Source organism: Mya arenaria, chromosome 7 (assembly GCF_026914265.1).
Source record: "Mya arenaria isolate MELC-2E11 chromosome 7, ASM2691426v1".
Classification (NCBI taxonomy): domain Eukaryota; kingdom Metazoa; phylum Mollusca; class Bivalvia; order Myida; family Myidae; genus Mya; species Mya arenaria.
In genome coordinates this window covers 25,566,419-25,854,776 of record NC_069128.1, presented here as the reverse complement: position 1 = coordinate 25,854,776, position 288,358 = coordinate 25,566,419, and the positions used below count along the sequence as shown (strand labels likewise).

General features: G+C 35.8%; 5 protein-coding genes and 1 long non-coding RNA gene across 12 annotated transcripts; 2 read left to right on the top strand and 4 right to left on the bottom strand.

Moving 5' to 3' along the window:
* Window positions 1–2,262: 2,262 nt before the first annotated feature.
* LOC128239827 (uncharacterized) lies at window positions 2,263–4,529 on the bottom strand. The gene is made up of 3 exons (XR_008261938.1): window positions 4,466–4,529; window positions 3,440–3,578; window positions 2,263–3,120 (listed from the first exon to the last, which is right to left on the bottom strand). It is a non-coding gene; the product is annotated as an uncharacterized LOC128239827 (long non-coding RNA).
* Window positions 4,530–21,035: 16,506 nt separating this feature from the next.
* Window positions 21,036–88,272, top strand: LOC128239965 (uncharacterized). 3 transcript variants are annotated; one of them, XM_052956433.1, is made up of 14 exons: window positions 21,036–21,801; window positions 22,839–22,890; window positions 24,629–24,724; window positions 60,171–60,310; window positions 65,221–65,335; window positions 67,292–67,458; window positions 68,191–68,250; window positions 68,742–68,838; window positions 72,531–72,617; window positions 74,717–74,764; window positions 81,812–81,871; window positions 84,483–84,639; window positions 86,021–86,319; window positions 86,565–88,272. In XM_052956433.1, the coding sequence occupies exons 1-14, from the start codon at window positions 21,703–21,705 to the stop codon at window positions 86,585–86,587; spliced, it is 1,500 nt and encodes a 499-aa protein (XP_052812393.1). In that variant the 5' UTR covers window positions 21,036–21,702; the 3' UTR covers window positions 86,588–88,272. The 3 variants fall into 3 exon arrangements, with proteins under 3 accessions (XP_052812393.1, XP_052812392.1, XP_052812391.1); XM_052956432.1 differs by having other exon boundaries at window positions 21,040–21,801; window positions 84,483–84,630; window positions 86,021–88,272; XM_052956431.1 differs by having other exon boundaries at window positions 21,040–21,801; window positions 86,021–88,272.
* Window positions 88,273–99,782: 11,510 nt separating this feature from the next.
* Window positions 99,783–200,457, bottom strand: LOC128240342 (microtubule-actin cross-linking factor 1, isoforms 1/2/3/4/5-like). 5 transcript variants are annotated; one of them, XM_052956952.1, is made up of 51 exons: window positions 200,149–200,457; window positions 187,822–187,891; window positions 184,277–184,405; window positions 183,635–183,685; window positions 179,589–179,660; window positions 177,353–177,463; window positions 176,859–176,954; window positions 176,290–176,412; window positions 175,776–175,922; window positions 174,941–175,095; window positions 173,809–173,914; window positions 173,302–173,532; window positions 170,470–170,588; window positions 169,740–169,954; window positions 167,220–169,408; window positions 166,706–166,870; window positions 160,486–160,659; window positions 155,389–155,472; window positions 154,165–155,077; window positions 153,450–153,664; window positions 152,154–152,273; window positions 150,937–151,071; window positions 150,519–150,710; window positions 149,648–149,857; window positions 149,023–149,242; window positions 148,316–148,548; window positions 147,463–147,687; window positions 146,387–146,488; window positions 145,103–145,270; window positions 142,941–142,961; window positions 140,905–141,060; window positions 139,162–139,356; window positions 138,844–138,972; window positions 138,292–138,462; window positions 137,772–137,927; window positions 136,792–136,998; window positions 135,990–136,100; window positions 135,125–135,148; window positions 125,587–125,759; window positions 117,118–117,277; window positions 116,349–116,510; window positions 115,870–115,995; window positions 114,525–114,779; window positions 113,938–114,119; window positions 113,265–113,560; window positions 110,057–110,169; window positions 108,658–108,795; window positions 108,103–108,220; window positions 107,603–107,677; window positions 104,745–104,864; window positions 99,783–103,144 (listed from the first exon to the last, which is right to left on the bottom strand). In XM_052956952.1, exons 2-51 carry the CDS (start codon window positions 187,882–187,884, stop codon window positions 102,780–102,782), a joined length of 10,416 nt encoding a protein of 3,471 aa, XP_052812912.1. In that variant the 5' UTR covers window positions 187,885–187,891; window positions 200,149–200,457; the 3' UTR covers window positions 99,783–102,779. The 5 variants fall into 5 exon arrangements, with proteins under 5 accessions (XP_052812912.1, XP_052812908.1, XP_052812913.1 ...); XM_052956948.1 differs by lacking the exon at window positions 107,603–107,677 and adding an exon at window positions 106,905–107,066; XM_052956953.1 differs by lacking the exons at window positions 104,745–104,864; window positions 107,603–107,677 and adding an exon at window positions 106,905–107,066.
* Window positions 200,458–201,124: 667 nt separating this feature from the next.
* LOC128240574 (E3 ubiquitin-protein ligase NRDP1-like) lies at window positions 201,125–227,180 on the bottom strand. Its single transcript, XM_052957266.1, has 9 exons — window positions 227,083–227,180; window positions 223,502–223,614; window positions 217,097–217,266; window positions 216,290–216,419; window positions 213,105–213,236; window positions 212,264–212,343; window positions 210,812–211,053; window positions 207,585–207,707; window positions 201,125–206,602 (listed from the first exon to the last, which is right to left on the bottom strand). Exons 2-8 carry the CDS (start codon window positions 223,589–223,591, stop codon window positions 207,604–207,606), a joined length of 948 nt encoding a protein of 315 aa, XP_052813226.1. The 5' UTR covers window positions 223,592–223,614; window positions 227,083–227,180; the 3' UTR covers window positions 201,125–206,602; window positions 207,585–207,603.
* A 10,413-nt stretch (window positions 227,181–237,593) lies between these two features.
* On the bottom strand, window positions 237,594–269,174 carry LOC128240210 (uncharacterized). Its single transcript, XM_052956728.1, has 10 exons — window positions 269,065–269,174; window positions 264,738–264,791; window positions 262,304–262,349; window positions 260,109–260,550; window positions 259,884–259,956; window positions 259,400–259,465; window positions 256,939–258,611; window positions 243,335–255,197; window positions 242,780–242,905; window positions 237,594–241,989 (listed from the first exon to the last, which is right to left on the bottom strand). Exons 3-9 carry the CDS (start codon window positions 262,332–262,334, stop codon window positions 242,783–242,785), a joined length of 14,271 nt encoding a protein of 4,756 aa, XP_052812688.1. The 5' UTR covers window positions 262,335–262,349; window positions 264,738–264,791; window positions 269,065–269,174; the 3' UTR covers window positions 237,594–241,989; window positions 242,780–242,782.
* A 3,346-nt stretch (window positions 269,175–272,520) lies between these two features.
* On the top strand, window positions 272,521–275,257 carry LOC128241446 (uncharacterized). Its single transcript, XM_052958374.1, has 3 exons — window positions 272,521–272,916; window positions 273,769–274,107; window positions 274,423–275,257. The coding sequence occupies exons 1-3, from the start codon at window positions 272,818–272,820 to the stop codon at window positions 275,032–275,034; spliced, it is 1,050 nt and encodes a 349-aa protein (XP_052814334.1). The 5' UTR covers window positions 272,521–272,817; the 3' UTR covers window positions 275,035–275,257.
* The last annotated feature ends 13,101 nt before the right edge of the window (window positions 275,258–288,358 follow it).

Genomic DNA, 288,358 nt, shown 5'->3' with positions numbered 1-288,358 from the left:
TCTATATCTTTATTGCGTCTTGTGTCATTTTGTTTTGTAAATGTCACTTCAATCGTCGTAATCCCCCATTCCCATGTATTTAGTGTTACAATGCATGCCCCATTTCAATCGTTTCTAAAGGTTTTTCGTTGCTTTGATTAGCATTTGTATGGTTTCGACGTCATTCTGTTAAACATAGATCGCATTTAAACAAATAAATGGGTTAAAACGACATGAATAGAAGTAGTTCTTTGGAGTTTGTGGTCTTAAGACTACCTGCGCGCATGCCCATTAAAATCAAGCCATATCTTATCTTAAATGTTACTGGTACGAAAAGGTGTGTTAGCCTTTTCTGAACTGTATGCCACAAATTTGGACATATCGTCCAATCTTCGACTACATCACATTCAGCCTTCTTGCTTCTGATAATGCATTTTTTCTAGCCGATATTAGAGCAATTAAAGTAGACTCACATGCTGTATTCTGCAAAATGAACGTTATGTTAATTAGGATAATAGTTGCATGTTACATCTAACGAAGCATCGGACAAGAATGAAACCATAATTCAATATCACAGACTGTCAATATCAAGATATCCAAATAAATAAAAACCTCGTGAAGACGCATTATATTAAACCATTGCAAAAAGCAAAATAAAATATTCGAGGAACGGTTTAGCCCTGCCGCAGTCCTTAATTACAAACATCAGTTTAATGAATTCATGGTCAAAGTCATTATCTAATATCCTTATTTATAGAACAGTATAGACTGTGCTGTCATATGCAATTATATAATGTATAGAGGAACAATAAAGATAAACTCTGCTATCAATCAAGAGAGCAAATATGTGACCAACTTTGTCCAGAATCTTGATGATTCCTCTATTAATAAAGTCACCTCCTATTAAAGATGTCTCTAAACAATATAAAATTAATGCCACTATATATTAAATTGTATGGAAAAATATTCCTGGCAATGGGCAATTTGAATAAAAAACTGCACATACATTTTCATCGATAATTTCATAGTTATACCTGTAAGCATCCTCCACCAAATTTGATGTCACCCTTGCTGGAGTAGAGAAAATGCTCAGGAAGCCCTAACATTTTAGCCAACCAATCCATAACGATGACCTCCAACTCCACACCAGCAGGACTCATGCTCTGGGGTGGTATTCATTTACTATTTAAAGCTGCACTCTCACAGATTGAAGGTTTAGACACGATGAATTTTGAAGATTTAGAGGTGTTGGGGAACGCTAACCCTCTCACATTTTAAAGAAATGTTAGTTTGGTGACTTGTGAAGAGGAGAGTCTAACTACATGAATTGTGTAAACCTTTTCTCTTTAAAGCTCACTTGAACTGCAGGCGTATTCACGGTGGCGAACCCACGTGACTTATCTGGTAAAGTGCACGGCAACAAATGTCAACAAGTCTCGATTCAGGTAAGGTTTTTAAAGATAACTTTCTTAATATTTGGAGAACTTTTGTGAAATAAAGACCATAAACCCCGCATTTAAGAGCTCTATCGACGGTAATAAAGAACTTTCTCTAATATCCTAAAGTTTTCCTGAAAATCTTGACCAACTGATTTCTCAGAGTTGAAATCTAACACGGCTTTTGACAAATCTATCGGTTCACCTCATGTAAGCCGTAAATAATTCATACAAAAATCTTATTTTAAGAAAGTTTTATGTATTTTATAGTTTTCAGCGTGTATTGTTTAACTTCTAGTTATTTCAAAGGCGAAAATGAACTAAAACCAAATTGATAAAGTACACGGACATTTGAGGATGATAAAGTACACGGCCATTTTAGTTTGTGTTTGAAAGTAGAGTGCGGTTTACAAACTAATCGTTATATAAGCATTTTCTATTCGTGAAGTCAGAATGTATAGTGTTTAGTTTTTATTTAAGTTGTATCAATAAATTTTGCATTATAACGCACACCTAAATAACTAAATATTTAGCAATCATATTTAATGAGGAGTTGAAAGATAGTCTATAGAATAATTTTAGAGAAAGTCTGCCATTATAAGTTTGATTTCTTTTAAATATGCAGATCAATACAGGATCATACATACATTTCTTCAAAAATCAGATAGTTTTACTTATAAATTATAATCTGGACTGAGGGCGAATAAAACATCTCTGTAGTTAGCGGCCCGTTTGTGGTTCTATAAATTTCATGAATGTTCCTATTTTGATCTGATATAAAACAATAAAATAGGCACATCACAATTAGTTTATATATATATTTCCACATTTAAAGCATATTGTTTATACCTTTCAGGTAACGCTGAATCTTTTATTTGGTTCAGTCTGAACAAAACTTATCTGATCTACATCAGTAAAACTGCGGTCGTTCGAACAATACAGACAGGAATTCATTGTAAAGATGGAGGCTCGGAGTTAGATGGGAAACAGCAAGGAGGAATGAGAGCACACTATATTACCAACTTACAGGCTAGGACTAAGACTTGAACATTTAGATTAGAGCTGAGCATGGAACATTAGAATGTTCTAGACTAAAGGCTTAAATGTGATTACAAAATAATTGTGTTTCAAAGCTTGCTGAATTATATAAGATACATGCAGTTAAGAGTTTATAGGACATCAATGGGAAAATGACAACAATGCATCTCTAAACATTGTGAAAATGTTTTATGCCCAATCCGTTTTTATACTAATTTTACACTGCAATTTTTTCAGTACTGTAAGACAAACGAACATTTTGAAAGAGCACCATTTGGTAACAGTACGTTTTGCTATTTATCTTAATAAAATGTTAAACTCATCAAAACGTTTTTTAACTCGGCAACATACTGGAATGCACTTCTAACTAGACCATTGTGATCTTTCAATGTGTCCTGATTAGGTGTGTTTCGCCTTAACGTGCCTGCTGAGTCCAGATTTGAACTTGCTGAGCGACACTGTAGACATTTGTGAAGTGTCATACCCCTGTGTCTAGTAGATATCTGGTCACTGAGATTGGTCGTGTCACCCAATTTGAACCCACACACACCACAGGTTAGATTCAATTGGTTGCTTTCGCGTCTTTCGTGTATCTTCAAGTCTTGCAAGGGCAGTTTTGCCACACTATTTGCAAACGTGCAACTTTCTCTCGCCGTGATTGCTGCACCTATAAAAAAGACATGTACTGTCCCAAGTTAGCGAGAAATGCTGGCAATGTCAGTACTTGAATATAATTTATAAAAAAAAACACTATATTACTGCCACGCAATGAGTGTTTGATCGTGAAATCGGCACCATAAAACTGAACGACCATGTCCACTGAAACATGGATCACATTATTATGTGAAAAACGCAACCCCTAAAAAACGTTGAAAACACAGTCAGACGACGGCAAATCTTAACCCCTACACGAGGGGAGTCATAATAAAAGTATAACTGTTAGTATATTCTTATTTCTCGGCGAAAAAATAAAGCCAAAAACTAACCTGTGTCTGTGTAAACACTTTCCCGCAAAAACGATGGCAATCGACCAGAATGCCTTCTATCGTGGTCTACTAGATGTTGTTTTTTTTTATTTTGAAATGCCGTTCCGCATTCTTTGCATAAAGTCGGAGTCTTCATATTCTGAAATGAAACAAATATCACAAAATTATAAGTCTTTCAAATCAGCTAGCAATCGAAGACATTAAAAGTACAAGAACACTTTTCTTTCTCAAAATTGACAAAATGAAGAGTTATTAAGCAGTTATGTGTTACTGTTTACCATGTATAATGGATACAAACACGTTTTACATATACGATACGAAAATGAAGTGGAACACCCTTTACAAAAACTTCAAGCCCTTTATATGTCAATTTCGAATAAATTGTTAAAATACGGGACTGAATTTTAGTGTGATAACACATGTTTCCATGATTCATGAAAATGAGCCCATCATTTAGGCGACTCCGTCGGTCTAACTGTTAAAACGCGTTCATCCTTCCATTGCCACTCCATTACAATGCGTCTTTTCAAACATGGAGAAATGTTCAATAATGAATTTGAAGAATAGAAATAATAAATATATTTATAATAACTCGTTTTAGCACCAGTCAGTGAAATAATGAGTATATACACTGAAGGTTGTTAACGACCGTGTACTTTATCAAACCTAAAATGTCCGTTTACTTTATCAATTTGGTTTTAGTTCATTTTCGCCTTTGAAATAACTGTAAGAAGTTCAACAATACACGCTGAAAACTTTAAAATACATAAAATTTGCTTAAAATATTTTTTTTTGTATGAATTATTTACGGCTAACATGAAGTAAAGCGATAGATTTGTCAAAAGCCGTGTACTTTGCCTTAGATTTCAACTCTGAGAAATCAGTTGGTCAAGATTTTCAGGAAAACTTTAGGATATTAGAGAAAGTTCTTTATTACCGTGGATAGAGCTATTAAATGCGGGGTTTATGGTCTTTATTTCACAAATATTCGCCAAATATTAAGAAATTTATCTTTAAAAACCTTACCTGAATCGAGACTTGTTGACATTTGTTGCCGTGCACTTTACCAAATAAGTCACGTGGGTTCTCCACCGTGGTATTGCTTGTGACAGTGTAATAAACCGAGAATTAAATAAACCGCTACTTCCGCTATGTACATATTACGGTCCAAGAAAATATTGCATTCCAGTGATTTTAATCTTAAATTTGACTACGGTGCTCATTTATATATTTTTGACCCGTTATATGAAAGTGTATGCGCCTTCCGGTGCAATGTATTATGTATATAACGATTGTTTGTATTTCACTTACCAAAACGAGCATAATGATAGTTTAATGAGTACTCAAAATTATTACTTTATACACTATAATAATAATAATAATAATAATAATAATAATAATAATAATAATAATAATAAAAGCTTTCTTTACCGAAGGTTACACATTTAGACGTATGAGAACATATATTCTAATTTTCAATATGGCCTTCGAAGTAAAGAAACAAAAGAAAAAGCATTATCCTTGAAAATGAGTCACCTGTCAATGTTAAAACTAGAAAGGTACATTTACATATAAAACTATTAAACATTCTGTTGATAAATGTATTCATACTTAAAATCGCTGACAGATACTTAAACGATATGACTATAAATTACACATATACGTATGTTAAAGAATATGTTAACTAACTTATCATTCACACAATAAATGAAGCTTATAATTTTCTTTGAACGTTTTAAGGGTTTTCAAGGTACGTGTATGTAAAGGAATGTCATTCCATATATTTTTGCTATAATTTGTGAATGATGTTCCTATGTATTTAGTGCCGAGGTGTTATCTGTAAGACAAGATCCTTGTTTGATACTGATCTTAACTGGTATGTTTTATTGTCAGAGAACGTTACAATATCTGCCAAATATAATGGGGCCTTGTTATTCATAATTTTATATACCAGGACAGCACAGTGGTATTTGCATCGGTCTGAAAACCTCAGCCATTTTAATTCTTGGAAAAAGCTCTGCCGATGGTGTTCGCATTGGTTTAATAAGTATTATTTTTGCAACTCGTTTCTGTATACATACAGCATTAATGATAGGTCAGACAGCATTTGCCATGAACAGAAAAAGTGCCGTATCGACATCTCAGTCTTTAAGTAAGGATCGCGATTTCCAGCAATCAAAAGTGTGATAAATGTTCATTAGTCTAGATAGGTTAAACCCACCATTTCTCATAAGATATATTTTTAAAATTTTCAGAAATTGCGACACTGTTTTAGTTTGCTTTAAAGCATGAATAGTTTCTGTCTCTTATATAACACTTATATCTTTTACGCACAATTTATATACCAAATGCAAAACGTCAAATAAAACAAACATAATAAGCCAAAATTAAAAGGCTGGTAGTGTTGCCACAGTTAAACTCCGTTGGCTCGAGCTCCCAGGGACCGATCAAAAGACATCGAGCCTCGGAAAAATCCAACTAAGCGGGATTGTTTACCTTCAGTATTAAGAAATCAGTTCTTTACATCTAGTTCGAGCAAACGAGGAATTCGAGCCAAGCGAGTTCGAACCAACGGGGTTTGTCTGTACATACCTAAAGTTAATCTCACATGTGAGATAATTACATAACTGAGCAAAGTCTATATTTTTTGTTTAACGAGTAAATACATAAAATAAATAGTTCCTTGGAAACTTTGTTACGACACCTAAAACATTATTATTAACCCTGTTTACTGTAAAAAATGATTGTGGGCACGAATTCGTTGACATTTCACAATTGTTGCTGTTATAAAAATGGTATTCAATCTATGTTCAACCTGGTAATAAACTATGATATACGCATTAACACTCGGATTTTTTATGTGAAAGCTGATTGCAGGCACTTTGTTGGTTTTCATGTCTAGCTTCAATTTTCATCGGAGAAATATGTATTCATTAGTAAGATAAAAATTTCTAGTGTTTTCAATACAACATACCATGGATAAGAGTCTGTATCTCAAAAAAATACTAGCAAAAATATCTATAATAAAAGGCATTGCATAGGCAAAAAGTCACACAACATTTGAGTATAACATTGAAATATTTTTTATAGATTAGACACACCCGAACGAATAAGAGCGTAGAAGGAGGCGCCCAATATTGGCATGGTCACATGGACAGGATTTTCTGTCGCAGTCGTTTTGTCTTTAAAAAGTACAGAACAGAACTTACCCCCGGGAAAATACAGCGGTCAAAGTCTTTTACAATGTTCTCCCATTTCTCAGGATCAGTCGGTGGGTCTTGTGGAAAGTGCTCCCTCAAATACCCTTGTTTTACATCAGGGAGGGGATTATAATCTCGTGCATTTTTCGTATAATCGAATACCTTATCTACAGCTTCCTTTGCCCGAACTTTAAATTTTCGTACAATGCCTTTGAAATTTAGATAAAAAATGTATATACATTTAGCCATGTGACTAAAGAAATTGAGTAAAAAACAACTAAGATTTAGATTATTTCCATCACCTAGATGAGCGTTAATGTAGCATAGTTACAGGCAGTTAATGATAAAAGGAGAATATAAGGATCATTGTTATTTAATTCATCATTAATCTATTGTACAAAATAAAATTAAATACATATCTTCATTGTATAACTTACCACTTTGAAGAACGATGTTAATTAAGTATTGACTGACTGAGGGTGACAGTGCATATTGTCAACCTGAGGTAAATACTGTCGACTGAGGCGAGGCAAATTCAATAAAATCTAATTTTAATCAGAAGTTCAACATCTTTTTGACTTTTTTTTAGAAGTTTTCAAATTCATTTTCTTCGCCTAGATATTCCCGAAATAGAGCAACACCCCTACGAACAATTCACCGTGTATAACCTGAATATATTTATGGTTCTAATGTCAATTTATCATTTTCACTGACAGCTGCGAATTTTGACAACAATGGGTAAACAAAGCGCTCAGGTGATTTAGACATTAAGTAAAATACTATCACTAAATCTCATATTCATTTGAAACATTTTTTTTCCTTTCTTTATCTCAGTTGAAAATTCGACTCTCCTTTCCAAAACATGAATGATCTTTCTTTGGATGTGAAACTCGATACACAAATAAAAACTGTATGGAATATTACACATGTTCTGTCGCTCTAAATTTTAACTTAAAATGGTTACGCTTTGCCCTAGAATGAAGATCATTTTGACCTCTGACAACGATAGGGATAGATAAAAGTATTTATAGTCTATCAAATTAAATTTTATTTAATAAAACGACAGATGGACTCTTTTGTAGGGTTTCAATTGACGTTGTATATAATGGGGTTATTAGTACTGCGTTTTGATCCCAGAGGTTGTATTCGACTCGAGTGGATTTTTCCACGAGAGTCGAATACGTCATTACGGATCAAAACGCAGTACTAATAACCATTTCATTATATACATTACTGGTTAGATCACTTATAAGCCTCATATTTTCATAACAAATGTCATTTTAACGACGTACTATTTTGCTTTATGACGTCATTCTAACATCGCGCAGCGATACTTGTTATGACGCGACGTCACAAGAATGGAATACGGCCGTATTGCACTGGAGTTGAATACGGACTAGCGTATTGTGCGATACGTATTGTGTGTGGATTTATGATGGGTATATAATAAATTCAAATAACGTGACTAAAACTTTTCAAACGTAAAAAATGGTTGGTATAAAGCGTTTAAAACGGTATGAATCTGCTTGAAGTCATGAATTATAGCTTAATTTTATTTTGATGATATTTTGTTGTAGTATTTTGTGCAAAGACAACATACGTTTCAAATCCATAATTTTGAAAACAATTGAACATTCCGCAAATATCAAAATAATCGACCATACGTTACATGTATATATAATAACATATAAACACTTTTAACATAATTTGAACAAGCAATTGCGCAAACGTTTGGCGTCAATAAACCAATGTTAAGAACTCCTTGCTTTTCTTTTTGATGCAGCGGTCTTACTGAATATCTAAACATCACTTTTCCGATGTCGTTATCAAGTTTTCTTAAATGTTTGGGAAAAAAAAACACTACGAATGAAAAAATGTCCAACACTCGTTAAAATTATACTCATATATTAATATCATATCTTTTATTATTTCAGCACATGTACATATATAACCTCAATAATATTGAGTCAATATATATTAAAAAAATAAACATACCTTTTTTCTCTTTAAAAATATAAATCCTGTTCTGTTGCCCTTCACAATCCGTATATGAAGGTCTTTGGCATTAATTTACATTGCAACCAACAAAACAATTGTAAATAATTCAATCACGCGGTGCCCTTGTGGTCATCAATGTTCAGTTTAAAGGTACAGTATCGTTCGTGCTATGGTTAAAATTATTGCTCAAAAGCAAACAAAATGAAGTATTAATTTTATAATAAGCTTTATGATTTTTCGAAACGCTTTTAACAAATATGCAATATAATCTGAAAGGACAATAGTCAAATAATAAAAAAAACCTGTTTAGAGCCACGGTGCAAGCTCGACAAACACGTATAGAGCCACGGTGCGAGCTCCCACACGACAGACAAACACGTATAGAGGCACGGTGCAAGCTCCCACACGACAGACAAACACGTATAGAGGCACGGTGCAAGCTCCCACACGACAGACAAACACGTATAGAGGCACGGTGCAAGCTCCCACACGACAGACAAACACGTATAGAGGCACGGTGCAAGCTCCCACACGACAGACAAACACGTATAGAGGCACGGTGCAAGCTCCCACACGACAGACAAACACGTATAGAGGCACGGTGCAAGCTCCCAAACGACAGACAAACACGTATAGAGGCACGGTGCAAGCTCCCACACGACAGACAAACACGTAAAGAGGCACGGTGCAAGCTCCCAAACGACAGACAAACACGTATAGAGGCACGGTGCAAGCTCCCAAACGACAGACAAACACGTACAGAGGCACGATGCAAGCTCCCAAACGACAGACAAACACGTACAGAGGCACGGTGCAAGCTCCCAAACGACAGACAAACACGTATAGAGGCACGGTGCAAGCTCCCACACGACAGACAAACACGTATAGAGGCACGGTGCAAGCGCCCACACGACAGACAAACACGTATAGAGGCACGGTGCAAGCTCCCACACGACAGACAAACACGTAGAGAGGCACGGTGCAAGCTCCCACACGACAGACAAACACGTACAGAGGCACGGTGCAAGCTCCCACACGACAGACAAACACGTAGAGAGGCACGGTGCAAGCTCCCAAACGACAGACAAACACGTATAGAGGCACGGTGCAAACTCCCACACGACAGACAAACACGTATAGAGGCACGGTGCAAGCTCCCACACGACAGACAAACACGTATAGAGGCACGGTGCAAGCTCCCACACGACAGACAAAAACGTAAAGGGTCCGGTGCAAGCTCCCACACGACAGACAAACACGTACAGAGGCACGGTGCAAGCTCCCAAACAAAAGACAAACACGTATAGAGGCACGGTGCAAGCTCCCAAACGACAGACAAAAACGTATAGAGGCACGGTGCAAGCTCCCACACGACAGACAAACACGTATAGAGGCACGGTGCAAGCTCCCAAACGACAGACAAACACGTATAGAGGCACGGTGCAAGCTCCCAAACGACAGACAAACACGTATAGAGGCACGGTGCAAGCTCCCACACGACAGACAAACACGTATAGAGGCACGGTGCAAGCTCCCAAACGACAGACAAACACGTATAGAGGCACGGTGCAAGCTCCCAAACGACAGGCAAACACGTATAGAGGCACGGTGCAAGCTCCCACACGACAGACAAACACGTATAGAGGCACGGTGCAAGCTCCCACACGACAGACAAACACGCATAGAGGCACGGTGCAAGCTCCCAAACGACAGACAAACACGTATAGAGGCACGGTGCAAGCTCCCACACGACAGACAAACACGTATAGAGGCACGGTGCAAGCTCCCAAACGACAGACAAACACGTATAGAGGCACGGTGCAAGCGCCCACACGACAGACAAACACGTATAGAGGCACGGTGCAAGCTCCCAAACGACAGACAAACACGTATAGAGGCACGGTGCAAGCTCCCACACGACAGACAAACACGTATAGAGGCACGGTGCAAGCTCCCACACGACAGACAAACACGTATAGAGGCACGGTGCAAGCTCCCACACGACAGACAAACACGTATAGAGGCACGGTGCAAGCTCCCACACGACAGACAAAAACGTATAGAGGCACGGTGCAAGCTCCCACACGACAGACAAACACGTATAGAGGCACGGTGCAAGCTCCCAAACGACAGACAAACACGTATAGAGGCACGGTGCAACCTTTAAACGACAGACAAACACGTATAGAGGCACGATGCAAGCTCCCACACGACAGACAAACACGTATAGAGGCACGGTGCAAGCTCCCACACGACAGACAAAAACGTATAGAGGCACGGTGCAAGCTCCCAAACGACAGACAAAAACGTATAGAGGCACGATGCAAGCTCCCAAACGAAAGCTCCCAAACGACAGACAAACACGTATAGAGGCACGGTGCAACCTTTAAACGACAGACAAACACGTATAGAGGCACGGTGCAAGCTCCCACACGACAGACAAACACGTATAGAGGCACGGTGCAAGCTCCCACACGACAGACAAAAACGTATAGAGGCACGGTGCAAGCTCCCAAACGACAGACAAAAACGTATAGAGGCACGGTGCAAGCTCCCAAACGACAGACAAACACGTATAGAGGCACGATGCAAGCTCCCAAACGACAGACAAACACGTATAGAGGCACGGTGCAAGCTCCCACACGACAGACAAACACGTATAGAGGCACGGTGCAAGCTCCCACACGACAGACAAACACGTATAGAGGCACGGTGCAAGCTCCCACACGACAGACAAACACGTATAGAGGCACGGTGCAAGCTCCCAAACGACAGACAAACACGTATAGAGGCACGGTGCAAGCTCCCAAACGACAGACAAACACGTATAGAGGCACGATGCAAGCTCCCACACGACAGACAAACACGTATAGAGGCACGATGCAAGCTCCCAAACGACAGACAAACACGTATAGAGGCACGGTGCAAGCTCCCACGCGACAGACAAACACGTATAGAGGCACGATGCAAGCTCCCAAACGACAGACAAACACGTATAGAGGCACGGTGCAAGCTCCCACACGACAGACAAAAACGTATAGAGGCACGGTGCAAGCTCCCACACGACAGACAAACACGTATAGAGGCACGATGCAAGCTCCCAAACGACAGACAAACACGAAGAGAGGCACGGTGCAAGCTCCCAAACGACAGACAAACACGTATAGAGGCACGGTGCGAGCTCCCAAACGACAGACAAACACGTATAGAGGCACGATGCGAGCTCCCAAACGACAGACAAACACGTATAGAGGCACGGTGCGAGCTCCCAAACGACAGACAAACACGTATAGAGGCACGGTGCAAGCTCCCAAACGACAGACAAACACGTATAGAGGCACGGTGCGAGCTCCCACACGACAGACAAAAACGTATAGAGGCACGATGCGAGCTCCCACACGACAGACAAAAACGTATAGAGGCACGATGCGAGCTCCCACACGACAGACAAAAACGTATAGAGGCACGATGCGAGCTCCCACACGACAGACAAAAATGTATAAAACAATAGCTCAAGCGAGAAATTTGAACAAGCACATGCTGTGTCAAGCTTAACATATATATATTAATTGTATTACGTTCACACTTTATGTTCAAGCTGTTTAGAAAATATGTGTCAATATATACCATTTCCATATGCGGTCATTCTGTGCTAACTTTCTCCAATTGCATAGCTTTTTAAACGAAAATAGCATTTATAGAAGTTTTGCTACGGACGTAACAGCGTTTCATACGATGATTTGGGTTCATTTTCGGTTTAGTTGCGACTGAAGTGTCATGTGTTACAACAGTTAGACAAAATGTATTGCGACTGCTCGGCGTTGTCTGTGCGGTGTGGAATACCACGACGTTTGTACAAATGAAGTTCTTTTGTATACGTAATTGCGTTAATTACGTAACATCACGTGCGTAGTCTCGCTTTCACTCGTGCCTGAATGCATACGCCCGTCGCGAACATTCGTTAACTCGTATAATCACCACTGGATCGTGAGCAATCGTCTAAATTTGCCAGTGACCGTTCATTGAGTATTCTAAAACCTCATGTAGTAGAACCATGTTTGGCCGTACTAAGGGCTTAACATAACGTAGCATCTTGGTATATCCCTGACGAATCTGCTTTGCAGTCAAACAAATATCTGGTATAATGATCATTTGCCTTCAACATTAGGCAATGGCAGTGACAGAGGCTGTGGGAAGGAAGTTGTCGTTGAAAAGAAACCTATGCACTATCGCCTTCCATTAATTAATAACGGCATTTTCTCTTTGTATATTGTGTTGATGTCTGCTCTATGTAGTTTCCCTTTTATTATATTCTGTTAACGGAATCGATCGTATTTTCCGGTGACACATTTGTTTCATTTAAATGCCTGCCTTCACGGCTGACATGGGGCACAGTCAGCGAAAGACACGTTATTCCTTATTTGCACATTAACACCTCAGAAAGGATGAGTGCTCAAATGGGAGTTGTCTTACGTCAGGATTACTCGACTTTCAGACCGATACCTCAACATTTAAGGCCGCGCGACAAGGTGAGATTTTGTTAATGAGATGTATCGCAAATATATTTCGGGAAACGTAAAAGAGTAAGAATTTAGGCAACCAGTCCTATATATTTACCAAAATCATTGAGATAAGTGGAATTTGACACAAACGCACACACATAAAGTCTATTTGCGATTATATGCCCCTCTCGCTCCAATTCTTGTCGGCCAATATCGGCGAACAAAATTCTTATTGGCGAGGCATTTGAAATTGAGAGCTAGCTATCTCTCTCAACTTTTCAGTTAGTGATCTGAGACATGTTCGGGATCCCTGGAGGCCTTTGAACATTACAAATACCATAAATTGACCTGACCTAAAAACCTAAAGACACGAATCAATCCATTATGGAAGAGAGTCAATATGTTTCGCGGAAGTAAATTTGTATTTGTCGTTCTTTTTTTGCTTTGCAAATGTTTTTAAAGATAATTGAGGTTTCAAGTTTTGATATTTGCAAATAATTTAGGAGTTATTGAAATAGATTTTGGAGGAAAGGGCAAAGAACTTTTGGTCCAATATTGCATAATGTTTTTGTTGCAATTTTCTTAAGTTATATTTAGTCATCAAATGATTAGTGTGGCCATTTAGAAAGAGGAATACATATGTGGACTCAAATACACAGGGTGAGTAGGTCCATTTGTTTTTCTCAACCAAATGTTTCAGTTTTAGGTGATTGCCAAAATATGCATTGCCTAAAGGCCCGGTCACACCGCAAGAACTTTGCTGGAGCGTTCCTGGAGCGGTGAAAAAAAATCATCACCGCTCGTTACCGTTCACCAGAAGTTGGCCCCCGTTAAGGCAACGCCGTATACGCTCGGCCACCGCTTATGGTCCCTCCTACCGCTCCGAAAGTTTTGAGCTGCACAAAATATTGCGAGCGGTGAGGAGCGGGCACTTTTCCGCTCCGGCAAAGTTCACCACCGCTCCAACAACGCCCAGTCAAAGTTTGGCACCGCTAGACGCAAGTTCGTGGACGCTTGGGTCCGCTAGGCCAACGCAGAAATCTTGAACGCTGGACCACCGCTGCTTCGCCAGCTTTGCCCGGGCGGTGATTAAACGTTGCACAAACTTTGGTGGAGCGGTTGTAAGCGTTTTACGAGCGGACACGGGATTGCTGGAACGGTGTCGGGCGTTAAGGCAGCGATCCATTGCGGTGATGAACTTTGGTTTGGCGTTGGTATGGAGGTGTCGGAGCGGGACCAGAATTTGGCTATATATACGGGGAGAAATGGACCAGGAGTCCATTTGGAATCGAGCTGCCGTTGAGTGCAGACCTCATTCACATCGAATTTGCTCAAGGTTACAGTAAAACTGTACTACCATGGATGCTGAGAGACTTGCTATGATTGGTGCACTAGTCCTTTGCTGCTGCCTTTCCTTCTCCAGCCTTCCTCTTCTTTTGTCCACGTGGCATGATGAACTTCAACTATCGACTTCTATCAAAAATCTATCAGAACTTCTAACAAAGCGATCCGTTCAGCTCCGTAGTCAAAAGCGGTATGCCGCTAAACCAACTTTAAACCCCCGCCGAGCCAACGCCCGCATGCGCAGAACGCCGCTCTATCAACGCTCGCGTCACCGCTAAACCAACGCTCGCTACCGTTAAGCCAACGCTATAGCAACGCCGGCTTCAGCGGTGCACCACTAAGGCAACGCCCGTGTTTTCGATTTTTTCCCCATTTTGTGCGCGGTGACGAGCGTTGTCGAAATTCGGTCCCCTCTCCCTACCGTTCAAGGAACGCTCCAACAAAGTTCGGGCGGTGTGACCGGGCCTGTAAGTCACATGATAATTTTGAGTTTGGTTAATGAAGACATCTTTTTTATATATCTTTGGCATTCTGTATTGTAAATGATACCGCATCGCCCAAGGCAGCGTTGCTGGCCACATTGCACCGCAATTTATGTTTCGGATGAGAAAGTCACATACAGGACACTGTTTGCAGTAGCGAATGGGTGCATCGCACTCTACACTCTGAATTCTCGAACACAATGTTAGAAAACCAGACATAAAAAACATCAAAGGGCGTTATATAAATATTTTTAGTCAAGTATGATTACATGAACAATGGAAACAGTCATTGGTAGGAAAATATGAAGTTTTAATGTCTAAACACGGAATAAATGAAAATTGGTCAAGCGGTGGTATGTTACCTGCTACGAAAATATATGTTTTATAGAACTTTGTTTCCACACAACACAACATGTAATGCTTAATATGTTGATTTATCATCATACTACTTGGATATTGCACCACAGCTAATAACATGTTAAAATATAAATCAAGTTTATCAGCACGACATCATTATTTTGCTAATTAAGAATGCAATGTGCCTCAACTTAACAGTGCAGTGCAGTAATATAAAACAGGTAGGCATAACAAGTACGTTCAACCGAATGCCAAACATTCACACTGTACATTTCTCGAACAATTGTAAACAACACACATACCCAGACGACCATGCTCGAGCATTTAGTGTGTAGGTTATCATCCCGTAATATTTAAGTTTAAAAATAACATCGACTGTTTAACCAGTTTTAATATTATTTATATTATTTTATCGTGGCCAGAAACCAATCAATCAGGGATATGTTGTTTCTTTCTTAGAAGTACGTTAAACAAAATAAACAGATACAAAGGCTGTTATTTTTCTCTTTTTAAAAAAAAACACAAGAACAACAAATATTTATTTTATATTATAGTTTCAATAGTAACAGTATCTCATCACATTAAGACGTTATTCTATAATTAAGATAAACATGACAACGTGCATCATTTTCATTGTTGTTTGTCTTATGAAACTGGCCTATATATATAAAGACTATACACGCATAATGACAGTACTGGCAACAACAATATTATATCGTTTGTGAAAGCTTCACTCAGATTGACCGATTTCGCATGTTATCAATTTTTATCTCTAAATCAACTGATTTTGGCACCAATTCAGTCATATAAAATATTTCACAATAAAATTGTTTGAAAAATGCCGAAAATTACAAGCCTTAGTAATAACGTTTTAAGCTATTAAACATTAATTGTCGAACGTAAATATTTAAAACTGCCATCTCAAGTCTTGTTAACAGTCTTACGTAGAATTTTAAAGACAAATTATTTAAAGGTTGTCAAAACGGTCAATCTGTGAAAGTGCAGCTTAACTTCCGCAAGTCGAAAGAACCTGTAAGCAAAACACTATTTTGTCAAGCTGTGAAGTAAGGAAGTTTGTTAGATTTGGGTAATTATATCACCTTAACTCGTGCAAATGGACCATCAAGCTAATAACACCAGACATAATAATACAGTATCTTGTTGCGAATTCTGACATTTAACAGTAGGTGAAGCCGGTGTTCATTGATAGGAAATGTTTTTGTGGGGAAACCCGCTTGTGGGGGGATATACGTGTTTATGCTTATAGATCAAAACATCCCGAGCCATTACAATCTCTAGAAGCCGCGATGCCAATTATCGTATATTAACATGTTTTCAATAAAATAGTTCGTGGGCTTAGCCGAGCCAGTCGTTAGTCCATTATTCAAACAGGAGATACGACTCTCTGGCATTAATATGTTTTTACTTGTTTTATAGAGCTATATTGATGTTCTACCTTGAAAAGGGTTATTTGTAAAGGCTTGAAAAGCAGTGTGCACATGCGCAGTTTCGGACTTATCCCGGTGACCTGGCTATGTAGTGTTTATTTCATTATGTAGAGTACCAATATGGTCCCACATTTGTTCCACTACTTCCATTTTATGGAGCATTTAAATGGTGACCTTTTTAATACAACATTTGGTAATAGTCAATGACTTGTTTAGCTACGTTGTATGTTAATGTGTAGGTCAGTATTGACGGAAAATGCATTTGTTGAATGTTAAACACGTTAATATTTATCTCTGTGATATCGGTAGACAACATATTGTACCGTTCAACACAGGTAATAAATGTCCAGGTTAATTACGTTCGATGGTATCTGTGAACTGTTTTTGTGCGTGCTATACCCAATGTTAAAGGTAAAGGTCGACACACATATTAAGCATAATGGTTTTGAGTTCAATGAAGTATTAGAATCCCAGTAAACTATTACCCTCTGCCTCATCGAGTAATAAATAAAATGCATGTCGGGGATGTCGACGTGAAGTGATTCGTTTCTGTTTGAATTGCATGGAGAACAATGTATCGATGTCCCATTGTATCATCATCATTTGTCAGATCAATTGTTTTCATTCCTTTAAATTCCAGAACATTGAAGCATTGAACAAAGCGTTTTATCTGATACGAGAAGAAATATTGTTGCTGTGAAATCTGATGAATTATGCTACTTTTATAAGTATGCTGTGTTTTGGGTGATCACTCAATTCCGTCTGAGAAGGAAGCTACTGCCTGTGCTATGACATTTAAAGATTTAAGTTGAATACTACAAATACTACAATCGATAAAACATAGGGATGTGAGAAGGCTGTCTGTTATGACTTATTAAATGTAAGATAGTTTAAAAAATATTTTCTAGATTTGCACACAAACGGTATTTGATACCAATGAAGTGTTCGCAAATCTACAACCTCAAGTTTTCTATAAAAACTACTCAAAGTATTTCTAAGGACAACCAAAAACTACTTATAACATGTCATTATGCAGGTCTTAGGCCGTAATCACCAAATTCCTGACTCTGAGCTTGAGACTCGGGATATGAAGACTGAATTCTTAAAGTTCCAATATGTATGTATTGGCAACTAATTTTGACAAAAATAATCTGTTTTTGATTGTGGAACAGAGTATTTATACCTGATACACCACTTTTGATCATAATCAATTCCAGTTATAGCATTTTTCCCTTTTCTGAGTCTAAGTCTCAAACCTAGGCTCATGCCGTTAGTCATAACGGGCACAGGACTTTCGTATAAATGATGGCCCGATGATAGTAGTTACTGTAAATACAAGAATGTTACTACAAATGTACTTAAATGTGAGTATCATTTGATTATTCCAATAATGCAAAAGCTCGACTTACTTGTGCGTTATAAGCCGTATTGTCAGTCTTGTTCATATCGGAAAAACGATTACTAAAAATGATTTGTTTTTTGTTTTATTTTTGCGTCACTTTTGATGTCAGTTCTTTTAATTATTACAATTTATCACATAATAAAGTTGTTAAACAATGCGTCTCTAATTCATGTTAATAAGAAAGATTTCAATGTATATTTCCTGTAACAAGTGTATATTTTAGTATAGAAAGTTAACTGGTAAGATTAAGCAGATGTTGAGTAATATGATGTTTTGACAATGCAAAATAGTTCAAATGTTACCCGAGCTCCGTTTAAAAAGCCTGCAAAGAAAAAGTATAGAAAACTGTTTTAATTCAATGATATTTAACGTAATTAAACTCAGCAATTTTTCAGCTAACAAGGAAGATGTTTCATGCGCACTATACTGTAATTTACGTTACTTTAAAACTTGCATAACAAAATATGCATTGATTTGAATGTGGTGAAAACTTTAATTAGACGTTAAACTTCAGATAGTTCTGGCCCCATTTTCTCGAAACTTCTTCAGTCTCTTATAACAGGATTAAGCTAATCTCACTATTTTTGTTGTTCTATAAAATGTGTTATATATATATCACATCAAAAGAAAAGTAAGTTTCCTGTTTATGAATATTAAAAAAATAATACCTACAGTGAACATTTTGTCGTCATGTTGCATTCCTATCTACACAATGATCCTTTTTCACGGCACAAAAGCATACATTCAACATTTTTAAGAAAACCAATCACATTTTATGATGAATGTGCATGTGGAATAAATTAATTTGTAAAAAAATACGTTACAAACAACCTTTAAAAAAGTACTAGATTTATTGATTAAACACTTTTCACATCACAACTCTAATATGTTATGCAGAATTTAATTGCAAAAATGAGCAACTTCAAAATCTGAAGGTGCGTGACAAAAAATACCAATCTGCAAATTAAATACGTTTCTTCAAATTTAAATAATATGACTTTACATTTTGACTAGATAAATCATAACATCACACTCCTTAATGTTAAATGTTAATGGACTAGAAATATCAATTACATTCTAAAACGGGAATACTACTGCATCTGTAAATTGAAGTTTACGTAACCACTGTTAACAAAAATATAATTTACTTTTTTACTAGTACACACGCTTTTAATAATTTCTTGTGAAACAATGTTTCCAATTGTCCACAAGTTTTTGATAGAACTCGACTCTTTTATCCAACCACTTTATTTTATATCTCGAAGTCGTAGTGGGTATTTTTTATGGGAGTGTTGCCAGACATATACTTGATAGTTGACCCCGTGATCATGCATTTCAAGGGATGCCCTACATGGCGACAGTAAGTTAATGTTGATACTGTTACTAAATGAAGACGTTGCTTTTTTATTACATTCTCACAGTAACGTAATTTACACCAATTCGTGCGGTTTGAATTATTAGAAAACTTTCACAGAACTTAAGAACTAAAATTTACCGACTTTTTATCTCATTAGCGGTCATTATGCATGAAAGAAATAATACAGATAAAACTTAAAAAACTACCTAGGGTAACGCAGTTTAAATGTCCGTTACACACTTATGCCCTCTCCCTCAGAGCGTTAACACATCTCATTTTGTGGTGTTTTGCTTAAGCTTTACGAATATAACAACCTTCAACATTGCTCCTTGGGGGAGCATGGTCAATTGGCAGCTTAAGGTCCAATATTAACGACAATGTGAAGGTGCCATGCTTTCTTTTTAAAACTAAAATGAATTAGCAAGAAAAAGACTTTAAAGCTGCACTCTCACAGATGAAACGTTTTGACAACTTTTTTGAGTTTTTTTTTGGAATGAGCCAATTTTTGCGAAAATCCATGGAAACCTGTTAAATAAGACTGCTGACAAAAATTAGATCGCAGATTTTTATATTTCAGTTCAAAAATTGATCTTTTATGCATTTTACTTAAACCGTTAGTAACGGCTTAGGCCATACAACATTATTTCTCGAACGGAAATATAAAAATCTACGATCTGATTTTTTGTCAGCAATCTTATATTTTTGGTTTGCAGATATTTACGCAAAAAATTGCTCTTTCCAAGACAAAAAGTAAAAAAGTTGTAAAATTGGTAAATCTGTGAGAGTGCAGCTTTAAACAATGGGTTTAACTCTATGTAAAAGTTAACCCAATTGAACAATTAGATAGAATTCAAATAAGTTTAACTACTTTTCTTACTAGTATAAAAAATGACTACGACATAACTTGGCAAAATGTCTTGCGAAATCACAGAAGTAAGATAATTATAATAAAAATTGCAAACATAGATTTGACTATACCTCTTTCATAATATTTCCAGAAAATGTCTTGGAACTTCAGAAATGTAAAATAACTGTGCTAAATCAAAATGTATACTGAATAAATTGAGACAACATATGTATATCTCTTTGATTGTACTTGCATATCATGTCTTGAACGATCGAGATATCAATTAAGATCATTTCCTTTAAAACGACAGGTTGCAAGCAACTTGTGTATCACTCCACGTTACCGCTCACGTGAAGGGACGGCTTGCAGAATCACAACAGAAGGATTCTGTGAGTTTCAGTTAGTATTCGTGTAGATGCCGCATTTTTTTGATACTTTAAGTTTATAATTCAACGAGGCATTCGACTAACATTCAGTTGCAATGTTTACGTGCACTCTTTCGCAAAATCGGAGTTATAGGTTTTCTCTCATAGTATCGATAACTAAGCGGACTTGTCTATTGTATATCATTCGTGTCTTCTCTGCTGTGGTCGGATATTGGGCTAGGCATGATTGCCTGTTGTTTATTAACAAAATACCTTCTAAACTTCCATGTTTTTTAATAACACTCGTGTAACTATCCCTTTAGAATCTACACCACAAGTTACGGGGTTAGTAAATGACCCGACAGCACAGACAACTATTCAACTGTCACTCAGCAGATAATGATCTATATAACGTTATTAACCTGTGTGCACACTACAATAATAGAATACGTTATATCTTTATGAACTGTTGTAGCAGTGTCATATAGGGTTATGCTAGCAGTGAACGTCTTGGTGAGTTTATAATAGAGCACATGATTGATGTTTAATTTATAAAGCTTTAATTGGTTAAATTTGAATCCAAGCACCGATCGTATAGACGAATGGATTATTGCTAAATTGCGATGAGAAAAGATTTGCATGCACGTAGTATCTATCTTATAGAGTACCCTGGCTATATTGATTGAACCTAACGTACTGGAAGACGATTTGAAGTTTAAAAGAAGAGATAATCTAACTATTGGAAGGATAACAAAACGTCCTGGTTAATTAAGAAGAAACGTAAATTGAGAACACAAAACACACAGGGCATTATATATTGCACAGTAGGTTTCACGCGTATGAGTTAAGATTCATTTGTAACTTTATGGGTTAAAATTGCCTGTACAGTTCAGTGGCTTTCAAACGTTTCATTATTATTTATGGATATAGAGTGAAGTGGAAATAGATAAATCGGTTTAATATGCCACAGTGTGAAAAAGTGATTATATTTTTCTTCTGGATATGGGCTGCTATATTGGATATTAATTTTGCGAATGAGGGAATATGTACACTGGTTTTGGTAAGATATTTTGCTCACTTAACAGGAAGTTATGTTTAATCTTTTCAACTAAGTAAGTAATTGTTTGTATGGGAAAATAACAGCATGTATACGACTATGTAGTACAATGATAACAGTTTTGTGTTTTTAACATGAAAGACGTTGCTTTAATCAAATGTTCTATGCAACATAGTAAAACAATATAAACGTTATGTTTTTATTTATTTTAAATGGAATTTTATACATACTTGATATTCATTTAACATGCGATAATCTCCTGTTGCAACCCTTTTTCATTATATAAGCTTAGTGAAAGCATCACATTTACTATATGGAATTTTACCTATAAATACATTAAGCCGCATAATTTAAAGGGTTTTTTCTGCTCTACTTTCCCCTAAAAATAAATGCAACATAACCGAACATAACCGAGTCTATTAATAGTTCGATATTTTATATTGACTTTTTATCACAATTCTTTCAATACAAAGTTGTTTATATTCATAATATCCCAAAATTAACATGGCAATTAATATAAAGATATGACTAGACATAAAACGTGATTGCTCTGAGCCAAGATTGTGTCTTACATAAAACGAGCTGTGAACTTGTTAGGATTTAATCAAGACGGTGTTCACAGCTGTGGATCAATAGAGAAAATAAGACGGCATTTAAGAAATACGAGATATTGTTATTGAAATGACCCTTTTTATTTAATGATAAAAAACGTTGTACATTTGATAAAGTTATTATGTTGGTTGATTCGGACCAGCATTAATACCGAGTTGACCAGAAACATGAGATAGCGAAGATAAGAAAAAATGTATAGAGCGAAGGATGCATTATGTAATATAGTTACGTCCATTGGTAAAAATGAAAGACAAATTGAATAACTGAGTTACTGAGAAACTGGTGTCTATAATAGACCCACATTGGTGCACAGTATGTGGTGATTTTCGCGTTAAATTGCAAATAGAAAGAAATATAGCTCCAATATATTAAATATATAGCAGAAATACTAACATTTCCTGAATACATTTCATATATGTTTGTTTCAGAATGCAGATGGTGATTCTGAGCAGATAGAAATGAGGAGCAGGAACATTACTGGTAAGTGTTATAACAGCTATATCTAGTTCATTCTTGCCTAATATGAATTGATTTTCTTATTCTGCAGATGTCCCTGTCAAGTAGAAATTTTACAGGTATATTTTATAAAAAAATATGTTGTTTTATTCCTTTTTGCTTAATCTGAAATGAGTCCATGATTCTAAACAGATTGCCCTGAGATGTAATAAATATACAGGTAGTCACTTTTATGATAAATATGTTTCATTCAGTGTTGCTTTATCAGAAATTATTTTATGATTCGGAACAGGTTGCCATAATAACTTGTTATTTTACAGGTAGTTTGTTCAATTTTAAATTAAATATGTCTCAAATTATGTTTTGCTTAACCTTTGGGAAAGAATAACACAACTGACGTTATGAAGTATTGTTCATTTATTTTAGGGAGTGATCATTAATATATACCCATGCAATTTGGTGGAAAAACATCTCAACTTGAGATATTTTTGTTGGGAAGGTGTAATGAATTGTCCAAACACAGAGCTTCAGAATCCTGCTATCAAATTGCTTTCCGAATTTTCTCTATCACTTAAGTGTTGGTTAGTCTTTAAAGATGTTTAAAGCTGCACTCTCGCAGAGTAAAACGTTTGACAACTTTTTTTGTTTTGTTTTGGAACGAGACGTTTCCACATTTATGTTCAAAAATTGATAATTTATGCATTTTTCTTAAAGCGTTCGTAACGCTTTTAGCCCAAAAACATTAATTTTCGAACGATAATATGAAAATCGGCCGACTGATCTTTTGGCAGCAGTCTGAAATCACTGGTTGATAGATATTTATGCAAAAAATGGCCCATTTCAAGACAAAAAATATAAAATTTGTCACAATGGTTAATGTGTAAGAGTGCAGCTTTAACAATTTACCAATCATACTGATTTAGGGTATAGAGTAAGTTGTTTTCAAACCATGAAATGAAAAATTAGGAAATACACGAACCGTTTTGTTCATTGGCATTGAATATCTGATAAACATATACATAAATGTTGGTACATAGATAAATACACCAATAAACAGCAAGGAACATGCCAAATTAATAAATACAGACAAATGAAAGATACTTTAATTCAAATGTTTTTTAAACATTATACAGCAAGGTTTTGATTTCAGAACTAATCAATGTCAACATAAAAGACCCAATCAATTTTATTAATATCACAATTATGGAATGTCAGATTGACATAAGATTGCGTGATTACTTTACAATATCGGAGTAATCACATAATGGACCACTTCGAACAGGAGTTGATAGCTGGTATTCGGTTACGGAGTTTGTTATGTTACGGTCGTAAGGTTTTACAAAGAATAAGTTAGTATACAAAAAAGAAGATGACATAAAACAAATTAAGACAAACTACATTATTATTTGATACTGGGAAGAAGAGAAAAAAACCATGATAAACAGGCGAAACATGGACACTTATAAACGTTAACATGAATGGTGATTGACTTGTTATAGTATAGCATAATTCTTGTTTATAATGTACATACTGAGTAAGCATTCAAAGGGGAAAAGCGAAATTGTTCCAAGTGGCACTCAACACCCCTCGATTTGGTCTTGGTGGTATGGTACTTTGTTTTCCCCGGAGTTGCTAGAGCATATTGCGATTCTGACCATGCTTCATAAAACATGTCATGCGAGTTCCATACTATACTTAGATGTACAGAATAGCATTGTGTTTCATATTCTCCCATGAAGAATGTCATTATTATTGTTGACAGGTTTCTCAACACCGAGTTCGACAGTATCGTTATCCCGAGAACCATGTGTCAACAATTCCACCATACAACTGACCATCTTACCAGAAGATATTAAAGGTATGGCATTTAGACCATCTATATTTTCCCGGCATATGCATTAATATAATTGACAAGTGGCCATAATGTGGATTGCAGCTTGTGGATAGCATATTGCGATATTTTACAGTTGTCCCATGGGGAAAAAGGTTCAAAATACATACACGTGTTGTTATTTTTCATATAAAATCACATTATTGGTCAAACACTTTGATTGACACAGTTTGATTGTACAGTAAATGTTGGGCCAGTCAACATATATTTGAAATATATATGTGATAAAGGTAAATATTGCGATACGGGAATCTGTTTACAAAAATACAAGATCATGCAAATGGTGAAGAGAAGACAATTTTATCGTTCTTAAGAATTGCAAGTATTATCATTATTCAAAGCTGGACACATTCCACTTGAGTGTTTGTACTTTATCACACAAGTTTTCTAAACGTTTAGCACTACGTGCTTTTCAAGGGATCACTTCTATTCAGCATACACACAATTCCTTGATATATGCCGCTAGCTATCTACTTTGTCTGATACAATTACATACAACATGCTAATATGAAGCTTTATGTCAAAATAGATCAATTAATACGACAGGTGCTCCTAAGGTAATAATTAACCATGGGTTGGCAATCTGGCAATTTATACCTCAGAAATTCCGAAACAATGCATTCTTGTTGGCAACCGATGAAAGACATATTTCAAGATGTAAGTTTTCTGAAAATCAAGCATGCACTCACTAGTACTTCTAATCAAGTTCATTCTTCATAGCTTTATATGCATTCGTATCAAAGCTATATAAATATTTCTAGTGTAATAAAACACATAACAGTTCTTATATTAATTATAAGAGGCGGTAAGAGCCTATTTTAATACACTATCATACGTTCGATGGAAATTAAATATATATCTAAAAAAAGAGATACTACAATAGCAGATACAAGATGCATTATAGACAAAATCCTATTTACACTCAACTGAAAATTGAATTTCATGTTTTATATATACATATAACTAGTTAAATCGAAATAAGATATAAAAAAACACTAAAAAAAACACGAAAAACCCTAGTGTACAGTGTCTTGTTTGTGATCGACCAACCTATTCTTGTAAATCACTTTCTGGAAGACAGCTACATAATACCATGGGTTGTAACTTGATGCCAATACCAATCAGTGAAAATCGGAATAGCTATTAATTTGCAATTGTTATTTAGTACTATGCCTGTCATGTTTCCTCTGGGGGCATATATAGTGAGAGCAATTGATTATGGTCCATGCATGGATTCAAACCTGGACATTTCATTTTCACACAAATGTCAGTGTTTGAATTATACCAGCGTAGTCAATGATGTTACCCATTCAAACATGAAACAATTAATTTTGAATCCGTTGGAGATATTATGTTATATTGATGCATGTGTTCTGCTTCATGCCAACCAGTTTTAATAATTCTCATTAATTCCAGTCTACAGATCCATAGATGATGGTCTGTTTCGAGAAATTTGATCGTCTTCCGTCGAGAGATTTCATTTGATATGTTTTTCTTATTAATATAAAATTAATATCAAAACTGTTCTTACATTTGTTTTCTATATGACACTTAACAGATATAAGATTGCGAATTGAAGGATGGTCTGAATTCGATGTACCTGACAATGTTTATTACGATGGCCTGAATTCGGAGAGTATGAAATCAATGATTTTGACTATCCAAATATGTACATGTTAATGTCTTTATGTAAGTTATTGGCACTTTTGTCTAAGCAGTCAAAAGCTTGACTAACAGGAATGCTTAAACTTAAATCAAATATCATACATACATTCAAACCATATTTTAATCCATTCAACATTGTATTCGGGTGCGTTCAAACTAGGTAACGCCGAAAAGGCCGAACTTATGAATAGTCATTGGGGCAAAATTTCCTCTATAATTGCTTTTTTTTTAAATGGAAGAACATTAAAAAAAAATAATAAAACGCGTTAAACTAGGAACAGAGCATATCTGGCTTTTAAATCCAGAAAAATAAGACCTATAATTAAGGTAAAACCTAACCAATTTGATAAAAAGCCTATTATTATCTGCACACATTATGCATAATAAATTTCTCTTTTAAACCGCAAGTTATTCCAAGGTCTCACCGATAAAATTTGCAACCAGACTTATACCATTATAAAGAAGTTCTTATTACATCGTTAGGATTTGAGATACCACACACAGACCCGAAACATTTATAGTTAAACAGAGAGTGTGTGGCAAACGGTTAGATATGAGGGCTCCGATATACGAATTATTGGTTTAATTACTAGTTATAATCGAACTGTTTTGTATAATGTAGGTTAAATGGTTAGGTGTGCCGCTCCGTTATACAAAGAATTGGATAAATATGGGCGCTACGTTATAAAAGATAGATATGGGCGGTACGTTATGAAATATGGATATGTTATAAAAGATAGATATGGGCGCTACGTTATAAAATATAGATATGTTATAAAAGATAGATATGGGCGCTACGTTATAAAATATAGATATGTTATAAAAGATAGATATGGGCGCTACGTTATAAAATATAGATATGTTATAAAAGATAGATATGGGCGCTACGTTATAAAATATAGATATGTTATAAAAGATAGATATGGGCGCTACGTTATAAAATATAGATATATTATAAAAGATAGATATGGGCGCTACGTTATAAAAGATAGATATGGGCAATCCGTTGTAAAGAGTGATGGTTAAAAGATAAGATAAGAGCGCTCCGTTATATAGAGTGATAGTTAAAAGATAAGAGCGCTCCATTATATAGAATGTTGGTAAAAAGATAAGATATGAGCGCTCCGTTATATAGAGTGTTGTTGGTAAAAAGATAAGATATGAGCGCTCCGTTATATAGAGTGTTGTTGGTAAAAAGATAAAATATGAGCGCTACGTTATATAGAGTGTTGTTGGTTAAAAGATAAGATATGAGCGCTACGTTATATAGAGTGTTGTTGGTTAAAAGATATGATATGAGCGCTACGTTATATAGAGTGTTGTTGGTAAAAAGATATGATATGAGCGCTCCGTTATATAGAGTGTTGTTGGTTAAAAGATAAGATATGAGCGCTCCGTTATATAGAGTGTTGTTGGTAAACAGTTATGATATGAGCGCTACGTTATATAGAGTGTTGTTGGTAAAAAGATAAAATATGAGCGCTCCGTTATATAGAGTGTTGTTGGTAAAAAGATATGATATGAGCGCTACGTTATATAGAGTGTTGTTGGTAAAAAGATATGATATGAGCGCTCCGTTATATAGAGTGTTGTTGGTTAAAAGATAAGATATGAGCGCTACGTTATATAGAGTGTTGTTGGTTAAAAGATAAGATATGAGCGCTACGTTATATAGAGTGTTGTTGGTTAAAAGATAAGATATGAGCGCTCCGTTATAAAATATAGATATGTTATAAAAGATAGATATGGGCGCTACGTTATATAGAGTGTTGTTGGTAAAAAGATAAGATATGAGCGCTCCGTTATATAGAGTGTTGTTGGTAAAAAGATAAGATATGAGCGCTCCGTTATATAGAGTGTTGTTGGTAAAAAGATAAGATATGAGCGCTACGTTATATAGAGTGTTGTTGGTAAAAAGATAAGATATGAGCGCTCCGTTATATAGAGTGTTGTTGGTAAAAAGATAAGATATGAGCGCTCCGTTATACAGAGTGTTGTTGGTAAAAAGATAAGATATGAGCGCTCCGTTATACAGAGTGTTGTTGGTAAAAAGATGAAATATGAGCGCTCCGTTATATAGAGTGTTGTTGGTTAAAAGATAAGATATGAGCGCTCCGTTATATAGAGTGTTGTTGGTAAAAAGATAAGATATGAGCGCTCCGTTATATAGAGTGTTGTTGGTAAAAAGATAAGATATGAGCGCTCCGTTATACAGAGTGTTGTTGGTAAAAAGATATGATATGAGCGCTCCGTTATATAGAGTGTTGTTGGTAAAAAGATAAGATATGAGCGCTCCGTTATACAGAGTGTTGTTGGTAAAAAGATAAGATATGAGCGCTCCATTAATTAATAGTCATTTAAAAACAATACCAAGAAACCAACGAAAACGTATAAGTTTGACGGAAATCATATGAAATTGCCCTTCAACTCAATGCAAAACATTTTATGGAGAAAAAGCCTTATCTTAACCTCAAAGTATACTGTGTTGTAGACCTTTTTTATTTACCAAACAAGATGACGCGTTTATTACGATGGCTAGTGAGAATGTGTTCGAATAATCCCAAGGGTTCAATGACCAATGCTACAAAACCGCATTGATTCGATGCCTGGCAATCATACATCCCCCTTCCTGTGGTGTTGGTACAATGCTAACCTTAGAATATGTATGCTTGTTTATGGCTATCTCGCATGCTGCCTTCATGCCCGATATGTTGGAGACAATGTCCTGTACAACGTAGCTATGATTTGCAAATGAAAGTATACAAGTCTCTTCTTTCCAACGATTTAGACACTTATTTACCAGTATGAGCGAGAAAGCAGTTAGGATAGCCCCAGTTGTTATGAGGTAAGCGAATCAATGTTTTCTTGAAATCGTTTATCTTCACCATATGATATGCAGACAAGATCCAAATAAAAGGCAAATGTCAATTAGGCGAATGAATAAGGTCTGATTTATTGACAAACTACCAGTGGAGAGATACGTGGCTCTTCGTTTCTGTGAAATAATGAATATGCTTTTGTGCTGCTTCTCATTCAGATTTTAAGACCATCGCTTAATATATTGATAAGTTTTACACGAATATACACAAAGGTCGCCTTTCAACTTGTAAATTAAGACCAACTATTGATTGATGTTTTCGATCGCTCCACGTTTCTGCCCGAAGTCCGTGGAACAAAAAATAATATAGGCGTGGTCTTAGTCTCTTATGTAAATTTTATATGTCCAGTTGATCGGCCTTTCCGGGAAATCGTTATTCTCCCACCCCATATAAGTTGATTCATTTTTTGGCCATGCTGGAAATCATTATCTATCTCATTAGTAATGATAAAAGAGGACTCGTGTGGAACTTCTTTTTCTCGTTAGGCACAAAAGAGTTTCAACGCAAAAATACATTTTTACTTCATGATGTTTAACTTTGGCTAGAGAATGTGGTCACTTTTGTAAAAATAAAGGTTCATCCAAACCCTCGCGCAGAGTGTTCTGCGGAAACTCTGTAAACCTCGTTACCGCAAAAAAAGCTACGCTCGGGTTGGGATTAATCTTTCTTCCACCTCAGATAAGTAGATCCAAATATTTAACCATGCTACAAATTCTTATCTTGCCCACCGTCAAAGATGAAACAAGTACCCGTATGGAACTCTTTTTTAATGGTCATCACATTGTAATTACCTCCCTTGTTGAAGACTGTCGTCTGTAGCATCATAGAAACCTTGTCAATATTTAGAATGCTAATTAATTATTTCTTGCTTTAAATGTCTCCATAAAAAGTTTTCACGCACCTTTCAAGAAATAATGCTTCACTCTCCTCAGAACTATTTAAAGACCGATTTGATTATTAACATGATCTGAATCACTGCGAGCATGTCCATGACAAACACGGATTATCACATATCCATAAGCATTTATTTTCACTACGCACCAAAGAGTTCCAGCAAAAAAAATCATTTTTGCTTAATTTTGTTTATCTGAGGTGGGGAAAAAAGCATCTACCGTAGCCGCTCGTGTAAGATTCCAACCCTCGCGCAGTGTTCTGCGGAAACTCGGTAAACCTCGTCTCCGCTACAAAATTACGCTCGAGTTGGGATGAGCGGCCGTGAAATATACTTATAATCTGACATTCCTTTAACTCATATTTTAAACCATTCATCATCGTATTATGCTGCGTTCGAACTAGTTAAAGCTGAAATGGCCGTTCTTACACTTCATGACTTGAGGTGAATATGGGGAAACATTTACTTTTAAATTGCTTTAAACAAGTGTTGCTTTCCAAATCAGAAACATGTATTACAAACAAATTTTAATGTAAAGAAAAAAGGGAGGCGTATCGATTCCGCCAAACGGAATCTTTAAAGTAGTGATTGACTGAAGTAGTAAAAATATTAATCTGATTATTGATTATCTGTCATTAAACCTTTAGAGAAGTTGTCAGATTGAACTAAATTAAGGACTTCATATTCATAATTTGGTTTCTCTAAAGGAAAGGTAAGATTATCTTTTCTTAATATTTAAAAAATCAATCGGAAGTAATCGATAAAGTATTACAGTTTCTTTGTGACAATACGGAAATTTGAAACTAGGAAAACACATTCAATCGCCTTTAATCCACTCTAGTACAAACACTTTGAATAGTTGAATAGCTTCGAGTTATTTGCAAATATCTTAAACGATGTTATTTTTTGTAAAAGAAATATAAGTTTATATTAAAAGAATATAAATATCTGTAAATATACAATTGCCGTTTACCATGTTCACAGATTCCTGGTCGATTTATTTAGATCAATTAAGCGGTTATAGATTAATTGCTAGAAGTTCATCTTAATCTGCCCTTTTCTTCTATTGACTCAAATAAAAATGTTGAACTAGGGTCTGAATCGGTCCGGTATTGTCCGAGAACGGCGTCAATTCATGCCTACGGTTTCGACATGTAAAAAAGGAGTATTTTTACGATCGTGTTCGTGGTTCGTCTAGAAACACATATATATGATCCCTTATGGAATAAGAAGGAGCATGAACTCATATTCAACGATGAAACAGTCATCTAAGAAAAAAACATAATGTCACCCCCGACCCTATTAAAAAATATTGAAAATCTAGCAATTATTTTATTATGGCCTTACATGAGATTAAGGAGAGCAGTCAATTGCGTTAACTTTAAACGGCGATCTCGGGCGCTAGCTAAATACATTTGTATTGAGCTAGTGCAACATGTATTGTAAATATAATATGGCATGCAATAAACAGTCTGTTTGCAGATCATGATTTTTCAGCCTAGCCAGATATTTAAAAAAGATATAAAAAATGACCTCAAATTTGGCTGGATTCTAACCGCTTTTGATAAAAAAAATCTTATTATTATTAATTATATTGATTATAAATTATATGAAAGATACTTTATAGTTATGTAACGTCCTCCTTCATACGGAAGCAGACTTTTAGGACATTGAAAGTGTGGTTTCCTAGATTTAACGACTGTGACCTTCGTAAAACGTTTATCTGTCGGTGACATCTAATTTATTTTATGCAGACATGACGCATCATCAATATCTCATTTAAACCGCTAGTCTTTTCAAGGTCTTGGCGATCAAATTTGCAAATAACCTAATGGTATTCTAACGGACTTTTAATGGCATCGTTATACTTTAAGATAGCACGCAGAAAGTTGACAACTATAATTAAAGTTGTACATCGTTATATACAGTGTTGGATAAATGGTTAGATGTGAGTGCTTTGTTATACACTGTGTAAGACAAACGCTTAGATGTAAGCGCCCTGTTATATAGAGTGTTGGGCAAGTACTTAGATGTAAGCACCCTGTTATAAAGAGCGTTGGACAAGTACTTAGATGTAAGCGCCCCGTTATATAGAGGGTTGGACAAGTACTTAGATGTAAGCGCCCCGTTATAAATAGCGTTGGAAAAGTACTTAGATGTAAGCGCCCCGTTATAAAGAGCGTTACATATGTGCTTAGCTGTAAGCGCCCCGTTATAAAGAGCGTTACATATGTACTTAGATGTAAGCGCCCCGTTATATAGAGCGTTGGACAAGTACTTAGATGTAAGCGCCCCGTTATAAAGCATGTTGGACAAGTACTTAGATGTAAGCACCCCGTTATAAATAGCGTTGGACAAGTACTTAGATGTAAGGGCCCCATTATAAAGAGTGTTGGACAAGTACTAAGATGTAAGCGCCCCATTATAAAGAGTGTTGGACAAGTACTTAGATGTAAGCGCCCTGTTATAAAGAGAGTTGGACAAGTACTTAGATGTAAGCACCCTGTTATAAAGAGCGTTGGACAAGTGCTTAGATGTAAGCGCCCCGTTATAAATAGCGTTGGGCAAGTACTTAGATGTAAGCGCCCCATTATAAAGAGTGTTGGACAAGTACTTAGATGTAAGCGCCCTGTTATAAAGAGCGTTGGACAAGTGCTTAGATGAAAGCGCCCTGTTATAAAGAGCGTTGGACAAGTGCTTAGCTGAAAGCGCCCTGTTATAAAGAGCGTTAAACAAGTGCTTAGATGAAAGCGCCCTGTTATAAAGAGTGTTGGACAAGTACTTAGATGTAAGCGCCCCATTATAAAGAGCGTTGGACAAGTGCTTAGATGTAAGCGCCCTGTTATAAAGAGCGTTGGACAAGTGCTTAGATGAAAGCGCCCTGTTATAAAGAGCGTTGGACAAGTGCTTAGATGTAAGCGCCCCGTTATAAATAGCGTTGGACAAGTACTTAGATGTAAGCGCCCCATTATAAAGAGTGTTGGACAAGTACTAAGATGTAAGCGCCCCATTATAAAGAGTGTTGGACAAGTACTTAGATGTAAGCGCCCCATTATAAAGAGCGTTGGACAAGTGCTTAGATGTAAGCGCCCCGTTATAAAGAGCGTTGGACAAGTACTTAGATGTAAGCGCCCCGTTATAAAGAGCGTTGGACAAGTGCTTAGATGTAAGCGCCCTGTTATAAAGAGAGTTGGACAAGTACTTAGATGTAAGCGCCCTGTTATAAAGAGCGTTGGACAAGTGCTTAGATGTAAGCGCCCCGTTATAAATAGCGTTGGACAAGTACTTAGATGTAAGCGCCCCATTATAAAGAGTGTTGGACAAGTACTTAGATGTAAGCGCCCTGTTATAAAGAGCGTTGGACAAGTGCTTAGATGAAAGCGCCCTGTTATAAAGAGCGTTGGACAAGTGCTTAGATGTAAGCGCCCTGTTATAAAGAGTGTTGGACAAGTACTAAGATGTAAGCGCCCCATTATAAAGAGCGTTGGACAAGTGCTTAGATGTAAGCGCCCTGTTATAAAGAGCGTTGGACAAGTGCTTAGATGAAAGCGCCCTGTTATATAGAGCGTTGGACAAGTGCTTAGATGTAAGCGCCCCGTTATAAATATCGTTGGACAAGTACTTAGATGTAAGCGCCCCATTATAAAGAGTGTTGAACAAGTACTAAGATGTAAGCGCCCCATTATAAAGAGTGTTGGACAAGTACTTAGATGTAAGCGCCCCATTATAAAGAGCGTTGGACAAGTGCTTAGATGTGTGGGACAAGTACTTAGATGTAAGCGCCCTGTTATAAAGAGAGTTGGACAAGTGCTTATATGTAAGCGCCCCGTTATAAAGAGCATTGGACAAGTGCTTAAATGTAAGCGCCCTGTTATAAAGAGCGTTGGACAAGTACTTAGATGTAAGAGCTTAGATGTAAGCGTCCCGTTATAAAGAGCGTTGGTTGGACAAGTGCTTAGATGTAAGCGCCTCGTTGTAAAGAGCGTTGGACAAGTGCTTAGATGTAAGCGCCTCATTATAAAGATCGTTGTACAAGTACTTAGATGTAAGCGCCCTGTTATAAAGAGCGTTGGACAAGTACTTAGATGTAAGCGCCCCGTTATAAAGAGCGTTGGACAAGTACTTAGATGTAAGCGCCCCGTTATAAAGAGCGTTGGAAAAGTACTTAGATGTAAGCGCCCCGTTATAAAGAGCGTTGGACAAGTACTTAGATGTAAGCGCCCCGTTATAAAGAGCGTTGGACAAGTACTTAGATGTAAGCGCCCCGTTATAAAAAAACGTTGGATAAGTACTTAGATGTAAGCACCCCGTTATAAAGAGCGTTGGACAAGTACTTAGATGTAAGCGCCCCGTTATAAAAAAACGTTGGATAAGTACTTAGATGTAAGCACCCCGTTATAAAGAGCGTTGGACAAGTACTTAGATGTAAGCGCCCTATTATAAAGAGCGTTGGAGATGTGCTTAGATGTAAGCGCCCCGTTATAAAAGAGCGTTGGACAAGTGCTTAGATGTAAGCGCCCCGTTATAAAAAACGTTGGACAAGTGCTTAGATGTAAGCGCCCCGTTATAAAAAGCGTTGGACAAGTGCTTAGATGTAAGCCCCCCGTTATAAAGAGCGTTGGACAAGTACTTAGATGTAAGCACCCCGTTATAAAGAGCGTTAGACAAGTACTTAGATGTAAGCACCCCGTTATAAAGAGCGTTGGACAAGTGCTTAGAGGTAAGCACCCCGTTATATAGAGCGTTGCACATGTGCTTATATATAAGCTCCCCGTCATATAGATTGTTGGACATGTGCTTAGATGTAAGCGCCCCGTTATAAAGAGCGTTGTACAAGTACTTAGATGTAAGCGCCCCGTTACATAGAGTGTTGGACAAGTGCTTAGATATAAGCGCCCCGTTATAAAGCGTGTTGGACAAGTACTTAGATGCTTAGATATAAGTGCTCCGTTTTATAGAGTGTTGGAAAAACGCTTATATGTAAGCGCCCCGTCATATAAATTGTTGCACATGTGCTTATATATAAGCGCCCCGTTATATAGAGTGTTGGACAAGTGCTTATATATAATCGCCCCGTCATATAGATTGTTGGACATGTGCTTAGATATAAGCGCCCCGTTATATAGAGTGTTGGACAAGTGCTTAGATGTAAGCGCCCCGTTATATAGATTGTTGGACAAGTACTTAGATGTGCTTCCCCGTTATATAGATTGTTGGACAAGTACTTAGATGTAAGCGCCCCGTTATATAGATTGTTGGACATGTGCTTAGATATAAGCGCCCTGTTATATAGATCGTTGGACAAGTACTTAGATATAAGCACCCCGTCATATAGATTGTTGGACATGTGCTTAGATATAAGCGCCCCGTTATATAGAGCGTTGGACAAGTACTTAGATATAAGCGCCCCGATATAAAGAGTGTTGGACATGTGCTTAGATATAAGCGCCCCGTTATATAGATTGTTGGACATGTGCTTAGATGTAAGCGCCCCGTTATATTGAGTGTTGGACAAATGCTTAGATATAAGCGCTCCGTTATACAGACGGTTGGACAAACATGTAGATCTATATAAGCGCTCTGTTATATGAGTAATACAGACTTTTGAACAAACACTTAGATATAAACGATAAATGGTTTGATATCGACTCTCCGTTTTATAATATTTAATAACTTGTCAGAAACGAGCGCTGCGTTATATAGATTGCTGAACTGGTGTTTAGATATCAATGCTCCGTTATAAAGATAGTTGGTTTAACGGTAAAATATCAACGCTCCGTGATATAGATAGTTGGTTTTATGGTTAGGTATCAACGCCCCGTTATATAGATAGTAGGTTTAGTGGTTAGATATCAACGCTCCGTTATATAGATAGTTGGTTAAGTGGTTAGATATCAACGCCCCGTTATATAGATAGTTGGTTTAATTGTTAGATATCAACGCTCCGTTATATAGATAGTAGGTTTAATTGTTAGATATCAACGCTCCGTTATATAGATAGTTGGTTTAATGGTTAGATATCAACGCTCCGTTATACAGATAGTTGTTTTGATAATTAAATATCAACCATCCGTTAAATAGATCGTTGGTTTAATGGTTAGATATCAACGCTCCGTTATATAGATAGTTGTTTTTATAATTAGAAATTAACCATCTGTTATATAGATACTTGGTTTAATGGTTAGATATCAACGCTCCGTTATATAGACAGTTAGTTTAATGGTTTGATATCAACGCTCCGTTATATAGATAGTAGATTAAATGGTTTGATATCAGCGCTCCGTTATATAGACAGTAGGTTTAATGGTTCGATATCAACGCTCCGTTATAAAGATAGTTGGTTTAATGGTTAGATATCAACGCTCCGTTATATAGATAGTTGGTTAAATGGTTCGATATCAACGCTCCGTTATATAGATAGTTGGTTTAATAGTTAGGTATCAACGCTCCGTTATATGGATAGTTGGTTTAATGGTTAGATATCAACGCTCCGTTATATAGATACTTGGTTTAATGGTTAGATATCAACGCTCCGTTATAAAGACAGTTGGTTAAATGGTTCGATATCAACGCTCCGTTATATAGATAGTTGGTTTGATGGTTAGATATCAACGCTCCGTTATATAGATAGTTGGTTTGATGGTTAGATATCAACGCTCCCTTATATAGATAGTTGGTAAAATGGTTCGATATCAACGCTCCGTTATATAGATAGTTGGTTTAATGGTTAGATATCAACACTCAGTTATATATATATTGCTTTATAAATAATAATATATGAGTGCTTCGTTATAGAAATTGCTGGATAAATTGCTAGATATAAGCGCTTCGGTATATAGATTGTGTGAGAAATATTCATACATAAGCGCTTCGTTATATAAGGTGTAAGATAAATGCTTAGATATAAGAGCTCCGTTTAATATGTTAAGATATGAGCGAAGCAATGTTCATATATCCTAGTCATCAGTTAGTGTTATGAAATTCGCTAATTGTATTAGAAATTCACCAATTTACATACTAGTATTACCTATTCTTAGGTAATGACAGGCACTCATTGGTTACAGTTTGGGGCTAGCTACTCAAAATAATGATTGAATGCGATTTTCATTGTGTTTGGAAAGAATTTTTAAGAAACTAATATCAGGCCTGTCGCACCTGCAGCCTCTCAATTTGTTAGCGTTTTCATTTATCGTGGTTGCCACAATATAACAGAAGATAAAAGATAATAGAAGTTCTGACTAGTGGTGCACTCTCATTTACAAGAATGTGTGCAGTGATTAAAAAGAACGTTTTATCACCATTTAATTGTTCTTTGGCGGAATGTGTATAAGACTCATGTATCATCTAATTTATTTTAATGTTGTTTTGCTGAGGAGAAGTACAACTGCCAAAGAGAAAAGAATAAGAATAACAATACGCAGTTTACATTTGCGCATAAGTACATTTTCAGCCTGTACTTTTACGCTATACATACGTTTTGATTTTTTGTGTGCATGTTTTTCTGTTATTGAATACAGAATCATTAACATCGTTAGACAAAGTGATTGGCATCTATGTGGAGTTGACCGTCCGACCAGACATTGTGATTGGCATCTATGTGGAGTTGACCGTCCGACCAGACATTGTGATTGGCATCTATATGTGGAGTTGACCGTCCGACCAGACATTGTGATTGGTATCTGTGTGGAGTTGACCGTCCGATCAGACATTGTGATTGGCATCTATGTGGAGTTGACCGTCCGACCAGACATTGTGGTTGGCATCTATGTGGAGTTGACCGTCCGACCAGACATTGTGATTGGCATCTATGTGGAGTTGACCGTCCGACCAGACATTGTGATTGGCATCTATGTGGAGTTGACCGTCCGACCAGACATTGTGGTTGGCATCTATGTGGAGCTGACCGTCCGACCAGACATTGTGATTGGCATCTATGTGGAGTTGACCGCCCGACCAGACATTGTGATTGGCATCTATGTGGAGTTGACCGTCCGACCAGACATTGTGATTGACATTGTTTGGAGTTGACCGTCCGACCAGACATTGTGGTTGGCATCTATGTGGAGTTGACTATATAAACGGACATTGTGATTGCCATCGATAGGGCGTTGACCATACATTGTGATTACTTACTTTGGTAATTTCTTGTTATTGGCAGTTGTGTAGCTTTGACCGTATAGCACCTTCACTTACAATAAGCAGTCTAAATTAAATCGAGACTAGTTAGTTATATTATGTCTGAAATTCGAAGAATTCCTCGACCAAAAACGACCTTCAAGGAAATGCCAGGCAGCGATAGTACGACTGCACTATAAAATAAGCAACATTGCCTTGACATTCGATTTTTTTTATATTTAAAATCAATTGAGTATAAACGAATTACATGTAATTACAATTTTAAATTCATAAGCACACAAAAAAGTTTTTAAACGATAAAAATAAGTTAAAAGTGTTCATTTAATGGATAAAATGTTTGGTATCTTATTTGTGGGTTTCTCGCACTGCTGCCTTCATGTCCGTTTTGTCGGAGACACTGTCCTGAACAACGTAGCTATGATTCACAAATGACCGAATGTATATCTCTTCTTCCTCACAATTTAGAATCTTATTTTCCAGTATTAGGAAGGAAACAATAAGTATAGCCCCAGTTTTTTTATGAGTTCGACAACGGATCAATGTTTTCTTGAAATCGTTTATCCTCACCGTATTATGTGCAGACAAGATCTGAAATAAAGGCAAATGTCAATTAGGAGAATGAATAAGGTCTGATTAATTGACAAGCTATTATTGGAGATATAAATACGTCGCATTTCGTTTCTGTAAAGTAATGAGTAGGATAATATGCTGGTTCTACTTCAGACATTAAGACCATCGCTAAATATATTGATAAACTTTATACGAATAACCACATACGTAGCCCTTCATTCTTCGGAAAAACAAGCTATTGTTGCATAAACAGCATAAAAGAAATTATCAACGAGAAATAGTTTTGTTCATCTAAAGTCATGAATATATTTTATATAAAACCACAAACACAATTCTCGAATTAGACAATATGTAAATATCAATGTCAATTATTTCCAGACTCCCTTAAAGTCAAAGGACTTTATCTCTAGTTTTATGTGTTTGTCTTATAGACGTGTACAAACAATAGAAAAATATGCCATTAAACCTGTTGAGCATTTTGACCATGCATTTGTCTCCCATGTTTAGTAGAATGCAGACCACACTTAATGTGTCCATACCTCTATCAGAACACATCACACAGGTACAAACGTACATCAACGGCGCTTTATAAATTGCAGTATCATACATGGCTGACTTATACAAGTTTCGATTATGGAAGCAACATGGACAGCCATTGTCTTTAATCTGCAAATTGCATTCTGGCGTATTTTTTACCTTTTTCTCATGTTATTTGGGAGTTAATGAAAGGGAAGAGGGGCTTCATCAAATATCGTTTCTGTTCGTATCGGAACGTCATACACTTACGGAAATGTCTTTTATATCATCTCGCAGCCACGTATTCGCTCAGGCTGTATTCGCAATCGCTAACGCTGCACTGATGATGCTGCACTCTCACAGCCACGTATTTGCTAAGGCTGTATTCGCAATCGCTAACGCTGCACTGATGATGCTGCACTCTCACAAATGGGTCGTTTGGCACCTTTTTCTTCTTTTTTTACTTATAATGAGCCAACTTATCAGTAAAGGTCTGGACACAAAGACTGCTGATAAAAGATAAGTAGCATTTTTTCGTTAGTAACGTGTTTAGCCATAAAAAATCATTTTACGAACGTTAATGTTAGAAACTTCAATCTGATATTTTGTTCCCATTATTTCACTGGTTTCAAGATATCTACGCCAAAAATTGATTTATTCGAAGACAAAAATAGATAAAAAAGAAAGTTGTCAAAATGGTCAATGTGTGGGAATGCGTCTTACCTAGTGTGCTAGATAACAAAATGGCTCGTCACTCAGTTCTACAAAGCACGATCTAAATGTCATTTGGCACCGACGCGATGGTCAGTTTCATATTATAATTAGCAACATATTCCTATTTCAAAAGTTACCTACACGGCAAAAGAAGCAAAGAACAAAGTAATATATAACACGATGAGAAACTTAAGTAAATTCGAATGCCTATGGTAGCAGATGTTCACAATAAAAACCAAACGCATTTTTATTTGATATAACAGGTGAATACAAGGAACTAGAAGTTGACTTCTGACAATATTTGATCTTGTTTTGCTTGATTTTTTTCTTCCTTCAATTTGAATGTTGAAAACGTTCTCACCAGATGATTTAGATTCAAGTTTACATGGCTATGCACTCAATCCAAACACACGGGATGCTATAAGGGTTTTTGCCATTTTGTCCGAAATCCTACATCGTTATTGTTTCGTCTATTCATATATAAGTTGGATTTATTTAAAAATGAAAATACTTCAAACTTTATACAATGAGTATATAATTTCACAAAACTGGTATATTACAACGAAATCAGAAGACAGTCCGTAAATGATGAGCCTAAAACATTGTTTACACTTGTTCTTACGTCAACCCCGATGTTAACTGTCCTGTTGCAAACAACAGCAAGAGAGAATCGGTATTTGAACAGAACATTCGCTGTCTGAAGATTGCTGTTTTTCAAAATGTCCTTCCAATTCGTTTAATATGTGCTGTTGAGCTGTTTTAATAGAAATAGCTGGCACAGTGATTGAAAGGAATTCAAAATGCACAACGTCTAAATCTGCGAATATGTCAAATATCAACCGATACTTTCATTTTGCGAGAAATCTGAATATGCTCACATTATGTATATGTACTGTGTTATTGCATGCAATGTACACCACATCTATAGCTCGGCATTTATTTTAGTATGTTCAAGGTTTAGCAAAAGTTTTATGAGCAGACATAGCTATGGTTTCATAAAACGACACGCATGTTTCACTGTCAAATTGGAATATTTAATTTGATAAATAGGGTCAATAAACGATGATAAAAAATACTCCGATGGTTGTAAACGAACATATCCCTATTTCAAGATATTAATACGGACATGTAACACATGAACTGCTTCACTCAGTCTGTATTATCATCGCTGTTTAATAGTAATAATAATGATCAAAAGAAATACGCATTTTCCCTCTGACGTGTGGGGCCTCTTCCGAATCATATTTCGTTCGATGGATTTAACGCAAGTATTTTTTAGAAAAGACTAAAAAAAGTATTTAATCGACCTCTCCTATTTTCAACAAAGTATTCGAGGAAATTCCAGACCGAATATTTTGACGCACGTAAATTATAAAATGTGACTCTTGTGAATCAATGATATACGTGTAATATGTCACTGACAATTGAGTTTTTTTTTGTGATTTTTTAAAAATTCGTAGGGTAACTCCTTAAGTTAACACATACACGTGAAGATATAAATATAATTATTTTGCATTTTCATTCCTAATGTTAATTCATCAAGTAATCGCACATTCTGGTCTCGTCCGTTCCCTAAATTGAAAAAAGAGACCCGCTCGCGCAAGTTTTTGATGGCCGAAACCCGTCCATCAAAAAAGCAAACTATGTCATGAGCAGATACGCTAAGAGGCAAATGTCAATTAGGAAGATTGATATAGTAAGACGAATTGACAATCTATACTCACAGATACACAAGCATACGTTGCCTTGCAGTGAAAGATAGACCATTTATTTCAGGACATTAATCAAAGATTCGGTCTTGATAAAATGTCACAGAGTGTTATTGTCTATACATTAACTCTCATATCGGAACGATAATAAGTCGGTTCAGCTTAAAGTGACACTCTTATTCAAAATCAATACATATACATGTATAACAAACATAAATATTGAGCTATAAACCTTCGCCTACTTCCTAAATAATTCATTTATTGAAAATATTAATTACTGATAACAAGATTGTAAATGTGTATTTAATAGCTGAATACGCAAAAACATAAAAGTTTGGCGAGTGCTTAAAGATTTACAGCAATCTACTATCGTCTCATAAGGTATAAATGCCGTGTTTTTCTGCATTTTTATTACAAATTAATCTCGTTATCCTTCATAAATACTATTGATTTCGATATTAATTATTCATCCTTTTTGGTATATTAATACAATTATTTTAATTTTGGCCAATCTTATTCGAGAGGAAGAGTGCTTCTTTAATAACTAGCGTGTTGATAAATTACAGCGCTATTCACATATATAAATACAAAAGCTGATCTTTGACAACATGGTTAACACAACCATCGTAATTAAAAGTATTCAAATCGCGCTCTGCCAAGGACCTTGACCGTAAAAGTATAAAATGTATATAAACTTGAATCTGAACACGGTTAAGTTTTAATATGTATTTTAAACTGTTAAGGGTGTAATTATTGCTTTTGAAGTATCAAAACAGCCCCTATTTTATAGTTTTTCATGTCACAACATTTGGCGGCCATCTTGGAGCAATTCAGAGTTTAGTTTTAAAACTCGGGATTCGGGAACTAACTGATATAAAGGCTTTTATATGTTAAAATAAACAAAGATTATAAAAAGAATGTTCGTGTTGAATCAATGTTGACACTTATAAATTATTCCGAGGTTACTTTTATATTAAGATGATACAGCTATAGCTCCATTTGTGCAGTTTTTGCTTCTCGCCATCACTATTTTCCTATTGAAACACACGTTGTAATAGCTTGGTATATAGTTGGACGGACTGTCGATCGCACTATATCACTTAAATTGAAGCACAAACGTTTTGTGCTAGACAGAAAAATCACTGTCTATTTGCTCAACGCTGAAAATATCTCTTGAATACTCATGACAATGTTAACTGGTGGTATCGATCGCAAAAAAACAAGATGTACGAAATATTGCTGTTACCATTTATAGTTTTAACATGAAATAAACTGATAAGACCTGATAAGATAATAACACAAACTTTTAAAAACATTATGCATTAATTTCATTTTTTCTCTGGCGCGTAAATGCTAAATAAATCCAACGGGCGGTAAAACATTTTAATGGTCATTTTGCAAAGCGTTATTCTAGCCTTCTAAGTAGAAGTTATTGTGTTTTTGGAAGAATTTAGTAATAGTTTGATGACATGAATCAAAATCTTAATGAGTAGAAGTGACGGATTGAGCGTGGCGAACGTGCCCTTCTTAATCATATTATCATTATGAGTTTAATTCAGGTCATCTTACTGACTTAGAATACCTTTAAACCTTTAAACACCCGCGAAATGTTGAAATTCATAATGATTAAGCCTAGAACTTAATGATTGCCTTTATGCAATTTCATTGGCTGAACATGTAGGTTGTATTTTAATAGTAATTTAACGTCAAGCTTGGAAAACGTTTACTTTAAGAAGACCTCCTTATAAATGCTTAACGTATATAATGATCAAAATTGTTTTCGAATATTTGAAAACAAGCTCAGCGCCTCTAATTTGCTCTTTTATCGATTTCTTATGAAGAGGCAGAACGGCACAAAAGAAAAGAATAAGAATAAAAAGTGTCATGTCTATATATATATATATATATATATATATATATATATATATATATATATATATATATATATACTCTTTACTTCTAAAGCATGATAATTATATCCTGTATTGTGCTGTGAACTGCTAACATTTTCACGTGATGTTAAAGTATTTTGCTTTTGCACCTACACATATTCACCAGCAAAGTATAAGACTTACGATGAATAGTTCATATATAGTTATATGACAAAATTTGTCGCAAGATGAATGATTGACCCCGTATCACAACGTGTTTGATGGCTAAGAGGAGGAGTGTGAAGTAACTAAATGAGGTCAATGCCCAATCCAACACAAATGCAAATACCTCTGATGCCTGGCAAGCAATCATATATTTCCTTTGATGTAATTAAAGCTTATATAAAATACGCTGTTTGTGTTTCATTAATGACACTTCATTATGCTATCATCTTTAGCCTTATTGTTGGACACGATGAACTTATACATAAGGATGTAACAGATATGGCCCAAAACGTTTTCTTTTTAATCGGTTTCGACCATGAAATATTACAAGTACGTACCCGTTTCGTATAAGCAAGTTGTTTCGGGAAATCATATTCATCATCAAAGTGATATGCATAGAAGCGCAAAAGTCATAAGGGGAGAAAAAAACATCTTCTTGGATAATTGTCAGACTGAGAGAAAAAAAAGAAAACCATTGGCAGTCTTAGTTATTGAGTCTTTAAACAGAATCTTAGTAAGGTCATTGGGATACTGGATTTGTCCCCGTAGTTTGAAGTCATAAGGAAAAAACTTGCACGTGTTTACGTGACATCACAAATTAAAGAGTCATTGCAAGAGATCAACCAAACAGTTCAATAAACACAGCGTTTAGTCAATAACAATGCAACCGGACATGTCTTGAATACGTGCAAATCCGTCCCTTTTAATGCACTGATTCATCTTCTACATATATTTTCCTCATTCTTCTTTCAAAACAAAATAAACTAGAGACTCCTATTATTCAAAGCTATAACTAGCAGACCACTGGGAATGGTCCTGATTTCCATCTGGAAAACATCATAAACATACATTGCTGACCATTTTTGCTTTCATGCCTTGTCTATTGAATTTTCGACCAGACTAATGGCATCATTAAATGCATAAGCCATCAAAAGGACTGCAAACGGGCATTTAACTTGCAAATATACTTTATCCATCTCACGGAAATTGGACACATGAGACATAACTTGTGTCCATTGTCTGTATTATATGTAAATGGAATGTCGAAAGTAATCGTCAAAATGGTTTGAATTTTGGGTTGCATTTTTTGACTTGATAAACATACCTAGTTTTTTTTATATTGTATGTATGCACTGGGTTGTTTTTGGAGTTTTGTGCTATTTTCCATGCTTCTTGCATGTGAGATTTCGTTTTTGTGTTCTATGTCTTTGGCGTTTAACCTGTGCCATTAAACGGGGTTTATGTTTAAACTGTTGGCTACTGAGCTTGTTTCTGTAGTTTTTCACATAAGTATTACAATTACAACATTATTGCATCTTCATATCGAATGGAATTTGGTATTATAATACTACACTTACCACTCCTTGCAAAAGAGCGGTATGTAGCCGAGTACTAAACACGTTCATTAGTCAGAAATCACTCTGTGTATTGATATTTTCTCGGAACTATAGTCAGTTACAGTTAAAGCAGGTTTATGTGTATATGTTAGAGTATATTTTGGCGATCTGCAGAAAGTGGAACGAGCACAGCGAGGTCGCAGGTCAAGAAAGCTCTCACCATTTTCTTTAGATCGCCAAAATGAACCCTAAATTATGTGGTCTTCGCACTCATTTGACGCCATAGCTCCGCCCCTTGTGTAGTCATTTGGTATTTGGGCGCAAAAGTTGAACTGCCCAGGTGTCAGTACCATTAAGTGAGTGTCGGGCTACGGTGAATTTCCGCGGCTTTGTGAAAAGCAAAACAAATGGATTTATGTTTGTACAGAAAATGGAAAAGCGCAGAAACATGAACGTTTCCATACTTTTCTTTTAAAAATCAGGAAACTGTTGATATTTAGATTATTTGAATCACCTAGGTGTGTTACCATGGTAAATAACTTTACTGGGGTGACCTCGTTCAGTTTTTTTTATTCATAATATAAACCAAACTAATGATTGCACATTTTGGTACTGAATTTGCTTGACTGGTTGTATATTATAAAGAGCGTATTAAAGGAAGAAATCTCAATGAGAATTTGTATTTGATTATTGTCACATATTAATTGTGTACGAAATAGACGAACCGATTTGCTCATTAATTTCATAATCACCTTCATGACATAATCTTCCAATGCCTCCAGATAACGGCACGCTTAACTGTCAATCATAGTTACTTCGTGCATGTGCAGAAGGCAGAACGATCTATCAAAAATAGACGACGGTACCAATTTACGTGGACCGACAAATACCCTCTACGAAATTAAATGTTTGTGTTCACCGTCATATCTGCTCCTCATGATATGGGGCGACAGAAATGGGGTGAATCCTCGATTGACATTTGCCAACTCTGCACAAATTATATCAATATCTAATACATTTTTGAAAAAAATGAACTGCTCGAGTATTTAAGCGCAGATGGTTATCTAGAGAATGCCAAAGGCAAATTGTTTTCCATACACTCAATATTTCACAGTAAGAAGTATGAGGTCCTGTCGTGCGAGTGTCTGATTTGCTGGGAAATCGACTTCTGTTAATTTGAGATGGCGGAAATAACTCTAATCTGTCTTTGTCATGGCAATTGCTGGCGTTTAAATTAAGTTGATGTCAGGATGCACTTTGAATTATGCCAAACATTTCGACTTATAATATTTTGCAACTAAAAGAACTAATAGACATTTTGATTGGCAGCTATGTAGAGTTGACTATACAATCAGACATTGAGATTGGCAGCTATGTAGAGTTGACTATACAATCAGACATTGTGATTGGCAGCTATGTAGAGTTGACTATACAATCAGACATTGTGATTGACAGCTATGTAGAGTTGACTATACAATCAGACATTGTCATTGAAGGCTATGTAGAGTTGACTATACAATCAGACATTGTGATTGACAGCTATGTAGAGTTGACTATACAATCAGACATTGTGATTGGCAACTATGTTGAATTGACTATACAATCAGACATTGTGATTGGCAACTATGTTGAATTGACTATACAATCAGACATTGTGATTGACAGCTATGTAGAGTTGACTATACAACACGACATTGATATTGGCAGCTTTGAAGAGTCGACTATACAATCAGACATTGTGATAGGCAGCTATGTATAGTTGATTATACAATCAAACATTGTGATTGGCAGGTATGTAGAGTTGACTATACAATCAGACATTGTGATTGATAGCTATGTAGAGTTGACTATACAATCAGACATTGTGATTGGCAGCTATGCAGAGTTGACTATACAATCAGACATTGTGATAGGCAGCTATGTAGAGTTGACTATACAATCAGACATTGTGATTGGCAACTATGTTGAATTGACTATACAATCAGACATTGTGATAGGCAGCTATGTAGAGTTGACTATACAATCAGACATTGAGATTGACAGCTATGGAGAGTTGACTATACAATCAGACATTGTGATTGACAGCTATGTAGAGTTGACTATACAATCAGACATTGTGATAGGCAGCTATGTAGAGTTGACTATACAATATGACAATGAGATTGACAGCTATGTAGAGTTGACTATACAATAAGACATTGAGATTGACAGCTATGTAGAGTTGACTATACAATCAGACATTGTGATATGCAGCTATGTAGAGTTGACTATACAATCAGACATTGTGATTGACAGCTATGTAGAGTTGACTATACAATCAGACATTGTGATTGGCAACTATGTTGAATTGACCATACAATCAGACATTGTGATTGACAGCTATGTAGAGTTGACTATACAATCAGACATTGTGATTGGCAGCTATGTAGAGTTGACTATAGAATCAGACATTGTGATTGACAACCATGTTGAATTGACTATACAATCAGACATTGTGATTGACAGCTATGTAGAGTTGACTATACAATAAGACATTGTGATAGGCAGCTTTGTAGAGTTGACTTTACAATCAGACATTGAGATTGGCAGCTTTTTAGGGTTGACTATACAATCAGACATAATGATTGTGATTGACAGCTATGTAGAGTTGACTTTACAATCAGACATTGTGATTGACAGCTTTGTAGAGTTGACTATACAATCAGACATTGTGATTGGCAACTATGTTGAATTGACTATACAATCAGACATTGTGATTGGCAACTATGTTGAATTGACTATACAATCAGACATTGTCATTGGCAACTATGTAGAGTTGACTATACAATCAGACATTGTGGCTGGCAACTATGTAGAATTGACTATACAATCAGACATTGTGACTGGCAACTATGTAGAGTTGACTATACAATCAGACATTGTGATTGGCAGCTATGTAGAGTCGACTATACAATCAGACATTGTGATTGACAGCTATGTAGAGTTGACTATACAATCACACATTGTGATTGACAGCTTTGTAGAGATGACTGTACAATCAGACATTGTGATTGGCAGCTATGTAGGGTTGACTATACAATCTGACATTGTGATTGGCAGCTTTGTAGGGATGACTTTACAATCAGACATTGTGATCGGCAGCTTTGAAGAGTTGACTTTACAACAAGACATTGTGATTGGCAGCTTTGTAGGGTTGACTATACAATCAGACATTGTGATTGGCAGCTATGTAGGGTTGACTATACAATCAGACATTGTGATTGACAGCTATGTAGAGTTGACTATACAATCAGACATTGTGATTGGCAGCTTTGTAGAGTTGACTATACAATCAGACATTGTGATTGGCAGCTTTGTAGGGTTGACTATACAATCAGACATTGTGATTGGCAGCTTTGTAGTGTTGACATTACAATCAGACATTGTGATTGGCAGCTTTGTAGAGTTGACTTTACAATCAGACATTGTGATTGACAGCTATGTAGAGTTGACTATACAATCAGACATTTGTGATAGGCAGCTATGTAGAGTTGACTATACAAAAAGACATTGTGATAGGCAGCTATGTTGAATTGACCATACAATCAGACATTGTGATTGACAGCTATGTAGATCTGACTATACAATCAGACATTGTGATTGGCAGCTATGTAGAGTTGACTATACAATCAGACATTGTGATTGACAACCATGTTGAATTGACTATACAATCAGACATTGTGATTGACAGCTATGTAGAGTTGACTATACAATAAGACATTGTGATTGGCAGCTTTGTAGAGTTGACTATGCAATCAGACATTGAGATTGGCAGCTTTGTAGGGTTGACTATACAATCAGACATTGTGATTGACAGCTATGTAGAGTTGACTTTACAATCAGACATTGTGATTGACAGCTATATAGAGTTGACTATACAATCAGACATTGTGGTTGGCAACTATGTTGAATTGACTATACAATCAGACATTGTCATTGGCAACTATGTAGAGTTGACAATACAATCAGACATTGTGACTGGCGCGTAAACGATCATTTAACGTGACGGGTTGTAAAGCATCTTGATAGTCATGTTGCAAAATGTTCTCGAACATTTGGAAATCATTTAAAGTAGAATGTATATTATACTTGGGAGAATTTATGGAAATAGCGCGTTCAATTTCAGCTAAGCTTGGTAAACGTTTTCTTTTATAAAGACCTGCTCATAGATGGTAAACGTAATACATAGTCAGACTTGTTTTCGAATATTTGGAAAAGGGAAGCGCCTACAGCAAATTATATTATAGCCTGCGATTTAACGTTCACATTTCGAAAACATCAGTTGTTGCAAGAATAATGTCTGGCCACATTAAACAACGATGGTAATGCAGTGGTTACATAAAACAACGCGTCAAATGCAATGGCCAAATATAACATTGCGTATTATGCAATGGGCCTATAAACAACGCTTTAATATAAGGAAATAGCTTCATTGAACAACGCGTGTAACGAAATGGCTTCCTTAAACAACGCGTATAATGTAATGGCTACATAAAACAACACGTATAATATAATGGCTAGGAGGAGGAGTGTGAAATTGCTTAATTAGGTCAATGCTCAATCGTACTAAAATGCAAATACCTACGATGCCTAGCAAACAAACATATATAAAGCTTATATTAAACTCATAATTTATTTCATTAATGATACTTTTATAATAATTACATGTTTGCCCTATTTGTTGGATACGATGACTTTATATATAAGGAAATAATAGATATAGCCAAAAACGTTCTCTTATTAATCAGTTTCGACCATGAAACATTGCAAGTACCTGTTTTGTATAAGCAAGTCGTTCAGCATTTTAGGGAAATCATATTCATCATCAAAGCGTTCTTCGCAGAAAAGCAAATGTCAGTTACGAGAAAAAATGTTCTGAGCTTATTGGAACACTTTGAGAAAAAAAGCGATCCATTATGAGCAAGGGTTTAACTGTGCCTTTAAACAGATTCTATGTTTTATATTTGACCAATAGGCTACTAGATTTGTCCCTGGAGTTTCAAGTCATAAGGAAGCAAAACAACAAACAGTCGCACAATCAATTAATATGACATCACAAAGTTAAGAGTCATTTAATAATAGTTTGTGGGACAAAACAATATTTACGTAGTTTACAATAATGTTGTTTCAATTATTTGATTCCTGAAGTGTGTCTTCGTCAATAGGTCAATTTCTAAATTTAGCGTCACGTGACGTAGCCAACCTTTCAAAAGCCGTTAGCCATTAAGGGTGTTTTTGTTGATATCAAACCAGTTTCAGTTTTGGTGTCAATGGTCTCAACAGTTTCGAACTCGGTTTTGATAGTTTGGCTTGAAGTAACAAATGCATGGTTTTGTGTACAGTTTAAACAACATGGCGGAGCATGTAGCCATTATTTTCAATTATTTAGCTCAATTGCCCATTGTAAGGAATTGTAATTAAAAGGATTGGGTTTCAACAAACGTGGTTGATCACTTTCCGCCATGTTGGTTTCAAAGTAAACTAGTTTTCGGATGGAACGAACCGATGAAACCGCCTCCGGTAGGGATTTCAATAGTTTCGAAAACCGGTTTCGGTTTTCGTTAAAAAAACGATAAAATTGGTTTTGGTTTTATTTGAAACTGTAACAACAAATGCACAGTTCGCGAAACCGAAACAAAACCGAAACCAGTTTATAACCAACAAAAACGCCCTAAGTCTTTGTTTTCCGCGAAAGTGCACCGCATGATTTTCAAAATTTAAGTTCAACTTTACCTATTTTTGTAGACAACTGATGTTCATATTTTAACGACATTCCAATAAATGCCATAAGAGATCAAACAAGAACGAAGCATTTAGTACATAACGATGTGAATGCAACCAGACACTCCTTAAATCTAAACATGCATGACTGTCCTTTTTAAATTGCTGATTCATCTTTTATTTATTTCCCTCTATTTTTATTTCATTTCGACCATGAGAGCATTACAAGTACCTGCTTCGTATGAAGCAAGTCGATTGGCCTTTTCTTAAATCCATGTGTCAAGCGCAGAAAAGCTACAAAGAAAAGCGAATGTCAATTAGGAGATATCTTCTTAAGCAATTGACAGACAGAGAGAGAAAAAGGATAATCATTGTGAGCAAGGTTTTAAGAGTGAGCTGTTATAGCTATTGTGCATTTACATAGACTCTTGTTTATATATTATGACTTAGAGCTACTGAACTTGTCCCTGTTAAGTCTAGCCATGAAGTGAGAACAAAACATGACATCACAACAACAAAAGTCATTGGAATAAATCATTCAGTGAATTATAATAAGAGTGCAGACGGACAGTTATTAAATTTAAACATGCTTGTTCGTCCTTTGTAACACGCTGATTCAACTCGTATTTCTTCTCCTCTTTGTTCTTAGAAAATAAATACTCATATTATTCAACGCTGTAACTAGCATATCACTGGGAATTGTCCTGATTTCCATCTGGAAAACATCATAAACCTACATTGCTGACCATTTATTGCTTTCATGCCTTGTCTATTGAATTTGCGACCAGACTAATGGCATCATTAAATGCATTAGCCATCAAAAGGACTGCAAACGGGCATTTAACTTGCAAATATACTTTATCCATCTCACAGAAATTGGACGCATGAGACTTAACTTGTGTCCATTGTCTGTATTATATGTAAATGGAATGTCGAAAGTAATCGTCAAAATGGTTTGAATTTTGGGTTGCATTTTACTGACCGTTCCAAGGCGGTACCTTTACAATCCTTGATAAACATACCTAGTTTTTTTTATATTTTATATATGAACTTTGTTGTTTGTAGAGCTTTGTGCTGTTGTTTTATACTTCTTGCATGTGAGTTTTAGTTTTTGTTTTCTATGTCTTTGGCGTTTACCCTGTGCCATTAAACGGGGTTATGTTTAAACTGTTGGCTACTGTGCTTGTTTCTGTAATTTTTCACATAAGTATTACAGTTACAACATTATTGCATCTTCATATCGAATGGAATTTGGTATAATACTACACTTGCCATTAAACGGGGTTTATGTTTAAACTGTTGGCTACTGTGCTTGTTTCTGTAATTTTTCACATAAGTATTACAGTTACAACATTATTGCATCTTCATATCGAATGGAATTTGGTATAATACTACACTTACCACTCCTTGCAAAAGAGCGGTATGTAGCCGAGTACTAAACACGTTCATTAGTCAGAAATCACTCTATTGATATTTTCTCGGAACTATAGTCAGTTACAGTTAAAGCAGGTTTATGTGTATATGTTAGAGTATATTTTGGCGATCTTCAGAAAGTGGAACGAGCACAGTGAGGTCGCAGGCCAAAAAAGCGCGCACCATTTTCTGTAGATCGCCAAAATGAACCATAACTTCCTTGGTGTTAGCCCTTATTTGACACACTAGCTCCGCCCCTTGTGTAGTCATTTGTAATTTGGGCGCGAGAGTTGAACTGCCCAGGTGTTACTTCCATTAAACGAGTGTCGGGCGATGGTAAATTTCCGCGGCTTTGTGAAAATGTTATGCAAAACAAATGGATTTATGTTGGTACAAAAAATGGAAAACGCAGAAAAATGAACGTTTCCATACTTTTCTTTTAAAAATCAGGAAACTGTTGATATTTAGATTATAAGAATCACCTAGGTATGTTACCATGGTAAATAACTTCACTGGGGTGACCTCGTTCAGTTTTTTTTATTCATAATATTAACCAAACTAATGATTGCACATTTTGATACTGAATTTGGTTGACTGGTTGTATATTATAAAGAGCGTATTAAAGGAAGAAACCTCAATGAGAATTTGTTTTTGAATATTGTCACATATTAATTGTGTACGAAATAGACGATCCGATTTGCTCAATAATTTCATAATCAGCTTCCTGACATAATCTGCCAATGCCTCCAGATAACGGCACGCTTAACTGTCAATCATAGTTACTTCGCGCATGTGCAGAAGGCAGAACGATCTATCAAAAATAGACGACGGTACCAATTTACGTGGACCGACAAATACCCTCTACGAAATTTAGTGTTTGAATTCACCGTCAGATCTGCTCTTCATGATATGGGGCTACAGAAAATGGGGTAGTCCTCGATTGCCATTGGTCAACAAATATGTACGTTCACGAACTATGCACAAAGCAGAAAAATCATATCATTATCTAATTCATTTTTGAAAATAATGAACTGCTCGAGTAGTAAGCACTGATGGTTATCTAGAGAATGCCAGAGGCAAAATGTTTTCCATACACTCAATAGTTCGCAGTAAGAAGTATGAGGTCCTGTCGTGCGAGTGTCTGATTTGCTGGGAAATCGACTTCTGTTAATTTGAGATGGCGGAAATAACTCTAATCTGTCTTTGTCATGGCAATTTCTGGCATTTAAATTAAATTTATGTCAGGATGCAATTTGAATAATGCCAAACATTTCGACTTATAATATTTTGCAACTTAAAGAACTAATAGACATTTAGATTGGCAGCTATGTAGAGTTGACTATACTACAAGACATTGACATTGGCAGCTTTGTAGAGTTGACTATACAATAAGACATTGAGATTGGCAGCTTTGTTGAGTTGACTATACAATAAGACATTGAGATTGGCAGCTTTGTAGAGTTGACTATAAAACAAGACATTGAGATTGGCAGCTTTGTAGAGTCGACTATACAACAAGACATTGTGATTGGCAGCTTTGTAGCGTTGACTAAACAATCAGACATTGTGATTGGCAGCTTTGTAGAGTTGACTTTACACCAAGACATTGAGATTTGCAGCTATGTAGAGTTGACTATACAACTAGACATTTTGATTGGCAGCTTTGTAGAGTTGACTATTCAACACGACATTGAGATTGGCAGCTTTGAAGAGTCGACTATACAATCAGACATTGTGATTGGCAGCTATGTAGAGTCGACTATACAATCAGACATTGTGATAAGTGCTTTGTAGAGTTGACTATACAATCAGACATTGAGATTGGCAGCTATGTAGAGTTGACTATACAATCAGACATTGTGATTGGCAGCTATGTAGAGTTGACTATACAATCAGACATTGTGATTGACAGCTTTGTAGAGTTGACTTTACAATCAGACATTGAGATTGGCAGCTTTGTAGAGTCGACTTTACAATCAGACATTGAGATTGGCAGCTTTGTAGAGTCGACTTTACAATCAGACATTATGATTAGTGCTTTGTAGAGTCGATTATACAATCAGACATTGTGATTGGAAGCTTTGTAGAGTTGACTATACAATCAGATATTGAGATTGGCAGCTTTGAAGAGTTGACTATACAATCAGACATTTTGATTGGCTGCTTTGTCCAGTTGACTATACAATCAGACATTTTGATTGGCTGCTTTGTAGAGTCGACTATACAATCAGACATTGTGATTGACAGCTATGTAGAGTTGACTATAGAATTGGCAGCTTTGTAGAGATGACTATACAATCAGACATTTTGATTGGGTGCTTTGTAGAGTTGACTTTACAATCAGACATTGTGATTGGTAGCTTTGTAGAGTTGACTATACAATCAGACATTGTGATTGGCAGCTTTGTAGAGTTGACTATACAATCAGACATTGTTCTTGGCAGCGTTGTAGAAATGACTATACAATCAGACATTGTGATTGGCAGCTTTGTAGAGATGACTATACAATCAGACATTGAGAGTGGCAGCTCTGTGGAGCTGACTATACAATAAGACATTGTACCTAAACGTATTGCCAATGGATTAAACAAAAACTCTAAATACAAATTGCTTCGATGCGTGGAAAACACACATCTCACATCTCCTTTACAGTGACGTTGATAAATAAAATGCTAACAATGGAATGTATGCTATATATTATTTTTGACTATCTCGCATTGCTGCCTCATGCCGGAGACAATGCTGTGAACAATGTCACTATTATTCGCAATTGTCTAAAGTTATACACGTCTCTTCTTTCTATTGATTTAAGTAAGGAAGCAATTAGGATAGCCCTATTTATTATCAGGTAAGTGTTTTCTTAAAATCGTTGTTTCTCACCGTATGATGTAGAAACAAGATCCACACGTTGTAATAGCTTGGCAGTTGGGCGGACTGTTGATTGCACGTCTTAAACTAAAGCACAAACGTTTTTGCTAGACGGATAAATCACTTGTCCATTTGTTCAACGTTGAAAATATCTCGTGAATACTGGTCGCAAAAACAAGTTGTACGAAAACTCGTGTCTGCAATTAGAGTCGTCGAGAAAATAAACTGATAAAAGAAGACATAACACAAACCTAACATCATTATGCATTACATCCGTCACTGGCGCGTAAACGATAATTTAACGTGACGGGTTGTAAAGCATCTTGATAGTCATGTTGCAAAATGTTCTCGAACATTTGGAAATCATTTAAAGTAGAAAGTATTGTATACTTGGGAGAATTTATGGAAATAGCGCGTTCAATTCCAGCTAAGCTTGGTAAACGTTTTCTGTTATGAAGACCCGCTAATAGATGGAAAACGTAATACATAGTCAGAACTGTTTTCGAATATTTGAAAAAGGTAAGCGGTTACGACAAATTATATTATAGCCTGCGATTACACGTTCACATTTCGATGACATCATTTGTTGCAAGAATAATGTCTGGCCACATTAAACAACGATGTTAACGCAGTGGTTACATTAAACAACACGTAAAATGCAATGGCCAAATATAACATTGCGTATTATGCATTGGGCCTATAAAACAACGCTTATAAGGTAATAGCTTCATTAAACAACGCGTATAACGAAATGGCTTCCTTAAACAACGCGTATAACAAGATGGCTTCCTTAAACAACGCGTATACTGTAATGGCTACATTATATTAAACAGCGCATATAATGTAATGGCTACATAAAACAACGCGTATAATGTAATGGCTACATAAAACAACGCGTATAATGTAATGGCTTCATAAAACAACGCGTATAATGTAATGGCTTCATAAAACAACGCGTATAATGTAATGGCTACATAAAACAACGCGTATAATGTAATGGCTACAGAAAACAACGCGTATAATGTAATGGCTACATAAAACAACGCGTATAATGTAATGGCTACAGAAAACAACGCGTATAATGTAATGGCTACATAAAACAACACGTATAATGTAATGGCTACATAAAACAACGCGTATAATGTAATGGCTACAGAAAACAACGCGTATAATGTGATGGTTACATAAAACAACGCGTATAATGTAATGGCTACATAAAAGAACGCGTATAATGTAATGGCTACATAAAACAACGCGTATAATGTGATGGCTAAGAGGAGGAGTGTGAAATTACTTAATGTGGTCAATGCTCAATCATACACAAATGCAAAGACCTACGATGCCTGGCAAACAAACATGTCTCTCCTTTGATATATATAAAGCTAATATAAAACGCATAAGTTATTTCATTAATGATACTTTTATAATGCTTTCATTTATGCCCTATTTGTTGGAGACGATGCAATCATGCATAAGTAGATAACAGATATAGCCAAAAACGTTCTCTTATTAATCAGTTTCGACCATGAAACATTGCAAGTACCTGTTTGTATAAAGCAAGTCGTTCAGCCTTTTAGGAAAATCATATTCATCATTAAAGTCTTCTTCGCAGAAAAGCAAATGTCAGTTACGAGAAAAAATCTTCTGAGCTTATTGACAGACTTTGAGAAAAAAAGCGATCCATTATGAGCAAGGGTTTAACTGTGCCTTTAAACAGATTCTATGTTTTATATTTGACCAATAGGCTACTAGATATGTCCCTTGAGTTTCAAGTCATAAGGAAACAAAAAGAACGAAAAGACACCAAAAAAATCGAAAATTCAATTAATATGGACATCACAAAATCAAGAGCCATTAAAAATAGTTTATCGGACATAAAAATATATATGTACTTCGACAATAGGTCAATATGTATATTTAGCGTCACGTGACGCAGCCAACCTATGAAAAGCCGTTAGCCATTAAGTCTTTGTTTTCCGCGATGGTGCTCTGCGTGATTTTCAAATTTTCAATTCAACTTTACCTATTCTTGTAGACAACTGATGTATATATTTTACGGCATTCCTATAAATGCCAAAAGAGATTAAACAGACACTTAAAGGAACAAAGCATTTAGTCAATAACGATGTGAAAGCAACCAGACACTCATTAAATCTAAACATGCTTGAGCGTGCTTTTTAACGTGCTGATTCATCTTTTATTTCTATCACTTTCTTTCTATTTCATTTCGACCATGAGAGCATTACAAGTACCTGCTTCATATGAAGCAAGTCGATTAGCCTTTTCTGAAAATACAAGTGTCAAGCGCAGAAAAGCTACAAATAAAAGCAAATGTCAATTAGGATGGTATCTTCTTCAGTAATTGACAGACTGAGAGAGAAAAAGGATAATCATTGTGAGCAAGGTTTTAAGAGTAAGCGGTTATAGCTATTGTGCCTTTACATAGACTCTTGTTTATATATTATGACTTAGAGCTACTGACCTCTGTCCCTCTGTCTAACCATGAGGTAAAGACAAAACATGACATCATAACAACAAGTCATTGGAATAAATCATTCAGTGAATATAATAAGAGTGCAGACGGACAGTTATTAAATTTAAACATGCTTGTTCGTCCTTTGTACCACGCTGATTCAACTCGTATTTTTTCTCTTCTTTGTTCTTAAAAAATGAAATAAAATAAAGACTCCTATTATTCAAAGCTATAACTAGCAGACCACTGGGAATGGTCCTGATTTCCATCATAAACGTACATGATGACCATTGATGGTGTTCATGCCTTGTCTATGGAATTTGTGACCAGACTAATGGCATCATTAAATGAATTATTGCCTTAGCCATCAACTGGACTGCAAACGGCCATTTCACTTGCAAATATACTTTATCCCTCTCAAGGAAATTGGACACATGGGACAACTTGTGTCCATTGTCTGTTTTATTTGTAAATGGAATACCGAAAGTAATCGTCAAATTAGTTTACGCATGTATATACACCCGAGCTTATTTTAGATGGGAAATGGCCGAGGAGTTCCGAATGCTACCTCCAGATAAAGCCATCCTAAATTATCAATCATAGTTTCTTTGCGCATGTGCAGAGGGCAGAGCGATCTATAAAAATAGACGACTGTACCAAATCATGTAGACCGACAAAATACTCTCTACGAAAATAAATCTTTGTATTCACCAACAGATCTGTTCTATTTAATATGGTGGCATACTTCTGTCACCAGATAACCATATAACTAACTAGTTAATTAAGTGGTTAACTAGTTACATCAATGAAGATGTAATGGGATGGCATAAAAATTATATCAAACATCTCATATAGTTTTGAAAAAAAATGCACTGCTCAAGTATTTTAGCACAGATGGTTATCTGAAGAATGCAAAATGCAAAATGTTTTTCAAACACTCAATCGTATAAAGCAGTTTAAATGCAAAGCAGAAGTATGAGGTCCTGCCGTGCGAGTGTCTGATTTTCTGGGAAATCGACTTCTGTTAATATGAGATAGCGGAAATAACTCTAATCTGTCTTTGTCATGGCAATTACTGGCGTTTGAAGTTATCGAAGTAAATTGATGTCAGGATGCACTTTGAATTATGGCAAACGTATCGACTTATGATATTTCACAACTTATATAACTCGAAAGAATTATACAAAAATCAAGGCATAAGTCTGTTCAGTATAAGATTCACTTTGTACATCCAACCTTCAATGTTATTTATAATTTGAATATTAATTGACAACTAAAACTAGCCAATCAGATATCTTGCGTTTTGTTATATGACACATTACACTAGTATATGACTGCAAAAAAAAGTTTACGTTTGAACTCTTCTGTAGCTTTCGGGATTTTTACCAACTATGGATAGTATTTATAGACAATGAGGTTTTGAACGAAAGCATTTACCACATAATATGCAGCTCTAAGATATATATAATTATGTATTTCCACTGCAGCCTAAATTAAAGCTGTTCTCTCACAGATTGACAGTTCTGACTTTTTTTTAATTTTGTCTCAGAATCAGCTGATTTTGGCATCAATGCCCTCAATTCAGACATTTGACAACTGCCCAAAATATCATTTTTGTCTTAGAGCGTTAACAACGCTTTTTGCCATAAAATATCAATTTTCGAAAAATCTGTGATCTGATATTTTATCAGCACTCTTATATCACTGGTTTCCAGACATTTGCACAACAATTCGCTAATTCAAAGACAAAACAATAAGAAAGTTTTAAAACGGTCAAAATGTGAGAGTGCAGCCTTAAGTTCCACAAATAGTAACAAGTCGTACTTGACGGTACAGTCTCCCGTTCTTCAAGGAGTTAAGTGTTCTTCTCCAGTGACTAAGAACAGTCTAGTGTCTAATGAGCTGCTCAGACACAAATAAAATAAGCCCTAGCTGTTAACTGGCATTGGCTGCATTTCAGCGTACACCCTAAACTTCGGTCTTGTTGTCAACAGCCATCTCTAGCTCAGTTATCTAATATTTCTCTGCATTTCCTTTTGAAAATGAATATGAGATCCTCTCATCGTTGACGCCGAACATACGCTGCAATATATGTAAACTAGTGATCAATGCGTCTTTTAATTTACTTGTCTTCCCATTTACAATAAGCTCTGGATGATAAACTTTCCTTGCAAGCATAAAAGACATATTACAAAAGAATATTTTAAGCGTAAAAGTGGTCTAGTGGTAAAGGAGTCGACCTCTCTGTCCATAAATTGTGGGTTCGGGCCCCACCAGAGTGAAATTGATTTAATGGTAAAGGGTAAATGCGCTACAATATGGCGTTCTTCTGAATCTCTAGTCTTCTTTAAACATGTATTGAAAGTTAGAAATCTATACTTGCAGCGTTGATATTTCCGGAAAAGACCAAGGCTGAGTTGACGCTGGATTTCCGCTACAGACTCGCGTTTTTCCGCAACTCCAGTCGCCTACAGACATTACAGCGGTCCGTGCTGCTGACCAGGTCAAAAGAGTTTAAACAACTGGTAGGTTGTGTTTTAACTTTTATGTTTGATGTGAAGCTGATGATGCAATTTACTCTTGTTTGATTCGCCTTCCGGGCCCAAAGGGTCACTTAACAAGTAGGTATTTTTCTAATGGACATTCTTAAGAAACATCTGAATGTGGATATAGTATGCTATCATATATTTGATATAATATTTCTTAAGTTCATAAGCTAAAGCTGCAAGTAACGTTTTGTTTTTAAACACTATTGCACATCCCTACCTGTTAAACTGGTATGTTGAAATTTCGTTATGTCTATTTGGTTATGAATAATATCATCATCATTGTCATCGTCATCGTCATCGTCATCATCTTCTTCTTCTTCTTCTTCTTCTTCTTCTTCTTCTTCTTCTTCTTCTTCTTCTTCTTCTTCTTCTTCTTCTTCTTCTTCTTCTTCTTCTTCTTCTTCTAGTAATTGTATTATTAGTATTAGTAGTATTAGTAGTATTAGTATTATAAGTATTATTTGTGCATATTAATGTATTGCAATTAATATTTTTATAAACTGAATAAAGCAATGTGTTATCAATATATAGATCGATTAATTGCTTAATTACTTGCCTATGCTATAAAACAATTTACTCAATCACCATTTCATGATTACCAACTCTTTTTATTGCAATCGATGCAAATATAGGGAAGATAGATTACATAAGATAACAAACGAACACATTTGAAACTAATTTCCTAATTGCTGGTTATGTTCTGAGGAATGAGTTATTGTAATATTGCACGCGATTCGTTGGTTGGTCTGTATTGTTGTGTATGAGAGATCAATGTTTCTTTTAATCTACTGGCCTTCCTATCTGCATTAAGCTCTGGACGATAAACTTTCCCTGACAACAGTTATATTACAATAAAATATTTTTAAGCGCATTAGTGTTTAAGTGGTATATGTGTCCGCATCTATACCAAGAGGTCGTCGGTTTTACCTCCGCCAGACTGAGAGTGGATTTTGTGGTATAGATGTTCGCCCCTTTACCCAGATGTCGTGGGTTCTAACTCCACCAGAGTGAGAATGGTTTAGTGGTATAGATTTCCGCATCTATACCAAGAGGTTGTGGGTTCTAGTTCCACCAGAGTGAGAGTGGTTTAGTGGTATAGATTTCCGCATCTATACCAAGAGGTTGTGGGTTCTAGTTCCACCAGAGTGAGAGTGGTTTAGTGGTATAGATTTCCGCATCTATACCAAGAGGTTGTGGGTTCTAGTTCCACCAGAGTGAGGGTGGTTTAGTGGTATAGATTTCCGCATCTATACCAAGAGGTTGTGGGTTCTAGTTCCACCAGAGTGAGAGTGGTTTAGTGGTATAGATTTCCGCATCTATACCAAGAGGTTGTGGGTTCTAGTTCCACCAGAGTGAGAGCGGTTTAGTGGTATAGATTTCCGCATCTATACCAAGAGGTTGTGGGTTCTAGTTCCACCAGAGTGAGAGTGGTTTAGTGGTATAGATTTCCGCATCTATACCAAGAGGTTGTGGGTTCTAGTTCCACCAGAGTGAGAGCGGTTTAGTGGTATAGATTTCCGCATCTATACCAAGAGGTTGTGGGTTCTAGTTCCACCAGAGTGAGAGCGGTTTACTGGTATAGATTTCCGCATCTATACCAAGAGGTCGTGGGTTCTAGTTCCACCAGAGTGAGAGCGGTTTACTGGTATAGATTTCCGCATCTATACCAAGAGGTCGTGGGTTCTAGTTCCACCAGAGTGAGAGTGGTTTAGTGGTATAGATTTCCGCATCTATACCAAGAGGTCGTGGGTTCTAGTTCCACCAGAGTGAGAGTGGTTTAGTGGTATAGATTTCCGCATCTATTCCACCAGAGTGAGAGCGGTTTACTGGTATAGATTTCCGCATCTATACCAAGAGGTCGTGGGTTCTAGTTCCACCAGAGTGAGAGCGGTTTAGTGGTATAGATTTCCGCATCTATACCAAGAGGTCGTGGGTTCTAGTTCCACCAGAGTGAGAGTGGTTTAGTGGTATAGATTTCCGCATCTATACCAAGAGGTCGTGGGTTCTAGTTCCACCAGAGTGAGAGTGGTTTAGTGGTATAGATTTCCGCATCTATACCAAGAGGTCGTGGGTTCTAGTTCCACCAGAGTGAGGGTGGTTTAGTGGTATAGATTTCCGCATCTATACCAAGAGGTCGTGGGTTCTAGTTCCACCAGAGTGAGAGTGGTTTAGTGGTATAGATTTCCGCATCTATACCAAGAGGTTGTGGGTTCTAGTTCCACCAGAGTGAGAGTGGTTTAGTGGTATAGATTTCAGAGTGAGAGCGGTTTACTGGTATAGATTTCCGCATCTATACCAAGAGGTTGTGGGTTCTAGTTCCACCAGAGTGAGGGTGGTTTAGTGGTATAGATTTCCGCATCTATACCAAGAGGTCGTGGGTTCTAGTTCCACCAGAGTGAGGGTGGTTTAGTGGTATAGATTTCCGCATCTATACCAAGAGGTTGTGGGTTCTAGTTCCACCAGAGTGAGAGTGGTTTAGTGGTATAGATTTCCGCATCTATACCAAGAGGTTGTGGGTTCTAGTTCCACCAGAGTGAGAGCGGTTTAGTGGTATAGATTTCCGCATCTATACCAAGAGGTTGTGGGTTCTAGTTCCACCAGAGTGAGAGTGGTTTAGTGGTATAGATTTCCGCATCTATACCAAGAGGTTGTGGGTTTTAGTTCCACCAGAGTGAGAGCGGTTTACTGGTATAGATTTCCGCATCTATACCAAGAGATCGTGGGTTCTAGTTCCACCAGAGTGAGAGTGGTTTAGTGGTATAGATTTCCGCATCTATACCAAGAGGTCGTGGGTTCTAGTTCCACCAGAGTGAGAGTGGTTTAGTGGTATAGATTTCCGCATCTATACCAAGAGGTCGTGGGTTCTAGTTCCACCAGAGTGAGAATGGTTTACTGGTATAGATTTCCGCATCTATACCAAGAGGTTGTGGGTTCTAGTTCCACCAGAGTGAGAGCGGTTTACTGGTATAGATTTCCGCATCTATACCAAGAGGTTGTGGGTTCTAGTTCCACCAGAGTGAGAGTGGTTTAGTGGTATAGATTTCCGCATCTATACCAAGAGGTCGTGGGTTCTAGTTCCACCAGAGTGAGAGTGGTTTAGTGGTATAGATTTCCGCATCTATACCAAGAGGTCGTGGGTTCTAGTTCCACCAGAGTGAGAGCGGTTTAGTGGTATAGATTTCCGCATCTATACCAAGAGGTCGTGGGTTCTAGTTCCACCAGAGTGAGAGCGGTTTAGTGGTATAGATTTCCGCATCTATACCAAGAGGTCGTGGGTTCTAGTTCCACCAGAGTGAGAGTGGTTTAGTGGTATAGATTTCCGCATCTATACCAAGAGGTCGTGGGTTCTAGTTCCACCAGAGTGAGAGTGGTTTACTGGTATAGATTTCCGCATCTATACCAAGAGGTCGTGGGTTCTAGTTCCACCAGAGTGAGAGCGGTTTACTGGTATAGATTTCCGCATCTATACCAAGAGGTCGTGGGTTCTAGTTCCACCAGAGTGAGAGTGGTTTAGTGGTATAGATTTCCGCATCTATACCAAGAGGTCGTGGGTTCTAGTTCCACCAGAGTGAGAGCGGTTTAGTGGTATAGATTTCCGCATCTATACCAAGAGGTCGTGGGTTCTAGTTCCACCAGAGTGAGAGCGGTTTAGTGGTATAGATTTCCGCATCTATACCAAGAGGTCGTGGGTTCTAGTTCCACCAGAGTGAGAGTGGTTTAGTGGTATAGATTTCCGCATCTATACCAAGAGGTCGTGGGTTCTAGTTCCACCAGAGTGAGAGTGGTTTAGTGGTATAGATTTCCGCATCTATACCAAGAGGTCGTGGGTTCTAGTTCCACCAGAGTGAGAGTGGTTTAGTGGTATAGATTTCCGCATCTATACCAAGAGGTCGTGGGTTCTAGTTCCACCAGAGTGAGAGTGGTTTAGTGGTATAGATTTCCGCATCTATTCCACCAGAGTGAGAGCGGTTTAGTGGTATAGATTTCCGCATCTATACCAAGAGGTCGTGGGTTCTAGTTCCACCAGAGTGAGGGTGGTTTAATGATATAGATTTCCGCATCTATACCAAGAGGTCGTGGGTTCTAGTTCCATCAGAGTGAGAGTGGTTTAGTGGTATAGATTTCCGCATCTATACCAAGAGGTCGTGGATTCTAGTTCCACCAGAGTGAGGGTGGTTTTTATGGTAAAGATTTCCGCATCTATACCAAGAGGTTGTGGGTTTTAGTTCCACCAGACTGAGAATGGATTTTGTGGTAGGGTGTCCGCCTTTCTACCCTGCGGTCGTGGGTTTGAGCCCCATCGGAGTGAGAGTGGATTTTGTAGTTAAGGTATCCGCCTCCCTATTCAGAGTTCGTGGGTTCGAGCCCCACCGGAGTGAGAGTGGTGTTATGGTATAGGTGTCCGCCTCTATACACGGAGGACGTGCGTTCGGGTCCCACCAGAATAAGAGTGGTCTAGTGGTATAGGTGTCCGCCATTTGAAACAGAGGTCATTGTTATGATCTTTACTGGAGACGTATCATGGTCTCTCCGAAAGGAAGCGGTTATGGTTCCAGCCAAGGAAACGGACTCCAGATTTATTCATTTTATATTTATATTGCTTTCATCCTCGAGCTGTTATTAACTGATTTTATCCAAAATGAAACTTCAGAGACAACAACAGATGTATCACACATTATTGCTATCTGACTCGGTTTAAACAAACACAAATGAGAACATTCATGAAATATTGTCTTTGAAAAATATATAATATAATAATAATCTTGACAATATGATATACTATAATTGTATAACCACGTCAAAACATTGTTTAAAATAAAGTGAAAATCAATGTAGGCTTGAATATCCTCGACTCGTTTACGAAGACTTTTTTCTTATTTCCCTAGAATTGCTGGCTGCCAATATCAGTCCCCGATCATCTCCATATTGCCATCAATGTCAAGGCTGTCGGAGACGAATACAACACAGTTGCCAGTTCAACATTGGATGTTGCTGACAAAGGTACCTTGGTGTTGCAAGGGAGTGGGGCTGGGAATTTGTTGGTATCAGAAACTGTATTCACAAAGCCACTTTTCCAAACATTTGGTTAAATGAAAACTACAGGGACAATCAAGTTAAATTGAACCATGATAATCACAGCCACAATAATTACGGCATAGTGGACACTAAATGACAGACGATACAACAAACATAATAAAATGAATTACTTTAAAACTAGTTAAAATTGTCCTCATCAACAGATGGTAGGTTGTGAGTTATTTTTGTTGCTTGCATTGTAATGAGCTATTTTTAATTGTTTTATCAACACTTATTCTTAAATTAGGCTTAGACTTGTTTGCATATGAAGAAACGATGGCTTGCATTTGATTTCAAGCTAAGAATCATCATCGTAACTTACGGATAATAAAAATATTTGCCTATTACGAGTGGATATGATATAGTCAATATATCCTTAGAAAACTAAATATAAGATTTCCCATTGTGTAATAATATACAAATGATGATAAGTGGATAGTCCATCTGCGTTGTGTTTTTGTGCCGTAGTGTGTCTCTCGCTTATGCACCAGTCAATTGTAACCACGCCCCTCCTGTTCCGGGGAATAGCGGGGACTTTGACTTTCGGTCCAGCCAAGCCCGGGTAGAACCCCCAACCTGCCGGGGCGAACTGCTGGTAAAATCCCCGCCAAATGCCCCCGCACCCCATGGACCCTAGGTAAGGCCCATTCCCCACTATATTTGGCGCAAAGACAATACAACTGCATTTGACCGGCACTGAGGGGCCACCTGAAAGATAAAAACACGGCCCATTTACCCGGCTGTCCCGGTATACTCCCGGACCTGGGGGGAGGGGGGGGCGTGGCTACAATTAACGGGTGCATTAGTAGTGCCTGTTAGGCGTTGAAACTTGTGTATTTCACGTAGTGTATGATAGGCCGTAAACTTTATGTCTCTTACCTCAGATAAGTAGATCCAATAGTTAAACCATGCTAGAAATTCTTATATTGCCCACTGGAACTCCTTTTTAATGGTCACCACATTGTTATTACCTCCCTTGTTGAAGACTGCCGCCTGAAGCATCATGGAAATCTTGTCTTGTGGCAATGTTTAGAACGCTCATTATTTCTCTCTTTAAATGTCACCATAAAACAGTTTTTACGCACCTTTCAAGAAATAATGCTTCACTCTCCTTAGAACTATTTAAAGACCGATTTGACTACTAACATAATCTGAATCACTGCGCGCATATCCATTACAGCCACGAATTATCGCATATCCATACGCAATTATTTTCATTTAGCACAAAAGAGTTCCAGCAAAAAAATACTCTTTTAATTAATTTTGTTTAACTGAGGTGGGAGAAAAAGCATCTACCATAGCCGCTCGTGTAAACCTCGTTTCCGCAAAATACCATACGCTCGGGTCGGAATGAACCTATTTTACACTCTCGGCCATTGAAGAAACTTATAGTCTCTTAAAAAATGGCTACTAGGATTTATCCATGTGGTTGATGTTGAATTTATAAAGGTCTGCCCGCGCCCTATAGTGACTGCATTATGGCTTGACACCGTCACATCCCCAAGTGTGACTGAAACATATTTTTGATGCCAAAGGGGGAGTTTTATTCCCACCGTTTTGTGGGATAATCGCTTAACTTGGATTTATCCCTGTACTTTCCAATGTACTATTATGAGTGCGCTAAAGTATGCAATGTTATCTAGTGAATAGAATGTTATTACATTAGAAAGAAATTACTTATGTTTATATTCCGATGCATTTGGTTAAAAGGCTTATTGATCATAAAGCACGTTAATTTCATTTATTAAGCATGAATTGTGAAAATGAACAGCTGAAGGCCAACGCTTCTCAGATATGTTGCTATTTGTACGATTAAAGAGTTGGTAATAAAGACTATACGATTGCATTGTACGGGTTTTCAATTGTATGCGATAATTGCAGACATCAACACTTGTAAAGAGGGATGCCAGCCTAGTGACATAATGTTCAACCCATCCTACCTGTGCTCGAAAAATGGAACATTTCATCTCAAGCCGTCGGCACGAGTATTACGCGTAACATTTTCACCATTTGGCAAAGGTCGAACTACACTTAAGCACTGGTCAGTTGTAAGTATCTTAAATATATGTTCAGATGCAGTTTATCTTGAAATGGCGGCTGGTCAAGAGCCCTGTTTGAATGATAGTTCACTCTCCCCAGAAAGTAGATCCATATATTTGGCCATAGCGGAAATCCTTATCTTGCCCACGGGCAAATATTACAAAAGTTGCCGTAAGTAAAACATATATATATATTTATTTTGTTTCACTGAGGTGGGAGAAAAAACATATGTCATGGCCGCTTGTGTAAGATACATTATGTAGTTTCATCCAAACCATCGCGCAGTGTGTTCTGTGGAAACTCGGTAAACCTCGTTTACGCTTGGGATGAATCTATTTTACATGAGGGACCATAGATGATTCTTATAATATTAGTCGAAAACCTAAATCTGCATAAGAGTGCTCATGTAAACCCGTAAAGTGCAGAATACAGGCGTTGACCTTACCGTTTTATCGTCAGTTATGTTTTTTTCAAGTGTGTGTTTTAACATGTCGTATATATTTATAAATATTTATACAGATTACTTTAACACCATTCTCCAATGATGACAATATCGTTCTGACGTGAAGCATAATAAGAATAAAACAGAAAAAAATCTAACCCTTACCGTAACCAAACCATTCTTTTTGGTCTTTAAATGCCCTGGACTTTTACAATTTCATACAAGATGTTTCAAACGCAGACCATAGAATTTGTCCCTGTAATTTATATCTCATTATTTTATTCCATTCTTTTTTCAGACCAATTCAAGCATATCATTTCAATTTAACGACAAATACAATGGTGTTGGAAGGCTTGAGGTATGTCAGTGTATATACTACAATATTTACAGAAATGCATCCCTTCTTTGTATATATAAAGTAAATCGGTCCGTATATTACTGTATATTATTAAAAAATCCAGTTTTATGACGCCTCGGTCCATATATACCTTCGGGGGCTGACTGGTCTCTCCTTATAATGTCATATGACCCCTTGTGGTATGTTATATTTCTTAAATATACCAATGTCCGTACTTTCAGTACCAAATTTGAGATTAATTATAATAAAAGCATAACTTAAAAAAGAAAAGTGCACCATAAGCACATCGTATAGTTGCATTGTAATAGTTGGACTGTTTATCATTTAGTAATGAACGTTGCAGTATTATGATATTGCAAGTTCAGTCTTTATTGGTTATTGAACATTCACATTGGTGTTGGATTTCGTTGGATGCATTTCAAATTCATTATGTTTGCAACATGCTTAGCATCGATGATGAAACTTAATTGATTTACCCTATTCCTTTTTAGGTCTCATATAGAGAACTAAAGCGAGACTTCTACTGCACTTTATACAGTGACGTCAGAATATTTTGTGATCACGTGACATCAAAACCCGACCCGCAGGGTAAGTTGATATACAAACAATCTAGAATAAAAGATATTGTGTTTTATGTGTGTGATTTCCTTTGCAATTTTGTTTATGGGCAGGTTTAAAGGCTTGATTTTTCCAATTAAGGTAATTCAAGTGTTTCCGTTTGAGCTGTTTTCTTTGTTGAATGTCAACAGAAAGCTTTTGCCAAATGAAAAATTGCAACCTCAAAATGGCCGGTTTTCAGTCTAAGTGAATCCATTCTTGTAACTATTTTAGCAATTTTATATTGAGTTTGTGCATCATTTTCTTTTCGACGGCTTGTGTCTTTAACATGAGCACTATACGGCCATTGTTTTTATGTTTAAACACCTTTTATGTCTGGCGTGGAAGTTTTATGCAGTTTTTGTTCGATGGGGAATCAGAAAAACGTGAAGCAGTGAAAGTGTATTAAAGACATGAGCTGTAAGACATCTTGGTATTTATAACAAAAGGCAATGACTGTGTTACCCAATAAGAGCGTCTCGAGTATTTGTTATGCAAAATTACCTATCAGAAGTATACTATTCTAGGAATTCATTTATCTGCTCATAAAATGATCACTCTTTATATCAATGCAGGAACTCATGATGTCACAGAACGTCTAGTTAAGATAGGTACAAAAAATGTACACTTTGACTAAACACACAGTTTCAAGTCAGGCAATCTTGTATTTTCACTTTATAAACATGCAATCGTTCATCTTAAACATTCAATAACTTTTTGTTTAAGGCCTCTAGAAACATAAGTTAAAAACACGTGTGGCCTCCGGATAGGCGTGTTTATATTGCGATAGAATTAATATAAACTTACTTACAAAATCAAACTGTCCTCCGAAAACACCAAAATAATTTAACAAAAACCGCCATTTTGTTCCGCACCTAACATTTCCTTCACTTAAGCTTCCGCGAATATAACCTACGTTAGACCCCCTGGTTCTATAGGCATACGGAAATTTTGATATTACTTGTGCTCTGGTCTGCACAGATCCATGTGACCCGAGCCCCTGTTTGTATGGGGGCTCCTGCACGGTTGTAGAGGCTCGCTACAATTGCACGTGCATACATCCGTATCACGGTCGACGTTGTGAGAGTATGTGTTTGTATGTCCTATGTTATAAAGTCGATTGTTCAGAACTGTGTTAACAGCTACCAACGTTGTTTACGATATCATTGTTAACTTTAAAGTGACACTCATATTCAAAATCAATACATACACATGTATAACAAACATACATTTTGAGTGATAAACCTTAAACTACTGACTAAATAATGCATTTATGGAAATTATTATTTACTGATAACAAGATTGTAAACGTGTGTTTAATAGCTGAATATTCAAAAAAAAAAATTGTTGGCGAGTTCTAATATTTTTTTCTATGATCTACTTTCGTCTCATAAGGTAGAAATGCCGTGGTTTCTGCACTTTTCTTTCAACTTAAACTTGGTACCCATCATACCAACCGTTGTTTATGATATTTATTCATCCTTTTTTGTATATTAAAACAATTGTATTAATTGTGGTTCATCTTATTTGGGAGTAAGAGTGGATCTTTATTGACTTTAAAGTCGTTACTTCTCATGAAGTTTTTTTGAATCACTTGTGTGCTACAGAAGTCGAATCCCGTGTGCTCGACCTCCAAGGGACCGGCGAAAATACCTCGAGCCTCAGGAAGTTCGAGCCAAGTGGGAACTATTACATTTATTAGAAACAAATCTGTCTTTTACAACCAGTTCGAGCCAACGAGAAAATCGAGCCAAGCGAGTTCGAGCCAACGGGGTTCGACTGTATGAAAATTGCGTAAAACTGTTATAGCTGTATTTGTTGTATTCAAATATGGGAGAACATCATAAAACAGCCCAATATGAATAGTTAACAACGTCAACAAAAGAAACAAAGTTCTGAACAATCGGCTATATAATATATTATACTATGTGTGATGTGTTTAATGTCTATAGTATTAGAAATGTTTAACACAAATGGTAAAAAATAAATGGCGAATTAACTGTAGTTTTGATGCAGATGTAAACTATTTCTGAAACGTTTGAAAAACGTATCAATGGGATAGTTATAAAATGTATGTTTTTTAAATATGTAAAAGACAATTAGAAAATAAAAAAGTGAACGATAACTATTCCGTCGGGGAAGGATTCGATCCTTTGTCCACTCGGCCTAAATTCGGAGTCCACTGCGCAATGGTTGGCACTTGAAAATGTATAAAACTCACTTTATTATAGTAGGCAATTTGTGGTGGAATTTGTCAACATTTCAGCGAAAGTTAGCATTATTCAAATATTTAAGAATGTTTTATTGAACAGTTGAACAACTCCGGTCTCTCTTTGTCCATGTTAGAATAGTTTATAATGATTTATCGATTATGAGGCCATAAGTGGGACTAGTGTCCATTGTTAGAGGCCATGAGAAAGTTCTGGTAGGAATCGAGCCCACAACATCTTTAATGAACACACTCACCCTTTTAGATAAGAATAATTTAATCGTTAGTTTACTGCCACTCTAATACAGAATGCCATAAAACAGAGGTAAATGTAGTTGCATGATTTGTGATTTGAAATATAACATTAAGTATGGACTTGATAATACATTTGAGAAAGTTACTAAACAAACTTGGTCATATATGATTATAAACCTCTTTAAATGACGTAATGAAATTTAATAAGTGTTTTATGAACATGTTTATTTTTCAATTCTTAAAGTGGAACTCTTGTTTAAAATCAATACTTATGCATGTATAACAAACATATAGTTTGGGTATGACATCTTGAATTACTTACAGAATAATGCATTTATGGGAAATATTAACTACTGATAAGGCCTAAAAAAAAAAGTCAGTTTCGGGTAACCCGACCCTACCTATAAAAATGCGCCGACCCTAACTATTTTTTCCGTTTCTGAGCAAAAACAATATTCGTTAGCGAATAGAGAGTTACGGAGGGCGGATAAATGCAGATTTTAATCAGAATTGTTGTTTATATGATAAAACAAAGTCAGGCAATGACAGTAATGTAGGAAAGACTGCCATGTGCAAGAAAACACTCTGAACTTAGGACAGATTTTGAAAAAAAAACAAAAAAAAAATAAAAAATGCCTACCTACCCTACCTAGAAATTTTGGGAAGGTTACCCTAAACAAACAATTTTTTTTTGGCCTAACAAGATCGTAGCCGTGTATGTAATAGTTGAAAACGCACAAATATTAAATGACTGTTGGATCAACTATCGTCTCAAAAGGTAGAATTACCATGTTGGCTGCACATTTCTTTCAGATTGAACACGGTATCCTTCATAAGAACAATTGTCTTCGATATTTATTGATCTTTTTTCCGGTAAATGAAAACAACTGTATTAATTGTGGTACATCTTATTTGGGAGTAAGAGTGCATCTTTAATGAACGATATTTAGTAAAGCATGAATAGTTCCGATTCAGCAAGCACGCTCGCGCCAATATGTAAAAGACTGAATACTGTCAAACCCCGTTTGTTCGAACTCTCAGGGACCAGCCAAAATACATCGAGGCTCGTTAAATTCAAACCAAGCGGAAATTTTAAAGAAATCGGTCATTTACATCTAGTTCGAGCCAACGAGGAATTCGAGTCAAGTGAGTTCGAGCCAACGGGGTTCGACTGTAATGTCAACTGAAGGTTTTTTTTATTAATTTTGCTCCGTTGCAGACGATACCGAATCCTTCGGGACGTTTGTGATATTTGGCGTCATCATGATGACGTGTTTAACGGCCATTGTCGTTCTCATCATAGTTGGTAAGTTAAAATAGTTATGTTCAGTTCAAATGAACCTTTTATATGCAACATGTAAGTGCTGAATATGATTTAGTAAAACATGAAAGCTTTTAATGGGCTATGTTTCTATGATTTTGATGCCCCCGCAGATGGTCCAATTGAAATCGCATCGTCTGTCCGTTCCTCCGGCCGTTCGGTTTCCCGTGTCCGGTCTGCACCTATGTCATGCAGGAAGGATTTTGAAATCACTTGGCACATGTGCGCAGTGCATGAAGACAACACGTCGCGCACAAGTCCCACAAGTCTACCTGAAACTCCAAGGTCACGCTGTTTAATCACTATGGAATGCTGCTATTTGGTCGTGTCCAGGCTGTTAATTTGTCATGCAGGTAGAAATTTAACAGAGTACATGACACATGTGTTCGTTACATAAAGACGAAGTGTTGCGTCCAAGGCCTACGTCCATACCTCAGAGATCAAGGTCACACATATAGGCTTATAATCATTGATAGCTGCATAAATGGATAAACAGTGTAGTTGGTCGTGTCCGGGCTTTAACTTTGTCATGCAAAGAGAGATTTTAAAACTGCTTGGCACATGTGTTTGGTACATGCATACGATGTGACGCCATTCGGAACTCCTCGGCCATTTTTTCAAAAACAACCTCGGATGTATATGGACGGTTTACATACTTAAAAAGTGGTACGTTTAAGTCCGCTGCAAATAGATCGCGTAGTAATCTTATTTAGTAGTTAAAATTTATGACTTAACTCTTGGGAATCGTAATTATGTTTGCAATAATACACTTCACTGGCAATCAATTTAAACTGAGAGCAATGAATACAACTCTTAAACACTACATTTAATTAATGCTTTTATTCAAAAAAATACGGACTACTTCAACAGATGTACCGGCATACATCCGAGGTTGTTTTTGAAAAAAAAATGGCCGAGGAGCTCCGAATGGATGTGACGCGTGTAAGACCCAATACCGTTCCATAGCTGGTCGTTTCCGGGCTGCAAATGTGACATGGGCAGGGGGATTTTAAGATAAATTGACATTTGATCATTACGTTAGGGCGATATGTTGCGTGCAAGACCAATGTCCCTACCTCAAAGAATATAGGTCTTAGAAATCGATATGACGTAAGCAGGAAACAGAACGTCATACTTTCCTGTGGTTACAATGTAAGAATGATGGCAACTTTGGAGTGACAGAAGGACAAAGATACTGCTTATGCTTTTTCATTTATTCCTGTGTAAAACATATCATCTAACGTCAGGATCATCTGCTGGTATTCCATTATACTTAACTAGTATCGTCGTTTTACCGGTAAAACCCCGGCGTATGTAGAAACAATTAAGTACACCTCAACTAACTTCTGCGCGTAAATAATAAATAAGCTTGATTTATTTATATGTTTGTATTCATGATAAAACGTTTGAAATGTAATACTAGTAAAAAAGATGGATCTAATTTTCAAGAAAAGTATTCATATATAGTTGTCATTCATATTGATTTGCCATATAGACTTCGAAATGCACCTTACGGTTTACCCTTAACTATTGTCGTTCATTTAAGTTAATCATATTAAAGTGACACTCTTATTCAAAATAAATACATTTAAATGTATAACAAACATACATTTTGAGTGATAAAAAAACTACTTTTTTTAAATGCATTTATGGGAAACATCAATTACTGATAACAAGATTGTATCCGTGTTTTTAATAGCTGAGAACGCACAAATATTAAATGACTGGTGAGTGCTAAAAGAATTACTGTGATCTACTATCGTCTGATAAGATAGAAATATCGTGTTTTCTGCACATTTCTTTCAAATTAAAAATCCTTCATAAGAACCATTGTTTTTGACATTTATTCATCCTTTGTTGTATATTAAAACAATTGTATTAATTGTGGTAAATCTTATTTGGGAGTAAGAGTGCATCTTTAACTTTTGGAAAGCGGTGTTCCCTGAACAATTGGTATTCATTTCAATTTGTCATACAAATTTTCGAAATGCGGTTTAGCTTAAACTATTGTCAATCATTTCCATTTGGCATACATGTATAAACTTTCGAAATGCAACGACTCCCTAATATCTCTTACATTGCAGTTGTGCAGAAACTAAGGGTACTCCAAGAAGCGTGTTGCAACAGCAGAGGTATGATTCGGAATTCAGGTCAACTAGTTTTTTTACGTTCATGTAAACCGTTTAAGGGACTAGACACCAAATGATACAGTTCCAAGAAAAAAAAGGGTCAAAACCTTGATATCGTTTACTTACTGATGTATCACATCGCTAACGACTCATGTATCTTTCGCATATTTAGCGTATTTTTCCAATATTCGAAACTTACTGATTGTGTCTACCTCGTAATACCAGTTAATTTAAAAATAGCGTCAGTACAAGTATCTGGGGCCAATATCACGAAATTACTCAAGTCAAATCTCAATCTCAGTCTCAACTCTTTTATCAAAAAAACAGCATCATATGATTCAAAATTGTAAATGTTTTACCTTTTTAAAAATCGCATTATCTCATTCATTTTGTTGATTAAAAAAATGTACAATATTTAATAGAAAAAAAAATGAGAGCAAAACTGTACTTGAGTCCAATTTATTATTTTTGAGTTTTACAAGTGAATTTTGTGCTGTAGAAATAATTGTTTTTAGAATATTGAACAATAATTTTAATCAACACAATGCATGTGAGAATGTGCTTTTAAAAATAGTAAAACATTAGTTATTTTTAATAATGTCATACGGTAATGTGGAAAAATGATTTGAGATTGAGATCGAGATTTGACTTAAGTATGTTCTTGATGTTGGGGCCTGGACTAATCACGTGACTTTCATACGCCAGATATACTCTCTATAAACTGGGAAACCAGTGTGTGCTATGTTTTCTAACGGATTAAACTCAGCTGAGACAGCGACAAGATATTCTTTTAAAGCACCAGCACGATGTATTCAAGGGCAGTAATGTCAGGTGGGTCCAGGTTCACTGATACATTGTTTGGGGTATAAAACATCCTCGATTCGATGATTATAAACAATGATTTCAACATGTTAAAACGGTTATATATGAAACGACATTGAGCACCGAATGGTTATTGATGACCCTTGTTTTAGATGAACAGCATGTCCGTATTAAAATATCTCGTGCAAACAATTCACTCTCCCTAGGCTTACTGATTCACTCAAAACCACGATTTCATACCGTTCTCTTTCGTGTAATTCTCATCCGATACCTTGTTTTGGTCAACGAAGGGTATTATCATCGTTTTCCGGGTGCAGATCGCCAGTTTTGGATATAGATCGGCACATTAAGAAAATGCTTACTGGTTCATTCTGTAAATTTTAGAACCCATGTTCATCCCAAATCTTGTATATCTATGGCACACTAAAATAACAATTAAAATGCGTCGATTGTTTATCCTAATCCATGTATGTGTATTATAAGACGTATAAGAAGAGTCATTTTGATAAGTACCTCAGAACTCCCCGCTAAAAGAAGAATTGTCATTTCATTATGGCGGTTATATAGTAAAAGAGACGCGGTAAATTTTTAATTGAAATTTACTTAAGTTGTGACGAACTAGATTTGAGACGTTAAAGCTGCACTCTCACAGATTTACTGCTTTGACAACTTTTTTTTTATTTTTTGTCTTGGACTTTGATTTTTTTTTGCGTAAATATCTGCTAACCATGATGAAAGACTGCTGACAAAAGATCAGATCGTAGATTTTCATATTTCCATTCCAAATTTAATGTTTTATGGCTTAAACCGTTAGTAACGGTTTAATAAAAATGCATAAAACATCATTTTTGGGACGGAAATATGAAAAGCTGCGATCTGATCTTTTGTCAAAAGTCTTTTATCATTGGTTTGCAGATAACGCAAAAATTTGCTCATTCAAGACAAAAAAAATAAAAAAAGTTGTCAAAACGTTCAATCTATGAGGGTGCAGCTTTAAATTATTGACAGTCTAAACTCTTCATCTGCTTGATTCTGTCCATATTCGAAGTGTCGTTTTACGCCATCCGTCTGGCATTAGTTTGTATAAAAAAAGATGTTACGCGCTTCTACACTATTGAATCTATATGATTAAAGATATTGTAATATATATTTATAATGGAGAAAAGGGAAGAAAGTAAGGGAAGATAAGAAAGAGGGGGGAGAGAAGGGGAGGGGAGAAGGGAGGGAAGAAAGGGAGGGGAAAAAGAGAGGAGAGAAAAGGGACGGAAGAGGGGGGAGAGAGAGGGGGAGAAAGGGAAGGGAAGAAAGAGAGAAGAGGGGGAGAGGAGAGAAGAAAGAGAGAAGAGGGGGAGAGAGAGGAGAGAAAGAGGAGAAAAAGAGGGGAGAAAGATAGAAGAGAAAGGGGAGATAAGAGGGTGAGAGAGAGAAAGAGAGAGAGGAGTGAAAGGGTAGATAAGAAAGAGAGGAGAGAAAGGGGAGAGAAGAAAGAGATGAGAGAAAGGGGAGAGAAGAATGAGAGGAGAGAAAGAGATGAGAGAAAGGGGAGAGAAGAAAGAGAGGAGAGAAAGGGGAGAGAAGAAAGAGAGGAGCAAAAAAAAAGAGATAGATCTCGAAACATGTGCGACCACATACACATGTACGATGGTGGCTCTAAGAGCCAGTGGGAAAGACAGAAGAGAGGAGACAGATCTCGTACCATGCACGACCACACGTACTCTGGTATGACAATTCTTCAAAAATGAGTTAATTGCCTTATTTAAGCTATTCAGTATTATTTTTATGCCTTCTGTTTATTGCTTTTTCAGTCTATTTATATAATTATCAAATATTCTATTAATAAATGTATTATTATAATAGCAATGCTATATAGTGACGCCTTTGGCCATCACAATGAAAGGTGCAAAAAATATGGCCATGAATGAAAATCTGACTGTAAGTTGTATAACGACAGAAAGGGATAGATTTACTTTTGAAATATGAAGAGTTCTGAAACAGTGCCGTAAACAGTGCGACATGGAGGCACCACGCCGCCGCATAACAGTATGCGGCATATATATCACTGCATTTAGGTCGCATAACGATCCTTGCATAAAGCACCATTTTAAATACTTAAACATGAAGATGGTATTTTACTTATTTTTGACTAGTTGGTCAAATAATTGATACACACATGAAGGAAATAAAATAAAATTTAGTGGCCGTGAAACTTTGCATTATGCAGAAAAAAAAACATCATGAAAGGTAAACGGAAATTATATTTGTAAGAAAAGTCCATTATGATTCGAAATTGGAAGCCAAAATTGGGAATTTTATTTCACTTCACATCTAGCTGGCTTCATAACATAAACTCGCCATTCCTGTATGCATTCCTACAATGCAAAAGGTTACTAGGCTCTGTAACGCCGCATAACAGCATCGCCGCATAAACGTGTTGTTTTTTTTCGTTTATGCGGTGATTTTCAACGCATAAACGTTTATGCGGCGACGCTCACCGCATATAGCAGGACTTGCTTATATGGGGCGCAACTGCGCCATTTTGCCACATAAAGAGGATTAACTTAACCATTTATTATAAAGCTAAAAAATATTTCAACAAAAACGATGGTGATGACGTTGATGATGATGATGATGATGATGATGATGATGATGATGATGATGATGATGATGATGATGGGGATGATGATGGGGATGATGATGGTGGTAGTGGTTGTGATTGGGGTGATGATGATGGTGGTTGTGATGATGTTGTTGATTATGGTGATGATTAAGATTAGGGCGTTGCATATTACTGTCATTTTAAAGAAAATATGGTACAGTTGGCAGGCAAGTTGATCCAAAATGGAAGTCAACATACTATTTTTATAAAACAAAGAAATATTAACTGATTTTTTTAAGCACACATTATCACTCTGAGGCAATTATCAACATTTATTTTTAAAAAGTCGAACAAGCAGTCAGCTTTTCAAAGCATGAGAACATGCCTCTCCTTCTATTTTTTTATATATTTTCTGTTTTTATGCCCGAATTATCACTCTTAAGCAATTATAAACATTTTTTTCCAAAAAAAGTCGATCGAGCACCTCAGCGGCCTAGCGGCGTGAAGTAAGCGGCCTAGCGGCCTAGCGGTCTAAAATGGTTTCCTTTTTCAAAGAATGTTTACATGCGTTTTCTTCCAAAACAATTATAAATGTATGGTTTAACAATTTTGCTAAATACATAAAATGAAAATGCTGATATTCGCTATAATGGATTTTTTAGGCAGCTTGGTCGAGTTTTGGGTGAAATGCAGACATTCGCTTAAGGATGGTGATTTGTGAATAGAAACCATAAATTTGTCATTTTTTTAAGAAGAAAAGGCATGTATAAATGGTTTATAATAGAAACCAATTTTAGGTGTCTAGGCCGCTAGGCCGCTAGGCCGCCAGGCCGCTAACTTCACGCTGCTGGGCTGCTGGGCCGCTAGGCCGCTGAACTGCTTGACTATTTTGAAAAGAAGAAGATAGTTGCTTAAGAGTGATAATTTGTGTATAAAAACAGTAAATATATCATTGTTTTAAAAGAACAGGCATGTTTAATGCTTTGAAATAGCTGCTTTATCGACGTTTTTGAAAAAAAAATGTTGATAATAGCTTCAATGTGTTAATTTGTGCATAAAAATAGTTAATATGTCATTGTTTTAGGAGAAAATGCATGTAAACATGCTTTGAAATAGGATTTAATTTTAGGCCGCTAGGCCACTAGGCCGCCAACTTCACGTCGCTAGGCTGCCAGGCCGCTAGGCCGCTAACTTCAAGCCGCTAGGCCGCTAACTTCACGCCGCTAGGCCGCTATGCCGCTAGCCCACTAACTTCACGTACATGTTGAAAGTGCACATTGTCAAGGGTACATGCCCGTCAGTCTGACAATAAGGCTAGAATATATGTTACGTCATACGACGATTCAGTTTTCTGATTGTCCCAAATGACGGTGTTGTGCTTTGTCGTAACATTTATTCCAGCCTTGAGTCGGGTTAAACGTCATTTCAAACGTTATCGCAAAAATATCAATTGGTTTGGTTCACATTTAAACCGATCTTACTAAAGCTTTGACAAAATTTACGTCTCTAAAAGTCTAGTTCAAAGCTTGGTTAAGTGGATACAAAAAATTAAGACCGATCTTGATTAAACTTTATCAACCACTATTGTACTAGTATGTGTTTTAATTGCTTTTTATGCAGCAAAAGGGTGCCTTTTTGCCACATAAAAAAATCCTTTTCATGCGTTGAAAATCACCGCATAAACGAAAAAAAACACGTTTATGCGGCGATGCTGTTATGCGGCGTTACAAGGCTCGCTTCGCCTGAATCGGAAGGTTTTCGTGTTATCGCAGGTGAAACATGGCTTCCTTGTTACCGTAGGTGAATCACGGCTTCCTCGTTATCAGAGGTGAATCACGGCCACTGCGTTATCGTAAGTGAATCACGGTTCCCGTGTTATCGTATATGAAGCACGGCTTCTGCGTTATCGCAGATGAATCACGGCTTTCGTGTTATAGTAGGTGAATCACGTCTCCCGCGTTATCATAGGTAAATCGCTTCTTCCTCGTTATCGTAGGTGAAGCACGGCTTCTGTGTAATCTTAGGTGAATCAAGTACCCGCATTCTCTAAATTAGGTGAATCGCGGCTTACGCGTAATCATAGGTGAATCACGGCTTCCTCGCTCAAAAAGGACCCTTCTTCCACGAGTTATAGTACACATACATGGATACGTAAAACAATCGACGCCTTTTCAGCGTTTTTAAAGCGGCACTCTCACAGATTGACCGTTTTAATTAACAACGTTTTTTTTTAAATCTTGGAAATCGCGAATGTTTGCGAGAATGTCTGGAAACCAGTGCTATAGGACTGCTGACAAAAGCTCAGATCGCATGTTTTCATATTTATATTCAAAAATTGAAGTTTTATGCATTTTTTAAAGCCTTAGTAACGCTTTCAGCCATAAAAAATATTTTGAACGGAAATATGAAATACTGCGATCTGATATTTTGTAACCATATCACTGCCTTCCTGATAATTACGCAAAGATTGATTTATTCCATAACAAAAATAAAATAAGTTGTCAAACAGGCCAATCTTGTCAGAGTGCAGCTTTAAAGTGTGCCATAGATTTACCGAATTTGGGATGAACTTGGGTTATTCAATTTATCAGAATGAACCAGTAAGCATTTTCTTAAATGTGCTGGTCTATCTCCAAAACTGGCGATCTGCACTCGGAAAACAATAACAATACCTTTGCTTGACCAAATCACGGATGAGAATAACATGAAAGAAAACGGTATAAAACTGTTGTTTTGAAGAATAAAGTGCATTGAGTGAGTCTTTACGCCTAGTAAGAACGTGCACTGTTTTCACGAGATATTTTAATACGCACATGCTTTTCATCTAAAACAAGCGTCATCGTAAACAAGCAATAGCCTTTTTTTCGGTGCACAAGGTCATTTCTAAAAACTATCGTTTTAACATAAAGAAAACAATAATTAACTCATCGAGTCGTGGACGTTTTTCACTCCAAACAATGAACCAGCAAACTTGGAAGCACCTGACATTACTGCCCTTGGTACGATCGGCCTCAAACTAGCTCGTATTGACAATTCTAGGCTTGTCTTGAGAAAATATTTGCTGATTTGGAGACTATCTGGTGTCTAGTCCCTTTAAAGGCAGTGTAGAGGAGAAAATGCTTTATATTTCTGTTCACATTCCAATGAACGGAGTATCAATACAAGCTGTATATAATAATACAATGGTCATAGGGATATCAACAGAAATATATTGTCCCCCCACCCTGTAATCTGGTATTTTGTCTTAAATGAGAAAAAGAGTAAAAAAGTAGGGGTTTTTTTCAACCCTCATAGTAATTTATTGAACTTGTTTAACGACTTGAATGAGACCAAGAAAAGAAGATAACTTTATTACACATGCATAACACTGCATTTTCGATTATTAAGTATATACATAGAGCCTTATGAAATATTGCTCCTACATGAAGTGTTTATTTCGATAATTTCAGTTTGTTAAAAAAATATAATCAATGCTTGATTGATCAATAATTTGGTAAAGTAAACGAATTAGTATTCTACTAGGGTATAACAGTTGTTCCTTATATCCAATTGCAGGTCATTAAAAAGCAGTCACGTTGTTTTAAAAACAAATTACCACTTTTTTAATATGTTTCACTATGTCTATTTTACAGATGGCAATTTCCAAGAACGTCGCCGCCTTTCCATTATTCCCCTAGGACACCTGAAGACAGGTGAGTGTGTGTTTATTCATAACATCCAGACAAGCCAATCAGAATGAAGTCATTTGTATATATATATATATATATATATATATATATATATATATGTGCAACAACTTCACTCCATTTGGGGTTCAAAATTACTCATTTGGCGAATATCCCACAAGACGGTGGGAATAAAACTGCCCTTTGGCATCAAAAATATGTTTCAGTCACACTTGGGGATGTGACGGGGTCAAGCCATAATGTAGCCACTATAGGGCGCGGGAAGACATTTTTTAACTCAACAACAACAACCCATTTATTATTAAATATTTGGCTCTAGTGTACTTTTTTGCGGAATAGACGCAATTGACAATGCTGGCTTAATGGTGAAAATAGGGTGCAAGAATATTCCAAAATAATTAATTGCTATATTTTCTTTTTTAAATTGGGACGGGGTGACATTCTTTTCTTCTTTGACTTTTTCACCGTTGAGTATGAGTTCATGCTCTTTCGTATTGCATAAGATACCATATACATGTGTTTCTAGACGAACCACGAACACGATCGTAACTATTCTCCTGTTTTACATTTGAATGTTATCGACACCGTATGGTATGAATAAACGTCGTTCCCGGGCAGTATATGCAAACCCAGACCCTAGTTCAACAATTTTAGTTGAGTCAATACAATCAGTGTGTGTTTACCACGTGATATGGTGATAATTACCACGTGATAAAATACGTCATATATGCTACGTCGGAAGGCAAAATTTTCTTAAAATGAAAACTTAAATCAAAGATAACTTTTCTTTTACTACACCATTTTAGATGAAACAAATGTCAGATTATGCCGCTTAAAGAGCCCCGCCTTCGTTTTATTACCGAAGTTTGATAAGGAATTTAGTTTCAGCAAACACTTCGACAAACCTGTTTCTCAAACAATGTTTTGACAGTGCTCCGTCAGACGGCCGTATTGTGAAAAGGTTTGTCGAAGTGTTTTAAGAAACTAAACTCTCAATCAAACTCTGGTAAAAGACCGAAGGTGGTGCTCCGTAAGCGGCATAGACTGCGCTATGTTTCATTTAAAATGGTAACTAAAGAAATAGAAAAGTTATCTTTGTTTGAAGTCTTCAATCGAAGCATAATATTGCCTTCCGACGTAGCATTTATGACGCAATTTATCACGTGGTATACACACACTGACAATTAAGGGCCGGTAGAAATAGAGGTCGGGCGGGGATGAAAATCTAGCAACTAATGTACACTTGCCATAACATAATACAGGACAACCCTACTCTTAGGACAACACTGAAATTAGTTATGGCTTCCATTATAAAACAACAATTCATTTTGAGGAAGAACATTAACATTTAAAACAGACGACAATACATGAGTAAGCAGGTGTTCCAAATTGTACCATGTACAACTTAGTATCATATGTATTTCCACAAAAATGAAGTTCTTCATAGACATACATTTATGTCCAAATTTTTAATTTATAAGACACATTAATGCAAATTTATAAAAAAAATTTATTGGTTCAGACAAAATTATGAATGTTTTTTTGATAAACTGCAATGCTGTAGTTAACAATTCTTAATTGATCAAGATTAAATTTGACAAAATATTTACTATGACAAGCTTTCTTTATAAAGGTTCACGGGCGATTTCATTTAAGTGGGTATATTCATAAAGACAAATGTGTTTTTGAGTTTCTTATAGCTTCATGTCACCAACAGTTAGTCGCTTATATTATCTAATACACTTATGTTCCCATTTCAATAACATTCGGAAGTCCTCGGCTATTTTCTATCGAAAACAACCTCGGATGTATGCCGGTACATTAGTAAAAGTAGTTCGTAATTTTGTTAATAATAGTATAAGTTTAGTGTATTGTTGAACGTGTATTTTGTGTATCTTAGTTTAAAAATTTTGGTCAGTGAATGTATTTTTGCATTAATAAAGTAAAACCCTTAAGTTTAACTGCTAAATTGAAATTACTACGCAATATACTTGCAGCGTAGAACTTAAAATGTAAAGATTTCTGAGATTGTAAACCATCCTTTTGCACCAGTCAATTGTAACCACGGCCACCAGGTCCGGGGAGTAGCGGGTACTTTGACTTTCGGTCAAGCCAAGCCCGGGTAAAATCACCGCCCGGCTTGGATGAACTGCTGTTAAAATCCCCGCCAAATGCCCCCGCACCCCAGCGATCCTAGGTAAGGCCCATTCCCCGATATTTTTGGTGCAAAGACAAAACCATCGCCCTTACCCGACACTGCGGGGCCACCTGAAAGGTAAAGACACGGCCCATTTCCCCGGCTATCTCCGGTATACCCCTGGACCTGGGGGTGCGTAGTTACAATTGACTGGTGCATTACACGTCCGAGGTTGTTTTCGATGGAAAATGGCCGATAAGTTCCGAATGGTTAAATATGTTTTACGACATCCTAGTATACAACGTGCTTGTGGCGTGTTTGCATAAAGCCACAGTTTCGAGTTGGGTAGGAAACAACTTGATGCATTAAGTCTCTTGAGCCTTTAATACCATTACTGACTATTTACTTAAACCCGATGAATCGCAATATGTTACCATTTACTCCTTAAATATATGGATAACTTGTAAGTTTGGTTTCCAGATGAGATCATTAGAAACTCCATCCTTAAGAAACACAAACCTGTCTCTGATCCCGAGGGACAATCATTGCGTGGTCATAGAAACGGAACTTCCGGTGAACACGAGACCAGCTTCCAAAGGAATTCCACACGCAAGAGTTCACACAACAGGTTAGGAAGGTATTGTCTTGGTGGCTATTTTTCTTTACCTTGTTTTTACCCTGTGTAACACATATAAAAAGTCTTACTTTTTCGAAAAGGTAAAGTTCAGTCTGTGTTTACCACGTGGTAAATTACGCCATATATGTTACGTCGGAAGGCAACATTTTGCTTCAAATGAAGATTTAAAACAAAGATATTTTTTCTTTATCTTTACCATTTTAAATGAAATAAAGGACAGTCAATGCCGCTTAAATAGCTCCGCCTTTGTTTTATTACCGGAGTTTGATTAGGTGACTAGCTTCCTCAAACACTTCGACAAACCTTTTTCCAAAATAATGCTTGTCAAATTGTTTTAAGAAACTAAACATTCAATCAAACTGGTATAAAAACGAAGGCGGGACTGTGTAAGCGGCGTAGACTGTTCTATGTACCATTTAAAATGGTGGAAAAAAGAAAAGATAACTTTGTTTAAAGTCTTCATTCAAAGCAAAATATTGCCTTCCGACGTGGCATTAATGACACAATTTATCACGTGGTTTACACGCACTGACGTTGGTTAAGTGTCAACCCAATGACAAATTGAACCATTCTTATGCTGAATTGGTGCATGATGATGTTATCCATTCATAATATACTTCTCCGAAAATGAGATGAAAATACTAGTTAATAAAATCACATGGTTGCATTATCCTATGAAATAACTGAAAACCCTCGCCAAGTTGCAGTAATTGCTTTGGTCAATTTAAGGTGGGGTGGGTGCTATTCTGTTTCTGCTCCGGATATAAACTGAACTTAGATTTGCATGGAAATAATTGTAGCGTTATACTCATGTGATTTTCTGTTTATAATATTTTTCTTAACCATGGTGACTATTTATGTACATCTCTGTTTCGTTGGACTAACCTGTTGTACCATAGCAACTCGCTATGTCGAACTCTGTTATGTCGATGTTCTCGTTATGTCGAACTCTTTTTCATTTTTTTTTCAGTTAAGTTTAATGTACACTTTTTGTATTTTTATTATATCGAATGTTTGTTATCTCGAAGTATTTCCCGAGGTCCCAACTACTTAGACATAGCGAGTTTTGATTATATATAAATGTAATTGATTTGCCCAAACCTGTTGTTTTAATGACTACATAGATTCTTAGCTGGAACCATAAGTTTCTTGTTTACTAAGGTTAATTAATTTTTGACTGGTATTCATCTAGAATTAAAGCAATGCTAAAATACTTACCTTTAACACTGAATATTTGTACTTTCGTGCTTCATTCAACCTTCTGAAAATGTAGGTCATTTTATGTTTTGTCTAAGTTCAAGGTAATAAGTCTAATGCCGGGTCAAGCTCGTATGGAGGATGGGAAAACGTGATACAATTCTATCTCGATTTTTCCTTCCAGTGGCTCCTCCTGGACGTCCAGCATTCGATCACAAACAAGCTCAGGGTTACAATCGAAGGCATCCAGTGGTAAAAAGCTTCAACGAAGCGTTACACAGGCTATGTTACAGGACCTGGACGAGAGCAAGTTCTCGATTTTATTGCTGACTCTCCCCTTTGACCAGTACACCCGAGACGTTACCGAACTTCTGCGGAACGTTTTGTCTATTGAGGGTGGAATTCCAAGCCAGTGCTGCTTCGATCCCGATGTTTTGAGCGATTATCAGACCAATAGATACGCTTGTATTGAAGAGATAACTGGTAATACAAACAAAATTCTGGTATTTGTGTTTCTTACTACTCTGAGTTATGGTACTAAAGAAGAAAAACTAATACATGATTTGTTAAACCACTGTCTCTTAAAACAGAGAATCATTCCTCAATGCAAGGTTGTTTTTCTTCACCTAACGGATGACGATAGCAAGCTAGACACAAGATACCATGGCCAGCATATTCATCTGAAGCATGAAAATGCTTATCAGAAATTTCTCTCTGTGATTTTACAGGAATGTGGCATAACTGTAGATGAAAGAATTGAGGACAATGAATTGCTTAAAAACATGTTGTCGTGCAGTGCCTCAGAGCGTTTATATCATTTGCTATCTTACAATGGCGATAAGGAGGCATGAGAATTGTGGAATATCGTTTCTTACCTTGTTACAACTGTATTATGAATGTATTTCAATGTCTTTCAATATTCTTGTGATTATTATATTCATTCTTTGTTTGAAAATGAAAATACATGTACCATAATTGTGATAGCATAATGTGTTTGCATTTAATACTGACAATCAAAAATGACTTATTCTACTGTGTTCAAGAAAAATAAGAATTATGGACACACCATTCTGTAAATATGTATGTCCTTCAAATTGAACTGTGTGTTTATATATTATGTTTCTTACGCAACATCACATTTGGATTCATTTTTTATTGTGCTCTTTTATTTTATATACCTTAAAACGTGTACTACATAACAGAAAGACGCGTACAATATTACCTGCAGACGCGTACACTATTACCTAAGACGTGTACAATATTACCTAAGACGTGTACAATATTACCTAAGACGTGTACAATATTACTTACAGACGCGTACCATATAAAAAAGACGTGTACAATGTTATTTAAAAACGCGTACAATGTTACATAAGACGCGTACATTGTTACCTAAGACGTGTATAATATTACCTAAGACGCGTTCATGTAGACGTGTACATTGTTACCTTAAGACGTGTACAATGTTACCTAAGACGTGTACAATGTTACCTAAGACGTGTACAATGTTACCTAAGACGTGTACAATGTTACCTAAGACGTGTACAATGTTACCTAAGACGTGTACACTGTTACCTTAAGACGTGTACAATGTTACCTAGGACGTGTACAATGTTACCTAAGACGTGTACACTGTTACCTAAGACGTGTACAATGTTACCTAAGACGTGTACACTGTTACCTTAAGACGTGTACAATGTTACCTAAGACGTGTACAATGTTACCTAAGACGTGTACACTGTTACTTTAAGACGTGTACAATGTTACCTAAGACGTGTACACTGTTACCTTAAGACGTGTACAATGTTACCTAAGACGTGTACAATGTTACCTAAGACGTGTACAATGTTACCTAAGACGTGTACAATGTTACCTAAGACGTGTACAATGTTATTTAAAGACGCGTACAATGTTACCTTAAGACGTGTACAATGTTACCTAAGACGTGTACAATGTTACCTAAAGACGTGTACAATGTTACCTAAGACGTGTACAATGTTACCTAAGACGTGTACAATATTACCTAAGACGTGTACAATGTTACCTAAAGACGCGTAAAATTTTATCTTAAGACGCGTACAATATTACAAAGACGCATACCCCAAAAACGCGTAAAATGTACTGAAAGGAAAAGCGACGAAATGAATTCAATAATGAATTTAATGAATTTATTACTGTTTACGTAGATTTAATAACTAGTCTTCATCATAACGTGATATTTTATTTTCGATAGTATGTCTTACATATCAATGTAGGGTTATATTTATTCGTACATTTGAAATATATATTTGTATTTTTTGTTACATTTTTACATAATTTTGCTGTTGCTAACAATGTAGCTTAATTAAGTATGCTATTATTTTTTAAAACTTAGTTATAATGCAATAAATATATTATAAATATGTTCACATTGAGTTTAAAATAAGGAAATTGTTATTACTTTTTTCCGTTTCTATCACTTTTGCAATATTACATTCGAGCATAATATTCACCTTAAGTTAATCAGCAAGTTTAAATTCTTTTTAAATGAATTGAACGACTACTTCGATCATAATACTGATGCAAATCGTTGATTAAAAACGTTCAAGATATAAACCAACACAGGCGGCAGTAACGTTGACAAGGCCTACCCTATTTGCCACCGCCCCCTTCCCCCCACAAAAAATAAAAATAAAATAAAAAGCAATAAAATAAATAGAAATAAATATTATTGATTTTGTTGATGGAAGTGTATTAAAATATTGAAGTTGTATATTTTCTGAAATGTCAATATATTCTGAGACAAAAGCACCATCGTCGGTACGAGGGCCTTAACATGGCAAAAAAAAAGATAGATAGATAAAATATTTTTTTATTTTTTTTATTATTATTAATTTATTTTTATAGGGGAGGGGGGGGGGGGGATCGTTAAAAGGCAGATACTGAATTTAAAGTTAAGGGGCACTCAGAGGTATGTTTCTTCTTATATTGTGTTTAAGACGTAATTTTAGATTCATAATTCCACACGAGCAATGGTCATACATGCGTTTTAATGGTATTGATGTGATCGTAAAATATGTTACGCATGGCTACAATTGAACCTACAGGGTACCCATGAACTCAATGCATATATAGTAGCATGGTATGTGCTTTATGCACCAGTCAGTTGAAACCACGCCACCACCCCCCCCCCCCCCCCCCCCAGGTCCGGCGTATACCGGGGATAGCCGGGGAAATGTGCCGTGTTTTTACCCCCAAGGTGGCCCCGCAGTGCCGGGTGAATGCGGTGGTTTTGTCTTCACGCCAAATATAGCGGGAAATTGGCCTTATCTAGGGTCGCTTGGGGGCGGGGGTATTTGGCGGGGGGTTTACCAGCAGTTCGTCCCCGCAGGGTGGAGATTTGGCCCGGGCCCCCGCTATTCCCCGGACCTGGGGGGGGGGGGGGGGTTACAATTGACTGGTGCATTACATGAAATGCAAGCGTTCTCTACCGTGAATTCTAAATACATTGAACAGATGTCTAAATGTTTACCTCGTCTGTATTCGACGACAGCCTCTGTTGGCGTGCTGAAGCTGTTGCATTGGCTGCAGTCCAATGATAGTTTATGATATTTAAAAAAAAACTTAACACGTGTGTTGCCAGAAGCCATGCAAGCACGAGTGGGCAAAATCCATAACTCAGGATTCAATATTTGTTTCAATTTTCTCCCAACTTTATCGACTGAGGTGAGCGTTAGCGTCCGAGTGCGGCCTTTGTGTGGATGCAGTGCGGCCTTCGTGTGGATGCAGTGCGGCCTTCGTGTGGATGCAGTGTGACCTTAAAACTTGTCTATGCGACAACAATGCTTTGTAATACAGGGGTTGATAGAAAAATGGCATCATTTCGTTTTAAAATTTAGCCGGAACAGGATGATCGGCTGAATTTTCTCTTACTTGTGCTTTTTTTTTTCATTTTGCTTGAGATGCTTTGTAAAATAGTACAATCATAATGAGACATAAGATAAAATATTATGTTTCCGCTCCCGAGACCGGCCTGACAAAAAACGGTCAGACGCAAATTATCTTACTGCTAAAAGTTTGATGATTTGTTGTTGTTTTGTATAGCTCAGGGTTTAACAAAGAAGCCATGGTTCAACAACATTCAAGCGCATTGTGTAGAACGGACAACGCTTAAAGCTGCATTCTCACAGATTGAACGTTGTGACAACTTTTCTTTTGTCTTGGAACAAGCCCATTTTTTTTGCTAACATGCATGGAAACCAGTGATATGAAACTAATTACAAAAAATCAGATCGCAGGTTTTCATATTTATGAAAAAAACTGATGTTTTGTGCTTTCCAAAAGCGTTAGTAACGCTTTTAGCCAAAAGAAAATTATTTTTGAACGTAAATATGAAAAATAATGCGATCTGATCTTTTGTCAGCAGAATTATATCACTGGTTTTAAGATATTTACGCAAAAAAATGGCTCATTCGAAGACAAAAAATAAATAAAACAAGCTGTCAAAACGGTAAATCTGTCAAAATGCAGCTTTAAAATCTAAAATGATGTTTGCCAATACACTTTATCATTTTTTTAAACTCCCAAAAATATGCATCGGGTTTTAGTCGATTTATTTATATTATACCTTACATAAATGTGTCTCTTCTTTGTGTATATAAAGTTGATCGGTCCGTATATCAATGTATTTTAATAAAAATCCAGTTTTCATGACGTCAGCGGTCCATAGCATGTTTTGGCCGGTCCGGACCTCGCCAAAAGCAAACTATGGACCGCTGACGTCATATGATATGGACCGCTAACGCCTCGGTCCATATACACCTTCGGGGGCTGACTGGCCGGTCCTTATAATGTAATATTATACCTTACATAAATGTGTCCCTTCTTTGTATATTTAAAGTCGATCGGTCCGTATATCACTGTATATTGATAAAAATCCAGTTTCATGACGTCCGCGGTCCATATCATATTTTTGGCCGGTCCGGACCTCACCAAAATGAAATATGGACCGCTGACGTCATACAACTGGTAAGTGCAGATTGCTTTTTTCACAACGGCAAAAAATGTCGCAAGTAAACATTATAAGCTATGTTCAATAAAACACATCTAATGTGCTTTAAAATTATTGAATGGTAATATAAAGTGTTCGGTATAATATAAGAAATATTTACACACAATTTTGGGCCATAAGGCATTATAAGGACCGGCATGTCAGCCCCCGAAGGTGAATGGACCGAGGCGTTATACACCTTCGTTGGTTGACTGGCCGGTCCTTATAATGTCATATGACCCTCAGTGGTGTGTAATATTTCTTAAATATGACCCTCAGTGGTGTGTTATATGTCTTAAATAATATTTTTCAAATACTAGTTTACAAGTGTGCTTCGCGCGTATATATTGTATTCTACAACTTTCTCTACTCCCAATATATGGAAGAGTGAGCTCTTATTGAATGATAAACTTACAGATAGCAAAAAACACGAACTTGGAGGATCTACAAACATTTCAACCATCCATTGTGATTACATTCCGTGACTGTTATGGCTCTTCAGAAAAATTTATAGATATCAAATTCAGGGGCAGTAATGTCAGGTTCGATCAAATTCAGGGGCAGCAATGTCAGGTTCGATCAAATTCAGGGGCAGTAATGTCAGGTTCGATCAAATTCAGGGGCAGTAATGTCAGGTTCGATCAAATTCAGGGGCAGTAATGTCAGGTGCGTCCACGTTGCCTGGTACACTGTTTGGGACAAAGAACATCTTCGATTCGATGAATATAAACATTGTTTACAATATGGTAAAACAGTTATATTTGAAACGACTCTGTGCACCGAAAGAAGGGCAATTCCTTGTTAATGATGACGCTTGTTTTAGATGAAAATCATGTCTGTATAAAAATTTCTCGTGAAAACAATGCACGTTCTTACTAGGCTTACCGACTCACTCAATGCACTTCAAAACTACGATTTTATACCGTTCTCTTAGTGTAAATCTCATCTGATACCTTGTTTTGGTCAACGAAAGGTATTATCATCGTTTTCCGGGTGCATATCGCCAGTTTTGGATATAGATCGGCACATTTAAGAAAATGCTTACTGGTCCATTCTGTATTTTTTAGAACCCATGTTCATCCCAAATCTTTTCCATGTATGTGTACACACGTATAAGAAGAGTCATTTTGATAAGTACCTCAAAACTTGAAAAATAATTGTCATTACATTTTGGCGGTTATATAGTTAGGGAAAAAACAGGGAATTTTTAATTGGAATAGTCTTTACTAAAGTTGTAACGACATTTAAGACGTTAATTTGTTGACTGTTTTAATTTACATCTGACATGCTTGATTCTCACATATTCGAAGGGTCTCTTACACCATTCGTCTGGATTCATTCCCTTTACATATGAAATAAAAAGATTTTCCGAGCTTCTACCTATACTATTGAATCTATATGATTACAGATAGCTTATATTTATATGTTTATATAGGGAAAGGGATAAGAAGAAGAGGGTAGGGAGGAGAAGGCGAGGGAGGAGAAGGAGAGGGGAGGGAGGGGAAGGAGAGGGGAGGGAGGGGAAGGAGAGGGGAGGGAGGAGAAGGAGAGGGGAGGGAGGAGAAGTAGAGGGGAAGGAGAGGGGAGGGGAGGGAGGAGAAGGAGAGGGGATGGAGGAGAAGGAGAGGGGAAGGAGAGGGGAGGAAGGAGAAGGAGAGGGGAAGGAGAGGGAATTGAGGAGAAGGAGAGGGGAAGGAGAGGGGGGAGGAGAAGGAGAGGGAAGAGAAGGAGAGGGGTAAGAAAAGGGAAAGAAGGAAGAGAGGGAAGAAATGGGAGGGGAGAAAGATGGGTGATAAAGCGGAGGGGGAATGAGGAGAGGAGAAAGATAGGGGAGGGATTTATGAGTTTGGAGGGAATTGAGGGACAGAAAAGAGAAAGGGAAGATAATGTGGTAAAGAAATAGTTGGAGGTATGGGAGAGATACAGGCGAAAGTGTAAAGTGACAGGGGAAGAAGAGCGAGGAAGGTTATCAAAAGCGGAAGTTGAGAGGTTGGAAGCTTAGAAAGTTTTTGAGATTTAAGAGTAAAAGAGGGAAGGTGTGTAAAGGGATTGGAAAGGGTGGAGTAGGGAGGCACGTATCAAAAAGTAATAAAAATTTGATAGATCTCGAAACATGTGCGACCACATACACATGTACGATGGTGGCTCTAAGAGCCCGTGGGAAAGACAGAAGAGAGGAGACAGATCTCGTACCATGCACGACCACACGTACGAGCGGTGGCTCAGAGAGCTAGGCTCGAGAACCAGCACAGCTAGTTCCCGTACAAATTCATCCGAGATTTGAAACCTTGGGATTTTATCATTACACAAAACTTGAAAGTTTAAATGGCAGATGTATATTACATTTCCGTGGAAATGTTATTTGTATAAATTCATGCAGTGGTACGAAAACAGACTACATTTTATAATATTATAATTTACTCTGGAATGACAATTCTTCAAAATGAGTTAATTGCCTTATTTTAGTCATTTATTTTAATACCTTCCGTTTATTGATTATTCAGTCTATTTATATAATTATCAAATATTCTATAAATAAGTGTATTATTTTAATAACAATGATATATAGTAACGCCTTTGGCCATCACAATGAAATGTGCGAAAATACGGACATGCATGAATATATGACTGTAAGTTGTATAACGGCAGAAAATGATTTATCTACTCTTGAATTATGAAGAGTTCTGAGACAGTGCCGTAAACATTGTGACATGGAGGCACCACGCCGCCGCATAACAGTATGCGGCAGATATATCACTGCATTTAGGTCGCGTAACGATGCCCCGCATAAAGCACCATTTGAAATATTTAAACACCTAATGAAGATGTTCGTTTACTTACCATTGACTGTTTTGGGCAAAGAATTGATACAAACATGAAGGAAATAAAATAAAATTTAGTGGCCGAGATACTAAACAATGAATATGCTTCGCCTTAAACAGAAAAAAACATCATAAAAGAAAAACGGAACTTATATTTAAGATAACTTTTCTTTTTCTTCACCATTTTAAATGAAACGAAGGGCAGTCTATGCTGCTTAAACAGCCCCGCCTTCGTTTTTTTATCGGAGTTTGATTAGGTAGTTAGTTTCCTCAAATACTTCAACAAACCTGTTTCGAAACTAATGTTTTGACAGTGCCCTATCAAGCGGTGGTTTTGTGAAAAGGGTTTGTTAAAGTGTTTTCAGAAACTAAACATTTTATCTAGCTCTGGTAAAAGACCGAATGCGGGGCCATGTAAGCGGCATAGACTGCGTTATGTTTCGTTTAAATTGGTGAAAAAATAGTAAAGTCATCTTTTCTTAATGTTGTCATTCAAAGCAAAATGTTGCCTTCCGACGTAGCATTTATGACGCAATTTATCACGTGGTATACACTCACTGTAGCTGTCTCTTGCTCAGGCCGGATTCATTCGACGGCAAATGATGTATTTTTCTGGTCATTGAGTGCTTGAATTGAGTTTAATTGTTTATATTATGATTTGTTTTACTTTACCAGTTATTGCCTGCTCCAATGGACGGCATATATTTTTTTAATTTTGCAGATATTTAAGAAATGATCTACGTGATTGGTGTCATGATCGGGGATATGAACGCAGTTGGGCTGTGTGTACGTTAAAGTGTGTGGAGTCGGAATGAGTCCACGCATACTTTAACTAGCCCAACCGCGTTCATATCCCCGATAATGACATCAATCACGCAATTCTATTACTTATATTTACACCAATAGGTCATTATTTCTTTCCAGAAGTATTAATAAATACTGAATTTCATTTAAGAAAACCGTACAGTTATTATTTTCACATCCATGTAGTAAATATAATTATCCGATTGGTCAACACATTTTTATGCTGCAATCAAAATTAATTCAAAAAGAATCACTTTTGAACGGAAAATTACAACGCTGATGACAACAAAACATTTGACAAATCATAAACTTTTCAACATGTTGATTTAAAACATTGATAGCCTGCTGACACAAAACAAATATAGTAAGCGATTTTTATAAATGCGAAATGTTTCGCGATCCGAGCATACACAAATATGTAGCGTGGATCGGAAAATAGTCGCAATTGCTGAAAAGCCGTTTTTTAAAGAAATGGAAGTTGATAAATGTTTGAACGAGTGTGAGTTTGGGTATCCACAATCTAGTTTTACAGTGTGTGTATACCACGTGATAAATTACGTCATAAATGCTACGTCGGAAGGCAACATTTTTCTTAAAATGAAGACTTAAATTAAAGATAACTTTTCTTTTTCAACACCATTTTAAATAAAACAAAGGGCAGTCTATGCCGCTTAAAGAGCCCCGCATTTGTTTTATTACCGAAATTTGATAAAGTCATTAGTTTCATCAAACACTTTCGACAAACCTGTTTCCAAACTAATGTTTTGACAGTGCTCCGTCACAACGGCCGTACTGGGAAAAGGTTTTTCAACGTGTTTTAAGACACTAAACTCGCAATCAAACTCTGGTAAAAGACTTTCACATTTCCGTTAGAAAAATAATGTGTTATGGCTTAAAACGTTACTAACGGTTTTAAGAAAAATGCATAAAACATAAAATTTTCAACTTTAATATAAAAATCTGCGATCTAATTTCTTTGCCAGCAGTCTTATATCACTGGTTTCCATGCATTTTCGCACAAATTGGCTCGTTCCAAGTCAAAAAAATATATATAAAGTTGTCAAAACGTTCAATCTGTGAGAGTGCAGCTTTTAAGTACGTCCTCGTCTTGAGGAATGTCACAATATATTAATTAATTTCAAAAGTGAAGTGTTGCATTTTTACAAAAGATATTAATTATTGTCATGTAAGGCATCTGACTAATTTTGAATGTTCATCTGGCTTGACAAGCACAATTCGATATTCAGAAAATGAACGCCAAGCTGGATCATTCAACAACAGTTAATATTGAATGATGAGGTGGTGCTGAGCGCAAAAACAGCAAACCACATTCAGTATATAAATGTAGAGCTGGCTCGACAAACAAAATTCGAAACTGAATGTTGAGCTGGATCGACAAACAACATTCGATACTGAATGTTGAGCTGGATCGACAAACGGCATTCGATACTGAATGTTGAGCTGGATCGACAAACGGCATTCGATACTGAATGTTGAGCTGGACCGACAAACGGCATTCGATACTGAATGTTGAGCTGGACCGACAAACGGCATTCGATACTGAATGTTGAGCTGGACCGACAAACGGCATTCGATACTGAATGTTGAGCTGGATCGACAAACAACATACGATACTGAACGTTGAGCTTGATCGTTAAACAACATTCGATACTGAATGTTGAGCAGGATCGACAATCAACATTCCATATTTAATGTTGAGCTAGCTCCACAAACGACATTCCAAAAAAGAATGTGAAGCTTGTTGATAGACATTTGACAAACATAATACATTTGTTGTGCTGGCTTGACAAACAACATTCGACATAGAATGTTGAGCTGGCTGGACAAACGACAATCACCTTTGAATATTGAGCTAGCTCGACAAACGGCATTGAATCTTGAATGTTGACGTGGCTTGACAATGGTCATTGTACATTTAGAAAATCAATTGCATGTGGCATTGGTAAGATCAATAACAATTTTCCCAAAGTGCAAAGAGCCAGTGAAAATATCCATTCCCGAAAATAATATTAATAAGGGCATTATTATCTGAATGAATGAATGAATGAATGAATGAATGAATGAATGAATGAATGAATGGATGGATGGATGGATGGATGGATGGATGGATGGATGGATGGATGGATGGATGGATGTGGATGGATGGATGGATGGATGGATTGCTGGCTGGCTGGCTGGCTGGCTGGCTGACTGAATGAATGTCGATTGTTTGTACCAAATTTCATGAACTTTGCCTGATATTAAAGCTATTCGGACAATCATTTGTCATGAGCCTTCGTAATCTCATCGTATATAAAAGTACATTAGCTTTGACAAGAGAGACAACTTTTCACGTTTAACCTATGAACTTTTCGGGCCCCCTACGATATATTTCACTGACCGTTCCAAGATGGTAACACAGTCGCTGACCGTTCCAAGACGGTAACACAGTCACTAACCGTTACGGCAACATAGTCACTGACCGTTCCAAGACGGTAACACAGTCACTGGCCGTTCCAAGATGGTAACACAGTCGCTGACCGTTCAAAGACGGCAACACAGTCACAGACCGTTCCAGGACGGCAACACAGTCGCTGACCGTTCCAAGACGGCAACACAGTCGCTGACCGTTCCAAGACGGCAACACAGTCGCTGACCGTTCCATGACGGCAACACAGTCACAGACCGTTCCAGGACGGCAACACAGTCGCTGACCGTTCCAAGACGGCAACACAGTCGCTGACCGTTCCAAGACGGCAACACAGTCGCTGACCGTTCCATGACGGCAACACAGTCACAGACCGTTCCAAGACGGTAACACAGTCACAGACCGTTCCAAGACGGCAACACAGTCACAGACCGTTCCAAGACGGCAACACAGTCGCTGACCGTTCCAAGACGGCAACACAGTGGCTGACCGTTTCTAGACGGTATCACGGACACAGACCGTTCCAAGACGGCAACACAGTGGCTGACCGTTTCTAGACGGTAACACAGTCACTGGCGTTCCAAGACGGCAACACAGTCGGTGACCGTTCCAAGACGGCAACACAGTCACAGACTTTTCCAAGACGGTAACACAGTCACAGACCGTTCCAAGACGGCAACACAGTCGCTGATCGTTACAAGACGGTAACACAGTCACAGACCGTTCCAAGACGGCAACACAGTCGCTGACCCTTCCAAGACGATAACACAGTCGCTGACCGTTCCAAGACGGCAACACAGTCGCTGACCCTTCCAAGACGGTAACACAGTCGCTGACCCTTCCAAGACGGTAACACAGTCGCTGACCCTTCCAAGACGGCAACACAGTCGCTGACCCTTCCAAGACGGTAACACAGTCGCTGACCCTTCCAAGACGGTAACACAGTCGCTGACCGCTGAGTCTCTCCTTGAGTGATTTGTTGAATAGGCACTGAACGCTGTACCTCTTTACACGATCAAAGTATTACTCAACCAAATTGACATGATCCTATTGCCATCTGTAAACATAATTTCGGAGATGCATTGCTGTTTTTTTTTTATAAATACATCGTAAAATACATGTGAAGGGATGTCGAGCTGGGTGTCCCCTCAATTGTATTAGACTTTTTTGTTATTACATTATTCTCCAAAGGTGCATTTTGAGGTATAATTCATTCTGTTACATGCAACATAAATATACCTAGTTTTATTAAATAGGGTCACACATTCTGCCACACTTTATCCATTTCAATGGCAGTAAAAGTCCATTAAAACCAAGGCCATTTTGTCTGTTATAAACCGACGCTCGTCTGTGTTTTTCAGTGGAAGAGGGCGAAACTCAGCAATAATTACAGCTAGAGTAATGGTTATTGTTACGCATGTGCGTACGGTCTTTTCCAATGTATGTACCAAGTTCTATGTGGAAATTTGGCTCTTTTTTTTAAATGGGGCTAAGGTTAAGTTTGTTTTGCTCGACTATACTGACGCTAATAACACCATGATACCTACTGTACCACAGGTCATGTACTTTTGTCTTGTATGTGAAAAATAAAAAAAAGACGAGGTATAAATTTTAACTAGAAAATGCTTTTTTTTTTTAAAGCGCTCGTTCCCCCCATTGTGGGGTCGTAGGTGAAAAATAATCAATGATAGACATGAAATTTGTACTGTTGGACTGGAGACGAACAATATAGGGGTCATCTACTGGTCATGACCGACCTGCATACCAAGTTGTTAAACGGAAACCGTTTTTTCATCTCATGATCACGATGACCTTGACATTTGACCTCCTGTTCTCAAGTAGGGGTCATCTTCTAGTCATGACCAACTGGCATACCAAGTTTGAAGTTCCTGAATCTTAGCGTTCTCCAGTTATTGACCGGAAACGAAGTGCAACATACGGAGGCACAGGCACAAAAAAATGTCTACTCAGAAGGGGGAGACATGAAAATAGTAAGAAAGAATGAAAACCTAAATATATTATAAGCCACTGTACTTTATGAAATAAAAGAAACTAGGGCTGTCACAGGAGTGACGAATACCCCCAAATGCCGCCTGGACACAGGAATGGCAAACCATTCCTTTGAATAGAGGCCATAACTCCAAGGTTACTGCACACTGCATCTTCTTTTATCATGCATGTATTGTTTGTCCGGAAACCGTTTTTCTATTTTCGTAACAGTGCACAAAAACCTTTACTCCACTGGCCCCATTTTCAATCACAAGCATTGTCTTTACAGAGGCTGCCTATACAGCAAGTTTCATCACAATAGCTCATGCCCAATTAAAGTTATGAAGCAGAAACCATTTTTCTATTTTTAGTAACAGTGACCTTGACCTTGGCCCCACCAGCCCCAATATCGAACTTGACCTGTATCTTCTGAAATGTACACCTGTGTACCAAAAAATGTTCAAATCTGTCAAGCCTTTCATGAGTTATTGTCCGGAAACCATTTTTCTATTTTTAGTAACAGTGACCTTGACCTTGGCCCCATCAGCCCCAATATCGAACTTGACCTGTATCTTCTGATGTTACACCTGTGTACCAAATTTTTTTCAAATCTGTCAAGCCTTTCATGAGTTATCGTCCGGAAACCGTTTTTCTATTTTTAGTAACAGTGACCTTGACCTTGGCCCCACCAGCCCCAATATCGAACTTGACCTGTATCTTCTGATGTTACACCTGTGTACCAAAAAATTTTCAAATCTGTCTAGCCTTTCATGAGTTAACCATGAAAACCGACAGACCGACCGACCGACAGACCGACAAGCTCACTCCTATATACCCCCTCAAACTTCGTTTGTGGGGGTATAACAAAACACAGTTTGCATAATGTACATTTTATTTTATTGTTAACATTTCGATATACAAAACGGCCATATCTTAATGTTCCAAGTCCCTATAGCCTAGTGTATTTCGGTATATAAATATACATGAACATGGTTGAACAAGAAATATACAAAAACATACCAGCGTACATGGATTCAAATGGTTGACATTATGAACAAATATTTATAAATATTCATAGACTTAATTCCTGTGTTTTTAAATAGAAACTCTTGGTTTATGAAAACTCATCGAAAAAAAAATTAGTTGTATTATTACATCATTTTTTTAAATAAACTATGAAATTAATTACCATTAAAGGGAATTAACTCAGTGATATGTTTATATGGCATAAAACAAATAAATATATACAAAACATGAATATGTATAGCAGAAATCTATAATAAAATATGATATGTTTGCATAAAATGATTTTAAAAGGTGAAAAAGCCAAGATATACAAAAATGCATAATATCACTTTTAAGGCATATTAATGTAAACTGCAGAAAAAAATATGTTAACAAAATGAATTAATTTGATTATCCATTCCTTAGGTTTAACATTCATAACATCCAATTTGTACACAAATGGTTTAGATAGTGATCACTGGGTCAATCTGAAAATGGTGGAGTTGAAACATGCAAAAATTGACCAAGTAATTTCAATTTCCAATCTGTTTGTCAAAATTATCAATAACAATATGGTGACAAAACATCAGATCTCAGTTTTTAATATTTATGTTCGAAAATAAGTTTTGTGGCTAAAATTTTTAGCCAAACCTTATGTAAATGTGTTTTTTTTTTCGGCATAAAACATCAATTTTTCGAACTTTAATATGAGAACTGCCATCTGATCCTTTGTCAGCAGTATTATATCACTGGTCCTCAGACATTTATGCAAAAATGGTCTCATTCTAAGACAAAATATTAAAAAGTTATCGAAATGGTCCATCTGTGAGAATGCAGCTTTAATGACACCAAGAGATCAAATAAGTGTCAAATCAGTGTTTTAACCGAAGTCATATTTTTTTTGAAAAAATGACTATTATTACATCTTATTTTATAGTTTGATTAATTCTGGGTACAATTATAGTGAACTTTACTCCAAATCAATGTTTTCTAACTTCCATCTCAGAATCCCATAATGAGACACAAACTTAAGAAACACAACCATGAGACATTTCTAAGTCCAAAAACTCGCTACAAAACTGAAGGGACAACAGTATAATTAAGATCTGTAAATAAATAAAGCTTAACACAACCAGTAGAGACATTATGAGCCTGTTGAAACAATGATGGAATGTCGAGTCTAATCTATGGCAGTTTTCGTTCATGTTGAAATCTTCATGAAAGACAAAATGCAATGGAATGTTTAAGTCAGAAAAAATCTATAATTTTGAATCATAACATCAAGGTTATCAGACAAAAACAAGCAACAAAGCGAATGAAAACCTTTTCTTCAGTTAAACAGAGCTGAATTGATTAACCGTTATTAATGCTTATATATACATTTTATGGGCCTTTCTAATGATAATCATAAGCTTATTGACTCTTGAAACATATGTACCAAGTTTGTATTTCAATATCTTGAACGCTTTTTGAGTTATGGTCAAAGTGAACGTTATTGGACAATGACAACAAGTAAAAATCTTCTTCCATAAATTAATACAGTCAAACCCCATTGGCTGGAACTTGCCAATGGCTTGAAATTCCCGTTGGCTCGAACTGTATGACAGATTTCTTTGTACTGAAAGTAAACATTCCCACTTGGCTTGAATTTTCCGAGGCTCTGGGTGTCCCTGGCCAGTCCCTGGGAGTTCAAGCCAACAAGGTTCAACAGTGAGTTAATTTTTGTTCATTTTCTTGCATTGCTTCAACACTTTCAGAGTATTGCATGATAATATGAACAATATCCTGCATGTGGCGTAAACATGTTTTACCAAAGTACTTGACGTATGTTTTAGAAAACACACACAATAAAAATGAAAAGCATCTAATGAAGGATCTTCTGCATACATAAGATTCTAGATACACTGGCCATAGTTTCTATGAATACAATACAATTATCTTCCATAACACAATTGTGTCAATGAAATATTAAATTTTATTGTGGTCAGACACCTGGAGCGGTATACAATATACTACTTAAGTAAATCTTACAGTCATACATCATAGACGTCATTCACACTAGTGGTCAGTTTTAATAACAAGTAATCCGATTAGCTACATCGTTCTTAGATCCAATTAAGATCAATATTGATACACACCTTAGATTGAACTTAAGTTTAAGATTAGAATCTAAGTCATTTGACTGGCCTGTATATATAGCTGACCAAAAGGCTGAATTGAATCACTGAGGCATGTCTAAGGATAAGGATAAGATTTATATTGAATACAGCCCCAGACCATTAGAGTAATTCATTATACAAATATTTCTAGTTTTATACTCTTTGATAAAGTAAATAATCAAAAATAAGAATTTCTGACAAAAACTTAGTTTAGGAAAAACATTCTGAACAAAACTTAGTTTAAGCAAAAAACATTCCTGAACTTAAATATGTTCAGGAAAATATTCCTGTTCTAGAAAAACATTAAAGAATACAAATTCCTTAACTGAATCAATGTTTAGGAAAACATTCCTGAACATATTATTTTAAAAATATATTCAGGAAAACACTGAACACTTAATGATGTAATACCAGTTTTACGGTATCCATTACCATTCCAGTTTGTGAAATTCACTAAGCAAGCACCATGGTTAACTTTAAAGCTTGTCTTGTATGATGGCTTGAACTTTGCCACTTTTTGAATTCCCATCTTGTTTCTGATTGGACCAATACATGACAGTTTCAGCCAATAAGAATCAGCTGTACTTGCTGTTATACAATATCGCTGTTTGGCTGCCACATTCTTGAACCACCACTTCAACCTCCAATTAAGACACTGTCGTATCACTGTAGATAAAACCATGCACTTTGCAAGCTTATTATTATCACTATACTTTAGGTTTTGGAGTTGTTGGTAATCTCCTAGGTCCATTTGACATTGTGGGCGTTGTTCGTCCACTTGCTGTAGGGGTAGCTCTACCCCCGGCAGTGGGTGTCTGTCTACCAGACCGAGGAGCTTTGGGCGTAGATGATGCCCGAGGTGTCCCGGATGACCTTGGAGGTGTTGGGGTCGTTGATCGACCAAATGCTGTAGTCGGGGTTGGCGTGGTTGAACGACCGAAGGGTTGCCGTGGAGACATATATCGGGGTGTGGGGGTTCCCGAATTAGACGGGGTGCGTGGTTTCGTCGGTGTCGTGATGTTTGAAGATGAACTACTAAGACGCTTTGACCGCGTAAGACTACCAGAGGAACCTGGAGAGAAATTAAAATTGAGGTAAAATCAGAGATTATACAATCAAAACAAAAAAAAAATAAGATAAAGTCGAACGTTTTTGTAGGAGTATAAATATATATCTAATATCAATATCAAACATTTTTTGCCAATAGATTTTGCGAATTTTGTTCAGAGAAAGAGCACAAGTTAATGGATCAGAAAAATAAAAAATAAATTATTGCATCAAATAAAAAAATTTTCAAATAAAGACAGCATTTCTGAATGCAATTACATTCTATCTGGAACTAAGAAACATTTTCAATGGCAGTGAAATATAGACTTTTTTTTTTTTTTAAAGGAAATTAGTTACATCCATGCTTCAGGACCTCCAGGGAAGGAATATGTACGCATTACAAAATATTAATTACATTTCTATAAAATAATAATAAACTTTTTAGTCTAATACAAGAACATTCTGTATATTATCAAGCTATATTCTTCTATCTATAAGTAAAATAAAATTTGATCATGAAAACTAGCTACTAACTTGATGAGTGATAACAATATGAGTTTGTATTCAGAGGATTTAAATTTGATAAAACAAAATCATATAATTCAACCACACTCAGTTGTTAAATATGTTAGACACAACACACAACACAATTGGACAAACTTAGAGAGTAAAAATAGTGTAATGCAGATTTCCTTATGGTCAAGTAGGATGGTGTTTATATTTATTCAAAAGAAATGGAGTTGTTGATTATGGAGTTGATGAATATGGAGTTGTTGGTTATGGAGTTATTGTGAGTTGAATATGGAGTTGTTGAATATGGAGTTGTTGAATATGGAGTTGTTGAATATGGAGTTGTTGAGTTGTTGATTATGGAGTTGTTGAATATGGAGTTGTTGAATATGGAGTTGTTGAATATGGAGTTGTTGTTTATGGAGTTGTTGATTATGGAGTTGTTGATTATGGAGTTGTTGAATATGGAGTTGTTTATTATGGAGTTGTTGAATATGGAGTTGTTGATTATGGAGTTGTTGAATATGGAGTTGTTGATTATGGAGTTGTTGAATATGGAGTTGTTGTCCATTCAGATAGTCAGGTAGTGAACTGTAGAGTTCTTATTTATTTTAAAGAAACGGAGTTGATAAATTTTGATCTCAGAATTGTCGGGGTAGAAAAAAAACGAGTTTTTATTAAAAAGAAAGTGAGTTTTTGAAATAGGGAAAAAACGAGAGCATTAATATAATTTTTTGGAAAACACACACTTTTTCTTTACATATGAAACTTAATATTTACATTTTTATAAATCAAATACCTTCAATATATTATGGACAAACATTGAATGGACGTTTTATTATCCTTAAATATTGTCACCAAGTCAGGGAATACTTCGCCAAGATGGTATCTATAAACATTCCTGTGCTACTTTTTTTTTAAAAATCTGTCAAATATTTATCTCCAGCCACTTCATCTACCAAAGTCAGTGTGTTTTCAGGAAGAGTTACCACCAGGGCTTAAAAGAAAATCAACAATTAGCCAGTTTGGACCATTTTGGACAATGAATTCAACTTTTTTTCAAACCATCTAAAACTTTTCCCCCGTCAACGATTCCTCTCAAACATTTGACCTACCAAAGTCAGGGTGTTTTCTCAACGAGTTCACAAAGTTAGATTTAGAGTTGCCAGAGAGGTTAACCATGGACGAGGTCATCTGTTTACTCCTCCGCAGTGAAGAATCTCCGGAACTTCCCGCTACAATGAAACACGGTGATTGTGCAATGGTAACTCGTAAATATGGTGAACTGCATATGATACCGTATATGTCCTAACTGATGAGTCCGAATAACCCTTATGGACACTCAACGAGGATATCAAAGAATAAATGCAACATTCGACTTTTCGCCATTCAGCAGCCCTCTAATTCACAGTGGTCTTATTAGAACATTGTATCAACTTCCATTTGTTTAAACAAACCTGCTGACATCATTAATATAAACAATTGCCCTGTTGTACAACATTTAGGTTACACAACACCAATATTAGAACAAATACGTAGTTGACATTTTTTTTTAAATTAACAGGTGCCTGATGCATCTATTAAGACTTATACGGTATAAAACATGTGATGTTGCAACTGAGCTCTAGCGATATATCTCTGAGTAGAAAGATGGTTAGTAGCAGTGAAATTTAACAAATGACTGATGAATTGCCTTTTTATACTATCGATATTATAATATTTTTGTGATAAGGCAGTATTGTTTTCTACATCAGATGTTTGTCTAGGAATGACACGAACTGATATGATTTGAATTATGATATAGTTTGTGAAAGTTATAGGAAGCCATAAGCAAGAAATAATAATATTCCATCGTTTTCATTTTAACAATAAAATATAAAACATATTTCAATTGCATGCTTTATAATTTCATGCAAATATCCATCATTAAATCAAATTATGAAGCACACATGCCTTGTAATGTAAAATTAATCATTCCAAGTGAAAATAAAAAATCTCAAAAGATGCCAAAAAAACAACTGTCTTTATAATAGCAAACGAAGAAAATCAACAATTTCAACGATGAAAATTGGAAGGTGACTATGTTGTTTATAGACATGTTCACATGATATGGTCTATATCGATATTTATATAATGGCTATATTGACAACATGAATATGTACCGAATGTCCAATAGTCAAGGCTTGGATGGTTATTACTTATCCAAGATTGTAAAAGGTAGCGGACTGGGTAGAAATAAAGACACAATTAGCTGTGTATTTCTTGGCAATTTGCTAACACATGTTATAAAACTTAAGCCTAAGAAAGACCTGGCAGGCAAAATGTATATCGGAGCAGATTCTGGAAATGTATCCTTAACACGAACCATTGATGTTAGAACAACAATATATATTTTTATTCAGGTTAATAAGCAAAATTGTCAAGCTACAAAGTTTATTAATATATCAATTTTATTTTTTAATAATGTTATAAATGACATGTTATAAAACCAAATGAGAAAATATCCCGCAGCCAAAATGTTAGAGATTAATATATCAACAATGTGAAGATGAAACCATGTGATAATTGTTATGACGCACCAATAATTCTTTGAAAGTATTAAAACGATATTTTTCTGTCGGAACTGAAAACTCTAAAAGTTGTAAAAATTCCATGTTATCAAATTTTAAACAGAAGCATATATTGTATTCTTTATAAATGGCTTCCGAAATAATAAAATCAGAATCTGTCAAGCGATCATTTTTGCAAAGACATTGGTGTATGTACTAAGTAATTTTCAATGGACGAAAGATTATGAATATTCCAATTCAATTGTCTTAAGTTTTGACCTGCATTCAAAGAATTATCAATGTCATAACAATGAGATCAATTATTCATGGTCTACTAGACTGGCTAATTCTAGCTTTATAACTATCTCCTTGGTCCAAGTGTTGAAACTCTGTCATCCGATATGGACATTATATAATTGGACAAACCAATGTAGAAAATGTCAATTCTTCCAAGAATGAACCATGGTTTTTATATAAAACCAGAGACCTCTTTGAAGGTACATGTAACTTTTGCAAGAGGCAGGCTTTTGTTATTCATATTTTTAAATAACAATGTACTTAAGTTTAATTCTATTGAGTGCATGTCCATATCGGAGTCAACCTTAGGCAAACAGGCGAAATGCTCCTAAAAACTGCTTATAAATCTGAAAAATCACTGCAATAAACTCTTATACACAGGTCTCATAAAAAATAACTTCTGACTACATTCTCTTGCTTCCCACAAACCTGATGAAACCGACGAAGCGTAACCATGATCGCTGGGGCGAGACTTATACCCATAAGTCCCGCTCCCGGAGCGTGACCGGAAAGTTGAGTTTCCGTTAGGGGATGTAGGGGTTTCCGCCCCGCCAAGTGTCTTCCTGAGATCAAAATTTGTTCTTCCTCTTGCTGTATAAAACAAAAGTTAGACAACCAAGGTTATGTTAGCAGATTTTAGTAATCTCCCTTTGTTTTAAATCTGCCACCAAATCATTTCCAGCTTTCATTTTAGATGCAAACAATTCTTTGAAAGTTACAAATATGTTTGTAAGTGGGTTTTTTGTCAGTAATGAGAACTTTAAGTCAAACCTTGAATTTCCTAGGCAACATATTTGCATCTTTGGAATATTTTAAACTCTGTTAATTAGTTTTGGTATCCATTTCCTTATTTCTTTATTTACAGCTCAAGAAGTCTAATAAAAAACTCAAATAACAAAATCAAGCAACAGTTATACTGTAATTTATCATTCTCTAACTAAGGTTGCAAATGAAAAATTATAAAACAAAACAGCCCATATCCGAAAAATGCAACACATCTTCAACAATTAGGTGCATAATGTAAGGAGTTATGTGCTAAATTTTAGTGCAGCAGGTCAAATCAATGTAAGTTAGCTCCCTTGCCAAAACTAACAAGTGATGCTCTTCTTCCTCATTGACATACTTACAATTGCTACCATTATAAAAGCTCTCTGAGAAACTATCATTGAATGCCTTCAAATTGTTTACACGTTTTTCGGACCCTAAAAGAAATTCATTCACTTGAGGTTGCTGAATTTTCTGTTTGCATGTCATTTATAATATTTGTTGTTATATCAAGGAAATATTTCAAATTAAGTACCAGTACGTAAGTTTAGTTTAAACTTGTATATTTTACAACAATTGTGCAGTTATTGCAACATTATATTCATCACTCTTGTTGCCACGATATTAGGCCAGATTGTGGTCGTGTGTTTTGGGGTAACCGGAGTACCCGGAGGAAACGTACTTGTCCGGCATGGTGACCACAAACCCAACTCACATGCGCCCAGGTCAGGAATGGAACCCGGGTAGCCTTGGTGAGAAGCGAGTACCACATGAAGTATGTTTGCTTTAAAAAGTAGATGGATTCATAGGAAATGCCATTGTAATTGAAAGTCACTCAAAATCTAAAATCAGCCATACATACCTCGACAAGGGTCGTTATTTTCTAGAAACTCTTCTAACGTGATCCAACCCCCACCCACTCGCACCATCACAGTCGAGTTTAAGAATCGTACAAGCCGTATAGCGCTCTTCTCTCCAAACTAAAATGCACAACATACATTTTGATTTCTCTTATTTATCATCTCTATGCCTACATAACCACAGTATCATCTTTCAATATCACCATATCAACATCTCTAACCGTTCATAAACATGGTACCATCTTCTTCATGTTCTAATTTAGTGTCAAACTGTACCAAAAGACAAATAAATTCATCGTTTTTGGCAGCAAATGTGTCATGTGATCAAAATTATTTTACATTTGATGCCATTTAATATACAGATTTATGAAACTCATTACAGAAAACTTATAAAGCTCTTCAAAAGGTTTGCAATATAAATTTTCCTTAAAGATTCTTTATTCAGCAAGTAACTTGCCATTTTATACACAATTTTATGAAACTTGTCATAGAAAAGTTAAATCGAGCAATTAAGTTTATAAACATATGTTTAAACAATAAAGCAAGTCCCAACATACCCTATATTTCCCTTCATCCACCATCTCCACCCTGAGGGGGCTACGACAGGAACACAGAGCCACCTCTCGGTCAATTTCATCGTGTATTAACTCTGTGTCTGACATCATTTTGTTACTGCCCTTAATTCTCTCTTTTTGCTGTAAATAGATTAAGAAAATAGTTACATAACATTAACTATAATGCAAATAAAGCACACAGTTTTTAAATGCTTCAAACTAAGCGATGGAACTTTTGAACATTTAGGCTGTTTTTGTTATCAAACAATAATTTTGTAGTGCACAAAAAATTAGAATCTTAAAGGCCAGTTTAAAAAGTAGTGTTTATAACTGACCAATAATCCTGTCTTTTTTTCAGTTAAAACTATAAATGTCCGCTGTACAACAATTGAGCTGTTTATTTATCGTGTTGTTGGCGATAATTTTAAATTTAGATGGTGACCCCATATGATTTCTGTAAGAATTAAAGCTGCTTTCTCACCGATTAATTTGACTTTACTTTTAATTTTTGTCTCAGTATAATTTGATTTTGGCATCTATGCCATCAATTAAGTGTCATATTAGATAAATCACAGTAGAATAGATCTCAAATGTTTGGATAACTGCTGAAAAACTCTTTTTTCTTAAAGCGTTTCCATATTAACACTTTCAAACATAAATCATCAATTTTCAACGTTAATGTGAAAAACTGTGATCTGCTCTTTTGTCAGCAGTCTTATATCACTGGTATTCAGACATATTTGCAAATATTGGCTCATTTGAAGACAAAGAAAAAATATTTAAAAAATGCCATAACGGTCAATCTGTGAGAATTCAAGTATCAAGGAGTATAACTTGTTCATTGCTATTACCATATGTAGAAGTTATGACTGCAAATACATTATAGATAAAGTTAACACAGTTTATATTGTTGTTCTACATTAAAATTGAAATTGGATGTGAAAAGGCTTATAATATTGCAATCATTCAAGAGCAGAAAAGTTTGTTTGCAAAAAAAAATTGATATATTTTTTTAAAAATCTTTTTGTACACATACAGGTGTCAACGATTGAAAAAGAAAATATGATAAGATCAAGAATTTAACAAAAGTTAAATCGGAAGTTTTACTTGTAAAAACATTATTATACACTTTGCCTCAACTGAGGAATGAAGCTTTTATTTTCACAAAAGATAGTAGGTATATTACCAGTAATTAGAAAGAGCGATCGTATGAAACATGTGTTGATTTAAGATGGCCAAAAAGTCCTAATAAATGATCCTTAAAAAATGTGGGGTCACCAGGCGTCCAAACTCCACATAACTGTTCACTGGAAACCTCAACTTGCTGAATCTAAAATGAATACTTTGGGAAATGGGAATACAAGAAAATTCATGCAAAATTCTGCAACATTTTGCCACTTACATGTCTTTTCTTTTTCATGGCTTCTATAAACTCCTGGTATTCTATAAAGTCCCTGTTTTCTCGTTCAAATATATCGAACACTGCGTTTAACTCTGTCTTGTTGGTTTTGAACCCTGAAAACAGAAAATAGCACAAAGTTAACATAAAGCATTGCTTAGAATTAGCCCAAGCGGTGCCTAATTATGGGTTTAAGTTGCTTACAAACACGCTCTTTAACTTTATTTTATATACCAAAAAAAATTATCAAAACCTTTGAAAGGAGATTTTTTTTTTTAAACCAAAACAAAAAAGCTAATCTTAAATAATAATAGAGATTCAATTATTGTAAGGGAGATTATTCTGGAATTGTAATTGGAATACAAACTATCTCCCTTGATATGAGTTATCCCTATTAGTAATTGTTCAAGAACATGTATATTTAAACAGATGTTGCACCAGTGTTACTTGACTCTCAAGGGACCCTATAGTGCTATGTAACATCTTTCTTTTGTTTTGAACAAATCATTAATATACTTCACCAAGCAATTGATACTAATATTTGGATTATGACCGCTTTAGATAATTATTGTCTTTGTTTAACAATCACAATATCATGTATGTTGGTCCTTGGTTATTATATGAGTGACTAGAAAGGTTCTCCATTGGCTATGAATAAATGTATCAGTGGGGGGGGGGGGGGGGGGGGCATGTCAATATGTATATAACAAGAGATGTTTGTCAAATATTATGCCCCCCCTGAGCGCCATGTTGTCAGGATTATATGGACAATTGAATGAAATATGCATGGACCGAAATGACAGCTGATTTGTTGCCGTTAAGGCAGTTAAAGATTATGACCATTAAAGTGTGAGGATAGAGTGTGTTATGACCATGACCTTTGACTATATTAACTCAAAATCCAGAGTCATCAGCTAGTCACCAGAAACCTAAACCAAGTTTGAGGGCCATGGGTGCAGGCATTGTCAAGTTATCACTCAGACAACCTTTTATCATTCAAGGTCACTGTGACCTTGACGTTTGGCCCAATGACCGTAAAATCAATAGGGACCATCTTCTGGCCAGGCCCAACCTCCAAGTCAAGTTTGAGGGCCATGGGTGCAGGCATTGTCGAGTTATCACTCGGATAACCTTTTACTATTCCAGGTCACCTTGACCTTGACCTTTGGCCCGATGACCCCTAAAATCAATAGGGACCATCTTCTGGCCAGGCCCAACCTCCAAGTCAAGTTTGAGGGACATGGGTGCAGGCATTGTCGAGTTATCACTCTGACAACCTTTTACCATTCCAGGTCACTGTGGCCTTGACCTTTGGCCAGATGACCCCCAAAAACCATAGGGGTTATCTCTTGGTCAGGCCAATTCTCCAAGTCAAGTTTGAGGCCCATGGGTGCAGGCATTGTCGAGTTATCACGCGGACAACCTTTTACCATTCAAGGTACATGTGACCTTGGCCTTTGGTCCAATGACCCCCAAAAACCATAGGGGTTATCTCCTGGTCAGGCCAATTCTCCAAGTCAAGTTTGAGGCCCATGGGTGCAGGCATTGTCGAGTTATCACTCGGACAACCTTTTACCATTCAAGGTACATGTGACCTTGGCCTTTGGTCCAATGACCCCAAAAAACATAAGGGGTCATGTACTGGTCAGGCCCAATCTCCAAGTCAAGTTTGAGGGCCATGGGTGCAGGCATTGTCAAGTTATCATACGGAAAACCTCTAACCATTCAAGGTGACTGTGACCTTGACCTTTGGCCAGATGACCCCAAAAAACAATAGGGGTCATGTACTGGACAGGCCCAATCTCCATGTCAAGTTTGAGGGCCATGGGTGCAGGCATTGTGGAGTTATCACTCGGACAACCTTTTACCATTCAATGTCACTGTGACCTTGACCTTTGGCCCGATGACCCCAAAAACAATAGGGGTCATCTACTGGTCAGGCCCAACCTTCAATTCAATGATGCGGGCCATGGGTGCAGGCATTGTTGAGTTATCACTCGGACAACCGTTTACCATTCAAGGTCACTGTGAACTTGACCTTTGACCCGATGAGCCCCAAAAACAATAGAGGTCAGCTACTGGTCAGGCCCAACCTCCAAGTCAAGTTTGAGGGCCATGGGTGCAGGCATTGTCACGTTATCATTCGGACAACCTTTTATCATTCAAGGTCACTGTGACCTTGACCTTCGGCCTGATGACCCCCAAAAATAATAGGGGTCATCTACTGCTCAGGCCCAATTTCCATGTCAAGTTTGAGGGCCATGGGTGAAGGCATTGTCGAGTTATCACTCGGACAAGCTTTAAAATTATTTTAACATTAAAGGTCACTGTGACCTTGACCTTTGACCTGATGACCCCCAAAATCAATAGGGGTCATCTACTGGTCAGGCCCAACCTTCATGTGAAGTTTGATGACCATACGTCCAGGAATTGTTGAGTTAACACTCGGACAAGCTTTGGTCTACCGACGGACAGACCGACCGACCGACCGACATACCGACATGCCTGTGCAAAGCAATATACCCCTCTTCTTCGAAGGGGGGCATAATAATGCAAAATTGGGTCAGGAACATATTTATAATAATGCAGTAATATTATTATATTTCTTTGGTCGAATGAACAAATGCTTTAATAATACTACATCTTGTTATATAACTTTTATCAATGTCTGACAATATTTTTTACCTTAAGTTTAAACTCTACAAACACAATAGAACATCAAATATTAACTAAATTAAATAGAAACAGACGGTCATAGGGACAGCCTTTTATTTATATAGTAAAGACCGCCATTGGGAATGTGTGTCTGATGAGACTACACCAAGTCGTATTAAAACTTATTGATCGGAAACATAAGTGTGACAACAATGTCGGACAAAGTTATACCTGTGTAACAGGGTGAGGAATCACATGACTTCAAAGTGGTTCTCACATGGATGATGTAAACAATCAAGTAAGTGACATTAATTTCTAAATAATTTTTTTGACAGAAAAGACAAGATATTGGCCAAACTTTCAACTTGACACAATTCTGTACAATATGTAACGCTAAAATTTTGGCCAAGGATTGGATCATTAAAATACAAGCAAATCTAAAATATTTTACACGAAGCAAAAAGTAGCATAGTCTTTTACAGGCTAAAAAATATTTTCTAATCTTTGAAGTCACATGATTCCTCGAAGGCGACACAAAAAAACCTTTCCAACCTACCTGATTGTAACATTCCATTCACGAACTCGTCACGTGACAAGAATCCATCCCCATCCTTATCCTGGCGACGGAAGAAATCTGTAATCCGCATTTTCTTGGCTTGTATCCACTTTAAATATCTAACCTTCCACAATTCAAAGTCAAAGTTTTTAATGCTTTCCATTTCCATTAACGTGTCCAACGCATCGTCAAGATTTTTCTTTCTGTCGACGGACATTCTCCACACCATTCGCCATCTGTTTTGTAAGGCAATTACGCGCGGGTTGTGTGTGTCAATTTCATTGAGTCTTGAGTGACTGAAAATAAGAGGAATAACTTAGGACTATGTATATATGTTCTCTTTAAAAACTAATCCATCTTTATTAAGAATGGTGTTGAAGTTACTGTACATTGCAATTAATCTTAAAATATGTATAAATCCTACATAAATACACACACATACACATATCTGAGAATTTCCAGGCCTTCTTCACCTGTGTTTTTGGCCTGAATATTTTTTTCTTTAACAGTTATTAAAGCTTAAACATCCCCTTCCACCTACCTTTAAGATGCCCTTGGCCCTTCGGGAAGACTAGTTACTAAAGCACAAACTACACCCTCCTACCCACCTCTCAAAAGCCTCAGCCCCATCTTGGAAGAAGTTATTAAAGCACGAACCACACCCCCTACCCACCTTCCAAATGCCCGTGGCCCTCCGGGGGACTTGGGTTCATGCTGTAGTATTTTTGTGAGTCTCTCTACATCAGCATTCTTCAAATTGATATCCTCGTGAAACTCTGAATGCTCCTTACACAGGGTCTCCACCACACTCAGGTCATCGGGAATAGGGTCCTTTTCTTTGGTAACCAGTAGCACCTGCAAGAGATATGGTAATAATTAGGGATGGCAACAAGTACCGGAGTACTCGATTGATCGTCCGAGTACCCAGGTACTAATTCACTACTCCCATATTCATACCAAATTTACTACTTGTTGCTATCCCTACTAATATTTATAACCATAGCAGGATTCTTCTCCCAAATATGTTGTAGCTGCATGCTGTTCATAAAATGCTCCAGAATTTTAAAGGAAATTAAATAAATGAGAAGCTAGGGGTGGATTGATAAATTAAGAAATTATTTCCTAATTATCAGAACTGAGAAATTTCTAAACACAGCACCTGAAACACTTTAAGCTTACAGAAAAGAATCTTATTAAAATCATACATGAAACAAACCACTGTTTTCACCATGAAATCTCAAGTAAATGTCATTTTCTCACCTGTGCTTCTGTGAGCCAAGATAGTAATTCCTCAACCAAGGCAGCGTTGCCCTGAATCCCTCTGAGAGCTTCTTGTAATCGCTGTTCCCTAGATTTGGCCCTCTGTAATAATTGGTCCCATCGCGTCTGCGTGATGGTCAGGTAGTATTTCACAAACCGGATGGCGTTAGGGTGGCAGTTTAGCAGAATTTCTTCCGCAAGCATCTTGATTTTGTCTACGTTGTCTTGGTGACCTCGTAGTTCTGCTTGAAATTTCTGTAAAAGCATGAAGCATGTTAATGTTTTAAGTTCTCTCCTTCATAAGCAAATTAAGTACTACTGACAAGGCATACAATATTGAAAGGCAATATCCATCCCTACAGAATACATCTTTCTTGTTTTTTGGAAGAATTTGCCATAAGTGTAAGATATCCAGTATGTTACGCCAATTTCAGTACAAGTTCAATGCCTCATACCTGGCTTTTCTTGAAACACAAAAACTCTACAATTTAATGTCAAATAATGTAAATTGTTCACAGTTAGTCAAGATACACAACTCAACAATTATTAAGTTATGGGTTCAAGAGTTAATTGATGCACTTGCAGACACTAGTAACATAAGAACTTTGTTCCAAGTGAGTATCCTTTGAAATGCACATAGGATAAAATACTTCATGGGCTTAAATACCTCATGGGCAACATGACAAAAAAAACTCATGGGCTAAATACCACATGGGCTTAAATGGCTAATATACCTCATGGGCTCAAATGGCTAATATACCTCATGGGCTAAATACCTCATGGGCTAAAAATGGCTAATATACCTCAAGGGCTTAAATGGCTAATATACCTCATGGGCTAAATACCACATGGGCTAAAAATGGCTAATATACCTCAAGGGCTTAAATGGCTAATATACCTCATGGGCTAAATACCACATGGGCTAAAAATGGCTAATATACCTCAAGGGCTTAAATGGCTAATAAACCTCATGGGCTAAATACCACATGGGTTAAAATGGTTAATATACCTCAAGGGCTTAAATGGCTAATTTACCTCATGGGCTAAATACCACATGGGCTAAAAATGGCTAATATACCTCAAGGGCTTAAATGGCTAATAAACCTCATGGGCTAAATACCACATGGGCTAAAAATGGCTAATATACCACATGGGCTAAAAATGGCTAATATATCTCATGGGCTAAATACCACATGGGCTAAAAATGGCTAATATACCTCAAGGGCTTAAATGGCTAATATACCTCATGGGCTTATATACCTCATGGGCTAAATACCACATGGGATTAAATGACTAATATACCTCATAGGCTAAAATTGCTAAAATACATCATAAGCTTAAATACCTCATGTTTCTCTATAAGCTGTATTATGGCCACCTCATCCTCAGGCAAGGCCTTAAACTTAAGTTCAGCCTCAGCTTGGGGCAGGAATTCCCTCATCACCTGGACAACAGACTGGAACTCTTCAGCCTGGAGGGGGAAAACAAATATTAATTTATAATAAAGATAAGGTCCATGAAACACATAGCACATAACACATAATTATATGACCCACTCAAATAACATTTAAGATTAAGAGGTGAACAAATATCCCTTATGATACCATAAAAGTATTATTTTAATAGTGAAATTACCCTGGTAATTTAAATCCAACACCGAAGCTAAAAATACTGTATAGCAAGGCATTTTATCTTACACTAGTAACAACCATAAACTCAATAGTATTTTAATTATGTCTATTTCTGTTTAATTTTGAAAACAACTGAAAAGTCAGATAATGCATCTAAATAAATATGCCAATACAAAGCTTTTTAAAAACTCACCAGTTGTAGAGATTCTTTAAGTTTGCTTTCCCTGACATCCGCCAGCATGTTAACGGAGTCCCACAGTGTGTTCAGCTCCTCTAGTTGTACTGGGGGCAGGTTACCAGAAGCCTTCATAGCAGCAACTGTCTGTTCTCGGGCAGATAACTCCTGCTGTAAGGCCTGCAATGGTGTAAGAAATATTGAATTATCTCCCTTAAATCTTCAATTAAAATTCAAGAGAATTTCCCTTTACTTCAGACGAACATGGTGGTGAATGGCAGAGGCCTTCATTGTAGGAAGTGTTTGATTTAGGATAAATGACTCCTGCTGAAGAACCTGCATGTAGAAAGTATACTTATTATCTCCCCTAATTTCAGTTATTAAATGTATGAGGTAAATTTGCTCCCTTTGCTTCATGGTAGAAACTGTATGCTTTAGAGCAAATGACTCCTGCTGAAGAGCCTGCATGTACAATGTCAATATGAATTATCTTCACTAATTTCAGTTCTTTGTTGTGTTAGAGGTGAATTAACTCCCTTTACTTAAGTTGACCACAGGTAAGATTACCAGATAATCTTCATGGCAACAGCTGTTTGGTCTGCGAAGATAAATCTAGCTATAGGAGCAAAATAATTATACAGTGTAATAAGAATGTCCAATCATGACTTTCCCTGAGGCTGGCCTGGATGTTGCCTAAGCATTTTAACTCTGAATGATTATTGAATACAAACAATTGTTGAATATAATACAGAAATCTGATATGAAAATGGCCACCATGGAAACCCACCTTGTGTTGTTCTATAAGCATGCTGACAGTGTCAAGGTCACCCAGTATTGGCTGTTCTTCCCCGAGGCTGGCTTGGACCTTGCTCAACCATTCCAGCATGGAGCTGAGGGCATCGGCCACTCGCCCCGACGTCAACAACGCTTCGTCCAGCTTGTTTTGACTGAAAATAGAAAATGGTCATTTTGTAACAAGAGGTCACTTTATTTTTATACATACATGTATGTATGTTTATAATGACAGATTTAGACAGTTACATCAAAAATCAGATTTTTCTTAAACAAGCCCTGAATATGTGTGCTATATCCTTCACTAGTATAAGATTATAAACCCATGAGCCCTTATTTAAAAACATATAACAAAACCCAGAATGATTCAAGCTGGCAAACTTGTGTGCAATATGATCAGTGCTTCGATTGTAGAAATTGCCAAGTCAATTCTATATGAATTGTTTTTTGCTGAGTATTTATGTTTGGCTGGAAACAGAGTTTGGTGTGGGAGAAGCGTAAGAAGTGCAAAAAATACTATATATACTGGTATATATGCAAAAATGTGGCTGCATTTCAAAGATTGTATAAAACCAGAGGAGATTACTTCTTTCTCCACTACAAAGGACGAGGAATTCATTGCCTCAATATATTTCGACTTCTTCGAGTGCATAGGCTTCAAAAGTCAAATACTGGGGTACTGTATATCATTCAACAGTCAGAAACAGTTTTGAATTTGTCATTCAAGATCAATATTACAACAAATAACAGACATATGCTCTCAAACGGTCCTCCAGCTATCAGCCAAAACCAATAAACCAAATGTAAACAAATTCAATGAATATGGGCAGTTATCTGTATTTTAATTTTCCTCTTGAAAAAGTCTAAAATAGAATGATAGACGGGTCTGTTTGAACTGGGGCTGGCTTTCTGCTAGCTACATGCTAAAGATAAATCATTTCAACATTTTTTAAATTTGATGTTCACATTTCACATTTAAATGTACCTTAATATAATAAACTTTAAAATTAAAATATTAGGTAATATATTAATAATATGATCCTGAAATGGTGCAGAAAATAAAAACTAGATTCTCTGACCATTCGATATTTGTATTTACATGTAATCAGGCAATTATTGTCCGTACAAAATATATAGGTAGAAGAAATTGGTCATCTAAAGTAATCCCAGACAATGTTTGTTTGGGTACATTCTGAAAATAGGCCAAGTTTGAGCAAATAAGCAGATATGTTTAAATGGTTAATGGCTTTATACTGTAAATAGAGATATAGGTCACAACTACAACTCTGTCGAGATGCCAACATAATATTTGGGTGAGAAGGTGAGCGTGGTCTGGTGGTCAAGGTGCCACCTCCCACCCAAGAGGGCTTGGGTGCACGCCCAACCTAAGACATGTTCTTCTTGGTCTGTTTGAAAGAACACCATGCAGTACTTCAGCTCAAGACAGGGTTTCTTCCAATGAAACAGGACTCAAGAGTAATTCAAAACTGACAAATCTTCTAAGTTGAGCTAAATGTATTAATGTTGGTATATTAAAGGGCCACCAGATGGTCCCAAAATCGTCAAATACATTATTGCCTCAAAACAAGCCTATAATTGTCAATACGAGCTAGTGTGAGGCCGATATTGTATCATTTCACATGATGAAAAGAATATTTGTTGCTGACTCAATTTTACTGTGACCCATTTAAATTAGCGCATAATGGTTTCCCAGTTTACTTGTGTATATTTAGCATGTGAAAGTCAGGTACTTAGTACAGATACATACACCAACACTATTTATTAACTGGGAATTACATGGTAGACAGACCCAGTATATTTCGAATTGGAAAAATTCCCAAAAACCTGTGAAAGGTACAAGACATTGTGTCGTAAGTGATGTGATTACATAAAGATTCAATGCATTGAGCACAATGATATTAATTTTTTTTTTTCTTGCACTTGTGTAATATCTGGTGTCTAGTCCCTTTAAGCTTTTACAAACTATTCAAATAATGTTATATAATAACAGAAATGCTTTTCCAAGCTGCACACCTAACAAAATCAGGTAAAAGACATTAAACTCCCCCAGCAAGGACAACAATCAAAACATAACACAAGGGTCAAGAATGACAAAGCATTTAGCTTTAAAATACAGCTTTTTTCAAAAGACTGCAATGTTGTTACAGACTGAAAACGGACTACTTGACATTTTTAAGTCAAATTAAAACTTACCAAACTTAAGTGCTAAGAAGAGCTTTTAAGTGAAAATGGTTCCTAATATATGTTAATCAGAAATTGTAATCATATTTTGATACAGTAGGCACTTTGCCAGTGAGGGGCAAAATCCTTTAAGAAACATATCAAGTTCTTTCTTTAAAATTTTAATCTTAACAACGTCATTGGCGCTTTGAGCTAACACGGTGAAAATATTTACATGAAATGTTTGCATTGGTCTAAAAACGGAAAGTTGATGATATTGAAACTCTTTTAGTTAAATGTTGTTAAACAGAATATAAACACTTGAAAAGCACTTCACAGCTTTCAAAGGGATTAAAATACATTCTAGGACACACTTTCCACCTAAACAAACTTCGTTTAAAATGTTGGTCGATGATTTATATCTGTATATACACATGTTTCATCTAATCGAATACATTATATTGCCAACTATCATGTCAATAGGCGAAAAAGGAACCATGGTAAATCTTGTCCATCATTTTTTACATTGTTTAGGTAATTTCCAAACATAAATTTATTTAAGTTCTAGCCAATTACTGTATGTAAAAAATTTAAGAAGATGTCCACATGTTATTTTTTGGCTAATAAACTTATAAAAATAAGTTAATTGGTCAGTAGTTATAATTGGATAAATATTGACCAATCAATAACCAATGAGGTGGTATTCTAAGTCAGTTAGATGAACCTAATTAAATCTGAATGATTAAGAAGGGCATATTCCCTACGCTCACTCAACCCATTCTTAATCATTAAGTTTTAAATTCATGTCATCTAACAATTACTTGTAAAATTGGTTACAGAAATTTAATACCCCGGTAATTAATAAATTTCTTGATATTGATATTTGTATCATGAATGCCATCCAAATGTACATTTTTAATTACAATTAACTAGGTCATGACAAAACCAAACATAATTATAATGATATCCATATTTCATATCAAATTTCAAACCTTGAGACGGTCCCTTTCATACCTATGAAATGAAATACTGATAATATCTTCACAATTTGTTTCATCTTATATTTCAATGGAGAACCAGACATAATATCAATAGGGAGTATCAGTAACATTTGTTTTATCCTGGAAGCATATGGCCTGTGAGTTGGCTGACTTACTAGTATTACGGTGGTTACCGTTATATTGTCCTTATCAGTTTCAGAATGCTAAAAAAACTTACACAATTTTATTAGGTCAAGGCCATAGGGTGGGATTTCTAAAACAACAATAAATGCAATTGTTTTTAGCTTGAAAATGTGCATTACAGTGAAACATGATGTTTTGAAATACACAATATATGTGCTCTATGCATCCTGTAACAAGCTTGAGGGTTGATAGTGAATTTGGTAGGGTAGGTTTTTCCAGGTTGGGGGTCAGGACCTTAGCACTCTATTGGGGATGGGGGAGGGTCGTATTTTTGTAAGAGACAAATGGTTGTGTAGTCAGTGATTGCATGAGGAAATTGATAACATTATATTATTTCAAATGCTTTTCTTTCCGAATGTTTTTTCAGTACATTACATTGAATAAGCCAGTCAGTTATTAAAGAATGCAAAATGAATACTGTGAACAGACAGCAGGATTTGTGGGAAAGTTGATAATCATGGGCTTATCAGCATAACTTACTTATGATTTGGATCATTCCAGTACCAGATGTATATATGGTCATAATGCTGTATATGGTCATAATGCTGGAATGTGCTGTAATAAACATCCAGTACCAGATGTACTGTATGTATGGTCATAATACAGAAATGTGCCGTTATGAACATCCAGTACCAGATGTATATGGTCATGGTCATAAACTCATAATGCTGAAAATGTGCCGTAATGAACATCCAGTACCAGATGTATATATGGTCATAATGCTGGAATAAACTGGAATATGCTGCCATGAATATATCCACTTGGATTTGTGATGTTGATTTATCTTTAAGTAAAAGTGAGTGCTTTCTTTTGGCTTTCTAAACAATTAAGTCTGATCTCATTATGAAAGTTGCAATATTTGATGATTTAGGGAGTTCAATTATAGATGTACTTTTAAATACTAATTAAAACTTAAAGCCTGATTCAAAAAGTCAAGTAATAATCTGCTTACTCTTAGCTTATTCAATCCTCCCAAATCCTCAAAAATTAATATTATGCCATGCAATAATGGTATATAAAATAAATATTGCTCTACTTAATGAAGTATACAGTCTGACTCTAATACTAAACATCCAAATTCATACAAACGTATTTCATAAAATATTTCAACTTTAAACTTTTAAACCATTTTCATTGATAGTTTTCTTAGTGATAATGTAATTCATAAATTAAGCTGTCAGAGCCTATTAAACTTGCTAAATGAGGCATTCACTGTCTTATGGTACAAACGTCTGTGGCAATACCCGAGAATACACAATATTGAATAATCTTCGCACAAAACCAACTTCTAGCCAGGATTTTAAACTACCTTGCAATTATGTTATTTCATCGAATTGTCGAATGTTAAAGTACCCTATAGTACAAATTATTTCCACCAGAGTTCTTCGCACTGATAGTGAATTATACGGTGTTTGCATTCAAAACAGGTATACAAAAGTTATCTGTAAATGTTGAAGGTGAAAGAAACAGCGCCACTGGATCAGGACTGGTCACGCGGTGAGCGGATATTTTTCCAGATTGGGTCACTTAATTATTGTATCAAAATTAAGTCTACCTTCCAATTACAATCGATAAATGAAACATTTCCCAGAAATTGATCAATAAAAACGGGTTGATGACATGATATATACGTCATTGGGTTAGTAGGTGACCAGATATGGGATGTACAGGGGGCAGAAACTCGAGCCCGAAAATGGTTTCCTGCGCCCCATATTGGGTCACTAACCCCATAACATATATATCACGTTGACAACCTGTTTACATGTTTCATTTATGCATCGGAATATTCATTGGAATGAGAAAAAAGATGCCATTTTGGTATGATTTAAATTTGGTGACCAAATTTGGAAAAATATGGGGTCACTGTGTGACCAATGACGGTGCGTCATTCATGTTGGAGGTGTGATATCAAATATAACAAAATGCCAAATTGCGAATATATATACATGTAGTAACAAAAGCAACCTCCAAATTTTCATTTAGTCGAATGATCAATTTAGATTTCATTAAGTGAGTTATTTAGTAACTCATTAATGTGCAATGGCTAAAATAAAGGCAGTGGCGAGGCATTTAGGACTAATCACCAAGAAAGTTAGCATTAAATATTTCCAAAAGAGACTACAAAGTATAATTTAGGAAATACAGACTTAAAAGATAAATAAAAATAATTGTGACTTTCTGAGCACCTAAGTGCATGACCTGTGACAATGAAATGAAAAATTGGACATGTTTACTAAATAACAATAACGCAACTATGCAACTATACTATAAACATGACAATGACCAGTATAGTTATACAAGGCCACCTAGGTTTGGTGTTATAACCTGTGTTGCGATTTGTAAATACTAAATATATTGAATCATATGAAATGTTACAATTTGCAAGGCAATAAAAACTATCAATGGCCTGTCTATGATGTGTACATGTCTCCCATAAACCATTGACAGAGAGACAGAAATAGTACTTAACCTATTCTTGAGGCATAACGAAATTGGCATGCTATATGCATACAGACATACTATGTCTCATAAATGATATAAGATTTGATTTATTGTTTTTTAAAATTAACTGTTTTTAAGAGCATTTGATTATAAATTTAAAATTGTGTTTTTGCCAAAACACTGAGTGCAAAACATGTTTTATATTTAGGTTAAATTTGAAATAATCAGTTTCTGTCATTTCTACAAAAAAATATCATTAAATAAATAATCTGCAGTTTATTCAGATTATTAAACATCAGCTGCAAAATTCCATACTGTTAAACATCAGAGTAACTTAAGTGTGAAATTCTGACATAATTTGTAAAATATTTTAATGACACTATTTTTAAATGTGTGTTAAGTAGCAAAATAGTTTAACAAAAGCTTTCAACCTTGCCTTAAGGTATTTGTTAATGACAGGTGATTAGGCCATTAAGAAAACATTTTGATGAAGTGGCAAATCTATTGACAAGTGTGATAAGACACAAGGGCTTCCTTAAGTCCCTAAGAACTGTGATATGCTGCTGGGAGCATCAATAGAGACGGCATTTGATGAACGGAAATGCAATATGTGTTTATCGATATTAGATAATGATAAACAATTAAACTACATGTCTATAAAATGCACAAGGTTCCATGCTGTTTCTTTCAATTATATTTATTGGCCTAAGAGTAAAACAATACCTAAACATAAATAAGAATGTCTGTACCATTTACGATAAATATCAAATTGAGCAACTTGTCAATAAATGACTCGGCTACACGAAGGCGCATAAATGAAATGAATGTATATATATGTCTGCTAATGTTCCTTCTATAAACACCTGTACTATAATATTTTACATATGAAAAGATTTCAAACTCTTGAATAATCCAGTCCAGTATTTTAATCCAGACATCTTTAATACTATATTAATTTTATTTATAAAGATACACAATTCAATTACATACTTGTATATATACATTATACATGTTGCAATGAGTAGGCTGTTGTTCAGTGTTGATGATATCATATCATACTATCTTGATGACCAATAATATATTGAAAATTCATTAGCAAATTCTATTTTCTTATTAATGTAAATAGCATTACTGTGTAAAACAGTGAAACCAGATGCCCCTGATCAATAACATACTTCCACTCTCCAATCCTCCTGATGAATAATTCAATGTAACTTTTGTTTTACCAAGACCGATAAAACATCTTGATGGTAGAAAATATACATATCACACTATATCAGTTAAATAATCATCGAAAATGTATTTATTCTTCAGTGAAAACCTAATTATCGCGTATGTCAATATATATTACTTTCGGTCTATATCGATATCAATTGATCAAAGGCAAAGTGTAAACAAAAGATCGCGTCATTTAAATCACACCTGACAATGAATATTACCTCACTGACATTCTCATCAACCGAGGAATTGTCATTTGTCCCCACCGCTCCTCCTCCGAGCCCATATCCGTCCCTGAGTCTGACGCCAGTTTGATAGTCTTTTAATTAATCCACAATACACAATAATCCCCACTAATTGCTTCTAGTTTCACAAGCGTTTGTCCCAATTTAGACGCTTTAATTGACAATTCGGTTTTCGGGATGCTTCGGTAGCTATCGTTCACATAGTCCGTGGGCGGTATTGACAGAAGTATGCCGTATACGGTATGAGTCACGCTCCGGTGACATTAGACAGGTAAGAGAAGGGGGCGTCTCAAAATATTTGAAATACATTTGTACCATTTTAAAAAATAACGATATTTGAACTGGATGAATTTTTCTTTCTGATTTTTATCGAAGACAAACTCCAAGATTTTAAGTTACTAAAAATTACATAAAACAAATTCTGTGCAACAAAATGCATTTTTCAACAGTGTACTAACAAACTTAACGACCAAAACTACAGCCAATGGCGATATAGAGTTCACCAGACGGTAAGTAACGAGGGACAAATTATGTTTGTGTAATGCTGACATTTTTTATCAGTTTTGATTGGTAATTTGATTTAATACTATTTTATTGCATGAGAACACATTTGGCAAAGTTTAACACAATACTTAAACCGTCATTATAAAATCAAGCATGGATTGTGGGCCACGAGTTTTGCAAACACCAGATACGGCCCTTTCGCGATTTCATTGATAAAAAGTGTGCTCCAAATTAACATCTATAGGCATACTCTCACAAATGTTCGTCTGCCCGTTTTACTGTTGACGAGGATATATCTTTCCAAAGAGTACGTCTTGCGAAGGATGAAGACAGTTCGACGGACACATACATAGTGATTACCATGCTTATTCTAGCCGAAACGTTTATGAAACTCGAACCTGGTATAATGAATGCTTTATTACTTATGGGTAAAGCAACTTAAAGAGGGTTGTTTGTGTTGTTTGTATTTGTGTGTATGTGGTGTAATTTTGGTGTCTATGTACATGATGTAAATCTGTTTGTGTCTATAGTTCTTTGTCGTTTGGGTTCTTGTCTTGTGCCCTAAACATGGTTTATTTTTTTAAGATTCGACTACTGGATTTGTCCTTTGTATTATTAAATTGTCTAACATATGAGTAATTTAATTCATATAGCGACAAAATTACAATAATTATTCATTCACAAACTTACCTTTTTGAGACCACGGAACGAACAGAATTCCATTTATTTTTCAGGTCATCGAGCATCTGTTGGAGCTCCTCGCGTTCTGGGTCCGTTTTCGTGCACCGGTCCTTGAGGTTACGACCGAGACGAGACGCGGAATAGAATGCCGGATGTTTCGCTGCTAGTTGGTGTTGGAAACGCTGGAGCAAAAAGAGATCGTGTGAACAAAATTATAATGAAAGGTATGTGTGTGTGATGTTTTTGTATTACTTCGAATTTTGCGAATTTGAAATCTCAGTAAACTCTGCAAGAGAACGGGTATTTTAAAGGAGGGGGCATTTCAAATGTATTGGAAACCACTGATGTTGTTTCAATGGACGAATTCTATATACTGGAAACAATGAGGATATTCAAATGAATGCAAATGAAATAAAGGCGGCGTTTTAAATGTGTTGCTCGTGAAACCCACACCGAAGGGGGCGTTTCAAGTGTATCACACGAAAGACCCACGAAGAGGGTCGGTTCAAAAAGACTGTGAAAAGAAAATATTTGTCCTCGAATAACTCGGAAAAGGGAGAATATTTAAAAAGAGAGAGCACTAAATGGGTTATTTTTGTATGTTTACCGTTGCCAGTAAGCGAAGGGAGCGTTTCAACTGAGTAACTACAAATAACGAGAAAACACGGGGACAGTCATATCAGCACAATTAGGTTAGGAAATTTCTTCATGTACAAATATCTAACGAAATCATGATTGTATATTTAAGATTTTTAAATAAAAAAATCAAAACGTTCAGCCCAACGTCATTAGTTTTTTATAGTTTACCAGCATCTTTTACTTATAAGAACTTATATAATGGAATGACAATGTAATAGAACTTAATAACAATTATTTAATGTTTGGAAATTTCAGCTGAATCAAGAGCCACCAAGTACACAGCTACAATAACAGCGCTCTCCAAAACTGTTAGTGGTAACACTGAGTTTACCAAATGATGCCTCGAATCAATAAATAATAACGAGTATATTGATGTCATACTGTGTTCTTATATCTGGAAATTTTAACTGTTTACCTGCATCGTATAATATTTCAAATAGCTTGCAAAAACCAATTTGTCAGCCCGTGTAAGAAGTGGAGTACACAACTACTTTGTACAAACGTTTGCACCATGTTAAATATCTCATCACCAGTAACGCATTACGACACACAATAAAGTAGGCCATGTTTTTTTTACTAAATAAATCGTTTACCTAATTTGCATGATTAATAATCCATGAATATAACACTGTTAAAAACCCATCTTGGAAGTTTGTGCAATTATTTTAACAATTTTGACACGCCGTATAAACATCGCTCCCCTTCTAACCTGTTACTAAGCTACGTTGAAATTTGATGCCTTCATCATTAACTTAATAAGATACTTTGTATGTTAACTGTCTGTTTAAAGGTGAATTTATCTGCATTAAGTTGCTTTGCCATTGTGTACCGGGTCATGAGCTTTCGCCCTTTGGGTAAATGTTTACATTTAGGAAGGGATTCAACATCTAAATTTGACAAAATACAAACAAGCATGCCAGTAGGTGGTCCATGGAAGGTGTTTCACCATGTATTACATACGCCATTGTTTTATTCCGTCACACATACCAGTGCGGTAATCCCAGCATGTATTTATCATGTAAAATATATTTTAATGCAAATGCAGTAAGTGCTTTTGTCGTTTTGTGTCGATGTGTATATCTCGTCTGTAAGGTCTTCACTATCTTCCTCTCAACAGGGTCGTCGTTGATGGCTGTTTGGATACTGGCTAGTTTTTTACATTGTACGTTATTATTATTATTATTATTATTATTATTATTATTATTATTAGGTGTTAATGAGGATGCTATAGTACAAGTATGCTATAGTAGTGGTGGTAATTGTGTCATCTCCTAGCCTCTCGTACTTCTGAAGGACATTGGGTATTTCAAGGACATGGACAATAAGGATACTACAGAATTGTCAGGATGCTATAGTAATGTTGATAGTTGAGTCATTTCTCGTACTTCAGAAGAACATTGGGTATTTCAAGAACATGGGAAATAAGGATACTACAGAATTGTCAGGATGCTATAGTAATGTTGATAGTTGAGTCATTTCTCGTACTACAAAAGAACATGGGGTATTTCAAGAACATGGGAAATAAGGATACACGTGTACTACAGTATTGTTAATAGTTCTGTCTGTAGTAGTGTTGATGGTTTTGTCATTCCTCGTACTACAGAAGGGCATCGCGTATGCCAAGGACATTTGAAAATCTGGATGTAATAGTAGTGTTGATCGTTTTGTCATTCCTCGTATTACAGAAGACCACAGGGTATTCCAAGGACATGGGAAACTATGATATTGTCAATGTAGTGTTGATAACTTATAGACAGTCTGACCTATATACAATAAACTAACAAGACGGAATGAATAGTTAGAATATTGAAATTACGGGCTCTCCCGCCCTAATCGACCAATAATTGCATAATTGTAGGTTTCCATTCATAAATCTGGCGCCTTCAAAATCAGCATTTAAAGAAATAAGATATGCTAATTTGATAAATGTCAATTTTATCGAAACATGGAATAAAAATGTGACATAATAGTTTATCATTTTGACATGTTAAAGTTTACGGTACAGCGAATAAAACTTGTCACTTTATATACACACACTGACTTATCAAGATTTACGACAACAAAGATTTTAATATAAAACCAAATGCAGGCGTATGCATTTATTACTGTACGAGTACATTTAATACATAGGTACATGAACATGAAGTGTCATTTAGAAGTAAAAATGTGTGCCACTGGCTTTCTTTCAGGATTTCCGTGCATGAGTGTACATTCGATTGTTAAAAGTAGCATAAGTTGATCATGCAATTAGTTTTATGAACAGTATTTTTTATCAATTTTGTTAATATTATTCAAATTGTTTGTCAGATGTGAGCGTTATATTTTGTCTCGTTCTTGAAGGAATGCTATTCCTGTGCAGATGGTTCGCAATTGGCGTGTCCCTGTTGTTCTGTTTAGTTAAATAGCACACCGATGTGCCGTACTTTGACATAGATAAGACATGTTCACTGGGCTTATTCCTGATGTTTCAGTTTAGTTTTGAATGATTATCAAACAACAATGTTCCAGTATTTACACCTTTTGTATGTTTGCATTCGGTCTGTCTCTATTGTCTTAGTTTTGGTTTGAATGATTATCATACAAAGATTTGCCATTAGTCGGACGTATTTGTTTCCAATGGTTTCCACTAATGTAGTTTTAGTTTAGTTATACAGGACAACTGTACAACGGCGAGTCGTTATTCAGGCCTGGTAAATGTTTCTATTGGACTTACCCCTTGTAGTTTTAGTTTAGTTATACATGATTATTATGCAATGGTCAGTGTCGTTATTCAGGCCTGGTAAATGTTTCTATTGGACTTACCCCTTGTAGTTTTAGTTTAGTTATACATGATTATTATGCAATGGTCAGTGTCGTTGTTCAGGCCTGGTAAATGTTTCTATTGGACTTACCCCTTGTAGTTTTAGTTTAGTTATACATGATTATTATGCAATGGCCAGTGTCGTTATTCAGGCCTGGTAAATGTTTCTATTGGACTTACCCCTTGTAGTTTTAGTTTAGTTATACATGATTATTATGCAATGGCCAGTGTCGTTGTTCAGGCCTGGTAAATGTTTCTATTGGACTTACCCCTTGTAGTTTTAGTTTAGTTATACATGATTATTATGCGATGGTCAGTGTCGTTGTTCAGGCCTGGTAAATGTTTCCACTGTGCTTGTAGTTGTAGGATAGTAATAAATGCTAGAAATACACGGCATGTCGTCTATTAGACCAGGGTAGGTGTTTCTCCACCGAACTTTTCTATATAGTTCAGTTTGGTTAAACAGGATTTTCCTGCATTGAACGACGCGAGTTTTAGGCTCTAATTCATTCATAAAATTTGTTTGAAACCCGATACGGTGGTTTCATTTATCGTTTCATACAGTACTACGCTTTGTTGGGTGTCCAATTTTCTTTAACTATCTGACACACTCGTGTTGGCTAATTTAATACAAAATGTTTATAAAAGTGTCATAAAAGTGAGTAGTTTGTTGAAACAGACATAAAATGAAAATAAAACTTTGATACATGTATAATAAAGCTAATGTGAACTGTATTTAAATTTCTCACATTTTAGTTTTTATAAATATTGATAATTAAGAAGTTCAATGGTGGTCATGCAGTTCATTTATCATATTACAGCAGATATTGAAAACAAAACGTCATGTTGATTTTTGTCATTATTAAATAACAGTAAAATGTGACTACAGGTTTTGTTTACAAACAAAATTCCGTTGTCCTAAACAATTATTCTCTCTATTTACTTCGTATGTAAGATACAATAAAACAAATTATTTTCATTTCAGTTTTTTTATGACAGCAAACAGATTTCCTTTGTTTGTTTCATCCGTTACTCATTCTGGACGATGATTTGGACAGTGTATCAACTATCAAATAAAGGTTTATTGTAAATAAAATGACAGGCTGATTTTAACTCCAGCTCGTCTTATTTGCATTAAAATAAACATATTGAGGTACAAATGCTTATTGATAGATTGTTTTTATGAAACAAAAGTCACATTCTACTATTGTTTTAGGACAGGTACACGAAACGGTATCTGGTCAGGGTTGGTATCGATGACAATCTAATAAAAGGGAGTAACGTATGATTTATATCTGGCTATGGAATCTAGAGATAGAACCGAGATTTTCAACTCTTTACAATGGAATGCCAGAGATTCTTCAGCCGATACATGGATAAACGTTACCATTCTTTTAATAACGTTGATAACATTGATGTGTATAATACTCAAAACAGTTGACCTGAGACAAATGTAACAGTTTGTATAAATCAAAATGTTGTTAGGACTTGTAGTAAATTTGCATGACAGGCAAGCAGATTTTAAGATGATAGGATGTAAAAGAAATTTAATATTATACCAACTGAATCAAAGGGCAATGTCCTGTGAATATTTTTACTCTCGAATGGCTTAATGTTACAGCACCATGGTTTCTTGCCCTTCTTTACAACACATACTAATATAAACATATATTACAGGGCTTAGCTCGGCATTTGGCAACAACCAACACCTAAGCATACTATGGCTTCACCAGAAGATCTATATCGCTAGTACAAGGATTGCCAATAGAAAGTGTTCGAGTCATTTCAGTTGCAAATGAAGTAGCATTTGGCATGAAAGAATATAGCACTTAACGAACTATGGTAAGTATACTATGGCTTCATCAGACAAATTATTTGGCCAACTTATTGAATATAACTTCAACATTAGATAAAACATACATGTGTTTAGTTAAACATGACTCCACCAAAGCAAATAAAAGCAGAACGTCAACCTTGGCTTTGACAATGTATGAAAGGTAAGATATTCTATTGAACTCAACTTGTTTTGCATATCATCACGAAAGGTTACAGTTTTGAACACCTGTTAACTTGGACTGTAAATATTACATACTACATTGCATTTACACTTTCAAATACTTTGCACACTTACCTTCAAGATCGAAAAGGTCCTTCGTTTAAATATATCTGTTAAATATCCCTAGGAGGTTTTATAAATTCACAATTTTTAGGATTAAAATACACACATTTGCTATGTCTTTACACTCAGTTTAACCATCCATATTCATAAAGAGGCCAATATGGTTCGCGTCAGCAGAGTGGAACACTACCATATTGTTATTTTAAAGCTAGCATCAGTATGTATGATGCGAGTAGTAAACGGTTGGTAGAAATTAAAACATTGCAAACATTTCAACACCTAAACCTATTTATTTGATTTATCGAAACCACTCGCTTGTATTTGTGGTCGGACATGGCTTTTTGAACATGCAATTTTAACAACCGTCGCATATTTGGAAAGTTACTGTAAGAACACAATTTTCTGTTTTATTTATGAATTGTATGTAAGCCTTTGAAACACTTACAATTAATTTTCACTATGAATGTACATACTAATAAACAGCCATTTTTGTGAAAACTAAGATTGTTCTAGTTTCAGGCGTTAAATGTTATTGCAAAATTTGGACATGAAACCAACTGTAACTAATCATTAAACAGATCTCGATCAAAAGAAACAAGGACAAGTTAAGGGTCAAGCCCAGTAGCCTACACATTAACCAAGACCATATTTAAAGGTAAAAAAACGAGTAACCCACACATTAACCTAGACCATGTTTAAAGGAGTAAACGGAGTAGCCCACACATTTACCAAGACCATGTTTAAAGGGAAAAACCGAGTAGCCCACACATTAACCAAGACCATGTTTAAAGGGAAAAACCGAGTAGCCCACACATTAACCAAGACCATGTTTAAAGGTACACAGAATCAAGGACAAACAAACACTGAACGTTGTTAAGTAATTGTTGTGCCATTCACCTTTGCATCGTCAGTGAAAACGTAGGCAGAACCCACTGGGGTTTAAAACGACCCAGGTCCGAATCTCACGTCAAATAAGGATGCAAAATCGTACATGTTTCATTCTTTCAAAAGCACATTCATAATGAATGAAATCTTAATAATTTCATTAATTTCAGTTGGAGTAGTTGCTCAATGGCATGTTATCTTAACATCAATCTTGAATAACAGACCTGACCTCGGATATAAGCTTGACAGAGTATGTTGGAAAGCCACGCAATTTGTTTAATACTTTTAGTGTTATTTTCTTAGGAACAAAATTGTATGCTACGATAAAAAACTATTAATAGTTTAAATGATAATGCCCTTAAATCATTAAAGATAAGTTAAGGTTTTTGACATTAAGTGGAAATTTGCAAACGGGACAACTGTATAGGAAATTTTGGTATTATCCAAATATAACCGAGATTTTCTTACAAACATATCAGTAAATCAGCTCTTTCTGTGACTCTGTTTGCCAACATTCCCGATTTTTGCATTCAGCTTTTCATTGAGGTGATAATACCCCATGCCGAGCTCCTATTTACACCAGAAGATCAAACCAGCATGTTCTCAATAGGACTGTCCAATCCATTTATCCCGAAGAGGAATTTACAGCCTGAACTAAAAAACTGATTTAACTAAAGGAGTATTAAAACACAAATTTGACCTAAACTGGCGTTCACAATGGTATGTTTCATTTAGTCGCCAGCCATAAAAATGCTAGGGAAGACACATAACCAATATATGTACATACAAAAATAGTGTGTGTATACCGCTTGATAAATTACGTGATAAATGGTACGTTGGAAGGCAACATTTTTCTTTCAAATAGACTTTAAACAAAGATAACTTTTCTTTTCCTTCACCATTTTAAATGAAACAAAGAACAATCTATGCTGCTTAAAGAGCCCCGCCTTCGTTTGAATACCGGAGTTTGATTTGGTGTTTATTTTCCTCAAACACTCGGACAAACCTGTTTCCAAAATAATGTTTTGACGGTGCAATATGTGTACATACAGGTACCTCATGTGAATGCTATGTGTTGGGTGGTGTTCATGATATATACTACGATACGATACATTAATTTCATGTCTAAATTATGAGTGTTCGTTTTAATATCCTCACTTGAAAATTGATTAAATTCTGTATAAGACGCATCATTTACATACTAAATATTAGAAAAATGTAGTTTATACATTAACAATGCAACAAGTGTTTATCTCTAAACATTATCTCGTTTAGCTACATAACCTTCATAGCTAGCATGACCCACATTTCAAGTTTTTTTCTGAATATGCAGGAAATAAATGCAACAAAGGGCATGTATGTAGAGCATGTATGTAAAATTCTTTTTTGCAGTGAACTACTTTAAATGCTTAGTATAAAACGTCCACACACATTCACAAAGAAATAACAAGAAAAGAGCAAGAAAATGTATGCTTTGGCAACAGCAAAATAATGTACGAACCGATACACACACCATTTTTTAGATTTGCTCTGAATTGATAAATGTTGTTGGGACAAGTGCGAGGTTAAGTACTCGTAAAGCGGCTACCCCCCCCCCCCCCTCCCCCTCCACCCCCGGTATACTCCTGTTTCACTGACCGTTTTAAGACGGTAATCCAAACATTTATTAACATTATGTTAATGTCCGTTCAATTGTGACGTTGTATGTCACTCTCGATAGTGTTAGACATTGAACAATGTGCATATAAACATTGTTATAATGATGTCGGATGGGCTTGTCCAAGTTGTATTACTTTATATGTTTATATTTAAATAAGCGACGCCTTGATGCCTTGAAACTAACGCCTTGATGCCTTGGAACCAGAATTAAAGAAAGTTTTCTGAAATAACCATTTCATTTACTTGCCCTTGTTCGTGTCGCATGTATTTTTGCGTTGTATCAGATTTAGGAAATTTATAGTAGCTCAAGACAAGAAATTCAGTACAAAAGTCAGTCTATTTCTGACTAGTTTCTTGATTTTATGTTGAGCTACTGGGCTTGTCCTTTTATTTCCATTGTTTTATTAATTTTCTCAACAATTGCGAATGCTATGGGTATACATTTAAAAGTCGCATTGTCTTCGCTTTTTGATTCTCAGCCATTCAGAGACTGAGTTTAATTTCATCCTAGCCATGTTGAAAGCATTGATTGTATGAACATTTTGGCATTGATCGTTGCCAAGCAAAGTAACTTGTCCAAATGAAAAGATGACCGGATGGATTTGGACTAAGGAGTGGGGGTTATTGGCTTCTACATCCAAAGCAAAGGGGAGCGATGTCATAACAAACATCGAAGACAGCCATGGATACAACAAAAATGATGATGTAAGCAAAAGGTTACAAAGCTATGATGTTTCTATCAGAGCTTGGAATAGCTTGAAAACATGTGTGTTTAAAATGATCCTAATCATCAAAAAATAGTTTTTACTTGAAGTCTGAAAGAAATATTTCAGCAAACAAGAAATAACAATGTGGATTCTATGTAGCCCCAACCACAACCTGGTGGAGTATAATATTAAATGTACATTTTTTTTGTAATATATAAAACAATCAAATTCTACACATAATTGAGAGTTAAAAGGGTGGGTATTACACAGCAAGGCTACACTACAAGGGGTATCAACCTCTGTATAAGGTTTTGCACATCAAACAACACACTCACAAAAGAAAGATGTACCGCCCCTAGACTTTGAATGCATAAACAAGAGGTATTGTCATAAATTTAAATAATTTAACATAAAATGCAATCATAGACAAATATCTTTTTATCCTACTCCCATTACGACCCATGCTTTTAATATTGTTTGACTTGTGTTGGTATTTTGTGGATCCATGTTCATTAAAAATAGTAGGTATCTACTGAAGTCTTCTATTCAAAGACATACATTCTGATAAAAAAGCAGCTACCACACTTTAAAATCACAAGAATGACAATAACTCTAGCCGATTTGCTGTACAAATATCAGTCTGTGGGGCGTTTATAGCGGTTACGTTTGAGTATTAGGCACGAGTATTAAGCACACAGTACAGGGTTAGAGGGTAAGTTTCTGGGAAGCTCTGAATACCTCTACATCCTTGCCCTCCTCATCCTAGTGTTATATAATCATACAATAAATGTAATGGTCAAATATACAATCAAACACACTATGAAAAGGTTACATATACATGCAAAATATATGAGGTTGAAGTATTTCAAATTGCAGTACCTCAAACCGCACTACAAGCATGCTATATGACAAACAATATTGTACTACAAACTGGTATGTAAAAAACGATATTGTACTACAAACTGGTATGGAAAAAACAAAATTGTACTACAAAATGGTATGTCAAAAATGATATTGTACTACAAAATAGTATGTCAAAAACGATATTGTACTACAAAATTTTATGTACAAAATGGTATGAAAAAATCTTGTTCTACACAATGTAATGTTAAAACAATATTGTACTACAAAATGTAATGTGTCAAAAAATATTGTACTACAAAAATGTAATGTGTCAAACAATATTGTACTACAATTAATATGGATAAAAGAATCAGACTTTATGTATATAGAATGGATTTTTATTCAATGATTCACAAAAAATAAACGATGAAATAAACAAAATGGAAACCAATAAACATTGATGAATGTTACATACACATGTTTATAAAAAACATCTTGTTGTTTTTTAATCAATGAGATAATAAATATTTCACCAAAATACCACCACCATGATTTTTTAGTGATAACTCTGATAACAATTATCATTTACATGTTTACACAATGTAACATGCATAACAACACATTAATAATATATGGACACAAAATCTACATGCACTATGTAATCTACAAGGCAGTATATTGAACAATAAGAGTAAGGTGAATTGTATAGATAAATAGTTGGAAACAAATATTGTTATGTCCCCATCACCAGTAACCCTACCTTCAATTCATCCACATCTTGTTTCGAAGCATATCCAGGGGACATAAATCTTGTAAGCTTGGGTGCACTCTCATCCAGCCAATCACAGAGTGCCTTCCAGGCATCATAGAACTGAAACATGGCATTTGATTGCTCAGAATATGCTTGTGGTGAATTGATTGGATAAGCAGTGGCTAATGTTAAAACAAATTAATACATTAATTGGAATGTAATTAATTCGTAACCTGTAACTGGAAAATATCCATACATTGAGATCAACCATTCTTCAAATATACTTAATATGAAAAATAAATAAATATTTATTCCTTGAAGCATATGGTATTCTAGTAACTCTCAATAAGGACAAGATACCAATGGCATTGCACAAACTGAAGTGAAATAAAAAGGATTTCTATATTTACTGTATACTTAATGAAGTCTATGTATTTCCATGTATACAGATGGTTAAATGACTTCTCCATATATCCAACTCAACTTAATGTTCATAACATTTAAACAATCTGTAAGATCTTAAACAACTGTGATATTTTCCTTATTCTTCAGTAATGCAATAAAAATGATGATACAATCTTTCAAAACAATAAAGATGGAATGAATTCCTAAACAAAAATACAGGTAGACTATATAATTTTATTTTATACATGTTCATGACTGAATAAGAGTTACATGTACGTACATGTGCATACACATTTAATCATGTACAAAAAAACAGTACAATATTGTATCTTTGATAGCCTTCATTACATAAATTCAAACTCATACTTTTCATGTTTTGATCAGTCAAACAGTTGCCAAACCATACCCTCTTATCTTCCTTAAAAGCATGCTTGAACAGTCTTCCCCGTTCGTCCGTTCGCCTGTGAAGTTTCTTCCACCTGAGTTTGATGCCAACAAGGAGATTCTTGATATAGATGGTGTCCTGTTTGCGGCCGAAATGTTTCAGGTAGGTCCCTGTTCGATCAAGGCTGTGCATCTTCTCAATCTGTGAGTCTAGCTCCGTTTTCAGAGACTGGACAATAGAAAGATATAGATTAAAAGTGTTTGCCAACTACATGTTTTAGGAATGTCCCTGTACAATCAATAAACACTGTGCATTTTTTTTATCTTGGAGTCAAGCTCTGTCTTAAAAACTGGCGGAACAAAATAAATCGTGAATAAAATATACGCCTTACTTTGCTCCAATATCTCATAAAAGTATTTTATTTCATTTTTTTTTTAGCGAAATTGATCTTAAGAAATGCAAAATAGTTAATTGGGATTATCATGAAGATACTTTTAAAAGTAATAGAAAAATGACAGAATTTCACAAATCATACCTAGCCAAAAACTGTGTGCTAAGCTTGATCCTGGTAAAGAAGTTTTGGCCTGTTTTAAATTTATTAGCTTAGTTTATAAAGAGATAAATACAACTAAATGACAGCACTTGTAATGTTTCTACGTATACAAAGGGATATAATTCAGCAAGTATTCTAGCAAACATTATTGAACCTGCGATATATTTGTTTCAAATTCTGACATTCTCCTAGACTAGAGGGATGATGCTATGCGTACAACATATGTACCATCATCAAACCTCTGATGAATGAGAATGTGTTCTGAGTTATACACAATATTTATGGCTTTGCTGACCAAGAACAACATCAAGGCTTTGACAATTCCTCAACTTTTGTTTCTTTGTAACACAAATAAAGCAACAAAAGCTGTTGAAAATGCTTGCTTGAAATGATGCGTTTAGAACCCCGTTTTCAAAGCATCCCAAAAGAAATTTGAAGTATCCCATACTGAATGGTCCTCCATCTGTTTGAGAATCTTGGGCACAAGTTTGCTGGGGTACTTGAAGCCTCTCATCTTGATCTCAGCATTGTTAAGCCAGTCTGTGAAGTTCTTCAGAATCCCGTGGAATTCATCTATGTTCAACAGGTGTTCATCCATCCTGTCCTGTAAAGGTTGGAAAAAGAAATTTTAATAAAGCACTGATTTTGGAGGGTAGTTTAACAAAAGAAGGGCTTGTATTTTGAGTTGGTTCTGTTCATTTCATCTACCTTGGGACTAATCAACATGGCGGTGTTGGTAGAACTTTGTTAAAACAAATTTCCAATCAGCCCACAAACAGCATAATAACAATAAACCAACAAAAAGACCATAAAGCTAGTGTGAAAATGACATGGCACGAATTTGCATTACATCCCTTTCAACCACCCAGCTCTTATTGTTCAATCAACAACTTTATCATCAAGTATGTGCTCCAACATAAATAAACTTCTTATGACACCAAATTAATTTTTATCACAAACCAACTTACCTTCCTCTTCTGTGCCCTGTCTCTCGTGTCACTCCATAGATCTTTCAGTTTTCTCATCCGATCTGACACCTGGAGCACATCTTCTGGTGGGCAAACCTCAAGAAACTCTTGGCCTTTCTCTAGGAGAGTCTTCACTGGTTCTTCTCTGTGCTGGAGCTGTTGGTGTCTTTCCTATAGGGGGAGAAAATACAGGCTTTATAATTATTAGTTTTCTCCATCCAAACCTGCAGCACATTACTCTGAATGACTAGCTTCTAGGAACTTGTGGCTTTTCTTTAGCAGTCTTTACCAGCCCCCTTCAGTGTAGCTGATGGTGTTTCCTATTTTACCATTGTTCAAAGTTGCAGAGACTATTTTAAGTCAGATACACATGTAGTAAACAGTTTTGATGTCTGAGAAAACCAAAAGATTTATTTGCTTTCAGAGCCTCAAAATTTAAATAAAATATATGTAAAGGAAGGCCAAACTTGTATGAAATTGAAATTGAATTGGATATATCTTTAACCTCAAGTTGTTTGAGTACAACCAATAAACTTCCTTCGATGTACATACCCTGAACTTGTCAAACTGGACCTTAGCTGTGTCAGGAAGGGCCCCAAACGGAGTGTTGGACTTGAGTTCTGTCCTCAGATCATTTAGCCATTGGATCATGTCATCAACATCTCCAATATACTTCTTCACCTGTAAATAGCAGTTCATACAGAAATTAATTTTCAGGTATTGTTATTCAGATGAATAAAAAAACATAAAAAAACCAAGAGAATAACTTTAAAACAAATCTGTGCATAAATAATTGTTGTTGTTTTTTCAGGTTATGAATTTAAAAACTTAACAATATTACTGGTATATTCAATCTAAATAGACACCTACTTGTCTGAGTTTTTCCTGCAGTTTAGCCTCCTTGTCTCTGGAGTCAGCCTGGACCCTTCTCAACATTTCATTCATCTCTTCCTGAACTTCTCTCATGTGAGGACTGTCCCCTTCGCCCTTGGATAAGACATCTTCCAGGGCCTTGTTCAGTTTTCGTGATGCCCTCTCCTTGCCCTTCACATCTGATTGAAGGAGCTGAAAAATCATAAATAATAAATGAATAAATACTAAACCTACTTTTTTCCTCCCTTGGCAGCAATGGCCTAGCACATGTGCAGGTTGTTCCCTTCACAATTGAATAATACAATTCCCTTGTTGCCTTTGTTTTTGCTTCGGTGAGACCTTATATGTGCCTCTTACAACTCATTTCAGCATCAAATATGATAGAGACAGCAAAATCTAATAACACATATAAAAAGGGGAAGGGGATGCAAAATTCCCAGGCTGTCTAGCATGTGAGAGCTCTCCTTTTCACCATTGAAAAAACATCATCTAAAGCCTTGTTTAGAGTCCCTGAAGCCTTTTATCATGCTATTATAGAAGTCAAGTTTTAAATTCATTATTAATATTGGTAAGTATTTAAACGTAATGTATTGTTTTCTAGAGAGAGTAAGACTGAAATGAAAACTTCTACTGGTATTAATCATGTAATTCCTGCCATTTTATGACTCAACTTTCTAGCTGTAAGCTAAAATTCATCTAATTGTAACAATGGTTATCTCTACCGGGTAATCCACAAAGAAGCAGAGTCTTCCCCAATAGTACCAGAAGGCTGCCTCAAAGTCAATGTCAAGAACATACAGATCTTCTTCCTCATCATCATCATCATCTACACCAGTACCCACAGAACCACTAGCCATTTCAAGCTGCATTTACTTGGGCACTTAGGTAAATTCAGTCTTAAGATTGATCTTTTAAATCCTTTTATTGATTTGATTCAATTTCTGATTTCAATATCTCGTCTCTTCTCTCGTCATGTCTCGTCATATCTCGTCATTCTTACTTCAATAATGAGCTACTTGCGTGCCTTCTCAAATCCAATGTTTGCAGGTATATTAACACAAAGATTTCTTGTAATGGTATTTATTACTTCTTATGTCAATTATGCTTCACTGTTTTCAACAACATTAATTGAAAGTTCTGATAAATACCAACTAAATTAACATATATCATTATGAAACATAATATTTATAAAGTGTTTGATATTAAAATATATGGCATGAGCTAAACATATGTCACACTCCTGCTGTACATATATTCATATAATTACCTTTTCACGATAACCTATAGTTACATAATCAATATCCAGATATATGCTCAACCTGGATGAACAGACAAGACCATTGTTCTAACTTGAACAAGGGACACAACTCAACAAGTACTTTCACCAGAGTTATGAGGAACTTGTAAAGCAAATGCCTGCTGTTTTTTAATAAGTCTGAGGTCCATATATGAAGATTTTGCCAGACTACAATGTTTTTACAACACCATGGCCATAATGAAAGCTGAGAAAAGATCCATAATACATATATAATACAATTACATTTAGTTTATTTAGGTGTTTTACATTAGACATGTGGTATCATCAGTGATGTGACTCAGAAGGTTATACCCTGTCATGACCTTTACCAAAGACGCTGTAATCTCTACCATTCCACGCTCAATATTTAGGGAGTAAAATGTGTGTGTTTTTAAGGCATTGCTACACTATAATTAAGTTTGTTAAGGTATTGCTAAACTTACATTGAGTTTCTTTAGGTGTTTCTCCAGACATTTGGTATCGCCAGTGATGATGTCCATAAGGTTTAGTTCCGTCATGGCATTCTCCAAAGAGGAAGTGACCTCTACCATTGCACGCTCGATGTCCCCGACCTGGCACTGCATTTCCTGTAGGTTAGCCTAAAATGGGAGAGAAAATTGGGGTAAGCATTTGTGGATTAGATTGGACATGCTGGTATTGTGTAAAGTGATGTAAACATTTTTTTTGGACATTTTTGAAAACATATTGTCAATAGTGTGTAATTCTAGCTTTCCTATTGATGTTTTAATGCATTGCCTTAGGTTTTCTTGAAACATTGCTCGTTTCCATTTGCACAACACAGATATTTTCTTTTCATTTAGATTGTGGGCCAGAATAAAAAAAATTCAAAATACAATATTGGTAAAATTATTTTTAAGGCCTCTACAGTGTAAAGAATAAATTGAGATTGAGCATTTTTGGTTTGTCAGTAGCCACTGCAAACAAACATTGACCAAATGACAAACAATAATATGTTTCTTTCAAAGTTGTTTAGCGTTGTCAGAACACATAACCTTGGCTGTTAGTAACACTAACACATACTTGCAACAAAACAACAACATATTTCACTCAAACACTATAACAACACAAATTTGCCTTGCAAAAGAAAAGAACAAGAATTCAACATTCAGTGTTGTTTTTTTTATCAGTGAATGTGACTAAACTAAATAAATTGCGTGATTATATATTTTTATATGCAAATGTACAAAAAATGAGTATAAGTTTAAAACATGGCTATGTATTTATTAAATTTTTGTATTTGAAGAAAAGACAACACCAAATACATTCAGTGTTAAAGCTGTGAAAGATCACATACATTTCATACAAATAGAAAGGGGAAAATATGTCAACTCAAAGGTTTGTCACAGTGCCATGCATAGAATGGTTTTGCTATAATGACATCCCCATAACTTATTTTATATTTCATATTTCAACAGAGGTTTATTATAGCGGGTGGATTTTTTAATCATGCAAAGGAAAGAATATTGCAAAAAAAAAACCAATCAAGCAGTCAAATAATGAAACAAGAGCACTCGAAGAACTAACAACAATGCTTGTCTGTTTTTCTGTTGAAAATAAGGGCATGACTCAACAAAAATAAAGCCAGAGTTACGGGCATTGCTATATACACGCTTATACACTTTAATAGGTAAGTTATTAATGCACAAGGGAGCCACAGATCAAATGCATATATGCTCGTCAGTTTTTGTCTTCACTCAAACAAAGGGTATAACTCATTTATTAAGGCTAGAGTAATAGGCTTAACTGAACATGTGCTTTCTGTTTCTGGCAACTTGTGTACCAAGTTTCATATGAATATCTTGAACAGTTTTAGGGTTGTGGGCAAGGTTAGATTTTTTGCCCAATGACACTGATGACACCGCAGATGATGGCAGTGATAACAAGACTATGACAATTCATTGACTATTTTTCTTAAAAGATACAAGCTAAAAATAAAGTAATGCTGTCAAATTATGGAAGTCTTATGAGCATGCAGTACTTCAGTTCATTTTATTTCTGATTTTGTGATAAAATATAATAGGAAGTTGTAAATGGTATGATATACAAATTTAATTGTTCATAATATAAATGTAAGGTGAATTTCACATGCAAAGACTTTGAAAACATTTAGGTATTCTTAACTCATAATATATCGAAACATGCAAGCAATTCCAAAAAAGAGAGTCTACAATGCATTCTGATGATAGTGATATCTGAAATCTACCAAATCCTATTTCCATAGCAACCTAAATCGCAGGCAGCATAAAGTTTAACTAGCATGCATTTTCCTAAGCAAAGAATAAAAAAAACAATCAAATCACGCAAAAACATGAACTTCAAAACCACTTGCACCAAAACAATGTAATTTGAAGAATATCCAAGTTGATGATGACTTGTTGCCATGGAAAAAATCACCATTGCAACAAGAATCACCATAGCAACCAGAAGGTCATGGCATTGTAACAAAAAACTTACTCACCAGTTTTAAGTGCCCCATAACCTAAATAGACCAGTGCAAAATCTATCACCATGACGACAACAAAACAAGAAAAATCCTACACTACGACAATTGTTAGGGAGTTAAGTACACGCAATGTTGATAAAGGCTAGTGAAACTAAGAACAAGAGAACTGCAAGTGGATGCCAACGCTTGTCTCTTTTACAGTCAATCAAGGGGCATAAGTTAAATATTATTATAGCTTCATACACAGTATTGAAACTGGTATACATCTGGGGCCGTATTCAATAACCAACTTAGATTTAAGTGTTTTGATTGGCCTATATATTTAGCTGACCAATAGGCTGAATGGAATCACTGAGGCATGTCTAAGGATAAGGATAAGATCAATATTGAATACTGGCCCTGAATGATTGATCTTAGGCATTTAACAATGACACCAAGGCTATCACAGTATCTTAACTTTATTCTTTATTAAAACTGGATGAGCTAAACAAACCAACCTTACATCTATTGTTAGAGTGTTAAGTACACAGTTACGAACACAATGTTGATGAAGGATGGCAGAACTTTGAAAATTCTCCATAAAAAAAATTGTAATAGGTTAGTTTACATCAATTAACTTCTATGTACGAGTAATATTATTAAGAATTTTGATTTCATAAGTTATGTATAAGAATTAATTCATCTGAGGGACGACCTGTTTCATTACATAAACCATGTTTTCACAATGGAGGGTCTATGCAAAATATGTTCAAGAAACTTGTAAATACAATACTAACAATAATTCTTTTAAAATTCCCTTACAAAATAGTGTTATTTTATGATATTGTTTTTTTTAACTTAAAAATACAGTAAATATTAGTCTTGAAATGGTCTAATAATATGTTCAGCCTATACTTATGACATAAGTTGTTTTGTTCATTGAGCAATACAAATAAAATCATTAACTACAAGTAATACTAAGACAACATAAATCAAATCTAGAAAATAAAGTCAGTTTAGATATTAACATCGTCAGCAACCACACTTTTTAATTCTGTTTACACTAGTACCTTGGGAAAATTGACTGAGAAAATCTAGTTTTCATGAATATTAATGAGATAGGCGAGAAAACTCTTCAACCAATGAAAACTTTTGTTACAATTAAATACTCTTCAACTAAGAAGATTAACTATGTAATACAGGGGTTTTGTTACTAAATATAGAAAAGAACACACAATAAAATTCCATAAGATTAGATTCGAAGAAAGTCCCCATTCTGCACCAATACCTCATGAATTACTCATGACTACGAGATTTTCAGATTTTCGTAGATAAATGTCTCACAGCACTAAATGAAGTAAAGTACAATACTGTACCGTGGGTTTCTGACGATGTGATATTAAGAGATCTGAACAATTCACAGCTAATGTTATTTCGGCTACATTGTGTTAATCACTCAGAGCTAAACTTAGGAAATGGAAACCAAAGGTTGACTTAAAAAATACTTACTAAAATTTTCTACACAGCAAATTAATATGAAAAATGTTAATGAGTTAATATAATGAAAAATGTAACATAAATTCAATTGATGACTTAAAATTGACAACAGTTTTATACCACTGTATGTTAGGGACATTCTGAATGATCTGCTGTTAAACAGAAAGAACATTTCAACTCAACCTCTTTACAACACAGTGAAATGTGTACACCTTTACCATTATTTTTACTATTACCAAAGTGAATAAAACCAAAAATACAATTTAATATTTTAGTTCTGTATTTTTTAAAGATTAATAAATGTTTTAAGGATTGGACTTCTACATATGTAAACTCCCTATTGCTTTAAATTTGCGATTTGTGTACAGTTAAAAAATATTAAATTTAGCCTTTATAGATTGGGTTTTCAAATAGTAGAACAAAGAATCAAGTTAAAAAGGGGCCAAAATATCGCCAACATTTTTTAAACTGTACGCAAATCATTCGCTTTTTTTGATCGATCATTGAAGTGAAATGAGTTAAACATAATAATGCATTCACAAAACCACATTTCTTGCATTTATCAATTGTAACCTTATATTAGGCCCCTTCAAAAAAAGCAATATTTATATCATACATTTCTGGCAGATAAACATGACATGTCTTTATTCAAGAATAAAAATGCAGTTGCAGAAAGTAGAAAAACATGGAGAATAATTTACCTCGCGTTCAGAAATTGCTTGAATAATCTCTGCCCATTTGGTATTGATAGCATCAACAGGTCGTTGAAGGGTTTCCGCGGCAACATGTGACATGTCTTTGAGGGCAGATAACTCTTGGTTAAGTTGCTGAATCTCAGTAACATGAGGGTGAATGGAGGCTTTGAATGACTACAACAGAAAATAAATACATGCTAAGCGTAAAACAATAAATATATGCGTAAACAAGGGAATGAAACTATCCGGAAATCATTAAGATAAAATGGGGTGAACTGAAGGTTACATCACACAACTATAACAAAAATAACAAGAGATGTTTGTCAAACATTATACCCCGCTAAGTGCCATGTTGTCAGGATATTTTGAACAATTGAATGAAATATGCATAGACCGAAATGACAGCTGACTTGTGATTGACATTGGATGCCATTGAGGTAGTTTTAAGATTAAGACCATTCAAAGTGTGAGGATAGTAGGTACAGCTTTTAATCATGTTCAGATGATGACTGATATTTGCAGATAAAAATTTATCCTCTTAGTAGCAGGGAATAAGTAAACATGACGTAAATTTTGATGATGAATATGAGATTTGACATTCACCTTTTAACTCAAAATCCTCAAAAGGAGTCATCAACTGGTCACCCCCAACCTAAATGTCAAGTTTGAGGGCCATGGGTGCATGCATTGTCGAACAACCTTTTCCCATTCAAGGTGACTGTGACCTTAACCTTTGACTCGATGACTCCTAAATCAATAGGGTACATCTACATGTCATGCCCAGCCTCCATGTCAATTTGTTGATCATAGGTCAAGGCATTGTTTTCACTCGGAGAAGCTTTGTTAACTTTACGTGTTAAAGGTCACCGTGACCTTTACCTTTTGCCCGATGACCCCTAAAATCAATAGGGGTCATCAACTGGTCAGGCCCAACCTTCATGTCAAGTTTGATGACCATAGCTCCAGGATTTCTCAAGTTTGCGTTAAAGGTCACTGTGACCTTGACTTTTGACCAGATGACCCTAATATCAATAGGGGTCATCTACTGGTTTGAGGGCCATGGGTGCAGGCATTGTAGAGTTATTACTCGGACAACCTTATATCATTTAAGGTCACTGTGACCTTGACTTTTGACTTGATGACCCTTAAAATCATTAGTGGTTAAAAAAAAGCCAAATAAAACAAGTCACCATTTTACAAAGAAAAGGGGAAAATAAACAATAGGAGGAAGGGGAAAAATAGAAATGGAAGTTGGGATGAACACCAACTGTACACAACTGTGTCTTATACCTTCAGCTCCTCAATCTGTTGTCCCAGCGTGTCCACGTCCGGTGATACAGCCTTCATGTTGGCAAGCTTGTGCTGAGATGATGGCAGCCACTCGTCTATTGCCTGTAAAGGGAGATAAGTTGGTTTTTATTATTTTTTAAACTACATGAAATAAAGATTTAAAATGATGTTTTGATACTGCTAAAACTAATTTTGTGAAATCATTGTGCCTAAGAATCATATCAATATTACCACCATCTTTGAGTCTCTTGCTAGAGTAAAAACGTTCTGACTGTATACATTTAGTATGAACAAACAAAAGATGATTTTTTTGTAAAGAAAACTAACTAAAGTTTGTACCAATAAAAAATTGACAGATACAAAGCATTATTAAATCCACCTATAATACTCTCTTTTAAGAACCAATTACTGATCCAGTCAAAATTGATCTCTTAGGCTCTCTACCATCATATCATCATTCCGAATACTTTCTGAAGTGTTGGAGCCTACCTAGCCTCAAATGCTCTACCCATACTTTAGCCATGAACATCATCAGCCAGGTTATGTATATTCTCTAGCTGCTTTTGAATTCCTTTTAGCCTAGGGTAACCCATAACGTCATTATATTTAATTTCGCATACCTCAGGAAGTTGTCAGAACCTACCTGCAACATCAATTACTCATCCATTTCTTCAGCAATAGCTTAAACAACATCACTGGAGTTGTGTATATTCTCACGCTGCTTTTGTATACCTTTAAGCCAAGGGTAACCCACAAAGTTGATATAATTAATTCCACATACATCCTGAAGTTATTGGAATCTATCCACAACATCTAAAACTCTTCCCTGTCTTCAGCATTGACATGAACATCATCAGCCAGGTTGTCTATATCCCCTAGCTGCTTTTGTCTAAAAACCACCGGATCACCCCAAAGCCCAATATAATAAATTCCACATACCACCTGTCAGAACCTATCCGCACCCCTAAATTCTCGTCCCTTTCTTTAGCAATGTCATGGACATCATCAATCAGGTTGTCTATATCCTCTAGCTGCTTTTGTCTCTCAAATAACCAAATATAACTTTTTCCACTTACCTCCTGAAGTTGCTGGAATCTATCAGCATGTCCGAGTGCCACCCTCAAATCTTCTTCTCTCTCCTTAGCAATGTCATGAACATCGTCAGCCAGGTTGTGTATGTCCTCTAGCTGTTTACGTATCTCTATGAGTCCAGGGTCGCCCACAAGTCCACCCAGCTGTTCACCCTTTTGGCGACATTCGTCCAAAGACAGGCGGCTTTTGCCTAGCTCCTTTCTTAGCTCCTAGTAAAGGAAGTAGACAAAGGTGAATTATATGACAAATGGTATTACCCAAAACCTTACATGAGTTTTTAAGTTTTAATGTTTAGTACCAGTATGTCAATTTTATATCCCAGATTGATATATCAGTTTAGCAAAACGCTTTCATAGCCCTATGAATATTGGCAGCAAAACATTTTAAATTGCATTTTTTACAGAGTATTATTTTGGTAACATCTTAAAACATGTCATTGAAAAAAAACAGGTGCAGAGCAAATGCAATGCAACACTGTGTGTTCCTTTTCAGTCAAACAAGGGGGATAACACAATAATCAGTAAAACCAGCGTTACAGACCACGCATAAAAAGTGGGTAGTGTTTCTGGCAACTTGTATACCAATTTTCATTAGAATATCATTTCATTACAAATCTTGAATAAGTTAAGGCCAAGGTTAAAGTTTTTGCATGAAGGCAATACCACCAACAAAGCAGACACCAAGCCTTTCATGGTACCTTGACTTTTTTATCTTCGAAACAGATGAGCTTAATAGAAGCATTTTTTTTTTTTCAAAACATCACTTTATTAACATTCTATGTGTCATTCCTTTTAAACCAACTGAGTTCGGTTACTTCATGGTTAAATCATTCCCCACCTTAAGCTCTTTTTGTTGTTCCTTCACTGTCTGTGGGTCGACCCCTGGTGGCTCCTGGGATATCATGTTGTCCTTGAGGTCACGTAAAGAGGTCATGACCTCTCCACAAAGGTCATGGAACCGGTCAGCCACATCAAGGGCTTCCTGCAGGGCTGTCTCTCGCCCAGCAGCCCCATCTGCGATATCATTGGCTAAGCCGTTAAGCTCGGAGATCTTCTGTTTTATGTCATCAGCTGGAAGAAAGACAGTGATATTCTTTCATTATAATAAATTACTACTGTAACTTAAACATCTAATTTACTCAGCTAAACTTCCTATTTCTGTCTAAAAAGACAATGTTACTTGAGCCTGTGATAGAAAGTTTTATAAAGGGGGTGAAATTCAAAGGCATGTTGTTCAGCATAAATTACACAACTTGTCACAAAATCTTCTTATGACTGTTGGCAAGTATGGGCAGTGAACTTAATTTCTTGAATGGCTGATAAGTTATTTACCAAAAAAACCATAAAAAATGCGTATGGACAGATGGACAGACAGAGTGATTACTATAATAGGGCACCCACAATTTTTTGCAGGACTAATTTACCATACTTCGATATTGTACTTAAACGGTTTTTTTACGATTTTTTATATACTCGAGAAAAACAAATCTTTCAACAAATCTAATCAATAAAATTCACATTACAAAGTATTACTGTTACACATACCTTCAATCTCATCCTCACTGCCTTGAGCCACAACCTTCTTGGCCCCTTCTATGGCCCTATGAATGTGTGGCTTTGACCTTTCCAACTCTTCCATAATGATCCTGTTCTCTTCAAGATCGTCTTTCAGTTTGTCAGGGTTTGCGGAAATTGGGTCAGCATTAACGATCAGGCGATTCAGACCTGATAGGTCTTCTAGCAGGTAATCTAGGCCGTCCGAGACCTGAAATAATTTTAGTTTTTATTCTTGGCCATGAATCTTTAAATGATTATTAAAGAGGTAAAAATAGTAACTTCACAAGTAGGAAGGTAAATTCTGCTGTAATCCATGCAAAATTAAAACAAAGCTTCATAAAAAGTGCTGCTTTTTCTCCGAAATGAGAACAAGCTGTGTATTCTTCAGAAAGCTTTGCACAAGCTGTGGGTTTTTTTTACTAAATTATAGCACTTGAAAAACAGAGTAGAATAATTGTATTACTAAAATATTCTCATACTACACAACAATTTAAACAGCTCTGCTCAATCCTCTTTATACTGTTTTATTGCATTTTGTGACTTGACTAAAATTCAATTTTTTCAAAAAGATTTATCAAAATTACATTTATTAAACTGGGAAACAAACCCTTACCTCTTGCGTCATATTTTGTCGTACATCCGTCATATCCCGTAGTTTATTCCTAGCTTGGCTCTTCAGCTTGACGAACCTGTCGTTCACATTAACAAGCTTGTTCTGTATCTCACTGGCGTCACTGTCACCACACAGTTCCATCAACTCCAGGCCAGTGGCGTTCAGGTCGTCTATGAAAGGTTTGCGGTCATCTATGATCTGCTGTGTAGTCTGAAATACAGTATGTAAGAAAACGTTCAACATATGTTTGTGTAAAACCTGTTTGAAGTGAATAATTAATATCAGCAACAGGCCCGAATTTCTTCAAACTTCTTAAGTCTCTTTTAACATGATAAAGCTAAACTGACTATTTCCAGTTTCTTTAATTGACGTATTATTTTCATATTTAAGGGTTTTTAGACTTTACCGGTAAATAGGAATTATCTTTATGATAATCATAATAATAATTTTCATTTACTGAAATCAAATTTAAGTACAAATTTTGGCTAATTGAAATAAGCTACTTAAGCCTATTAAGCTTAAGAAGTTTCAAAAAATTGGGCCAGCTGATAATGTTAACTTAACGATGATCTAACAATGTTTAGTAAAGAAACTAAATCTGATGTTGTAATTAACGGGAACCTAACCTTAGAAGGAGACAGACTCACAAAATAAATCAACCAGACCAAAAAGGATAAACAATGATGTCCTAAAATTAAAAAGAAAAAATTCTTTGAATCTCCAACTTCAGATATTTTATTCAATTATTCTGATTTTTATTTCGACATTTTAATATCTGTACTTTCAAGTTAACAGCTAATATATTTGTTTAGAGGTGAAGTTGCTTACATTAACATGATTTAAATATACATGCTAGTAACACTGGACTTACCTTTAAACTCTCATGCTGTTTCTTGACCTGTTCCAGGGAATCCCCAGGGGACCCTTGAGTCTTAAGCTCCGCCTCCATCTCATCCAGCCAACCAGATACCTCCGCCTGGCTCTCACTGAATGAGGTAGCCAATGGGAGGGCAGCTTCCAACTGCTGGAGGCGGTCTGCACTTAATTGGCACACTATGTCAGCCTGCAGTTAGAAGAAAGAATATCTTTAGAATAAAGAAAACAGTTAATCTAAGAATACACTATATAGAATTATCTTTTAAAAAGTTGGCAACTGAATTTTTTTAGTTTGATTATGATGAAAGCTGACATTTTATGGAATTATAGTCAATCCTTATTAGCTCCAACTCCTAGGGAACGGCGAAAATACTTTGAGTCTCGGAAAATTCCAGCCAAGTGGGAATGCTTACCTGTGACTTGATGTCTTCTAGTCTGCTCTTTATTTCATCTGTCTGTGAGTTTGTCGTCTCACGTAACATCTTGTTACACTTGTTAATGATGTCCTTGACTGCATTGCGTTTGTCATTGAGGTCAGCATTGAATGACTAGAAGAAAGAAAACAATTTGATGTTTCTAAAAAACAAACAAATGATTTATTGTAAGTTATGAAAGTATTTCAGCAACCAAAAAAATAATTGTACGTTTAAAATATTCCAAGGCATCCAATGGGAGGTATTTTGGGATTTTGTTTTAAAATCCAAATAGTTCTTCACAATATACAGAATAAGAAATGCATCATCCAAGAATATATCATTCCATCTAGCCGGTTTATCTTTTTTCTTGATTTTAATGAAAGGTTTTTAAATTAATGATACACTACACCCATTCATATATTTAAAACGTATTTCCAACTTTACAATATCATTGACATTGCTATATGAAACAGAAGATGCTGAAACTTTAGGCTAAAGCAATTTCTGACAGACTTTCCTCTATTGATTGCCCCCAATATTAACTCCTGTCAATCATGCATTATAGAACAGCTAACTCACTTGTTTCATCTTTAGAAGTATCTAAGAATATCATACTAGCTCTTCGAGTCAATATTGGCTCAATCTTATACGATATTAAAATGATAATTATTCTTTAGGGGAAATAATAAGGCCCAAAAAAAAGTAAATTTGGTTCGGGTTACCCAACCCTCCCTACGAAATAGGCGCCAAACCTACCGTTTTTATACTCATTTTTGGTTTTGCTTTTTTAACTGTGTTTTAATATGCAGTTTAAAACCAGTAATGCTTTAATATACAGAAGATAACTGTAATACCATTCTCCAATGATGAAAATAAAGTTCTCATTTAAAGGCTATCTTTACTGGGATGATGAATATTATGTATAGTTCACTTTTGCAAAAAAAATACAGATTAATGTGACACAGGTTATATGAAGAAACATGGTTTCAATCAATTTAACAGAAACAAATGTTTTATTCTCACAATTATGATGACGGAAAACATTACTCAAACTAATCAATTTGCCACAAGCTGAAATAATTAAAATACCAAATTTAAGTTCTTGTTCATTTTAACACCTGCAAAAATGTATACTACCAATTGCTTAAAATTATAGGTATGTAAGAATAAACAACTATCTAGTGACAACAAAAACGATCTCGTGATTTGCATACCAAGTTTTCTTTCAGTTGCACACCCAATGTTTCAGGCTCAATGCTGATTGGTTCAGCCGTGTTGATGTCATTCTCTGCCTTGTCCAGATAACGCAACATGCCATCAACCTCGGTAAGGGCCTGGAAGATACAGTGTTAAAACATAAATTGGTGACATAGTTAGTTAAAATGGAAGCTCAATGCTGTTTGGCTAAGCCGAGTTGACGTCATTTCCGACTTTTTCCAAATAACGCAAAATGCTGTCAACCTCGATTCGGGCCAAGAAGATACAGCTTTATAGCATGAATTGGTAAACATAGTTATAGAAAATGGATGCATAGCGTTTCAAACTCAATGCTGATTGGTTCAGCAGTGTTAATGTCCAGATAGCGCAACATGCTGTCAACCTTGGTAAAGGCCTAAGAGATGCAGCGTTATAGCATAAATTGGTGAACACAGGGCCAGTGCTTCAGAAATGTTGTTTAAATCAACAACGTTTTAAAGGACATTGTTGTTAACTATAATTATGTGAAACATTTGATGTTGTGCTTAATTTTTAAAACAAAAACTAGAAGAGATGAATGAGTTGTCTCAAATCTTGTTACAAATCTGTATCCATCAAACTTCCAGAGAAGTAACAATTTGAAAGTTAACAACGATAAATTTACAACATTGTTAAATTTAACAAATATCTGAACAATCCACCTATGTTACTCAAAATGTGTGCCCAGTGTTACAGCCTCAATGCTGATTGGTTCAACATTTTTCTGCCTTGTCCAGATAGTGCAGCATGACACAATGTAACCCCACACAAGTAAGGGCTTAAATAATACAGTGATATCATAAGGCGTCAACAAACAATTTCCACTAAGACAACCAACCTATTTTTTCCTCTTCCTGAAAATGTGAATTTTTTGAGTGAACACGTTAAAATTTATATAAAATTTTCTATAATATGATATATCCTGATATAGGTCAGCATGGTACAGAATACCGATTCTCAAAATAATATTTGGATTAAATAAAGTCATTCATACCTACCTACCCTATTTATTTTTAGAAAATGTTGGTGGAAACAAAAAAAAAATGTTTTTGCCTAAGCTACATCACTTGTATGTTACATAAAGGTTTGATAATGTACTAGCACTATTTTTTTCTAACACTTGACCAAGTTATATGCTTTTTTTGGACATCATTCATTTCTCACGTTTACCTTACCTCTGAAGAAACTTGCTGTAAAAGAAACTCTTTCCTTTGCTGTCATTTCATAACTTCCATAAAGAGTCAAGGGTTAAAACTTAACAAACTGTTCATTACCTCCAATGAAACTTGTTGCACCAGCAGCTCCGTCAGTTCATGCCATTTTGACTCCACTTCTGATAACCCTTCCTTCATCACGAACTGGTCACACACATTATCATCGTCCATCAGTTTCCGTGATGTGTTACGGAGATTCTCCATGTCAAACTCGTGCTCACGTTTTTCCGAGTAAAGGGTGTCCACTTTGGCCTTCAGGGCTTTCTGTGTGGTGCCTGTAGGTTTATGATATCATGTCAACGGTGCCTCCAAACAAAAAGTTATTTAAAGTGCATTTTTTAAAACATTTATTCATAAATCTTTATGCGATAAGACTAAAAATTAAGCAGAATACTTCGAACATATATCTATACATGTTTGGTAACCTTGACACAGGACAAAATAAATCACTATGCTTAAAATGAACTTTTCAAAGATAAATATATACATGTAGGACGTTTCCGTGAATTTTAAAGCTGCACTCTCACAGATTGACCATTTTAACTTCTTTATTTTGTGTCTTGGAATAGGTCAATTTATGCTTGATTGCCTGGAAAACAGTGATTTAAGACTGCTGGAGATCTGTTTAATTGTGAGTTATCTTATATGATTGAATTGAAGACACTGATACCAAAATCAGCTGATTCTGAAACAAAAATTAAAACTAAGACAAATCAAAACTGTCAACCTGTGAGAGTGCAGCTTTAAATCATTTTTACAGTTAAGATTCACATACCTTTAGGTTTGTTCTTCAGTGACTTTATTGCTTCAGTGACCCATCCATCCACATTTCCCATCAAAGCATCAATATCATTGATACTTGACATAACTTCTTCCAGCTCAAAAGTCCGCATTTCAGCCTTCTTCTCCAGGTCTGACATAAACTCACTCAGATCAGCTAAAGCCTCTGTAGCATCTTGAGCAGATGAAGTGTTTGCTGCTTCTTGGCTTAGTCTTTCCACCAACCCTTTGTTGGTTTCAATTTCAGCATTCATAACCCTCTGATCCTGCAGCTGTTGATTGAGTTTATCTTTGTCAAGGCTGATAAGAGGTCGATCGTCAAGCATGTTTTCAGCTTCTGTTGCCCAGTTTTTCAGTCCTTCCACCCTATTTACAACGCTCTGTTGTTGAGAGACTGCCTTGTCCAAATTCTGCTCCTTATCAGCAATCTCTTCACTAAGTGCATCATGTTTCTCTCTTATCTCTTCAACCTTCTTCTTAATTTCATCAGCCTTCTCTTTTTCACCCATTTCCATCAAACCAGCCACAAGCTTATCAGCAGCATTTGTAAAATCCTTCAACTTCCTTTCTTGTCCAATCAAGTCAGCTTTCAGGTCTTTCAACTGTGCATAATTTTGTTTATCTTCCTCCGCATCTTTACCAAAGTTTTCCTCTTCGATATTGCCCAGCTTCTGCTCAATATTGGGATAGATATTCCCCAGCTTCTCAAGTACATCATCAAATGTCTTCTTATGCTTGGCAAGCCCTGTCAGTTTGTCAAGATGTTTAGCGCAATCTCTAGAGATATCTTTGAACTTAGACTCTAGTGATTCAATCTCTTCATCAATAACCTGACTATCTCCTTCTTCTTGTATTGGAGGCATAAACTGAAGGCGCTTTCTGAAAGTTTCTGCTTCTTTTTCGAATTCCTGAAATGTGTTTAATAACATCATGATACATTTGGACCAATATAAAGAGTAAATGAAACAAATTCAAATGTATTCACTAATTCCAGATAGCTAACACAACAATGTAAATGAGTCAATGTCTATTTTAAGGAGTTACAGCAATTATTTTTGCTTCCTTTTCTTTATAAGTATATCATGGCCATTAATTTTATTTGGCGAAAGGTTTAAAGGTCTAAACAATGTTGTGAATTATAACTTAAAATGGAACAAGGGATATTTCTAAGAAATATATTAATCATATTTCAAAGACCAGACATCCCACAAATTTTTACCTGTGCCTGATCTTTGAAGTTGTCAGCCATCTTGATGACCTTTGCCAGCTCCTCTTCCTTCCCTTGTAGCTCTTCAATGAACTCCTGGAACAATATACATCACAGTTTATATGCAATATGCAGACTGAAGTGTTAAGATTAATAAGATGAGAATTTGTGACATCCAAACATTGTCGGCCATGTTGATGACATTGGCAAGCTCCTTTACGTTTAATGCCTTGCAGCTCTTTATGAGTTTTACTCCTGAAACCAAGCAAATATTACATAATTTCCATATTACAATAGTTCAGACTATTAAAAGGCTGAGTATGATTTCATCATGATGGCTTGCTTTTTCATCAACTGCTCCTCTTCTCCTTAATAGCAACTCCTCAGTAACGTCCTAAAACCACACAAATTATAACCTCAATCTGAAAGGATTGCCTGTAATGTGAGCAATAACTATAAAATAACAAAGCTGCTGGTCATCTTTTTGATTTTGGACAGTGGTCAAAACTTTTCATTTTTTTACATAAAAGTGCAAAGAAGGCCATAGACACTGAAGTACCTTCTGACAATCAAATGGCAGACTCAAAACATTGTTTATTATAATGTCCAGAAAGAGAGATACAGAGAAAGTGTGTTCAGAGTTTGAAACAGTTTTTCATGAATGAGGTAATGGAATGTGTTGACATTGGTTATATAGCCATTGAAAATTTTACCAAAATCTAAAGCAGATATCATAATGACTTACATTTTCTAATTCCTCAAATGATTTAACAGCATCCATACTTAAAACACTTAGTTGAACATTAGTATTCCCCTGTGTTTCACCCTGACATTGCAGAGTAACATTCTCTAACTTAGAAACAAACATCTTTACATTTTCACTGTGACTTGAACTCTCTACAAACTCTTCATCATCTTTATTATCCATATATTGTACATCCTCATCAGTTTCACAGTAAATTATTCCACCTTTTGCACATTTCTTACTGTCAGCACTTAGCCCAGCAGTTTCAACCTTACTTTCCTTAGTCTGCACAGACCTATCAGCATTTTCAGTTCTTCCAAACTCAATCTGCTCAGTATCGTCAGCATATTCAGTTGGATTTGCAAACATACATACATGGTTCTCTATTTTCCATATATTTCTAGGAAGCTTACACAGACTTCCATATCTATCCATCCTTGTTCATGTTCATTCATTATGTCTAAAACATTGATGTGCACAAATAATCAGGCTGAATTTCATATTAAAAATTCAAAATTTCAAATTCAGCATCCACTCTTTACATTGGTCAATGAAGAGAAAATAAAGATCTTTACTTTACTGATTTGATTTTCAATCAGTATTTCATCAGGCATCTGTACCGATTTCAAAGTTATATCAATTAAAACATGAATGATCACTTTTTTTTTCTTCATCATGGTCCATTTCTCAGATTTAGTTCTATGGCAATGTACAATAATTGTTAATCCATTTCCTTTTACTAATTTATCATTGATAAGAAGAACAAATTATACGACTTCCTGGATTCGTTATTTAAGTCAATACAAAATTTGTTTGGATTTTTTTTAGACTTATTGCAAAATTTTCAATAAAGTATATAACAATCAATGAACATGAATAATTGAAACAGACAGAAACAGTTATATGATTTCAGATATTATAGCTGCCTGATTTAACAGAAAGGAAAGCTTTATAAATCCTATTAAACTCAGTTACAAAGTCAATGTCCTGTTAACATAATTTGTAGACATATTTTTCCCTATTGTTAAATACATGCAAATTTTTGAACCAAATTTCAATGTCGATATTTTCTTTTCTTATAAATAACTTCATCTCATAAATAAAACATGGGCCAATATGGTTAACAAGACATGAATTAAGAATGCCAAATCATACCTATAAAATGTTGCATAAATTAATGCAAAAATTCCGTTATCATTATATCTTTAAATTACAATGAAAGCACATTAATGTTTAAATGATCTGACAGCGATTTGTCCCACTAAACAATTCTTTATCTTTTGAGATTGTAAAAATCAATGAATCAATGGTTCTTGAAAATTTATTTATGGCACTGTAAATAATGGAATTAATAAAAAGTTTCATCTATGTTTATTTATACGTAGAAGTACTTTTGTTTGCCGTTTACTGTTATCATACATATGCAAAAATACTTGTATAAATACAAGATGAAGTTCAACCCAATATATCTTATCTTTTCAAACAGAATTTTTTTAAACCCAAACTTCAATATTTTGAATTAAAACGTTACATATAATGAGGCTGTTAAAGTCCGATTTATGATCTTTTCAAACACAATTTTTATTAACCCAAACTTCAATATTTTGAATTAAAACATTAGTATAATGAGGCTGTTACATGTATGTCTGATTTATGATATTTTCAAACATTTCTTTTTAACCCAATCTTCAATATTTTGAATTAAAATGTTAGTGTAATGAGGCGGTTAAGTCGGATTTATAATCTTGTCAAACTTATTATTTTTTTTACCCCAAACTTCAATATTTTGAATTAAAACGTTACGTATAATGAGGCTGTTAAAGTCCGAGTTACGATCACATTTTTGTAAAAAAATATATCCATACACGCAAATGATCTATAAATTTCATTAAACAGTCAATGCACTTCTATTTTTTTTCTTCATTCATATCATAAAGCAATTATTGCGTCAATATTCCATAACAATATCTACAAAAACAATAATTGAAGCTTTGAACTGTTCAGTCCTCTAATATATCGATCACTGCGAATTTATCTAATCAATGAAATAAATACTCTTCGTTTACCAGTACAGAAAAAGATACTTAGATTTAACACTTGTAAAATAGTTATCATTCAAACACTGAATTTTATCTGCAATAAATTTCTACATTTCCATTCAAAATCTGATGTCACTTCTTCATAAGCAACTATACATATTTGTTTAAAGTCTTACAAATTTTAATCACTTTAAAAGGTTTAGTCTTAAATACACCATGCAAAATATCATCAAAATTTAGTCTCTATTTAACATTACAAACTTCTTGAAATTTATCACATTATAAATGAACAAATTTTATCAAATTATTACTTTCAATAGCACTCGAGTCAACTGTTAGGGTGACTCTTAGACTTAAAATGAACAATTTGTTTAATAGCATCAAATGGAATAGTGTACTGAACTACATTTCATCCATAAATTTACTAGTGACTCTTATTATATGTAAATATGACACTATTTTATATTGCTTTTCTTTATGATTGCTTTAAAAATTACTAAAATATCAACTCCACAATTAATAGAAAATATATCTCTATCGTCGTTTTCATGCAATTTTGCCTTCTTCATAATTAATCCATTCAGATATAATCCGCTAATCCCCGTGATGGAGAAACTATCCTAATAATTATATATGCTGTTATATAATTTACAACAAACTTCAATATCCCAGTTATTAATTCCTATTGCTGATTATTTCAAACTGTGAAATTGTAAATACTCTCATTTTCATTCACATTTACGAAACAAAACGTTTTCGTTTAATTCAAATTAATTTTGAGAATTTAAAGAATTAACATGAAAGTACTGGTAAACAACTCCAATACTCTTTGATTCCCTTTATTGATTGTATGAGATTGTTGGATGTTTTTGTTAAAGGAAAAATGTAGGCAATTCATTGCAAATATGTTTGTTTGCAGTCCTTTGAACTGACTAATAAAAGGCCCGTGATAATTGATTGATAGATATACCATAGTATGCAAGTTATAGAAAAAAATGTATTGACCAATTCTGGTAGGTATTAATGACCTTTGAAACCAGGCTGAATGCTAAACGGTTCAATTACAATTCTGTTTGATAATTTATCACAATATCAAAGATTCAACAGTTTAAAGCGGGTAGAATTATAGAATTATACAGGAGTATGTTCAATTAGTTTCAATTAATTCTTAATTCAAAAAGGGCAATTCATTTAAATGCCCACTTTTCTTCACTTTCTTTCAATACATTTTGCACAAATTTAATTGTATTTTTATTACAGATTATGAAAAATGAGTACTAAGTAAAAGTTAGTGTTTATTTGGGCATAATTAAAACATTAGATCTGCATTTAGCCAGGCACATTAACAATAACTATCAGTACACTAAATGTCAATATACAAACCAGCCGCATGCATGCACAAATAGCTAAACTCTTTAAAATTTAAATAAAAATCTATTTAAGGACTAAATGGAATTTTGCTGGACGTTTTTGCCTCAAGCTTTCTAAATGCTTAACTAGGATCTGTAGTGAGTAAGCCAAATCCATCGGTTGAGACATGAAAATACTAACTAATTTTTGTCATTTGTCTTGTTTATAATAAAACTCATAGATTAATCAAATACTTCGCATATTCCTCAGACAGCATTCAGCAACTATTATCATAAGTTGTTTTTTTTCTCATTACTTTTTCAGCTTATAAAATATCATAGATTTATACAAACTCCGTTGACTGGACCTCGCTTGGCTTAAATTTCTCATTGGCTCGAACTGGATGTAAAGGACCGATATTATTTTACTGACAGTAAGCTCCCGCTTGGCTCGAATTGTTCAAGGCTCGAGGTATTTTCGCCAGTCCCTGTGAGTTCGAGCCAACAAGGTTCGACTGTAGTATGTACAATGTATATAAAGCCAAAATTTGAAAAGAGGGTGTTACAGGTTAAAAAGTATTAAACAAGTAAAGAAATTCATTTTCTTAACTTAAAGGTGAATGATACTAAGGGACGGTATTCATAAAACATCTTAAGTCATTTCCTAACTTAAGTCATTTTCCAAAACTAAGTATTTTTCTGCTAATTTAATATGATTTCTTAATAATAATACCTGAAACACTTTATTGTCATTGATGTTATTGAATTTACATACTTTTATTAAAAAAATCACTTATATTTTTCTTTTAATTTGACTATAATTTTTTTTAAGAAATTGACTTAAAATAAGAAATGACTGAATATGTTTTATGAATACCTGACAAGATCATTGTCTCGACACCATAGCTTTTGCTTAAATAACACCAGAAATTAGATTTCACAGCTCAAATAATACTGCGTAATAATTTCTGCCTACCTTAAAGTTACTATACTGAACATCCACGCCATCATGTGCAGTCTTAAGATCCTCGGAGCGTTCGATGGCTGTGTCGAGCCACTGATCTAGGTCCTGTAGCTGGCTGTAGAAATCTTCCAGATCATCGCACATATCATCCAGGCGCTTGCATCGCTTGGTCGTCTCCGCTGATGTCTGAAAGTACAGCGAACAAATGCAATTATGAATGTTGAATAGTAATATGGTATTAAATTGAAAACTTCATGCTCCCAGAAAAATCCTTTTACTTTTGATAAAAAAATAAACATGAATTCAGCCCTTCAATTCAAAACTATAGTTTATAATAATGTTGAATTGTAAACATTGTGTTACCAGAACAATCCTTTTACTTTTGGTAGAAAATCATACATAATTCCAGCACCATATGCCAGACCACTGAGCCTCGCGTGACATCGTGCCAACAAGACTGATCAATATAATGTTGTAATACCTTGTTCCATAATCGTTTTCAAATAAATAAAGTTAAACTAATTCAGCTCTTTATAATTCACAACTAATTTTAAAAGCAGCAAGTAATTGAGAAGAAAGAGTAAAGAATTGTCATCTCCTAAATTAATCTCAGTTGTGTTTAAAAAAAGATGTTTGTATTTTCTCAAAACATGATCAGTGTTTATAGCAATTAAAGGATAATGCCATTGGTTCATCATGAATTGGTCTCCTTTATGAGCTATAATCCTGTCAATGTGACCCTAACAGTGCTCCTGACCTTTCTCCACCATATAGAGTAGCCTCCCCTGGACTTGATGTCTGTGGCCTTTGAGATTTTAATATAACAAATATATAATCATGAATATGAAAATACACATTCTGAATATGAACTCATCATTGACCCTGACCTTTCTCCACCATGTAGAATAGCCTCCCCTGACCTTGGGAGGTTGTGACCTTGGTTGTGACCTTGGCCTCTGTGACCTTTGAGACTTCAAGACAAGTTTTGGCTCAATGCTACAGTCACCTTTGAATGTGACCTTCACAAGCACCTGATTCACTCTGTGCATGTATATCGACACAATCATTATCTTGATTACACTATTTCCACAGTTTTCTTTTATAAATTTATTTCCTAAATTGTTTGTCAATTATAGAATTTAACCAAACCATCTGAACACTTATCTCACGACTCACTGTGAAATGTTAGTTTGATAATCATCTTCATTTAAGACAAAAAAAATCCGTTTTGATTGTATTGATATGATTTTATCATTTTATTATCAGATCTTCGACCGATTTTATAGAATAAATATTATTATTTTTATGTCCATTCACCACCAGTACAAGATCAAAAAAACTCGAACAAATCCACATCAATCTCTTATCAAACTCCAAAACAAAGTGAACATTAAAATGATGACCAACAAATAGACATTTGAAAGTTTTCAATATAGCATGTTAATTGATACCAAATACGAGCACAGCCCAAACCCACCTATATGGCTTTAGAAACGCATTGAACATAAGTCAGTCTCGCATTTTATATAACGTAAAGTAAAAACAGTTCACAATGATACAGAGTCAGTATTTAATCTTTCTCATCATTAACGATGGAATAACAAAGTGGGCATTATTTTCAAGAGATGCATCAGGTTTTAATAGGTAGATATCGAGTTACGATATTGAGTCAACCAAACAAGCCAGAGTATTGTCCCTTTTTCTAATGACACTTGGATTGGAAATGGAGGAAACTTGGTTTAATGTCTGCTTTGCATGGTTTGTAAACAATAGAGTACAGAATACTACTGATTTTTTTTACGAAAATAGATTTGGAGAAATTGCAAGCAATATCACATGATACCATGTTCTGAACAATGTGTCTGTATCTCAGTTGCTTTGTTGAGGTATATTCAAGATTTTTTTTGCAAACTGTAAGTGATTCTTGTGTTGTTTAGGACAACTTAGAGTGCAACCTACATTTACAGCCAACGAAATTGCAGATATGCAATCATTAAGTACTAGGCTTAACCATTAAGAATTTCAACTATCATGAGTGTTTAAAGTTCCTCCCACTGCCACTCCTCCGATACACACTCCCGGCGTCAGACTTTGCATTGACAAAGTGTCAGACAATGAGGCTGTATTCTAAGTCAGTTAGATGACCTGAATTAAAATTATAGCGATTAAGAAGGGCTTGTACGCTACGCTCACTACGCCAATTCTTAATCATTAAGATTTAATTCATGCCACCTGCATGCTAACTATATATATAATTACATAATTATCACATTTAAAGAACACCTCGAGATTTTTTAAACTTTATATACTTTATCATGAACTACCTAACATCACTAAACTTACATTACATTCATATTTGAATTTATTCGACTTATAATAAGTTAAGCAAGATTGTGTCGATAGAGTGAATATGCTGTAATGGGTTCAAAAACCTCTTAAAAACTTCCATCTTGTATGAAATTGGATGTAATCAACTACAGCATTAACTCGACTTCATCAAACAAAATTAATTTTCGAAGTTACTCTCCAGAACAGAATAAAATACATTTTAGACATAAAACGATAAATGTAACCAATTTATAAAAATAATCACTTTTAAAGTTGAAATATTAAGAATTCTTAACAGTATTATAAAATACCTTTAGCCGAAAAATCCAAGCATATCTAAATTTCTCCATTTTTGTTACAAAACATTTAATATTAAACACACGAACATTCATAAAATGATAATATAAGCAACACAATTGAAAAGACTTTTTTAGTGATCTCAACTTTCACCAATAAAATTGCAAATTCATCAATCTCACTGAGGACTGTGAGAAGATGCATTGGGGTGATTTGATTATTAAAATGTGCTACAAAATTGTGACATCAGTCATTCAAACTGAACAGCTGGATATGAATGGATCGTTTTTGGTTGTTTTGTGATTATTATATTATGATTTTTTAATTTGTTAATACAATTTTACTAAGTTATCATTCATGAAAAGTACATTTCAAAAAGGTCATTAATTTTCTGTGCGTGAACTTCATAGTTCCAACATATCTGATAAAAAAATCTTCAGATCTAAATTTTAAACATGAGTGCCACAAAGGGAACTAATTTACACGAAGGCTTGTCTGGTGTAACAGTATTTAAGGTATTTCAATCATAAAAGGGCAATAACTGTAAAGTGACTCAAGCAATATGACTGGTTATCCAACTTGTCTAAGACATTATGCCCATGCACATTCTGACCCAATTTGGTACCGCCAAGCAGATGCAGGTGAAACTGTGATATGTCCCCTTCCCTGAACACTTGAATAAGGGGCTTAAGGGGAATAACTCAATAAGTATAAAAAGGGACTTAAATGGACAATGACTTCCTTAATAGTTATGGGCTTGCTCAATCATAACACATGTACATTTTGCCTTGGCAATGTACAAAGTTTCATTTGTATATCTTAAATTTAGTTTTTTTTAAATATCTGGCCTAGGTAGAGGTTTTTACCTAATAATGCCTCTCAATCAACACCCCTGACTCTTTTGAGAAAAAGACAAGCTCATAGTAAGGGGCAGGTGAGCAGAATTGAGCTTACTGTTATAATAATTAATAATAATAATTAAAGGGAGGTAATTTCTACAGTGAAACTTACAATAAGTAGTCTCCCTTTGCCATTTATTGGCCATGAACAGCCTCCATATTTCCACTTCCTAATAAATCCACGGTAACGTTTGAACATCATTTTCTTTGCAAAATGCATTTAATTCTTAAAATTTCCTTTATCATGACAAATGTTATAATGACACAAAACTTATTAACAGTTTCCTTATTTTTTAAAGAACTCAGCCCAAATTATTTATTTGCTATGAAACTGACCGCTTTAATAGCACTGCAGGATTATGCATTATTAAAATAACTCGTCAAGAATCAGAAAGATAAAATTTATTTCCCCTTCTTCATAAAATAAGCATGGTTCAGTCATGGAAATATGTTAAATGGATAAATATATTTAATCAAATTCCTCTGTTTGGAGATTTACAAATTCTCTACAAAATACATAGCTCTTTGTACCTTCATTGCTGTTAGTATATGAAATGTTTCCCACATTTTTTTATCACTTCACAGGATCACAATACGATTATCAGTAAATTATCGGCCTAAAACCTCGGCCATTTTAAAAATAACCAGAAAGCACACTATTCAAAGATTGTATCATTTAAGATTTCCCTAGCTACCATTAATTTTCAAACAAAATTATTTCACAAAACACGATGTTTATAGCTACTTTTATAAATGTTTTTATTCCAAGGATAATGCCTATATTATTATCCCTGTCAAAAGTTAACGCACATAAAAATAAATAATCCATTAATGAGCAGTATTTTAAAACCCCAAATACATTTATTATCCAGCATTGGTAATGCACTTATGGTAATACCGTAATAAAACATTATGCACTAAAACTTGCACCTAAATATAAAAACAAAACATGTTGGTACATTTAACGAGACTCATTTTGCACTAAATAAATCTTGGTCATTTCAAAGTCGAATGATTGAGTAACCCTTCACAGCTTTGCCACTAGACACTGTTATTAACTGTGTTTAAGACGACTTAATCCTTAGTGTGTCTAAATTTCACTTCCAAATTGGACTTTAAATAAGAAGTTTATCCGTTCTGTTACGTTGAGTTACTGTTTTGTACCAAACACATGGTAGATAAAGATAGAAAATCCCTCATACAGAGAAATTATTGCAAGTTAGTAGCTTTTTTCTTAAGCAATAGGTTTCCATTTGAAAATGAATTCTTCAAATAGTCATTTGCAATAATTAAAGATGCACTCTCACAGAATGACCAAATCAACAACTTTAAAAAATTTTTTTGTCTCAGACTCATCTGATTTTGGCATTAATGATTTCAATTCAGTCATATAAAGTGACTCACAATAGAACAGATCCCTTGTTTGAAAATATTTCAAAAAAATCATTTTCATTAAAGTGTTTGTTACGCTTTTAGTCATAAAAGCATAATTTTTTAATATAAATATTAAAAACTGTGATCTGATATTTTATCAGCAGTCTTATATCACCAGTTATCAGACATTTACGCAAAATTTAGCCCATTCCAAGACAAAAAAAAATAAAAAGTTGTCAAAATGTTCAATCTGTGAGAGTGCAGCTTTAAAACTTAACAATATACCCAACCCATAATGTACAATTACACAACAATTACCTTTGAAAGACCCTTCAATAGGATTCACACTCATTTGGATTTTTTTTAAATTAAAAATAAGTTCAGATCAATGGCAAGGATCAAGTCATATTTTTGTATAATTTGACAATTACTATAATTGGATGATAATTTTCCCTTTTAAGAGTTTATGAAATGAAAATAACATAGGATTGTAAATTTATTTACTGAACCATTTTAAAAGTAAATGAAATTTTAAAGAACAAATTAACACCAATACATACAGAAACCCCACTTTAAAAAAATAATCAACAGTAAAATGATCATTGACAAAAACATAAATGCATTGCTATTCTTTTGCACACAAATTATTTTATTTAGTTTTTGTAATTAAAATTCTTATAATGATAATAATAATAGTAGTTATTGTAAAGGGATTATCCATCCATTATAAAGACCCTCAAATACATTACTAAGGATAACTCATGGCAGTAACAGGTAACAGTATCAATCTCTAATGATGATGGTATGTTAAATATTGAGCCTATTGTTCAGAATTATTTTGAGTTAACAGCATGATTAACAACATCGTTGCTAACTTTTGAATTTGAAATACTTGATGATCTGCTTATAGAGTTTAAACAAAACAATTACAGTTTAATACAGTTGTCTCTTAAGTGAGAGACAGAAACCTAGTATACAAACTTAAACATCTACAGGCGACCACAAGTCAGATATACTGGAACTGTATTGTTAAAACTTCAATGTGACTATTTTCAACTTAGGAAATGTTTCGAATTTTTACTATCAAAAAACATTTATACCCTCTATTTTTTCATATGCCTTTATTATGTGGATATTTTTCTTGCTTATTTTTATATCTTTGGTGTTAAAACATTGCTACTTTGATTAAATTCAACTTAGAAAAAATCATTTTTTCGCTTAGTTGGGTAGTTTTACTTAGAACCCTAATGAATAAGGCATCTGGACTTATGTTTCTGCATTGTATTACACTAAGCACCATTTGTGTACGTGTAAAATCCATGCATACTACTCACTGAATCAAGCCTAACACGGAGGTCCGAGGTACTGGATTTGAGTTTTTGTAGCTGTTGTGCCCCTTCATCCTTGCTGTCAACTTTGTTGGCCCCCACGAGGGTCGCAGCCTCTTTGATGGAGTCTGTAATCTCGTCAGCCTTTTCATCCATACTCTGCTTCAGGTCCTTTAAAGGGAAAAAACATTTATCAGAAATAAAGCAGTGAAGAATATTTCGCGGAAAAACAGGCAAGTTTATTAATAATTTTACCATACAATTAACATAAAAAATTCAAGCAATGGTGGCGCTGGTAAAAAAATATATGGTCATTTTTCACGGACTATAAATTTGTGCCAAATATCTGCAAAAATAAGACATCCCAAACATAAAACATTTCACAGTAGTCTTTGCAAAAAGGAAATCTTAAGTAAAGCAACAATATTTCACTACCAAATTTTTTTTAAATTGTATCCAAAACATTGTGGGGTAAAGCAGAGATAAAGAATTTTTATAAATGAATGCAAACTCAACTCACATGACAGTCTTCCCGTTGTTTCTCCAATTTTTCCATACGTTCACTTGGCGCACCCTGCTGGGCTAACCTCCTTTCAATCTCCTGAAGCCAGTCTGACTGGTCCCTAATCTCCAGCAGGCTTTGTACAACCTCTTCCTCCTCCGAGGCTAAAGTCACTTCCCCAGTTGAGGGGTCGACCTTGACCTTAGAGGTCATTGTGAGGAAACCATTGGCTAATGCGTCTCGGAGAGACATGGATTGACCATTTGGTGTTACAAAGTTTGTTGTTCTTGGATTCACCTTGTTACCATCAATGAGGTCGCGAAGAGTTGCTGACGTGTCTGCAAATTGGTCTGGGTTGATTTCTGGGTCAATATGGCCTCGTTTGATGGCTTCGGCAAGCGTGATCTTCTCTTTAGTATCTGGATCGATATATCTTCCAGATCTTGGATCAAATTGCCCCGATTCTATCAAAGCACCAAGGCTTACAATGTTTCCGGTCTTGTTATCTACTAGCATTACACTATTGGGATCAAAAACTCCATTAGCAACTGCTTCCGTTACCGACATGTTGTCTCCAGTAAGAGGATCTATAACCATTCCAGTTTTCAAATCAAGTACACCATTCTCCGCAGCATCATTTATTGACATTTCATCGAGTGCTTCAAGTAAAGGCACAACCAACCTGGGATCAATCTTACCAGATTTAATAGCATCAGCTAGTGACATTATCTCACCAGTGGCGGGGTTCACATGTTTCCCATTCTTTAGATCAATTATTCCAGCTTTAAGCGCATCTTCAAGTGAAATTAATTCACCGTTTGGTCCCTGGACACATTTAACACTGAGGTCCGTCTTAGCAGCAAGTTTTGAAACCAGTGCTCTGTTATCAACAATCTTATCAGGATTAATATCGGTTTGCACAAGACCTCTTGCTACAGCTTCTGACAATGACAACTGTTCACCAGTATTTGGATCGACAAACTTTCCAGTTTTGGGATCTAAGAGGCCACTTTCAATTGCTGAAGCAAGTGACACAACTTTTCCAGCTTGGTTATCATACAAGAATACAGAATTTGGGTCTATGATTCTTTGAGCAATGGCACCCTGAAGTGATATAGTGTGTCCAGTATTCGGGTCAGTGACTAATCCAGTATCAGGGTCAAATTTCCCATCTTTGATTAGCTGTCCGATAGAATTTTCACTGTACACATCCAAGATTTGTTTGGCAGCTTGGGGAGATATCAGCCCTTTTTCTACAGCTTCTTCGATTGACATAGGGCTTCCACCAGGTGGGCAGAACTCATTCTTGACAAAGTCAATAAGGCCTTGTGAAACAGCCTCTTCTAAAGACACTTCCCGTTTTCCAGCAGTTTTGGCTAAAGGCACAGACATATCATGTTTTGATCGAAGAGCATCAGCAAGTTTCTTATTAGGATCTCTATGGAGGCCATCGATATCATCACCTTCGAAAATATCACCCATCCCTGGAATGAACCTCTGCTTTTTGATATGAAGTTGCTTGAATGTAAGAATGTTCTCACTCGGAGTGCTCGAGTCAACTGGTCTTACTTTGATCAATCCTTTCTTAATGGCGTCGGCAACACTCATTGTTTCACCAGTATGTGGGTTACGGTAGAGTGAGTTTGCTGGATCTATGACACCATCTTGTATCGCCCTCTTTAAACTCAATTCTTCACCAGTGCTTGGGTCCAACACTGACAAAACTTCATGCGAAACATCGGAAAAATCCACACATGTGTACATTCCATTTTCTTCAGTTATTTCATCAAGCAATGCCGGATCAGCCACCAGATAACCATTCTGCACTGCTTCAAGAATGCTCATTTGTTCTCCAGTCAATGGATTGGTATAAAGTCCAGTTCTTGGGTCAATAATTCCAGCAGTAATAGCTTCCTTCACTCCGACCCATTCCCCGGTCTTCGGGTCAATAACTCCTTCAACTGGGTACTTAACAGTTTTCATCTTATTTTTCATAGGTGCAAACCCACCATTGTGGGCATCGACATCTCCATTTGCTAAGTTCTCTCTAAAGTCTGCAAGAATGAAGCCCTTCTGTATGGCCTCGGGAATTGACATCACTTCACCAGTGGCAGGGTTGCGATATGTGCCGTTAATTTGATCTAGTATGCCATTTGATAATGCTTGGAAGACACTCAACTGCTTTTTTGATTTGGGGTCCAGCACATCTGAAAGCATTAAGGGATTTATGAGTACCTACGTAGATATGAAAGGGAAGAAACTGTTAGGCCTTGTTTTAATTCATACTGAGTTGTCTTTCTTCTGTAAAATGAATGCTGATGAAGTGCAATTTTTATATAGCAATATTTTTAAACTGGTCCGCAGATGCAACATAAAACATAATTGGTTTTGAACACATATCCTTCAACATACAGATGGAAATCTTTTGTGTATGTTACCTTACACAATTATTGTATTTTTGTTTATATTCTAAAAACAGGTCTTATAATTATAAACTTCATAAGTCCATTTTAGCTTTTACACCAGCAATCCACCAACCGGTAATAATGAAAGATTCTGTTTCTTGGATGACACCAGCGATGGCCGCAGCATCCCCGCTGAGTGCAGAGGCTACACGTCTCAGTTTCTGTCTCCGTCTGGGTGGGGGGATGGGCGCCTTGCCTGGGCGTCGCTCATGGATGTAGAGCTCAGATCTCACCTTGGTGATGGCCGTCTGCTTAGTGTGGATGTCAATGTCTACCACTGGTATGGCCCTAAAAATATGACACATTGTCAAGTTTCAAGTTTTGATAGCAAATCGGCATCTTGCCTTTGGGTTTTAATTACAATTGGTATAAACAGTCATATGGCCAAGACACACAGCTATTATATAAACAATAATAATAATATTCACCTGCAATATTTGTATTTTGGGCTGTAACTGACGTTGAAACTCGAGACCCAATCCCTTTACATGTCCTTTTTGATATATGCCTAACCCATGCACTATTTTAGTTGCTGAATTGTTTCATCATATATTGTGTAAATGTATCTTCATGCAATGAAATATAATATTTTTGTCACCTTAAGAAATTTCTAAAAGAAGACTGGTCAATGGTCAAATGGTACAAACAATTGATAATGCTTATTTACCCTCATCAATATTCCTCCGAAATTAAATGAAAAATACACTATTAAGTCTCCCTTTTAGTCGAAGGGGAGACAAAACAAGTTAAAAACAAATGTCGCAGCAACATCTGAACCTTTGGAGCTGAAATAACCTTCTTACATTTCAAAGTAAGCCTTTGAGCAGTACGTAGGCCCAGTTTTCTCTGAGATTAGAACTCCAGCTTTCTCCCTTGTTGTGGCTAAGGTCTGTCTGTACGTCTTGGCGTAGGTCAGGAACTCCTGAGAAACAGTGTTATAGAATGTTAATGATTAATTTTCCCCTATACTTCAATGAAAGCTGTGGAACAAAATGTAAGACAGTAAATCACTCCAGACCCCAAACTCTTCCTAGGTATTTTTCTAGGTCAAAGGTCAAAACTTTGTGTGAATCAATCAAGCATCAACAAGAGCTGTCACAGTCACATGACAAATGCCCCCACTTGAGCCTTTTTTGGACAAATAGCCATTATTAGAACACAAGAGATATGCCCCCCTAATGGCAACCAATAAGTCTTCGCATTTAATGTACAAGGGATAATTTAAGTTTATGATCAACATTCCTACAAGTTTAAGGATAGTAAGAACAAGCATACTGTAGCAATTGATTGTACAAGCTTTTGGTGTTCAAGGTCACCGCCACTGTAAGTTGTGACCTACTGACCTCAAAGTCAATAGTGGTTATCTATTGGTCATGATCAACCTCCCTACCATGTTTGAGGACTAAAGCACCAAGCATAGTCTAGTTATTAATCAGAAAAGCTTTTTGTGCATAAGGTCACATCAACCATGACCTTTGACTAAAACATTGATAGTGGTCATCTGCTGGTCATGACCAACCTCCCTGACAAGTTAGTGGATCCTATGCCCAAGCATAATCTAGTTATCAATCGGACAAGCTTTTTGTGTCCACAGTCACCACGACCATGACTCTTGATCTACCAACCTCAAAATAATTATGGGTGAGCTGCTGGTTATGACCAATCTCCCTGCTATGTTTGAGGACCTTTAGCCCAAGCATACTTTATTTATCAATCTGACAAATTCAACACAACCGTGACCTTTTTAACCTACTGATATCAAAATCAATAGGGGTCATCTGCTGGTCAGACCAACCTGGGCAATGTAATATACCCCCACTTCTTTGGAAGAGGAGCATTACAAACATTATTTCATGAATCATGGGACCTGCTGCACATTCAGGTATACTGCCATTGCAAATATGTGAAGCATGTTTTTTAACAAAATCCTTATCAGATACCTAACGAAAGCTTTCAGAATAACTCAATAAATGTTTTATTCCTGTAAAAGAAACAGGGGCGACCAAAGCATTTGTTATTAGAACAGGCACTATATCAGTGCAAAAATTTGGACATGTGCCTTGTCCCCAAGAACAGAAATATTGTTAATGTCAGTGTAGGTTTGATGGTCTGGGGGTCACCTCTACCGCCCCCGCCCCCCCCCCCCCCCCCCCCCCCATCCAATTTGCTAGTGAAATAGTGAAAAGGATACCAATTGATGTGGTCCATATATGTTTTTTGGTAGCAATAATTTTCATTCGCACTTGTGTTTAAATATTTATAGCAAACAACATAGAATGGTGGTTTTATACAGTTTTATACACAATTTTATACAAAACATTTCCCCCACAAATATAGCCAGAAAGCTTAAAGCTAATCAATAAAGTCACCTGCTTTCAACACTAATGCACTCACTGTCTAGTTCATTAATCAGATAGTCGGATGTGTCATTGCCTATCGCCTGAAGATACCATATAAATTATCTGGAAAATGTTTCTGGGGAGTATTTCAATGTAGAATATTGCATGACAACTAATTAAATGTAAGTTGGAAATGGTTTTATTGGGATTAATTAAAGCTGTACTCTTACAGATTGACTGTTTTGAAAATTTTCTTTATTTTTTTTTCTTGGAATGGGCAATTTTTCGTAAATCCCTGAAAATCATTGAAATAAAACTGCTGAAAAAAGATCAGATCTCAGTTTTTCATATTTAAATATGTTCAAAATTGATGTTTTATGGTTAGAAGCGTTACTAACACTTTAAGAAAAATTATAATTTTGGCAGTTTCCCAAATAATTGAGATCTGTTCTATCTTATATGGCTGTATTGAAGGAAATGATACCAAAATCAGCTGATTCTGAGATAAAAACTAAAAAAATGTCAATCTGTGAGAGTGCAGCTTTAACACTTGATCTGTGTAAGTCATACAAGTTACTTGATATTTCATCACATTATTTTCAAGAAATTAGTATTTTCAGATTGAACAAGTATAATTATGATTTCAACATCTTTACTTTAAAAATCTAAATCTAAAATTGGCCACATATCTCTGCAAAATTCCTTCTTAACACAAACATACCCATCAATTTATTGAGCTGGCATACAACAGCTATCAGAAATTTTCAAGCAATATTGTGTTACAAGTCATAAGTTGTGTGTGATAAAGGTTTAGTGGTTTAGGTGTCAGCCTCTCACTGAAGAGGTTGTGGGTTCCATCAACACTCAGGATACATTATAATTGGGCTAGACACCAGATGGTCCAAAAATTGTCAAATACAGTATTTCCTTAAAACAAACCTAGAATTGTCAATGCAAGCTAGTGGGAGGCCGCTTATACATCACTTTATCTGACTAAATTAATGAGCCGACATTTATGTTGCTTTCTCATTTGTGTTTCCCCATTTAAAATAGGGCATAATAGATTCCCAGTTTAATTTGTTTATGGGTACAAATAAATATACTGATGCTATATTTAAACTTACTGGGATTTACATGGTAGACAACCCTAGTAAATTTCGAATTTGAAAAATGTGCAAAAACTGTGAAAGATACATGTGTCTTTGTTTCCTTGAAATTGCATGACCTGGTGTCTAGCCCCTTGTCTTGCCTAATCTTGTCTTTACTATTAAACATTTTTCATAAACTAATTAATACCTTATAAATAACCAGAGCCTTCCCATTAGCCTGCCAGGTGAGTGTTGTCCCATTCTGGTTGTCGCGGGAGCTTGGTTTCACCTGGCTCAAGATCTTCCGGAAGCTTGTTGCCTGGGCAACGAGGTCCCTATAATCTACGTCATCTTGGTTAGGGCTGGGCCTAAGGACCTGGACAGCCTCATTCATTAGACGCATAAGTTCTGCCTTCTGATTGGTCGAAACACTGTAGAGCTAGAAAATGATTGAAATTAATTTCACCATACTAAATTTAAAATTGACTCCCACCAAAAAAACAAACATTTTGTGTACATTATTTTTTGCTTTAATAATATAGAACAACACTAAATCTAATTGAAATTGAGAGTAAAACTATATTTTAATTAATTGTTGGATGAAACAACTTATGAAACTGTGGAAAATGAAACACATATGAATAAATAAATCCGGGGGGGGGGGGGGGGGGGGGGTTCTGTTTTTTATTATTACTATTATTCAATGACACCTTACTTCTTTAACGGTTGTGTCCTCAGCTGATGCTGTTAGGTACTGTGCCAACTGGGTGCGCAGACGGCGGATAGTTGTTTCCCAGTTCACCTGTAACTGATCCTTCGCCCTGTTGGAGAGAATTAAGGTTTAATATTTTGCATCAGGATGTTTCACAGATACTCTCAAAGAGATAATTTGCTTTAACACAGATGGTATTAATATTGGATTTATTAAGTTTTAACTTTAAAAACAATCTGTGGCTGTATGAGTAGGTTAATCTATTAATAAAATACTGAACTGAAATCTAATAAATGATCTAATGTTGGTATAGATGTGCTCAAAAACTGTCCTATCACAACAGGAAAAACTGTCCTATCACAACAGGAAAAACTGTCCTATCACAACAGGAAAAACTGTCCTATCACAACAGGAAAAACTGTCCTATCACAACAGGAAAAACTGTCCTATCACAACAGGAAAAACTGTCCTATCACAACAGGCAAAACTGTCCTATCACAACAGGCAAAACTGTCCTATCACAACAGGAAAAACTGTCCTATCACAACAGGAAAAAATGTCCTATCACAACAGGAAAAACTGTCCTATCACAACAGGCAAAACTGTCCTATCACAACAGGCAAAACTGTCCTATCACAACAGGCAACTAAATTGCATGCTCAATTCATGTTATCTGAAGCCTCCATTGCAAGCAAACCAATGTTCATCCATTTTTTCCATCAACCAAGAGGCAAATTACTTTTCTCAATACACTGAAATACTACTCGCACACCAACACATCCTAAATTTTGTTTTCACAACCAGCAATTAAGTTGAATCTTGTTTGCATTTCTCAATACACTGAAATAGAACTAACACACCAACAACATTATTAATGTGCCCGTTTATCCAGCAGGACCCATTTGATCCAGAATCGTAGTAGCGGTTTGGTTTAATGGGAGAGATTTTTAACAACGCTACTGCAATGTTTTTAATCCTTCCTACGTACAAAATGGAATCTCCTAGAATTCTTGATGAAATGTTCCCCAGGGCTGGTTGCATTCTGTCCTTACACCAGACCTGCCACACCCCACTATCCATTTTGTTAAAAATCACACAGTTAACCTTCATAAACAGTGAATTCCTATTGCCATACCTCTGAGCCTCATTGTATGCCTGTTTATCGGGTGGGGGTATAATCATGACAATCCCAGGGACATCCGTCTCGGTCCCAACCTTACACCGGATCTGCCACACCTCACTGTCCAAGTTGTTAAGTATTACACACTCTTCCCCTTCTCGTAGGTGAACCTGAAAAAAATTGGGATATAACATAAACCCATCTTAAAATATCCAGATATACATGATATAAGATATCCACATTGCAAGCGAAAACCAAAGCTCATCCATTTTTCTCCGTCAACCAAGGGGCATAACCAACAATAATTCCAGCCGGAGTTAAGGGGCTTGTTTTATTGCTGCATATTGTCACAAGTACATGTGTTCTATGTTTAATGTAAATATCTCGAACAATCCATGAGTAATGTACATCGTTTAACATAACATATTTCATGGCTTTGATCACGGGTTATACTAGTATGTATTATTTGTGATATTCATTGAATGAACTTTTTTTTCTTTCTTTGAAATTTTACAAGGCTGCAATGACAATGGCACCAAGAGTATGACTATTTTCTTTGATGATAAGAAAAGCTTAAAAGTTACTTGTAAACAGATTCTATATTCATTTAAACCCTTAACATTATTCCAATCATAAACTAATGGAAACAAGTCACTGTGAATGTTAACAAAATCATCTAACATGCTCTTAAAACATTTGGTCATTAAATGTTCTTCGCTAATATGTGAAAACATAAATAGATTTACAAAACTGCACACAATTTAAAAATTATTATGAAAGAATTTAAGAACCAAAATATTTTTGCATGCACAGTAACTTTATTATGCTTATATAATTATTTGACACCTACCTCTGCTTGTTGGTAGTCAACAAGTGCTCTCCCCTTGATCCCAAACTCTTCAACCTCCTTTCTGAGGTGTATGGGATACACGTCTTGGCTTCGGTCTGACAGACGCTCAACTCGGGATTGGTAGTCTAGTAGGCGGTTAGTTACATCCTGTAATGGAACAATGACTGTAACATATATTTATGTTATTAAGAAACATCATTTGGAAATGTTCTATGCCAGGCTACATTTAATACATTGTCTGCAGCCATGGTACTTTCTTCCCTTACACTTCATACATACTGTGGGAAAAAAAGACTGACAAAATCTCATTTTACTGATTATGCATGAGGCAGGGGACAGAACTCTTCCATGAAATTGCATGTTACAACTAAATACGCTTCACCAACCCTGTAGTGTCAGTTGTCTCCACTGGCAGAGTACTTTTGCAAAATAAATGATGATTTTGCTGACAACTACAGTACCAAGGCTATGACAATTCTTTGGAGAACCACTCTAAGACTATACGGACCCTTACCCTGATGTGTTTGATAATGGTTGAAGGCTCTAATGTTTCCACTCTCTCTCTCATGTTTTCGGAATCCAGCCAGGCAAGATACAGCTGCATATCTTCACAAAGATACTGGGATTCATGGAAAAACTGGAACAAAATTGATTTTCATGTATTGCATGATATGGTATAGGAAATTAAGGGATTTATTCCTATTCTTGTTAGGTAAACTCACGACAAACATAACTAAGCCTTAGAACTTTGGTTTTGCTAAATTAAAACATTATCATAAACTCTGTTGTAGAATATAAATTTATTTGCTAAATAAATAACACCTGGAAAAAAATGTGAAATTGACTTCTGCTTGGTTTAAATCTCAACATTTACAACATGACAACTTTTTATCACCAGAGTTAGTATTTGGCACTTGAAACAATGATGTGATACCTTCCGTAAACATGATGTGTTTATTGACAAAGGTTAACTTAGGACATGGTGAAAGTGCTACTATTAGTGAAAAAAAAATCCATATCGAAATCTACAGCAAGTCAAATTTTTACTACAGTAGATTTTTCTACCAAACTTATCTCCCTTACCTGATGGTAGTCAGCAGCGTTCTGTAAATGTGTTTCCATACATCGAGCCACTGTGCCAAGCCAGCCCCATGAACGTCGTAGTGTGTAAACACAGTCCTAAAAGTATCAAGTTAAAACATTGTTATGCATTTACTACTGAAACATTTTGCTGCTCTGAAATTCTCATGTCTTAATAAATAATATACATTCAATATGAATGAAGTTGATGAGCAGATTGTACAGAACTTTGATAAAGTTAACAACCTTGTTAACATCATCGTTGTTAACTTTCAAATCTATTCTGCTCTGGAAATATAAAAGATACACTTGTGATCTGCAGTATTTCTAACAATATTAGAGACATCTATTTTAGCAGTAACTGTTTATCTTAATATATGAGCACATAATAAAAATAAATTCACGTTTAAAAAGTTAACAACAATCTTGTTAATCACGTTTTTAACCTTAACAAAGTTCTGAACAATTAGCCCAATGTCTAAGGAGTCTCCCCTTACCCTGTGCATGCGCGAGGACTGCTCCATGTGTTCCCGCCGATACATGCTGTCAAACACGCCTCGCCTCTCTGTAAGGTAGAGGGCTCGCTCTTCAAACTCAGTCTGGGCACTCTGAAATACATACATGTTATTGTCTATGACACTGCTAATGACAGATATCATGCCTCCAATATGAATGATTCAACGCCATTGGTCCAGGAATGGTCACTTGGTGACTCCATATTTTTCAATATTGGGTCCCTTATCTTAATTTCATACCAAAATGCCATCTATTTTCAGATTCTGATGAATAAATGAAACATTACCCAGATTTTGTTTGCGACTTGATCAATGTAAATAGATTTTGGACGAGAAAAAACTTTACAAGGTTAGTAGGTGACCCAGATTGGAATATACAGGGCTTCAACTATCACCGAATATGGTTTCATTTGGCCCCTAAATCCCATATCGGGTCACCTACTTGCCCCATAACTTGTACTTCCACAATGTTATTAAAAATGGTCTCTATATTTTTGGTAATTTGTTTTGTTCTTTTCAACTTATTTTCAACAAGTTTTAACATTCTTAGTAAAAATAGTGCATTAACATTTGGTAAACTATTAAGTTGATTTGAGTTGAAACAATACCAGCTAAAATTATGAAGAGTTCAAATCTGAGGGCTATATTTGAGTTTTGTTAACCCTTAAGCTGCTGATGGCGATTTTAAAGGTTTTGCAAACAGCTTGGAACCAGACCAGACGCCGAGTAACTCCGCGCCTGGTCAGGTTCCAAGCTGTTTGACACTCAGTCAATATATCCCCAAATTTTTAAGTAAATTGAAAGAAATTTGGAATAAACCAGACAAGATTTTTGAGCAGACGACAATTTACCCAGCATGCAAAGGGTTAAGCTTAATGACTTAACTGCAAGAATGTCTGAATGAAATCTTTGTAAGAGTTTACTACACCAAGGAAATAAAAATGGCCATCAACATTTTAGTACCTTAAACTATAAAATGTGTAACAGGTAGATCTACAATGGTAATGATTATGAAGAGAGACGGAAATTAATCGATGCACCAGAACTTTGCGATATAGATTTACAGAATTCTCAGTTTATTACTGAAGTTTGAAATATGATATAATATGATTTTTACTTAGACAGTATTACAACTGCAAGTTCGTCTGTGGAAGTATTTTATAGCAAACTTTCATGCAAAAACTATAACATATTGTTAAAGACATGCAATTTATCCATGTAACTATGCAAACTAACTAAATGTTGATAGGTTTCTACATAATATTGCTTAAATAGTCCTAAAAATGACAATGATATTATTGTACGACATCAGTGTAAATATGTTTTTGTATTATGGGCCGGTGGCCGTAAATTACTTAATAAACTTGACTTGACATTTGTTACACATATCAACCATTTATGGAAACCATGGGGAAAAAAAGGAAAGAGAAATAAAAAAAATGCACATTTTCTCCTTTCATGGCTGGCAACATAATTTCTGTATTAGTCATGCAGTTGAAACACTGGAAACTGTGGATTTTATTTTGTAAACAATCGGAAGTATTTCTCATTGTTTGTGGTTACTAAACTATGCGTGTTAAAACCGTATTCCAAATGCATTTTTGACTGTATCAAGAAAACTCAAATCTAATTTTAAACACATCTCATCCAGTTCAAAATTTGATGCTCTAAGGGCAAGCAATTTATATATTCATTTTCTTTACTCATAACTACCCTAATGCTGTATCAATATTTAAACAAGAAGAAAAATTGACTTGAAAATAAATTTCATTCCTTTGTAAACTAACAATTGACCTTACAAGCAAAGCATGTTTTTGTATCATTTTAAAAGGGTTTCAACCGTTTACAGAATTTTGCGATAAGTGGTCTTTGAAATTGAGGAAACTCCATTCAGATATGAATTATATCGAATGCTTTTAACTGCAGTCGTAATGCAAAATAGTTACGGCAAGAATAGTATGCCTCATATTCCCTGATGTTCAACGCACTGTGAATATCACACTCACTCATCATGAAAGTATCGTGGCTTTGATTCTAGGCAATGACGTTTATGAGTTTTATGATGATGTGGTCCTCAAGCTGGACAAAAGAGTTTTTTACAGGTTCTCAACGAATTTCCCCCAACAAAACAACATACACTCTAGCACAATATCGTGCAAATTCAAGAGAATAATATACTGCTGTTATATCTTGTTTCACAATCGTAAAATAAACTGACCTGAAATACATTTTCCACCTCACTAACGTATAGCACTGACTCCAGACATCGCTTCTTCTGTAGGGCCTGGTCCTGAAAATATACATGTTGGATTAATCTTCAGTGTTCTAGGGCCATTGACAGGCAGAAATTGTGGACTCAGGTCCGATCGGCAATTACCCATGGGAATCTATATATATTTCGTGCCACAGAATAGACACGACATAGAATTGTACCCAGGTGCCCACTAAATTGTACCCTGCCCACACCCAGGTACCTGCCCATGTGTTATAAAGTACAAGCATTATTTAAAAGATACAAACTTATTTAAGCCCTATAGTGAAAACTGCTAAGGCTGTAATCAACTCCATTGCGCGATTTGAATCAACACATTTTTACACAAACGTCCTAGGGAGTGTGTCTTAGTAAGAGTCAAACCCTCGACCTCTTTGGGGCGGCGCCTGTGAGGCAGGCTTCATACTTAAATACAATCACCAATAATAGGTTTTTTTATGTAATGTTAATTTACACAAATAAAAGTAGTTTATTTTATGTTAATATATTCATTTTAAAAGCCTGAACAACTAATATATGTAAATTTTAGTTCAGGTGACAAATTTTATGGCTGTAAAATTAAATCTTATTCTTAAATGCATTTCATTATTTACTTGCATTCAATGACAAGATGCTTGGCAATTAATTGCCCTTTAAATTCTTGAGCTGACAGCATTATTATATAAAAGTGCATACAAATTGAATTCATTAAAAAGAACACTCTTGCAAATAGAATGTGCAAAGCGTATAGAAACAAACTAAGAAGTAAGTTTGAGCCTTTGTAATTTTAAGGAGGGCCTATGATTTACTTGTACAGACTATCACATTGCGTCGTAAACATTCCATAAAACTGCACAGGTTTGCAGTCATTTAAGGCAAAGGGCAACAAAAACCATGAAAAGTGTGCAAAACTGTGACGATGCATGACAGATGATACATGCGCGTCTCGTGACAGAATATCCGAGATGACAGGCCGTGTCTGGGTGACATAATGCAATTAAGTCTTCACAAAAACTCTGATTAATTTAACAAGACAATGCATCTACACTGATGACAAACAAGCCTTAGCAAGTATGTAATTGAGAGCATGATTTCAATGTTAAATTGTGCGAGGTAATTTTAATTTGAAGTTTTTTCAGTACTTGTTTTTTTTTTATAATAAATATTTTGTAAGGCAGACCTGCATGGGGTGGTATTCAGTACAAAACTTAAATGAATCTTATGGTCATACATCATTGACTTCATTCACTCTATTGGTCAGTTATTAATAACAAGTAATCCCATTAGCTACATTGTTCTAAGATACAATTAAGACTAATATTGAATACCAAACCTGACCAGATCTTATTAGACAAATTTATGGAATGTTATTCAGGGAACTTATACACACTAACAGTTTCTTAGAAAACCACAATATAATGCCTTAAATGACTTTATTAAACAACGATCCATAAATATCCTTTTTACAAAAGAAATAGCATTTTTCAGTATCGGACATATCAAAACTGAACACACACTAATACGGTATGCAATTTTCGTTAATTTTATTAATGAAATAATATATATATTCAATATATTCTCAATGAAATACCGAAACACTATCCCATCATTCAATGCCAATTTACAATACTTAACTCTCTTATAAAAAATCGAAGGACATATTGCCCTACAAAACGATAGATATTTTTCCCACACTCTTAAAAGGAATGTATTCAGAACCAAAACGCATACCCGTTATCAAAAGTTGTTAGAAAGGTATATTCCTTTTCTTAACAAAGTCAAATTTTACAACCATATAGTAAAAGCATAAATAAGAAAAAGGAACTTTATTTCTAGAAAAAGCAAAATTAATTTGACTTTTTGTGATTTATGTGTCTTGTCACTTATGTTGGATTTGTTCCTTTTAAGAGACTAGACAACAGATGATACAATTGCAAAATTTTTTTTACAAAAACTTACATAAAATTAACACCGTTGTGTACCACGCAATGTATCTTACTAACTGGTGTATCACATAGCTTACAACACATGCATCTTTTGCATATTTTTCCAATGGGAAATTTTCTGGGGTTGTATTCCACTAAAATCCAGGTAAATTATAGTGTTGGTATATTTATCTGTACTCATAAATTATTCTTAAGATCATGTAAAATGTATAATCAGCATTCTACTATCTCACATTGACAATTCTAGGCTTGTTTTGAGGAAATACTGTATTTGCCAATTTTTGGACTATCTGGTGTCTTGAGTCCCTTAAAATATCTATAAAATATCTGTTTTGTTGTGGTAAATATTTTACGTTCTCATGTATGAAGACGGTTCTTAAAATAATATCATTTTCAAAACTTGTGAATTTCAGCATGACAAATGGGTTTTTTGGAAAAATGTACTGTAAGAGCATTGTTTCAAACAAAGTGATAAAATATTACTTCTATGTCTGATAGCCACCACATAATTCATTTCGTCTTTCAAACTGTGACAGGACATCTTGATAAAAATACTCATTGTTTCCTATGTAACAAGTTTCAGTATTCATCAAAATCAGTTAAACTGTCTTTCTAAAGAATGGTAATATAGTTGGCGATGAATACATGCCTTGAAGGTATTTTAGGTTAATTGATACCGAAACAAAACACACACAATATTACAATCGACAAAAATGGCGTGTGTTTGTGATCTCACATTTCATGTTTAGAAATACAACACTGTTTTGTATACAATGTTTGGTATTTGATATGGGGCTCCTACAGATAAATCTTTTCATTTTGTTGCAGTATTTATATTCAAAACAGGATATCAGTCTTGGAGGGGTTTTTCAAATAATATTAATGACATTATAAACATGTTTAAATCCCAAGCAACTAATTTACTACTGGTATTTTACTACTCTTTTTTTCATGAGAATAAACATAATTAGCATATAAATGTGTCGAATTCTTCTAATTCACATTAGACACAGTTTAAATAAATGTTTTCCTCTTTCATTGTTAAATTTTACAGTACTTTTCAAAGGTAATGTTCATTTAAATCCAGCTTTGCACATAATGAAAACAGACTGTATTTCAAGTGTTAAGAAGTATTGTCAATATGTGACCCTATCAGTGTTATAAATTTACCTGGTCAATGGGTTATCATTGCAAGAGACTATTTTAAACTTTCAATAAAATTGATAGTGACTTAATGGGTATTAATCCGGACACATATCTCTTTCACAGCCATAAGAAGTTTTCATATAAATTATTTTTATCTATCAAATGAGGCTTGAATGCCTTATCAAAGTTTTTCAAAAGTATCAATTAGATTCGATGACTTGAAAAACAAATATTGAATGGCATTGAATGCCCTACTGTGGTCTGGTTAGTTTGTCAATGAAAATACGTTATACCATTTTAAAAAGTCAATATATGTTTTATCAATTTTTCTTAACACATTTGTATTTTATATTTAGCTTTTAAATCTTCTCAAGTTTGTTTGTATGCAACAGTGCAAAATATAATTACGATAATAAATTATGTATCATCGAGACAAATGATGATATTGCAGCGTTGCACAGTGGTTGATCTTGCCATATTACAGAAAAAAATCAGAAAAAACAGAGTATTCTTTCTAAATTGTGAATCATGATATAGGATTAATACGGATACATCATTAACATTGCATCAATACATGCCATATCCCCCGGCAGGTGAAAAATGTAGAATGAATTGCAATGTAAAATACCGTTACACATTTTCTAACATCATAATTCTATTCTCAACACAGTGATTTTCAGTTAAAATGAACTGCTTATTTTAATAAAATGTATTTATCAGTGAAAGCCTTACATAAATATGGCATAATAATGGCGATATTGATAAGTTTTTGAGACACATCAAAAATCCCCTGGCTTATATCAAAATCCCTTTGTTTCATGGACAAAATCCCCTGGGCTAATGTCAAAATACCCTTGTTTTCTGAACAATATCCCCTGGAGATTTCTCCATAAATATTAAATGTATGACATTGTATATTACCTCAAGTAAGGCATATTCTGTCTCCAAAGCTGGTACTTCTTTAACAGGTTTCTGAAAAACATCAAGCAAAAAACATTATGCAAAAAAATGATCATATCAATTGTGTAGATGTTCGATTTTTTTAAAATGAATTGTTTTGTAATTTTTTAATTCTTCATTTAATCCTGGACAATGAGATTTTATAGCCATGAGAATGCTTTTACAGGTATTTCATATTTCAGAAATAACACAAAATATGCCAACACTGTATCGAGGGGATACATACATTTACTTTTTGTCATTTCCGGGGTCTAAGCGTCTTTTGTATAATTTTAATTCTAAACCTCAAAACTCCATATCAAATTTAAAATATATGGAAGAAGGTTGTTGGGTTAGCACAGTGCAGGTAAGCGTACTTAGGTTTCCCTCACATACCAAGACCACACAATCTTCCACAACATTGTGCCAACAAGAGTAACTTAAAATTAAGTCAATATAACTTCATTCACAAATGTAAAATATGTTCAAACTTCAGAAATAAATTTTAACTTTCATTGTTGGGACTTAAAAAAATGGACTGAAGTCTAATGTTTGAAACTCATTTAAGTGGTTGTGGGACTTGAATAATTTAAATTCTTGCCCAAAATCTCATTCAAACTGTACCTTAGATTTGCGGAACTCGTCCACTTTTCTCTTGAGGGGTTTCAGGTCCTTTGTTATCTCCTGTAGAGCATCCAGTTGTTGCTGAATCCCCTGCTGGTTGTCTGGAAATGGAACATCCTGGATGGCAGTCTGCAAGGGAGAGAATCAGGAGTTGAACAAAGGGAAGTAATTAAGGATACAAGCTTATGTGTCTGTTTCTCATGAATTCTTCAGATTTTTGTGAAAGAAATTACATGCTTGTGTCACCATACCACTGCTTAATGATATTGCAATGTTTCTGATAACAGTCAGCAAGATAAAATAGTCTTTCCAGCAAAGGGAGATTATAATTAGTGAAAAAAGGTAATCAGAGAAGAGCTTTTTTCTCTTCTGGTCCATGCGGTCTTGATTTGTTTTAATAAGCTTTTAAACAAAATATTAGAAGTGTGTATATTCTATGTCAAATATCAACTGAATAGTAATCATAAATTGCATATATTCTGAAATAAACAAGAGGAGATCACTCATAGCAAGTAATTCAAAATCAACAGTAAGAATGGAGCAGATTTCATTGGACATTTGCTTTATTTTTTCTTTCTTTGATAGCAAGCTATTTAAATATATTTATTTAATCTGGATCAAAGTATTTTTGCCACAAAACACTCATCAAGCCTAATAAGCCATGACGGAACATAACATGTCATTCTAGGTCAAAAGAAAGGGCAAAATCATCTTGTAAATAAATCATTGTATGTGTTTTTCAAGCTATAAATGTCACATAAAATGGCCAATTTTGACATTAAACATAATTTTGGTACTTATGTATAATAATGATACATTGTAATTTTTCAAACCTTATTCATTGTAAGGTTAATGTTACGTCAGTGCCACACATATTGGAAAAAAATACTAAAAGAGATTATGACTGAAGAATTACTTCCTTTTATTGAAGAACTATAAACAAGCAGTGTAGATAATGCCAGTATAGATTAGTAGATTAGTAGCTAGATTTTCATACATTTTTTATAAATGGGGGCGATGATCTCGAGTTACATTGTTATTTTCTAAAAAAAAATCAGATGACTGTTTTACTGTTGCAAATGTATTTGTGCTCTTTCTTATTGCATAAGGGACCATAACATGCAATTCCTGACAAACTACGAGCATGATTGTAACAATTAGCCTTTTTAACATTCGTTATACATCAACACCGTAAGTATGAATAAATGCCGTTCCCGGAGAGAACCAGACTGATACACAAAAACAGACCCTACTTCAACATTTTTATTTGAAGCAAATATATCTTAGGGGTGGCAGAGAAAAGAGGGGGTGGGCAGGGTTGAAAATCTTGCAATTGATTTATAGTAGCCTAAACTGCAAACACACAGGAAGAAAATAACAAAGGAAGAAAAATGCTATATACAAGATTTGTTAGAGGAACAAAAATGTGAAACTAAATTTATAATATTCTATTGTTAAATGGGTACAAATTTTTATTTACTTCTTTAATGAAAATTTGATAAACATTCAGCAAATTTATGAAAATAAATAGTAAGGCTACACCCTAAAATTGCATAAAAAATAGCCAATCCCAAGTTACACATACATGTATATTTTATTTGGTCGGTTAACCACCCATTTATTTGAACCAGCCTCCTTCCAGTTTCATAGCAAGCCTGTAATCAAAGGTCATCAATCTGTACCTAACTCGTAATTTGCAAGCAATTAATCTTAAGTGTTTACAATAGAGCTAATGTTTAAGGCATTCCTAGCGAGGTGAAAATTAGGTTCAAAATACATTTAATTTAATGGCTTTTTAATTTCGACTGAATGCATTTTAAATAAGTGTGTTTTTTGCTTTAATGTTTTATACTAGAGAAAATTGTATTCTAATTTGCATTCCTAATGAACTTCAAACTTATTAAAACATTGTTGCAAGCATAACACATTTGTCCAATCATAGTCACTTTATTTTTATATACATGTCGTGAAACCACAATGTAATTTAGATGATCTTGCCTGAGTGAATACAATAGCATCTTAATAATTTTCAACTGTGTAATTTTTCCTGTTTGAAATTATGTTGAATAACATGGTTAAGTTTTCAGGGTTATCATTTAAAACTGGAAGAATATTGCCTGATTTAAAAAGCAGATTTGCCAGGGAGATCTAATAATTGGCCCCTGTTACATTGGAGATTATAATACCAGTCAGTTTCTTTAAAATTAATAGGTGCTGCACAGAAGCTTTATTAATAATATTGACTTTATGCTGTCTACCAGACCCCATATATTTTTAAAAGGCTCAATGTCACAGTGACCTTCTTGCCGGACACTCTGCAGACACTTTAAATCTTGTCCGACAACAAAGCATTGTCTGATTGTGTAAAATGGTCTATCACTTTTTAACCCGTGAATGGAGATTCTAACTGACCAGAGGTGGGTTTGGGCAATTTGGGTTTAAATGAGAACCACCAGATTATCTGAACTGTGATCTTCTTTCATGTAAATGAGTTTATTAAACAAGAGTTGATAATCCAGTTTACAAGTTTAAGGGTTCTCTTTCTGTTCAGGCTTAAATAAAGGACATTCATTTGTTTAATAATAAAGCACTACTGTAGTGTACAAAAGGTTTGTAGATAATTCAATGCCCGCAGTGATCTCAATACATGTAATTAATCCACTTCAACTAATTTTACCTAGACTATTTATATAACGAGTTGGCTAAGCCATCATTGCCATTTAAATTGAAACACTGATAGCATTTAAAAATGCAATTTTCACAATTTCGTTATGAAAGCTTGGACAGTAGATGACTTTGAACCAGCCAAATATTTTATACAATACGTACCCTTTTACAACTTTATATATACAAGGAAATGGAGCAGGCTAATGGCCTGTGTATAACAATAAGTAAGATGACTATCATGCCTGTGACAGATGTTTGTTTTGTTGGAAGAATATAAATATTTATTGGCAACATTATATACACATACGAGGACATGTATAAACAGTCTGTGTCATTAAAAGTCAGCACACCAGCCTGGTCCATATAAACAGCCTATTCAGAGTCTTTAACAACTGTTGTTTTGGCAACTCTTAAGGAACTTAATGAATATCCAAATGTTAAAAAAGTTCCCTTAACACATTATTGTGGCTCGACTGAGACATACATAATTACATGTATGTTTATTGTTACTGGCCAGCTTAATTCTAAATAGTTAATCAGCTGATATATTAAAAAAACAAATATCAAACTTGCAAATAATAATAAAATCTAACAGAAATAATGTTGACGTGATTTAAAGAATCACGGCTAGGTCATCATTTTTAACATCAAATTCACTGTTATTGTATATTTATTTATCAATTCCTAATTTGCTGACGTTGGTTTAAATCCATTCATTAAAACAAAACATGTATATCAATACCACATCGATTAGATTTTGATAAAGTAAAATGTACATGTCCCACCTGTGTATTGACTGTTGACGGACAGGTGTGTCACACCGGTACCTTTGATGTTTAATTGTGCGTTTAAACGAACGTGTTATGAATAAACCTTACCTGTTTCTGTTTAATAGCCTCGAAACATTGCTCCAAAGTCATCTGATCTCTTTTGGAGCCCATCTTTTAGCTGAAAACAAGTAAAATCACTTTGTAAACATTCTCATACGATCTGTCATAATTTCCACGTATGCGCATGCGCAGGCTAACAAGCTTCCGATGTTTTAGCGGGAAATTTAAGTCTCAAAATACACGGGCGATTCTTTATCAGCTTTTCGGCAAAAGTGAGCAAAAATCAAAAGAGTCACATTTTTATCTGTTTTCGAGATAAACCATTTTCAAAAGAAGTTATGTTGTTCGAGAAAACTGCAGCTACAGAGCTGGATGCTGACGGGAAGATTTTAATCTCGCGAAATTAATTGCAGCTTCATATTATGATAATAAATGTGGCATTTCCTAAGGTTTTACACTGCATTATCAATAGTGAGTAGAGCTAAATTTCATAAATGGAACAAATAAATGATCGATGTTTAAATACCACCGATCGTTTAAATATTCTATTGTTTATTCAATGATAAAGAACTTAAAGGTTTAATACACGAGTGGTTTTCTATTACAAGTATTAGATCAAGCACAAATATCGTGCAATTTGCATATTTGAACTTAGCTGTGCTCACCCCTCGATTTTAAATGCTTTGAAAACAGTATAATCAGAAAGAATATAAGCCTCCGGGAGGGCTATTTTATGATTTATTTGTTTATTAATCGTTTTTTATGTTCTACATGAGTACATTCTATTTCAAATTACGGGTAGTAGTATTTTGTTTAAACTTTCTTTTTAGTATATTCTTTCAGGGTCATATCGAGAGGTTAAAGCTGCACTCTCACAGATTTACCATGTTTACAACTTTTTTTATTTTTTGTCTTGGAAAGAGCAAGTTTTTGCGTAAATATCTGCAAACCAATAAGAATGCTGACAAAAAATCAGATCGTAGACTTTCATATTTCTGTTCGAAAAATTAATGATGGTTTAAGAAAAATGCATAAAACATATTTTTTAACTTGAATATAAAAATCTGCGATCTATATTTTTCAGCAAAAAAAGTCAGCAGTCGTATATAACTGGTTTCCATGGCAAAAAATAAAAAGTTGCCAAACTGACGGTCAATCTGTGAGAGTGCAGCTTTAAAGCGACCATGGTCTAAGTATATATAACTCATATGATGCAATATATATATTATGCATTATCATGTTTAACTCATTTTACTGAAATGATCAAACAAACAAAACGTATAATTAGTGTACAGATAAAAGTATTAGCCTTTATAAGCAATATATATTAATTAATAGCTACGTGGCCACACATTTCCAAGTTTAAAAAGCGCCAACATATCTCTAATATGTTTTATGTATACACAAATCAAATGCCTTTTTGTGCTCATTTAAGTCATGGTTATGCATTAAATTTTGAAGAGAAAAATGGCATCAACCTGTAGTGTGCGCCTTTAAAGCTGCACTCGCTCAGATGAACGTTTTGTCAACATTTTTAACGGTCTTGGAATAAGCCATTTTTTCGTAAATGTCTGGAGACCAGTGATATAAGACTGCTGACAAAATAATCAGATCGCAGTTTTTCATATTTACGGTCGAAAATAGATGTTTAATGACAAAAAGCGTTAGTAAAGCTTTAAGGAAAATGAGTTTATCAATATATATTTTCGAACGTAAATATGAAAATACGGCGCAATTTCGCATTTTAAAGATGGTGCGTGATCGTTTAATTAAAACAATTTCAACATTATTGCTGAACTGATTGATAATAATACACAAATGAATGCCAATATAGCTTCGCGTATGCACTCGCATACGTTAATAAAATCGTTTTTAGAAAGCATGCATGACACCTAATAGAAAGTTTAACCTAACAGTAAGATGACTTATTCATTGAATATAAACATGATACACGTTAGCACAACAAACCACTGCTCATCTTTTTGACAAGGGGTGTTCCGAAATCGATCAAAGTGTCACTGTTTACAGCGTGGGTGTCCAGTTTGCCCAACTTTGAAGTCTGACCCTGTTATTGGGTCTCTGAATGTGATCGTCATTAGATTGACCAAGAATAACTCACTCAAGGGTGTAGCAACTGATCAGAGAGGGGGCAACTCTTGTCTTCATGCTGGGGTCGAGGGGTTGAAGGGAAATGCACTTTATTTAGACCTCATGGAGGCGACTTATAAATGATTGGCACTCAAGTACGCGGGGGCATAGGAATTTCACAGGATGGGATGAGGTGACACAATAATGGGCACTGCACTGTTTTATGAAAACTCCGTCAAGTACGCGGTGACGTAGCAATTTTTCAGGGTCGGATGATGTTATATGATAATAGATTCTGGATCAGCATACGTTCAGCATACGTTCAGCATTCGTTCAGCCTACGTTCAGTCTACGTTCTGCCTACGTTCAACCTAAGATCAGCCTACGTTCAGCCTACGAACACCTACGTTCAGCATACGTTCAGCCTACGTTCAACCTACGTTCATCAAACGTTCAACCTACGTTTAGCATACGTTCAACATACGTTGAGATCAACCATTTTAATATAGACTAGTACCGTTTGCTTTCTCTCAGCGTTACTTAGGTATTTGTAGTGGAAGGAGGCAATGAGGTGGTGCAACCCAAAACACTGGGTGGGCAACGTCAACCCCAGGCCCCGTGGTTCTACGCAATAAAATACCTGTTTTGATTTGAAATTTAAGGGCGACGGCTTATTCACAAAGCCGACATAATTTACCCTCTCCATGGGGTGAAATTATGCTTGGATACGGAGGAATGCAAGCATAGGATGGTAACGAAATCAAATGAAACTGCGTCTTATTTACTTAAGACACCGATAGCGGACATGTAAACAGTTACGTTTCAACTCTGTACTTTTTAGTACAAATTCTCAATTTCTATTTTAATGCTCTGCTGGTATTCTACCCTTTTCACTGTTGTATGTGCTGTTTGCACATAGTACGTTTACACATACACACGAAAAATATGTTCAAACACACGGACAAATAGGTTTCATTTTAAATGGCTTACTTCGCGGTGTTCAAAACATGTGATCTAAAGTGAAACATCTTCATTTAGTACTAACGACAAAGCGTATATTAGGATATGATTTAAATTCGATCGCAAATATTGTAAAAAGGAAGAAAAAATATTATACAGAGGGACGGCTTTCTTTTGTATTTATATTTCATTGAATAATTTTACTGAGTCCCTATACCGTAATGTAATACTGATCATATCGAAATATAATCGTACATCATACATATTTTTTTCATCAATTTATTTCGTTTTATATTTCAAAGCTCAGCACACACATACGCTAGGCCGTATAAATACAATATTGGATTATAATGCCAATAAGTGGTGAAGATAGGTAGTTTAGGTTGTCATATAGTTCATTAAGGAGGCTGGCACACCATTTTGGTACGCACTTTTTTATGGGGTACTCGTGTCTGAAGTGGTAATATCTCTATTGCAAATTGTAATGGTAGCATTTAACCGGAATTTAATGTTATGTTTACATCGGAACACCTCGGCCATTAACCATAAACTTGAACATTATTTAATCGGAACACCTCGGCCTATAACCAGCAGAAGCTATACCGAAGCTTGCCCCGGAGATGGCCGAGTTTTTACGATTGGTAGGACACGGGTGTGTGTGTGAGGAGGGGTGGGGGTGTCCTCAGTAAAAGCAGCCCCGTCCTCTCAGGATAAGATACACATTCAAAACGCTTAACGAGCACTATCTTTTCAATGTTATACTGAAATGTGCCTGGAAAAACCGTTTCTCTAAAGCTTGTCCTCAATACTAATTGGCAAAACGGTCACTACTCGTCGCGGATTTCGAGTTAAAAAGATATCGGATAACCATAAGATCGACCAACCATAAAACAGTTTTAAAAAGAAATTCATCTTATTTATGATGTATGGTTTATGCTTTCTATTTTCGTAAGTATTCGCTCCAGTAGCTTTCAGAAGGGTGGCAATTTTACATATTTGGCAAAATCACAAAATAGCATGGTTATTTAACAATTTGCATGGTAGATACAAACATGACGAGGTAGAGGTGAAATTGCGGACAGAGATGAGAATTTTTAATATGAAAAGATGGACCAGAAGACCTTTTCTCCAACTGCTGAAAAATGGAGTGCTCGTCAATGCGTCTGTGCATTCCCTGACTTCATGAAATATTGAAAAAGAAAATCAATAACATTGCTGTTTTACAATTTTGTAGGACTATTGCTTCAAATAAATAAGAGCCATATTTAGTTGCAGAACACTTATACTTTGTGAAGCAGGATTTCTTGCTATAACGAAGAACTTAAAAAGAGAACTAAACGAATATTCGAAGTAAAACTTACTATAGCATCCATCATATATGTTTACCACTCTTAAGGTATCATTTTAAGTTGCATCAGTTTGCCCCAAATTCTCGAACAATCTTAAGTCACTTATAACACGATCAGGCTAAGCACGCTATTTTTTGTTTGTGTTGCATCGTCATTTGAATGAGTTCTGACACTTTTGTATGAATATATCTTTATGTAAATCATGACTAAACACGTTTTACTTTGAACAGTCAGTTTCAGTACTTTAACTAAACGAAATAAGATATTTAAGTTTGTTACGCTTAAGAATTTACGAGAAATTTCGGCCAGGTCTTAGATGTTTCATCAAATTTTCTAGTAGCAATTTCGGTTCTAAAAGTGATAATCAGAACTAGGTTTTGTCCTACTCATAAAATAGCTCCTAGTATTCCTGTGGAATTTCCCTCGCTGTGTCACAGAAAAAAACAACTGACTGTGTACCTGGTCTTCCATTTAATTCATAATAATGGCTCCTATCATCAACTAAAATTTAATCATTTACTAACGGCCTTTAAGTAAATACCATATGTAAGTAAATATTTATTTTGATAACTCAATAGTTCATGTTGAATTAATGTCGCTTTTATACTCCGTAAGATGGGCGAGAACGATTTCAATACATATAGGCAAGGAAAACCTGCAATGAATTATTTAAATGCATCGCGGTGTACAAACAAATAAGTCAATGAATCTAATATGTATCGACGAATGCGAAAAGCACCACATAGAAATATATACTTTAAGCATCCTCATGGAATATGAATGAATTGATCGTACCTTTTGATTTTAGATCATACGTTATATGAACTTTTATCAAATGCAAGGACTCGTCGTAAGGCAACTCGCTCAACTAAGATTATAAGGGCTAGTCATAAGGTCACTCGCCCGGTTAGGTTTATAAGGACTCGTCGTAAGGCAACTCGCTCGACTAAGATTATAAGAGCTAGTCATAAGGACACTCGCCCGGCTATGGTAACAAGGACTCGTCGTAAGACAACTCGCTCGGCTAAGATTATAAGGGCTAGTCATAAGGACACTCGCCCGACTAGGTTTATAAGGGCTCGTCGTAAGGCAACTCGCTCGACTAAGATTATAAGGGCTAGTCATAAGGACACTCGCCCGACAAGGTTTATAAGGGCTCGTCGTAAGGCAACTCGCTCGACTAAGATTATAAGGGCTAGTCATAAGGACACTCGCCCGACTAGGTTTATAAGGGCTCGTCGTAAGGCATTTCGCTCGACTAAGATTATAAGGGCTAGTCATAAGGACACTCGCCCGGCTAGGGTTAAAAGGGCAAGTCAATAGGCAACACGTTCGGCTAGGGTTATAAGGACTCTTCGTAAGGCAACTGGCTCGACTAGGGTTATAAGGGCTAGTCATAATGACACTCGCCCAACTAGGTTATTAAGGACTCGTCGTAAGGCAACTCGCTCGACTAGGATTATAAGGACTCGTCGTTAGGTAACTCGCTCAAATAAGGTTATAAGTGCTAGTCGTTAGGCAACTCGCTCGACTAGGGTTATAAGGGCTCAGCGTTAGGCAACTTGCTCGACTAGGGTTATAAGGACCCATCAGAAGGCAACTCTTTCGACTAGGGTTATAAGGGCTCGTCGTAAGGCAACTCGCTCGACTAGGGTTATAAGGGCTCATCGTTAGGCAGCTCGCCCGACTAGGGTTATAAGGGCTCGTCGTAAGGCAACTCGCTCGACTAGGGTTATAAGGGCTCATCGTAAGGCAACTCGCTCGACTAGGGTTATAAGGGCTCATCGTTAGGCAACTCGCTCGACTAGGGTTATAAGGGCTCAGCGTTAGGCAACTCGCTCGACTAGGGTTATAAGGGCTTGTCAATAGGCAACTCGCTCGACTAGGGTTATAAGGGCTCAGCTTTAGGCAACTCGCCCGACTAGGGTTATAAGGGCTTATCGTTAGGCAACTCGCTCGACTAGGGTTATAAGGGCTCATCGTTAGGCAACTCGCCCGTCTAGGGTTATAAGGGCTCGTCGTTAGGCAACTCGCTCGACTAGGGTTATAAGGGCTCATCGTAAGGCAACTCGCTCGACAAGAGTTATAAGGGCTCATCGTTAGGCAACTCGCTCGACTAGGGTTATAAGGGCTCAGCGTTAGGCAACTCGCTCGACTAGGGTTATAAGGGCTAGTCAATAGGCAACTCGCTCGACTAGGGTTATAAGGGCTCAGCGTTAGGCAACTCGCTCGACTAGGGTTATAAGGGCTCAGCGTTATGCAACTCGCCCGACTAGGGTTATAAGGGCTCATCGTTAGGCAACTCGCTCGACTAGGGTTATAAGGGCTCATCGTTAGGCAACTCGCTCGACTAGGGTTATAAGGGCTCAGCGTTAGGCAACTCGCTCGATTAGGGTTATAAGGGCTCATCGTAAGGCAACTCGCTCGACTAGGGTTATAAGGGCTCATCGTTAGGCAACTCGCTCGACTAGGGTTATAAGGGCTCATCGTAAGGCAACTCGCTCGACTAGGGTTATAAGGGCTCATCGTAAGGCAACTCGCTCGACTAGGGTTATAAGGGCTCATCGTAAGGCAACTCGCTCGACTAGGGTTATAAGGGCTCATCGTAAGGCAACTCGCTCGACTAGGGTTATGAGGGCTCGTCATAAGGACACTCGCCCGACTAGGGTTATAAGGGCTCATCGTGAGGTAACTCGCTCAAATAAGGTTATAAGGGCTCATCGTTAGGCAACTCGCTCGACTAGGGTTTATAAGGGCTCATCGTAAGGCAACTCGCTCGACTAGGGTTATAAGGGCTCATCGTAAGGCAACTCGCTCGACTAGGGTTATGAGGGCTCGTCATAAGGACACTCGCCCGACTAGGGTTATAAGGGCTCATCGTGAGGTAACTCGCTCAAATAAGGTTATAAGGGCTCATCGTTAGGCAACTCGCTCGACTAGGGTTTATAAGGGCTCATCGTAAGGCAACTCGCTCGACTAGGGTTATAAGGGCTCATCGTAAGGCAACTCGCTCGACTAGGGTTTATAAGGGCTCATCGTAAGGCAACTCGCTCGACTAGGGTTATAAGGGCTCAGCGTTAGGCAACTCGCTCGACTAGGGTTATAAGGACTCGTCATAAGGCAACTCGCTTGACTAGAGTTATAAGGACTCGTCGTAATGCAACTCGCTTGACTAGGGATATAAAGACTGGTCATAAGGCAACTCGCTTGACTAGGGTTATATGGACTCGTCATAAGGCAACTCGCTCGACTAGAGTTATAAGGACTCGTCGTAATGCACCTCGCTTGACTAGGGATATAAAGACTCGTCATAAGGCAACTCGCTTGACTAGGGTTATATGGACTCGTCGTAAGGCACTTCGATCGACTAGGGTTATAAGGGCTGGTCGTAAGACACTTCGCTCAACTCGGGTTATAAGGGCTATTCGTAAGACACTTCGCTCGACTGAGGTTATAAGGGCTAGTCGTAAGACAATTCGCTCGACTATGGTTATAAGGGCTAGTTGTTAGGCAACTCGCTCGACTTCGGTTATGAAAACTTGTCGCCAGGCAAATCGCACCACTAGGCTAAAAGGGCTCGACTAGGTTTGTAAGACCATGTGTATTGCAAATGCAAGGAACCACTGCGATATGATTGTTCCAGAAGAGTCAAATTAATGGAATATTGGATATAACATGTGTATCCATTCAGTGAACTTTAAAGTTAACAACAATGATGTTAACAACGCTGTTAACTTTCACAAAAGATCTGAAAAATCGACCCAATGTAGCTCCTCATTATTAATTACTTTCTACTAAGACAACAGTATTATAATTAAAATGAAAACACCCCCTGGTTTACAATTGCATAAATCAGTCATACAGCCGTCACTGACACCTAGATATGAATAGTTGACAAGTAAAAATAATGGATTTACGTCTTCGTGTGTCTTCAGTAAGTCTAGCGAGACCCAATAATATAAGAATGGACATAGTGTCATGTGCTTAATAGGCCAAGAAAACTATTGTTCAGGGGCTGATTTTACAGAGACACAAGAGAAAAAGAAAATGGTGTTCTTGCCCAGCGCTTAGGCCAAATAAAAAATGTTTGGTTATTGTTACCTATCCAAAAGTATAGTATGGTAGCGGGTAGGTAGGAGGGTTGTTTATAAAGACCTCCCAACCATTTTTAAGAAGTTCACTTGCTTTTTTGTATACAATTATATAATATCAAACTTGAATCAAGATGACGCTCTTGATCTTGGCCACCGCGAAATTGTTCCTCGATTACATTGTATGTGCAATAAATGTCATGGGATGTAAATTTGGTAAACTATCGGACAACTTAATGGGTTTTTTTTCCTTTTTGAATGATAACTTGCTAGCTTTCCGAATGTATTATAAAAAATAACAACTGCAAATTGCAAATATAAGCCGGCGGAAATTGGACAGATTCTCACTCATGAAGGAGGCAAACAACAAATGAACAGAACACGTAGAGTAGGGGTGGATCCACTTGATGTTACAAGGAACGCAACCCCCCCCCCCCCCCCACACACACACACACTCACACACTCCCCGCCCCACCGGGTACATTCGAGTGGGAATGCGAATTACATTTTTTTTGCGAATTGCATTGCAATACCGTTGCAACTAAGCCAGTCTCTTTAAGACTACATGTATTCTATAACACAATCTTTCTCTTTGTATTTTTGATTGAATAGTTTCTTTCAATTTCCCATAGAACAATCACTTTAAAATGTTCCATACTACCTTAACAGTAACATCACATTTGCCACACACTAAACGTATGTGATGTATCACTAGTAATTAATAAACCGGCCATTGTTCGTTTTAGATACACCGTGTCATTCGTGCTGTTTTATTAGCTCATTAGCGCTTATTATTTATTTACGATTTACTCCTTACAAACAAGATATTTACACTCCAAAAGGTTGATGGATTGAGATTTTTAGAGCTGTCAATCATCGGCCACTTGAATAAGTTCATCCCTCCTAAAATACAGTGCGCTCAAGACATGGAGCAAACATGCTGGACGCAAGATCCTTCCGAATGGAGATCGTTCAAAGGTACGGCATGCATCCACTGGAAAATGTGACAACAGCAGTCTCGGTTTGATTGAGACCCAATGACATCGAAGGAAACGTAGCACTGTCAATGGTGTAAAAGAGTGCTCCGACTAGATTGGAAGTGATTTAAGTTTTTTGGAACACAGTACACAGGCAGAAGCACGGGCCTTTCTCTGCTTGGCCAAACTTTGGATACTGACTGTGGCTTTATGAGTAATTAATTGGCAAGAATCGTCCTGAAATATTAATGAGGGATCGATTTGTTGACCCGATAGGGATAAGGCTTGTACGTTCAAAGCGCTGCTGGTAGCTGTAACCTTTGTCATAGTAAATTATTTGTGACAGGGGTTGAGGTAGATCTAAGTAATAGTTAGATGACATGAATTAACATCTTAATGATTAAATGGTGGAGTGAGCGTAGCGAACGAGCCCTTCTTTATCATTAAGATTTTAATTCAGGTCATCTAAATGACTTAGAATACAACCTCATTGGCTGTAATAGTCAGATGACACGAATTAGGATATTACAGCCTTAAAAGAATTTACTGATTTCCTATCTGCAATTGCATTGCCTGTAAATGCAGATTATATTCTAAATAGTTGCGCACACGTACCCGTCCGTCCGTGGCGTTATAGTTTTAAAGTAATAATTTCGTTTCTGTTTGAACATCATTTTAATACCCACAAACTTGCTTATAAATGAAGGTTCTTCGATAGATAATTTTTAAAACCCTCTTCAGAATTCTTTGATGTCGAATATAGTTATGATAAGCATTGATGTCTTATATTGAAAAGATGTCTGATAGAAAAGGTTAAACCTTACACGATGTTTAACTGGTACATTTTTGACCTGTAATACCTTGTTACTGTGCCAATTCTTAACGTATTAATAAAGAAGCTATACCGCCATCGATGATAAGGCATTATTAGCCTTGTGAAATATGAAACTGGACAAATATGAATAGAGGTGAACCATTAAAAACATAACTAAGTCAAATATTTAAACATACGTCGTTCAATAAAGCTCATGGGCGATTCCAGTATGACCCAATTTGTCTTTTCTTATGGTACCTAGTACAAAAAAGCAGAGAACAAAAACTCAAAATATTCGAAACATCTGCTCAAGTATTTTTGCCACTACTCTTGTATAACCTTACAACTTCACTGTCTAAAATTGTCTTTCCATATTCATACGGCACGCATTTCAGAAATATTTACTTTTCACACCAGCGGTTTGTTCCAGTCGGGGCGATGCCCACGTCCGCTCCCCCTCAAATTATCAAATTTTACTCTTTATTTCAATATAGGAGAGAAGTTAGAAAATACGCCATAATGCACCATTTCGAACTAGAAATTGAAAATATTTTCTTGGAAAAGTATCCCTCAAACCCCCTGCCATCATCTTGAACTACTAAAGTTCGGTTCTAAGGGAGGGGCGCAAGTCAAAAGGTTACGCCCCCTCTAACGTCAAATCCTGGATTCGCCCCTGCTTTACGATGTTCGGTGCAAGAATGCTGTATCTATTTCTTTATCACTCTGTATAGATACATTATAACTACGGTCTTTATGAAATGCGTTTTTACAATAGTATGTAACGGAGTCATGCACAACACCCCATTTATTTTGTGTTAGTACCATCCTCGGCACCCCGGCGTATCATTACCTATATCATATATATCAGGCTATGATACGCTGGGGTGCCGCGGATGTGCCGAGGGCCTACTCACAACCTTTAACTTTTGAGTGGTCTGCATACTATTGTGTAAACTACCAACTTTGTGGGCCAGCCACTATTTATATTAACCGATTCACTTGATTAAAGTCAATAACTGCTGACAGCTGATTTTTGGCAATTTTGAAGTTTACTGCCCTCTCATTGGACACTTAAAAGATGCTGACCACTAATTTGTCTGAAGTACAAACGAAAAGAGCAAGAAGTGACTGTGTGCCCATATGGCTGGAGAACAGGCATGAAACTCGTATCAAACATTCAATAATAAAATCATCAGATTACTCACTTTCGTATATGTAAACATCGATAGTATTTCAGGCGTTGACGAATTAGTCATTGGCAAGTGATATGCATATATGATAGTTTTGACCGCATAGATATCTGAAAACATGTGACTTTTATCTAATCGATCTACAATGGTATTTATATCACAATTATTTAATAATACATTTATTATTGTTGTATTTTTCTTGGGCGTAACAGGAAGTCCTTTTAAACTGAAAATGATCCTTAAACATTATTTCCTTAAAATAAATGATTTCCTCAATTCTGTATATTGTTATAGGATTATAGCATTTATTCATTATATCTTAACATTTATACTTTTATATACATTTTTAGAAGAAACGATGTTCTTTAAAGCGCCATTTGAATGGTCAGTATTTAGTACATGTAACGACTTTCCAACATTGATGCTTGTTTAAGCAGCCTCTTACTCAACCTGTAATGTAGGTTTTTGGTCAACATTAATAATGTTAACATGTTTAAGAAACTTCGTCGTCAACATTGAAACATGTTAAAGTAGCACATATGTATATATAAGTGCCTGCCTCTTTAATTATTAAGTAGCATTCACGTCAACATTGTAACATGTTAAAAGTACCTGTTTTTCTCAATATTGATGTAAGTGTTTTTGAAGAGCGTCAACATTGATACATACTGTTTAAGTAGATTTTACTTCAACATTGATACATGTTCAAGAACCCGAACTTCTTCGTGTGCATGTATGAATTCACCTATACCTCATTAAAACAACCTCATTAAAACAAAATATTGCCATAACGTAGGATATACCATATAAAGATTAAGCATATTAAATAGTCTGTTAGTAAATTCTCGCTCATTATGCCACTAAAATATTTAAACCAAAATGTTTTAAGTCATTAATTTAACTAACCTGCGACTCCTGTCTCCAAATGCAGCACTATTGGTTAAATCCGGTCTCCTTTTGGAATGTTAATCTCGAAAATAAAATCCTGATTAAAAGATATATAGCCACCTACCAAAATATTTAAACTATTGCAAAACTACATACTATATATACACACACACACACAGCCACTACACAATTAAAATAAATATTTAATTAATTCCGCCCCATACTTGTATATATATATATGTGTATGAAAGTGTCAATAATTAATCATTTATTTCACAATTTCAATGTTTAAACCACGAAAAAAAAATGACCCAAAACACTGGCCAAGTTCGGTAACCACTGTTAGAATATGAGGTTAAATAACTTAATATCATACAAATACATATTAGGTATGGTTTCGTATATCGCCCTAGGGTTAAGTCGTCTGTAACCGTGATATGGACGACAGATCAAACGTCAGGGGGCATCTCAAAACATTTGAATTGCTTTTAAACCGAAGGGAGGTAATTCCATTCCGTAAAATCAGATGAACAGCAGAGTTGTTGACCGTTTTAACTCGAAAATAAATGAAAACATCAGACTGCTTTAAAATATACCCAAATTAAACATGTAAATTATAGTTAGATGACATGAAGTAAATTCTTAATGGATAAGAATGCGTGGAGTGACCGTAGCGAACTAGCCATCTTAATCATTAAGAAATAACTTCAGGTCATCTAACCGACTTAAAATACAACCTCATTCGCTGATACATTGACAACACAAAATCGACACAGGGATTGTGTATTGGGCAGTAGGCGGACCTTAAAACACCCGCGAAAGGTGAAATTCTTAATGGTAAGTCTTGTACTTAATAATTGCCTATCCTCAATTTCATTGGCTTAAAATGTGGGTAGTATTTAAATTATCATTAACTAATTTTAACACATTCACACATATTTCCACATTGATTGGATCTTTGCAGTATTTATAATCAAAAATACAATAACGCAAGTTTAGTTTGAAGTTTTATTATGAAAGCAACAAGCTGTATAACTATGTACACTACCACAACTCGGCTGAAACAATGATTTGTAATAAATGTAACACAATAAACAATTCTATCTACATTTAAGAAAGTTCTCAAGAAAAAAAATCTGTGCCCCATACAGCTGTTATTGACCTAAGGTCAAGATTTTAACAAGATTATACATTAGCGGACTATAAATTAATTGCTAGATTTTCAACCCCACCCGCCCCTCTTTTTTCCGCCACTTCTTAAATTTCATTGAATCAAATAAAAAATATAGAACTGAGTTTTGTATTTGCATATCGGTTCTGTCCAGGATCAGCTTTTATTCATACCATGATGTAATCATTCACATGTAAAAAAGGAGAATTGTTATGATCGTGTTTGCGCCTCATCTACACAAACAAGTATATGGTCCCTTATGCAATAAGAAAGAGCATAAGCACATATTCAATGGTGAAATAATTATCTAAAAAATAAAATGCCCCCATTTGAAATGCCCACCCCCATTAAAAAAAAAAATTGTATGAAAATCTAGCAATTTATTTATATTGGCCTTAACATATTCACACAATCAAGAAAATGTGAGTATGGGTGTTATATTTGTTTTTTAAGTTTCGAAAAAATTTTTTTTACAGAAATCTTAACATCAATACTCTTTAAGGTTTATCCAAGAACGTTTGAAGATTTCCATTGAAAAAGGATTCACCGACATTTACCTTTAAAATTAATCATGATATGACAGGAACATAATGACTAAATAAATGTATCAAAAATTAACCAGAGACATTCATATATGTACCACAACATAAATGTTTGTCTCTGATTGAAATGATTCCCTTCTGAATGAACAATAAAAATCTGTCCATTTCATATCTTGCAAAAACGATGAAAACTATAATGTACAATTTGATGCATTGTATTGTGTTAATACGTAACAATGATGTACAAATGTCATTCATTGTAGTTTGTTAACATGTTAACATAACAAATATTTTGATTAGTACAACATAAATAATATGAATTTACATGGTCCTATATACAATTTCATATTTATATCAAAACTGAAGGTCCTTTTATCTATATATAGCATCACATGTCCCTTACAAAGTACATTGTTTCTATAAAACACACAATCTTTCTAGCACATTCATCTGAAAGGTTTATTCTGTTAGATTGCTTAGTATAAGGTGGTTGATTGTGACAATGATGTTTCCATGTTTTAAAGCTGCACTCTCACAGATTGGCCGTTTTGACAATTTTCTTTTTTTTTTTGGACTTAGAATTAGTTAATTTTTGCGTTAATGTCTGCACACCAGTGATATGAGAGTGCAGCTTTAAAACACAAAAACACATGTCTTAGATGTAATATATCACCGATGAATTAAAAGATAAATTAGATCCATTAGTTGCATTTAGCACCAGGGACATTCGTTTAAAGTGATAGAAGGCAGGAGATCTATCTTGTAATCATACAGAAAATTTTATTCTTGCCTGCTATAGAATGAACCTTTCAGAATCAACCTTTCCAAAGTATTTCAGATTCCTATCACAAATGCAAGTAAGGGATATCACAAAAAAGCAAGGTTCACACTTAAATTTGGAAATGTGAACTTTCAATGAAAATCAGCAGTTTGACTGCCTTGTTTCAAGTGCTCAAACCAAGCCATGAAAATGGATCAAAATGTAACATATTGTAATAAACTACGATTTAATGCAGCATTCAAAAATTAATAACTAATGCCATAGTATACATTTACAATGGATCATTGCATACATGTTTAAATCATTACATATATGTTTGAATAGATAAGTACAGTTGAACCCTGTTGTTGGCTAAAACTCGCTTGGCTCAAATTCCTCATTGGCTCGAACCGGATGTAACGGACCAATTGCTTTAAACTGAAGGTACTGGTAAGCATTCATATTTCCCGCTTAGCTCCAATTTTAGCAAGCTGGAGGTATTTTCACCGGTCTCAAGGGAGTTGGAGCCAACGAGGTTCGACTATATATGCCTATAACAGGTATGTCACCAATGCACAAGCCACAGATTGTATGCAAATGCTTGTCTGTTTTTTGTCTTCAGTCAAACAGGGGGTATAACTCAATAATTATTAAAGCTAGTGTTGTGGGCCTTGCTGAACATATGTGTTTAGAATAAAACCTCCATTTACAGCCAATGAAATTGCAGATAGGTAATTATCAAGTACTAGGCTTAATCATTAAGAATTATGACTTTCACGGGTGTTTAAAGGTCCGCCAAACTCAATTACTGCATCAGGTTTTGCGTTGACAATGTGTCAGTGAATGAGGTTGTATTCTAAGTCAGATGACCTGAAATAAAATCTTAATGATTAAGAAGGGCTTGTTCACTAAGCTAACTCCACCCATTCTTAATCATTAAGGTTTTAACTCATGTCATCAAACATGGTCTCTGACAAACATGTGTACCAAGTTTCATGTATCTTGAACGTTCTTGAGCTGTGGCCTAGGTTTAAGATTACGAATTTTGAACTACAACACCAGGAGGCTATTACAATGCCTCAACTTTTTTTCTTAGAAAAAAAAGAGCAAAAAATGTGTGAATTTTCTGTATACACACACAATGCAAAATTAAACAATACCTTTTTTTACATAAGCTATGTACATATCACATTTAGGGGACAACATACAACAATCCATTTAAACAGCACTTTTTAAACACAATATCAAGCAAATTCACAGATACAGCCTAAACAATATGAATGTAGTATGTTCCGAAAATGCTATTTTATAACAATTCGATACACAACTCACAGAACTATGAACAGTGATATATTCTCCCAATAAAGTAAACAATATAATATTGTTTAAACAATTTTTTACACATTCAAAACCAAGAAGATCTGTTTATTGTAAGGAATTTGAACCTTGTCTAAGGATAGAAGAAATATAGGCCGTTACACAAATGTCAAATACATGTACCAGTATAAACACATGGCATACCCTTGTCTACATACAAAATTGTCCAAAATGTTATAAAAAATATTGGATGTTATCAAATAAATGTAAGAGGAAAAACAAAGCATTGTTTTTGTAAATATCTACGCCAATAATCCCAAATAAAGTAAACATCGTACATGCTCACAGTTAACAAAGCCCATAAACTATGTTAACCATGTCAAGTACAGCATTAACAATGCACTTTAACTATGTTAATAAGGTCATTGTACACCATCAAAACACACATAAACTATGATAACCATGTTAATGTACATAATTAACAAAGCACATGAACTATGTTAACCATGTCAATGTACATAATTGACAAAGCACATGAACTATGTTAACCATGTCAAGTACAGCATTAACAATGCACTTTAACTATGTTAATAAGGTCATTGTACACCATCAAAACACACATAAACTATGATAACCATGTTAATGTACATAATTAACAAAGCACATGAACTATGTTAACCATGTCAATGTACATAATTGACAAAGCACATGAACTATGTTAACCATGTCAATGTACATAATTGACAAAGCACATGAACTATGTTAAACATGTCAATGTACAGAATTGACAAAGCACATGAACTATGTTAACCATGTCAATGTACAGAATTGACAAAGCAAATGAACTATGTTAATCATGTCAATGTACAGAATAAACAAAGCACATGAACTATGTTAACCATTTCAATGTACAGAATAAACAAAGCAAATAAACTATGTTAACCATGTCAATGTACAGAATTAACAAAGCACATGAACTATGTTAACCATGTCAATGTACAGAATTAACAAAGCACTCAATACATTTAGGTTCCATGTTCTTTTTACCATGTTTCAAATTTTACATTTTGGTCTAGTTCAGTTAAGGTCAGTTCTAGTAGGCTTTCAAAATTACTCAGTCACTGGTCCAGCTCTCAAAAAAGTTAACGTCAAACCCTGTACATGTAACGGTTTTTCCTGAGATGGACATTGCTACTATTTCAATCATTGCACATTGAAGTAATGTCAATTTAATAATTAAACAATTTATAACACTCAGTCTTTAAAATACAAGGAAAGATTTTCATTCAACGAATCTTTATATTTCATTTGGACAAAAAAATAAAAATTTGGAAACTTAATAAACAAATGCATGTTACACAAATACTTCAAGATAGTTGTTATAATGCTTTTCAATCCAACTGTACATGTATGCATGATAGTAAGACAATGTTAACCATATGCATGATAGTAAGATAATGTTAACCATATGCATGATAGTAAGATAATGTTAACCATATGCATGATAGTAAGACAATGTTAACCATATGCATGATAGTAAGACAATGTTAACCATATGCATGACTGATTTTAAATTACCATTTTATTCAACAAGAACACTGGTGCAGTCATCGAAATTAGTCTTGGATGAACAGGCCCAAATTCTTACACTATTGCTTGGCATCAATTTTTCAAACAAGCCCTGCTACATTGTACATAAATTTTTCAATTTTAGCACTCTGAAAGTCATTTAACCAGTGCAGGGCTTGTGGGCTTTTGTTAATATCAACCACTGCTGTTGAAGTTGTTGGAGCCAAGTTTCAACACAACCAGTATTTATGACCAAAACTGTTACATTAGCTTAGTCTTTTATTCATAAAAGCCATTTCCACATTCTGTAGCCTGACAGTCACAGTCATCAACCAAGCTTTATAAACCTCCAGATGAAAAAATCTTTATAAAGATAAAATGCAATCAATTACTCTTTTTACTTATAACTAGATGAAACTTACACTTAAGACTGTCGATTTTTTGCATTTCTGTATTATACTGTGTATAGGAGAAAACACAGTATAATACAGTAATTCTTTATTAAACAAAGTTCCTTATTTTGTCATCAAATCAGATAGAACAGTGTCATCAGTATTATAAACAATATGAGGTGCCCCCCCTGTCTGACGACATCACACAACTTCAGTCACAAGCACTCATCAGCCACTAGCGTTGCTACATCACAGATAGAGTATAGTGTGATTGGCCGAAATATCCTACTGTACAAAATGTCCACAATTCTAATGATCATGATAAATAAGCGAAAAAATAATTCTGTACAAAATGTCCACACTTGAAATGGATCATTTTTAGCCGGCATATTCTGCTGTACAAAATGTCCGCACTTGAAATGGATCATTTTTAGCCGGCATATTCTGCTGTACAAAATGTCCACACTTGAAATGGATCATTTTTAGCCGGCATATTCTGCTGTACAAAATGTCTGCACTTGAAATGGATCATTTTTAGCCGGCATATTCTGCTGTACAAAATGTCTGCACTTGAAATGGATCATTTTTAGCCGGCATATTCTGCTGTACAAAATGTCCGCACTTGAAATGGGTCATTATAAGTTGACATATTATGCTGTACAAAACATCCACACTATAATTGGTCTTAAGAAATGATGCCACCAACATTTTGTGTTTGGTCCTGAAAAGACAAGAATAATGTTTTTGAAGATTGTGGAAATGAAACACTGATAATGTCCTAGTTATCAACAAGAGCACAGCACATGAATTATCAATGATTTTTTTTTTTTGATACCAGCACTTGTTCATTTCTCTGAATGGAATCTTTGTAGTCTTCAAATGTTATCAATTTGACCAAGGGCCATAAGTTATAGCGTTTTATTATGAGTGGTGGAAATTTCATACACATTTGTGCATTGTCGTTATGAACATGTGCACCAACTTTCATATTAATATAATTTCATGACTACATTTTTTTTTCTATAACATTTATGAAATCAAGGCTCTGACAATTTGCACAACAATACTGATTGAAAAATTAGCAAATAAAAATACTTTATTTTACATGTACCATAAATGTTTGTGTATAGGTCGCACTTTATAGCATGCATACTGTTAAGTACCGTAGCACTATTGTGCACTGTCAATGTTGTTTTCAATGTGTGAAGATGTGAAAACTCTGTCTGCATTTAAGTAGAGTACAATATGAGTAGTACAAACTAATTCAATGATAGGATTGTTTTTTTCACTCTTTGACATATTCTTAATACTTTGCTGAAGGTGCTGACATGTTCAAACACAAAAATAACATACTTAGCTTTCGTATGTAATATGACAGGGTTTACAATAACCATTGCCATTTTCACGACCAATAAAAAAATAAAGGGCACTGTAAACAAACATCGTGGCTTTCTGATTTGACAATTTTCTCTGCATCCTTTCCATGGTATTCAAGGTTTTAAGTTTTTCTCTCAAATTTTCATGCATATTTTTTGGCCTGCGACCTATCTATGAGTGCATCCTTGACACAGACATTTGCGGTACATTAAATAAACGAGAACACATTGACTTAATTTCAGTAAAAACATTTGTTTCCATCGTAGATAAGTTCTAGGGTCATTGGCTCACATAGAAGAACATTTGCAGAAGGGTCGATTCCTTACCAATATGTGAAAGTGCGTTCTACTCCACACCGTGTGCAAAGATCATGACAAGCCCAGGCTCCATTATCAAATCTTCCGGCATGTGTTGATTCTCTATATTCGTCACCACTACCGCTTGCTTTCCTGTAGAATAAATATACAATACAATACAATACAATACATGTTTATCTGCAATAAAGGCCGTGAGCCCAAAATACACAATTAATATGCATATTGTAAGATAATCATACATTTACAGGGGTGAGAATGGCTGAAATAAAAAAATGCTGAAAATTACACTAGGGTCGAGGTTGGCCCCTTGGCAGGTCTGGGGCAGAGTGGGTCTCCACGGTAGCATTTTAAAGCCCTAAGATTGCATTTAAACATATGTTTATCTAATTGTTAAGAGTGACTGTTAGCACAACAGTATAAATTTTATTGATTGTTGAATTTTACCGTCATTTCCATCAAACATTTCCATGTGTGTACCCACCCCTACCCCAAATTATTTTCTCCTCAGATAAACACATTAACTTCTAAAACTTGCCAAGCAACTCCACTGAAAATTCTCACCCCTGCCTATAATCGGCAAATCTAACTGCCTACATTTGTATTATTGAAAGTTGTAGGCAAATATCATGACCAGCCCTGGCTCCACAATTAAGTCTGCCGGCATGTGTTGATTCTCTGTATAAGTCACCACAACCGCCTCCTTGCCTGGAGATTTAATACAAGATATTAATAAGTGATGTTCCGATGATCAATTTTAATCGAAAATTGATCGGTTGGGCCTGAAATCAATGACAATCACTTGAATTTATTATAGTCGTAACTAGAGCTATCACTGAAGGTGATTAATATGCCCGAACGCTGCCTCTCATTATGATTTATCATTGTATGAGTTTTATGAAATTCCATCAAGTAGTTTTCAAGTTACTGTACATATGTCATAATTAAATAGATCAATTCAACCTGCGAATTGTATTTCTTCTTTCCCATCATTATTGGCCGAAAGCAACAACAACACTACATAACTTCATAGTAAGCACAGCTTCTGATTATACGAATTATTGTACAAAAATAAAACTACAATTAAGGTATTGTCAAAACTGATTGTTCTTTCGATAATTGGTTACTTGAGTGGCACAGATTATTGAGAGTCAAACTGGAACTGATACCAGGAATCCTAACACTCATATAAATAGATTACATCCATGCATGTAACTACCCACTGCTTGATACCATAAGCCAAACTTATGACAAAACCCATTATTAAGTTTTGATTCTATGTACTCATTACCCATACTGCAATCTTGTCCGGAGGTTAAAAACAAGACATTAGAACATTAGTGCATGCAACTGCCCAGAACTTGGCAATGTGGAATAAAAATATTGTGATCAATTCTTGATTCTTTCTAACTGCCACAAAATATGTCCATCGTAATTTTGGAACGCTAAGTTTGGTGATAAGTGGTTGTAAATTTAGCCAAATTTAGAGAGCAAACACTTTGAAGACAGTTTTTGCCAATTTAAGGGTCATAACTCTGTAGTGACTGAGGGGTATGGCTGGTTATTAAACCCGACCAAGATATTCTGCCCATACACATTCAGACCAAATTTAAAATGATTGGAAATGGCTTTGTAAGTAATTAATCAGATAAAACCTATTTCAGTTAATTTCTATAATTACAGGGCCAAAACTCTCAAATGACTCGGCCAGTTGTCTGAGATACTTCTTTCATACACATTCTGACCAAATCTGGTGATAATTGGATAAAAGTTTCATAAGATATTGATCGGACAAGACGGATTTGAGGCAAATTCTATAATTACAGGGTTAAAACTCTTGACTAACGAGAGCAATATGGCTGGTTACAGAACATGTCTAAGATATTATGTCCATACACATTCTGACTAAATTTGGTGATGACCTGACAAGGCTTGAAAATTTCTTATTGGGACAAGACTGATTTGAGGTAATATCTTTAATAAAAGGGCAAACACTCTTGAGTGACTACAGCAATATGGCTTGTTATCGAGGTCCAAGACATTCTGATTAAATTAAGTGGTGAATGGACAAAGGCTTTTAAAGTTATTAAGCGGACAAGACAAATATGGGGAAATTTCTATAGTTAAAGGGTGATAACTCTCAAGTGACTAGAGCGATATGGCTGGTTATCAGACTTGACCAAGAAATTAGGCCAATACACATTCTGACCAAATTTGGTGGTGATTGGACAAGATTTCTAAACTATTAAGCAGACAACATACTTGGCACCACCCGCCCATCTGACCACCGCAGGTAAAAGTATAATATATCTAGGGTGTTTTAAAACGGGCATAAAAAACAACAACTTTTTTTCCAAATGTTGAATAAAATTTCCTATCCGAAATCATATTTCCTATCCAAAATCAAATTTCCTATCGAAAATCCTTCAAAAAAGCTATAAAGGCTCACAAATAAATGGTTACATAGAGAATTTGAGTTATCTAACCTACATAATTAGTGTTTATAAAAAAATCTCAATTTAGTGAAACACAATGCAAAAATTCCCATTCTAAGGGTAGAGATCATTTGAGCTGCATCGCGCGAATTTGGGCCTTCAAATATAATTATTACAAATGAAATAATCATTACAAATGAAATAATCATTAATAAAAAATTCCCAAAATACTGATTTCTTCTATGTATATCAATTTCTTCAAATATTCCTTCTTTTAAAGGTTTGTCATTGGTGCATCTTTTTCTGGATGATGTATAAGCTTGGTTTACTCATGTTTCCATAGCAACCATGGATTTTGACTGCATTCATAGTCTCTGTTTAGATCGGCACAATGTATTAAAGATACAAAAATGAATCATCATTTCTTTCTAAATTTATGTTCTTTAAAGATTCTGTGTTAAGAAAATAATTTAAATTATAAGCTAGTTGTAAAATTGATACGTTAATTTTGCACGTCATTTGAATAATGTTCTTTCGTAACGACGTCATGTGAATGACGTCAAATTTAGTATTGAAAATGCGCAATACATGGTCTCACTTCTAAACATGTATCTTACGCAATTTAAGTGATATCATTATGAAATTTTCAGAATTACTTCCTGAAATGTCATTTAATTCAAATACCTTAAAACATTGCAATAGCAAATATATGTCTGAAGGCCGAAAATCGCGCGATGCGGCTCATTTTCCCCAATAACAAAAAAACAAAACCTGCTTAAAACAGACTTATTTTACTGCACCTACCTGGTATTCTCTTGGTGACGTAGTTCTCGTACTGGCGCCTGTTAATCTGCCTTGTTTCAAGCGTGGCCAGTCCAGCCGGCCACCGTCTCTCATGGGCGTTCTCCATGAGATCGTTAACAATGTGGGAGGGGCATCCGCTGTCAATTAGGGAGCGCTTGATCACCGCTTGTAGCACAGCGTCTGGAGTGGAGATCATGCCGCCCCACCGTGTTACACGTGCTGTTTGTAAGCTGTTCGTCCATCTGCCAATGAATAGTATAGTAAGTAGGGATGTAAATGAATGGCAAAATTGACATTTAAATATTTGGTAATTTTTTCAAACGAAAATTCCATTACCAAAATGAATATAATATTCGCTATAGTTATAGCCAGGGCTTTTTTGCCCTTCTTTGTTATAGCCGTCACGTGTGAAAGACTCTGATTTCCCAAAAAATTAGTCTCTGAAATTCCCCATAGAAAATATTCAAATATTCATATGCATCCCTAATAGTAAGTGAATATAAATTTGTCTAAAGCTCCAGAGTGCAATTAATGATAAAATGATTTTAATGATATATCTAAGCCATGGATGTCTCAATGTCCAGTACCACTTCTATAACATTATCAATCAAATACTTCAGAGTGTGGTAAAACGCAAAAGGACTGACCAAAAGTTATGTTAATAAGATCTTCAAGGGAACAGTTTGACTAAAAAGGATGTTAAGGCCGCTTTCTATGCGGGTTAGAGGGCATGACCCTGGATTTTTTTTCAGCCCGTTTGTTGGAGGTTCATTTTGGCATACCTTTCATACTGGCACAAGTACCAGATACACTTACTTCTATAAGTTTTATTTTAGAAGCAAAATCCTTTTTATCTGGCATCTTTATGTGATCAATTTTTAAGAAAGCGAGTGCAGGCCGCAGCCTACAAGGCCTATGGTAAGGCTATACACCTGATTTATGAATAAGAGCTGTTGCTTCTTTCAATGATCAGGCATCATACACATGCATTAATACAAGTGCTTAATACAATGGTTGTCCATTCGTTTTTTTTCAGTCAAACAAGGAGCATAACTGGACAATCAACAAGGAGCATAACTGGACAATCAACAAGGAGCATAACTGGACAATCAACAAGGAGCATAACTGGACAATCATTAAAGCCAGAGTTGCTTTGCGTATGTGTTGTGACCAAAGTTAAAAGTTTTGCACAACACTACAGATAATGACATCAAAGCTAAGTCAATACCTCGTTATTATTTTTGAAAAACAGACAAGTTAAAAATGCTGACAGCATATATTTTGTTTACATTTTTTTCCTATCTAACAGTAATGTTTAATTTAGTATATTTTATTTACATAGGCTTCGTGTTATTTCTCAAATCACATATTGTGAAAGTTAGGCGCTAAAAATTTCTCTCTAAAGCTAGATCCTGTATATGTCGTATATTTTGTTAAACTATCCTGGTGTACCTGACAATGTCCGACTGTTCCATCTCTGTCTGTATCTCTCTCATTCGAGGGTTGGACACACGCATGGAACGCATGTACTCCTAAAAACATCAAAAGAACCAATAATGCATTATTTGATCAAAGCAAGAATGTCATGGAGGGTATACATACAGTCAACTGTTCCTTTCGCCTCAGTCAAACAAGGGGCATAACTCAACAACTACCGCAGCCACAGTTATGCCCCTTGCTATAAATGCGTGTTAGTTGTCTCTGTGAACATATGTGCCAAGTTTCATTTTGAATATCTTGTAAGGTTTTTTTAGTTAATGCCAAGGTTACAGTTTGTGCACAATGGCGATGCAAATGACACCAGGCCCCCAAATCACAAACATACTCAAGTCAAATGAGTTGAGACTGATGTTGAGTATTTACTTGATATTGGGACCAGGGCTTTGAAAAAACATCACTAATGGAAATTAACAATAGACGTGTGAACAGCTTTTTCATCTATAGACGTTTTTTTGTGTGTGTTCAAATTGAGTTATTATATTTACTGGTATTACTATGATCAAACATGAAAAAAAAAAAACTGATAGCAACTTATTTGAGCAGAAATTTGTACATTCCAACCTAAGTTACTCCAATCTCAAATGTATAACATTATAAACGCTTTCGGCAAAATGAAGGATTTTTTGTCTTTAAAGTGTTAATAAGGCCTTTAGACAAAATGATTTTTTTCTGTCAATATTTTCATTAATTAAACATTTAACAATATTTTACCAATGTAACGAGCAGTTTATTCACATTACACCATAGTTTTTCGATGTACAATAACTCGAGTCCCTTCAAAGATCACACTTACCTTTAAAAGTTGTAGCTCCCTCTTCTGCTCATTGATCTGCAGTTTGTGCTCGGCTATTTCCGTCTGCATCTCGACCATCTTCTGGTTCTGTTGTTGAACCAAGTTGCGTAACTCCCGCACACAGTTGTGGTCCTTGAATTGAAATATTGATAAGATAATATTTACTTATTGAAACAATCTTTGCTTAAAAGTTAAAAAACATAAATACAGATGAGCAAATTATATGTTTATAAACAAGAATGGAATTCCAGTAAAAATATATATTTAATAATATATATATTGCATCACTTGTGATCCATAATACTTTTATGTTCATGTGTATGCATCTATATCATATTTCTGTTTCTATCACAATCATTTGTTTTGTCGCTTAACGATGTAGCGTCATTCAACAGTGTATGACATTCAAGTCACTTCCTTTCTATGATTGTTTTCTATCTTAGTATTAAAGAAGGCATAAGGCTAAAACATTTAGATACAAAATTCTAAGGAACAAAATGTTAGCATGATATTTTTTTTATATATTGTTTATATTACCTTAAAAAATACACTGAGACCCCTACTCCAAATCCTTTGCATCTCATAAACATATTCATTGAGTTAATCAAAGAGCCAAACTCCAAGTGATAAATAAACATATGAATACATAACCACTAAGGCTATAAACCACAGCTATCCTAACCATAACTATACTCCTGGTGATCTACTTTCGGTCAATATTTGGGTACAACCAGTCATCACCCCAAGCATGCAGTTGACTGGTTTCTTATGGTTGCATTCACAGTTGTTATAGGCCGATGTAAAGCCCAATCATACTACACTCCTTCCCCACAAAACATAGTACAGTAAAACTGTGATCGCTCGAGGTCGCCGGGGACCGAGCCTAAACCTCGAGGGAACCGATGTTTCGAACAACCCGATTTTAAATTATCCAGTCTGTTATGAAATATGTTTCAGTGTATTTCAAGCATGAAGTAGTCTGTTTACTAAGACACCGATTATGTGTTGCGTTGTGGAAATCGCTCATTATGTTCAAAGGCTGTCGATTACTATATGTATACTATATGTAAAAAAATTAAAAGAAATATCAATAAATCAATTTTTTTTACAAAATGGCCATATTGCAAAGCAAAGTTTCAAAAAGGAATTCTTTTTGAAGATTCCGATGTTGGATCAATACCGTAGTGTTTCAGTGTTCGAAATTCACGGTAGCCCGATAGCCCGAGGCTACCAAATTTCAGCTGGGGCTACCGATTTTCCACAGAAACTAGCCCGACCGGGCTACCGTTTTTTCCTTAGGTTATTTAAAAAAACCTGCCAATTAAACGCGTTACGCATCATGTTTTTTATACGCAAAGCCTTATTATTCAAGAATGCGTCCTTCAAGGCGACTGGAGCGATTAAGTCGCCTTGACAACGGCGAAGTCGGATTCGCTGAAATTTACATTCAGGGCTCAAGCCATGTGCTCAATGTTTGTTTATTTAATCAATAAATATAAACACATGCCAAAATTCATTAACGCCCGAAGTGACAAGTAATTATCGATCAGTTTCTAACCAGTAACTGTGTCTATTAGCAGCAGTCAAACTCTATGACGTCATTAACTCCGCCCATTATGTAAATTAACCGATAAAGTCGGCAGTTTTCGACGACAACGATGGCTATGAAAATTGACAATGCTAAAATAGCAATATCAACATTGATATTTTATTTATTTCATTTAAATATATTTTATTTATTAGCTAATATAAAAAGAAAGATATTTAAGTTTTTAATGCGAACAGAACATAATCATTCTACAAAAGTTGTCTTAAATGCGGAGAAAACAGGTGCTCGCTTACTTCCTGACAAATTTAATCAAAGTGAAAGGAGAACTGTCGGATATACAGTTAACTCGTTGTCTGTGTACAGTACAGTAAGGTTCTATTTTATACCTTTAAATAGCTTTGCCATTAATTTTTAAAGAACAATTATAGGAATATTGGCAATATAAACATCGATATATTTTTGTTGTTACTTCTGAAACTTGAAAGTGAAACTGAAAGTTGAAAAGAGAAAAATGTCATTGCACAATCGCTGGTGCATATCGGATTTGACAAGGATGCATTGGATAACAGAACTTATAGTACATGCATAACTCTTTCCATTAAATAAAAGATATGTTCAGGAAATATTTTTCTCGTATTACCTTTTTGAAAACTTTATTAGTTACTGAACTTTTGATGACTACACTAATATATGTATGACTATAATTTATTATTGACGCATTGTTCAGATTGTGGAGCATTTATTGAAACTGTATCAGCGTGCTTGTTTATATATTCAGAATCGTTGCGGAATCGTATTTAAACTTCCAAAAAATATTCCGAACGAGTGATACTTTTAAGTGTTTAAGTTTGGGCTAGTGAAATTGGTTTCGGGCTAGTGAAATTGGTTTCGGGCTAGTGAAATTTCCTATCTGGTAGCCCGAATGGGCTAGTGGATTCAAAGCCGAATTTCATACACTGGTGTTTATTCATATTTTTATTACTCATTTACATTTCTCACAATTAACTTCTTGTCATTAACTTCTCATAATTATACCTAGTTATTATCGAAAACGACCTAGTATGTATCTTCTAAAATGCCCATATAAACTAATATCGGTCATGCGTTAACAACTTGTTAAACGGTTTTTCACACCTTATCAATGGCCTTTCAACTGTCATTGCAATTTTTATAACTTGCGAATTTTTTTATACCTAGCGATTGTTTGTTTATTGTGGAACAAGCGTTCGGGAAAAAGTTTGAAATTATGACCTCGAGGGAGCCATGAGGTTTTGTGCATGATTAGTGTACTTGGGACCGAGAATATTGCTCGACTCCTCGACATAATTAGGTTTCGATGCAGCGTAGGTATATTTCATATGAAAATAAAAGGAAAAAAGTTCGGGACCAATCTACGACCTCGAGGGAACGCCGGTTCTCGAACGACCGCTTGTTCGAACGACTGCAGTTTTACTGTACCTACTAGTACTTAAGAGATCATCTTTTGGTACAACCATTCCACACTAGCTCACAGTAGACTGGTTTCTTGGAATTGAACTGACAATCAGTCAAGTGTTAGCGCAAAATACGAACACCATTGCTAACCCCTTCCTGATTCTATGCGATAACCCATAAATCACTTTCCCCCACAACTTACCTTGAGTTCATCTTTGGGTACAACCAGTCCGCACCCTAGCTCACAGTGGACTGGTTTCTTTGGATTGAACTCACACTCGTTCAGATGATTGGGCAACATGTCCAGCTTCACAACCACCTGGCAACCATACCTGCATGGGAAATAAGGATTACATCCTGCATTCATACATAACACATCTATCTAAATAGAATGTCAGATAAAATCTCCCATGGACAACGCCTACCATGTCTTTTTTGACTAGGTGGACAAAATGGCTTACACCATTTGGACAGGGTGGACAAAACATCCCAGATCATTTTAAAATGATGGATTAAACATCCAAGATCATTTGGACACTCAAAAATAAGATGGGAGGCTTTATCCATGGGATGTTTTGTCAGGCTCCCATCTAAAAATAGCACTTCACAACCACCTGGCAACCATACCTACACAGGAAATAAGGAATCACATCCTGCATAACAAACGGTCACACCAATCTAAGTATAAACTGTCAGTGACATTGAAGAACCAGTAGCCCTTAATGGACATCACAGGGTACATATTCTCTTGTCTGGTCTTTTAAGTTTAAAACATAATAAAATTATTCAATAACAATTAATATCTCACTTCCTTTTTTTAAATTATTTGGACCATTTAAGATCAAATATTTATTTCAGAAAGGTAACTTCAGTTTTACTGATTCCAGGGTTTATTTCATAACATGTAACATCGCCACAATTGATTTTATATCTTAGTGCTCGTAACTTTCTACGAGTAAAGAAAGCATCATCATATTATGATTGTTCACAATGGTTTAAAGTAGCCTACCCAGTGTTATCACAGGTTATCTGGCACCTAGAGAGGAGATTACGTAGAATACGGGGCACAGGTTTTAGCTGGTTGGGCGTAATGGGGTTCCGGTCTACCGGGCACGTTGGTTGCCGCGTCAGCCACTCCTGGATACACGTCGCGCAGAATGCGTGCTCACATGCTGGTGCCTGGAGAATAAGAGTCAATTTGAAAATGAGATTTTTGTATAGAGGAAAATGGGAGTGATCCCAGTGTTTTTTACTCACAATTTCATAAATGGGGCCAAGGACCTTTCAATTGTGAAAAAAAATTCACCACCTCGATAGCTCAGTGGTAGAACATTTACTGGCTGTGAAAGGTCAGGGGTTCAATCCCTGGTCACGTCAATCCCAAAGATGTTAACATATGGTATCATTAGCTACCTACCCTAGCGCTCAGCATTTAAAGGGTAGTACTTGGGAAATGGTGTGCTCAGTACTGGTTCAACCCAGGAAAGTTGTATCCAGTGTATCGGTGCTTTACACCAAGTAAGTTAAAGAATAAAGAGATCTCTTTGCCAAGAGCTAGGGTATCACAACCAGATCTCTTGTATCTCACTGTTTCTTCCAGTCTTCCAAAGTCTAGATTTGACTTCGAATTTCTGTCACTACTATCTCATGTCACTTATGACATTGAAACACAATTTAAGTCGTGATAGCTCACAGCGGGGTCAAAGCTAATGCAGCCAATGGGCGCAGGCAGACCTGATAAACTCAAAATAAAAACAATTGTAAATATAGTGAACACGATATACAAAATTGATTTTTAAACAATCATGTTTCATGAACAATCAATGTGGTCCACTTTCAGCCTCATTTTACGTAGGGAATTAACACGGATTTAACTTAAATATATCAATTCTGTTTGCAAATTTAAAATTAGAATCTTAAGTCTATGATGCATTGAAAGATCACTGATTTAAGTAAGCCCAAACCAGCAAGAGATTTTCAGACAAGGTGCAACCTATAGCCTTGTGGATCGACTTCCCACATTTAAGGAAACCTACTGCAGTCATCAGGGTTTTGGCATATCCTTTTACGTATCAACCAGAAATAACTTCTAAAGAGTCGGGTTCAAACACCCGCTAAGCATCCATTCATGTACTGTTTCCATTGGGCTTGAACCGAACAACCCTCACAAGGAAGGCATAGTTGTAAGGTGCTGAAAATTCACTGTGCAAAACTGCTCTTGAGGCAGTTCAAATTGACAGTCTCTTCATTGCCAAATGACATTGTGAAAGTGATTATATAAACTGAATGACAATACTAAGTACACTTTTTTAAGATAGATCCCTCAGAAACAATGGGTACACTTTAAGCTTGTAACCGTATACAACTTTAGTATGAATTCTAAGGGTATTGCTTTCTTATAACTATAATTAATATTAAAATAAATGACCCAAAGTACATCACACATAAAGTTATTGCAGTTAAATTTTTGCATCTTATTTCAACTGAAATCAGATGTCACTGACATTTTTTTGCAATCTTTGAAGCCTTTCCAATTGATACAAATAATAAAACGTCACCTGACATATATTATATTCGCATATCAATTTTGTTGGTCAGATTCCTAAGAATATTCTATGCCACAAAATAATCAACAGAAAACTAATTACACAATTATTTAAAGATTACCGATAAACAACCATACCTTTACAAACACACAGGAAGTCAATGGTAATTGTCCATATAACGAGGCAGGTAATAAGTCCCATTAATTTGCTAATACAACCGCATCACTAGTGCCACAGAGAGACTGGTATTGATGATTAGTAGAAAGTCAACTGTCGGAGGAAACAAGAGATTCAAAAGGTGACCTAGACGTTACTCTTACACCACGCATTATGAGGTAATTAATACCGGCCGGATTAGTCCTAATCTGACAGAGAGTGTTGAACTCTATTCCTTTTGCAGAATGTGTTTTAAGCGTATATCTCTTTGTATTAACCCGGTAATAGTTTAAAGGCAAGTTCAGTTGTTGTATGAATTAAAAAAAGATTTGTTTGCTGTTCAGTTCAGACAAAATAAGATGTTTAACTCAGAGTTTGCGTTTTTTACAACTAATATATTTAACAATATATATACACAATATACAATTCCTTTCTCTACAATATTTTTTAAAAATTAATTTAAAAATAAGATATGTTTCATATATCTTTCTTTTGCTCTGATTTTTTGGGGATTTTTTCCCTCAGTCTTGGCCTTCCAGATTGGAAAAAAAATCAAATTTCAGCTAAAAGGCAAACTATGCCAAATACATGAATTATAGCAAATAAACATACTTTGACTCTATTTTATTTTATATTTAGAATACAATCAACATATTCAGCCAATGAAATTGCAGACAGGCAAATCATTAAGTACTAGGCTTAATCATTAAGAATTTCAACTTTTTCAGGTGTTTAAAGGTCTCCGCCCACTGCCAATCATCTGATACACAATCCCTGCAAATTATGTGTTAATAATGTGTCAGCCAACGACAACGTATTCTACGCCACTTCATTTATTTCATATTACTATGAATAATAAAATTATAATTATTATAAGCAATATACTGCATGAGATCTGCTCTTTTAACAGTCTTGTTTGTTTTTCGAATATAAGTATTATTTTTGCATCCTTCAAGGAAACATATCGGGAAATCTATATTATGAATATTATGGGAAATTTTACACTTCTTTGCTATGGAAACTGCCATTAGAAGGAAGTAAATTGCACAAACACTTAATCACTTCATTGCATTAGTTCAGTGACTTGGTATTGGAAATTATAGTCTATTAATAGCAAATATGCAAATGAAGCATTTTCTGTTTTTCTGTAAAAAGGCAATGCTGTTTAAAATGGCTATGCTGTTACAAATGGCAATTCAGTTTAAAATGGCAATGATGTTTAAAATGGCAATGCTGTTTAAAATGACTATGCTGTTTAAAATGACTATGCTGTTTAAAATAGCTTTGCTGTTTTCAGTAACGAGTATACATGTTGTCAACAACAGCAACATGATATATTACATTTCTATCTATATAATATAATATATATAGCTTAGTTCCAATATACAATATTCCATAATGATTTCAATCTTTTTGGGGGGGTTAAAATTGTATCTAGATATTGAAAGCTTCCCCCACATATAATGATTAGACAACAATAATTTGCTTCCTAGCCTCAATTTCATGAAACTTCTTAAGTCCCAGGATTAAGCTCAGCTCATTACTTTTATTTTTCAACATTTTGCGTATTATTTACTTCTTTAAGAGTTTTTATATTTCAGATAGGAAGTATCATCATGATTATAACAATTGACCATTTGTCAGTTATTAAAATTCAAATTAGGTATTCATGTATTTTGGCTACTTCAGCTTGTTAAGCATGAGAAGTTTTGAGAAATTTGGGCCAGGAGTGTGAAACAAAATGTCTTAATTATATAGTCTGCCTTTAAGTCTCTTATCAGGGTTATATTATGGTACTTCCTTGAAAATTTAAAGGCAGCTCATGAGCAACTAGATGTAACATTTCTTGTTTAAATGTAAGAATGTAAAAAAAAAATGTATAATTGTTTATAAAGTTAAATAAATTTTAAAGTAAAGTAAATCAAAGTTACCAACATAAAATTCGGTTTAAATACATGCAGAAGCAGCTTATACAGTATATAAAAAACTATGGTCATTACACTAAAAGTTCAAGGATTAAAGGATTACCATGTAACCACTCCATTTAATCCGAGACTTTTAAAGTCTATGACACTTCAGTAATGACCAACACAAACAGATCAGCAGTCACAATAAGCAACTTATTGATCAAATTGAAGCCATATCAAAATGACAAATACTACATGTATATTGTAACTTAAGGCCATATCAAGTTAGTTTTTGGGTTAACCTGGCTAGATAGCTGCAGCAAAAGAGCCATGAAGGTCCTACCTCATTCACCTGAGGCACTACCTTGGATCACCTGAGGTCCTACCTTTACCACCTCAGGTCCTACATAGTTTCCCTCAGGTCCTACCTTGTTCACCTATGGCACTACCTTGCTCACCTACGGTTCTACCTAGTTTACCTGAGGTCCTACCTCATTCACCTGAGGTACTTCTATGATCACCTGAGGCCTTACCTAGTTTACTTAATGTCCTACCTCTGAGGTTCTCCTTCATTTACCTGAGGTCCTACCTAAATCACCTCAGATCCTAACTCGGTCACCTGAGGTTCTAGCTTATTAACCTGAGGTCCTACCTTGATCACCGGAGGTTCTATCTTATTAATCCGAGGTCCTACCTCCATCACCTGAGGTTCTACCTTATTAACCTGAGGTCCTACCTCAATCATCTAAGGTTTTACCTTATTAACCCGAGGTCCTACCTCATTCACCTCAGATCCTACCTCGGTCACCTGAGGTTCTACCTTATTAACCTGAGGTCCTACCTCGATCACCTGAGGTTCTACCTCAGTCACCTGAGGTTCTTCCTTATCAACCTGAGGTCCTATCGCGATCACCCGAGGTTCTTCCTTATTAACCCGAGGTCCTACCTCATTCACTTCAGACCCTAATTCATCACCTGAGGCCCAACCTCTATAACCTGAGATCCTACCTTGATCAACTGAGGTCCGAACTAGATAACCTGAGTACTTAAGCTTTGAATGTGAAAGTAGGCGTCCAAAATAACTTTTAAGCATATTGTTTTGAGCAAGATTGAAATATTGCAAAGCAGCTTTCTATTAACTATATTACAAGAAATTTCAAGCTCACACAAATATAACAAAAGTACAAATTATTTATCAATATCTTTAAGAATTAGTTAAAAACATCTTTGTTACATGTACATGGTGCTATCTCATTACTTCAAGGCTTTAAATTTACATTTTTTATGGTTGTTTGAACTTCTATGACCACAAGGTCCAAAACATATCCTTCTGAAGCTGAAACATTACATGCATTTCCCCTTTTGATGGGCCTAATATAATATGTAGTGTGTTGATCACAGGGATTAAACAATGATTGTGTATTGTCTAAAAATAAAATGTTTGCCTCTGAAGTTGACATTTTTTTATGATTTTTAAAATTTGATGCTTTGAAAACTGTTTTGTTATTGTAAGCATCAAATTTGAAAAATCATAAAAAAATGTCAACTTCAGAGGCAAATGTTTTAAACATCATTTTTCATTACAATCTATGATACTTATACTTTAATAGTTATAACAATCATTCTATCGAGACCCGTTAAGAGACAGGATTGAGATCGATCCGCTGTGCCAAATGATCTGGAATGTCAGTGTCATTTTCATAGGTCACTTAGATAACCTTTCATGATTCAACAAGATGTTTGTCAAACATATTATGTCCCCCTTTATTTCACATTAAATGTCTGAGAGGTAATTTAAGATTATGACAAACATTCCTTCCAAGCTTGAGAATAGTATGTGTAGTCATTGATCAGTTCCGATTGTTCTTTTACGAGTTGATAAGTTATAGTTTCCAGTAAAACATAAACATGTCCTCTGGACATCAGTGAATTAGTTCAACAAATAATACAAGAAATCCTGCAATGCCACAAAACCAGGTTTTCAATGACTGACAGAAGAACTTCAGCCTTTATTATGAGATTCGGTTTCAACTGTTTTTCTATTTTTAGTAACAGTGACCTTGACCCTAAGGGCCCCAAAAGCAATCACATGAAAGGTCTCCACCATCTCTTCCTATATATACAAAGTTCGGTCAAGATATGTCAAACCTGACTGAAGTTATTTAGTTTTATACATATAGGTAAGTTTGATGCTGCCGGCCCACCAGAACAACGACATACATCAATCTAATAACCAGGTTTCACTTATTGAAAGCCAGAGTAATAAAGTTAAGAACATGGGCAGCATCATTGAAATTTGACTTTTGGATAAATAAGACCAAATTCTTAAACTTGAAAAAGGGAAATATCTGGCCATTATTAAAACCAGAGTTGTGGAACCTGCCATTGTCTGTGGTAACATTTGAACCACTTCATTTGAATATCTTAAACTCTTTTTAAGAGTTAGGATAAAGTAATTTCTTGCAGCAATGCGGGTGACATCACCAAGGCTATCAAAATAGCTCACCCCTTTTTCTTCAAAAAGCAGATGAGCTGAAAAACAGATGAGACAAATACAGGGGTACAGAGCATTTCTCCAGTCCCAAGGGACAGATTCCTGTGCCTTATATAAGATTGGGATCTTTTGCATTGTTTCACTTTGAAGGTGAATGTAAAAATTATATATTTATTGAGACTAAAAATTGGACTACTTATGGCCTCAAGACAGGTCTAAAAAATGCCAAAAATTAACAAGATTAATCTCTGCAGACACCTAAACCAATAGACAAATTTATCACCCTTGATCACAACACTAAAAGAAAGTACCTGCAAGGGTTCCTCAAGTACGCCGCTACAAATTGGACAAATCAGCTCCTCATCCACATCCCCCTCAAACCGGTTCACTTCGTACCCCATACCTCACTGCCAAGACATCACGCCTGAAACAGAACACAGCAGGTCTGAAAATAACTGGCTCACTCCTTATCCCATACCAGCCCTGGGAAAAGTTTCTTTGAATAGATTAAAGGTGCGATTTTTCACCTAAATTAATACAGAACATGCATGCGACGTATACAGTTGTTATTCAAAAATTCTTGTAGATCTGAGCTTGTTTCCACACATGTCTCGACCCGAAATCTGCTAACCTTCATAACTTGTGAATGATTAAGAATGTATGAAATTTCAAAATATTTAATGTATAAAAATAAACGACCAAAAGTTGATTATTTGTTTATTATGTGTATCGTAGATTACTAAAACACATTTTTTATGATTCTCAGTCCAAGAGATCACCCTAGGGACCAATCGCTCGACTGGCCAAAAAATGCAGTCCAAATACCAAGTAACTGTGTGCATTACCGACAGTTTCGTCACTGAAAATCACGGGAGTCATGAGGAATCTTTGGCTGATCACTTCACAGATCCATGAATTAAGGTTCACAGTGGAAGACACATTTACCTTGTGTGATGTTTGTCACAAGAATGATATTTTTAATATTAGGCCAAAAAAAAAATATGTGTGTTTCAGGTTACATGATCAAAAAAAAATAGGGACGGTAGGCAGGCTTTTTTTTTTTTTTTTTTATACCGTCACATATTTGGTATCTTTGACAACTACTATATGATGCCATTTAAGATGCCATTTTTCGATGTTTTGAATATTTTATAACATTATAATAATTTAATTGGTGCACTTTCAGGACCATACATGTACAATATTTAAATGAAGACCCATACAACCAATTACAGCAAACCAAAGGAAACAAGATGCTGCACATGTTTATGTTTGTCAGTTTCTGTTAGGACGTCTGTGGAAACACCAAATTAGTACTATTATCCTGTCATTTTTCTTGCTAAAAGATCAATATTAAAAACAAACAACTTGTATTTTTATTTTTTTGTTTCTTTATTACTATCAATAAACCAACACTGTGAAATCAGAAAGGCTTATTTTATCCATTAACCCTTGACTCCATGTATGCTACATTTAAAAAAAAAATGCATTGTATTCTAATTTTGATCACTCTTGCAAATATTATCGAAAACTGAGCATTTGCTCCTGAGGAGCAAATGCTCCATTTCCCATATTATTAAATACAAAACATTCATAATAATTAATTGGAATTTTATGGGAAAAAATAAAATGCCAATTATGAATGTTTTGTATTGTGTTTTTAATGTTAAATATTATTATTAAAGGATTAAATGTAGAGTCAGTAAAATATACATTTAGCTTTCATGCAGCTTTGTCAAAGATATATAGCCCTAACTCCAGTTACTTGATAAGGCTGTGCACAGTATTTCACACTTCACAATTCCAACACAAGTATATGTTATTAATTCAAACAAAAAGGGTATGTGTTGCTTTCATACATTTAAAAAACAATGCAGCTTTCTGCAAAACAGTTAACTCCGCTTATAACCTCGCCAAATCTGCCCTATTTGGTGGCTTTGGTTTACACTTCTTAAGCATCGAATGCCCTCGTAATGGGGACATTTCTTTATGTTGAGTGACAGAATAGCAGACGCCATTATCTGCAGTGTACGAATTTCGGATTTGATTCCACTAGCCCATTCGGGCTACCAGATAGGAAATTTTACTAGCCCAAAACCAATTTCACTAGCCCAAACTTAAATATTATAAAGTATCACTTGTTCATAATAATTTTTGGAAGTTTAAATACGATTCCACAACGATTTTGATCATCTAATCAAGCACATTCATACAGTTTCAATAAATGTTCCCCAATCTGAACAATGCGTCAATAATAAATTATAGTCATACATATATTAGTGTTGTCATCCAAAGTTCAGTAACTAATAAAGTTTTCAAAAAGGTGATAAAAAGAGAAAAATATTTTCTGAACATATCATTTATTAGTTTCTGAACATATCATTTATTAAATGGAAAAAAATATGCATGTACTGTAAGTTCCGTTATCCAATGCATCCTTGTCAAATCCGATATCCACCAGCAATTGTGCAATGACATTTTTCTCTTTTCAACTTTCAGTTTCACTTTGAAGTTTCGGAAGAAACAACAAAAATATATTGATGTTTATATTGCCAATATTTCTATAATTGTTCTTTAAAATAAATGGCAAAGCAATTCAAAGGTATAAAATAGAACCTTACTGTACTGTACACTGACAACGAGTACTTTATCCGACAGTTTTCCTTTCACTTTGATTAAATTTGTCAGAAGTAAACGGGCACCTGTTTTCTGTGCATTTAAGACGATGTTTATAGAATGGTTATTTTGTGTTCGCATTAAAAACTTAAATATCTTTCTTTTTATTTCAGCAAATAAATAACATATATTTAAACGGAATAAATAAAATATCAATGTTGATATTGCTATTTTAGCATTGTTGATTTGCATTGTCATCAAAGTTGTCGAAACTGCCGATGTTATCCGTTAATTTACATAATGGGCGGAGTTATTGACGTCATAGAGTTTGACTGCGGCTATAAATAGACACACTTACTGGTTGAAAACTGATCGATAATAACTTGTCACCGTTAATTAATTTTGACATGTGTTTATTATATTCATTGATTAAATAAACAAACATTCAGCACATGGCTTGAGCCCTGAATCGCAGAGCAATAAGCTTTTTGATCATCGTAAATTTCGGCGAATCAGACTTCGCCGTTGTCAAGGCGACTTAGTCGTTCCAGTCGCCCTGAAGAACGCGTTCTTAAATAATAAGGTTTTGCGTATTAAAAATATGATGTGTTACGCGTTTAATTGGTATGTGTTTGGTTTTTTTAAATCACATTAGGAAAAAAACGGTAGCCCGGTCGGGCTAGTTTCTGTGGAAAATCGGTAGCCCCAGCTGAAATTTGGTAGCCTCGGGATATCGGGCTACCGCGAATTTCGAACACTGTTTCTGTCGCCTGCTTACTCCTACTCAGTGCGCTCAGACGCTCTATCGATTTTTCCGGGATGAATAAAATACAAGTTTAAAGCGTCTGACGACATTGAGGAATATTTGGGTAGGATAAAAAAATTACGGTCGGCGGGCGCGGAACAGACACGGCCGGGTAACCGGAAACACACAATTTTTTTTTTTTACGCCTTAAGACCTTTACACTTAAAAAATATCATTCTTGTGATTCAGTACTACCGATAATTATTTAGAAACCTGGCTTAAATTTTGAATTTTTGTATCTGATAAGTGTGTGTCTGTGTAGGTGGGGGGGGGGGGGGTCGTTATCAGGTGTGGCATAACCACGCACCCTGTCCCTGTGGACAAAAAATGTCTAAAATTGAGAAAGAAACTGGACTTAGCAATACACACGTTCTAACCCAGTTCTGATTACAAATGGTGCTCGATCCAAAGCTTCAACCACACAAAAACATAGGTGAATTGTGACTTTTTGTTAGATTGACATGTCAGTACCATGAGTAGCAACACAAGCAGCAGAAGCAGGGTTTTCTGGTTATGTTGAGAAAAAAACCTCTTGTATCCAGAACTTCCGGTATTGGGTGCGGTTAAAGTTTCCGGCGAAAATCGTTGTCGACTCTTAGGTTACGATACACCAAATGTTGAGAGGGTGCAATAGCCAGCCCTAGGTATCGCAAATGAATTCTTATTAATCAGAGGTTCGATATTGATAAATCTAACCGCATAGTTCTTGTTGTATCATTACTCTGGTGTACGTGATATTTTCAGTGTCACCGTCTCCGTGGCCTAGTGGTTAAGCATCCGCCTACGGAGCGGGAGGTCGTGGGTTCGATCCCTGGCCGCGTCATACCAAAAGACGTTACAAATTGGTACAAGTAGCTCCCTTTGACTGGCGCTCGGCATTTAAAGGGTGGTACTTGGAAAAGTGGTGTACTCAGTACTGGTTTAACCCAGGAAAGTTGTAGCACGTGTATCGGTGCTTTACACCGAGGACGTAATAGAACCAAGGGTTCTCTTCGAAAAAGAGCTAGGGTATCGCACCCAGACTTCCTTGTATCCCACCACTGTCTCTTCAGCGTGTTGTTCCTTCAGTAAAAACAAAGGACCCCGTTGGAAATAAGTGCGTACAAGTGCAATTTAATGAGATCCGTCCCAACGTAAATCTTCGTTTCGATCCGGAAAACTAAGTCAGATATATAAAAGACTGACTGATCTGGAAGGTGTATAAAAATATGTTTTGTTTTGTGAAGTGCATTTATAATTTAGATACAATTTGTCCGGCCTGTCTTTATACCCTACCTAGGTTGAGAACCGTGATTCTATAGCAAACAAGCGACTAATATCAGGGTATTTAGCAACGTTAAAAAATATGAAATTGTCAATTTCACTATTTTGTTCACTCAATAAATGTACATATTTTAGGGTTTGGAGGAAAAAAATGAGGTCGGCCGGGTCAGTAGTCGAAACTAACTTTTTTGTACCCAATGGATAGTTTTTGTTCGATAGTATTCTTTACTGTTTTAAGTACTTTGAATGGTATCATTAATGACTATTTTCGTGTTAATGTGTGTGTGAATACAGCAGCGGTTCGAGGATTCAAAATTGGAGGCTAAGGGGCGTAACCTTTTGAGTTTCGCCCCTCGCTCAGAACCGGCGAAATTTATTTGGTTTAAAAGCATGTTGGCGTGGGGGGGGGGCGGATGCGCTTCGGCCTCTGGGTCCGCTAGTGGCGTATATAAGGTATGTATCTATGTTTATGCATGTGCTGTGTATATGTTTGTGATCATAGGTTAAAACGTTTCAAATGCTTGTCCTCTGGTTTAAATATGTATCATTCCCTTTCAGTATACATCCTTTTGTAACGTGCGACGTCAACAAACCCAAGAGATCCCTCTAGAGAAAAAACATGTACAATAAATTCTAAATTCACACAGAGCCCGGGCTCTGCTAATTTGCGTTTTATCTGCTAATTTGTTGTTTACCAACCAAGTAAACATACGTACTATGAACGTACTTCCGACTATAACGAAATGTCATACTATGAACGCACATCTGCCACTTACAGTGGACCGTTACATTATTATCGAAACGTACATCCGCCATCTATAGCAGTCCCGGTCACACAAATTTGTTTAAGGTTTTATATTTTTGTACTTTTTTTTTTTATCTCAAAACATAAAATAAAGAGATGTAATATAACGGGGTTTTCAATAAACTTTTTTGTATCAAATTTTCTAGTCTCTCCTTAAAATTAATATATTTTTTCTGTGTGTTTTTGTGCAATTTAGCTTAAACAGTAAATAGAAGTAAAAACTATTGTTGATGTTTTGTTTTTACCATAGAACACATGTGCTATTCAGTAAAGTTGTTATTTTTTCGGCACTTCCATGTTATTTGTTATTCTATTTTATTTATCACTCTTATGCTTGTATAATGAAGCCATGAGTTAAAAATAACCCATGAAACATTCGGAGCTCCTAGGCCATTTTCCATCGAAAACAACGGCAGATGTACAAGGACGGTTTACAATGTCAGAAATATTTACATTTAACTACGCCGCAATTAGATCGCGTAGTAATTTCGATTTAGCTGTTAAATTCAATGACTTTTCTTATGGACATATTAATTATTAATTCAATAAAACACTACACTGACATTCAATTAAACTGTATTATACAAAATATACTTTAAAAACACTTCATTAATACTAGTAATTATTTTTTTTACGAACTACTTCTACTGATGTACCGCTATACATCTGAGGTTGTAATGGCCGAGGAGTTCCGAATGAACCATTTAACCGTCGAAGTGACCTCTCTTTCTCGATTCATTTATAAGGTAGCAATAATAACGTTTAAAATACATTAAAACATATAGACTATAATGGAAAAGGGAAATTTATCCTGAAACGAGTTTTTGTTTATTTTATATTAAACAGCAGCATTGCGCGATTTCGGGCTAATGAAACAGTAATAGTTAATTTGGCCATAAAGGATTGTCAAGTTATTATTTATATTATTATTATAAAGTAAAATTATAATATAGTTCGAATATTGATACGTTATTTTTGAATGTCATTTCATTAATATTCTTTTCTTATGACGTCATGTTTGTTACGTCAAATTAAGTATTCAAATTGAATAAAGTGTCGTCCTACTTTAAAAAGGGATATCATCTTGATTTTTTTCATAATCATCATCACCACCACCACCACCACCACTACCACCATCATCGTCGTCAACATCAACATCATATGCATCATCATTTCAGCATCATCATAACATCATCATCATCGTCGTCGTCGTCATCATCATCTTCATCGAATGTGTACATGGGGGTATATAACCATCATCATCGTAATCATCATCATAATCATCATCATTATCATCATCATCATCATCATCATCATCATCATCATCATCATCATCATCATCATCATCATCATCATCATCATCATCATCATCATCATCATCTCATCATCATCATCATCATCATCATCATCATCATCATCATCATCATCATCATCATCATCATCATCATCATCATCATCATCATCATAATCATAATCATAACCATCATCATCATCATCATCATCATCATCATCATCATCATCATCATCATCATCATCATCATCATCATCATCATCATCATAACCATCATCGTCGTCATCATCTTCATCGTATGTGTACAAGGGGGTATATAACCATCATCATCACAATCATCATTATCATCATCATCATCATCATCATCATCATCATCATCATCATCATCATCATCATCATCATCATCATCATCATCATCATCATCATCATCATCATCATCATAACCATCATCATCATCATCATCATATTCATCATCATCATCATCATCATCATCATCATCATCATCATCATCATCATCATCATCATCATCATCATCATCATCATCATCATCATCATCATCATCATCATCATAACCATCATCGTCGTCATCATCTTCATCGTATGTGAACAAGGGGGTATATTACCATCATCATCATCATCATCATCATCATCATCATCATCATCATCATCATCATCATCATCATCATCATCATCATCATCATCATCATAACCATCATCGTCGTCATCATCTTCATCGTATGTGTACAAGGGGGTATATTACCATCATCATCACAATCATCATTATCATCATCATACAAGGGGGTATATAACCATCATCATCAACACCATACAAGGGGGTATATAGCCATCATCATCAACACCATACAAGGGGGTTTATAACCATCATCATCATCATACAAGGGGGTATATAACCATCATCATCAACACCATACAAGGGGGTATATAACCATCATCATCATCATACAAGGGGGTATATAACCATCATCATCAACACCATACAAGGGGGTATATAACCATCATCATCAACACCATACAAGGGGGTATATAACCATCATCATCAACACCAAACAAGGGGGTATATAAACATCATCATCAACACCATACAAGGGGGTATATAACCATCATCATCAACATCATACAAGGGGGTATATAACCATCATCATCAACACCATACAAGGGGGTATATAACCATCATCATCAACACCATACAAGGGGGTATATAACCATCATCATCAACACCACACAAGGGGGTATATAACCATCATCATCAACATCATACAAGGGGGTATATAACCATCATCATCAACATCATACAAGGGGGTATATAACCATCATCATCACAATCATCATTATCAACATCATACCAGGGGGTATATTACCATCATCATCAACACCATACAAGGGGGTATATAACCATCATCATCAACACCATACAAGGGGGTATATAACCATCATCATCAACATCATACAAGGGGGTATATAACCATCATCTTCACAATCATCATTATCATCATCATACAAGGGGGTATATAACCATCATCATCAACACCATACAAGGGGGTATATATCCATCATCATCAACATCATACAAGGGGATATATAACCATCATCATCAACATCATACAAGGGGGTATATAGCCATCATCATCAACATCATACAAGGGGTATATAACCATCATCATCAACATCATTCAAGGGGGTATATAACCATCATCCTCAACATCATACAAGGGGGTATATAACCATCATCATCATCAACATCATACCAGGGGGTATATAACCATCATCATCAACATCATACCAGGGGGTATATAACCATCATCATCAACATCATACAAAGGGGTATATAACCATCATCATCATCAACATCATACAAGGGGGTATATAACCATCATCATCAACATCATACCAGGAGGTATATAACCATCATCATCATCAACATCATACCAGGGGGTATATAACCATCATCATCAACATCATACAAGGGGGTATATTACCATCATCATCATCATCATCATCATCATCATCATCATCATCATCATCATCATCATCATCATCATCATCATCATAACCATCATCGTCGTCATCATCTTCATCGTATGTGTACAAGGGGGTATATTACCATCATCATCACAATCATCATTATCATCATCATACAAGGGGGTATATAACCATCATCATCAACACCATACAAGGGGGTATATAGCCATCATCATCAACACCATACAAGGGGGTTTATAACCATCATCATCATCATACAAGGGGGTATATAACCATCATCATCAACACCATACAAGGGGGTATATAACCATCATCATCATCATACAAGGGGTTATATAACCATCATCATCAACACCATACAAGGGGGTATATAACCATCATCATCAACACCATACAAGGGGGTATATAACCATCATCATCAACACCATACAAGGGGGTATATAACCATCATCATCAACACCAAACAAGGGGGTATATAACCATCATCATCAACACCATACAAGGGGGTATATAACCATCATCATCAACATCATACAAGGGGGTATATAACCATCATCATCACAATCATCATTATCAACATCATACCAGGGGGTATATTACCATCATCATCAACACCATACAAGGGGGTATATAACCATCATCATCAACACCATACAAGGGGGTATATAACCATCATCATCAACATCATACAAGGGGGTATATAACCATCATCTTCACAATCATCATTATCATCATCATACAAGGGGGTATATAACCATCATCATCAACACCATACAAGGGGGTATATATCCATCATCATCAACATCATACAAGGGGATATATAACCATCATCATCAACATCATACAAGGGGGTATATAGCCATCATCATCAACATCATACAAGGGGTATATAACCATCATCATCAACATCATTCAAGGGGGTATATAACCATCATCCTCAACATCATACAAGGGGGTATATAACCATCATCATCATCAACATCATACCAGGGGGTATATAACCATCATCATCAACATCATACCAGGGGGTATATAACCATCATCATCAACATCATACAAAGGGGTATATAACCATCATCATCATCAACATCATACAAGGGGGTATATAACCATCATCATCAACATCATACCAGGAGGTATATAACCATCATCATCATCAACATCATACCAGGGGGTATATAACCATTATCATCAACATCATACAAGGGGGTATATAACCATCATCATCATCATACAAGGGGGTATATAACCATCATCATCAACATCATACAAGGGGGTATATAACCATCATCATTATCATCATACCAGGGGGTATATAACCATCATCATCATCAACATCATACAAGGGGGTATATAACCATCATCGTCAACATCATACAAGGGGGTATATAACCATCATCATCATCATACAAGGGGGTATATATCCATCATCATCAACATCATACCAGGGGGTATATAACCATCATCATCAACATCATACCAGGGGGTATATAACCATCATCATCAACATCATACAAGGGGGTATATAACCATCATCATCATCAACATCATACAAGGGGGGCATATAACCATCATCGTCAACATCATACCAGGGGGTATATAACCATCATCATCATCAACATCATACCAGGGGTCATATAACCATCATCATCAACATCATACAAGGGGGTATATAACCATCATCATCATCATACAAGGGGGTATATAACCATCATCATCATCAACATCATACAAGGGGGTATATAACCATCATCATCAACATCATACAAGGGGGTATATAACCATCATCATCATCATACAAGGGGTATATAACCATAATCATCTTCAACACCATACAAGGGGGTATATAACCATCATCATTATCAACATCATACAAGGGGGTATATAACCATCATCATCAACACCATACAAGGGGGTATATAACCATCATCATCAACACCATACAAGGGGGTATATAACCATCATCATCAACATCATACAAGGGGGTATATAACCATCATTATCAAGATCATACAAGGGGGTATATAACCATCATCATCATCAACACCATACAAGGGGGTATATAACCATCATCATCATCAACACCATACAAGGGGGTATATAACCATCATCATCATCAACACCATACAAGGAGGTATATAACCATCATCATCAACATCATACAAGGGGGTATATAACCATCATCATCAACATCATACAAGGGGTATATAACCATCATCATCAACATCATACAAGGGGTATATAACCATCATCATCATACAAGGGGGTATATAACCATCATCATCATCATCATACAAGGGGGTATATAACCATCATCATCAACACCATACAAGGGGGTATATAACCATCATCATCAACATCATACAAGGGGGTATATAACCATCATCATCAACATCATACAAGGGGGTATATAACCATCATCATCATCATCATCATCATAACCATCATCGTCGTCATCATCTTCATCGTATGTGAACAAGGGGGTATATTACCATCATCATCATCATCATCATCATAACCATCATCGTCGTCATCATCTTCATCGTATGTGAACAAGGGGGTATATAACCATCATCATCATACAAGGGGGTATATAACCATCATCATCATCAACATCATACAAGGGGGTATATTACCATCATCATCATCATCATCATCATAACCATCATCGTCGTCATCATCTTCATCGTATGTGAACAAGGGGGTATATAACCATCAACATCATACAAGGGGGTATATAACCATCATCATCAACATCATACAAGGGGTATATAACCATCATCATCATACAAGGGGGTATATAACCATCATCATCATCATCATACAAGGGGGTATATAACCATCATCATCAACACCATACAAGGGGGTATATAACCATCATCATCAACATCATACAAGGGGGTATATAACCATCATCATCAACATCATACAAGGGGGTATATAACCATCATCATCAACACCATACAAGGGGGTATATAACCATCATCATCAACATCATACAAGGGGGTATATAACCATCATCATCAACACCATACAAGGGGGTATATAACCATCATCATCAACACCATACAAGGGGGTATATAACCATCATCATCAACATCATACAAGGGGGTATATAACCATCATCATCAACATCATACAAGGGGGTATATAACCATCATCATCATCATCATCATCATAACCATCATCGTCGTCATCATCTTCATCGTATGTGAACAAGGGGGTATATTACCATCATCATCATCATCATCATCATCATAACCATCATCGTCGTCATCATCTTCATCGTATGTGAACAAGGGGGTATATAACCATCATCATCATACAAGGGGGTATATAACCATCATCATCATCATCATCATCATACAAGGGGTATATCATCATCATCATCATCATCATCATCATACAAGGGGGGAAAATACTACATATATTTTAATCATCATCATCACCACCACCATCATCATCGTTGTCATCATCATCATCATCACCAACATCAATATCGTTGTCGTCGTTATCATCATCATCATCATTATCTTTGCTAGGTTTAGAAATTTGGAAAACTCTTTGTTTTAATATTTATTTTTACCATAAAACACACACACACACTCACGCATATATTTGTAATCAATGTGAAATGCTTTAATCAATTATTAAATATATACAAGTAACAATATTAAATACAATATAATCAAGAAATCAGTTTTGAAATCAGCAACTCTTGCGTATAACTGTGTTGTTAAGAATAACAAACTATAGCTATATTCTAAACATAGATCGTTCGTTCTTATTTAGTAGAATGATTAAGAAAGTAGTATATGTATTCGGTTATAAAAAACGAACCTATTGTACAAACAAATACATATATGGAGCTCATAATTATTCCAATGCATTCACACTTTCATAATAAATCACATTACATAATGTATTTAATAGGTACATATCATATACACGCACTCAAACACGAATTATACACATATTAATCGAATTAATTGCAAACATCATATATTACAACAATTTATATATACAAAATCTCAAAATATTATCATAAAATAGGCATTGTGCATTTTAATGTATTGGGTTGCAAGAAAAAGCGCCGTAGAGCACAGAAATCACTGAATTTATACACACATTGGAATAACAAAAATGAAATCAGAAAAATATCATTTAAATAAATGTTCAACAGGCATTTGTTTATATATAAAGTTTACTTAGTAAAAAGTACAATTTTATCTGTGGCTACATCCGTCACATTCATAGATTTTAAAATTATAATAAGTATACACATAACATTCTATGAATGTTCCCCAAAAAATATTAAAATTGGGTGCAGCAAACAATTTACAGACAGCATCAACATACTTCCATGCACGTCTTCTCAGTGCAATAGATAAACAATATACTAATTAACACAAATAAAGTCTACACCCTTGCAGACAATCATGTAACGTCTATTACACCAAAACCTTACGTCCATGTACCGTCTTCTAAGTTCAATAATAATTAACATATGTCGAGTAAATAACAAATGCAGACAACATTAATTTACGTTCATGTACCTTCTACTAAGATACATGATTATTAACATACGTAAAGTAAATAAAATTGCAGACACTATTAACTAACGTCCATGTACCGTCTACTAAGATAAATAATTATTAACATACGTCAAGTAAATAAAAATGAAGACACCATTATTTTATGTCCATGTACCGTCTACGAAGTTCAATAATAATTAGCATACGTCAAGTAAATAAATATGCAGACACCATTAAGTTACGTCCATGTACCGTCTTCGAAGTTCAATAATAATTAGCATACGTCAAGTAAATAAATATGCAGACACCATTAACTTACGTCCATGTACCGTCTACTAAGTTCAATAATAATTAACATACGTCAAGTAAATAAATATGCAGACACATTTAATAATAATTAACATACGTCAAGTAAATAAATATGCAGACACCATTAACTTACGTCCATGTTCCGTCTACTAAGTTCAATAATTATTAACATACGTCAAGTAAATAAATATGCAGACACCATTAACTTACGTCCATGTACCGTCTACTTAGTTCAATAATTATTAACATACGTAAAGTAAATAAATTGCAGACACCATTAACTTACGTCCATGTTCCGTCTACTAAGTTCAATAATTATTAACATACGTCAAGTAAATAAAAATGCAGACACCATTCACTTACGTCCATGTACCGTCTACTAAGTTCAATAATAATTAGCATACGTCAAGTTAATAAATATGACGACACCTTTAACTTACGTCCATGTACCGTCTACTAAGATAAATAATTATTAACATACGGTACGTCAAGTAAATAAAAATGCAGACCCCATTAACTTACGTCCATGTACCGTCTACTAAGTTCAATAATAATTAACATACGTCAAGTAAATAAATATGCAGACACCATTAACTTACGTCCATGTACCGTCTACGAAGTTCAATAATAATTAACATACGTCAAGTAAATAAATATGCAGACACCATTAACTTACGTTCATGTACCGTCTACTAAGTTCAATAATAATTAACATACGTCAAGTAAATAAATATGCAGACACCATTAACTTACGTCCATGTACCGTCTACTTAGTTCAATAATAATTAACATACGTCAAGTAAATAAATATGCAGACACCATTAACTTACGTCCATGTACTGTCTACTAAGTTCAATAATTATTAACATACGTCAAGTAAATAAAATTGCAGACACCAATAGCTTACGTCCATGTACCGTCTACTAAGATAAATAATTATTATAAGTACGCAAGGTAAATAAAAATGCAGACACCATTAACTTATGTCCATGTACCGTCTACTAAGTTCAATAATTATTAACATACGTCAAGTAAATAAAAATGCAGACACCATTAACTTATGTCCATGTACCGTCTACTAAGTTCAATAATTATTAACATACGTAAAGTAAATAAATATGAAGACACCATTAACTTACGTCCATGTACCGTCTACAAAGTGCAATAATTATTAACATACGTCAAGTAAATAAAAATGCAGACACCATTAACTTACGACCATGTACCGTCTACTAAGATAAATAATTATTAACATACGGTACGTCAAGTAAATAAAAATGCAGACCCCATTAACTTACGTCCATGTACCGTCTACTAAGTTCAATAATAATTAACATACGTCAAGTAAATAAATATGCAGACACCATTAACTTACGTCCATGTACCGTCTACTAAGTTCAATAATAATTAACATACGTCAAGTAAATAAATATGCAGACACCATTAACTTACGTTCATGTACCGTCTACTAAGTTCAATAATAATTAACATACGTCAAGTAAATAAATATGCAGACACCATTAACTTACGTCCATGTACCGTCTACTTAGTTCAATAATAATTAACATACGTCAAGTAAATAAATATGCAGACACCATTAACTTACGTCCATGTACTGTCTACTAAGTTCAATAATTATTAACATACGTCAAGTAAATAAAATTGCAGACACCAATAGCTTACGTCCATGTACCGTCTACTAAGATAAATAATTATTATAAGTACGCAAGGTAAATAAAAATGCAGACACCATTAACTTATGTCCATGTACCGTCTACTAAGTTCAATAATTATTAACATACGTCAAGTAAATAAAAATGCAGACACCATTAACTTATGTCCATGTACCGTCTACTAAGTTCAATAATTATTAGCATACGTAAAGTAAATAAATATGAAGACACCATTAACTTACGTCCATGTACCGTCTACAAAGTGCAATAATTATTAACATACGTCAAGTAAATAAAAATGCAGACACCATTAACTTACGACCATGTACCGTCTACTAAGATAAATAATTATAAACATACGTCCATGTACCGTCTACTAAGTTCAATAATAATTAACATACGTAAAGTAAATAAAATGCAGTAATCATTAACTTACGTTCATGTACCGTCTACTAAGTTCAATAATAATTCACATACGTAAAGTAAATAAAATGCAGTAATCATTAACTTACGGTCATGTACCATCGACGAAGTTCAATAATATTAAAATTAACGAAGTAAATAAATTGCAGACACCATAAACTTGCGTTCATGTTCAATCTTCTAATTTAATTAGTATTTAAATAAGTTAAGTAAATAAAAACAGACATCATTAACTTACGTTCATGTACCGTCTACTAAGATCAATTTGTATTTAAAAACATGTAAATACAAAAAGATAAGTAAATAAACTGCAGACACCATGAATATATTTATACATGTATTATTTAAAAAGTTCAATTAATGAATAGAATAACTTCAAATGTATAACAATCAAAAAAGCAAAACAGCATAATGATAGCAAAACCATCACCACTTTATCATGCACAGTCCTTTCAGAATAAAGTCCTTAACAATGCTTGGATTATGCTCAGACATTGTATATCTTGAAATTGAAAACGTTTTATTGGAATGAATATTGTTTAAATGAAATGATTATTTTAATTTCTGCTGATTATATTTCGATTACTAAAATCATTAATATGTAAATATGTTAGTCTCGCATGTCTACAGTTTTATACATCTGCACTCGGTCTCCAAAGTGTTTGCAAGAATACGCAAGAATACATATTTTTCAAATAAAAAAAGTATCAACAATAATTCAAATCCATACTATTTACAATATGACAAATAAAAAGGCGAAGGAAATAACATATCTTTATCGAAAATTGTTAAAAATGTTTAATATATCATAAAATGGCCATACATACTAGTAGCATAATTGTTATACACGCCGTTCATTTTCATAACATTATTTCACATATGTTATCCATCTTAAAGCGATATCATCTAACGAGCAAACAACTGTTGTTGATTTTCTACAATGACATTAAACTATAATAAATGTTTAAATATAGTATAAACACAAAGCATCGCTTAGATCATCAATCGATTGGGCAATATATACATGAATAATTAATGGAAAAAAAAACTAATCATCAATCGGCACCTATTCATCAATCGGGCACTATATACATGGATAATTAATTAGAATAACAAAACTATCCATCAATCGGGCACTATAAACATGAATAATTAATTAGAATAACAAAACTATCCATCAATCGGGCACTACATACATGAATAATTAATTAGAATAACAAAACTATCCATCAATCGGGCACTACATACATGCATAATTAATTAGAATAACAAAACTATCCATCAATCGGGCACTACATACATGCATAATTAATTAGAATAACAAAACTATCCATCAATCGGGCACTATAAACATGAATAATTAATTAGAATAACAAAACTATCCATCAATCGGGCACTACATACATGAATAATTAATTAGAATAACAAAACTATCCATCAATCGGGCACTACATACATGCATAATTAATTAGAATAACAAAACTATTCATCAATCGGGCACTATATACATGCATAATTAATTAGAATAACAAAACTATTCATCAATCGGGCACTATATACATGCATAATTAATTAGAATAACAAAACTATCCATCAATCGGGCACTACATACATGAATAATAAAAAAAAAAAAAATATATTCATCAATCGGCACCTATTCATCAATCGGGCACTATATACATGCATAATTAATTAGAATAACAAAACTATCCATCAATCGGGCACTATATACATGCATAATTAATTAGAATAACAAAACTATCCATCAATCGGGCACTATTTACATGCATAATTAATTAGAATAACAAAACTATCCATCAATCGGGCACTACATACATGAATAATAATAAAAATAAAACTATTCATCAATCGGGCACTATAAAATAACATGCATAATTAATTAGAATAAGAAAAATGTCAATCAATCGGGCACTATATAACTGAATAATTAATGAAAATAAACTAATCTATCGATCGGCACTATATACATGCACATGAATTAATGAAGAAAATAACAAATCTATCAATGAATCGGGCACTACATAATAAATGATTGATGAAAATACAAAAATATCAATCAATCGAGCAGTACATACATAAACAGCAAATTAAAATAACAAAACTATAAATGAATCGGGCACTATATACATCACTTATTGATTCGTTTTCTACTTTGATATTATATAGCTACACGTTCATAACTTATTTACAAGCAGTTTATTTCTATACATGTAGTTATATGTTCATTACTCACAATCGTCATTAAGTTTTAAGCATTCGATAAAATTCTGAATGCCACTCGTAAATTTATCTCTAAAATATAACAATATGTACACTCTCAATATTTCTAATGTGCAAACAATGACAAATCTGATAATTAAAAACATAAACATGCGACCATGATTAAGCTACAGCTTATGTGCAATTATTAAACATCCTCGTTAAAATGTAAGTCAAAACAAAACTTAATATATTAATCAAACGATTCATGTTTGAAAATCACTTTCGGCCGAAAGCGATTTCATTTGAACACGAAAACACATCAAACAGACACAGAATAAAAAATATAATATGAACATGTAATCATAAGCAGTTTCAATTTGTACAAAGCAAATATATTCATGATTATTTACTACTGCAAATACTTATTTAAATGATAAGTCAACAATGTACATTTTTACAAAGGAAAATGATTTAACCTGTACAGCATCCATATATTTCTATTTACACTACTCTTTTTACAATGCAAACAATACCTTTTACAAGAAGACTTTCTGTAGTAAATGCAGTTTTCCAGACAATAATATTGTTTTTATGAAACACTATATATCACTATTACAATTACATACTTACAATGCATATAAGTGAAAATATTCAAAATTGCATTGCAATCTTGTCTTACATAATCTGTAGACGGCAATTTTGATAACACTAGGCATGATCGCTCCTATTTCTATACATTACCATCATAGAAAAGTTGTCTGTAAACACATAATCAATTACATTTGAAAGCTTCAACCGTTATTGCAGCACATACAGAAGCATGCTCCGAATGATTGAATGCCCAGCGTAAACCACCTGAAATACAGTAAACGATGAATAACTTGTGACCAAATATAGCGCATGTTTGTTTTTTCAAATACTTGTCCATTTACTGGTTTGCCAAATTACGCTGGAGTATAACATTATAAGCTATAATATTAAATCGGTGGACTTGTCAAGTTTTTATTTAACGTTTTTTTTTTTTTTTAATTTGTGACCGGTAACCAAACATTAACATACTCATTATTTTACATAAAAATGTTATTGTCTTCGTATTTTCCCAATTGTTCAGTTATTTTCGCTATGACGCCAACAATCTTAAAAAAAACAATGCACGTTTTATTATCAAATTTTAATTAATCGTTACTCCAAAAGACAAAGACAAGGCATTGTATAACTTTTAATAAATAAATCATACTTTGCCGAAAATGGCCCCGACACCAGTAATCTAAGTATTACACAAGTAAGTCATTAAACAGAAATAATAACATGTTGCGGCCAAATGCCCGAAATACTTTTAAAAAGGCATTAAATAACACATATAAGTTGCAATCTAACACAAACAAACAAAATAATAGTAGTAATAATAATAATAACAAGTGAGGGAGGGATGGGTTTTTTTAAGTCAAATACTGGACGTCTGAGCGGGACAAAATTAAAATGAACAATGAAAAGATCGCACAAAAGCGACTATGGGTGACTGCGCATAAAAGTAATTCACAAAATTAAAACATTTTAGGCTAAATTGTTGTAAATTAACTGCCGTTTTTAAGAGTAAAATGAAGATAAAAAACCCAGAAAATCCCATATATAAAACTTCACGTACCGCCTACAACTTTTTCAACTTCTTCGCGGTCTTCTTTTGTCTGACAACCTTTGAACTTTTTTCCGGACGCACTGATTTCCAGCTTGTTATAACGGCATCCATTCTGACTTCTCCCTGTTGTTGCTTCTGTTAAAGGATATATACGAGTATTAAAAACTATTACTAAAACTAGTAGTATGCTTAAACATGCATACATCTTACACTATGCCTTGATCTCGGACTGAATACATATAATATTTAATATCTCGTTTGCAAGCGACAAAACGATTTGCGTTTGTTTTTAAAGTCAGCTAATATATCTAACACATTTAATTCTAAAACCGAATCATTTACAGCACGAGTTCTGAGATGAATAGAGATGAATAGACTGATTAGACGGAAAACATGGACAAAACTTTATTTTCAATAAATTGTTTTCAAAAAAATAAACGAAACGTATCCCACCGTTTTAATAATGCAACATCAACTTTTATTAATTATTATAAGCCAATTATATATTTTAGAGTTTAAACATTAAACAAAGCCTCATTTGAATATTGACAATAAAACAATTACCTCGATGTTTTCGCTTAAGAGCTTGGCCAGTGTTCCAATATGGCATACTTGAACGTCTGTGGGTATAACATCCATAATATCTTCTTCTTTTCCGTTAAGAAGCAATTTTCCTTTCCGCCATGAGTTCGAAGGCCAGAAGGACTCGTGGGACAAAAACTGGTTAAGTTGTTGTTCAGCATCTACTTCGCTCATAAACAAGCATCGATACACAAATCTTTTAATCGCTTTTAATATCGATTCACAGGACGCAATACTTGTGATATTTCGAAAATGTTCTTCTATTTCCTTTTCGAGATCATTGGAGAAATCGTCATGCCATCCTTCAATTAATCTTTCAGCGCTGATTTCTTCTAAGAGTTCGTGCAGATCCACTACATGACAAACTAAAATAGACTGGCTTGGAAGATGCTGAGTTGGAAATGACGTCCCTATGATGCTTTGTCGTCCGTTTATATAATCGACCAGAGATTTGTAAGGATCGCATTTTGTTCTTTTGAGTAGGCTAAGTACCATGTCTAGACCACTGAGCATCTGAGAAGCCATTCCAGTGTTGTCACTTGTATTTCTTTTTATGATGTCTTCCATGTCTTTTGGTAATGGTTTTTGCGGGCATGATACACGGAAATCCTTTATAAGGGACAAGAAATTCTTATACAACTCATCCACAAATATAATCGCTGGAAGATTACCAAACTTCAAATCGATCATTGATTTTCCAAACAAAAGAGTTTCGGCCATGCGTTTTTCAATTTTGTGAAAATCGTACTTCATAGTCTTGCCCAAACCATACACAAGCTCACAATGGGATTCCTGAAAAACTACATCCTCCCAAGTATTGTCAAGATGTACTAAATCGCCGTTTGTTATGTCGTCTTCTATGGCTATGATTGTGTCAGCCTTTTGGTTTTGGAACCGTATCTCGGCAATCGGTGTGCATCTGATATGTGCAAAACCTCTTGAATGCATCATGAATTGTAAACTAGGACAATCTGGCGCAAGAACTAGAGCCTTTTCGATGATTCCATTCTGAATATGTACCAGTTTTTCCAAGACCTTAAACACACGACTATTGATATCTAACAATAAACAATCTTCCATTTTAGTTGTACCTTCCATCAACGGATAGTCTGACAGGATACCTAAGTCATTTAATATATGACATAGTCTGTTCCAGGATTTTTTAAACTCCTTAAATCGTGCTGTACTGGTTTTGCGTTTTGTTTTGTCAATAACCTTATCATGAAACTCTTGGACAGACATTCGCAAACAATCGTTTCTTTTGAAATTATAGCTTATAGTTACAACACTTGTCAAATGCCATTGAATTACATCATATAGGTAATGCGGCAAAGAAAGAATGTCTTCATTTTTTATAATGTATACCAGGAAAGGGTATTCGTTCATTTTCATGAACAGCTGAGAGATAAAGTCTGCTTTGGTTGGTTTTGCAGTTAGTCTAAATAAATGGTGGACAGAATGGGTGTCTTCATTTTCACAGTCTGCCTCCCGAACTGTTTGTTCAAAGCAGTTTGCAGGATATTCATACACCTGGTCACAATTTTGAATTTCTTCATATATACCCGTAAGTTTGTTGCACAGAAGTATATTTAGATTTTTCTCAAACTCTTTTTCCCATTGTCTACGTTCAGAGGGATGTTCAAACATTGCGATTGTTTTGAATAATGAGGCGACGTTTGCTTCGATGACTCTATGCAGAAACATACATGTATGGTAGTCGTCCAGATTTAAGGAAGATTTTATCTCGTTCCACAATGTTTGTAAAGCGTTGTTGAGCCCTTCTGCAAGGCTGTCAAATGGGACAATGCCTTCTAAACTCTTCTCGTCAATAAATCGTAAGGCCAAGGAACTATATACACTTCCTGTGACGAAAAATTGTAATACAGCACAATTAAGCGGTGACATACCTCGATTTATTTGTAATTCAAATGTTTCGCTTTTGCAGTCAACTGCCAATACCCAACCTTTAGATTCTTCCTGGTCCGTTTCAGTTGTATGCATTGTCGAAGAGTATAAACTGCCTTCGTCAAAAGAGGCTCCACAAAACACACATCTTTGAATCTTCGTTTCCGACCGAATGCTCATGACCTGACCACAAATGCATTTCTGAAGTGTTAGGTTATCCAGAGATGAGTGTTCTTTTTCGGAACTTTTTCTTTTTTGATTTGCCGGAAAACCAGGAATATAAAATCCCTCAAGCATTTTTGGTTTTGTAAGACAAACTTTCACCAACGAGTTCATGCCACCATCCCCAAGACAAAGAGCATATGAATTCAATTTCAACAAAATTGTATTAATAGCGTACTGCTGAAATGGCATTTGGGTATCGTTTTGTAAAGCCTGAACTGCAAAATTCCGTCTACCAAGTAAGCACGATAAAAGTGTCTGCTGATCTTTATCTAGTTCAGGACAAAATACTTCGAAAACTTTGTCCGTAAACATTTTCGTGTCCGATAATATTTTTCGATGCTGTGGTAGGTAAAATTCCTTAGCTGCCAAACCCATTGCAAAGAGACGAATGTCGGTATTTGGTGTAAGTTTGACCGTCTGAAACATTTCTTTTAAGCTTTTCTCAAAGGCAATGGGACTGTTACCATGTGTAGCAAAACATTTGTCTTCCATCTGTGCCAATTTGGTATTAAATAATGACAGCAAAGGGTTGTTTTCGACACAAGTTGATTGATACTTTTCTGTCCAATCAATCGATTCAAGTGATTTGACTCTGCACGAAAGTTTTTTGGATAATTCCACCAGTGATGACAAACCAATTTTCGTGCCAAATACCTTCACTAAGTATGTTCTTACTGTTTCATGCACATGTCCTTTATTCAAACCGTTGAGAACAGCATCTATAGCATCTAACAAAGGATTTGTTTCTTGGTCTTCTATATTCAGATTTGCCATTTTTAGTATTGTTGCTTTTATATATGCAACCGAAGCCATCATTTTGATCCCAGTTGTCTCATTTTGCAGTAATCGTCCTGCCGCTAGAATAAGGTCAGTGTTTGAATCGTCAAAATTGTTATTATAGTGATCCTGAAATATATCGACAATCAGAAGCAGAAACTGACTATTCATACCTGTTTGCTGCAATTGAGTTACAAATAGGTCAAGAGTCTGGATGAAATCACTTTCGTTTTCTTCGGTTTCGATTTCAGACAAAATAGTTGTCAACACGTCTTCATTTTCTATAATCTCTTCTTGAATTGCACAAGAAAATGGCACACACAAAAGATGCAAATCATTATCCGTCAGTAGTTGCATAGATGCAAGAATGAAAGGCAATCCGATAGCATGTGCATGGTTATTCATCGATATACAACTTATTAAATACTGACGAATGGCTCTTAAAATATCTGGTTGTAAATAATTTCCCTTCCCGTTCTTGACGACGCTGATAATTTGCGAAAATACCTCCTCAGAACCAAGATCATTTTCCATCAGAGCGTTTCCTAATTGGTATAAACATTTGATGTTTTGGGGAAAAACAACAAATGATGCAAAATCGTGACAAATCTTTACCGATTGATATTCTTTCGAGTCCACTGAAATATATTCTGAAATAAGTAAAATGCGTCGAACCATTACAAGCCACTGCTGTATATTAGTAAACGTTTCCATGTTTTCTTCTGAAGGTAAAATTAAAGAGCAAATGTGTGCAACCAAATCTTTAAATACATCTACTTCGTCATCGGTTTCACTAGTTTCGTTTGTTGTCTTAGAACAAATTGACCCCTCTTGATCTTCCTCGTGCGTATGTTCTTCAATAGGCAAACTTTCAGTTGAATGTTCATTTGATTGGCCGCTTTCTGCCTGATCCTGTTTATTGTCACACTCCAAACTTTTCGTTTCGTCTGAACTTTGAAATTCAAAGTCACTTTTTGCAATTTCAATTGAAGGAGGGGTAGCTAACACATTTTGATCATCAATCAAAATAGCTTCATGAAGATATTCATTTGGTTCTAATACTGCAGAGTTTTGTCTTACATTTTTTAAGAATAACTGAATTGAAGCAAGTGCATCTGCATTATCTAACAACTGACGACAAGCGTCAAACAAGTGCAAAACGGCAGCAAAAAGGGGCATGTGTAACCAACTACAGCAGTGCATCTTAACAATGATGTCAATGAGAGTTTCTGGTAACGAGTTATCAACTTCCATCTTTTGTTTTAGCGCCCATTTCATGTATTCTATTCTAGATTCCTCCGGCAAGTCGGAACAAAGGGAAAGAGAAACCAAATTGCAGAAGTCTTGAATGTAATCATTGTGAAGACTTTCGTAGACGGCATCATCGTCGATTTCCGGAACTTTTGCATCAACTGATTCTTTTTGCTGGGTAATAAGTTCATTCATCACATCAACAGGTAGTTCCTCCTCTGCTCCTAAATCACATTTTGCTTTTGCATGTATAGCCTCTCTCATAAAAAAATCCTTTGTCTTTTCTGTTTCTTGAAAGAATATGTAACTAAATGGCATTGTAAGCAAAACATCAGGTGTAGAACATCGATAACATTCTGGTCCTGTTTCAGATTTGACATCGGCAATGGAAAATATATTCTCGTTGTGAAACATGGCAGCCCAGCAGTTTCTCCTGGTTTGAGTGCATGAATCGGCCTTGAAAAACGATTCTAATGCACCTAAGTCTTCAAGCTTGAATATAATTTTTGCTAGAGGTCCTCTGATTATGTATGAAATGTATCTTTCTAAAGCTTCCATGAAGAACGAACAGCTTCCTAAAGCACTTTGATCACAGGCAACCACATAAAACCACTCAGAGTTTTGCTTATCTGTAACATCGTTTTCTATGATATTCAAAATCATTGTTTCAATTTCTTTCACAAATTCTATCGATTGACTCATTTTTGATATGATTTCCGTAATACTGTCCACATTTCGTCCCATATACCCATACTTGATTTTTGTAAACGCCCAAAAAAGGCCATCGGTAATGTTGTTTTTCAATGGTTTCATGTCCTGAATTGTTTGTTTCAAAGTTTTGGTGCAAAGCTCAGGTAATGTAACTGGGGTACTTTCTAAGTTTTCAAGTATTAAGAGATCCCATCCAGACAAGAAATTCAACTGCGAAAAAGATCCGGCAACATTCCCTCTTCCAACAAGATGAATAATAAGGTAAACGTGTTTAATAATCATCACTTGTCCATTTTCTTCTTCTTCCCTTCTATACTTTTCAATAAGCGATTTTGCAAGCATGATGTGCTTTTCATCATCATGCGAATGACACTGAACTATTAAAATCTTTGTTTCAGGATTACGCCAAAACTCTTGGAGCTTCAGAGATAACTGTTTTTCTGATTTGAATGCCCCTAGTTTTTCAATCTGAACAGCAAATCCTTTTAGCTCATCATCAATTTTGGCGTGAATATTACTGTAAGTACATGTAATTGTGAACATTTTTGAATCGGTATAAGGAGAAATCTCTGCATCTATATTGTGCTGCACTAGATGTCGAAGGCCAAAGTGTATTGGAAGTTCAAAATAATCATCTTGAAGAGTAGTGCAATTCATTCTCATTTCATCATCTTCTGCCCTGTGTAACCTGATAATTGCATCAGGTCGCATTAACAGCAGAAGTTTTTTCTTACATAATTCAAATGCACCATGAAGGGTAGTTTCATATCTACAACTAAAAATTGATAGGGATACTATCAGTTCATCGTTGAAATATGGAAACAAATCGTGTTTTGAAAAAGAACTATCATTTACCGTGCTAATTTTTTCCAACCATTCATCTATTTCTGCCTTTAGATTTTCTTCCTTGGGTTCCAGTACGTCAGCAAATGACAAAACTTGTTTTTCAAAGCGATTCAAAAATGGTGGATCGGCGAGGTCAATTTTGTCAGAGTCAACTAAAACAATGCATCTAAAAGTATCAGACACGTGACAAAACGGATTACTATATGGACCAAGAGCGACTCTACAATTGTTCTTTTTCCCGATTCTTGTGTAGTTCTGGTTAAGCATATCGTATAAACTTCCATAGATATCGTCTAGGTCTTTCAAAATTAGAACAAAACCTTGTTCCATGCATAAAATTATCCTACTGAGTATACGATAGTGATAGTCATCTGTAAGATCCTCCTCAAATTGGCTTCCAAATATTATTTCTTTTGTTGTACGACCCGTGTCCTCTAAGATTTGATCAAGAATGCCGATCACTGACTCACCCTTAGTGATAATCATAAGATGTCTTGCCTGTACATCTTCAATGTTGGCCTTTATAAGTTGGCTTACCGAAAGACAGTCGATTTCTCCACTCAGGCAGGTTTGAAAATTGTCTATTAAGCTCTTTGTTTCGCTTCTTAAGCCACTAAAGTTTCTTTGAAGACCTTCCATAATAACGCTGGCTTTCTCTTCATGTAAAACATTCTGAGAAAACGCTAGCTTTTTGGCGACGTATTTCACAAGCGCATAAAAGTCACGTAGTCCATGAAAGTTTTTAAACTGAAGTTGGACGGTATATAAACAATAACAGTGAGCAATGGCCTTCAGATCATCTACAATTTCGTCGGTGTTCAAAGATGATTTCAACGTTTGTCCAATCATAAAAGATTTTGTCAATCCGGCTTCTTCTTTGTCCGTGAATGATCGACTAATTGACACGGCTGTTTCAAATAATTCTTCTTCGTCCATATCAGGTCGTGATAAATGTATACCTCGGTTCATTTTCGATGCATCCAAAGACCAATTTGATATACCAACTACAGCCACAGTTGGTTGACTTTTTCCATCTGGTTCTAAAAGACTGTGTAGAACTTTTAGCGGGTTAAAGCGCGATATTTCAGCAAGCCCTATTTCATCAAGAATCACTACTGAAAGAACATCATCGTTACTGTTTGACTTTTGATAATTGTCAGCTTTCTCAAACACTTTTATTATACCATCAGATGTTGAAGACTCCGACCCTTGAAACGAGACACAATACAATTGCGGCAATGTTTTGAAAAGATCGTCCCTGGAATCTTTACCTCTAAGGTTGTTACGTATTATTTGCATTGCTAACGATTTGCTGCAACCAGGTTTTCCAACAACAAAAATTGGAATTTTGTTCAGGATGCAAACTATTATCATGAAGACATTTTCCTGAAGAGCCGTATTCTTTGCAGTTCCGAGAGGTAGATCCATTCTGTTAAGAATATCTTCCTGTTCAGTCCTTATTACAGTACTGATTACGGTCTCGGTGTACTGTTGGTACTCATTTTTTGAGAACCCTACAGCGAGGCGTCTTCTGTAATTCTTTCTGTCGTCCTTATCAGTAAATCGACTGTGGTAACAGTGTGCAAGTGCCAGTATTATTGCATTGGTATCGATTTCTGTGTTTCGCAATGACCCTTTTTGTTTTAAAAACCCACGAAACCAATTCACAAGTGTTTGGCAACGATACACATCTCTGAGACTCACAGCACACGACGCTTGCTGGATCGATCTTACGAACGTTTGCGATATTGATATGAGATCCCGAAGCAATTTATGTTGTGGAAATTTTGGACTAAAAACGGCTTCAATCATCCTTTCAATATATATCAATTCATCCTTTTCACTTAAGCTACCAAAATCCCATACGAAATCAACCATCATTTCCGGAAGAGGTAATACCCTGTAAACTAGTTTTGAAAGGTCGTCCGTTTTAACCTTTCCTGAAAGTCCAGCAGTGTGAATTGTTTCCAAGGTTCGCAGTTTGTATGGATTGCATGCACCCATGATGACTAAATTAGGTGCAAGTAAGACTCCATTGCATTTGTGGTGGCAAATTATATCACAGCTCAGTCCAATGCATTCCGAAGTGTTGATCTCATCAAGGAAAAGCCATCTTTGTTCTTTCAGTCTTTTGAGACTTAGCGTGTTTTCATTCATAACTCTGGTAGTGATACTACTTTTGTCGACACCTGCATGGATATTTAAGACGGCAAAAGGCACTTCACATATACTTGCAAGATAACGTACCAGGGACGTTTTTCCACACCCTGTTTCTCCCATTATTACTACAGGCACCTTTGCAGTAATACGCATCATAATTAAAACCATTTTCAGAAGATTATCGGGAGTTAAGGCATATCCTTTCGACAGCTCTTGAAGTTTGACAAGCGGAAGATCAAATTTGTTAGTTCGGGCAACTCTTTGAAGCAAACGTTGCAATTCTGTTTGTTCCATTACATTTAAATCAGACATACTTTTTTTCATCTGCGTTTCGAACAATGTTTTAATATGAAGCGGGACTTTGCTCTTATCACGATACATAGGCGAAAGTGTCTGGATATCTTGGTTGTGGAAGACGTAGATGAGATGATTGCTTTCCTCCCAACGTATCATGCTCTCTACCCTTCCTACCAGTTTCGACGCGACATCATTTGACGGGTGTTTCATACGTTTATCATTTTCTACAGTAGCCGACTGTGATGTTCTACATGCATTCACTGATCGTGAAGCAAATTCACGAGACACCTCTACCATTGATTTGACAAGACTACTTCTCACCGTAGGACACGAATCCTTTCCAATCATATCAGCAATATTGGAAATTTTGAAATATGCACTGCATGACAGTTTCTTAAGCTGGTCTGCTAAAACATTCAAAAATGTATGCACAATAGAGAATGAAATGTCTGAAGTCATGCCAAACGAATTCTGCAACAATGTTCTGCATTGCTGCTCAGATAAAGGAGGCATCTTATTATGTCCGTGTAGTCTTATTTCCTGGCGATCTAGAGCATTTTGTTCCAAGGCTTGTAGATAATGACACACAACTTGGATTGGGCTATTAATTTCTTGACTTACGATGAAATCTGAGAAATTGGTCCACGTCATATGCACCCGTTGAAATAAAGTTGCTGTGTGCATTCTGTTTCTTAGAGTATTGTTTATAGTATTTGCCAGTTCAATGCAAACATTGTTTGTTGTCAGGAAAAATGAATGGCTACCAACAGAAATATACTTCATAATGATCAGTTCAAATATGAACAAGTCCAGCTCCTGTGTCTGTTCTACACTTCCAACATCTAAATGAAGAACGTGGTATGGTTTCACATGCAATTGCTTTAAATTTTCAATCAGGTCCTTCTTTGGTGATAATCCACTTATATGCAAGGACAAAACGCCTTTGGTCTTACTTTGTGCTTGTTCCGATATTTTTGTCGATTTTCCTAATCCTGCCACCTCGGAAGTATATGTTCGTACTTCAGGACAGAACTGCCGGAATATGGTTGAGGAAGTTTTTTCGGACACTGGATGTATTTTGCATAAGTATCCTGACAACTGATCAACAAACGGGTGATTTTTGGAACCTCGACACACTATTGCCAATCGAAAATGTGACATTGTAGAAAACTCGCGTAGTTCTTTTACCAAATGAAACTGCAATTCATTTGAAAGATTTTCCACGTTTGCAAGACAATACAAAGGTGACTCGCCAAAGAACGAATACGCACCCTGACACCTTGTCAGTAGCAATTCTATTTCATTCCACGCTGTTTCGTGCGAGCAAAGCAACAGCTGATTAGGTTCTGGCATCATTCCATTCGTGTTTTGATAGAGAGCTAAAATTGTTCGTATCACAAATTCACTGTTTTCGTCTAAATTTGCAACAAGTAGCTTTCCTTCATGAACCATTTCAGTCATATTTTGGTTCAACTCATCATCAGTTTTAATGAGCCTTCTGGGCAAACATAAACAAAGCTTTTCGAATGTGTGATGCAGTGACATGCCAATGTGTCTGAGAAAGTGGCAACACGTTTCTTTCATTTCTGTGTAACTGTCGTTAAAATGATGTTGACAGATATCTGGATGAATAAATTTCAATAACATATCGACATCACTTGCTCTTTGTCCATTTTCAAGAAATTCATAGAGAATATGAATGTCACATCCATGAATAAAATTTATCAAATAGAATTCCCGTCTTATTTCCTTTAACAAAAGTGTCCATTCACAAAGCTCTTGATTTAATCTGGCACGCTCGTGACTTAATTCAGTTGTTTCGAGCTTCTGTTTGTATTTGGTGTATTTTGTATGGCCTGATAATTTCAACGCAATAAGTGTCTCCTTGATTTCAAGGCAAGTATCAAAAACATTGACAAACTTTTTAAATTCGTCGTGATGTACTACACTATCAGTGGTTTTTCTTTCCGAATTAAGCAAAAGCAATGCTCTGCTACGTATGTCGGAAAAAGTAGATTCCTGCTTTACAAATTTAATCTTGTTTTCTTTGTACTTTACTTCCATCAACACTGCACTTGAATGTGGAACACTCTCGAAAACAAACCGACCCTTTGATACAATGCTTTTTATTATGTCCCTAGTTTGTTGACCACGATTAGCTACATTGTTGTATAACGACTTTAAGTTATGCAGGTTATCAGAACATTCCGCAATCTTTGCTGGAAATATGGGTGCGTGTGCCTGCAAATTCTCGACTTGTTTTCGTAAAGTATGCAAAACCCATTTGCAATCATGCTCCTCAGAAGTTGTTACTAACAGTGGAAGTAGAAACTTTTTCGTTTCGATCAATGCGGAGACTGTAGATTCTTGTACGTGCGATTCAGATATATCTTCAACTGCATCTATAAGATTTCTTACATCATCTAACTCGATTTCGTTGATGAATTCCACCAATTGCGTTGACTTCGTTAGCTCACCCATTATGTTAATAGCATCTTCTGTTAAAATGCCTACGAGTTGAAAAATCGTATCTAGATCCCGTTGAATAGTTTCAAAAGTCTCCTGAAGTACCTGACTTTTATTTAGCCTATGGAATGAATCAAACGCAGACTGAATTTCGCCACTGCTTGACGTGTCGAGTTTAAATAGGTGCAGGAATCGCTGAATAGTATTCACGCTTACGCGTACACTTTCCATTTTTGCTAAGCGAAGCAATGTTTCCCGGACATGTTGATTAAGTCTTTTGCTTGTATGGCGTTCTATAATAGTAACTTCATTCAGTACATTGGTGTTTTCAAACATATTCATAACTTTTGATATTGTAATTTTCTTTCCATCATCTTCAAGTGATTTCCATGCTTCAAGGTAAACCTTTTCTCCAACATCTTTCATACATTTAACAAATTCCGAAACTCGTTGGAGACATTCATCTCCACTCAATTCACTTCGATTGTCCTCAGTTTCAAACAAATGTCTAATTGATAACAGAACGTCTATTGAAGTCCCCGCTTCGTCTAGGAAATCTTTGGACGTTAAGTTGGTACCGTACAATTTACAAGTACTGTCGAGGGAAACATTCCAAAACATTTGTGAAGAGACAATACTTTGCAGACGAACACACATTTCAGGGAATGTCTGATAGTCACCCCATAACCACTTCTGGGAATGGCACTCCTTTAACGAAAGCTGCTTTAAGTTTACTTTTTTTTGGCATCGCTTCATGTACTTCAAAACCGTAGGAAGTCCTTGTACAGGAAGAGTCTTTCCCATTTTATTTAATGATTCCAACACATCAACTACACTATCACATGTTTTCTTTAAACCAGCTTCAAACTCTCTTATCATCACTGGAATACTATTAATTTCCTCGTTCGTTAGCCCACATATTCCTAAAAGTCGCTTTGTATTTCCATCGAAAAGCCTTAAGTCTGCCAGGAACTGTATACTGGCCTCTCTTTCTAGCAAAGCTTTACCGACGCTTTTTAAATCCTGCATTATGTGTTTTACGGTTGCATTGCTTTGAACAATTTCAGCCATGTTACCACTCACTTTATCTATATTTTCCCAAAACCTCGAGCTTTTGAGTATGTGTTTAAAGGTTACATATGGATTGTCGTCCAGTTTTTGTTGAAAAAAATGATCGATTACCAGACAAACAAACCTCGCCTGCAATCTGAAATACAACAACAAAACCGTATTTCGTTGCGGGACATACTTTTTTGTCATTATGAGTATTTCGAAAATCAAATCGTTAACTGAGCACCTTTCATACACACGAGTGAGATAGTTGTAAAAGCACAGCGAATAAGCAGTCTTTTTGCCCTTTTTTATGTTGATTGTTTGATAGTCTTTGTAACCCTTATCCGCTATGAACCATGAGTTGGTAATAATACATAAACATACACATGTATACTCTATGCAAACAGGAATATGGCTTCGGAGATTGAGAGCTTTAATTCTGTGCTGTATGATTTATAGTAAGTATACGGCCAAACCATTGGTTTACCCTCCCTTTAAAAAACCCCAACACAAACATTTCTTCTCAAAGGTGGCTACCTTTTTATTCCACAAATAAACTAGACACGCCACAATGCGACGAACGAGGTTTTTAATTTGGGCAATCAGAAAGCATAGCCAATTAATTTCTTGTTTGAGTTAGGAAACAGTAGCAGCCTAAAGTCATTGGGCAGAATCGATTTTTCTATTATTAATACAGCGATATTGACCTTGACCCCGCCTCCTCAAAATGGATCCGCAGCTAGCTCTTCACATAAGATACTAACACACAAACGTTAATCACTATACATAAAATCTAACTTAAGTTGTTGGACGGAACACATTTTTCAGTTTTTTATAACAGTGACCTTGACCCCATCCCCTCAAAAGAAATCCCGAACTAAATTTTACTAAAGTTTTTGAGCGGAAACCATTTTATTTTTTTAAGTAATGGTGACCCCACACCTCAAAAGTAAATCTAAGCTAGCATTTTACATAAGCTACCTACACACCAACTTTTAAGCCTATCCATCAATGTAAGCTTAAGGTATATGGGCGGAAATCAATGTTTGACAGACGAGAAACGAAATTCGCATTCTAATAACCGGGTTTTCGTTGCAAACCTGGTTAAAATGCATGAAACGATTAATTCCAAAGCCATGTTGTATAAAACAACACTTAAATACTACCAAAATCATTTGTCTCTGAAAAGTGCTGAATAACTGAAACAGGTATATATAGTAAATGTTTCCTGGGCTATTTCCATTTACTTATAAACTTACACATAGGAAAGAGAAATTTTGTTTACTTTTATTTATTAAAAGCCTTCAGTCCTTTTTCCATTCGTTATATTGAAGCGTGATTTATTATTTTGTCGCTGTAAATCACTCGGACACAAAACTATCTGTTAAAGTTGTGCATAAAATTACATTAAAATATATGTATATGAAATTGACTTTTCTTTTTTATGTTTCCCGGACATATAATTGATTGTAGATCAATTCATAAACTAATTGCAATAAAGCGTGTGTTAATTTTGTAGGTGACAATAGTCACGTTTTTTTTAATGCTAAACGAGGATCCAATAGATTGAACAAAAAGGCAAATGCTCTTTTCGTAAAAGATATAGCACATAATACGAGCTCTAATTCTCTGTTATCGTATTATCAACACACGCTTTTGACTCTTTGTATAAATAGAAGGGAAGACTCTGAAAGAACCTTCGGCTAACATTTACAGTTTTGATAAAAACAAGAACGCCACCTTTTGCTAGCAAAGCTACAGCCCCCTTTTGGTTATGTTGCCATAGTAACACTATTTTTTAAATGATGTAAAACCTCTAGGAGACTAACTATCATTGCCCTTTTAAAAGAAACCCCCAACACGTATTATTAAAAAAATGGTTCTCTGTAACTTACCTTGAATCAAGTTGGTGCGATTCCATCTGTTCGGTAAACATTTGCAGAATATCCAACGGTTGTTTTGAGAAACTTTTAAGTTTGTCTTTAAAATTGCAGCTGAAGATGGTGTCTAATATTTCATATTGTTCTAACATATGCTCGATCGAACTTATCGCTTTAATGCTGTCTTTAATGCTGTATTCTTCTAGTTCTTTCTTGACAAGCTGCTCCATGCTCTCGTGCACATCTTGTCGTTCAATAACCAAATCGTTCGATAACATAGCATATACTGTAGTTATAGCAAGCGTCACTTTATTAGTAGCTCTTGGTGCATGTTTTAGTTCCTGTTCTATCAAAGTGACGTATATAGCGGCTGGAATCGTTTGATATGCCTGTACAAATCTCTCCACAGTCATAAGTGTAAGAAATTGTGCTCTATACTCAGCCGTAGGAGATTGTGCCACAGCCTCAATCAGTTTGCACTGAGCGTCAACACTTCGAAAGCATGAACAGTTATTTAAAAAATTCAACAAATGCTGCTTTATTGTTTGTGTTGTTGAAACATTTCTCTCTATGCAAGCTATGACAGAAGTTTCTATTTCATCACCGAAGATACAATCGCTTTGACATACGAAATTCTCAATCTGCACGGATAACTCAAATAGTTTTATCAAATCTTTTGATTTCTTCACACAGGCTATTTGTGCGCGAACCCTAGTTTTTATGGCCTCTTTAGGCCCCCGATCGTTTGTTAAGACATGCCAGTACTGATTAAAGGCCTGTAAAGCTAAGTTAAAAGGCAAATGTCGAAGCAATTTTTCAATAAGGCATGTCTCATCAGTATTGGAAGAGACTAAAATGTTAAATAATGTCTTTGCTTCATCATCTTGATCATCTAATGCAAGAGGCTCTGACTTCCTAGGATGTTTCAGATTATCATCAAACACTGCCACGGCTCCTTTTTCTCCCAAAAAGTGTGAGCATTTTCTAATATATAAACAAATGCTAAATTGTTCTCCATAAATGACCTTATACAATCCTTTGCTAAAATCCAGCACAGTACCTGTGCATGACGTCGGGAATACTGTTAATTGTTTTGATGTAAGCGCATGTGCCAATTTCGCTGCGTCGTCAGGTTTGAGGTGAAATAGTACTGAAGACGAGGCTATCTTGTACAATATTCCTATAGCTAAAGCAGCAATTGCAAGCGTGTCAGAGTCATAATAGTGAATGTCCTGTATCAAACTTTTCACAATATCCCCTACGTTTGCGATTGGACAGGAAAAACAAAGTTGTTCCGCTTGCATACAGACGTCCTGTATATTCTCGAACGATGACGCGTTGACAAGAATATCTTTAAGATGAACAAGTATGGTATCACCGATAGGAAATATATCATCAAGAATGTCTCTCTGCACTCTTTGCTCTTTGATATAAAAGTCCTTACTCGAAATAACGTTGTCAATGGAAACAAGACGAAAGATATAATCTTTACGTTGTGTTAGAACGTATTTGTACTTTCCATCTGTATGCTGGGCTGGAAGAACCATGGACACAGCATATAAACCCTTGATTGTGCTTAAGGGAAGCAATTCAACATTCATTTCCTCTATATCGTGGCTTTTTATTCGAACGGATTGTAATTTAACCTCATCAGGTACATATACCACAAATTCCTTTATCACACACACCTAGAAAAAAGAAGAATTACAATAACAGATTGGTCGCATTTCGTCGTCTCAGTGCTGAAGTGTTATTTCGACATTGTTGCGAAATATCAGAAATAAAAACCAATGGAAAGGTCTTTTTTTTAACTTTTCTATTGACCTCTCTTTTCATGTATAGACTTCAATTTTTATAAATATGCTTTTCTCGACTTAGTGTGGACATCTTTTGACCTTCACCAAAGTGGTCACTGAAGTGTTACAATTTAAGCTTAACAACACGGAGTTACTGAGCAACCAAAGGTTTCAAAAGAACAATGGCATTATTCTTTTACAGACTGACCCCGATGAATAGGGGACAGTAACTCGTGACATGCAATTTCCCTGTGCAATTTCATTGTGCATGGACATCGTTCTCAAGTTATTCAGCTACTAAGTTGAAATATAACCCAATTAACATTAGAAATGATCTTGGACCTGGACTTAACTGGCCAAAATATTAGGGATCATATACTGGTACCGACCTACCACCATGAAGACAGACATACACTTGCAAACTTTTTTGTCATGAAATGGTAACTAACTGGGACATATAGTAGATTTTAGTAGTACAATTTTCTTTTGCGCATCTGTGTTTGTAATGCCCTTTCGAACACGCATTGGGCGCCCATTTAGCGCAGATAAATTTTACGGATGTCCTGTGTTATTAAATGTTAAGAATTTGCGTCATATAATAACACAGACATCCAATGAATACAATCTATTCAAATGTAAGGTGTTTTCAAAGTCGCCGTAACGCTGATTTAATTACTTACGCCTTCATCTGGTAGTGACTGGTTTATCCGTTCATAATGCGCTATTTTTGATGCGACGGTGCTCACCTGGAACAAAGATTCAAGATATTCAACGTAAATAGTACTTCTGATACCGGTTAGGTCAATGTAAGCTGTTAATTCCATTTGTTCGTGTATGAGTAAAGCAAGAAGAAACTCAGAACATTGAGCTATACATGTATTACGAACGTATTTAGTCAGGTACGATCGTGTACGTATTTGTCGTTCAATAATTAATTAAGACCGAATTGAAATTGGCAATGCAAAAGGTTATTAGAACATTGTTAAAAGGATATATCAAGGCGATTTATTAGCAATACCATCTGAGGCCAGACTCACGTAACCAAAAGGCTAAGCTAAGCACAGGTAATGCTGTGTCAAAAGGTCAACGATGAACTAGCTATAAATGCAAGCACATCAAACTGTTATCTACTTCTAGAACTTGTTTCTGTGTGTTCAGACTTACTTCTGATTGGCCAGAAGTGGTTTCATCTTGATTATATACAGTTGCTCCTTGCGGGTTACTGTCAACACCCGATCTGTAAAATATTACGTGTCTGTTAAGCAAGCAACTGAAAAGGTTGATATCTGTTGATGTAGTAATTTATCATAAAAAGGGAAAGCTTATTGAGATAAAATCAAAATCAAATAAATTTGAGCCCGAAGCAACAGTGCAAGGACCATATCAAACCTGTATTCGTCTTTCTTTCTTGTGTTTGCACCTTCCAAATTGTTCATTGCCTTTTCTAAATCATTTTTTTTCATTTCCACCAAAAATGTTATCGTTGTATCGACTGGTAAACGGCATCTGACTGGTAATTTAGTCTCTTTAAAGAAGAGCGTCATAAAAAATGAAAATTCATTTTGCTTGTGGCCATGAGGTGAACATATTTTTCTGAGGTCTTCTAATTCTCCAGAGTCATGTACGACGAATATCAACCTCTCACTTGAAGAAACCTTGTTTTGTGCAAGGTGTACGCAATGGAAGTGAAGAGTCTTTTTGAAGTAATTTTCAAGTCCTACAATATTTTCTTCTACAATTGAATATACACATTGTTTAAGTTCCAAATCAGTTCTTTTTTCCTTTTTGCTCCTTATTGGATCGATTTTAACTATTAATTGCAGGTCGACGTCTGAAAGGCAAGAACGAAAAATCATTATTACCTTCATGTCAAGTTTGAGGGTCATGGGTGCAGGCATTGTCAAGTTATCACCTGGACAACTTTTCGCGTTTAATGTCACTGCGACCTCGACCCGATGACCTCAAAATAAATAGGGGTCATTCACTGTTCTGGTCCGCCAAGTCAAGATTGTTCTGGTCCGCCAAGTCAAGATTGAGGACCATATATCCAGGCATTGTTGGGTTATCACTCGGCCAAGCTTTTCGCGTTCAAAGTCACTGTGATCGTGACCTCTGACCCGATGACCTCGAAATCAATAGGGGTCATATATGGTCACGCCCAACCTCCAAGTCAAGATTGAGGACCATAACTTCAGGCATTGTCGAGTTAACCCTCGGACAAGCTTTGGTCGACCGCGCGACCGGCCGACCGACAAGTGCAAAGCAATATACCACTCTGCTTTGAATGAAGGGTGGGGGGCGTAAAAACTGGAGAGTCATCTCATTTTCCGGAAGCAAACCGGAAATAAAAGAAAGCCTAAGCGTATGACTGGAAAACGTTGTTTACCGAGGTACTGCACGGTCATAGAAGGATGCAGGCAGAAAATCACTTTTTCATACAAGCTTTCCCGCAAAGGAATGCCAAAACGCTTTGACAAACTATTTGAATCCAACATGATCTGAGAAGATGGTTGGGGACATCTTACACGAGATAATATAAGAGACAGTGTTGTCGTTCGATGCTAAAGCCACTGCAGAATTATCAAGTTTGTATATGTAAGTGTTTTCCATTACACTTATAAAAGACAATTGTTGATACTCATTTATAATAAAAACGTTGGGTTAACAGAATATACTAAAAAGGATGAATACATGTCGAAAACAATGGTTCTTATGAAGGATACCAACTTTAATTTGAAAGAAAGGTGCAGACAACACGGTATTTCTACCGTATGAGATGATAGTAGATCACAGTAAATCTTTTAGCACTCACCAATCGTTTAATATTTTTGCGATTTCTGCTATTAAATAAACGGTTACAATCTTGTGTTCAGTAATGAATATTTTCCATAAATGCATTATTTAGTAAGTAGTTGAAGATTTATCGCTCAAACTTTATGTTTGTTATACACGTGTATGTATTGATATTGAATTATAGTGTCACTTTAAAATACTCATTGATATTGTGATTTATTTAGTGACCTCTTATATGCAACTCGGCCGTCTTGTAATGTTAAGTGTCCAAATAATATTCTGTTCTACCTTATCTGGATGTACGTATAAATACACATAACTAACATATTATTATGTCGTAACAGGTAAATGAAATAAAAAAAATGCGGTTTGTAGTTTTTCCTTAGATAATAGAAGTTTTCCAATTACATTTCTTTTAATAAACAAAAGAGCATCACCTATCAAGTAGCCAACATGTCTATTGAATCGCCTAGTTATTTTAGTAGACAAACTTCCGAAAAGGCACTATCCTTGAACTTGATGCATACTAAAATAATTTGTCAATGTTAATAAATGCCTTTATTTTGCGTTATGTATATATAATGAAAGACAGCAAATCACATACATATTAGAAACAATATTAAAAGTATATTATTCTGTACTTGTGTAAAATAACTACTCAGTGGGAATTTACCCTACATTGCAGAACCTTACACTGGTACTTTTATCAATAAGGATACGCTGCGTGAAAGTTCTATCACTGTGATATGCGTAATTTGTTAGGAATATTCTGATAAATAGTTCATACTCACAAACGCCCTTCACCTCTCCTGCAGACGCCATTGTTGCAGCCAATTCCTAGATGTAATCAATAAGACTTAGTTTAGAAAAAATATACGAGTTACACTCCTCATACTTTTCTAACATTGTATTGACAAGCTTTTTGTTTGTAACAACTATCAATAATTTCTATAGTTAACGCTATTTAGACAAATTGAACGTGAATATTAACAAGAGCTGAGACAGCGCGCTCGACTATTTCATCGCTTTTGAACAGAATTTCTAATTCAGAAAAAAACATCTGTCTTGATTAGTTAAGTAGGTTGGGTGGTTTGGAGCTATTGTATAAAAAATGTCTATGCAATACATCAAATAGTTGCTGAGATATTGACTTGTGCAAGTTAACTTGAAAAACCTTAACCAGAATTTCATAATCGAAATAAATCTTATATACAATTAAAATCAAATGAGGTAACTATGCAAATACGACTCATGCAATACAAATACGAAATGGTAAACATTTTCAATGAAATACAAATACGAAATGGTAAACATTTTCAATGAAATAAACCACTCAAACTTTACAACGGGTCACCTCAAGACTCTACTGATGTGTCTGCATATAAGTCTTGAATTTTGCAGAAGTCATCGACTGGTGATACTGTTGAAAGAGTTAAATCTATTTCAAAATGAATTATTACAAAATTACAGAAATTGACCAAAAACGTACCAAAATGTCAAACGAATTTGTTTTTAATTGTATATAAGATTTTCCTTACATAATTTTAAAGAATTGTTATGTTGTTACCCGCGTTAACAACTCGCTCCAATTTCTCGAAAGTTCTTAAACACATCAAGTTTAAGTAGCTTTTTTCATTAACCAAATTTCTTACTTAATCTGGATTTTACAATATAGAAATTGTTCATCGTGATTAGCATAGAGATAATGCCCTTTTTAAGTACAAAAGCTCCTAAGAATCTAACTATAACGCAATGTATTCAAAAAGTAAACTGTTACAAGGGCCTTAAGATGGTTCGAGAAATTGGGGCCAGTAGTATTAATTAATACGATACCAAAAGAGCATAATTTTCCCAACAAAGTCCAATAAAAATGTAACTTACAATGACATAAGAAACAATTGCAAATTTCAATATTTTGTTTTAACATTTGAATTATTCTGTTTGATTTTTTTACTTCAAGGATAACTAATTGGGAAATATGATAATATCAATTATTGTTATTATCATGAAGTGATAAAAATAACATCCATTTATATCCATTTTTTTTCAATACATTTCAGAATTGATTCATCTACGACAGTAAAACATTTGCATTCCATTCACAACTGTTTTTTTTTGTTTTGCTATGATAATGCTCTTTATGTAGTGCATTGAATATCAATAATTAACCTTTTTAACTATACAATTACCAATTGTTCAATGAATACACACAATATGGAACATGTACGAATGTCTGTCTGGAAAATGTTAGCATTTCTGGTAACGGAAACGACATATTACTTGTTTTCTATCTTTAAAATGGCCCCCATTGTATCCGAAATAAGTGTGCGATTATCATTTCGTTCTTCTTACAGTCTTTGTGCGAACAATGCATACCAGACGCAGAATATGTCATAAAATAAATGGGTTTCATCAGTTTTGTAAACACAAAAATTATCAGGTCTTGTAACGAAGGTTTTCTAGTGCAGTCTTTGCTATTTTTCAGATTATGTAACTTGTTTTTTTGATGTTGCATTTAACGTTTTCGAGAAAGTTGAAATCTACATTAATATTCAGATTTTTAACTCAAAACTTGAGGTTTTTTTATATTTTGCAGTAACCAATGTACCTACTTACTGAAAGACAGTAGTCATATAATTATGTATGAATATCAAAAGTCATAAACTGAGAAATTATTTTGACCGGAACACGATGATGACATGTGCATATATTCTTGCCAATAAAGCTTTTCTGATTTCAAGCGAAAGACTTTAATTTACCCCCACCCCATTTTTAAATAGGTCAAACTAATGTAAAAATATTGAACTTTCACAAACAAACATTATTGCTAATTAAAGACTGCTTAAAATGTTGCAATGAATTGAGCGTTTACTGGCGACTTTGAGCAGATACGCTATCTCTGTCAGATAATATTTGCATGTATAGTCTAAGACTACGGAACGCTAAGAAGAGAAGGAAAAGAGGGCTGGTACAAAAGAACAAACACCTGTACTACAAGCTTGAAAAAGATGCGTTACTAATTGGACTAAGTAATATATAATTATATTAATCGATGACAAACCACAATTCTTACTAATAATTGTAAAATGCCAAAGTGTCCAATAAAATAGATTTTCACCCAATAAAAAGTCAATGTTGAGTATGAGTTAACTACCCAAATGTTTCAAATCTTAAATATAGGGCACTGACTGTGAACTAGAAATATGTATAGTTTGTTTTACTTACCCATGGAACTTACAACACTTCTTTCTATCGGCCTAACAGTTACCACACGGAGAACTGAAAATAAAAACAAATTAATTAGCTTACACGTGATTTATTACCTTTCGGGACGTGTTTAAAGTGTAGTAAGCATAAAAATCTACATTTAAGTTATATGTCAGCCAAAACTACACATCAGCTAGTCAGCAGCTTTAATAAATCTTGCAAATAATAACATACAATTATGTATACAATATAATGTTTTTTTTGCATATAAAAGCATACGAAACAACAACAAAACAATTAAACATGCATATATATCGCACACAAAAACACGTCTGAAATTTCAGAAAATTTTACAACAACTAATTCACGAAATTATGTATGAGTGTCTGATCATTGCTCGTGAAATGTATAGCATACACAGTATTTCACAAAATTTATGTAAGTGTATGGTAAGTAAAACAAAAACGATTGTCGACTGAACCAAATAAAAGTTATATTAAGTACCTCTTTATATCACTCAAAAACATCATCCTTCTCCGACGGAAATCATCTTTCTTGAATTTATCGTGTTATTGAACATTCTTTCAGAAAATATAATCATGTACAGTCGTAACGATAGTTGTTCAGAAAGTAACTAGTACGCAATTTAACATAGCAGTCGAAATGGCGGATATATAATATCCCCCGACGTTGCTTTTTAGACCATGTTGAGTTTCTTTGAACCTGACTGGTGCGTTGAATCTGACCAAAATTGTACACTACCACTGGTCAAGAGTGGGAAAATAGGAACTACAAGTTGTTTGATTGGTAATCTAAATATTCTTGGATGCATGAACATGTTATAAAGGATATGTGTTAAAGTTATTCAGATTGTGTGTAGTGTAGTTAAGATCAATGTCAAGGTTGTTTTGTCAAAAAAAAAGATTGAATATGAGTCTTTGATAACATCGAATAAATAGCAAGCTTTAAGTATTTTGGATAAAGTGATACATATATATTATGGTGACGTCATAACTTTGTTTGGCTGCTTTTGAAGAGAAAACAAATGTTAAAAATATATTGTCACATTTGTGTCCTTTGTTTTTAAAAATATTAAACTGTTTGCACATAATGATTATGCTCGCCAGAGTGCGCAAAGTATCAATCTGTAAAACTTGTTTAAAACTTTCAATAAACAAGCACTTTTAATTGTGTACTCTAACCTTGAATTTTGAGGCATGGACCCAGGACAAGATCACTGCACATCGTCTCAATGAGGACAGCATTTGTACCAAGTTATATTGTAATCCATCAATGCATACGTAAGTTATGAAGCGGACACAAGCATGTGTACTCTGACCTTTTAATGTCTCGTGTGACCTTGACCTTTGATGTATGGACCCGGGTCATGGTCACTGCTCCTAATGAGGACAACATTTGTACCAAATTATATGGTAATCCATCAATGCATAAGTAAGTCATAGCGCGGAGACGAGCATGTGTACTCTGATCTTTAAATGTCTTGTGTGACCTTCACCTTTGAGGTTTGGACCCTGGTCAATGTCACTTAACATCATCTCAATATAAACAACATTTGTACCCAGTTATATGGTTATCCATCAATGTATAAGTAAGTCAAAGCCCGAACATGAGCATGTGTACTCTGACCTTTAAATGTCTCTTTTGATCTTAACCTTTGAGGTATGGACCCAGGTCAAGGTTACTGCACATCGTCGTAATGAGGACAACATTTGTACCAAGCAATATGGTTATCCATCAATGCATAAGTCAGTTATAGCGCGGACACGAGCATGTGTACTCTGACCTTTAAATGTCTTGTATGACCGTGTCCTTTGAGGTATGTACCCCGATCAAGGTCACTGCACATTGTCTCAATGAGGACAACATTTGTACCAAGCAATATGGTAATCCAACAATGAATGAGAAAGTTATAACGCGGACATGAGCATGTGTACTCTGACCTTGAGAAGTCTCTTTTGACCTTGACCTTTGATGTATAGACCCGGGTCAAGGTCACTGCACATAATGAGGACAACATTTGTACCAAGGTATATGGTAATCCATAAATGCATAAGTGAGTTATAGCACGGACACGAAATGTTACGGAAAGACAGACAGACAGACTGATGGACGGACGAAGTGCATTCCGATTATCCCCTCCACACTCCGTGTCGGGGGATTTAAAAGAACTGATAGTCTTAATGTAAGTTTCTGCAAAGTGACGCAATGTTTAGATTAAAGTACCATGTGTGCATGATTTGTCTTGCCATTTGACCGGCTTTATGTAAGTTGAAGACGGACTGAGAGTGCCAGAAACTGAGATGGTCTTACAAATACACTTTCTTCAGATATTTTTGATAAAACATGGGGTATGAAATCAAGAACACAACCTTTTAAATCGCGACTTTTGCAAGGCCCATAATTCGGTATATTGGTGTAGCTGAAACCTCGATAGGAGGTTGTGCTTCGTTATGTTTTTGCTACACACAGTCATGGATTTATCTTTGTTTGCAGTCGTAAATCTCTATTAATACATTCTTTGGCTAGAGTTTGTGCATGACCGTAGCTTATAAATGCAAAAATGTTTATCAATATGTCCAAGTGAACTGATTCAATAAAATAACCAAGTCCGTTCTGTTTTCGCGATTTATGATAGGAAAAAATAAAAATGTCGTCAGAAACTGCAGTATCCAAACATTTAGTGATACAACCTTAATACTCTTAATTATTTTTGAAAACTGTTTTTCCTGTGTTTGTTGTTTGACTTTGTGCCTTTACTAAGGTTCCAGTAAATTTCGGTTGTTTGGCTTGTCGGTATGGTTTACCATGCATACTTAGTGGTAATTAAATAATTACGATGTATCATTTTCTTTTCTGAAAGTACCCATGAGGTTGAATTAATAAACTATAATCAAAGACAGTTGATCCACCCAGGCTTTCGTTCAAACAAAGCATTTGAATGGAATACAATAGAACAATCGCTTTTTGTAAAGTGTTTACAAAACGGACAAAGCGATTGCACGTGAAATCACAGTTACTGTGCGTGAAATACCCATAATTGATCTGAAACCGACGCATACAAAAAGGAAAACAGTGTGCTATTTAACTTGTTCAAACGTCATTTGATTATTTGACAAGGGCGTATTTCAGTTTAGATTGCCAAACAAATGGCACAAAACATAAACTTTACATTTTATTTTCCAATTAGCATTTTTCGAAATGCATAAAACATCAATTTTTTAACTTAATATAAAATCTGCAAACTATGTTTCGACATCAGTCTTAGATGACTGGTTTTCATGCATTTCGGCATAAATTGGCTGGTTCCTAGACAGAAAAAGTAATAAAGTTGTCAAAACATTCGATTATGTGAGAGTGCAGCTTTAAAACATGATTTAGAATCAGTATTTGCAAAATGCATATTATCTGTTTTATTTATTCATTACGTACAAATAACTACTGTACGGTTTCGCACAAGCAATTTAAGTATTTTCTTCTTTCAATTCATTAAGTACACGTAGATCAGCCGCATAATACACGCAGACAAGCAATACACTATAAATAAACGAACAAAGATTCCACTTCATGATTAGTTTTAATAATCGATGAACATTGTTCTGCACTGGTAATAAAGAAATTTTCGAAAAATTAAATTAAAAGCATTGCAATGTTCATCGGTCTTTATTCGCTATTTCGATCCTCTAAACTTTATGGAATTCGCGTAGTTGTCGTAGTTCAAGTTCATACACAACACCTATTTCGGCAATTTCGGTGTCATGGTCACTGCCGATCAAGTTCTCATGTCCTAATGAAATGTTGTAATGATGATGATGATAACCGTATAATAATAATAATGAAGTATGAAACGGTGAAATGACCATTTCACTGACGTTTTTAACATACAATTTATGAAAACCAGTTTTAGTGCATGTGCTTAATTCAGGAAAACATACGTAATAAACAAAAAATAATAATATTAATATTAATAATAACAATAATAATAATAATGTGTTTCCGGTATGGGTAGAAAAAGCCGACACGAGTGCACCTGCGTTACCAGGGAACGAGGCTTGTCGAGTGAAGCGTGCCCGAAGGTCGGATTTTGTTAATCTCATTTTATGTTTAAGGCAATGTATCATATTGATGATATACATGTTCAAGTATGTGTAACATATAATTTTGGCTAGTTAAACTGATTTATTGTGACTTTTATGAGCTCTTGTCACTGCATATTTTAATTAATGATGGTTTCATAAAAACAAAACAAAAAAAACGTACGCGTTCAATTAAAAACATGCACCCTACAAAGAACAGTCAAATAACAATTAACGTGTAATAAATTTACCTTTTTGTTTAAGTCATAATTGTTCTGCGAAGGAAACTCCTCTTTGAAAGAATAAACTAACATTCAGATTTAAAATATTACAGGGCATGCGATTGCTTTCTCAACTTTCATCCAAGTGATTTGTTTTCACAAAATCTTATCATGCACGTCCTTGGTTTTCAGAAAACCTGGTCATGCGCCGTCCTCATGATTTGTACATTTAAATGGAGTTGTCCAGGATGATATTTATTGAAATCCATAAACAATGGGAGATTCAAGTCCTTTTTTATCTTTTAGATAGATTAACATAGTAGACACATTGTTTGTTTTTGTTGCCATTTATTCATGAAAATACAAAGTAGCCAACCACTATGATACTGGTCAGCAGTCGGTACCTGTAATTTATCCACATGGTCTAATCCGAGCCGCGAAGGCATATAGCGAGGGTTTTACGTAGAGGTTTTGAGGTCGTACGTGCCCTCCACGAGTGGCCCGCGCACACTACACGTAATTTCAAACTACCTGACCACCGCGTAGCCTTCATTTTCAGTAGCTGTATTTAATCATAAAATCCATATGGTGTCGTCAGAGACGCAACGGCGTAGCGATGGGTCCACGCAGAGGTTTAGGGGTTGTATGGGGCCCTCCGCAGATTGCCCGCGCGCATTACGGAAATAATTTTATACCATCTGAACCCCACGTAGCTTCATTTTCCTACGTGGAGAAAAATGGACATGCACAATTTTTGGTCTGCAATGATTTGTCGCGGCTACTGCCTGGCTGGTGCGTAAGTGGTAGGTCGGGGGCACGTGGGAGAACGTTGGTAGTACTTGCAAATTTCTCTTCGTTATTTGCAGGGTATAAGGTAGATACTATGAATTTTGCATCCACATAGCACCAACGTAGTCTGTGCACCACTACGCACGCACTGCCCACATGATTACCACTGTAGCCATCGTCGCGATCACCTCGAGCATGCATTTTCATGTTGTTTGTTTTTGTTTTTGTCTAAGACTCAGCAGACTTTGGCATAAATGCTTTCAACTCAATCATATAAGATTACCCACAATATAATTTATCTCAATTGTTTGGGAAACGGCCGAATTCTCTTCAAGAGTTTGTAACGCTTTTAGACATAAAACATCAATTTTTAAACGTAAATATAAAACCTGCGATCTATAAACAGCAGTCTTATATCATCGGATTGCAGACATTTACTCAAATTTTGGCTCATTCCAAGACAAATAAACAGTTTCCAAAACGGTCAATTAGTGAGAGTGCAGCTTATAATAGGGGGTGGGGGCATTGAGGTATGTGTTTGTGTGTCTGGGGGTTGGAGGCATTGAGGTATGTGTTTGTGTGTCTGGGGGTTGGGGGCATTGAGGTATGTGTTTGTGTGTCTGGGGGTGGGGGTATTGAAGTATGTGTTTGTGTGTCTGGGGGTGGGAGGCATTGAGGTATGTGTTTGTGTGTCTGGGGGTGGGGGGCATTGAGGTATGTGTTTGTGTGTCTGGGGGTGGGAGGCATTGAGGTATGTGTTTGTGTGTCTGGGAGTGGGGGGGCATTGAGGTATGTGTTTGTGGGCCGGGGGGTGCATTGAGGTATGTGTTTGTGTGTCTGGGGGTGGGGCATTGAGGTATATGTTTGTGTGTCTGGGGGTTGGGGGCATTGAGGTATATGTTTGTGTGTCTGGGGGTTGGGGGCATTGAGGTATGTGTTTGTGTGTCTGGGGGTGGGGGGATTGAGGTATGTGTTTGTGTGTCTGGGGGTGGGGGATTGAGGTATGTGTTTGTGTGTCTGGGGGTGGGGGCCTTGAGGTAAGTGTTTGTGTGTCTGGGGGTGGGGGCCTTGAGGTGTGTGTCTTGGGGTCGGGGCACTGAGGTTTGTGTTTGTGTGTCTGGGGTGGGGGCCTTCAGGTAAGTGTTTGTGTGTCTGGGGGTGAAGGGCATTGAGGTATGTGTTTGTGTGTCTTGGGGTGGGGGATTGAGGTATGTGGTTGTGTGTCTGGGGGTGGGGGATTGAGGTATGTGTTTGTGTGTCTGGGGTGGGGGGATTCAGGTATGTGTTTGTGTGTCTGGGGTGGGCGGATTGAGGTATGTGTTTGTGTGTCTGGGGGTTGGGGGATTGAGGTATGTGTTTGTTTTCTGAGGGTGGGGGCATTGAGGTATCTGTTTGTGTGTCTGGGGTGGGGGAATTGAGGTATGTGTTTGTGTGTCTGGGGTGGGGGCATCGAGGTATGTGTTTGTGTGTCTGGGGGTGAAGGGCATTGAGGTATATGTTTGTGTGTCTTGGGGTTGGGGCATTGAGGTATGTGTTTGTGTGTCTGGGGGTGGGGGCACTGAGGTATGTGTTTGTGTGTCTGGGGGTTGGGGGCATTGAGGTCTGTGTTTGTGTGTCTGGGGTGGGGGGCATTGAGGTATGTGTTTGTGTGTCTGGGGGTGGGGGGATTGAGGTATGTGTTTGTGTGTCTGGGGGTGGGGGGCATTGAGGTATGTGTTTGTGTGTCTGGGGGTGGGGGACATTGAGGTATGTGTTTGTGTGTCTTGGGGTGGGGGATTGAGGTATGTGTTTGTGTGTCTGGGGGTGGGGGGATTGAGGTATGTGTTTGTGTGTCTGGGGGTGGGGGATTGAGGTATGTGTTTGTGTGTCTGGGGGTTGGGGGATTGAGGTATGTGTTTGTGTGTCTGAGGGTGGGGGCATTGAGGTATGTGTTTGTGTGTCTGGGGGTGGGGGATTGAGGTGGGTGATTGTGTGTCTGGGGGTTGGGGGCATTGAGGTCTGTGTTTGTGTGTCTGGGGTGGGGGGCATTGAGGTATGTGTTTGTGTGTCTGGGGGTGGGGGGATTGAGATATGTGTTTGTGTGTCTGGGGGTGGGGGGCATTGAGGTATGTGTTTGTGTGTCTGGGGGTGGGGGACATTGAGGTATGTGTTTGTGTGTCTTGGGGTGGGGGATCGAGGTATGTGTTTGTGTGTCTGGGGGTGGGGGGATTGAGGTATGTGTTTGTGTGTCTGGGGGTGGGGGATTGAGGTATGTGTTTGTGTGTCTGGGGGTTGGGGGATTGAGGTATGTGTTTGTGTGTCTGAGGGTGGGGGCATTGAGGTATGTGTTTGTGTGTCTGGGGGTGGGGGATTGAGGTGGGTGATTGTGTGTCTGGGGGTGGAGGGATTGAGGTATGTGTTTGTGTGTCTGGGGGTGGGGGGGATTGAGGTATGTGTTTGTGTGTCTGGGGGTCGGGGGATTGAGGTATGCGTTTGTGTGTCTGGGGGTGGGGGCATTGAGGTATGTGTTTGTGTGTCGGGGGGGGGGGGTGTTCTGCGTTGCTTGATTTTGTACAAAATACAGGAACTTGCACTGAACATTTGTTCGTATAGGGGAGGCGACGGGCAACTTACAGCGTATGAGTTTATTTGAGCAATGTGTTACACAGCCTTTAATGTAGTAATTGTCCTCTCTATTAAGAGGTATCTTGAAGGAAATCTCTGTTTATTTGTATTGCTATTACTATAAATTCACATGTACCGTAACATAATACGGGGTTAAATCATTTCAGTGTTCCTTTTATTAGTTTATAATATGTATTGTTTTGTTTTTTTCTGGACGCGCTTTGGTTAAATTAACAGATAACGGACACGGCGTTTAAGATAAAATAAGACGTTGTCCTCCAACTTTCGCTTTCAATTCCTTGAACATTAGCTGATTTTCTTTCGATTTTCAAAACATTGCATTGAATTAAGTAAACCTGACGGTTCATCAAGTACGCACTTTAAATCACCATGGAATGCTTCATGTGCAAAGTGAGGAAACTGCCGAACGAGTTTGCACCCGAACCATTGACGGAGGTCTGTGAACACCCAGTTTTGCACTGTTTACGGGTACTTGTTTACTTTCATACTTTTGTAAATTTATTCTTTTAAAGTAGTTACTGTTGGATCCTATTTATTTAGTGTTTTCTACAATTTCGCACCTACATCAATTTTAAAGATTCTACGTACTCGGTTTTCGATTTAGTTTAAGCGATACTTATGTAGAGCAATCTGCAACTGATAAATGCTTATAACAGATAATCTATTTGCATAATGAAACAGGTAAATAAATCATGCATCATGTTATCTGTATAGTCTGGTGTAATTGTCATGTATTTGTTTCTTTTCAATTACACAGTAACTTTAAGTGAATCAAGTACTCTTATGAAGACATCGATACATATAACTAAAAATGCACCTCTCTATGTCTGGATAATTATGTAATTATTATTATCATTGTATCTGTACGTGTTTTGCCCGATGAGTCTATGATCTTCTTGGAAATAAACGTTCTTTTCTGTTCATCGTAACTAAGTATTTTTAACGTGTTTCATTGAAATGGTGCAATCCCTAATTATCTTCTTGTTGTTCACTTACTGCAAATAATAAAAAAGTCAATACATGTAGATAATAAAGTACGAGCACAATTTTCAAATCAGCCTTTGATGATTAATATTGAAATTGTGAGATTCAGGTTTATCAAAAATTTATCCGATATCCACATTTTTGTCTTATTGATTATATATTTTAAAAACCATTAGTTATAACACGATCAATCAATATTTGATTAGGCAAACATGACCTGTGATCAGTTTCATGCATACATTATGTAACTTTTGCAAACAAGTAAATGTGAAAAATCATTACATTCAAAATCTTAACATATTGTTCAACTGTTGATTTTGCTTGCATGGAGTTCAGTGTACGATCAAGAGTGTTAAGGACTCATCAACATGCCCTTATCCAGAATGTGGATCGTCTGTAAAGCTCACCGACAACAAGCCCCAGTACTTTCAGGCCATTCTCGATGACCTTTTCAAGGAGTATGCAGTTGATGACGATGATGACACCGACGTTAATGGTGGAGCTACACATTTCTCTCTTGGCGGAACACTTACAATTTCGCTTTTGACAGGAGAGAGCATTGCCATCCCCTTTACCCCAAGCATGGAAATTTTGCAGCTAAAGGCTAAAATCATGAACCAGCTTAAACATGATACCAACAAGCAGAAACTGCTGTACAAGGATACGGAACTCATGGTATGTGTTATTAAATATATATGGTATTTTTAAAGTAGAGGTTATGACTAGTTAACCCCTACCCTTAGATAAATTAATATTGTAATTTTGGTATAAGGTATCCTTATTTTAACATTACTAGAAGCATAACAATACAGTATTGACCATTGATGATGACAGTACCCGAATTGATAAAATCATAGACAAATTCACCTTGAAGTCTTTGTTTATCGTCCCTGACTTATTAATCCAAGCTATGAGTTAAATATATAGATTAATATATACATGTTTATATGAGAATCTCAGAGGCATAAATTCATCTTTTCCTATTCACAGAGTTACCAAAGCAATGGCGCACATTCCAAACTGTCGGACTTCGCAGTCAAACCGAATTCCACCATTCAGCTTGTTGTGCTTCTGTTTGCAATTCCGGACAACTTTAACCACGTCGTTTTCGACCTGTTTTGGGAATATCCTTCTTCAGGGATGGATTTCCTTGATGCATCATGTCTAATTTTTCAAGGAACTTCTTTTCAAAGATATTGTGATTACCGAAATCGAGCGTCTATATCTGCTCTGTCACATTCGGGCGATGTTATGGATGGTCGTAATAGAAAAGGACACCACACCATTCAAGTAAAACTTCAAGAAATACCACCAAATATCAGTCATCTTTTCTTCACACTGAGTGCATATAACTCTCCAAATATTTCGCGATACCCTAACCCGAGTTTGAGGTTTTACGAAGCAGCGAATCCTTCCAAGAACTTGTGCAAAACTACGTTTCACCATGCCAGGGCATCACAGGCTGTCGTCATGTGTTCCATGTCCCGTAATGCTACAGGTGGATGGGAAATATTCGAATCTGGGAAACTCTCATCTGGAAATGCCAAAAACTATGCACCGCTGAAGACAACCATCTGTTCTCTTATTTCACAGGGATTTTAGCTGTGTAGAAACTGTAAGAATAACAAGCTATCAGATAATTATTTTAACAATAGTTACTGTATTGATGAAGTTAACTATGAGTTTCCTTTGATTAATGAAATATATCGTTATATTGAATTAAACATTCTAGCATGGTTCTGAAAGCTCGCTTAAGTGTCAGCCTGTTTCGGCTTTCCCGAATTTTAAGAAAATATATTATCAACATTAAAATGCTTTCAACGAATTATTTTGTCGACCTTTATAAACCTAAATAGCTATATTTATAAACGGAAAAAAGAAATGTACGTGAAGTTAGCGGCCTAGCGGCCTAGCGGCCTAACGGCGTGAAGTTAGCGGCCAAGCGGCCTAGCGGCCTAGCGGCGTGAAGTTAGCGGCCTGGCGGCCTAGCGGCCTAGCGGCGTGAAGTTGGCGGCCTAGCGGCCTAGCGGCCTAGCGGCCTAATTATTTTTTCTATGTCCAAGCAATTGTTAATGCGTTTTTTTTTTAAAAACAATGATAAATCAAGGTTTTTTATTCATATAGTTACATAGCGGCCTTAAATTGTTATCTATTCAGAATATCTTTCTTTATCTTTTATTCTAAAACAATTTTAAATTAACTGTTTTATGCACATAATATCACTCTGAAGCGTTTTTCAACTCTTTTTCAAAAAAGTCGATCGAGCACTTCAGCGGCCTAGCGGCCTAGCGGCGTGAAGTTAGCGGCCTGGCGGCCTAGCGGCCTAAAATGGTATCCTATTTCAAAGCATGAATACATGCATTTTCTTCTAAAACAATGACATCTTAGCTATTTTTATGCACAAATTAACACTTTGAAGCTATTAGCGATTATCAACATTTTTTTTTAAAAAGCGTCAATTAAGCAGTCAGCTATTTCAAATCATTAAACATGCCTGATCTTCTAAAACAATGATATATTTACTGTTTTTATGCACAAATTATCACTCTAAAGCGTTTTTTATTTTATTTTTTTAAAAGTTGATCGAGCACTTCAGCGGCCTAGCGGCCTAGCGGCGTGAAGTTAGCGGCCTGGCGGCCTAGCGGCCTAGCGGCCTAAAAACTTTTCCTATTTCAAACCATGTATACATGCATTTTCTTCTAAAACAATGACATATTAACTGTTTTTATGCACAAATTAACACTTTGAAGCTATTAGCGATTATCAACAGTTTTTTTTTTCAAAAGTGTCGATAAAGCAGTCAGCTATTTCAAAGCATTAAACATGCCTATTCTTCTAAAACAATGATGTATTTACTGTTTTTATGCACAAATTATCACTCTGAAGCGTTTTTCAATTCTTTTCCAAAAAAATCGATCGAGCACTTCAGCGGCCTAGCGGCGTGAAGTTAGCGGCCTGGCGGCCTAGCGGCCTAGCGGCCTAAAATGGTTTCCTATTTCAAAGCATGTTTACATGCATTTTCTTCTTAAACAATGACATATTAACTGTTTGAATGCACAAATTAACACTTTGAAGCTATTAGCGATAATCAACATATTTTTTTTTCTTTCAAAAAAGTCGATTGAGCAGTCATCTATTTCAAAGCATTAAACATGGCTGATCTTCTAAAACAATGATGTATTTGCTGTTTTTATGCACAAATTATCACTCTAAAGCGTTTTGTTTTTTGTTTTGTTTTTTTTTCAAAAAAATTTGATCGAGCACTTCAGCGGCCTAGCGGCCTAGCGGCGTGAAGTTAGCGGCCTAGCGGCCTAGCGGCCTGGCGGCCTAAAATGCTCTCCTATTTCAAAGCATGTATACATGCATTTTCTTCTAAACAAATGATATGTTAACTGTTTTTATGCACAGACTATCACTCTGAGGCGATTATCAACATATTTTTGAAAAGGATAGGCATGTTCACATGCTTTGAAAAGCTGACTGCTTGTTCGACTTTTTGAAAAAAAGGTTGATAATCGCCTCAGAGTGATAGTGTTTGCTTAAAACAGATAATATATCATTGTTTTAGAAAACAATGCATGTATACATGCTTTGAAATTGGATACCATTTTAGGCCGCTAGGCCGCTAGGCCGCTAACTTCACGCCGCTAGGCCGCTAGGCCGCTGAAGTGCTCGATCGATTTTTTGAAAAAAAAATTGAAAAACGCTTCAGAGTGATATTATGTGCCTAAACACAGTAAATACATCATTGTTTTAGAAGAATAGGCATGTTTAATGCTTTGAAATAGCTGACTGCTTTATCGACACTTTTGAAAAAAAAACTGTTGATAATCGCTAATAGCTTCAAAGTGTTAATTTGTACATAAAAACAGTTAATATATCATTGTTTTAAAAGAAAATGCATGTATACATGGTTTGAAATAGGAAACAATTTTAGGCCGCTAGGCCGCTAGGCCGCCAGGCCGCTAACTTCACGCCGCTAGGCCGCTAGGCCGCTAGGCCGCTGAAGTGCTCGATCAACTTTTTTGAAAATAAAAATAAAAAAACGCTTTAGAGTGATAATTTGTGCATAAAACAGTAAATACATTATTGTTTTAGAAGATCAGCCATGTTTAATGCTTTGAAATAGCTGACTGCTCAATCGACTTTTTGAAAGAAAAAAAATATGTTGATTATCGCTAATAGCTTCAAAGTGTTAATTTGTGCATTCAAACAGTTAATATGTCATTGTTTTAGAAGAAAATGCATGTATTCATGCTTTGAAATAGGATACCATTTTAGGCCGCTAGGCCGCTAGGCCGCCAGGCCGCTAACTTCACGCCGCTAGGCCGCTAGGCCGCTGAAGTGCTCGATCGACTTTTTTGAAAAAAAGTTGAAAAACGCTTCAGAGTGATATTATGTGCATAAAAACAGTAAATACATCATTGTTTTAGAAGAACAGGCATGTTTAATGCTTTGAAATACCTGACTGCTTTATCGACACTTTTGAAAAAAAAACTGTTGATAATCGCTAATAGCTTCAAAGTGTTAATTTGTGCATAAAAACAGTTAATATATCATTGTTTAAAAGAAAATGCATGTATACATGGTTTGAAAAAGGAAACAATTTTAGGCCGCTAGGCCGCTAGGCCGCCAGGCCGCAAACTTCACGCCGCTAGGCCGCTAGGCCGCTGAAGTGCTCGATCAACTTTTTTGAAAAAAAAAAAACGCTTTAGAGTGATAATTTGTGCATAAAAACAGCAAATACATCATTGTTTGAGAAGATCAGCCATGTTTAATGCTTTGAAATAGCTGATTGCTCAATCGACTTTTTGAAAAAAAAATATGTTGATTATCGCTAATAGCTTCAAAGTGTTAATTTGTGCATCCAAACAGTTAATATGTCATTGTTTAAGAAGAAAATGCATGTATACATGGTTTGAAATAGGAAACCATTTTAGGCCGCTAGGCCGCTAGGCCGCCAGGCCGCTAACTTCACGCCGCTAGGCCGCTAGGCCGCTAGGCCGCTGAATTGCTCGATGGATTTTTGTGGAAAAGAATTGAAAAACGCTTCAGAGTGATAATTTGTGCATAAAAACAGTAAATATATCATTGTTTTAGAAGAACAGGCATGTTTAATGCTTTGAAATAGCTGACTGCTCAATCGACACTTTTGAAAAAAAACTGTTGATAATCGCTAATAGCTTCAAAGTGTTAATTTGTGCATAAAACAGTTAATATGTCATTGTTTTAGAAGAAAATGCATGTATACATGGTTTGAAATAGGATACCATTTTAGGCCGCTAGGCCGCCAGGCCGCCAACTTCACGCCGCTAGGCCGCTAGGCCGCTGAAGTGCTATATCGACTTTTTTGAAAAAAAGTTGAAAAACGCTTCAGAGTGATAATTTGTGCATAAAACAGTTAATTTTAAATTGTTTTAGAATAAAAGGTAAAGAAAAATATTCTGAATAGATAACAATTTAAGGCCGCTATGTAACTATATGAATAAAAAACCTTGATTTATCATTGTTTTAAAAAAAAAACGCATTAACAATTGCTTGGACATAGAAAAAATAATTAGGCCGCCAGGCCGCTAGGCCGCTAGGCCGCCAACTTCACGCCGCTAGGCCGCTAGGCCGCCAGGCCGCTAACTTCACGCCGCTAGGCCGCTAGGCCGCTAACTTCACGCCGCTAGGCCGCTAACTTCACGTACATAAAAAAGAATGCTAATTTGCAATGAGCAATTAGAAGAACATGTATACATTTGATCTAATACAATCTTTATCTGCATCGAACGTGTTTAACAAGATATTGAATTTTAAACAGATTATCTAATAACATAAAAAGGTTATTATTATTATTTAACTATTTTTCACAATAATGTTGATTTTGCAAAGTAATACTTTTTATCCAGCGTATCAAATCAACACTGACAGAGAAACGCGTTACAAATTCAGTGCGGGAGCCCTGCAGTTTAGTCACGTGTTTAATACATGTAGTACTGAAAGTAGCCTCTTGAGATATATCCCAATCGCGTTACAAACGCAGTCTAGACTCGACGTTGTAATTAAGGGGTAGCTTTAAATATTACTGACGTTTCATGCATTTTGTATGCTTTCTTATTTACTTCTGTTAACGATCTATAATACTTGCATAAGGGAAAAGGAAGACATGTTCCAATAAAGTTGATGTTGCTAATTATGAGGGAAGTTTTGCATGTCGTCACTTCAATCAACATGCAATTTAAAGATTACCAAGTCGTTAATTTGCGGATTCGCCATATATGCACAGTTATGTAGAAATGGTCCGATATAATATATAATATATTATATTGAAAAAATGACATTTAATGTAAAAACATTGCTTCAACAAGACTTTATTCCCTTTCAGCGCCCACACAGGGCCGGATTTTTTGAAATTAAAGCTTGACGAAAGGACATTTTCTGAAAATATCAGAATGTTAAAGCAAACAACCTTGACCTAGTTTTCAGGCCAATCCTTGTTTTGTCGCATTTTTCGAAAATGTATTTACATGTTTAATACTTGAGGATATCGTATCGCCTCCGCCATATAAGATCCATTTTTAACTTCCTTTATGATATATTGTACTTGATGTCTCGGGCAATAACGGGTGGCGTTTTATTTCATCGTCAGTTCAATGGGTCGATATGGAATGTATGAGAAAGTAAATTATGAATGAATCTAACTTGAATATAATCTCTTTTCGATGTGAATTGTTTCTGTTACCATTGCCGTTCGGAAAATAATGATAATATTACCTCAATGATTTATTTTTGAGTTAAGAACTTGCAGCTGCAATAATAGTGTAGCATAGTTTATTGTTTAAAATGATAATTTAAAGGGACATCTAATAGGTTTGCATATATCAACTAGCGGGGTTAATGGTTTCCAAGACTTCAAATCGTTAGTAGTAAGACAAAGATACTGAAAGCTTGCACCATTTAGAGAACAAGTCAAATATTGGCTACTAAAAGTGGCGCTTTTGTTAAAGGGGTTGTACTCCGTATGATAAAATAGCGAAAAAAAAGAAAATTGTCGAAAACTGACATAAACTTGGCATCGATGTGTACAATGCATTGAAACTTACTAACTGAAGTCGTGACATTGAATCAACAATACCTGGTTATACCATATCAGTACATGTGATACTGAATAAGTTTTAACGGTGAATATTCTGCGATAAGAAAGAATACTCGACAAGGGAGATGGATCTACGAAGTTTACTTTTTTGTCTAGAACGCTTGAGGTGAGCATGACGTAGTTGTCACAGTGACGGTTCCATTTATATGCGTGCAGTAGTGCGTCCGTCCGGACTTAACCTTGCCCGGACTATATCTTGACTATGAATATGATTTAAAAGAAACAAACTTTTCATGTAGGTTCACCATGCTGAGGTGGCATGTCGCAAATAAGTCCCTGGTCAGGTCACAATAAAATTTCAAAGGTTGAAATGATCCATGTCCGGGCTGTATTTTGACCATGCATTATAGGATTTTCCAGAAGATAGCCATGATGAGGTTGTGTGTCGTGGAAGAGGCCCTGAACTGTACTTCAAAGAGCAAGGTCACGCTAAGATGTCGAAGGTTTAAATCTGTCGCTGTTCCAATCCGCTCTTTCGACGGGCTCGAAGTGTCGTCTGTTGGCGTCTATGCGGCCTCTAAACGCCAGCTCCACCACTTAACGATGGTGCAAAGAAAATAAGCTGTCGACATTTCCGTGGTGGAGCTGTGCCATATGTTAAAGCTGCACTCTCACAGATATACCATTTTTACTTTTTTATTTTTTTGTCTTGGAAAAAGCATTTTTTTTTGTGTAAATATCTGCAAACAAATGATATAAGATTGCTGACGAAAACAGATCGTAGATTTTCATATTTCCGTTTTATGGCTTAAACCGTTACTAACGGTTAAAGAAAAATGCATGAATCATCATTTTTTGAACTTAAATTGAAAAATCTGCGATCTATATTTTTGTCAGCAGTCTTATATAACTGGTTTCCATGGATTTTCGCAAAAAAGGACTCGTTCCAAGACAAAAAATAAAAAAGTTGTCGTTTAATCTGTGAGTGCAGCTTTAACAGGAACAAACGTGATTATGGTCATATGTCATACTTCCTTATTAAGATGTGCTTATATCAGTTTTGTTGTGATCCGGCATACGTACTTAAAATGCAAGCAGATCTCAAACTATGCACACGTCCGATTCGGGAGAAAAGTTCCTGGCATCACAGTTCGCACAATATTGAATCGAAACGGTATCCAGCCTGCAGTAGACATGTTCTTACACGGTACAACATTCACAAGTTATATAATCAAATATCAACCATGATCACGTTTGTTCATGTTAACATACGGCACAGCTCCACCACGGAAGTGTCGACAGCTCATTTTCTTTGCACCACCGATAAGTGGTGGAGCTGGCGTTTGGAGGCCGTGGTCTAGTTGGCGGTGAGTGTTCTCCTATGCTAGGTATTCGGGCACTTATTCGAAAATATAGTGCATATTTCAAATAATTGAATACTTAACTTATTTTTAAATTTGCCGAATGCTTACAACAAAAATTGAACTTTCTTTTAATATATGGTGTTGGGGATCTTTACAACCTAGAAATCAGTGTAAATTCGTGTACAATTTTACAATAGATTATTTAGGAAATTCAGATGGTGCTACGTAATCATTAAGCGTCAACCCAGGGGGTACCAATACTTTTCAAACAGATAATTTGACAGGTTTGCTTTCAAATACAGCAGTATTTCACTTTTTAAACCGTTTCCAAAATTTAGATATGAAAATTGTCAGATTTAGTCGATGGAGACTGTATAACTGAATGAGGGTTACCATTGAATGCTGTCCTGGATCATTTAATTTAAACCATGTCTTTGACGTAACCTGTTTTATCTTGCTTAATATTGAGTAATACTAAAGTAATTCGTATGCAATTTGATCAATTCACTATTACATTATACATACAGGGCGATTATTTTAGTTTCAAGGCGGCAACGTTTTGAATTTAAACTTTTGTTAAATGCACGTCATGTATGTATGTATTTTCTTTAGACCTTGCGATCAAGGATAACCACACACATGCACACACATCTTGTTGACAAACAATTATTAAAAGCAATGACGAATATAATGTGTACATGTTAACAGTTTAAAACAACTCATATTTCTGGTATATGATGAATCAGGTTCAATTGTTTATTTGCTCAAATGCTTATATAAAATTTAAATTGTGACAAAACAACTTATTTGTACAGTTAAAGATGTGCCCTCAGAAACATTACTTGCCAGCCCGCTGGGGTGGGGGGGGGGGCACGGGCCCTCTGTGCCCCCGGTAGATCCGCCACTGCAACATGCAGGCAGCTGGTAATTGGAAGATGAACGTACATGTATTTCATTCACAACATGCTCTTTGGTATTATTTGAAATAACTATTCAATCTTAAAACGAAAAATCCAGGCGCTAGGGGGGATTGTATCGTGCAATATATGCAGTGCAGCTCATTGCAATACAGTGCAGTACAGTGCAGTATGCAACTGTACAGTACAGTAGAGCATAGTACGCTTCACAACACTACAACTCTACAACTCACTACACTACACTACTCTACAGAACACTATACTACATAACACTACACTACAGAATACTATACGGTACATAATAGTACACAACAGAACAGTAAAATAAAGTGCACTTCACTACACTACACTACACTACAGTGCACTACACTACAGTGCACTACAGTACACCACACTACAGTGTACTACACTACAGTGCACTACAGTACACTATTCTACAGTGTACTACACTACAGTGAACTACAGTGCAGTACACTACACTACAATGCACTATACTACAGCGCACTACAGTATACTACACTACAGTGCACTACAGTATACTACACTACAGTGCACTACACTACACTACACTACACTACACAACAGTACACTACACAACATAACACTTCACTACAGTACACTTCACTACAGTGCACTACACTACACTACAGTACACAACATAACACTTCACTACAGTACACTACACAACACTACAGTGCACTAAACAACACTACTGTGCACTAATCTTTAGCACTCTACACTACAGTGCACTACACTACACTACACTTAATTACACTACACTACAGTGTATTACACTACACTACAGTGTACTACTCTTCAAAACACTACACTACACTACACTACACTACACTACAGAACGCTTAACTACATTTAACTGTATTACACTACACTGCAGTATATTGCAGTACAGTTACAGGACAGTACAGTACAGTACAGTATACTACGGTTCATTGACCGTCTTTTTCAAAGTATTTTGTTCAAAAAATGAGGTAAATGTAACCCACTAAAATGGATGAAATTAGTAGCAGACAAGCAACCAACTTATGCGCTATGCTACCTACATGAAACATATCTAGAATGTGGTATATTGTTAAAATGACTGCGACTATTCAAAGTACGCACCGCATTTGTCGACAAATTGTTGCAGGTAAAAAGGTCTAAGTAACTATATGTATTCAAATCTTATGGCAACATTCACAAGTTATGGCTGCGACAGCACGCGACATCAATTGTTAATCTATCAAGAAAAATTAAACCAGGCCGTTGGATTTCGGCGCCCCCTTTTACACTCACAATGCAACAAACATGATTGCCTCCATTCAGGTATGATTAAAAAAAAAACGCCAATTAACTTTTGTTTACTGTCTAAAATGTCCATTTAATTTAAGTGGCGTCTGAAATGGTTTTATTTGATAATATTTTTTTTTTCAGCAATATCGGTATGCAAATTATAATAATTGATTTAAAAAGCCCACAATGAAAGATAAAGGGACAAAGAGAAGGGGATAGAGCCGGAGGGGAGATTGGCAGGCAGAGCGGATAAGAAGAAAAGAAAGTTGAAGTAGGATCAATGAAAATTGCAAGGACAGGTAGAACACCACCACCGCTAGTTCACGAGAGTGGAAAATGCAAGGGGATATGGAATAGGGACAGGTAGAACACCACCACCGCTAGTTCACGAGAGTGGAAAATGCAAGGGGATATGGAATAGGGGCGAGAAGAACACCACCGCTAATTCACGAGAGTGGAAAATGCAAGGGGATATGGAATAGGGGCGAGAAGAACACCACCACCGCTAATTCACTAGAGTGGGAAATGCAAGGGGATATGGAATAGGGGCAGAAAAAACACCACCACGGCTAGTTCACGAGAGTGGAAAATGCAAGGGGAAATGAAATAGGGGCAGAAAAAACACCACCACCGCTAGTTCACGAGAGTGGAAAATGCAAGGGGATATGGAATAGGGGCGAGAAGAACACCACCACTGCTAGTTCACGAGAGTGGAAAATGCAAAGGGATATGGAATAGGGGCGAGGAGAACACCACCAATGCTAGTTCACGAGAGTGGAAAATGCAAAGGGATATGGAATAGGGGCGAGAAGAACACCACCACCGCTAGTTCACGAAAATGGAAAATGCAATGGATATGGAACAGGGGCGAGAAAAACACCACCACCGCTAGTTCACGAGGTTGGAAAATGCAAGGGGATAAGGAAAAGAGGCGAGAAGAACACCACCACCGCTAGTTCTCGAGAATGGAAAATGCAAGGGGATATGGAATAGGAGCGAGAAAAACACCACCACCGCTAGTTTACGAGAATGGAAAATGCAAGGGGATATGGAATAGGGGCGAGAAGAACACCACCACCGCTAGTTCACGAGAATGGAAATTGCAAGGGGATATGGAATAGGGGCGAGAAGAACACCACCACCGCTAGTTCACGAGAATGGGGAAATGCAAGGGGAAATGGAATAGGGGCAGGAAGAACGTTAACACCACCACTGCTAGAATTGCAAGGGGATGTGGAATAGGGGGATGCAAGAAACAACGTTCTTGGGTTGAAACTAGTACCGAATACTCCAATTCCATTGAACTACATACTGTATGCCGAACGCCAGTCCAAATTAAGTTGTTGTTTTTTAATTCATTTCAGCCAAGTTGTTTCTAAGAAAGTGAACAGATCCTGGATAATCTTACATGTACGGTAGCTACGTGAAAGGGTCATGTCTTTATTAACTTGTGTAATGACACCAGCATACGGCCGGGCTCAATTCATACAAAACGTGTGTATATACTTCATAACTCTGACACGTATTTGGAAAAAAATGATATAGGTCAATAGGTATTTTTGCTGTTACAGCATTGTTAGCTTCTATAAAATATCATACCGACCAGCAGATTATAATTATAGGGGAAGGGGTAGAGTGCCAGCGCCTCTCCCAAGGCGAAAAATAAAATGTAATTTCTGTTTGCCAGTTTTGGGCGGAATCCTGATTCAACCTGATATATACTTGTGGAATACGGCGTATATACCCTCTCAAATCGGGTTTGAATCATGCGTACCAAGAGGCGTGGAAGGACGGGAATATCACACCTTCATAAGTTCACTTAAAAGTACTTCTGCGTACATAAACTTGCAAAATTACTTTATCAGTTGCGCTTTATACGTACAAGAAGTCATTTAATTGTAATTTGATACGGAATAGATTGCTCAAATTGATAAAATAAACTATGTTAAACATGCAAACACAAACTGATTTTGATGCTTCAAACCAAACTCATATACAAGTTGCTAAAGGTAGGTAACTCGTGGGGCTTTTCTATGATATTCTATCATTACTGTATCGGTTCAAATTCCCTTTACCTATTAGAAATGTCTTTATATAACGACTTATTATTTTTTAGAAAGCCTTGTTGTAGAACTTCTAATGAATCGCTTGTCCATGTTAGTGTATTTATGAATTTTTCACCTTTCATGTATTATTAATATTTCGACATTTGTCTGCTAACGTTGTAATGGCAACAGAGACTGTGTACTATTCACGCTCGCTACCTAGTGATGCAGTTGATTTTGACAGCGCTTCATTAATTAATGTTTACTTAAAACACAGGACATCATATCGCCAATAGTACATAACAGGCATCAAGTAGACGTTATACGCGCCAGGGCTGGAATTAAATATTGGTCTTAATTGGATCTAAGAACGATTTAGCTAATCGGAGCACTTATTATCAATAACTGACCAATAGAGTAAATGAAGTCAATAATGTATGACCATCAGATTGACTTAAGTCGCATATTGATTACCACATCAGGACGGGCGGCGGTTCCGATATTTGTAATGGAAGACTTAACTACCGACGAACAGATGTAAAGAAAACATAGGTAAAAGGATGGACAACAAAGACGATCGAATTCACATGCAGACCTTCTCACTCATAGATATCCTTTTGACACACCCGCTTATTTTTACAGTGAGTGTTTTTAACGCAATAAATTGAAATGTTTGCATATTATCTCTCATTAACTACACCAACGGGATCTTAGTGACTGGCTTTTAAAATGAACCAAAACTGACATTTTGCTTGTTCCAAACCTGCCAGATCATCGTGTCCAATCGTTACTAGGCGAAGAGGTGGAGGTAACGTTGGCAGGGTTGGATCCATGATCTCCATGTTAGAGGAGACGTAATTTAGAGGCGAAACCTTTTGACTTGCGCCCTTCCGTCCCTCCCTCAGAACCTCACGAATTTCATTACTTTTTGGACTTGGGCACATTAGGGCACTTGTGGCCTAGTTCATAGCCATAACCGCGATGTCTGCATTTTCAAGCCGCATCTGAGGTACCCAACAGAACAGTAAAATAAAGTGCACTTCACTACACTACACTACAGTGCACTACACTACAGTACACTACAGTACACTACACTACAGTGCACTACAGTACACTATTCTACAGTGTACTACACTACAGTGAACTACAGTGCAGTACACTACAATGCACTATACTACAGCGCACTACAGTATACTACACTACAGTGCACTACAGTATACTACACTACAGTACACTACACTACACTACACTACACAACAGTACACTACACAACATAACACTTCACTACAGTACACTACACTACAGTGCACTACACTGCACTACACTACACAACAGTACACTACACAACATAACACTTCACTACAGTACACTACACAACACTACAGTGCACTAAACAACACTACTGTGCACTAATCTTTAGCACTCTACACTACAGTGCACTACACTACACTTAATTACACCACACTACAGTGTACTACACTACACTACAGTGTACTACTCTTCAAAACACTACACTAAACTACACTACACTACAGAACGCTTAACTACATTTAACTGTATTACACTACACTGCAGTATATTGCAGTACAGTTACAGGACAGTACAGTACAGTACAGTATACTACGGTTCATTGACCGTCTTTTTCAAAGTATTTTGTTCAAAAAATGAGGTAAATGTAACCCACTAAAAATGGATGAAATTAGTAGCAGACATGCAATCAACTTATGCGCTATGCTACCTACATGAAACATATCTAGAATGTGGTATATTGTTAAAATGACTGCGACTATTCAAAGTACGCACCGCATTTGTCGACAAATTGTTGCAGGTAAAAAGGTCTAAGTAACTATATGTATTCAAATCTTATGGCAACATTCACAAGTTATGGCTGCGACAGCACGCGACATCAATTGTTAATCTATCAAGAAAAATTAAACCAGGTCGTTGGATTTCGGCGCCCCCTTTTACACTCACAATGCAACAAACATGATTGCCTCCATTCAGGTATGATTAAAAAAAAACGCCAATTAACTTTTGTTTACTGTCTAAAATGTCCATTTAATTTAAGTGGCGTCTGAAATGGTTTTATTTGATAATATTTTTATTTATTTTTTCAGCAATATCGGTATGCAAATTATAATAATTGATTTAAAAAGCCCACAATGAAAGATAAAGGGACAAAGAGAAGGGGATAGAGCCGGAGGGGAGATTGGCAGGCAGAGCGGATAA

What these genes read in the sequence shown, in the direction of transcription:
- LOC128240210 (XM_052956728.1), bottom strand. Translation starts at nt 262,334, where the DNA reads ATGGCGTCTGCAGGAGAGGTGAAGGGCGTTT. An exon ending in TCGCACCAACTTGATTCAAG is followed by an intron (nt 255,198 to 256,938) that starts GTAAGTTACAGA and finishes GTTGTATTTCAG; the next exon opens with ATTGCAGGCGAGGTTTGTTT. An exon ending in TCTTAAGCGAAAACATCGAG is followed by an intron (nt 242,906 to 243,334) that starts GTAATTGTTTTA and finishes ATCCTTTAACAG; the next exon opens with AAGCAACAACAGGGAGAAGT.
- LOC128239965 (XM_052956431.1), top strand. Translation starts at nt 21,703, where the DNA reads ATGCCACAGTGTGAAAAAGTGATTATATTTTTCTTCTGGATATGGGCT. An exon ending in AGCGTGTTGCAACAGCAGAG is followed by an intron (nt 74,765 to 81,811) that starts GTATGATTCGGA and finishes TCTATTTTACAG; the next exon opens with ATGGCAATTTCCAAGAACGT. An exon ending in TCACACAACAGGTTAGGAAG is followed by an intron (nt 84,640 to 86,020) that starts GTATTGTCTTGG and finishes TTTTCCTTCCAG; the next exon opens with TGGCTCCTCCTGGACGTCCA.
- LOC128241446 (XM_052958374.1), top strand. Translation starts at nt 272,818, where the DNA reads ATGGAATGCTTCATGTGCAAAGTGAGGAAACTGCCGAACGAGTTTGCA. An exon ending in CAGTTTTGCACTGTTTACGG is followed by an intron (nt 272,917 to 273,768) that starts GTACTTGTTTAC and finishes CATGGAGTTCAG; the next exon opens with TGTACGATCAAGAGTGTTAA. An exon ending in ACAAGGATACGGAACTCATG is followed by an intron (nt 274,108 to 274,422) that starts GTATGTGTTATT and finishes TCCTATTCACAG; the next exon opens with AGTTACCAAAGCAATGGCGC.
- LOC128240342 (XM_052956948.1), bottom strand. Translation starts at nt 187,884, where the DNA reads ATGGGCTCCAAAAGAGATCAGATGACTTTGGAGCAATGTTTCGAGGCT. An exon ending in AACAACGGGAAGACTGTCAT is followed by an intron (nt 166,871 to 167,219) that starts GTGAGTTGAGTT and finishes TTCCCTTTAAAG; the next exon opens with GACCTGAAGCAGAGTATGGA. An exon ending in TAGAAGACATCAAGTCACAG is followed by an intron (nt 150,711 to 150,936) that starts GTAAGCATTCCC and finishes TTCTAACTGCAG; the next exon opens with GCTGACATAGTGTGCCAATT.
- LOC128240574 (XM_052957266.1), bottom strand. Translation starts at nt 223,591, where the DNA reads ATGGGGTACGAAGTGAACCGGTTTGAGGGGGATGTGGATGAGGAGCTG. An exon ending in TACTTGAGGAACCCTTGCAG is followed by an intron (nt 217,267 to 223,501) that starts GTACTTTCTTTT and finishes CTTATTCTCCAG; the next exon opens with GCACCAGCATGTGAGCACGC. An exon ending in GGGAGCTACAACTTTTAAAG is followed by an intron (nt 212,344 to 213,104) that starts GTAAGTGTGATC and finishes TGATGTTTTTAG; the next exon opens with GAGTACATGCGTTCCATGCG.